This window comes from Carassius auratus, chromosome 48 (genome assembly GCF_003368295.1).
Source record: "Carassius auratus strain Wakin chromosome 48, ASM336829v1, whole genome shotgun sequence".
NCBI classification, from domain to species: domain Eukaryota; kingdom Metazoa; phylum Chordata; class Actinopteri; order Cypriniformes; family Cyprinidae; genus Carassius; species Carassius auratus.
The window spans coordinates 4,288,664-4,510,000 of NC_039290.1; the positions used below are offsets into that span (position 1 = coordinate 4,288,664).

Sequence of the window (221,337 nt, forward strand, 5' to 3'; positions counted from 1 at the left end):
AAGGTCTAGCACTGATACTCACTGAAACCTAATGAATGAATGAATGAATGAATGAATGAATGAATGAAGTCTGCCTTGCTTCAGTTTACTCTCATGAGCTAAAACCACACCGTTTTCTCACTTCAAGAGACAGTGACAACAAAAACAGTGACTACTATTCCTAATTTAAAAACTGTAATATGTACCAAAAACATTTTACAATACCAATTAGCACTGAAGACCTTGTAGGCCTTTTTGTAACGTGATGTTATAGAGTTATTGCGCCATCTAGTGACTAAAAACTGAATTTACACTATTTTACTGCATGTACAAATTATATATTCAAAGAAAACAACATTTAAAGATGCCAAAGAACTACTAATGCAACATCAAAATACTGATCGGGGAATATATATATATATATATATATATATATATATATATATATATAAATGAATAAGTGACTGATTTGTATCACTGAACAACCTGATTATAGTGAACAACAGGAAATGAGCCCCCACAGCCTCCATTCACACACAAGTGTGAAGCTTAGTGCAGTGATGTCATACCATCGCAGGTACACTCAAAAACCAAAATTAAAAAACATCATTAATTTTTTTCGCAAAATCAGGTATGAGAGGTTGGAAAGGGATCAGAGTGCTTGTCGCAGAGATAGAAGCACTCCGATTATTTTAGCATCTCTCATGCATAAGTAACAACGGAGCTAGAGGAGCAGGCGGGCAGCTCGGTGGAGAGCGTGAAGCGGTGTTAATGAGACGAGCTTTTTAATGGAACTGTGGAAAGAGAGCGCCAAATGCAAATGCAACTTATCACCTCTCCCTGCCAACAGGCCAGGAAACGCATTAATGCATTTAAGAGCAAAAAAATCACCCACAGTCCTCCCCTCTCTCCGTTATTTTTTATTAATCTTGTGAAGGCTTGTCATTTACAGTGAGAGCTCATGGAGGGCATCCGCACAGGTCCTGGCAGATAGGAGGAGGAAGTAAAGCAGGAGATGAACAGACAGTGAATGGTGCATTTCACAGAAAAAGTGTTCCTGCAGTCTGAGTGCGAGTGCACAGGCGGAGGTGACACATTACTGCATTTGAATACATTTGTACTGTCCTCTCTGTGAAAGACAGTATCTTAGAGAACAGCAATTCTTTATGTGAGGCGGTTTTCCAACATCAAATCAGTGTAATGAAAAGGCAAAATTTTAATGCAAGTACAAAACTATCCCCACTAAAATGTGAAAAAAAAAAGGTTTTTGGAATCACACAAAGGGAAAAATATCAGGGAGTCAAACCACAAACAAAAAAGCTAAATGAACAAGCAAACCAATCATCTTCAGTTGTTTCGAACTGTGACTCTCTATAAATAAATCGCTTCAAATTTGTAACAACATATGTATGCAACTCCACCAACAACAAGCCTGAAAAGATTTCTGGTGGTCAATCATACACTATAACACAGCAACAGACAAGACAGAAAATATTATATGCACAGGCCAAAAACACTACTGCCACTCAATTCAACTTTGGAACAGATGTGGAGTAAAAATACCAAATCATGGCATATTCATGCTGTCATCATTTACTGGAACACACTTCTAATATTTATAACGGGAACACTTTTATATCAATATTTGAACATCCTTTTGCATGAAACAGATAGCAAAGGATCAATTCCTCCTCGGATGGCTGTGGTGATATCTCACCAAGACTCATGTTTAACGAGAGGTCTCCAGTCATCAGGACATTATTGATAATCATGAATATTTATAGGCGCAGACCTTGATGTTGTGCTCTGAAATGCACCAGCAGAACAGAGAGGAGTTGCCATGTCACAGCTTCATTCTGATTAATGATGAGACTTCTCATTACATCTACATCACACAGAGACGCTGCATGTGGCTTGCAATCCACATATATAGGGTGATTCACTGATGGGTTGCAGGTTCGCAGACTATAGATCACAGAGAAAAGAATCAGAGCTAATTTAAATAATAAAATGCCAGCGACCATATTACAGTACATCAATAGAATAGCTAATTAAATCGGCTTTTCAGCTTTCAAATGGAAGAAAACGTGATTTTTTTTTTTTGTTCCAGAATATTTTTCGTTGTTAATCAATTCAATTCGATCCAAATTGTACTCATCCATCACTTAATATTTGATTGATTGATAAAACAGATAATATTTGATAATGTTGCATAAAGCTGGACCTACACTACCGTTCAAAAGTTTTGTTTTGGTAAGATACTTTTTAATGTCGATATCTTATGCATACAATCATTTAATTAGTAAAAACACAATGTTGTCAAACGTTACAATTTCAAAGAATTGTTTTTTATTATAATATAAGTTAAAGGGGGGGTGAAATGCTATTTCATGCATACTGAGTTTTTTACACTGTTAAAGAGTTGGATTCCCATGCTAAACATGGACAAAGTTTCAAAAATTAAGTTGTACGTTTGAAGGAGTATTTTTGTTCCAAAAAAACCTCTTCCGGTTTGTCACAAGTTTCGGAAAGTCTTTTTCGAGTATGGCTCTGTGTGACGTTAGATGGAGCGGAATTTCCAGAAGAGCGCGTGCTCCCGTATAGCAGAGCACTGAGAGGCTGAGCACAGCCTGCTCAGAGCGAGATCGTCGCGAAAAGTCACAAAAGAAGTGTGTTTTTGGTTGCCAGGGCAAGACAACCCTGCACAGATTACCAAAAGAGAAACAGCATTAAGGGACTCGTGGATGGAGTTTATTTTTACAGAGTATCAACGGAGTTGTGCAAGTGTTTGTGTTTGTTCCCTGCATTTCGGATTGCACGTCGTTTATTTCTTAAGGATAATGCAGTCCCAACGGAAAAGGGTCACGATCGTGTGTTGGAACCGCAGGAGGTGAGTAAAACTGCTTCAAATATCTCTGTGTTGTTAACTTAGCTATCAGCGCGTAAGCACATCAAGTAAACAACATGCGACGTTGTCATCAAACTGCACTTTCCACATGTACAGCTTAAAAAAAAAAAAAAAAGACGACATAAAGTGGAACTTAGTCATTTTCCAAAACCGCTAAGCAAATATATACAGTTTCAGTACATACCACATAGCATACCGCCTTTGCTGATGCTGCTCTTGTTAAATTTCAGCCTCTGGATCTATGTCACAGCTTCCACATGCTCTCAAGCTCCGCCCACACGTCACGCCTCTAGGCGCTCGTGTTTTTCCGGGAAAAATCGGTACAGACTATCTTTCTCTTATAAATATAATAAAAATAAAGACTTTTTGGAGTTATGAAGGATGCAGTACTATTCTATAGGTACTCAAGATTAACAGGATATTGAGTGAAAACGAGCATTTCACCCCCCCTTTAAATGTAATTTACCCCTGTGATGCAAAGCCACATTTTTATTAGTCATTAATTTCAACCCTTAATCAGAATTTTCATAAAGGATCATGTGACACTGAAGAATGATATCAGATGTGTGTGTCACATGATACTTAAAAAAAAATCTGAATAAGTGTTCAAAACTTTTTTTTTTTATTATTGGTGTTTATATGTATTAGATAATGTTATAACTTTTGATCAAATTAATGCATTCTTGCTGAATAATAGTATTACTGTCATCTTGGCAACTACCTGAAATGAAAGTTTAAGTTGAAAAACTAAAATTAAACTAAACTGAAATAAAATGTAATAAATAAACTTGTATTAAATTGTAAAAATAAAAGCCAATTCAAATATAAATAAATATTTTTTAAGTATATAATGTGAAGCAAAACCAGCTGAGAACCACTGGTGTAAAAAATAGAAATCCATCCACACAAACATCTGAATCTCAGCTGAGGGTTGTGGTGACATCTGGCCATGTTCACACATCTGCTAAGAAAACACTGAGGTTGAGAGAGAGATGTTCAGGGATGAAAAGGAGGATTGAGCCATAATTACCTCCACAAGCTGTCTCCACACACACACACATAGATGCACACGTTTACTTTTCAAAGCTTGAGCCCAGGGGAAGCTCTTCTATTAAGTGTCCAGAACATGTCAAGAGCTCAGATAAAACACACCATCAAGACGGGCCGTCACGTACAACATCACACACATAGTTCTTCAATCCAATTTCTACAAGACAACGACATGTACATGTGTAACTCGTATAAGACTAGATAAGGTGCCCCCTCCAGGGGCCCAAGAATGAAGGGACACAATCCCTAAAGGATTGAATAAGTGGATGAGAGGAAGTGGAACATGGGACAAAGGAAAACACAGAGTGGAATTCAAAGAAGCCAATTTCACCCGTGTCAAGAGAGCAGCAGCGTGTTTCTCAGACAGGGACATGACCAGGCCGAGTGTTCCTCGCTGCGGGACTTTATTTAAAAAGAAAAACTTTCAAACTGGCAAATTAAAAGAGATAAGAATATAAGTAATATTTTTTTTTTCTTTTATTAGATTTATTTATTGTGGAATTGTGAATTGCTACAGCTAAGAAAGCAAAAAGGCACTAAAGGCCATGTGTTAAAGTCATTTTAAATTAACATAGTAATTAACTTAGTCATATTTAACACAGTTAAATTAACAAAGTAATATTATATATATATATATATATATATATATATATATATATATATATATATATATATATATATATATATATATATATATATATTGTAATTGATTAATTTGCGCGAGGGAGAGAGAGCAAGACAACGCTCCTGTTGTTTGAAGATGATGAGCGTGCGGCTGAGGCTCGCTCGCTCGCTCTCTCTCTCTCCCTCTGTCTCTCTCGTGGTGTCTCTCTGCCCCTCTCTCTCGCTCTCTGCCTCTCTCTCTCTCTCTCTCTCTCTCTCTCTCTCTCTCTCTTTCCCTCGCTCTCTTTTTCTCTCTGCCCTGTTAAACTGACAGGACTTAAAAACACATGCATATTGTGTTTGATAAAAATGTATTTTAAACTTTCACTCTATGATGGTTAAGCTGTGCAATTAATCCGCGAATGAATCAGATTCGTCAAGGGCCGAGGAGCAGCTGACCCGTACAGTTAATGAATAACGGATCAACTACGACAACCTACATCGCACATCCTGTCTATCGTGGATTCGTACATTGCGATATCGATGCTTAAACAACACATCGTGCAGCCCTAATATATATATTATATATGTTTATCAATTTGCACTGGCTTCAAATAGCTGCTCACATAAAATTCAAGGCATTGATGTTTGCCTACAAAACCACCACTGGCTCTGCACCCATTTACCTAAATTTGTTATGTAGCACACCCGCCGTCTGACTGGAGGTGCTGCAGTAAGTTTTCTGTTTAAATAAACAAGGAGAGACACAGTTTTGCTGCTTTTAGTCATGGAGTCGCTCTTGTAATGATTTATTATAACAAGTCAAAGATTGTATCATTTTACATATATTTGTTGTATAATTTAATCACAATGTCTTAGGTCACCTTGCATGTGACTCAACCCAAACACTAATAAACGTGTTGCATAAGGCTTGTACAAGTTTTCTTACACTCAATCTGTATTTCTGTCATATAACTCAGTATCTCCTTCCTTTACATCACTATACATTGCAGTCTCCCTTGTATGTGCAAAAATGTTATAAGCCACTGTATAACTAAAAAGTTGAGCGAACCATTAATTACACGATATATAAACATTGAAACTGAATTACTATATAGAGCAAATATACTTAAACAGAAGGAAGATCATTAAAACATCATATCAAAACAATAACAGCATATAATATTCAAAAGGTATATATAGATATTTTAACATGTATGGCAATTGCTCAATACATCACTTTACATGCTACAAACACAATTATAAAACTGTAAACACAATAAACATTACATTACTTTGGGTATTCAGTGTGTTGGAGCCTCTAACAATTTGGATGGTCTTATATTAATACAAGGCCTAACGCCAAAACACCCGCGAATGAATCAGCTTTTTCATAAACACAAACAATGTCTCTTTTAAACATCTTAATTTGACCCAGGAAATGTATATTACCCTTCTGCAACCACATACACATGAAATCGACATTTTCTTTAATGTTTTATATCCTTGGTGATCGATTTCACCCACCTGTTTAAATAAACAAGGAGAGACACAGTTTTGCTGCTTTTAGTCATGGAGTCGCTCTTGTAATGGCCTCTTCTCTGCGACTCACCTTTAATCACATAGTACCTAATCAGCACAGCGTCTCCCCCTACTGTCCACTAAGATCACTACACATCACCATTAACCCTAATAACAGTAAACAACTTTATAAACAGAAATTAAATAATTAAACACATGGGAAAATAAAACAAATTATTCCTGTGACTACACGTACAGGGTGTCACACTCTCCCTGACAAAAAGAAATGGCCCCACACAACACTGACCCCTGAACCCTTATAAACATTTTTCCCAATTACACAAACAATCTACTCAGATGCAACCAATTTCAAGATTCCTTTGTCAAAGTGTAATCTGTGTGTTAATTGCTCATGGTCATGTAAGTGTACGTGTCTTAGTTCCATTTTCTTGTGAGTACTAATTCTCTAGTGTCCACAAAAGTTAGTATAATATGATAAAGGAGGATGGGAACCTATCTGATAAGCAAATGTAGGAGGAACATAAGCACAAGTCACATATACTGGTCCCTGTACCCCATTTGAGTAGTATGGTAACTGCTGTGTCGGCATAAATTGAGCAGTCCCGATCTCAGTGGTGAGTTCATAATTGGGCTGACCCAATGAGGGGTAAGTAAAGACCCGTGTGGGTTTCCTTTCTCTGCTTGATTTTCTCACATATACATCTTCAGCTTTTCCTATTGAACTACCCATTTGTCTTTCTCCCTTCACAGATACCATCTCTCCCTGCTCATCCTCCATCATCTCATGTTCTAGGGCCACAGATAAGTCAGTTGATGGGTGAGTTGCCTCCGACTCAGGTAAGTATTCTTCCTGTACTCCTACAGCAATCCCTTCATTCCTTGCAGGTCTATCCTCACCTTTTCCCCATCCCCGATCTTCTCTTTCGTACGTTTCAGAAATAATCCTTCTCTGCTCAGCTCTCGGCTTTTCTGAGGATCGCAACCAGTAGTACGCTCTCGGAGCATCACTGTCATCTGAACATGAATCACTTGAATTTGCTTCTTCAGGCTGTCTTGCTGATTTTAACAATCTTTGTTTCCTTCCCTTATGTCTACATAGGTTGTTAGCTCCCGGAGGTGGCGGATCTACAGGTAGGTCGTTAACCAGGTGAAGCAGGTTCCGATGCAAGGTACGTATCGTCGCCGGATTTTGACCTCCACTGGACTCGGGGTATACATGATAGACTGGGCCATCTCCTACTCTTTCTTTGACTACATGCACTGTTTTCTCCCAATATGACCTTAACTTTCCAGGCCCACCTCGTTCACTCAGGTTCCGAACCAGAACTCGATCTCCGGGTTGCAGCACAACACCACGAAGGTGCTGGTCATAGTATTTCTTGTTCCGTGCACTCGCTTGTTTACTGTTGTCCGAAGCTAGTTTATAAGCATCAGCCATCCGTTGGGCCCACTTCTCTGCATACTCTCGAGGTGAGTATTGGTCATCCTCTGATCTTAGACCAAACAACAAGTCTATGGGCAAGCGAGGGTGACGTCCATACAGAAGGAAGAATGGAGAGAACCCTGTGGCCTCATGCTTAGTGCAATTGTAAGCATGCACTACCTTTGGGAGGTGATCTTTCCACCTGTCCTTTTCTTTCTCCTCCAGCGTTCTCAACATTTGTAGCAGGGTGCGATTGAAGCGTTCTGCTGGATTTGCTTGGGGGTGATAAGGTGTTGTTCTTGAATTGCTGACACCTGTCAACCGCTGCAAAGTTGCAAAGAGATGGTTCTCGAATTCACGGCCTTGGTCATGATGAAGCCGAGAAGGGTAACCAAATCTTGGGATATAGTCATTAAATATCCTCTCAGCTGCCGTCCTTCCAGACTTGTCTCTTGTCGGGTACGCCTGGGCAAATCTGGTAAAATGGTCCACCAGGACCAGGATATATTCGTATCCACCACGACTCCGCTCCAGGTGGAGGTAATCGATGGACACCAGATCCAGTGGGCAACTTGAGGTAAGACTTCCCATCGGGGCTCTGATCTTCACCACTGGTTTCTTTTGCTTCACGCATTGGCACTGCTGGGTGACATAGTGCTCGATCTCCTTCTTCATAAAAGGCCAGTAGAATCTGTTCCTTGCTAAGTCCAGAACACGTTCCGTCCCAACATGACCCATGTCATTGTGTAGCTGTTTCAAGGCCACCTGTTTAAACTTAGCTGGAAGAACAAGTTGAGATCTGTGACTGGTCTTACGAAAGAGCTGTCCATTTTGGAGATCCAATTTTCTCCACTCATACAACAGTCTCTTGAGGCCTCCTTTTGCAGTTTTCATCACGTCAGGTGTAATCTCCCCACCACTCTCTTTTAATTCGATCACCTTACCAACAACAGGATCTTCCCTCTGAGCTGCTCTCACCTCAGAGTGATCAAGCGTCATGAACCTCTTTCCAAATAGGCACTCTACATCCTCTTGACGTGCATTAAGAGCTGCAACCCAAGCAACATCTTTCTCTTGGTCAGCCTGAAGTCCTTCCCATGTGGCCCGGACCACCTCCTCGGTGAGAACTTCAGTACATGCAGTTATAAACTTATCGATATCGAGGGGACATCGAGAGAGCATGTCTGCATCTATGTTCACTTTGCCTGGTCTGTAGCGAATGTCAAATCTGAAGTCCGCCAATTCTCCAACCCATCTATGTCCAACCGCATTGAGTTTGGCCGTCCTGAGGACATACGTCAATGGGTTGTTGTCTGTGAAGACTGTAAAGTGTGGCGCATAGAACAAGTAATCGCGGAACTTCTCACAGACCGCCCATTTGAGTGCCAAAAACTCAAGCTTGCCGGAGTGGAGCCTATAACTTCTCTCAGCAGGAGTCAACGTCCTGGAACCATAGCCAATGACTCTGAGCCGGCCCTCTTGCTGTTGGTAGAGCACAGCCCCAAGCCCCTGTTCGGACGCATCTGTATGGAGTACAAATGGAAGTTCAAAGTTCGGGTAAGCTAGTACTGGGGGAGTGGTTAGCGCCTCAATGAGTCTCTCCAACACACCTTGGTGCACACTCGTCCACTCTACTTTTGCACGGGATGGTAACTGATTTCCTCTTTTCCCAGCTTTACCAGATTTATTCTGCTCCTCAACTGCTATTGTTCCCCGAGACTGGAGGAGCTCATACAGTGGTTTAGCGATTCGTGAAAAATCCTGGATGAAGGTGCGGTAATAACTGAGGAACCCCAACAATCGCCGCAACTCCCCAACGGTGGTGGGCTTTTGCTCTTTTAGGGAGAGGACCGCTTCTAGGTCTTTTGGGTCGATGCGAACACCATCCTCTGAAACTAGTCTTCCCACATATCTGACCTCCCTCTTGAAGAGCTCACACTTTGCTGGCCTCAACTTTACCCCATGATCCTTCAGTACTCTAAGAACTCTCCTAAGTCCCTGGACATGATCACTGAATGTTTTGCCAAAGCAAAGTATGTCATCAAGATATGGTATGCATAATTCATCTCTCAGTGAATCCACCATTCCCTCCATACTCCTCTGGAATGCCGCTGGTGCGTTAGCCAATCCAAAAGGTATGCGCACCCACTCATATAGTCCCCAAGGGGTCGTGAATGCAGTAAGGTGTCGAGATCCCTCTGCCATGAATCCCTGATGGTAGGCCTTCCCCTGATCTAAGATTGAAAACCATCGGTAGCCTCCAAGGGTGTCAATAAGGTCCTGGATCCGGGGAAGTGGATGTCGGTCTGGAACTGTCTTCTGATTCAATAATCTGTAGTCTATACACAGTCTCAGCGTGCCATCTTTCTTCCGGACACACACCACCGGGGCTGCATACGGAGACTTTGACTTTACCACCCAACCCCGAGCTAGTAAGTCCTGGACGTATTCCTTCACTTGCTTATACAGGGGTTTTGGGATGGAGGCATAGGCTCGCTGAACAGGGATGTCATCCTTCAGGTTAATTGTCATCTGTAAGCTTGGGATACACCCAATATCATCATCCCCATGGGAGAAGACGCTGGCTTCTTCATGAAGCATGCCTTTGACTATTTTCTGCTGTTCTTCTTCCAGATGACTTAAATCGACCGGCGGATGCCACAAACTGTCTGCCCTGCAGTCGTCCTCCTGTACTTGGGAACCTGGTTTTTCTCCCCGGCTCATTGGTAGGTCACCATTTTTTTCCAGGTCTTGTTGCTCCGTTTTGATAATACTAGCTATAGTCTGTATACTTCCTAGAGGTGTATGTCGTCTTATAGTGACTTCCCAAGTGTTAGGGTTGCACAAGGGAACCCTAACATATGGCCGATCTGTCCCCTCTAATTCCATAAGACCTTCTCCAATGTCTAATTGAGTCAATGATGCACTCTCCTCATTGGACTCGAACAGCACTACTGGCTCCGAAAATTCCAAATCAACCGGTACCTCACATTTTACATGAGTAACTTGGCCTGTTGGTATGACAACATCTCTAGGGCCAACTGTGACAACAGCCTCAGGGTGCACATGGGGTTGTTCCTGAATGAGGTTCACTATCGCGTTGACTTGTTCACCTTTGATGTCCAGGGCTATCTTTAGTAGTTCTGAAAATGCACATAGGCCCTGTTCAGTGTCCTCCTTTCCTCTTATTAGTTCCTCAATGACATTAAACCCCAGCAACGGCCGCTCTAATGGTATCTTCCCCACAAGGAAAGGCACTTGAATAACCAAACTTGGGTCATCATTCCCAGGCAGGTTCACTGTCAGTTCTACCCATCCCTCAAATGGCAACGGTTCTCCATTAACAGCTGAAACACTGAAATCGCTCCCATTGACTATCTCTGACAGCGGTCTCAGAGTTTGTTCTGGTAAGTATTTACTCTTCCAGTTGTGATCGATTATACTCACTTGTGCTCCTGTGTCCAGTAGAGCGGTTACTGCAAAACCATGGATGTGGCACTTGAGGATAGCTTTCTTCCCAATGAGCTGGGCTACACGATCACGGGGATGTTCTCTTTGGTTTGACGAATCAGCTGTTCTAACCATACGAGCTTCTTTCTCCTTAACCTGGGGCTGGGGATGCACGGTCACTGTTCGCCCCTTGTCAGTGGCCGCTGGTCGTTTCCCGAAACCTTTTCCCTCCTTAGGCAGCCCACCGCAAGATGTCCTTCCTCACCACACGAAAAGCAATGATTGCAAACGGTAACATCTTTGCTACTACATCTGGGACACCTCTGTCTACGATGCTTTCGCTGCATCTGGGAATCAGGGACTTTGCACGAACCTTCTGTTGTTCTCGCCCTTGCAAGTGATTCAACAGTCTTTGTAAGAGCTTCAATTTGTGCACTTAGACGACGAATCGTCTCAGTTTGATCAATTTGTCTATTGCAATCTGCATTCCTACCTTGGCTGGACTCACACTGGGCGCTGAGGGCATTCGACACTCTTTGACGTGAAGCTTGTCCCAACCGACGTTGTCTTTCACTCTCGTCACTGGCTATCTGAGTTACTTGGCGCAGAAGTGCCTCATCTGTAACCAGCCGGTTTGTAAGCAGAGGTTTCAATTCTGTGCGAAACTGGTTGTACTTAGCAGCCATGCCCTGATAAATTGTTCTCAGAAACACATTTTGAATTGTCTGTTCGTCATACTCCAGGTCTGTGACAGCTTGCTTAGACAGGAAAATTAGTTTCTGTTTCAGGCCAATCAATCTATACAGGAATTGTTGGGGAGTCTCGTTGTCATTCTGTTTACCGCACATTAACTCCTGGAAGAGCTCAGAGCTACTTCTCTCATTCAAATGTGACTGTAGGAAACTCTTTAACTCTTGGATTGTCAGTCCCTCCTTGTTAACTAACATGTCCTTAAAGTTCCCTGGCTTAATGACTCTCAGGACACCTCTGATGATATCATTTTCACTGTGGTTAGCTGCTAGTCCTTCATCTATTTGCTTGGTTACACTTGTGTAGCTTATATCAGAGGTACTGTCACCAATCTGCCCCCCCTGAATTTTGAACTCCCTGTGTTGGAACGGCAGTAGCTGAAGATCACGGAGAGAAATCATACTTTCCCTTTTTCCACCACTCGCCTCACGAGCTACATTCACAGGCAAGCTACAACTAATCTGGGGAGATTCTGATTTACTAGGGTTGGCATCAATTTTGTATTGTGCTAGTTTTCGCCCTAACTCTTCATAGCTATTTACCAATTGGTTATATTCCATCTGTTGTGTCTGCGTGTGTGTGGTAAGTGTAGGTTGTTGTGGTGGTGTAAGTGACTCAGTGTCATGCAAAGCAGAACTGACATTACGTTTCTGGATTATCAAATCAACACGGTCTTTCAACAGGAGCAGGTGAGACAAACCCCCATCTTCTAATCCTAGAAGAGAGTCACTGGCCATGTAATCAACAATGTACTCAAAGCAACACTCTTCGTCAGTTATATCCAACCTGTTTCTTTCTGGGTCTGTAGCTGGCTCCAGACAATCCATCAGGCTGATCAGTTCATCATGGGTTAGCTGATGAAGCTTTTTCTTGATTTCCCACACCGTTGCTTTTCTCTCGCTAGAAGTCATTTCATAGACGATCCTGAAACTGATGGGTTCACCCTTGGCTCACACCACGCTGCAATGCTCCTCCCCAGCCAGGAAACACCTTCACTGCCGAACCTTGGTTCTCCTGCTGCTCTCGAGCTGCCCTTCGTGGTCCTTACGCCGATCACCCGTCACTCAGCCGTCCTTTGGTTCATTTGCATTGGATCCGCGTACCAGCAGGTGGCGCTATATCCCGGACGAGCCCCCAAAATCTGTAGCACACCCGCCGTCTGACTGGAGGTGCTGCAGTAAGTTTTCTGTTTAAATAAACAAGGAGAGACACAGTTTTGCTGCTTTTAGTCATGGAGTCGCTCTTGTAATGATTTATTATAACAAGTCAAAGATTGTATCATTTTACATATATTTGTTGTATAATTTAATCACAATGTCTTAGGTCACCTTGCATGTGACTCAACCCAAACACTAATAAACGTGTTGCATAAGGCTTGTACAAGTTTTCTTACACTCAATCTGTATTTCTGTCATATAACTCAGTATCTCCTTCCTTTACATCACTATACATTGCAGTCTCCCTTGTATGTGCAAAAATGTTATAAGCCACTGTATAACTAAAAAGTTGAGCGAACCATTAATTACACGATATATAAACATTGAAACTGAATTACTATATAGAGCAAATATACTTAAACAGAAGGAAGATCATTAAAACATCATATCAAAACAATAACAGCATATAATATTCAAAAGGTATATATAGATATTTTAACATGTATGGCAATTGCTCAATACATCACTTTACATGCTACAAACACAATTATAAAACTGTAAACACAATAAACATTACATTACTTTGGGTATTCAGTGTGTTGGAGCCTCTAACAATTTGGATGGTCTTATATTAATACAAGGCCTAACGCCAAAACACCCGCGAATGAATCAGCTTTTTCATAAACACAAACAATGTCTCTTTTAAACATCTTAATTTGACCCAGGAAATGTATATTACCCTTCTGCAACCACATACACATGAAATCGACATTTTCTTTAATGTTTTATATCCTTGGTGATCGATTTCACCCACCTGTTTAAATAAACAAGGAGAGACACAGTTTTGCTGCTTTTAGTCATGGAGTCGCTCTTGTAATGGCCTCTTCTCTGCGACTCACCTTTAATCACATAGTACCTAATCAGCACAGCGTCTCCCCCTACTGTCCACTAAGATCACTACACATCACCATTAACCCTAATAACAGTAAACAACTTTATAAACAGAAATTAAATAATTAAACACATGGGAAAATAAAACAAATTATTCCTGTGACTACACGTACAGGGTGTCACAGTTACTTCAGACTTATGTGCGCTCTAGAAGCTTGCGTTCTGCAAGTGAACGTCGCTTGATTGTGCCATCCCAAAGAAGCACAAAGTCACTTTTACGGACTTTTAAATGAAATGTTCCCTCCTGGTGGAATGACCTTCCCAACTCAATCCGAGCAGCTGAGTCCTTAGCCATCTTCAAGAATCGGCTTAAAACACATCTCTTCCATCTTTATTTGACCCTCTAACTTTAACACTCACTATTCTAATTATATTCTTTAAAAAATCTAACTACCTTTCTAATCTTTTTGTATTCCATTTTCTTTTCATTTATTATGCAATTGTATATGTATGTGTGTGTGTATGTGTAAAGACCTCTAACTAGCTTGCTCTGTTCTTTTATTCTATCTATTTTCTTTTTATTTATTATATTAGTTAAAATTTCATGCTACGTGTATGTGTTAACCTAACTGAGACTTGTTATAGCACTTATATATCATTGATCTTTTTGTTGTTTTTGATTGCTTCCACTGTCTTCATCTGTAAGTCGCTTTGGATAAAAGCGTCTGCTAAATGAATAAATGTAAATGTAATGTAATGTAATGTGCATATATATATATATATATATATATATATATATATATATATATATATATATAATACAAATATTACTATATTAAATGCATACATTTATATGGGAGAACTTTTTTTTATTATTAACTTGATGCATTAATAAAGAATGTGGGGTCTCGGGTGACCTTTTTACTCATTAAAAGAGTATAAAAACAGAATCAAAATTCAGAATCAGCACTATGTGTTTTAAAAAACAGGTTATTAAATGCTTAACAAAAAACTGAATAGATAACTATAAACTCATAACTTCATAATCTCTACCACAATACTTGAGTAATATAAAAATTAAAAAAATATGTTAAATCTGAGTTTCGATAGAATGTATTGAATCAAACCATTTGAACTGACTCATAAATTAATCAAACATACAAAATGTAACGCTGCTGCTATTTAAATTAAAACGTGCTATTAAAACACCTCCAGACTAGAAACAATGGCAAAACTAGTCTGAACGCATGGTCTTTAGAAAACTTAAAAACCCTACTAACAGTAAACATAATTTATTAAAAAAAATGCCATTACCATGGTACACATAAAGAAGAATATCACCACAGTGCCATAAGACAATTTCAAAAACAATATGATTGTTACCAAACTGCCCTGACTAAAGGAAAAACCTAACATTATGTACAGTATTTACACCGCTTGTCTGAGAGTACAGTGACGTCAGAGTGTGTTTGCATGCATCATTACACCTCTGTCCTGAAGTGTTTGTAGAAGAGTCTCACCAGCTGTTTGGTTTTCTCAGACTCCTGCCGCGTCTGTACTCGTTCTCTCTCCACCGCTCGAGTGATGTCCTGCCGGGCTGCCTCTCTCTCTTTGCGTGCGATGTGAGCCAGCTCCTCCTGCTGCTGCTCATACCTGTGCAAGAACACACACAGCTTTATTTACATGCCTGTTGCCAAGCCATGATTCACTCACGGCAGTTCTCAATCCTACCACAGAGAGTCAGGGTTTTGTCCTTTGTTCTTAAGCTTGTTTCAACTGTATGATTCACACTTGAAAAGCATCCAGGAAAAAGTGAGTCCTCTTATAATTTAAGGTTTTTTTTTCCCTTGCGAGAGCTACAGTGTTTAGTATTCATGTCATATTTTATCAATGCACATTTTATTAGATTAGAAGCATAATTGGGAAAAATGCAAGATGAACTGGTTGAAAATGTTTAAAACACGTTAAGTGATTCAGAAAGAACAAGAAAGGCTCTTCACAAGGGTGCGTTATGTGGATCTGTGTTTGGGAATAATATTGGTGGTGTCTGTCAGACTGGATCAGTTGTCTCAGCTCAAAATGGCACTGTGTAATGTGATTTTAATATATTGTTGATGTATATAAAAACAGTTTTTCAAGTCCTAAATCCTGTCTCTAAGTGCAATGCCAAATACGAGTTTTTTTTAAAGGCAGCTATATATATTCATGTACAAGACGCATTTTAGATTCAAATAGCTATACTATATCAAAAATTATAGTATTTGGAAAATATTTAGTTTCTATTAAATTGCATTTACTTTTTTTGTTCTACTCACTATAGTACTGTACTCTTAGATGTATTATTTATTTTATCAATTTCATCTTATTTCTTTTGTTTACTTGTCTATTTTAATCTTATTCGTATTATTTAACTATTTTAAATAAAATCTTAGAATTGATTCATTTTAATATAATTACATTTGCATTTATTTTAATAAAATATTATTTCTTTTCATTTTTAAGTAAAAGTTATAGAATATCTATTAACTTATCTTTTTTTGATTATTTAGTAATTTTTAAACAGATTTTTCTCTCTAAACTTTCCCACAGAAGGTTTAGCACTCTCTTGCCGAAAACCCTGCACTAGAAAACCCTGCACTAGAGCACCTCTTCCTGAGCTCCTCTTTAGTGTCAGGAGAAGTTGCCCTGGCCTGTGTCTTTGGAGGTTGTGGGTCAGATGTGCTGGAAGTTCGAGTCAGCTGGTTTGCAAGGTTACAGAAAAATTTATCTTCATTAAAAATTTAATATCTCACTAATTGCATCTGACTCAACAGCAATGCATATAAACTGCAAACATTTATGACAATATTGTGCCATACCTAGGTTTTCTTTATTGTTTATAGACGGTGTTGGATCAGCATTGGCATTCTGCATGCGCTGTAGGACGCCTTCAGAGAGCTAAGGACAAAAAAACAGTGAAGAAGTTACACAGATGTCCTCAACAAGCCAATTAAAATTTTATAAGAGTGCTCATAATTCATATAACTCTTCCGATCTTTGGGAACCAGCAAATACATACTCACTATAACAAGAAATATATACACATAGGGACGATAAAGCTTAATCTTTCCTTCTGGAGCAGCCTTGCAGATTTGTAAACAATCCAATTTTAATAAAGAAGAATAACTTGTTTTGGTTGACTAAGTGTTTCTTCTAACGCAGTCAACTCTATAAAGAGTAACGTTATTGCAATATTGCAACGCTTAACGTCCTGACACAGGACTGTAAAGTTACACCTGGACTTGGTTTCAATTAGATTTCTGGACACCTAAGGAACTACTAGATTAGCAAGGACTCGACTGTCCTAAATCAGAGCCAGTCTGTCAATCACGTGCGAAAAAATTCCTACATATCCATGTGTTTGTGAAATGACAGACATCCGAAACAACACTGACTGTGTCGTCCCTTTCAGTGAAGGAAATTTGAGTAACCTGACGCAGATCCACGCGAGAGAAAAAAAAAGTCACACTGACACGCAAAAAAAACACATAGTCGTATCGTGAACCAGAATGATTGGTAACGTTAGGTAGGTAGTAAATACGGGATGCTGGATTATCGTTACCTTCACTCCGCGCAGAATCATCACCCGGTCGTCCTCTTCCAGGCCGAGAGAACTCTCCTAGTCGTGCTTTCTCCGGATCCCATTGCTTTTTTTTTTTTTTTTTTTTTGGCTACAGCTCCTTTAACGGATCTTTAATGAAATATAGATATTTTTATTATTATATTAAAAAGAACACAACACAAGTTATTGCTTAAACGCCGATATGTTTGACAGATTTTTGCATCTTAATTTTGGGAAGTGGCAGTTTGTGAGGGGCAGTATCCTTCCTGAACTATTATTGGCCAATGACAGTGCAACCAGCCAATAGTATTTCTGGATATATATCGGCAACTAGCAGTCAATAAGCCATACTTTTCAATTGCCCGTAATTTAATCAATGCTCATTTAATTTTAATGGTTTGGTGTACTTTGTATTTCACGAGGTTTTGCTTTTTTTTGTAGTGTTTTAAATTACGAACTGCACTGTTTATTATCTCTATCAATTTAAAAAAACAACAACTGAAAACTAAAGGTGTAAAGCTATCCAATAGTGTTGTATGACTGAGGCTATGTTTCAGTTGTTATTTAAAATGACTTCCAAAAGCCCAGGTAGGAGTAATGTTTCTTGCAACTTCTTTTTTTATTACCTCCAACCAAGTATTTTGTACAAAGTGACTGTGGACGAACCTCTCATAAACAGCAACTAGAGCCACAACCCACAAAAAAACGTCTTTTCTGACGTAATTTGATTCTTGGTGTAATACAATGTCGACCAAATAACATTATGTAGCAACTTTATATAGTCCTATATTGCTTCTGATTTTTAAGTCCTTTCAAATACAAGCGAGCAGCTTTTACTATCATTATTAGCCACTTAACAACCCATAAATTAATATTAAAAGCATTCAACAAATAACAATCCTGTCAAACGTGCACAAACTTACAGTCACCACCATAAGCTACTACTTAATATTGTAGAAACATTATTTTCTGTAAAGTTGCTTTGTAAACGATTCATATTGTAAAAAGCGATAGAACAAATAAACTTGAATTGAACAAATGCATGACACAAAATATAATTCAGAGACCAGACAATGTTCTCCTTCAGGTATTGATTTATTCTCAAATGCCATCATATTCCTCACACATAGCATCTTAAGCAAGTACTGTACATATAATAGCATTCCCTGTTTTACAGACAAATCAGAAGTAGTAATGTTTCTATGAAGGATAAGACAGATTTGAATGAGAGGAAGCTGCATTTTTTCTGCTTTAACTTTTGTGACAATGTGTCTAATAAGTGCACAGTAATCAAAAATGACCTTCACTTTATTTATAGCGCAATCATTAACTTCAAGGGAGAATATTGAAAGAGGTCTGTCTGTTATCCATAACTGGTTTCCATTCAGAATATCCTAAAATTCCCACCTCTAATGTGGCACTTGATGCAGAATGTAACCATGCATGTTCCCTTTAATTCAACAGCAGAATTATAATACAAAGGTACTTCTTTCTTATTTTCATAGGACTGTCCCAGGAGAGGTAAACTGAGGGAGGGATATGACAGTGTGACAGTTTCATTGGACAATGATTATGAATGGGGTACACAAAACAGAAGGCTTGTAATGATTGGCTAGGATTGAAAGGGGTCTAGGAGTCATTGACTGACATGTTCTCCACCTTGTTCTCTAGATCAGCATTACCACCCTGCTGTTTCTTCTTCTTCCCTCCTTCCTGCTGTTTCTTGTGCTTCTTGGTTGCCTCCTGGTCGATAGGGGCTGGCTTCACAAACTTGATCATTTCTGTCAAACCTGAGTAAAGAAACCATAATACTGACATATTCAGCTGGCGGCTTCTTGTGAGAGAAAACAGTCTACATTCAATGAACATCTACCTAAAGGACCTAAACATCTACCTAAATCTTTTGACAACCAGTGTATTCTGATTCCTAAACAAATTAATCATTCGAGCCAAAGAATGACTTATGAATCTGAATTTTTTAATAAGTATAGCTAGTAATCAACCAAAACTAATCATTCTTATGAGTCAGATCTTTTTTCGAAAATCAAACACATACAGTAGGGCTGCATGATTATGACAAATCATAATTATTTCAATAAATCTGAAAACACTTACTGAAAAAAACTTTTAGTGCTTTACTATAGTATTAAACCTCAAATGTCAATTATACATTGGATTGGTTTCTTCTTTAAATGATAAAGAAAAAGTATAATAATTATATTGTTATACTAAAATTAAAACGGTGGAAAAACCCTAAAGATAATATGTAGGAAGAAAAAGAAGCAGCACGCAGAATAACATAAGTGGACGATTAATTGCCGCTTTGAGCGATTACGTAATTGTGGCTTCCGTAACTGTAATTAGATTAGAAATTTGATTAATTGTGCAGCCCTAACATACAGCATAACAAATGTTGCCTGATTCCTAAACAAATTATTCTTATGAATCACTTCTTTATAGCAAATCAAAAACATACAGCACCAGCCCTAGGAATCATTCAGAGGAATTAGTGTCGGACCTTTTTGAATAAGCTACGCCATCCCAAAACAATAACTAGCACCTCTCAAGTCTTTTTCATGCATTTAGTTCAAGCTTAAACCAAATTTGATCAAAATCACAGTTAGAATTCAGTGATACTCACCTGGAGGCATGAATGCCTTGAGGGGTTCTGGAATAACGATGCCTTCCTCTGTCTGAAAGTTCTCCAGGATTGCACAGATAACACGAGTGGTCGCACACATGGTGGCATTTAGCATGTGCACGAACTCAGTCTTAAAGAGAACAAACACAAAGACCCATGAGACCAGCTAGATACAGTAAATACAGATTACCCAGAATCCTAACTCAGAACTGTGGAGTAAAACTGTACCTTGTCCATCATTTTCTTGGTCTGCCCGTAGCGAATACGCAAGCGACGAGCCTGGTAGTCTGTGCAGTTTGAGCATGACACAAGCTCTCTAAAAGCCTGGGAGCCTGGGAACCAAGCCTCTAAATCCAGCTTTTTACTAGCAGCATGGTTCAAAGCACCTGTGAAATAAAGCAAATAATGTATTTAATGTATAATGGATAATATATTTGAAGCTTTGTTCTGGGATTACTGATTTTGAACAACAGGTGCCCAATGGCGCTATCAATTAAAATAAAGAGTAATTTTAGCAAACCTGACACAATGTTAACGATCCGGTAGGGGATTCCTAAAGACTGATAAAACTCCTCAGCGGTTCCAATCATCTCATCAAACATCTCCCAGGACTTGCCGTCATATGGAGAGGCGTAGACAAATTGCTCAATCTGGAAAACGATGGAGAGAGATTGTGATTTTGCTATTATATAGTTTTGTTCTTCTCATGTATACCAGATATTTCACTTTCTGCAAAACATGCTGATTTGGCTAGTGGTCTCTTTTTCGTATAATGAAATTAAGTAATCTTAATGCACATATTGTTCTTCCATTATTCTGGTTATAGCGAAGTTCGGACCTTCTCAAACTGATGGACCCTGAAGATCCCACGTGTGTCTCTGCCGTGAGAGCCCACTTCCTGTCTGAAGCAGGTGGACAGGCCGGCATAGCGGATGGGAAGGTCTTCTGGCTTCAGCCACTCATCTCTGAGGAAGGCGGCGATTGGCTGCTCCGATGTGGCAATCAAATATTTCTCATCTACCGTATTGTCTTCAGACTTCTCGCTTCCCTTCCCGATCACCTGAACAAACACATTCCAGGAAATGTAATTATTTGCAGGTTCACAACTTTGTTTAGGGTCAGATAAATACTCCTCACATCAAATATATATATGCTCATATTTGGTAAAAAATAATTAAGTAAATAAAATTTCCGATTGATGGCTAAATAAAGTAGCAGTTGAAGGCGAAACCTTGTAGAGCTCCTCGTCAAACTGGCTGAGCTGAGCGACCTCCTGCATGACTTCTTTCCTCATGAAGAAGGGTGTGTACAGGAGGGTGTAGCTCTTGCTGTACAGGATCCGCAGGGCATAGTTAATTAATGCCTGTTCCAAAAAAACTAAAGGCCCCTGAAATCATAAAACAAATCAGCAAAGAAATTACAAAACTGGTGTTGAGGGATTTTTGGCTTGTTTGTTTAGAAGAACTGACAACAGAGCGTGTTTTAATTATTTAGAAAAAAGCTAAATGGCTCTAGGGCTGTCACTTTTGAGAAAAATCTAATTCGAACGGATATCGAATATCATGCAATGTATATCTACGTCTAATATCTAAGAAATAATTATACTCCCCATATATTCTACTCCCCATATATTCCTTATATTCTTTATTGATGGATTGCACAGGTTCAGTTGGCAATGGGCTTCTTCATACTGCCTGAACATGTGCAATTGTGCTTTTGAAGCCTACGGACCACACGCACCTGTCTGTGCGGTCTTCTGCTCAGAGCCTCGGCACACACTTACCAATGGCGATTTTTACGTCACGCCTACCTAGCGGTCCATAGCGGGCTCCCGGATGCGGAAAGTATAAGAGGCTTAAGATGCAGTCTATAAGACGCGCACGGGAGCATGACCCTGACGCGCAACATTGCAGAAAATGTGCATTCACAAATGTAGCCCATGTTGATCCAAATATGGAAAGCACTTTCGAATTTAATAATATGAGGTTCTCTCCAGAGATGCTTTGCCACATTTCTTCAATTAAGGATGATTGCTGCGTGGTGTTTCCATTTGCTTGAACTTCTTCAAGTGAGTTGCGGGGAAAACCAAAAATCCTCTTTCACTATTGATACTGCGACTATTCTTTTGTGTTCATTCGCTGGCATTCTCCACATTTCTTTTTTTCTCCCTTAAAAACAAATGTGTCATTTCTGATGCTCAATTTTACCGAACTAATGGCTGTTGATGACTATTTGAATTGAATTCTGCCAAAGTGCGCGCTTGTCTGAAAACATTTTATGAGAAACAAAATGTTTTCAGATAAAAACATTAGGCTATTGCTTATATTTCTTTAGTAGCCTACTTTTTTTATGTAAAAAATAAAATTAATTGTAAAACCTAAAAGCTTTTTTTATTGTGTTCAGCATATGGTGGGCCGCATTTGAATTCGCGACGGGCCGCGGGATGAGAACCACTGCACGTAGCCTAATAGAGATTCAATCACAAATTTATTAACAGTGAGTCATAAACAGGACTATCTGGATTACTTTTTTTTTTTTTTTACTTAATGTTTGAAACAGCAGGTTATCAACTTAGAAAATCAACTTATATGAAGTGCCACTATGCATATCCCAAAACATTAGGCTAAAAAAAAAAATGTAAAAGAAAAATTCAGAACAGGCACAAACAATAATGTGACAACTTAAACAGCAGCAGGAGTAAGGTATATAGCCTAGCCTAATTCATTTCTTAATATTTTTTGCAAGAAACACCAGTCTATCAACTTTTTATTTAAAATGTTCCTGTGTGCTCCGAACACAGATGTGCCTGGCTAGTGGCTACTAGCTCTTATTCGCTTGATGGGCCTACGCTACAATACGTCTAGAGTGCCCTCTACTGGATAAGATGGCAAAGAATAAAATACAAATCAAACGGTCTAATCATAGACTGTAAAAAATGCGCTACAAATGGCATTTTAAAAAATTGATATTTTATTCATTCATGTTCGAATGCATATTCGGATATCGAATAAAAAGTGACAGCCCTAAACGGCTCCAGACTGTTCAGTGCAGTTATAGGGCAACAAACCTTGAGGAAGTATCCTCTGCTTCCAGCCACGATGGCTCCTTTTTCCCCTTCGTATCCATCCACCATGACAACCAGGTCCACATGAGAGTACTTCTTCTGCACCGTGCAGTCGCCCCAGGTGCGTTCCACCTTATTATCAGCATCCTGGGAAAGAGAATCACCACTTTATCATGGTCTCCAGATGAAGAAGTTACACAGCATCATTGTAGTATGGTTCATTTGCTCTATTCTAATTCCATGAACGTTCCTTGGTGTTTGCAGTGTATTGTGTGAATCACCTCATCATTGCTGATGGGCACAGAGGGATGCAGGAGGTTGCCGATCTCTCTCAGGTACTCAAAACGCTCGGCCTCCAGCTTTAACCGATCGCTGTCTGTTTTCTGCACGGCCTCGTCCACCAGTAACCGCACCTTCTTTATCTGAGTCACCGTGAGGGGCTGACAGGGACAGGATGAAGAAATACTGGTCACAGATGGATGTGGATGATGAGTTTAAAGCACTTTAATTCAAAAGATGCTTTCAAAAGACGCCTCTCATCCACATCAAGGCTGCATTTATTTGATCAAATATACGAAAAAAAAAAGAAGTGATATTATGCAATATTCTAACCATTTAAAATGTAATTTATTCTTGTTATGGCAAAACGGAATTTGCAGCAGCCATTAATCCAGTCTCCAGTGTAACATGATCCTTCAGAGAATTATAAATGTCTTTACTGTCACTTTTGGTGAATTTAATGTGTCGCTATTGCTTGACTCACTGATAATGTTTCTCCTGTGAGGGCTTCCAGATTCTGAGCCTCTTCTGGAAGAGTGTCATCATCACCAACTGGCTCTTTTTTCTGCAAAAACAGAATAAATCATCACAAAACTGGCAAACAGAATATTATAATTACTCAATGATAACAGATTAAAACAAACATCTGACTGACAGCTATTATTACATACCTTCATTTTTTCCCCGATGGCTTTGCTGCACAGATTCTTGGCCTTGTTAAGATTATCCGCAGTGAAGCGACCTGAAGGCAAAACAAGAGTATTTTTTAACATCAGTGCATGCCACTGATATGCTGGCAAGAGGCCTGGTAAGAGTAATTATATTGTCTTAAGTTTGGAAATGGTCTGGAGAAGAGGAACAATGTTGGTAAATGAGTAAATGTGCTTTAGAGAGTAAATGTGGAATTATGCCAAATTAATTTAATTTTGTCTACTTTTCAGTAGTTGTATTTCTCATAACATTAAGTATTACACCAACTAATAAAAATCACACTAGAGCTGTGCAAAAAAAAATATCCAGTTTTTTTTTTGTTGTTGTATTTGTGATATACGGTATATAATGGTATTTTTTTTAAATTATGTATTTCTTTTAAAACATTTATTTACATGTTGCCTAATTTTGTCCAGTGCAACATTGTTCATATTAAAAGCTATGAAAACAAATACAGTGAATGTAACTTTATTTTAAACTTTATTTGAATGTAACTTGTATTTTAAAGAATGTTATGTGCTCGCCTCGTATCAATTCACACTGTATACTGAAATAAATGGTATTGCCTCATACCATATTGTTAACAAAAATATATTGATATATCATACAAACTTGATGTATACAGTACAGTGTGGCCCAGCCCTAAATTACAATGTATTACAATATACTGTATTACCATATTTTCACTAGTAGAATAAGGAATACAATATAATATACTGTAATACAACATAATTTACATTAATTGAAATAAACCTTAAAAATATATATATAAATATTAAATAAAAAAATTTAAGTCACCACGAAACGAAAGTTGCAATAGTTTTTCTTCCCTATCATGATATATATCTAAGTAAAAGAGCTTCCTGAAATAGAAGAAAAATGGGGGAAGGTCATCAGATAAGAGATGTCATTGCAAGAGGGAGGATTGCTACTTTGATTAGATATTACTATTAATATTTATAACAACTGTATAATGATATAATGCAATACTAGTGCAATTTTCCACAACTAACTGAAATTAATATTAGAAATAAGTTTAAGTTAAAATTTAAAAATTAATAAAACTAATATATAATAAACTCTTAAAATATTATATATATAATCATAATCCATTACAAAACAAAGATGACAATTATGTACACACGCTTTGCAACTAAAAAAATTATTATTTCTCTATATTATAATAATTAGAATTGATTGGGTGTAGAGCTGAAACAACGAATCGATTTAATCGATTAAAATCGATTATTAAAATAGTTGTCAACTAATTTAGTAATCGATTCGTCGCTAAATAAATTTTATTTGCCATAAGCGGCTCATTTCGTGCATATTTCAAATCTGCGGTGACCAAAGTGTGGCAGTAATGAGCCACCGGAGGTTTTACTCAGCCAGTACAGCAGGTGAAGTAGCGAATAGCCAATAGCTGGCCTCGTTTTATGTCACGTGCTTCCCGAACAGCGTCTCTGCAGCATTCAGCGGGAAGTGGGAGTACTTTACTTTGAGCCTTTAAAATGAAGAGTAACCTGTAAACTCTGCACTACTGAACTGTTTAAGGGGCCGTTCACATATCGTGTCTTTTGCGTGCTCAAGTTCGTTATTTCCTATGTAGGCGCGCAGTATGCACTCTCATAATGGAAGCGACGCGTTCGCGACACGCACGCGGTGCGATGCGCCCGTTTTTCCAGGCGCGTCCACACCGCATCCATTTATCCTTTGCTGAAATTTCCGGGTCTTCATGGAGAGGGCACGTCATGGAGAGAGCACGTCATGGTTGCTTAGCAAAGGCAGACGCCTCAGGGGCGCTTCTGCCCGAGCGCTTTGGAAAGAAGGAGAAAGCGACGCGACTAGCGTTTTCCACGCGTTTTTAGGTGCGATATGTGAACGGCCCATAAGAATTTTATTTGTGCAGATTCTCCAGTACAAGGTTGTTTGCAAATGTTTAGTCGTAAAAGCTGATAACATTGCTTTTTAACAGTTAACATTTAAAGCTTTACAAAATGTTATGTGATCAGTTTGTCGTTTACCAGTTCATAATTCAGACTTGCAGCCTAATTATGACTGAATGAGAGAGGTAAAATGCACTTCTTTTCACTGCTCTTTTTCACACAGCAGGTTTTTTGTGTGTGTCCCATTTTTTTTTTTCTTCTGGACAACCTTCTGATGGATTTTACTTTAAATTGTGAGTTCCATTCAGGTTTCATGCCATTGGCACTTTTTTTTCGAAGGATTGTTTACAATTTCACAGCATAAGCTATAAAGCTTTTTCCCAGTAAATAATAAAATACAATGCACTGCAATTTTATTCTGTTTTATCCTTATACTTCGTGAACATATGTTCTCAAAGATTCCTTAAGCTTTGTTTGGGATGTTAAACTACTTTAGGAGCTCTAAGGACTGCCATGGTGAAAACAATATTTGAAATCTCCTTGTGAATTTTGATAGAGTATGGGTCAGTGTTTTGATTGCAGAAGAGTTCGACAAAGGATTACTAACATAAAACAACTCCAGGTATATTTTTGATGAGGATATGACAATGCAAAATGGTTAAAATCTCTTAAAAATCTATGCTGAATGATAAAGACCCTTTATTAATAATTTACTTGGGGAAAAAATGGAAAAAACTAAAATATAAGTACATAAACCGATTAATCGATTAATCGTAAAAATAATCGACAGATTAATCGATTATCAAAATAATCGTTAGTTGCAGCCCTAATTGGGTGCTTAATTGTCATAAAAAATTTAAAGGATTCATTTAATTTCTTCAAAAAAAAATATATGTTTTGATTTTGTCCTGTACACGTTATTGCCAGCTTTCACAAGAATCACACAAAAGCATGACAACCATCTAAAGAACACACAACTAGCTTCTATGTGAGCCTTTGCCTGTGATAAAGCATACCAAGCTCAAATCTCTTATTAGTGAGACTTTTAGATTAATTTAAATGAGTACTGAATGAAAATGGCAGCCTGTCATTCCTTAATTAATACTTTCACTTTAGTGGCAAAGTCAAGAACAAGGTAAAACACTGACAGTCACTCGACAGCACTGACAGTCAGCAGCTCCTCCCGGTTCACTGCCAGAGAGATTGCATCAGATCCTGCCGGACCGGGTGATGCTGCTGCGACACATTTAATCAATACAAACACATAACTCTCCGAATAACATATGATATGAACATATTAGGCTCAGTAGTACATACTAGTTTCATTAAATGAAGTAAAAGAGGTAAAGCACACTATGGCAGCTGTGTTAACTATTTGTGTAAATGCTACATGCTAACGTTAAGTTACTCCACTAACATTACACACGTATCGCGGTTTCTTAACATTTATACACATTTAATATGAACTTCATCGTGTGCTGTGGTGTAATTAGTCCGTGTTTCTCTTTGTAAAGTTTTAATGTTTAAAGAAAGATATGTTATACGTGTCACAATCTGTGCTCATTCACAGGCTGCCATGCGTTTCAATAGCTGTAGCGTTAGCCTAATGCAACTCACATTTCCTCCATTCTGTGTCCGCCTCGACCAGTTTATCCACCAGAGACACATCTTTGAACCGTTTCCTCTGCGTTTCCCTCACGATTTCTGGATCGCCGCCTTTGTCGGTGCGAAACAGGTCTAAATCAAGCACCATGATGCCTGTGGACGAGGTGTACAGTCAGTGCGGATGATGGAAGGAACGAAAGTGTGTGGAGGGATATGAAGGGGAGGGGCTAGAGAGCAACTACTCATGAATATTCATCAGACTGCAGCGGCGAAGTTCAGAATTATACTACGGCGAAGGCTGAGCTAATGAATATTACTTTTTTTAAACCGACGTTCCTTTAGCGGAGCAGGCGTAAATTAATTAATATTCATGAGCCAAGCTTTCACCATAGTGGCAGCATTCATCAATTTGACCGCTACTGGGACTTCATCTATTTACTGCCTTTAACTGCATGATATTAATTTCATTCTATGTGACCATAATTATTTTACCAGGAAAAGTTGACAAGTTATGGCCGATACAGGCCAAAATGATTAGATTGGTCTAGCAGCTAGCCTACATAAATATTTAATTTGGCATTTAAATGACCAAATGCTCTATAAAACAGTGCTGGGTAAATTACTAATCACACATCACACATTTTATTTACTTTTAGATGACTTTTGACGTAACTTATCACGCTGATGTATTTAGGGCAACATTATTGATATAAAAATACATGAAAAAGAAAACGTTCCATTCATTGTTATTTACAACATGAAGAGCATTAAACATTACACTTTGCCAAGTTTGTGGATGTAATAAAAAGCTAATAATTAATTAAAATGTGAGATTTAAATAAATATTTTTATATAATAACAATCAAAATAATACACTTACTTTAAAAAAGAAATATTTTATTTGTTTATTTGCATGTTCAAATGTTTTAAATATGTTAATTATTAGTTTAAAAACTCAAGTAAATATACGAGGAGAAAGAGGTTAAGCTGACAAAGTGTCTTGGAATAACAATAAGAAATAACATGATTTATACATTTTAATGTGTCTGAAAGACAACTGCCTTCCAGACGCATACTGTAGTAATAACCCACTGAGTGATAATAAAATAAATAAATAAATAAAAATGAATGTTTTCATCAATAGCTGATGGAATGTTTAAAATTTTAGAAATTACTTCTTAAAATGTAAATGTTTGTAAACCCGATCAAATGGTGTGTGGCCTCTCAATTTGTGTGAATGTCCACAAACCTGAGAGACCTTCTGAATACAAGTGGTAAGCTATTTTAGAAAGCAACATTTAAATGATGAAATCATTAAATTATGAATTATTTATTGCTAACGTGTGAATAATATCTAATCATAAAATCAATAAAAAGGTCATTTTTTACTAATTTATTTTGATCCAACTCTGCAGTTAAGCTTAGCATATTCTTGTAAAAAAAAAATCTGGTTATTGCTCCAATGGGTTATTATGCTCCTGTGTGACTATTTACTGAAATAGTTCAATGGAAAACAAGCTAGAAGAAAGTGTAGCCCAAAGTGAAAGATTTCATTCTAAAGTAGTAGTCCACAATTGAATAAGGGTGAACGTTTAAAATACAAAAAAAAACACCTGCATCGGTTTTTGTGTGTGTGTGTTACGCTAAATTTGAACTCATTCTTGTTGATGTTGCCAAGTTTCCAACTGCTTTAGCAAGATATAACAAGATTTAGTGGCAATGGAATTTACAATTGTTTTACTGTATTCTGGAAAGACAATTATTTGCCATTGATCAAATGCAAAAAAAAAATGTTTATGTAATAAATGTAATGTTGTGTTGATACATTTCATATTCATAACTCAAGGCTCTCTAATAGGAGGTATTTTGTGTGAAGACCCAGCTGTTTCAGATTGTACACCAATTCAAAAACATCATGTATCAGTCAGACAAAATAGCCCTAGATATTTACAAAAGCAATGAAAGTTTATTTTTAAAACATCATGCATTCATACAGTTTCCTAAACATTTTATGTAACTATTAAAGCATTAGCTTATACAGAGATGTGTTAATACACTGCAAACATGGGTGTGTTTTTAATTGTGTCTGAATTTCCTTGCATTATAAAAATAAAATGGTTACGCATTACACAAATACAAAGAGCCTTGAATTTTTATAGTGTAAGACCATGCACTGATGTCACAATATATTTTGTTACAATAAAATGTAGTTATATACCTTCATGTTATACAAAGACAGATTGTTGCAAAGCAATACAATTGTGAGAAACTGGCACTATACAATACATAATAAAGATATTAAAAATGTAATTTTAGGTCAGCAAACTTAAAATTTTAAAGTCATTCACAGCAAAATTGTCCGAGAGTGTCCTCTTTTTCCATTTGCAGTGGAAGTGCATGCAATTACTAAGAATATTCACTGTAACATGGTGTTTAACATGCATGAACTTAAGCAACAGGACCAAAAAAAAAAAAAAAACGGCAAGTCAAATACACATTTATATGAAGAAATCATTCACAGCATTCAGTCACCTCAATATACTTCAGGATCCCTCTTATATATTTTTCACAACAATTTAAAGTGGCTCAAGATGCAATTGAGTTAAAATTAGATGGTGCTTTTTATAGTCTGGCATTCAAAAATCAGGAAAATGTAAAGATGTAAATCAGGAAAGTTAGATAACTAATAGCAGCTATGGAAGTCCTGGTGGAATCCGTCGGTAAAAATCAACCTACCTAAAGGACTGTTTCCAAATAGCACACTTCCCTTTGTTTTGTCAGAATGGCGTGAGTCCATTAATTGATACAGTTTTTGAAGTCCTTATGAAATTATTGGAATTCCTACATGTTCCTCATCAGTAGGCTCATCTGAGAACCGTGCTGTGGCCTTCTGGATGGCTAGCTGTAGTGCAGCCCCAGCTGGGAGTTTACAATAACCACTTTCTGAAATGTTCTCCACCTGTAGGTAAACTCCGGGCTTCTGCAAAGCCACTCCATGAAGATGGGAGAAGAGCAAGGGTAGGTCTTTAGTCAAGGTGTACCTTGAAGCGAGACGTAGTGCTGCTGGGATATCAGACTCTTGCGAGTACTCAAAAGTGGCCACCATGTATTTGGAGAGGTCTCGACCCAATGCTTTGGCTTGGCACAGCTCCTCTCCGATCATGGAAACGATAGCCAAAGCAGTGTTCTCTAATGGTTCCTCATCCTCAGACTGGTTCTGAAGTAGACCTTGTGAGCAGATGACCAACACAAAGTCACACTTATTCAGTCTCCTGCAGTGCCATCCCATACTGCCCTCCTCCATAATACTCAAGGCCTCCCACAAGTCCAAATGCACCTGAACAGAAAAAGAAGTATTAACAATAAATCGAATTAAAGGGGTCATATGATGCCGCTAAAAAGAACATTATTTTGTGTATTTAGTGTAATGAAATATGTTTATGAGGTTTAAGATTAAAAATACACATTATGTTCCACATACTGTACATTATTGCTTCTCCTCTATGCCCCGCCTTCTGAAACGCATCGATTATCACAAGGCTCATCTCTCTGAAAAGCGAGGTGTGCTGTGATTGGCCAGCTATCCAGCATGTTGTGATTGCCTGAATGCCTCAAACGTGTTACGGAAATGTTATTCCACTTAACATATTGTGAAGCCTTGTCCAGCCGGTGCGACGAGACAAACACATAAAACCCATTATAAACGTGATATAAACATGATTTCTAGGCGTGTTTTCTTTTGTAGTTTTGCTTTCTCAATGAAACAGCATCACACACCGCGGCCTTGAGTGAGCAAAGGCCGGATGCCTAGAGTAAGCCACGGCCAGCTTGAATGTGCAGAGGCGGGCGTCTTGAGAACGATGCAGCAGGCGGATTCTGCAAAGGAGTGTACCTTGGGCTTGTGGCAACCACATGGTACGACCCCAGGCTGGACGCTGCTTCGTCCACGGGGAAAGCCGATTTGGTGATCCAAAGTGTAAAGTTGATGTATTTCCTCAGCGATCAGCACGGATCAGCTCCAGACATGACGAAGCAGATATCGTCCTCTTTTGGAAGGCCAAACAAAGTAGTTTCACTTTCACAGTGAAACACACAGCGTCAATATGACATGGTTGCAGCAGCAAAAACAATACTACAACGAGAATAAAAGGTACGCCTTATTTATTTGCGTGAACATCTTGGCGGCGTTATGCAAATATTCCCACATAGTGACGTAGACATGTGGGGGCGTGTTAGAACGAGCCGTTTCAGGGGGCGTGGACGAGTGTTAACTTTTATAAAGAATATCTTTCTGGATTTGAGACTTAAGTCGTTGAAACTTTACAGATCTTCTTTATTCACCAAGAGCTTGTAACACTCCAAAGAGAAAGGAAAATTTTAAATTGCATCATATGACCCCTTTAAGAAATGGAGGCAAAATAACCTTGTATAGACATTATTTTTAAAGAATTCTAATAATTACATTTTTAAATGTGTCAATTTTATTTATTTATATCTTTAAAATTATTTTTTTCATTTTACATTTTTATGGACAAAAAAAAAAAGACTATCGAAGAGTAGTATAGTGTATCCCTCTCATAAATAACAAGGGAAATCTTACATTTTAACTAAAATAAAATTAAATTCAAACTTATTAAAAATAAATAAATGAATAAAGCTAATTAATATAGCTTACTAATGAAAATTAAAACAGGAAATATATATATATATATATATATATATATATATATATATATATATATATATATATATATATATATATATATATATATATATATATAAAAGCTATTAATTAGATTACATTTTTTATACAAAACAAAACAATAACAATTAAGGAACAAGACTACAATATTTATTAATCCATCCATCTCAAAACTGCTTAACCTCTGTAGGGACACACGTATGCAGGAGCCTAAATACTATAATAATAATAAAAAATACTAAATAGCAAAAAAAATATATAAATCCTTAAATATTCAAAATAATTCATGACGTAACTTCTACAATGTGCAGCAGATACATATCTATTATTAATACATAAAATGTCTAGTAATCTCAAACAAATGTAATTTAGGGTTTCATGACCATATAATAAATATCAGTGTCTTTTGTATGATTTAATCTTAATACACTTACTTGGGTAGCCATGTGCTTCTGCAAAAACACAGCTAGTTGCAGCACGACTTTGACGTGGGCAGGACCATCATTACTTGAGTAGCAAATCAGGAGGCGAGGGGGGCGGGCGGTTCTGTCCAGCAAAACACACTGTCCTTCATCCAGTTTTTTGTCATAGTAATGTTCAATGATCTCTGACAAACAGGAAAAAACAACCCAATTCCCCATTAATACAAAACAACATGGACATTTTAGTAGAAAACAATGTCCCAGTTTTGTTGATGACCAATTTGTCAAAGAAATACCATTATAAAATTCAAACCTGGTCTCATTTTGGTCTGAACTGTTTTCTTTTTGAGTCGGTTCTTGTAGACAACGATGAAGGTGAGCACTGCGGTAGCAGTAAGCAGGATTCCCACAGACAAGAGCACCATTAGTGAAGAGCTCTCTGTGAAGTGTGAAGTCGGCGGTTCTGATCGTGAGAAAGAAAATTACCAAACCGATTACGACACTGGGTTTTTCATTGAAGTAACAGTTTCAGTGGGTGTTGTCGATTTAAAAGCTGCCTGGCATGTTGCTCCACATGTAGGTACTGCACTTGTTGAAAGCAGTGTATGTAAGACATTTTTTCCTCCTTGTCACTGAACATGTCTTTATTGGTTTACACTAAATGTGACGGTTCAAAATACCTTCAGAACTATGTTTAATTACAACAATGAATGTTTTCCTGACTGCATCCACAACATCAGCAGCAATCTGGAGGGAGGAAAAGGACAAAAACTACTCAACATGTAATAAAATCATAAACTGCTGTTGTAAAAAAAAAAAGAAGAAAAAAACAGCTGGAAGTTATACATTTAGAAAATGACAGCAAGAACTGCACAGCTACTTATTTGCAGAAGACTATTGGCACAGCGTTTTATGTCTGAATGGTTGTGACAGAATGAGAGATAAAATTACATAACTTTTGATTTAATAATAGAGTACACCAAAGCAACACACACCCATTTAAACTGGGGAAGTCGTGGCCTAATGGTTAGAGATTTGGACTTGTAATCCAAAGGTTGCAAGTTTGAGTCTCAGGGTGGCAGGAATTGTAGGTGGGGGGAGTGAATGTACAACAATCTCTCTCTCCACCCTCAATGCCATGACTTAGGTGCCCTTGAGCAAGGCACTGAACCCCCAACTGCTTCCCGGGTGCCGCAGCATAAATGGCTGCGCACTGCTCCGAGTGTGTGTGTGCACTTTGGAATGGGTTAAAGAGTATGGGTCACCATACTTGGCTGTATGTCATTTTCACTTTTAAAATGAAGACTCACCTCACAGGTGTAGTTTGTACCTGCTCGGAGATTCTGCAATCGGTAGGTGTGATGTGTCTTATTGACACTGAAATCCTAGGAGGACATCAACAATCATATTCTGATTTAACAGATAAGAATTTATTTTTATTTCAATTATTTATTCATTTTACACTTCGTTACAAATATTGTACAAATCTATTCATTGTTATAAAAAAAACCTCACTGGTTTAATGCTTGTGTAATTTCGTAGGCCACCTCCAAAACATGATGAAAAATACTGATGGACTTTGAAGTTCTCGGGTGCAAGGTTAAAGGTCACGTAAACATCCCGGTTCTCCTGGTGGACTTCAACGTATCTGGGATACCAGTCTAGAATGATTGACAAAATATACATGAATGCACACATCTTATGCCTATATGTGCCATGAACAACAGAATGCAAGTGATAACTACGACACTCACCTTTCTTACACTCTTCAAGGCCATTTTTTTCAGGGCATGCTGAAAACACATAAGAAGTGCTTGACAGGTTTATTAAAAGTTGACAACTGATTTCCTAAATGTGTGGTGGCAGGTTGTCAACACTGCTTATACCTATAAAACTAATTACAGGGTTTGTTTCTTTGTTTTTTAACCAGAGAAACTCTTACTGCGTGTGAAAAACAGTTTCCTCTGATAGAACTGGTCCCACTGCTCGGGGACGGGCAGTGCCATGACAGTCACGACGTACTCGCTATCCAAAGACAGATGTGTGAAGGGATCTGAGTGATACACCTGTGGAAATATGTTAAATGAACTGAACATTAGGCACATGCAATAGAAAGCCATAAAGAAAAAACAGGGTTCAAATAGCTCAACATATAAAAGATGTAGAATGTGGGGCTGTCTGTCGATTTAATGTGTTAATCTAGAATTAATTTTGGAAAAATTATTGTACAGTTTTTATTAAATAATAAACATTATTTAACATACCCTCTGGGCATGTGCAGGGGTGAGCGATAGATTGGTACCCAGAAGAAAGAGCTGACATAAGACCTGAGACCCACCAAGAGCCTGAAGGGTCACTTGAAATCCACGTAAGAATGCAATACCTGTGTAAATCAGTCAAATACTTAGATCGAGATATAGACAGAATGATAGACAGATGGACAGAAGGATAGTTGTTTGGAATTAAATGTATTGCCATATTAGATTTATCGGCTATTACATGGCAGATACAGATTGAACTGTGAGGAGGTTCAGAGTCTGGAAGGAAGAAAACAGGGTTGGCTTGCTTAGACTTTTTGAGTTTTTATTAACTCCAAAGGAACAAAACTGTGCGTTTCCAAAAACATCTGGAAGCAAGAGTTTCTTGCTTTGCCTAAACGTCTTAGGTCACTCGATACAACCTATCTTTTAAAAAAGAAAATTAAGGACAGTGGCTGAGCCAGATGTAGAAGCTGCCCATCGACAGAACAGACCTGTTTAAATGCATTTTTCAACATTTCAGCCTGGGACTGTTCCAGGAGAAAATCATCCCGCACTGTGAGGATTAGCTTCTTGACAGCGCTCTGTTCCTCTGGCTCAGGTCATTGGTCCTGGTTCACCTTCTCCTAACTGTGTGACTGCTCCTCTTCTCCATTCTCCGTTCTTCCAAGAGACATCCGCACATACAGTAAATATCCTAATAAATGACTAAAAGCTGGACAATTTGTCCCCAAAATTAGTTGATGTCTGAGGTGCGGGCTAACTCCATCCGCCACACTATGCTTTTGTCCTGAAATTGAATAGCAAATGACATTAAGGGATACTTCACCACACCCCAATGCCCACAACGCACCTGAACCACTCAGCTCTTACTCAATGGCTCGGGCTGAATAAGGGTTTGATGAATTAAGGCTTGGTTACATCCTGAATCCTTCGAAGCCTGATAAGTACCCCCCTTAATAATATTTGGTACAACCCAGCTTGATCAGGGGCAGCCTACGGTGTGTCTGGAGCCCAGATCAATGTCCCCATCTCCATCACCAGACACCGATCAACATAGTGTCCTGGATCCCCACAATGCCAACAGGCTGACCCAGACCACCCTTGTGGCAGGAAGAGGGTCAAGGAATTGACTCGTTCGGCCTGGCCCCCTACCTAGCCCCTGGGTGGGGCTCTCAGGCCAGCTGTAGGTTCAGGAGCCAGACCATACCTCCATTGGGGGTTGGGCTCAAGGAGGGAGATTTCCACTGGAACTAAGGGAAGGGACCGGTCTAGAGGAACAGGGAGCTGGGGAAACCAAAAGGGAGTGGAAAGAGAGAGAGACCGTTGATAGTGACTCGCCAACCTCTGGGGGACGCCACTATCTGGTCCTCCGCCAGTTGAATGGCTAGGTCCAGCATCACTGGGTGATTGAAATGGACCCACTGCATGGTTTTCTTTGGCAGTTGCACAATTAACTGTTCCAGCACCGCTCGGTCGATGATTTGCACAACAATGCTACCCCCAGCCAACATACACTTCCAGCAGATGTCCTGGAGTTGCTGAGCCATCACAAAGGACCAGTCACTGTCCCCCAGGTCTAACGTTCTGAAGCTCTAGCGCTGGTGCTGCTGCACAGGGCTAAGGCCGGCCAACCGAACCAGGAGGTTCTGGACTGGCAGCTGTTATGCAGCCATCTTTGCCTCTTTCGAAAGTAGCAGGATGAGGCACACTTGCCAATTGGACTGGAGCCACCCCCATGCCTCAGTGGTCCTCTCAAAGATGTCGATAAATGCCTCTTAATCATTCTGAGGACCCATCTTGTTTAAAGGCACATGAGTGGGCAGGGGGTGGGGCAGATGGGAGACCCCCCAGCCCAAACCTCCCAGTCCATCCAGCTCTGGAACTGTCAGCGGACCTCCCGCTGTGCCTGCCCAATTGCTTGCAATTGAGGTTCCTGATCATCCCTTGTGTCTACTAGTGTTCCTGTAGCTGAATTGGTATAGAGCATTGCGCTATCAAGCACAAGGTTGGGAGTTCGATTCCCCGGGAACACATGATATGTAAAAATGTATAGCCTGAATGCACTGTAAGTCGCTTTGGATAAAAGCGTCTGCTTTTTTTTTAGTAGTAGTGCAGGATGGTGTTCTTGAGTCCCTAGAGAAAATGGATGACCTCCGCAAATGGCAAATCTTACAGGGACTGCATGACTGCGGCAGCATTTCTTCTTCCTTCCAGAGTTTTTTAAGGTGTTCCAGAGTGTAGGAGGAGGAACACAGTGTTGACTTACTTTGATTTGGCATTTTTATTAACAATGAAGGAACAAAACAAAGTTTCCATAAACAGACCCTTTTCAGATCAAGTACTGACTGTACAGCTCTTATTCTCCACATCCATGCACAAGATCTCAGTCCAGGCTTTCTCTCTTTTTTTCCATTTCCCAGTGGCTTTTTATCCAGCCTCTCCATGCCAATTAATACAATCAGACACTACTACTACTAATACTACTACTAATAGATCTAGACAGAAAGATAGATGAATGGATGGATGGATGTGTTGTATCTACATTACCGTATAGGCTTGGGTTCCATGACACAGTAATAGCATCATATGTTGGTTCTTCATTGGCTTCAAACTCAATCTGAATATTGCGTGGTGCATGTACATAATGCTTGCAGACCTCTGGGGTTTCCTCACCTAGAAAAGAGTGACAAGGCCAAGGCACACAACCTGGCCAATGAGAGGAGTTACTACACAGTAATACTAAATGTGCTGCTGTTGTCTTAATGGACTGTTCATTTTACACCTAGTGAAATTTCTTGTACCTTTGTATAGATTGAAAAAAAAAAACTTTACCGTAAATTACCATAAATACATAAAAGTAAATTAACGTTTTTTTTTTTTTTTACTAAACAACATTACTGGCAATATTGTAGAATTGTTATATCTATAACCAGTGTTTGGTGTAACACATTACAAGTAATGAAAGTTACGTAATCCGTTTTTAAAAAAAATTAATTTATAAGAAAAAATCTGAGTAACTTTTTCAAAGAAGTAAGGCCAGTTACTTTCTTTTCCCATTAATTAACTGACAGCTCTCCCCCTGTCCCCATGTTGAGAGAAATCAGGAGTAAGCGCAGAGGTTTTTTTTTTTTTGGCTTATTCGAAAGTTTTTATGCTTTTTTGTCCACAAGTAGCATGTACAGTGCCTTATCCCACTATATAACAAAAACATTTCACATGCCTCAAAAAGAAGGAACAAGAAAAAAGAAAATAAAAAAGAAGAGAGGATACATAAGAATCAGTTTACAGATAAACAAATTGTATACATATATTTACATTTCCATAGGATATAATGCAATTTTAATACAGAAAATATACTTTGCAGGTCAGAACCATTATTTATTTATTTATGTGAAAATATTAAAGGAGGAGCTTATATTAATGTTGTGTGTGAGTTGGATTCTAAGACCTGAACATGCATTTACTTAACTCAGTTGCACATAAACACATTTTGTATTCCTCAAAATGAATTAAGCACAGCTAAAAGGTTTGTTTGAGTTGTTTGTCAATTGACATTATCATCAGCCTCGAGCTTATTCATTTCACTTTTGCTGTGTAGGGGCTTTTTCACATTTGCCAAAAATATAATCTTTTATTTTATAAAAACAAACAAGCAAGCCCAGCCCAGGTGAGAAAAAGTTAAATAAAAGTTATAAGTACTTTCCATAAAAAGTAACTAATGCAGTTAGTTAATTTTTTAGGGAGTAAAGCAATATTGTAATGCATTATTTAAGTAACTTTCCCCAACACTGTCTATAACACAAATACAACAACAATTTCACAGTCATGTATTCTGACGAAAGCTTTTAAAGTTAGTACACCTTATATAGATTAACGATTAGGTACATTGTTGAACAGTAGAATTCTTGGAGATGTTGTCGCAGTTAAAAACACCCGAAACATCAGACAGAGAATCATAATGAGCTCGTCTTGGAAAGCATCTGGAAAGAACAATCATACATATGTATACAGATATATCTTGGCTCAAGTAAATCCAAATATAAAAATGATTCCCACAAATGCTGCACCTGATTAAACCGCAAACCAACGTGTTTTGTTTAGTGAAATTATCGCAACAACTGGAGATACAAATCTAACAGAGAGAGTAATGTTCCTACATCACACAACCTGTAGAAGACTGCTTAATTAATTCTTACACAACATGTGCAAACAATTCTAAATAGCTGTACAAATACAAATCATCATTTTGGTATGTGTCAGCACTGATTGCTGTAAAAGAAAATGTAAACACCTTTCTCCAAATGTTTTCATTTAGTGAAGCAGTGGATGTAAGTCTTCTAGGCACAACATGCATCAATTAAACACACACACACACACACACACACACACACACACACACACACACACACACACCAGCAAGACTTCAACAATCATTTACTTCTTGTCTTAAATCTCAAAAATAAAGCTAAAAAGACAACAATTGAATCAAATTCAATGTAAAGCTGTAAAACAAAGCTCACCTCATTGATGGTTTATCTACAACATTGTACATAGGTTGTTTTAAGTAAATGTCTATCACGCTTGCTCAGCAATCAAATGACTTACATGAGTTCCAGAGCTGGATTTTGTTGTTTCATTAGGTCTAGGAGTGCTAATAACGGGACATAATAATGACTTACTTCCAAAAGGGCTGGAGGACGGAATGCTGGGAGATATCTGTACATCGTCTGCTGAGATTCTGCAGTATTCACATCTGGGATCTCCCTGAAAATACATTGTACTCTTTAATATATATATAGCAATTTTAAAAAAGATAGAATGGATTTTGCTTTGCCTTTGTAAGTGCTTAAACATGCAAATACTACGATTCATCCTATAATAAAACTAAACAAGGCTGATAGTATAAAAAATGCACACTTATGCACATGATCTGAAGAAACCTGAAAAACCAGATACAGGAGATGGTCTCAGAAATCTTCAGGGAGCATGAGAGTGAAACAAATGAGCAAAAAGAAAGCCACAGATACAGATAAATATCATGAAATGAGTTTAAAATGCTCTTAATCTGGGAGAACAACTGTTAGGAGTAAAAGTGAAGCTTGCGCAGTGAATAGGAAAAAAAAGTGTATTACATTTTACATTTTGGGGTCCGAATCAAATATGCAAAATTACATTTACAAAAGAGATTTTATACGCATATTACAGGCAAGTGTCTACTTTAATGTTTTAAGTAACTTTTGTGAAAATAAAATGTCCCATCGTCATTCAGTGTAACAGATATATTATTGAAAAAATGAAATTGCATACTTATTCTGGTATTCTAATGTATGAAAAACACACAAAGGTGCATTAAACTTTTATTATTATGCTAAAATAAAATATAAAAATATATAAATAATACATAGATGACAATTTAAAAAAAATTATGTGTATGACAATATTTCTAAAACTTCATTTCCAGGTTTAAATTATTTCATTTTCACATCCACATATTCATCGGATTCTCATTGGGGAATTTTGAGCCCCAACTTTTTGATATATTTTTTTTCTTGGTCATGTTTAATCATGACATTTAGTGTGTGTACTACAATATATATTTTGCATTTGGTTATATTGCCTCGAAAAACTAACATTAATGCTTTGCAGAATGGATCAAAAAAAAAAGCACAACTGATTACTTAAATTTTAACACACTAATCTGCAAGTCAAAATATGAAGTCTTACCCGACGGATGCATTCAAGCGTGCAGTTCTGAGGTCTGCAAGACATTTGTTCACCATGGGCACAGAGGGACAAGCTGACCAACAGAAGCAGATGAAGGATAAGCATGGGTGGCCGCATCCCGCTCCCTTCAGGTGTCTGAAGAACCCTGAAAACTGTCTACAATCCCCAGCACAGCTACGTCCTCGAAGCAGATAAGCCGTCTTAGGTCTCGTGAAGAGCTAAAGATCAGTTGAGTAAAAGTGGAATGGGAGGAGGTAGGCAAAGGGTTGGGAATAAAAACAACAGCAACTGAGGGTGTGGTGGCCTGGGGGGAAATATTAGAGCTGAAGACGCTGTCAAAATACATCTGCTGTGCCACCAGGTATGCTTAACCTGCTATCCTGTCTGTTTTGAAGTTGTTTTTGGCTTTGCACTCAACAGTGCAAATGGAATAATGACCTTAATAACCTCACACCACCACATATTCCTGCAGAACTAACAAGCCAATGGCCAAAAACAACATTCTGCATCTGTGTAAATTATATTGGGGTTCCCCGAACTGCAATTCCACGAAACGCACCATGACAGATTGATAGTCTATGATTTGACATGGCTGTACAACCTCACATTTGAGATCCAACAATGTTGGGTTTTATTCCAGGAAACTACAAATCTTTCAATACGTGAACAACAACAATCTTCTAAAGTGCTGGCAGCAGCAATGGAGCAATTATGAAATGATTCAACAGGAAAACTCGCAACGGTACATAAATGAGGAATTTATTTTTTGAATGAGATTCAAGAGATCATGGAAACAGTCATGACTTTATTTACAATCAAGGAGAACATGTCAGGTTAGCTCTGTGCAAGATCTGAGTACGAGCGTAAGACAGAATTCACAATCGGCCTGGTTTAGGCATCATCTTCATACAATGAAAACGTGGGTCCAAACAGTTATAGACACTCAAAAGTTCTATGCAAGATGAAGCATTTTGCTGCCTGGTAGCAATAAAACCAACAATACAGTAAGATCGTTCAGGAACTCTTGTAGATTTAGCATCTCACCGAATCTGAAAAGCAATGCGAAATTTGTGTTAACATGCTATGAATCCAACCAAAGTATCTTTTTAACCCCAGTGGACACACTACATTGTCGTGATTTATTTGTACTCTTGTTGTCATCAATCAAAAACCTTTTTAGCTAGTGCTGGGACACATAGGTTTTTAGTTTTAATTAGGATCATGTCAGACCATGTCATGATTACACATGCAACAAAGTTTCTTTCATATGGTTCTGCTCCTGAACATAAAGCTGTGGGCAAAGTGTAGACTTGAATTCAATCCAGAAAAGTAAAATAGCAATTTTAGAGTCAAGACAGAACAGGTTTTTAATGCAAATGCAAAGAAAAAAACAATGACTGGCCTGCAAATACTCACAGTGTATTTGTCCCATTTCTTTTCGGGATCATATGGCTCCCAGCGGCTGGCAGGGAAGATGTGTTTGTTTTTCTCATACCAGCTCCTCAGCACCACTTTTCCCGCATGAGACTAGATACATGAAGAGACAACGATTTTTTGAATGTAGCCAAGGCTATATATATATATATATTGTGGCTGGTTCTTGCCCAAAATGTGGATCAGACATTATGCTGACAGTCAGCCTTACCTCATCTTTCTCAACAGTGGCATCATTCACCAGCCGAATGTCATCATGCACATCAAAATTGAAAAGAGGCCCTGAGGAGAAAGATGAAAGACTCAATCAGTGCCATAAACAAAGATACAACACAGAAAACAGCAGGCTAGTGTTAAATTCAATAGCTGTTGTCTGAGTCATGTGTGAAATAATACCAGCCACATGAAAGCCTGTCAAACTTAATCTGGGGGATAAAGTAGGAACTTACCACTTTTGCCTCTTGCTTTTGTGACAATGAAATCATAGAAACTGTGGTGCTGCAAGAAAAGCGTGTTTTTAGTGTCTGAAAGATGTGTTTTTTTTACAGGACAAATGAATTATAATCTGTGTTTTGCTTATGCCTTTCTTTGTATTTAAGGAAACGCTTACTAAAATGCCCTTAAAACATTGTAAAGCAGTTTACGTTGTCAAATGTGTAGATGTGCTTGTCACAAATTCTGACATTTATGCGTTGCATAGGCTTTGTGAATTGTTAACAGTAACACATTGTGCAATGATTTAGTCTTACATAAGAGAAGTTTTAGAAGAATAAACATTTACACAAGCACTTGAAGTTTTGATCCTTCGAAAGCATTCGTTTTGTTGTGGAAACCTTACTCACATGTGGAATGATCAAATCCTCTTTAATGTACATCAGATGCTCCACACCTGCTGATCTGAATCACAAAAACATACAACATAAGAAGCCTTCTTTACTCACAGAGTATTCATTCAACACCAGTTACATGACACTAACAGCAAACTTGAAAATTAAATATGCTTTATGATATTTACTTATTGTGAGTTGTACTGTATTTACACAAACTAACACATTTATTAACTCAGAATCCATGCCTGAAACTTGGGATTATCTACACTATTCATAAGTACTTTCAAGTAATTTTACACAGCTAAAAGATTTTAAGAAACTCTACAACTGTCAACTATAGCTGGACTAATTATCGTGTCCTTAAAAGTGTTTTAATAGCAGGAGTTAAGGAATGGGTTTACCTCAGCTCACTGAAGTCTTTTCTCAAAACTTCCAGGGCCCTCTGGAGAAACTGCTGAATTGTGTTGCCTTTCTTCATCTACACAAACAAATGTATATTTAACTGAATGGAGCACACTTTTACAACACAGAGCATGCATTAGAACATGTTTGTCCAGTTTGCACATGCAACATGGTAGCAACAATGTAGCAAATTTTGGGTTACGTGTAGTTTTCTTAAGTTAGAAAATTGGATAACCTGCATTTACCTTGACAGTTTTGCGATGTCCTGAACCATCCCAGTAGCTGAAAGTGATTTCAATTTCTTCACCTAAAAAGAGCCAAAAAAACTGGTTTGTAGTATGCTGCTTTTGGCTGGTGGTTGCATGAGGATTTATGACTAGACAAGTCAAAGATCAGGAACAAGTCTATAGTTTTAACTGCATCTTTGACCAATTTCAGAAATATTAAATAAAAGATAATTTCTTCATATCTTACTTTTGATCTTCTCTTGTTTTCTTTCCCACTCCTGCCGGAGTTCTTCTCTTAATCGATTTTCTTCTTCCTGAAACATTTCATGCACAGTTACATACACAAAACATCTTATTCATAAGCTTTTAGATATGTTTTCCCATAATCAACTGTATTTTTTAAATGCTTAAAGCTACTAAATACTACAAAAAAAAATGTCACAAATTTTTAAGAGTTCATGAGTATACAGTCATGGACGACAAGCAACAAAAATGAGAGGGCTTTAAAACTAAAGACTCTTAAAAGGTTTAAAGAAAAATGGCAGTTGACGGCATATCAGAAAAGCTAATGCTGAAAAAGAAAAAATGCTATGCTGAAAAAAAAATATATATACAACTAATTGATAAAATCGACAATGAAAATAATCAACAACAATTGTTATTATCGATTAGTTGCGTCTGCCCACCGCACATGGAAAACTTCCTCCAGTCACATCACACTGCAGCAGTGAAAAAAGCATTTTTATATGGACAAAATGCATCTAAAAATACCAGTTGCTGCAGGAAAAATGCATGATCCGAGCTGACCTAAACATGAGAATGCTTGATTTTAAACTTCAAGCTAATGCATTAGCAAAGTGTTTAACACTGCTCGTCCTGTCAGGTGCTTTGACAGATGCATGTGGTGTTTAATGAGAAAGCTAGGTTTCCTCAGCACATGAACTGCATTTTACGGTAACGTCCTTTTTCTGTAAATGTTACATATTCAGGTGAATGTTTCTATTTTGCTTGAAGGCTCGTCCTGACAGTCTGCGTTGAACTTCAGACTTGAAAGGGCGCCGTCACATGCGCGTCAAACAGACCGAACGCAGTACAGAGGTATAAATTAATATTCAGCGTAATAATATTCACTTAGTTGATATATCTGTAATAGGATGTTAAATTTAGGTTTAAAAGTCAACAGTAATTCAAGTATTTTATGATAGTAACAGTAAAGGAATAACAGAGTGTGATCGTAAGATGTTTCTAACATTTACAGAAAAAAGAAATGACAGTAACAGGTTACAGTGTTCAGAGTGAAGGTGTGTGTTCCTGCAGAACATTCCTCTCTTCTCTTCTCTTTCTAAAATATTATTTCCATTTTTACATAGAGATATTACATAGTCATTTGTCTGATTAAACTGTCCATTTAAACTGTTCTTTATAACTATTTTAAACAATGTATAGATGTGGAAAAGTGTGTTCAGTCAATTAAAATAAAAAGAGGCTTTTTTTAAATAGGCTTTACAGCCCTAAAAAGAGCCCTCCACACATAGAAAGCAAATGCAATTGTTTTATGCAGTTTATTTATTTTTGCTTCTGTATTCGGTTTATTGAATATAAACTACATATTTATTCAGGATATTCTAAATTCTACAATATTTACCTCTCTGTCCCTGTCTGGCAGGAAACTGGTGTCCACATCTGGGTTCTTCCCTAGTTTTTTCTTCTTTACATGTATGCCTGTTAAACACATTCAAAATGTTATTAGTGTAAAACATTTAAACACAATAAAAAATTTTTATAGAACTACTTCATAGCTGTTATTGCCGTAATAAAAGCAATTTAACATATTGGCTACACAGCTTTAAAATACTGGTTAGGAATTAAAAATCTTAGATTCATTAGCAATACTAAATATGCAGACCTTTTCACAATTTTTATGCCGTTTTTAGGCTAAATATGCAGAATGCATTTAAATATGGTTTGGTATTAAATATCTGCACTTATTGATAGCTTACTGAAACATTTGTTCGAAAGAGTGACAGTTTTGTAGACATCTGTTCCAACTTCTGTGGAAAACTGCAAAGTAAAATGTCATACATATCTCTTCCTCGGGTTCCTCTTCCTCCTCTTCTTCTACCTCTCCTTCATCTGGACTGAAGGATAAACTGGCAATCTTCCTTTTCTGCTCTTCCTTTCTTTTCTTCTCCTTCTGTTTCTCCAGCTTCCTACAAGAATAGCCCAAACATGAAGCTTTAAGATCAAACCGTACACCGATTTTAAAAGAAAAAAGAAACAAAAGAAAAGCAGGATGTATTCACCAGTGTTCAGCCGTCTTACAAGGCGGTTAAAAAATTACTAAATCTGACTTCTAAATTTATCTGGGCAGAGCTGAGGCTGAGAATTAAATGTGAAGCTCTACAGTTTATGAAGACCAACGGAGGAGTGGGTTTTTACAAGTTAGATCATTATTACTGACGAATGCAGCTAAAGCCAATTGAGACACAGCTGAAGGAAAACACAGACACACTGGCTGACCGTAAAGAAAAGTCTCTGTAAAGAGCCCCAGAGCTCACTCCCTTTTTTTGATGCCCCCAGTCAGCGACAATATTGTAGGTAACAGGTAATTGGACTTAAAAAATATGGAATAAGGTACAGTCACCATTGAAATAGAAGTTCAATAAATACATTTTTATCTGATAAATTTGCAACAGGTAAAAAAAAAAAAAAACGCTAAACCTATGAACTTAACTTTCTACATCAATTAATTAGCAAAGACCATTTTAAAAAAAAGCAAAGTTCAAATGAATGAAAATGGCTTACAGCAGTAGCTCCTTTGACTGCTCCTTCTTGGCAAGCTGTTTCTCTCGTTCTTTGACCAGAGCTTCCTGCTTCGCTTTCATGTCATTCAGAGTCACCAGACCTGCAGAGAAAAACATACTTCACTCATACAGCGAATTAAAACAGAATTAATTGGATATTTTTTCACAGTCATCTTAAAGACAAAAAGTGAGAATTCACCCTACAAATTTAGCCTTTTGGCTTAAATAAAATGATTCCAACGGAGGATATGCATTATGACTAGTGTTGCCAAATTCAGAAGATAAAAATTGAAGTATTTTTCAGTGTTAAGACAATCTAATGATAGTGAGACATCTGCTCTAGTCATAGCAATAATGTCTTTTTCAGATCTGTAATAAGTCAGAACAATTCTAATATTCACTTACCAACAGTGCTGGACTTGAGCTCTTGCTCCACGGCGTCATAATGAGCCGAGAACTTTTTATCAATGTTGGACTTCACCATGTTGTCCTGGAAAGGAAAAGGTTAAGGTCATTTAGGCTGAATGTTGTACATAAAGTAAAATCTGTTTAGAGCAACTTGGGTTTTCATTACATCAAGTTTACAGATCAGTAGTTGACAGAGTAGCTTCAAAAAAGTAAATAATGTTTTATCATTGATTGTAAAATAATTATTATTCAATTATTATTAAGTGCTGTCAAACAATTATGTATAAATACACAATCATACATATTTATATTTATAAATATTTACACACACACACACATATATATATATACATACATACATATAATTGATATATGTAAATATACATATTTTATATATCAACAAAACATATTTTTCTTAAATATATACATGCGTGTGTGTGTGTGTGTGTTTATATATATGCATAATAAATACAAACAGTACACATATTATGTAAACAAAAACTTTTATTCTCGTTGCAGGTAATCACGATTGATCATTTGACAGCCCTAGAATTATTTAAAAAATATTATGGTATATCATATATTGCTATCATAAATTACTTAAGTGCATACCCTATGAACATATCTGTGAACACATCATGATTACAATTTGACAAGCACATGATTTTACGTATACTAAACTAATGAACGAGCATATTTTTTGAGAAATCTGTGATAATTATACTCAGTGTTGTTAATATGGAAATGAGGAGCCAGTAATGTTTTTAATTAAAATAGTAATGTTTACATTAAAACATAAACTACACTAATTGGTTTAGCATAACGTGACTTTATGATGTCTAGAATGGACAAGATAAATAATAATCATATTCTGGGTTACACAATATATATTAAGCTATATAATGGAAAACTTTATATGACATTAGATTTATGAGGGAACCCTGCAGCTATTTAGAGCAGGACTGTAGTCAGAACAGGTTGAATAAGCATAAGAATAAGTTTGTATGTTGTGGTTGTGTTTGTTCCTCAGGTTCACATGCCTCTGCTATCCTCTGTTTGAGCTGCTCGAGCTGCTCTCGCTCTCTTTCTCTCTTCTTCATGAGCTGCATCGCTCTCCCCGCTTCACTCGCCGCTCCCTTATACTGCGCCATTGCAGCTCTTTTACAAGATATTTGGAAAAATAAATAAAAATACTAAGAAAAAAAAAGGCAAATAACTCCAGTCAATGAACAAACGAGAATCTCCTCGAATGAAGCAGGCGGTTGTGGGTAATTTACCACAGCTCTGCTTCCGGTTGATGAGTGACATAACTGCATTCCAAAGTAAAAGTCTTCTTGGTTGCTTTTCTGAAACATTAACTGTTTATAAAATAAATTATCAATTAGTTGTATTATTATTAGTAGTAAAAGTAGTAGTATTGCTACTTCTAAGAATTATAGTTGCATTTTTATTGTTTTAGGATTATTTCAAATATATTGTGTGTAAATTTAATGTGAAAACCACTTTTAAATAGATTAATTTATTTTAAATAGAAAATCAGCAATACGTATACAAAACGATACATATATTACCTGAAATCTAATATGTTATTCGTTTTATTACTATTTTATTACATTATTTAAATTATTATTTTTTTTAAGTATGTTTTCTTCAGATAAACTTTCAGAAATGCTTCTCGTGAATTTGAGCGGACTTTTACTAAACAAAGGTCCGTTGTGAATGGGACTTGGGAATGAGAATCGAGCGACTCTGAAATCGATTCGCATCCCTGGATTGAGAGAGAGGTGATTTTGATGGAGATGAAGGCGGTGGTGTCCAGTACAGGGCTTATGCTTCTATTTGCGTGGCTTTCTCCAAGCCAAGCCCTTTATTTCCACATCGGAGAGACGGAGAAGAAATGTTTTATAGAAGAAATACCCGACGAAACCATGGTGATCGGTACGTCAATTGTCAAATCGGCTCTCTGTGATCGGTTAGCTTTGTCGGCTAGCAGATCCATCCATCCTGATTTATCAGTGTAGTACTTCACCTTTTGTTTTATTTAAGACACTTAGCATGAAGACAACTGATATAAAATCATATTTAAATATGGATGTGCTTATATGCGTCCATCTGTCCAAATAAAGGAGGGCTTTTAGTAGATCAGCATGATCAATGATGTGGCAGGTGCAGCATCCTGCTTGAGTTCCTGACATACAGGTGCAACCAGTTCCAGCCCGTTTACAGTCTGTTTATAATAATCAGAAATAACAGTAATGTTGACAGTAGACAATGCATGTGCACATGTACTAACAATATACATACTGTATATTGAAATAATAATCAGAATGTTATTTTAATAATTATGTTAGTACATTTTTAAAGGAATAAAATGTCCTCAGAATGGGAATCCAAACAGCTGATAAAAACATCACAATAATCCACACCACTCCAGTCCATCTGTTAATGACTTGTGTGAAGTGAATATTCTTTTTTTTAAACTAGTCCTTAAATGGTGCTGTTGAAAATGCTGGTTAAATATTGTGGTGCCATTTTTAGGGAGATACAGAACACAGTTGTGGGACAAACAGGCTGGCTCTTTTCTCCCATCCACCCCTGGTTTAGGCATGCACGTGGAAATCAAAGATCCTGATGCAAAGGTAGCCTTCATATTTGTGTTCATACTCTACAAACTATATGATACATGTTTGCTGTGTAACAGTTAATAGGGTTATAATTGGCAATACATGGCTATAATATATTTGGATACCAAGATAATTCTCTGAAGTAGTTATCACATTCTCTCTATTTTTCAGATCATCCTGTCCCGTCAGTACGGCTCAGATGGCCGTTTCACCTTCACGTCCCACACACCAGGCGAGCATCAAATCTGCCTCCACTCCAACTCCACCAAGATGGCTCTGTTTACTGGGGGAAAACTGGTATGGCTGGAACCATGATAGAGCAGATAGATGAAATTACCTATATATCAGTATAGTGATTTAACATAACAAAATTACACATAGTATCAATTTTAATATAATACAGTATAACTGAACATAAACAAGGGAAAGCTTATAATTATGCCGTTCTACAGAGAGTCCACTTGGACATTCAGGTTGGTGAACACACCAACAACTACCCCGAGATCGCAGCCAAAGACAAACTGTCCGAGCTGCAGCTGAGGGTCCGACAACTTCTGGACCAGGTGGAACAGATCCAGAAAGAGCAGAACTACCAGCGCGTGAGTTTCAACTGCAGAAACGACAGTAGTTTAAGGTTACGGTAGTGACTGGCCAGCTGAAGCCATTTAAACTTTTTGCACAATTGCTGAAAACAGGTACATGCTCTGGATGTTTAACATTTTAGGCATCAGTCTTGTGAATATTAGGACTGTGTCTAATGGGGTTATTATAGTTAAGACTAAGACCATAAAAAAATAAAAAAAGAATGTGAAATAGAATATACGTCCAAGGCAACATTTTTTATTTTCATTTAGTTGAATTTGATTCATTAAAATGATTAAAACTACAGCTGAAATGAAAATGTATATAAAATATAGGTATATTTATATAAGAACAAATAAAAAATTACAAACTGCAGAATTGCTACCATTTTTAATATTACCATAAAAATGGAAAATACAAATACCATAAAAAAAAAAAATTTGTTTCTTAAGAGTAAACATAAAATATAAACATTTCAAATTTTCATTTACCTTAACCTGATGTACTAAAAAACTTAAATAAAAATAAAGAAAACTATATAGACATAAAAAAACAGACTAATAAAAATGACAAAAACACAGCAAAATTACAAAAAAATGGAAAATATAAACTAAGACCATTAAAAAAAATGTTTACTTCTTAAAAAAAGAATTAAATAGAATAAAATATTAAATAGAAAAATTTAATGGAATAAACATAAAATATTATTTACTTTAACCTGATGTACTAAAAACGGAAATAAAAATTAAGAAATACTATATAGACATTAAAAAAACAGGGACCAATAATAAAAAAAATACTACAAATTAAAATAAAATGGAAAATATAAAGTATGACTATAAAAAATATATATACAGATTTCTAAGGTAACATTTCTTATTTCCATTTAGTTTGACTTGATGAACTAAACTAAAATTCTGAAATAAAAATTACAAAAAAAGATAAAAAACAGAAACCGATAAAAATGGCAAAAACAGCGAAATAACTTAAATTAAAAAATTTAATAATTAATAAAAATCTATATTTCAGTATTACTAAAAAACACTGGCATCTATTCAATGTTATCGTCCAGTGTCTATATGGGTTGGTTTGCGCTCACAATCATTTTTTTTCTCACAGTACCGTGAGGAGCGTTTCCGTATGACGAGCGAGAGCACGAACCAGCGAGTTCTGTGGTGGTCTATCGCTCAGACCTTCATCCTCATCATCACCGGCATCTGGCAGATGAGACACCTCAAGAGCTTCTTTGAGGCCAAAAAGCTGGTGTGAGGATCAGACAGCGTTACAGAGACAATAACTCAAGTAACATTCATTAACGTTATGGTTTTCAAGCAAGGAAATACTCAGTGCTTCATTTTAGTTTTTTCTTTTTAAATTCAGTTCAGTACAACTTTATCTTGAGCAGAAAAATTAGGTCACAATGAGCTTAAATAGGTAGAACATTAACAACCCTTAAATCTACAGTACCCCTGATACCCATTTATCATGCATGATCATTTATCATACACATCTAGCATCTAGAACGTTGTTAATTTTACTAAACTGTGTGATATGAAAATGCTATGCCTTTAAAGTGATGATCATTATGGGTGCATGGAAACTACTGTTGACTTCAAGGTTGTATTACTGGTACTTATAAACGTGAAGAATCAAGCTAAAACTAATTTTTAGCATTTCTCAACATTTTTAATATGTATGTTTTGATGTATTTTGATGACTTTGACAAATGTGTGGCTTTGGTTTCATATTCTATCTGTCTTGGGCTCTCAGATAGGTTTGATGTTCATGATTTTGAGGGAGAATGATTCAAGCTAATTGACTGTGTCTTGCATAGAAGCTATTTAGGCCAAAAAAGAAATGCATTTTTTTAGGATTTTTCTGACTTTGTGGTTTACAAAATATGATTTCTGTTGTTCTCAGTCTATGCTCTGTTTCGTGCTTTATTTATTTACTGGACCGGCCACATTTAAAATACAATACAAGTAGTTATAACACTATAATTCATGAAAACTAAAGGTTTTCTGGTTTCTTTTTCAATTTTACAGGATCTTTGGAAATTTTTGTACTGGCTTCTTACAAGTACCAATTTATATGTAAAAAAAAAAAAAAATGCTGGTTCGCATGATGCACTATGTCAAAATCCTCCATTTGTGAAAATTGGAAGGTTATTTATGGGTTAATGCAGCTCTGTATTCTCAAGTGTCATTCAAGCTTTGTAATAATCGGTTCATCAGTGTGCATGCAGATACTTAACTGTACACTCGGTACTCAGTCTTTACATCATGTTTGACACATGATTCATTAACACTGTCTTAGTTTCTGTGGCTATTTATTTGAGTTGTTTCTTTAAATTAAATGCATTTTAAATTTACAAACGTTCTTTGTCTTCATGAATAAGCAGCATAAAGTACTTATGATCGAATAAAACTGTATCTTTTATATATAAATACACATACACTACAATTGTAAACTTTGAGGCCAGTAAGGGTTTAAAAAATATTTTTAAAAGATTAACACTATACTCTTATTCACCAAGGATTCATTTAATTGATCAAAAGTGACTACATTTTTTATACAAATGATCAAATAAATTCAGCCTTGGTGATGAGCATAAGAGTTCTTACTTTAGAATCAAAATCTTACCAATTATTTTGTGTGTGTGTATATATATATATATATATATATATATATATATATATATATATATATATATATATATATATATATATCTATATATGTGTGTGTGTGTGTGTGTGTATGAAATACTAATGTTGACCAGTGCATTTATACATGCCACACACAAACCATTTCATTTTCGATTGTTTTTTTTTTTTTTTTATTGCTCAACTCACCTAAATCAATTAAATATTATAGACAACTATCTATTGTCAAGATACAAGACTTTATTTGACACACTGATTGAAAAAAAGGATGTTGATTTCTGATCTGGCTTTTTTACAACTAACCACGAACAGTAAACCCATTAGTTTTAACACAATACTGTATTAATCAAAGAAGAAAAAAAAAGTGATGCGTTTGCCTCTAAACAAGCTTCTAAGAATCAGGAAAATCTCTCTCTTGCATAGTAAAAGGCCTCAGACCCTCAACATCTCCAAAACGCTGTGTAGCTGCTCATCTCTGCACTCATTTCATTGCATATTTCTATGTTCTGTACTGAAACCAGTATGGCTGTTGATCAGTGCTCAATTCAACACCAGTGTTTAGAGCGATATGAAATACTACACGGATTACATGACGACAACACCACATGAACATCACTCCCCACAAATCTCACTGACACTGCTTTCAAAGCAACAAGTGGATACTAGAGCAGTACTACAAATTAACCATTTATACAATTTACGTTTATGACACACTATAAAATATACCTAACACACTTCTAGGAACAAAAACAATCCATCCTATTGTTTTAAATAGATGTTAAACGTCTAATCTAACGGGAATGACACATTACACTACACATCTATGATTGGGCAAAATGAAACGGAGCATGTGCTGACCCTGTATCTGTTAAAAAAGAATCACAAAACCAAGCTTAAGTATTTTACAGAGAGCTGGAGGACACTTCTAGAGATCTTTCCACAATAAAAACACCTTCAGGAAGTAAATTTAGTATTCCGGTTATTAAATGACACTTTTTTTTTTTTTTTTTTTCCAAGTTCTTTCACCAGAGAAGACCAGGTCAGCAGCATTAGTTAAGACTTATTAAAGGCCCTTGACTGGTGAATGGTGAGCTCAGTCATTGGGTTCAAGCCCAAGAGTTCCCACATTTAGTTCAGAAACCTTCCCCACCCCCCATCATTCATTTTTCTGTGACCGTGAGCCGGTCCATTTTTTTGGCTGCTTCCTCACATACGACCTTTGGCTTTCTCTCCGGACTGGGGCTCGGGGTGTTGGGGTATTCTCGGGTGCCGAAAATAGTGCTGCCGACACGTATGTTGGTGGAGCCGACCTCAATCTAATTGGAGAAATAACTCAAATGTATAATCAATTGAACAAAATCAACGTTGCAATAAAATGAACATGGATTTGAAGTACAGTTGAAGAGTATTTTTTGCAACACTTACCGCATGCTCAAAGTCAGTAGACATGCCCATACTGAGCTCCACCTGCTCTACTGGGATCTTCAGACTTTCACAGACTTCCTCACGGTGTTTCAACAGCATCTAGACACACCATAAAGTCACTTAGCTTCTTTTATTACTTCCCATGTTGTAACATCCTTTTAGCATGCTGCTAGCTTGTATAAACTTAATTATTAAGCAGCAAAACCGTTGTCAACATTGAGAATAATAAGAAATGTTTCTTGAGCAGCAAATCATTATATAAGAATGATTTCTGAAGGATCATGCGACACTGAAGACTTAAGTAATGATGCTGAAAATTCAGCTTGGGCATCAAAAAATATATTTCATATATTTTACAATATTACTGTATTTGTTTTATAATATTAATGCATCCTTGATTAGCATAAGAAATTAAAACTAAAAATATCTTCAAATATATGCACCTGGAAATCAGGGTTGGGGCCATCGTTGAGGTCATAACCGTAACGACCAATCGTCATGAGTCCAGCGAAGTCAAGAGCAGAACACTCAGACACGATGTGTTTTACCACGTTTACAGTCTCATCGGGTGGCAGGCCATGTTTACCTGATAAAACACGGCGAGAGAGATGATCACGCTGAGGTTACAGGCAAACAGTCATCTGATACACTGAGAAAAGATTTCATACTGCTGAACTGTTTTTGTAAGACATTCACGTCCTGTCCGAAAGGAAATCAAACAGCATCTGAACCTCTGATATTATGGGCTTTTTCAACAAAATTGCATAACACATCAGCATCCCACTATGATGCTTCCCCACTGTGTGTACCAATACATTTTATCACGAAAACAAAGCAGCACATGAGATTTCATAACAGTATAAACATGCATCCAGCTGTAATGCATTTAAGGACACAGTTAGACGCAAAATGGGTTTTGCAACCATTGTTCATTTTGATAACATGCATGAAACTAAGGAAAAGTTGTCTGTGTTGACGTTGAAAAAAACTATTTAAAAAAAAAAACAGGCTTGAGAAATAACAAAATATTAAATTTGCCACAAAATTCTTAATTTTATTTCTTATAAAATAGCAAAACACCATAGGTAGATTTTATATAATCGAGTTTGAACAATTTTCAGAGCTAAATGTTTAGAGCAGATAAACAATTATTCAGGTGCAGAAGACTCACTTCCCTCTCCACTGGTGTTGATCTGAACCATAATCTTTAACTGCTGTGTGTTGGCAGCTCTCATTTTTTGCCACGAGCTGTTGACTTTCTCAGCCAGTTTCACAGAGTCTATCGTCTCTACCATATACAGGTTTGGGACGCCTATGGAGTAGTTAAATAAATGTGGGTTAATTCAAAACAACAGCAAAAAATTGTTAAGTGAAGCTAAATGTGAATTGCTTTGCTCACCCAGGAGTTTGTTGACATTATTCTTTTGCAGATGACCAATGAAATGCCATTTTATTTCAGGACATGATGACTCTACCTACAAAGACGTTATAGATAGATTAAGACGTCTGATCAAAAACAACTAAACATATGCATTCCAATTTGTCTGACTTCATACCAGAGGATGGGACGCTTTCTCAACAAGTTCATTTACCTGTGGAAAAAGGGGATATTTAAGACAAGATATTTAATATGAAAAAGCAACAAAACATGCATGCTTAATTTATCGACTCACATAATTCTCTCCAAAGTTTCGTTGTCCGTGTTTGTAAGCCTCCACCACCATCTCTGGAGGTTTGGTCTTACTAACCGCAACCAGTCGAGGGGCAATACATGGTAACGTCTGCAAGGGAAAAGTTAAATATTGTCAATTCAGATCAACAATATTGGAAATAAACTTTTTCTTATTGCAATATTTGCCCCATTAGAATGGATTCTGGGGGGCAACTTTTGCTTTAACCATAAGAAAACAAAGCATGTTTTCCTCTTATGTCAAATGCTTCAATTGAATCAATTTGAAACAATCTTAACTATAAACGCTCAGCTAAAAACTGATTTTTAATAACTGTCTTTTTAATAACGTATCCCGATGATATTTATTTTTTATTTATTAATAACACATTATTCAGCTCTCTTCAGTATTTAGAAAGTTTTAGAGCATAATACAACCAAATACTAAATGTTAGATAAGAGTTTAAAAAAAGATCATATCTAAAAAAAAGAAGCAAAAAAAAAAGATAGAGAATTGCAGCAATAGTACTGCAAAATGTTAAAACAGTTAATTATTGCTAGTTAATATATAATATGTACAGATTATCCAACATAACAGATTAATATTTGATTAATCAAATGTGGTATTTACATTACCTTCAACTGCTCTTCATATGATTTTACTTTAACCATCCCACTTAAAATCTTCATGAGGCAATATATTTGCTACCTTTGTATAAAGTCAAATATATAATTCTAAGTACTTAATATAATGTCATAAAGTGGAAATATTTGTAATTGACAAGTGTCGTGCAGATTCCATTCCCTTCCCTTCGAGCTGAAAGCATTTCAAGTAAAATGCATTCATTCACACACAATAACCTTATTCCTTGAGTAGAAGTTGCACGGTATTCAAACTGAATTCTATAATTCTGAATGCCTTGCAACACGTTAATACATTGTATCACAAAAAATAATTCGTTATAATTAAAAAGCTGTCACTCATTCCTTACTATATGGAGCTCGCATGTGTAAAGGTTGGACAGATTACATAACGCTACAATAACAACACGATGAGCACGAGTGGAGGGTTTGTTTTTTGGAGCATTTCAAAAGCATATTGTTGTTTCGTATCTTACTCGAAAGAAACCCGTGAAGACTGACCTTCGGGCGTCGGGAAACTGCTTGATTCACCCGGTCCACCACCGCCTGCAATTTCTTCCCAACCTCCTCCGACATCACGACTCTCAACATAGCCTCAGCGTGGGCACGATGCACATACACTAGCAGTGTGACGTCACGGGCGAATCCGGTCAACTCTCCGACAAAATAAAAGTCCTGTCTTATTTTAAAGGAGATTGTTTGTATCTTATTGTCGCGCAGTAAATACAAATGACAAATTAAAGTATACCGGTAACATAAAAAAAAAAAAAATTATTAAGTTTCTAATTTATTGCACACTATTTTTATACAGCGCTTATTTTAATGGACCAAGACATTTTTAACTATTTATATAATAATCTTTCCGATGATGTGCAACAGAAAAACAAACCATTAATGCTAGATAAGACAGGGAGTAAGTTCATTAGAAAGAAAATACTGTGCATTTAAATTTTTCGGACAAATCTCTCAAATTAACCAAATTTGACTTTCAACTCCTAACAAGTCAAGATTATTTAAATTCTTCAAAATGAATATTAAATTAAATATTAATCAAAAGTGAATTTACCAGAACACTTTGTTAATCATCACACTGTAGTCATTTATTCACAAAAATGTATGAATGGTGTAAACAAATTTCTACAGTCGAAGGAAAATACATAATACAAGGAAGGTGTTTACAAAATATTGTTCAAAAAAGTCAAGGATTTCTGCTTTCATTTTTAGTCTTCGTTGTAAACAGACAGGAGAAATCCATTTTGTTATTTGCTGGATACAAAAAAAAAGTGAAAAAAAAAGTGAGCATCATCCTCATACTCGTTCGAGAGCCTCCAACATGATTATACTGTTTCCTCTGATCACCTGAAGAGACACAAAAACAGAATAAATCACATCACATAAGTCTCTCAAAATAAATATTGATCTAAGAAATCAGCAAATCATGGGGGAAATGTGAGAAGTGAAATATCTGTTTGTTGATCTATTAAATCTCCATTATGATTTAAATATAGCAACTGAACTAATATCTGAACGTTGTGTCTTTCTATATGATACAAGTGCCAGCTAGTTATGTTTTACCATGAGTTGTGTAATATGTTTGATATTAGATTGCGGTTTTAAGTACTGACCACCATGCCAACATTGTTCATTTGTCCCCCAGGAGCCATTTCTATAGAGTCATCCACGACCAGATTCATGAAGGGATCAAATCCTCGCAAGATGCCCTGAACATGACGGCCACCATTGAGCTTCACTGAAAGTGTGCATGAAAACAATGTCTTTACAAATTAAAGAAAGAAAACAGGCCATTTGAAGTGACAGTGATTAATGACAGAGACAGTGTAGTTTTTAACGCATGCTGCCGAATTTTAATTTAGATAAAGATCAAATAGTGTTGAAATACACTATTTCTAGGATATTCTACTTCAGATTTTCGGAATAACATTTTTATTTCATTATATTTCACACATGACACTCACGTGATAGCTTCTTGTCCATAAACCTAAAAGGAAAGAACAAAACAAATATTTTATTAAAACCACGATTCTAATCAGACCAGTACTATATAGATACTGCAGCTAACATTCAAACAAAATTCATATGAACGTATAATACATTTTAAACCAATAGCAGGTGGGTTTTGTGGGTTAAATGAGAATAATTTAACGTAATTAGGAAATAACCGCAAACAAACCGACTAACATTAACCTAGCGTAGAAGAACGCGATGCTCAAATGTAGTCTGTCGCATTTCTTAGAGACCCACGATCAGACTCAACAAAAGGCTTGAACTACTTACTTTTTCAGCTCGGGTGGGTGTGCTTTGCTCATGTTTATTTCGTTAGATCAAATAGTTTTGTAAAACAAAAACGTTCGAAACACGTTTCAAGCAATGAAAGAACAGTGGCGGAAGTGGTGTATGTGCGGGGTTTTCTGTATCTGTCACCGAGTGTAATATCGCCCCCTACTGTAGCGGAGGATGAAACTTCAATAACATTAAAAAGTGTCCTGTAGATGGTCGAAGGAAAAACTAAATATTCTACCTCAAATGTAAATGCCATATCAGGGCTACATGTGTGCTTTTTAAAAGCGACAAAATACCAACAAAAACTACCAAACCTTTTTAAACAATTTATTCAAAAACAATGTCAATGTAATGTGTAACATGAGGTCAATTTTGGTAATGGTGAGAAAATGTGAATTTCTTTTAATGAACTATTCCTTAAAGAAATGGAAGCTCTTTCAGTCATCACTGAATTCATCATCATTGCCACGTATCAGATGTTTCTGGCAGTAGAAAAGTGTCCAGGGCACATTGCACACAGTGATAGACTTTCACAATCTTCTCAGCGAGGGGAATCCCACCTGTACACACACTACAACACCTGCACGTGTCAGCTGGTTGATGATGTTCTTCGGGGACTTCCTCTTGGACACACAGCTCAGCTTTGGAGATAAAGACCTGGTCGCATGTTGTACAAGGGTACTCAGCATCCTCACCATCACTGTCGTCCTGCTTAACTGTTTCAGCTGCTTCTTCTTGCTTAGTTTCTGTCAAAACAGGTCGATTTTTGGTCCTCTTCTGCTCTTTGAAGGTCTATTTTCTTGATAAGGTCTGAGATCTTTTGCTCCCTTTGGGCGGAACCCAGTGGCAGATGATTTGCCACTTAATTTAAGGTTGGTCTGATGGTGAAAGCTGTAGTGAAGGAACTCTTTTCCGCAGTGGAGGCATGCAGGTGGTGCAGCAGCCCGTGCTTGTGGCCGAAGGCTTGTCCACATTGGATGCATGCATAGGGGCTGTTGTTAAGATAAGGGATCTTCTGAAGATTCAGTCCTGAAGGAAGGGCAAGGCGAACCCCTTTGAGGTTCCCCCCTGCACGTCTGGCACATGGATGAGGTGTGAGAGCATTTGTGTTGCGGCAGACTAGAGAGCATAGTAAATTCTTGGCCACAGTGTTGACAGCGATGGAGCTTTTGCAGGGCATGCTCTCTTTCCTGGTGATGCACAAGACTGTTCAGGTCGGAGAATTTGTAGCTGCAGTCTTTGCAGATGGAGAAAAAAAGCTGTGGTTTTGGTTTGCACTCAATGCAAGTGATCAGTGGACCCAAACTGGATAAGGTGTCCAACATGGGTCTAGCTCTAGTGGAGATCTGGTGAACCTTTGCTCCATATATCTATCTATCTATCTATATAAAATTATATATATAATTATATATATAAAATATATCAAATTTATCAATAAAACACTGTTCTTATTAACTTGTTAACTACAACTAAAACGATGTGTTTGTTAGTCGAAATAAAGCTGAAATAAAATAAAATCTAAAATATTAGATGAAAAACCCAACTACTAAAACTGAAATAAACAATAAATGACGAAAACACTAAAACTCAAACTAAAACATATACAGTACGCAAACATACTATATATAATATAGTATTTAATGATATTTTAATTTCCTTCTTCGTTATGATAGATTCATAAGACGAGCGCAAGTAGCAGACTTTTATTATGAAATGTGCTCAAACGGCATCACATCTTCCCCTAGTGAGGTGGAGGGAAACGACACCCCTCTTACTGGGATTATTAATTTATGATCATTGTTGTCATTGGTTTTTATTCACCCATATCATTTACTACCACGATTCAAATAAAACGCGCCCGTTTAGAGATGAAATCATAATATTTGTGCTCCTCATGTGACACCGTGTCCTCCTCCGGTCCTGTTGGCGGCAGCTGCACCTGTCTCCGCGCGGTGCCACATCAGAACAGTGTCCCGCACAGTCACCGGCGGTTTATGAAGGCTTCACCGGTTTAACCTCAATCGGGGTTAGATCATAGACAGTAAAAGAAAGGTTTAGACGAATCGCAGGGGAAAGGGCTATTGTTTCAGTTAACGTTAGATTATTATGTAGAAGTCGAAATATGCTACTCGCACAGCGGGGGTTTGATTAGTGAAAAACAGCCGACATATTTATTCACAGAGATGACAGCGCGCGCTGGTTTATTACTGTGCTAATCGTGTCATTGGAGATTCCTCGTTTTCATTTTACTCGCATTGAATAGGCTGTGTTTTTGATGGCCGTGTCAGGAGGCGCCCGAAGGATCCCGATGGGTGTGCGGACATTCAGTGAGTTTCTGGAAATAGCGACGGTCGGTCCGTGTCGCTCCAGCAGAGAGAGAATACAGCACTGGCCCGTCAGGTGAAACACCGCAGTTAACCTTCATATAGATGCTGTTATTATTGAGTGATTGATGCAGCACGTCGTTGACCAAATATTGGAACAAAGCGAGCTGGAAAATCATCTAAAATTACCATATTTTCCGCTAAAATAACTTAACGTTGTGGGATTTCAGTACAAAAAGCTGTCAGAATCTTATTTTATGTATTTTAGTAGTGACAATATGTACACACTTTTATTTTAATAACGATAAGAGTGGCCTAAAATGACGAACATGATATGTAAATTAATATAGAATACATAAAACAAGGCATATTTAAACAAAATAATTAAAACAAATATACATAGTCAAGATAAAATCAAGAAAAATATCATTTAAAATAGAATACATACAAAATTATATAATAAATTGTAGAATTGTATTGTCAATTCTGTAATAAACCTCCTGATAACAGTTTAGAAATATATAACACATTTGATGATCAGTTATTATACTTAGAAAATAGAGTTTCACAAAAAACATAAGTATTAGAGTTATATAATAAAATCGGTAGCAGCTGTCATAATAATAAAAGTAAATAAAATGACCAAAAGATTATTATTTCATTTAAATATAATGATATATGAATATACCACCGTTCCTGTATGTACTCCATGCATTGTATTTATCAGAATCCTGTTTTTTTTTTTTTTTGTATGTCAGACACCTGTCCTCCTGTGGGATCTTGATGACCCGTCATCCTCCTGCTTTCTGTCTCTCTGAAGTGGGTTTGACTCCCACTCATCATCACAGGAGATCATTCATCAGCCTCACCAATAAGAGAAAAGAGTATTCAGAGAGGAGAATACTAGGGTAAGTTGACTAACTCATTCTAGGGTCGGTTAAGATGAACTGATCCTGAACAATGACCCCTTTCTTCTTTCCTCACGGAGGATGAAGGTAAGCTTTTGTGATGATAAATAATAAATTCACAGAGCTGTATCTAGTGGATCTAGTGGAGGTGGAGCAGCTGGAAACACAAATCTAAGACAGGGACATAAATACCGTTAATACAAAAAAAAGTTAATAAAAAAATAAACTAAAACTAAAATAAAATAAAACTAAGAATGAATAAATAGTAGTACCAAAAATAAATGAAATAAAAGAGAACAAAACACATTTATAGCTTTTTGTATTGTGCAAAAATAGCAGTATCTGTATTTATATTGTGTATTTTATTGCAGTGTATTTTATTTTTTGGTATTCTATATATTATTATTTTATATTTTTAGTTTTAGTAATTTGATTTTTTATTTTTTTTATATTTCTATTAAGCTCTAATTTAATTCCAGTTTTAGTTTAAGTACTTCTTAGTACGGCACTTTAAACATATTTTATTTCATTTAGTTGCCAATGCAACATTTTCATTTTTTATAAAAAAAAATGTACGTTTATTTTTCATCTAATATTTAGATTTTATTTTATTTACACTCTATTTCAGTGGATTTATTTAAAAACAACAACACTGTTTCATTGTCTGTTTATAAAGGATTTGTATTTATTTCAACTTGAAACTCAGTTTACCCTTCGAAAAGACCCCACCTTAGTTACTGTTGCTATGTCCATGGCACTCTCGCGCCACAGATCATGTTTCACTAACGCAGTGAAAAATACATTGTGGAGCAAAGAGGACACTGAAAATGCACCAACAAGACAGTGCAGGTTACTTTTGGTATGTAATACAGTTTCAACTTTCAAATTTTGTAATTTTTCTTTAAAGAAATTCAAACAATAAATACCATTTTGTGTCTCTTTAATGCATTGTGACAGATCACTGTAGCGCCTCAGTTAAAGCAGCACGTGAACTGATCATCTCTTCCTCTTCACTAGTTGTAACATGAAATAAACATGAATGAACATCAGAAAACGATCTTGTTTCAACTGCGGAAAGACGTCAATACACAGTATTTTTCAAGTTCAAGTCCACCAACATTAATCTCCTCTCCTGGCTGGTTTATCGGATAAAATAGTAGATTCAGCATTGTGATTGGTCAGATCGCCTGTCAATCAAAAGCCCTGCGAAGGGTCAGTTCTAAAAATAAAAAGATGTACCTGTGTTTTGTTCTTTAGGTACTCAATGCAAGAGATGTATGATGTGGTAGTCAATGTGGATGACTACAAACACTTTGTACCATGGTGTAAAAAGTCGCAAACCATCATGAAAAGGGCCGGTCATGCCAAAGCTCAGCTGGAAGTGGGCTTTCCTCCTGTTGTGGAGCGGTACACTTCAATGATAAGCCACGTCCGTCCACATCTGGTCAAAGTAAGTCGTCCAGCGTGCATTACAACATCTTTAAAATCATCCCTGAAATGAAAAGTTCATGGTAAATCATTATATTTCAACCCGTCCCGTTTCAGGCAGTGTGTTCGGATGGTAAACTCTTCAATCATTTAGAGACAATATGGCGCTTTAGTCCCGGTATTCCTGGCTATCCTCGCACATGCACTGTAGACTTCTCCGTAAGTATTGTTTACAAACATTTGCTTCCAGTCAACCCTTCACTTAGCCACACCCCCTTGGTTACTGTTGCTAGGTCAGACAAGCTTAAAAAATGTAAAATTGAAATTTCTGCACAGTTTTGGGATACAAATCAGTTTACAACCATCCAAACATGCAACACTTTTATTCATTTAATCAGACAAAAAAAAGTTTCTAGTTTTAGTTGATTTAACGTTAGTTGCGTTTTTATTGGGGTTTTGTTTTTAATGACTGTTTAGTTTTTATTCATTATTATTTCAGTTTGGAATAATTTTAGTTCATCACCTTAAACTGTAAAAATTAGGTGGAAATAAAAATAGTTTTTCTTTGTATTGTATTTTATTTCACTTAACGCCTTTTTTTACCGTTTTAATTAGCGATAACACTGGTAGGCCGGAATGTTTTATCAAAGAGTCAGTGTTTGTTAGGAAGTCAACTCACCAGGTCTCTTTCTTTGAATGTGGTTGGTTTTCAGATCTCGTTCGAGTTCCGCTCATTGCTACATTCGCAGTTATCGACGGTGTTTTTCGACCAGGTGGTGAAGCAGATGGTGGCCGCGTTTGAGCGGCGAGCGGCTAAACTATTTGGACCCGAGACGAGAATACCCCGCGAGCTCATGTTTCACAAGGTCCATCAAACGTGAGGTGCTCCTTCTCACTGGACTCCTCTGTATCTGGAACTCACAGAACTCTTTAGACCGTTATCACATGACCAACCAGATCACTAGAATACATCGTGATGGTACGAGAGATACCATTTACTTTTAGAAAAAGATTTCAGTTCATCTGAAGTACTGTACCCTATATGTCCATTTTTGTTTAGATTAATTTATTATTGCAGCCCTGACCGGGAAGGCTTGAAAGTTGAGGTTCAGACGTTTCTCTAGGGTTTTGTCTGGTTTACTCATTCTGTCTTGCTGCCAGATAATCGGGGCCAAATCTGACTGATTACTGGAACTGGAAGAATATTTTAGGCCAAATCTGCCGCACACTGTTGATTACCACACAAAATTTGTTCTGATTTATACCTCAGATTTTATAAACCTACAATAAAACGATTACGTTCCTCTTGCAAATGCACATCTGATGCAGAAGATTTCTATCGTTTTGTTTTGTGTGGTAATCAACGGCATGCAAAAGGCACAGATAAACCCAGAATATTCTTTCTCAAATGATTTTTTTTTTAATGTAGTGAAAATTCAGACCTACTCGACTTCCACACTGCACTGAATTTATAACATTCATCTCCAGAAGTCACACTCAAGAGGTTTGTGACTCCAATCACAACTGTAAATATAATGGAAATGAATCATGTTATTACAGTGACGACAAGTATTTCTCTCACCTCAATATTTATCCTTACAGACAACACAAAAACATTTGTTTATAGAAGTAGTGTATTGTAATGGAAAGATAAGAGTAATATTTAGCATGCTTTTGCATTCTTTGGATGCATTCACTCAAACTCAGGGCTTTGGAGAAATTCAAAGGAAAGAAAATGTAAGAAGAATTCAGCCTGTTCCTAATAGTGATCCCAGTTTGTGCCTGTTCATGTAGACCGTGCCATTTCTTTTTGTTGCTATATTAATGTTTTAAACACTACTGTATTTGTGTTTTGTGATTTCTTGGAAAGCGAAGCATAGGATACAAGCATAACGGTTTCGTTTTTTCAACATTTTATGAGATTTTATTTTTTAAGCCGTTTCAATGCCTTATCTAAGTGTTCATGGCATTTATAAATGACTTCAAATCATGTGATTGTCAAGATGTGGATTGGTAATTTACTTGTGCTGTATCAAACACCTGTCTAACAAGAGTCTTCCGGGGAAATAACGTCACCAATCGGTAGATTTCCAGGGTTTGTCATAAAAAGACCTTGTTAGATGTTTGGTTGAAGAACTGTGAATAAGACCAAAGAGATGAGCAGTGCTTCATTTTTGGAACAAATTCTCTCTGAAATTAATGTTATCTGTTCAGTAAACTTTAATTCTGAGTCAACAGGCCTATCGTCAGTGTATAATAATCTTGCACAAGCATTTCTTTTAACTTGAGAATCTGTTCATTTATTTCCAATCAAATATGTTGTGCATTTTCTGCTTGAGATTCATTAGGAGGCCGATTTCCTGCTTTGAACTGCGACGTATTTGATCTTGAAGTACACATGGTTTCTTACCTCAGAATGGTAGCTCTATGATTGCTGATCAGATGGATTACACTAGAATCCTGTGTTGAGGAGATGCACGGGTTCTTGTGAAAACTTATCCGTGAACAAAGAATACAAAAAGTGAATGAAGAAGCAGATGCTGTGGAAATCTGAGGAAGGTGGTGGTATCTGGGTCATGTATTTATAACAGCATGAGAGACTATAGTTGAGCTTTTTAATCACACTGCACTGAACTGAAGATCATTTCCATGCAGATCTTTAAACAAAATTCACCATTAAAACTGATTAGTTAAAGATGAATGACCAGGCATAGATCTTATTTAGACCATTTATACTGCATATAGTTTGAGCAATAACCATATTTGTGTACACATAATTTACAGAGTAAAGGAGTAGTTCCCCTAAATAATTTAAATTCTGACTTAATTTACTCACCATGTCTTTCCAAACCTGTATGTATTACTTCTGTGGAATATAAAATATATTTTGAGAAATGTCTCCGTGTTTTACTTTAAAAACGTTTTTATAGTGCATTTGCTATGATGTATTATAGTTGTTTTTTTTTACATTCTGAATTAGCTTTTTTTTTTTTTTTACGTTCACAAATTTTTATATCTATATAGCTTTATTTTGATTTTTTACTTGTGTAATTTTTGAATTCCATAGCAACATTTTATTCACGTTTATTACATTTATTCAAATTACTGAAACACTTAATAACAACACTGCTCCATTGTTGATTCCTAATGCTCCTTTGAAAAAAAAAAAAATCATAGCCATTTAAGCTATTTCACTGCTATTGAAATATGGTTTGATTTGTTTAAACAAGTTGCACCCAGATTTACTTTAATTTGGATATGTACTAAATAAAAATGTATATTCCAAATACATAATATCAATTACCCTCTTAATATTAAATGTTAAAAAAAAAATTCATAGTAATGAAAGAACCATTCTGAGATCATCAAAGCTTTCACCAAACATTTCTTAAAAACATTTTTATAATCTAAAGAACCTTTTGTGTGCATTGAAAAGGTTGCATCGATGTTAAAGGTTTTTCATGGAACCGCAGATGCCAATACAGAACTTTCTAAGAGTATCTTATTTGGCTTGGGTTAACAACTTTACATTGGCCTTTTGGATTATTATGGACAGCTGAATAGTAGAACATGACCGAATTTGATTGACAACAAAATAATATTGTTCATTTAGACAATAACTGAGTGAGGGGTTATCATGTTTAAATAACAAGAGGAAGAAAAGATAAAGTCCAGAGGGTTTGTTAAAAACATTTATTGGTTTTCCTTTTTTGTCAAGTTTTTCCCATTTTCAGTTTTGTTCGCCTAAGCTTCTTTTTCCCATTCAATCCGGAGTCATTTCCCTTGTTCTCGTTCCCCTCCCCATTTCCCCAGGTCAATCCGACTTCAACCAATCCTCTCCATATTCACATTCCTCGTTATTTAAATGAACCCTACAGAGCATAAGCTAATCATGTACATCATGATGAAAACAGTCACACTGGAAAAGGGCATGGAAACTTGGACAGTTATTCTCACGCTTTTAGACGAGAAGGAGATGATGAGTGGGGGAAAAGTGCCATTGAGTTAATGGAGTGCTTATGGACTCACTAGCTAAAATAGCTGCTAGATTGTCAATAAAACAACAACAACCACCTGAGAGCAAGCATGCAAGATAGCAGGACCAGTGAGCAGTACATGTTATGTACAAGTCATGTTTTAAATTATATTAAAGGTACAGTATACTTAAAATAAAGGGTTAAGCGAGTCATCACAGATAAGTGGTTTGACTAACAGAGATGGAGACTGTTTTGATATGCAGTACATACATTCAAGCTATATTTACATGAATAAATAAAACCACAGCTTATGTATACCTACACAAAAATGATAGTTTTTCTCTTTATACAAGACATCATTCTTCAAAACACGGGAAAAAAAAAAAAGACACTATAACTCTAAACAGGTAAAAAGAAGCAGGTTTTGAGGGCTCTTGGATGAACGTACAAATAAACGCCACAAATTTGACTTGCTCAAAAGTTGGTACACGCATCACCTGCGCCTAGACTTAACTTGAGTGAATGACAGAAAACTTTAACAAATTAAAGCCAATATATCCGCTGATGAAATTCAGAATGCCTGGTCATTTCAAATAAAGAGGGTACCACACGTGCTTCCAAACAACACACAGGAAAATGAAGACGATTGGTTGAAGTCAGAGAGCAATATGAGAGATAACCTAAAGGGGCAGTACCCATTTAAACAAATATACAAGCTTCTCAAGTTGAACTGAACTCATAGAATCAGTTCTATTGAGAGAGGACTGTATTGCCAACATGGAGTGCTCTTAAAAGAAGAAACATGATGTTAGCTAGAGGGACGCCTAGTCAAATTTCGCTCAGAGAGGCTCAAGAGCAGGGTGTTGACATTTCACTTCCTCATACAAACAGAGGCTCAAGTGAACATCTGATCTCAGGGGAGTAAAAACACAAGGCTAAAACTGAAATTATTGTTATGAGAGCTGAGAATAAAGGCTTTATTTACATACTAGGTGAATTAACTCTTCTGAACTAGTATTTCATTGACATTATTAGTTTGAATAAGGAGAGAGGTGATTTCTGGAAAGACGCATCGCTCTCGGCTGTGTTCTTGGACAATAACAGCCTTCTCCATCAAACCACCTCGCTACATCCATAGCTGTGTCATACGGTCGGGAAAATCTGCGGGAAAACTTAAGAGGAGCGACCGCAAGCAATGACTGTGTAATGCTTCTACACGTGCATGTTGGGTGAGAAAGACTAATAAACGTGTAAATGGGATCTGTAATCTTGATGTTATATTAATAACAAAGGCCTTTTTAGATGAAATTTAAAAGTGTACTGTCTCTTTAAATCCCTTAGTCCAGGGGCTTGTTTCTAATTGTTTAAGTTCCTCCCTCTCCTGTCCCCACTTCGCTGGCACGGTCTCTCCCTCTCTAGCCTGATTTGGCCCCAACTAGACCCATGAGTCCGTCTGTGCTCATGGACTTGGGACGCTCCAGAGGGAAGCCGAGCGCTCTGCTCCACACCAGCTGGGAGAGGACACCCAAAGCTCGGGATACGCCAAACAACACAGTGTAATAGTTCATCTCAGTCATGCCATAATACTGCAAAACACAAGAGGAATAACATGAGATGAGTTTCAACTAAGCAAGAGGAAAAATATATACATACACTTTTTTTTTTTCTGTTATAGAAGGCATTAAACTAGCACAGTATGTCAATTGGCTGGGAAAATGTTTACTTTTTAGCATTAAAAAAAAGCTGTATAATAGGACCAAGTACATTTATGAAGAAAGTAAAGTTTCTGGATTCTTACTTGCAAAAGGACTCCGCTGTGGGCGTCTACATTGGGCCAGGGGTTCTTAGCCTTGCCCTGCTCCAGAAGCACGTTGGGTACAATCTTATAGAGTTGAGCTACCAGCTTGAACATGGGGTCGTTGGGAAGGTGCTTGAGGGCGAACTCACGCTGACAGGTATAGCGAGGATCTGTCTTCCTCAGTACAGCGTGGCCATAGCCTGGCACCACCTGAACAATGACACGAGAGAACAAACTGTGTGAATGATAATCATCCATCATATTTTGATCAATCTGCATTGAGTTTTTGTGCTGATGTAGTTCCTATTGAATTGGGAAATAACAAAGGCACTCACTCTTCCTGATTTGAGCGTGTTCCAAATGTAATCTCTCATTTTCTCATCTGACACCTCACCACCGAGCTCCTTCTGTAGGGCTGTCAGCCATACCAGCACCTCCTATAGGACACAAGAGGACATAAAAAAAAGCAAAGCTGGTTAGTATTTAGGTTAGTATAACCATGTCCTGTGCAACACTAAGCACTTAAGGCTCAAACCTGATTGGCCAGTCCGTGAAGAGGTCCGGCCAGACCATTCATAGCTGCGCTGAAGGAGAGGTAGGGGTCGGACAGGGCACTGCCAACCAGGTGACTAGTGTGAGCGCTGACATTTCCACCCTCATGGTCACTGAAAAGCAACAAAAGCACACAAAGAGGTTAAGGTTACGGTCAAAGGACACTAAACTAAGTCAGACTGGTAAACAAACATAAACGCAAGAGGGCAGACTTGATTCATTCCTCTTCCATTTTCTTATACATACATATATAAAAATATGTCTACTATATACACACACACACACACACACACACACACACACTCGTATAAAACCATTTAAAAGCACTTCAACCATTTAATAAGCAATAAAAGTAATAACTGGTTTTGGTAGAACAGATGGCAGGTGTCACTGGCCCAAAGTCCCTTTCCACATCAAATGACCAACAATTATCTTGATTAATCTGTCAATCATTTATTGATCCAGAGCTTGATCAATGGTCGTTGCAGCCATAGAAAATTACTACACACTGCTAACTTGTCCAAGCTGGGGTTAGCATGTTAAGCAGACTGTTTGCATTTAAGATTACACCAATGCTCTTCACTTCCTTTTTTTGGTTCTTTTACAAATAGCTAATTTACAGTATTGTATTAGTGGCCTGAATGATCCAGCTTGGTAATGGGCATTAGATGCATTAACGTCTCCCAGCAGAGAAGGGCAATCACAAAGGTTAAAAGCCAAGCCAACCTCACTCCTTAAGACTGCCTCGAACGAACCAGTAGAGGAGGAGTTTGTAGGGCATCACCTGTGGATGGTGAGGTAGAGCCTCATGAGTTCTGTGAACTGTGGATCGCTGTAGCCCAGCATGTTGGTGAAGTTGTGTGACCAGTCCAGGTTGGAGTCGATGGCTCCGATGCTGCTGCCTTCACGGTACAAATTACGGTAGATCTTGGCCGCCACACAGGGGAGCTTGGCAATCAAGTCCATGGAGTCCTCATACACAAACTATACAGAAATGGCATGAATTTCTGAGAATGACTCACTTTGCATAGTAAATAGTTATCTTAGTCAAAAGCTGTTTTTGTCATAGTATTTGTCGTAACACCCTTGACCTTTTAAGTTTCTAGCACAAATGTTTTCTGTGGCTCACCTCCCAGTACTTGGCCTTGTTAACTCCCTCAGAGTACGCCCGAGCGAAACTGCTCTCGCTGTTCAGAGCCGTGACGGCAGCACTGAACTGAGACATGGGGTGCAGGTTGGTGGGGAAGTTGTCCAGCATGGTGACCACGTGAGAGGGAAGGGCCGCACGCTTAGCCCACTCCTTAGACAACCAAGTCACCTGAGAAAACAGCCGACAAAGAGTTAATAAAAATGGCCGCAGAGGATAATCTAAACTTATTCAACAGATATTTTTTGAGAGATTTTTTTTATTTATGGTTGCCTGTTCAGGGGCACAATTTGATTAACATCACAACAAGTCTTAAACAGTTTTTCACCCACTTTTGTGTTCAGGATTTTTTGGGCGGGGCTGAAATCTTGTATCTATGACGCCCTGGAACCACTGTGCATGGCCCCTCCCCTAACACTATAATAACTAGAGCTAGTTACTACAGTCTACATCTAGTTATACCTGTCACGTAAATGCATATAACCAAACATGTATGGCCGTGTAAATCCAATTAAGCTGCTGGAGTGAGCATCCACTGAAGTTGTAGCGTTATTTGACAGTTGAGAGAGGTGGCAGCTTTCCCTCGAGTGGGTGTGGTTTTTAAATTCAAATTTGGCTGGATTGTTAATGACATTTTTCTGTGGTGTGAATCTCAGAACACATTTAATATTGCTTTACACATACTTTAATGTATTTGTCAACCTTAGAGCAGTCAATATGCCTATAGTCACAGCTATAAAATAAAATTTTGTGTTTGCTCACAAAACATTTGCATTCCCCCAAGAAACTTTACATTCGCAAAGATATTTGCATTATCTGGCAAACCTGTTGAGTTTGGTCAAACATTTCTTGCTTTCTTTACAGCTTGCAGTGGTTCATACAGCCTGAAGAAACACAGTCAGTGCTTAGTGCGAGTCAAGGTTTTATAAATAAAATATACTACAGAGCCTATAGGAAAGCAGATAAACCCAGAATATGAACTGAAAGTGCTAAATTGCACATTAAACGTTCTCCTCTCATAGAAGATGTTAAAGAAAATGCTTAACTCGGCTTAATGAAGACTGTGATAAAAAAAGACCAAATTTATTATAGAAATGATTACAAATATATAGTGTTTACATGTAGGCAGATGAGCCCAAATTATGAGCTGAATTGCACAAGAAACACATTTTCCCCCGCGCTGGCTTAATATAAGATAACACAGTGATATAAAAAGCCCACAGTTTATATATGTACAGGCAAGCAATCCATTAAGCCACAGTTTGCTTTATAATGTTTCTTTTTCTATGGGGGATAAGACACGTGAAACTTTGCCGATTTCGTTTATATTCTGGGCTCATTTCTGTGTGCAGCATAATTTTATTAATATGACAGATTTGGTCTTTTTATATCATATGTCTTCATCCATTGCCCTACCTTAAGTGTTTTCTATAGGGTAGAAAATAACTTAATGTGCACTAGCGCACTGAGTTCATGTTCTGGGCAATTCTGCTTTATTAATAGTAATATTTTTAATAAAGTTATTAATATCAATAATGTTATTAGTATTAATAGTAATTATTAATACAGAATTTGGTCCTCCACTGTCAATATTTTAGTACTTAAGCCACAGTAAGTGTTTCAGAATATTTTCATAAGGCTGTGCCTTGAACAAAGCACTGACTGCATTTCTTTATGCTATGTTCAAAATAAAACTTGGTTCGAATCCCCGGGAACACATGATATTGTAAATATTGATAGCCTGAATGCACTGTAAGTCGCTTTTGATAAAAGCGTCTGCTAAATGCATAAATGCTAGGTCACTAAGGCAATTGACAAGAGCATATGTTCTACATGCAAGGCCGTGATTCTGACAATATGACACAGTTTCTTTAATATGCAGTAAATGTGAATATATCCTCACCTGCTCCTCAGTGGGCACCTGTCCTGTGATCAGCAGCCAGAACAGACCCTCTGGCAGCGGCTCCTGTCCATCAGGAGCCTTGGGCAACAGCTGCTGACACTCTGGAATGCTGTAACCACGGAAACGGATGCCCTACAGATGCAATCGATAAACACAGGGAGTGCGTCAGTATGTTTGATTGAATAATCACTACAGCTTCGAACTCTGAGAGGGTTCAGGGGTTAGCGGGACAACTACTGACGCCAATATTTATTTATCCAAGGCACTATGGTCCCACTTTCTATTTTCACGTTCCCAGGACGTGTTTGCACAGAAGGCACTTTTTGGGCTATTTTCGGGGATCAACATGCTCTGTGAAAGGGGCTTATGACACACTTTCATCATGCCTTCGAGTTTCATAACCGAAAATGCTAATTTGACATGTCAAGGCTCAAATTTGCAGACTGATGTCTCAATTAATTTTATGAAAGACAGAAACATTTAGTCATTTTTTTACTTCATTTTAATACTAACAATAAATAGTATGTATGACAAATAATTAAATATTAATAAAGTATTACACAACTATTAATACATAACACAATATCATTAATTTTTTTAATATTAAATAATTATTTTTATGATTTTGTAATCTACAACTTTGTGACAAACCTGTAAAAATGTATTCAATTAAAACTATTTAAAATGAATTACAATTACAACATTTTTGCAACACCCAACAACGTATCTATGAGAGAGTACATAATTGACTCACCTCATCGGGGTCGAGCACAGATGTCTCGTATACTAGACCCTTCATGCCTCTCATTCCTCCATAAACCTGTAATACACAAACATTATTGAAATACCTTTGTTAACACCTGTTTCTGAGCTACAACCCTTCAATTTACTTCTTTAGCCTCTAGTTCAAGTATCAAACATGAGAGTAATAATGCCCCTCAGTTGCCGTTTAATCTGCAAAATAGAACAACTGGCTCTGAGACAAAGACTAAATGACTCCGCTCAAACAACGGCCATGAGAACAGCAGCAATATAAATATAAATATAAATATAAATATATATATATATATATATATATATATATATATATATATATATATATATTTACTAGTAAATACTATAATAGTGTAGATGTATACATATACTATTAAAATATATTAGTAAATACTATAATAGTGTAGATATATGTATACATATACTATTAAAATAACCCAGCATTCACAACAAGTTTATAATTATTACAACTAATTTGATTGATTTTAATGTAGCCTCAAGTGATGACATACAGACATGATTTACAGTAACGGTGAATGCAGTGATGTTTCTCTCACCATGTCCACTGTGATCTGACCAATAGTGGTTTTGCCATGCTGCTGTCTGAAGTTCTTGATCCTGCTCTGTTCTTTAGGGATGAGGTCTGCCAGGACGTCTTTCAAATTCTGTATAAGGTCAAGGGAAAAAAGTTTTCAGTTAAAGGATCAGGCACAGATTTAACAACTGTCTTGTACATATATATTATAAAAGCCCCAGACATGTGGAAGTGACTCAACCATTTCATCAAAAGCAAGGCTGCGATCTAATCACTGGAGTGCAATTAAAATCTAAAGTGTGATTATTGATCCGGGATATCTGAAGTGATGCAAACACTTACCGTGGATGCGCTGGCATTTCTGGCAGCCACAACAACACATGCTGCATTCTGGAAGAGAAAGACAAACAATGACTTTGATGAAAGATGCAATGCAGAGGAAGCTGAGCAACATAACCTAGACTAGAAGTCAGATTTCACCGCAGAAGGCCTGCTGACAGCTGCAGGGCAGGTGACTTTGGCTGCACAATGCAAAAAGCATCAGGGGCCCATTTCTTTTTATCCAAATTACAAGCTACTTACTACAAGTTTCTACTGGACCAAATGTTTTCAACTAGCTCTGAACAATTAAAACATTTAAAGTATTTTTCTTCATAACATTTTACAGCTTTGGTGATTAGCTGCTGTTTTTTTGTTTTGTTTTGTTTTTTGTCTAAGAGAGTCACAGCACACATATTGAATAGACAAGACTGCTAGAGCAACCAGAAGTGAACTGCATTTGAAACCATTACCACTGTGCCATTCATTATGACAGTCTTATTTGGGGTTCAATACAATTTAATTATAGCAAAGATATACACAATGACAATACTTCACAGGAACATAAAAGGTGCTCAGGTGCAACAGAACACAACAAATCCTGCCGAGACAGGTGTATGGATCCAACTGCTACTTCTGTTACAGAATTCCTTCAGGAAGAATTATGAGTTTATCTGCACAGCCCGATCCATTCTTACAGTGAGAAACATCCTTCACTTCTATATATAGCTTTAGATTAAGAGTCATGTCTGATTGACTCACAGCAGGACCAGATAAAAACTGCCACTGCAGAATCACTCAAGCACGGTTGTAATGCCGAATCAGATTGGCAAGGCATGCAGTGAGATAAAGGAGGCTATGATTCTCCTAACAGAATAATAGTCAGTGGAATCACCATTAATCCTCTTCATACAAACTGTCAGCGGTTAACAGCATTCAGCTGCAGGGTGTGGACTACTCAAATGTTGGTTAGCTTCTAAAAATTGATTTACCTCTGATTACTAGTTAACATTTACATTTATGCATTTAGCAGATGCTTTTATCCAAAGCAACTTACAGTGATTTTTTTTCAGTATGTGAATATAATCAATCACATAACAATTAATCAATCGTTATACATTATGTCAAGTAGTATTGAATAGACAAGCAAAGCTCACATTTTCTTTAGCAAAAATAGTGATGCACCAATATTAAAATTCTGAAGTTCTATATGTCTTTATGTTTACATGTCGTTCATATCCAAAACAAATAAACATCACACATCACATCCAGGCTTCCTTTCAACTCAACTTACGCAGGGAATGACTTCACCTTCCTGAACAAGAACCAATGCTTCCTACACCATGGGCCTCCTGATCACCATCTGGGTCAGTGCTCTCACACCAGACACCTGTAGCTACCCCATAGCTAAAGATCTTTCTAACACGCCTTACACAACATACAGTAGCTGTGAGACCAGAAAGACACTCCAATCAGGTTTAGAGCTCATTTATGGGGCAGTCTGCATTGTTATTGATAAGTAAGTGCTAGTCTCTGATATTCCTACAAGTCTGCGGCCGTGTAATCTGTGGGAACGGTGAAGCTACCAGCAGCTGTTCGCCTGAACCCAGTGTGAGCACAGAGGAGGGCGATTACATACAGCCTCTGAACTGTAGTAGCGGAATACCTCCAAACGTGTCCAAAACAATACACTTCACATAACCTAGAAGTGTTAATATTCTAATGTTTGTTATCAAACTGCACCAGACTGATGTATTTAACGTTAAAACATACAAAATTGAGGGGAAAAATGATACAATGTAATAGAAAATTGTTACTGCAATTTGCAAATTGTTACCGCAAATGTAAAAAAATATATATATATTTTTTTTTTATTGAAGCTAAGATGTATGCTATATAAAAGTGACTTTCAAGGTAAAAGCACCATCACAAAGGCTGCAGAAAATACAGCAATCTTAGACCTTTCTATGGCCTTTGACTCAGTTCTATGATATGGAGCCAAATTATATGCAAAATAGATGCAAGAATCATGTGTTTGCAAGAGTCACTTAATACCATATGGAGGAATTTCTGGTCAGGCAAAGAACTCCGAGTTTTTCTTTAGGAAAGGAAAATGTATAAAAGATTAACAGGTATGCTCTAAGAATTTTCAAAACCCTCTGTGCTTTCAGACAAAAACATCTCGTTTTTTTCCATATTCAAAGCAGATGACAGGTGGACAGCGGTGTCAGACAGGTCAGACATGCTTGTCCACCATCTGAATGCTTGAAGAGGAACAGCTCTTACCAATACAGAAAAATCCATTCACATACACTTGCAAATCTCTCTGCAGTATCATTCAAACCTATTAGCATCCACAAATATTTACAAAAACTACTACTGGACAGAGGTCTAAACACAGAAACTCTTCATAGTGTACAAAGGTCATCCTGGGGTGTGAAATGAGTATTAACTCTGAATGACAAGAGCGCAGTAACCTATTACAAAGTGTTAGTTCACGCAAGAATGAAAATTCAATCATTAATTACTGACTCTCATGTTGTTCTAAATCTGTAAGACCTTTGTTAATCTTAGGAACACAAATGAAGATATTTTTGATGAATTCTGAGCATACGCTATTTATGTGGTTTTTCATGTCAGTGGATATTCTCCAAAATGACGTAAAGGTCGACCGATGTATCGGTTTTGCCGATTAATCTGCACCAATAGTTGATTGCTGGTGCAATCAGTTATCGGCCAAAATCCATGTCGATAGTTTTTCCGGGTTGCATCCGTTGCTGGAGCGGCTCAGAAGGGTCTGTTTTCATTTTATTTATTCCATTTATTTTATTATGTGAATACATTTTTGCATTGAAAAATTATTTTTTGTTTGTATATGATGTCAATGAGGTCAATGAAATAAAACATTTAAAATTCTGAATCAGCCAAAAAAATTGCAATCGGTGCATCTCTTGTTGGTTTTATCTCTATAGCAGGAGCAATAAAAGACTGCATCATCTTATGACAGCACATCTGAGACAATATATTGATAGAATGCCGGTTTCTATATACATGCCCTTTGACACACCTTCCACTTATCTTTGCAAAACACAATCACAATCTAGTCATATGTTAAACGTCACAAGTCACACACCTGTAAAAATTTAAATCACAGAACCTGAAAGATTACAACTGCAAACCCTAAACATGTCATCATTCAGGAAAATCCTCAAAATGGATCAATTCCAACATTACGCAACTATTTCTTTAATAAATTATAAATATCTAACACACACACACATATATAAATAATACATCTACAGTACTATCATGAGAAGGGAAAAAAGTGTTATAAGTAATATAAACAATTTTACATAAATATATTCTTTCATTGTATAACCTGGTTCTTTATACGTAAAATTTTAGCATGGGACATGGTTTCAGTTTAAGGATGACTTCATTTAAACCCTACTGAAAACCCTAGATGTATACTTTGCATAAACCCTATTCAACCCTATTATTGTCTATTATAGTGATCTATCAACTTTGCAAGCTACTGAAGCCTGGCCATTAATAAATGAATGACAATTCTGAAGGTCAGATCAGACACAGAGAACATCAAAAATACTAACTTGTCACACTAAACAGGTGCAGATCACAGATGTCAAAGTGACTGTCAAATTTAGTTATTTTTTATTATAACAACTGAAAACTGCTTAAAGTGTTCAAAGCCCTGTGAGAGGATGACAGCTACACTTCAGAAAGGACTTGTAATAAAGGAAAACCCTCTGTAAACCAAATAAAAAGCTTTTCTTTGTCAGGCATGTTTCAAAGACACCATCTTCAAGCTAAAATACGACTTCACATTTGCGGTGTCTCAAAAAAAAAAGGAAAAAAAAAAAAAAAAAATCACCGATTCCCTACTTACATGCCTTTTTTTTCACCATTTTTGAACGTTTGACAACATTTATGAGTACCTATGTTGTGTAAAATGCTGTCCAGGTAGTCTGTTCATTAGGTTTTTCAAACTAACCACTTACTTAAACATACACTGAAAGAAATAAACACATAAACGATGTTTTTTATGGATAAATTACCCAAAACAGATACGGTTTCTTATACAGTCTGTCTGTTACTAAAGAAAGTAATCTATGCTATGCTAAGCTAACCGGGAAGCAGCCTGTGTTTTCTTCACTCATATTAAAATAAAACTTTCATACCTTTGAACTGAGAAGTCTTGGAGCTAGTCTGCTGATAGAAAGGAAGGACATTGTTCTTGTAGGTGTGTTTAAATTTTACAAGTAGTTCTTTATCGACCCCTGCTTGAAGGTGCCCCTCTCGTTACCGCGCTCGCAGTGAAGGTTGAAAAGGGAGTCGGGCCCTGTTCTAGGCGCGGGTTGGATCAGATAGGGCCTGGTGAGGGTGGATCGGATACGCGCGTTCTGATTGGTTGAAAATGAGAAAACTGATTTTGATTGGTGGATCATCTCATCGCTTCTTGACTTGATTGGCTCAAGAAAGGAACGCACATTAATTATTCAGACGTAGAATCTAGTTTCGGCTGTAGATCGTACTTTAAACTGCCTGACTAGAAATAGAATGACAGATACTCATGTAAAGTCACGTGCGTTTTTTTTTTTAAATCAGTTAATTTTGTAGCTTCAAGGCACCTTCATATTTTCACTATTAAAAGGAATTTATCTTCAAATTATAATTGCATTTTAATTTAATGCCTTAGATTAAAGATTTGAATTATGATGCTTCTTGTCAATATCAACTAGTCTTGTAAGTTATGTGCATTGTCCCTAAATGACTTGAAACTGCATGTACACAAAGATTTCAGACTTTATTGGAAAAGGCTCATTAAATACAAATATACAGATACAGAAGTTCAAGGACGTTCATTTCAGACTTCATGCTGCCTGTTACATTGTCGTGGCTCTGGCACGAAGGATTTTCTTGGACCTACGGCACAACAGAACATTCTGGGATATGTAACTTAGGGTGACCACCTGGCTATTGCTCTGTTGCAGGTCAGCAGACCTGATTTTGCGGGACAATGCGGGACACGAGGCAGAGAAATTACTATTATTATACTAGGTGAATAAATATTGATTTTTTTTATTAGATATCTCTTTTTGCAGTGATGTTAACATGTTTTAAATTGCTAAAAGGGTTTATAAAAATGTTAATGACGGTGCTGACCGGCGCTGTGAACGTCACTAATAATATTTAATAGTAATATCAGTAAAATAAATATCAACATAAATAGCACGTTAACAGCACGTTAACAGAACGTGTGTATTCAATCCAAATAATTAAGTGAAAATAATAATCCAATCGCTACAAAGCACATTTCCAAATAAGCATATAAATTCCATTAGGAAAGACTAGAAAGATTAAATGCGTTCTTACCAGATTCAGTGCATCTTGAATTTATATTTTTTGTCTGATCTGGCAGCTTAGAGTAGGGCCTTCTCATTCATTATGTGTCATTAGAACTCCTGGCAGGTGTAGCTGTAGTTCACTTTCACCAGGAGTGTTTTTTTTTTTTTTCTCGGTGTTTATTTTCCTGCTCTGGCTAGCCGCTAGAACCAATAATAACGGCTGCGCTGCGCATGTTCAGTACGTGTTTTCTTATTAACATTTTTTTTATTGTAGAAATGTAATTTAAAGGACGATTAAATAAAATGACGAAGACGAAATTAAAATGCGGGACACAGCTTATGACTTGCGGGACGCGGGACAAAGCTTCAAATTTCGGGACTGTCCCGCAAAATGCGGGACAGGTGGTCACCCTAATGTAACTTGCTTAGTTGCATCACAATGTCAACACACAAAACTTACAAGGTTTCTACATACACATTTCAACAATACATGAAGGTCACAAAAATAAAGTCAATAAAATATTGATCTGGTACATGAGAAAGTTGAAGGCAGGTGGGAAAAATCTTGTGTTCTATGACTAGAAACTTTAAACTGGCCTACTTATAATACATTTTATTAGCATTTTGCCTGATTTGTTTCCTCAAGCATTGTCTTCTAAAGTTTTATGCCGTTTAAAAATATGTTACTATGGCATGAGCTGGTGAACTTCTGGATAAAACCTGCATTTACTGAAGAACACTACTGTTCAAAATTGTGGGGTCAATAAGATTTATATTTTCAACAAGGCTGCATTTATTTGGTCAAACATGCAGCCATATCGTGAAATATTTTTCACTTGTAAAATAGCTGTTTTCTATTTTAATATATTTTTAAATATAATTTATTCCTGTGATGGCAAAGTTAATTTTCAACCGCTTCAGTGTCACACGACGCCTAAGAAATCATTCTAATACCAAGAAATATTATTTTTTATTATAAATTATAAAACAAATTGGTAACACGTATTAATATTCTTACTATTTCTTCTTCTTATTAATGTTGTCCTGCTTAATATTTTGTGGAATTACATGTTTTAGGATTCTTTGATTAACAGAAAGTTAATAAGAGCTTGTAACATTATAATGTCTTTACTGTCTTTTATGTACCATGCTAAATAAAAGTATTAATAATAAATAAATAAATAAAACAAAACATTTACTATAAAATTAAGTATGCATGTTTTTTTTGTTTTTTTTCTGACATTGTATATAAAAGTGATCTTAACAACTGATTAACTAAATTTAAATATTGTTACAGACTTCTTTTGTCAAAAATATAAATTAAGGTAATCCTGCATAAAGAATCTTAAAGAAACATTTAAAAATACTAAATGCACAAACTGCCACATTCAAAATTGTAACACAAGTCAGTACTGCAAGGTTTGGTCACGTAGTATTTGGCACATTTGATCTGTGAACATGAAATCTGCATATGCATGACAATGGCAACTGCACAAAGCAGGGCTCGATGTTTATGAAAAGATATGCTGTATGCTGGAGACCTTATGAGGCTTCTGTAAACGGCAGCATGCAGTGCGAGTCATTGATTTTGTAGTCTTACAGTAAGGACAGTTTACTGTGTACTTATACCACAATGATATGGAGATGCTCAAAACTTGTTGTCTTTCACACAGTGAAGTATTTTTTCATTAATTTCTTTTGCGTTCGGCACAGAGATTATGAATATACAGCACCATGCAGCCGGTGTGTCATGCATATAAAGAGCCAGGTTCAAATTACATTTTGCAGTTCATTCAATCAAAACAGGCTAGTGATAGATCAGATCTCAGGACATTTTTGAGATTATCATCCAACAACAATGTCAGTTTGGCTGATTGACAGATGTGCAAGTTTAGTTTGGTGTCAATGTCTGAAAAACAATTTCGATTTCCAATTGTTTTGTTAAGAATTTCCTGCCAGCAATCTCATTTGTGGATCATATCTCTCCTGCATCATATTGTCCACCTTTCTAGATATCAGCATGAGATTCATAGCATGAGGTTTTTAGTACTGTTTATATACAAATTCTAGTATTTATAACTTTTAATTTTTATATGTTATTTTAATTTTAGTTAAATAGTAGTTTATTTTTAGTCATTTTATGTGCTTTCATCATTTTGACATTTCTATTTAGCTTTAATTTATTTTTATTTTAGTTTTAGTCATTTTAAAACTATTTTATTTACATTAATTTGCAAGGCAACATTTCTCATTTTCACTCAAGATTAATAATCTAATATTTATATTTGATTGCAGATTTATTTCAATTAACAGTGAATTGTTATAGTATAGGGTCCGTGTATCTTTTGGTCATTTGATTTTCTATTTAAAAATAGTAAACGATAACACTGAATCAGGAAAACCACTAGTATTTTCAACTTTCACAATCCGCAAACCATGTCTTGAAATATCCATCTTTGACCTCAGTGTGGCGCTGCAACATAAAGGTTGATCATCTTTTGCCCATTGTACACATAAACTGCCTAAATATGTTGATTGCATGGGGCCCTTAGTCATTATTCCCTGTATGATTTACTTGAAAAGTGTATGAACCAAAGCAGTTCTGTTGGATCTTCCTGGACGCTCGGGAAACGTTTACGATTGCAGTCTGGGAAAAAAAAAAAAAAAAACTTTCCAAAATTGAGTTTATGGTAAATAGCTGGTGAATTCGGTCCTCTTGATCTCCATTTTGCTAATTTTCCTTAGGAGAATTAATGCATCCACCAGTACTGGGCACCTCTGAGGACCGAGAGCGGACACAGTGGAAGAGATCACTCTTCCTCTTCATCCTCCTCCTCTTCCTCCTCTATGCTGCGGAAGGGGTCGTATTTGAGGCAGTTGTGGAGGTAGTGAAGGAGTGTGCGGTGGAGGTGTTGGATGCTCCGCTCTTCTCTTAAAGTATGGCCTTCGTCTGGGTACAGCTGAAGGCTGTAGTTGGCCTCTACCTTCACCAGACGACTCAACAACTCAGCGCTGTGTTGGAAATGTACCCGTGCTAAACACACAAACAATCAAACATGACTGGAAATCCACAAATGATGTATGTGAATGATTTATAATTCTGAAACTGACCATCTGCAGTCCCGTGTATGAGGAGGAAGTTTTCATTCTTTAGCTTGTGAATGTCGTCCAACAAAGATGCAGCCTGCAAAGAAACAACATATAGGCATCTCAGTCTCAGTCCTAATATAGAAGATTGTTTCTGAATGTAAAACGAAAAGGTCACCGCAACTCTGTTACTCATAAATCTCACAACTATAACTTGTACCGGTAATTTTGTCACAATGTGTTTTATTTTACATTATATCTATTTTCCATAACTTAATGTTTGATAATGAATTAAAAGGTAATGCAAATGTCTACCATGTATGAATGATCCTCTTTATTTGGAAGGCCCAGATATCTTTCTGAGAAGGCAGCACCTGAAAAACAAGGTTGAATCCATTTCCACAGATATAAATGTGAAAAGAAACAGTAATGCACTACAGATAGAAATATTGTTCTTGTTCTCGTGGTGTTTGGAGCTGGAACTCACTATAGAGCTTGAAGTCTGTGATGGGAGCCATGACAGCAGCACATTTGAACATCTGATTGGTTGCTGTCAGCATCTTCAAACCTAAATAGCCACCAAGTCCCTGTGAGGTCAAAAGTAGGCTGATGTCAGAGCTCTGCAACTGTAGGTTTGGTTCATGGTTTTTAATGTTTTGATGAATACTTTTTAAAAATGGCTACAGAAAAAAAACTTCCAATCCCCCTTTTTACAACTGACTTTAAAAAGTTGAAAAAAAAAAAAAAAACTTTTAAAACTTTGCTAAGATGCTATATATAATATAGAGTTCAACAGGTTGGTCCTGAAAGTAAAAATGCCATTAATAAAATTTTTTTTGATAATTTACAAACCTTGAAATACAGATATTTTGTGAGTTCTGAGGTTGTTATTGAATGGTAAATGCATTAATTACATCCACCAGTTCATATTATTTGAATTTGATGTATCTTTAAAGAATTGTGTGAATTTACTTGTGAAAAACTACATTACCCATGATGCTGTGAGGAAAATTCCAACAATCAGAGTTGTGGCAAGCAAATTGCACCAAAAGAGCTTGGCATTGAATGCCTACTCCCATAAATCACCTTGAATGATATAATTGCGTCTTGACACACTTTCAAAATACTTAAGGGTTTGTACCGTATATATATATATATATATCTATATATATATATATATATATATATATATATATATATATATATATATATATATATATATATATATATATATATACATATATATATATATATATATATAGACACACACACAAAATATAGTTTTGTACCTTTGTCTTTTTGTCCAATTTTTAAATACTCTTTTGCTTCAAATAAAAGTTTGTAATGCATTGATAATTAGCCTAACTGTAGGCTATTTACAGTTTCCAACTTCCATAAATCAGCTATTTACTCAAATATAACTCATTTAATCAGAAGTTTGAGTCTGAACCCTCATTTTTCTGAACATATATTTTACCTTTCCATAAACAGCGACTCTTCTCCCATCAATGTATGGCAACTGCATTAACCATCTGAAATAAAACAAGGAATTTCAGGTGGCATTTAGGACTTATGATAAATGGCTGGTGATTTATAATCAGCCAGCATATTAACTCTGCAGAGACATAAACGTCGATTTTTTTGCCTGGAGCAAGAAAGGTTCAATTCAATTTTTCAAACAAGTGTTCAAGAAAATTTGAAAGAAAACCCAGCGTCTGCTTTAAAGCATGAAGCATTTCCTAATCAGATATTTTGTGGTGTAATGTGCAAAATGACTTTACTAATAGAGCTATTACTCTTAATAACTGAAAAGAGAGAATGACTCACTCCACGACTCCAAGCTTATCTTTAATGCGGAGGGAACTGAGCTTGCGAGGGTCCAGGATGCTGCCTTTCTGTCCCTGTGAGACCCAGCTTCTGCTGTCGATCCAAGCCAGCGCCACTCCATGCAGGCTGGATAAAACCTCCGGCCAGCCCAGGGCAAACTCCTCCGTTACCGACTGCCTCCCGGGAATACTGTCACTACAGGTGCAGAGAATGGTGGAGGTGTAGGTGTTGACATATAACATCACATTGTAGATTAAAAAGACATCAGCGCACTGATCTGCATTCTGTGAATGTGTTCACAATTGCTGAACACTTCTTGCATCTCAATCGAGCATGTGCATATTGCTTATTAACGCAGCATTCATAAATCATGTAGCCTAACCAACTACGGCGGGGGAGAGGAGAGTCCTAACTAGATTTGCATTTCCACAAGGAGATACCACTGCTTGCAAGGCAATAAATAAGTCTTAGGCAAGCTTAAGATTTTGGCTTGTTTGGTGTGAGAATCAGAGCTGATTTGTCACTTTCAGGACACTTAGCACACATCTTGTTTTCTTAATGCAACACTGACCATATTACATAATGCCTACTACTGTATTAAAAAATCGTGAGTAAAGCATAGGCATTAGCTCACCATTAATGTTTGAAGCAGTAGCATGCTATTCTCTTGTCATGTGACTTTAAAACGATGTATCAATTCAGCAAATGTTGGTTTCATTTTTTTTAAATAAATCTTCAGCATTTTTATTTCCATATTGTGTAGAAATTGAAAGTTTAATTAAAAAAAATGTGTCAGAAAAACAGATTTTTAATTTCGTAACTAATATTACTTTTGGTTCATCCATCATATTGGAAATGGAAGTTCGAGTCAAGCAACTTCTCATAATTGTGACTTTTCACAAATTATAACATAAAACAAGCTGCCGACTTATTTCTCAAAATTGTTACTTTATGACTAAAAATTTAAATCCCACAATGTAGCTTTTATTTCTCTCAATGTGAATTTACACACTACAGTTTGCATTTACATTGCACAATTTATATTTAGGGGTTATATTTTTCAGGGTTTAAAAAAAATGTATTCATTCTTTCACTAAATTTAAGTTTCATTAAATTGATTAAAAGTTGACAGATGCTGAAAATTCAGCTTTGCATCACAGGAATAAATTAAATTTTAAAATATAAAACTAAAACTTAAAATAGAAAACAGTTATTTTTAACGACAATAACATATTAGAAAAGAATTTGAATATGTCTGTTTTTACTGTTTTATTAATCATATAAATTAGCATAAGATACTTCTTTCAAAAACATTAAAAAGTCTTACCAAATACAAACTGTTGAATTGTAGTGTCTCACAAAACATGACTTTTTATATACATTTTATCTCATAATCACCTGTCTCATTTTTTACTCTGGAAAAAAAAGGGGCATCCATACAATATAATACTGCCGTACTAACAGTATGAAACAGGCACTGGTGAAGTGCAAGGAGACACTTACATGATAATAAGGAGAGGATGCAGGTTTCCTCCGTACCCAGGAGGCAGGGACATCTTTAGATCTAGGTCTGTAATTATTCACAAAGGCAGTTAAAACAGAATAAAGGGTCGTTTCAACAGCAAGGAAGTCTGAGTACCGATTCATCAATATTTTAACCACTGGCAAATGAGCTCCCGTGAGCCTGCTGGTTTTCAACAAACTCTCAATAATACACATATATGCACAAACAAACACAGTCGGGGGACCTGATGTACAGTACAAGTGCAATTTATATACACATGCAAACCTCCCCTTACACATCACATACGCAAAAATACACACGCTGCAACAGGCTTCCCCCAAACGCACCACTAATGGCACAACTGTGAAGATCCAATTAGCAAAACCGAAACAATTATCTGATTGTTTCTTAAATCTAGTTGGCTTTGTAAAAGCTTGAGATCAATTTATACTGAAAGGAGGAATGTAATCAGTTACTTAATAAATCTTTTTACCACTGTTGTCAGAGGAAAGCGTCTGGAAAACTGTCTCAGAGAGCCTCTTGGTTTCAAGAGACATAGCGAGGAGGCTGTTGTCTTCCACCACTGTGTATCCTGCAAGGAAAGCACCCAGACTTAATACATTTTTGGCATAAAACCACAACAGTTCACCACCTTGGATTTAAATATTAGGACTCTGAAATAATGAATCCAGATAATAAAATTCAAGAAGATACCATAAAGCACTTTTAGATGTTTTAGAGAACACTCGCACTACAACAAGCTTTATTAATACTCACTAGGGTGCTTTCATTCAAAAATATAATGATTTTCTTTTTTTTCTCAGAATCATACTGGCAATTAAAGTGATCATTAAGGTAGTTTATAGGTGGTACTCTCTGATATTCTAGTCCTTAGATACGGTTTAGAGCCCTCCTTCAATGTGTGTACTGTAGATCAAAAGCTTAGCGTCTGCATGACTTTTAAATTGCAGAGGTCTCTTAGAAGTCTGCAATATTATGAAATGTTATTTCAATTTAAAATAACCATTTTCTGTTCTAATTTTTAATATATTTTTAAATATAATTTATTCCTTTGATGCAAAGCTGAATTTTCAGCATCATTACTCCAGTCTTCAGTGTCACATGATCCTTCAGAAATCATTTGCTGCTGAGGAAAAATGTCTTAATATCAGTGTGGAAAACAGCTGTGCTATATATATATATATTTTTTTTTTTTTTTTGAATAACAAATTTACAATAATAACAAGTCATATTTTACATAAATGCTTAATACGGCATTTATTTATAAGGTGCATTTATGCATAAACAGTTCTTGTTTTTTGACACAATTGTTTTAGCAATTAAAATCTTTCTTTCTGTGAGCCACAAATGGCTTATTATGAGAAGAATATTAATTCTACTCACTGGAAGGGTCACTTGTGCTGTGAATGGTCACCTTTGGGACACCTGGGCCTGAAAAAAGTATAACAGAGATGAGAAACGTCAATCTATTTTCATATACTTACGTGTGTTTATATTTGTGCATGAGAGACGGTGTGATCTTACCCAAGCAATAGAGAGTAAAGTATGTCTGATTGGGGCTGAAGTCTGCTTTGAAGACGCTGCATCGCTCAAACAGGTTGCATGTCAGACACTGGCGATGAAACACTCCTCCGAGCTCCACACTAGTCAACAAGCAAGCATTCATTATTTCACAATTTGTCATCGATGTTAATGCTATCTACAACAATCAAATTTTAAATCTTAATTTTTTTCTCAATACTAGGGGTCATATGATGCAATTTCAAGTTTTCCTTTCTCTGTGGAGTGCTTCAAGCTGTTCATGCATAGATAAGATCCCTAACATTGCAAAGACTAAAGTCTCGAACCCAAAGAGATATTCTTTATAAAAGTTAGACTCGTCCACGCCCTCCTAAAACACCTCGTTGAAACACGCCCCATCACTGTGTGGGTAGTTTTGCATAACAACGCCCAAATGTTCACGCAAAGAAAGAAGAAAGCAAAACTTTGGTCTTCCAAAAGAGGACACAACTAGAAATCAGTGGTTAAGTTATACTTACAATACTGCACAAAGGTTGTTCCTATAAAGTGGGGCAATTCCATCTTTGCAATGACAGTCTGGCGCTTTCATATTTAAAGAATTTGCCACTGATGACTCAAACGCGAGTTTTGAGCAGTGTAGAGTAGCGCTTGTTGTTTGTTGTTTATTCCGATCACAACTGCAGACATGCTTTTAAGTTTATGCAGCGTGATATGCAACCCAATACATAAAAAGACCGTATATGTCATTATAATCAGTAATTATGTCCCCAATGGATGCAGCAAATGCCTTGTTTGTAATGGGTTTTATTGGTTTTGTCTTGTTGTGCCGGGAGACGGGATCACAGTATGGTAAGGAACATAAAATTTGTGTCACACGCTTGAGGTATCAATCAGTGCGGACCTCGCTTTTCAGAACGATGAGCTTTGTAAAAATCGACGGGTTTCATAAGGCGGGGCATAGAGAAGCAACATCAATGTACAGTATGTGGAAAGTAATCTGCTTTTTTAACCTTAAACTGCAAAAACACATTTCATTACACCAAATATACACAAAATAATGTCCAAGTAACATCATATGACCCCTTTAAAGTAATTGTTTATGCATAAATAAACATTCATAATTTAGTAAATCTCATGCCTTTCCAAACCTATCTGTCCTTCTTCTGTGAAACGGAAATAAAACATTTTTAATAGTCTTCATGCTACGTATAGTAATCAGGACTGTCAAAATGAGATTTAACAGCTAAACTTAAAAATAAACTTTTTGGCTCTTGACAGCCCACTGTATTGTATAAAAAAAAGCATTGTGAACACTAAAAATGTCTCTTTTTGCATTTCATAGAAGTCATGAAGATTGACATGAACTGCTTTCTATTTTAATGTATTTCTATTTATACCTGTGATGCAAAGCTTAATTTTGAACATTGAAAACAGTTGTACTGCTTAATACTTCTGCGGAAACTATGATCCAGTGGTTCCCAACCTTTTTTAACTCGCGGCCCACACAACCAAACACATACGTTTGCACGGCCCACTGCAAAAAAATGAACTGACCCCGCTATTGTTGGGTTAATAACTTAGAAGCTAGATTGTTAACTGGCGGCCGTGGCCCACAGGTTGAAAATCACTGCTGTGATCCATTTTTTAAGGATTCTTTGATGTATATAAAGTTCAAAATAATTTATTTGAAAAAAAAAAAACTGTAACAAATGTTGTTTTCAGAACTGTCATTTTGATTAAATTAATGCGTCACTGATTAATAAAAATGAAATTATTTAAATAAACAAACAATAGTTTTTTGAGCTGAACTGTCCCTATAAATTCCAGTGCATTATACACAAACTCTCTCACACTCACACACACACACACACACACACACACACACTCACACACACACATGTTGAGCTTGTTTTCCATTATCTACTTGCATTAAGCTCAATGCTGGACCTTTGCACTTTCACCATATTGCTTGGATAGCCGCAATAAAAAAATCTTTGAAAACTTGTGGCCTACTACTGAGAGCCAGTGAGAGTCTTAAAGCATTAATCAAAGGTTAGAGAACACTCTTTAAATCGCTGTGAGGCGCAGCACTTCCCCCTCTGCCCATCTCCTTTTCAACCTTCTCTAGCGCTCTCTGCCTCTCGCATTCTCTCTCTCTCTCTCTCTCCAAGCTGTCGTTCTTGTTAAATGAATTAGCCGGGCTTCTTGCCTGGAGCTCACTAGAGGGGAAAAAAGTCTATTGCCTTTTCACAAATGTCCCTGAAACGCATCTCAGATATAGAGTGGAAAGATTTAACTGATTACAACACAAGACATCAATGAACACACATTCTCAGAAACTGGATGCAGAATATCAACATGTAATGAGGACATGGACGTCCAAAATCCACAAACATACTGAGAAAATGAAATATCTCACAACACAACAGGGTGTGCAAATGCTGACAGAACCTACCTGTATAAGTGTCTGCTCTGTTGCGACTCCTCCGTACTCAGAAAATAGCTACATGGGAAAGACACATGAAGTAAATCTGAAAAGGTTTTTGAGTTACTACATGTAGACAGTCATTTATCCTCCACACACTACCTTCGTACAGCTGCATACCAAGTAGGTTTGTAGCTGTTACACATGCAAAGTAGGGAAGCTAGTGACATGCATTCATTTCTGTCAGTAGCAGATTAATTGTAAGTCATCGATTTGTGGGCTTAAACTTTGATTTGAGCTATAGATCTAACTACTTATAAATATTCATTAATTGAAAAGATGACAAAAAATATCTGTAGAGCTCTGACTTCTGGGATGGTTTATCAAGAGGGTTTGTTTTATGTGGAAACAAAGCCGGAGAGAAAATGACAGTCATTACAGCCAATTCAACATTAAATTACTGTATTAATTTTAATTAAGTGCCATCTTTGCTGATTCGGTGGGCTAAATGGGATCGCTAGGCGTGAATAATTCAATAATTACTCATATTAGGTAGTTGGGTTGACTATGGGATGCTTTACGACACAGTCTTGAGGCTTTCGAGTTGAAATGGTTTGCTCATAAAATTCGATCTGTCGTACATTTTATCGTTTTCCTCGTCAAGGGCGCACAGTGAGGTTACATCCCAGTTCCCTGATGTTAGAAAGCGAGGAGAAATGGAAGGAGTGGAAGTCTAAAGAAAAAGAAAGAGAAAGAGATATATAAAGCTTACTCGAGAAGGCGAGCTATAATGGAAAGAAGTGGACAGGAAGATAAGAAAGCAATACATTTAAGTGTCAGAGTGCAAAACACGATCTAAAGAAAATAAAAAAAGTTGTAATAAATGGATTAAAATGTGTGAATATAATTTTTTTTTATCTATATACAAATATTACAAATAAAAAATATAAAAAATATTATTAATAACAAATCGTGTAATATATATATAAATAAGATTCATAGAAAAGGCCCGTAATAATGGCAAACACTGGGCAGAAAGATAAGGAAACATTAGATTTAAGTGATATTTGATTTAAAGACAATAAAAAAGTTATAATACATATATTTCTAGAATATTTCTGTAAAATTTTATGAAATAAAAATAAATATAATTATTTACATTATTATTATTATTATTAGTAGTAGTAGTAGTAGTAGTAGTAGCAGTATTATTATTATTATTATATTTTTTTATTTGAGATTTTTTTTTATCTCTGTTATTTAGGAATTTAAGAACAGAGCATGACACGTGTCACTTCAAGCTCATTATATAAATTAGTAAATGACTGAAAAAAAGCAAACAGGAATCTAAATTAAGAGCTAGTGCACGTGAAAACCTAACTATATATTCAAATCAGAAGTCTAACACTTCAATAAAGAGAAACGGGGAGAATGCACTTTACAATACATAGGGGTTCAACATCGCCCCCACACATCCATAAAAAGTCACATATATGCTGGGTACTTCAGGTTTCTAATTATGAAGTTTATGACTGCGTCTAATTTCATTGTGCATAACGTGAGTAAGAAATGATTCTACCCACAGACCTGAGCAGGGAGGCTGGCGATGTGGAGAAATTCCCCACGGGCCCCTTGCTTGGCCGGCAGGATGAGGTAAAACAGAGAACCATCTGCCGTGAACAACGGCTCCTCCTGAAGGACAAGCCACCGTCAATATACTTTCCTCCAAGAGATCAACAAGAGAAAACACCATTTTGATGCATTTATTTTCCGTCCAAGTTGGATGCAGCTTTTAGGAACCGAGGAACGCAGCCTGAGAATTGATTGGGATGCTTCCCTGGAGAGAGTGAAAGAGAGAGAGCGAGAGGCTGAACTTACCTGCCGCTGGTTGTTGTGCCAGAAGTCCATTGCCATTTGGTGCCTCTGAAGATTAAAGATGTTTTAAAAGGATTAGACATGTCATAAATTATAAGTAAAATATGTGTTTAAATCATTTGTTCCCTTCTGCCTGCCATAGAGAGTTGTATATCAAACTCCACGGCTAACGCAGAGTTTCAGTCAATCCATCATTCTCACTGGCATCACATTAAGGAAGTGCATGTTTCATTTTCATCTGCAGTTTAGATGTGCTGTCAGGAACAACATCAGGCTGCTCTGAAGTGAACTTTATTGAAGATATAAGCTACACATCTCCTCTGTTTTTACATTTAGATTGCTTTTGCCGTCAAATATCCATTTTTCATATTGTACAGTACATTACAATTTTGTTATGCCTAAATAAAAACGCATTTTAACATTTTCTATAAAACAGTAAAACGATTTTAACATTGATCATAATAAATGTCGAATGTTTCTTGAGCACCAAAACAACATATAAGAATGATTTCTGAAAGATCATGCGACCCTGAAGTACTTTTCAGTACATTTTTGTATATAATATTATATGTAACAAAATTATTAAATATTAGTGTATAATTAAATATCAAGTCACCAGTACTGAGACTAAAAAATGATTGCATCAACAGAATCATCCATCATCGCTTAACAACCTTAGAGCACATAGTCTTAAGAGGATTATACAATATTGTTAAAAATCAATTTCTTTGTGGAGAAAATGAATGGGATTTGTACTTTCAGCACACGACAGTTGCGCCGTGTTGTGTATTTCAGCACAGCTCCCAATGCCTCCAATTATAAAACGCTGTTGACAGATTCGTCCACACACAGAGTGTAGAAATCAAACAAGGACTGCACATCTCTGTCAGACACAGAAACTCCTGTGCACATGCATTCAATCGCTCACAAGCACATTCATAAAAAGAGAGTGACCTTTAGGTGTTAAGACCGGCTATACATTACAGCTGAGGCTTAAAAGTAAAGCTGAGTTAGTCTTTCACGCCTCCAGAAGGAAATTATAGGCTGAGCCGGCAGAATAGAAGTAAGAGATTCTCTGCATGTTCTGAGCAGAATACAAAATGAGAGGCGAATCGATGGGACACTTTTCGGGTTTCCAAGTGGGCTGCAGTGGATGAGCTGGTGACCCCTCACCTCTGAGCAGGCTCCGGTCGTGGCCTCACACACACACAGCACAGACTGGTTCTGGACGCGGTTTAACCAGCGCACAGTCAGACGAGTGCTGCTTATCCAGCTCACCATAGAGATGTAGCTATCTCTAGAGAAAGACGAGTAAGAAAGACAAACAGAAAGACAGTGCATTCAGAATCACTACTTTGATTATTTATTTAGATACTATCTTGAAAATTAAGATTTAAATAGGATTTTAGACACTCGTACATGGTTATTATACAAAACCGATTCCAAAAAAAGTTGGGACGTTTTGTGAAATGCCATAAAATCAAGAATAGGTTATTGGTACATTCTCTCTTTAATAATTTGACTAAAGTACAAAGAAAAATAAAAAAAAAAATCAAATTTTTTTCACCGGCCAACTTAATACTATTTTGTAAATATAAACAAATTTTAATTTTGATGGCTGCAACACTCCAAAAAAAGTTGGGACAGAGGCATGTTTAACACGATCACATCAACTTTCCTTTTAATTACAATGTTTAATAATTTTTTTGAGCAAAATTTTTGCCCAATTTCGCTTGATACAATACTTCAGATGCTCATCATTGTCTAATTCTCATTTTTACGACTGGTTATACATTTTCAATAGGAGACAGATCTGTTTTATTATATTTACAGTTTCACCTAACAGAAGATTTTATCCTAATCAACTTGAAATGGGGAACATTACAAGCAATATTATAGCCCTGCTTTATGTTTATTAACACTACGTGATGTTTAATGCTACTATTCTAGTCAGGTCTCTCTAGCAAAATGAGACTTTAAGCTCAAGGGACTAACCTTGTGAAATAAACGTTAAATAAAAGCATGCTCTGGGGATGATTTTTCACCAGGAGGAACTGGAAAGTCGATTGCAATCAAGGACAAAATTCAGCCTGAAAGCTATGCTTGAAGTGAAGATTCATTTTCCAGCAAGACAAAGACTCAAAGCACAGCAAAAACAATGAGGAATGGCTTAAATACAGAAGGTTGGTATTCTGGAGCGGCACAGCCTGAGCCCAGACTTGAATCCAATTGAAAACCAGCAGTAAGTCCTGAAATTGCTGTCCACCATCATCCTCCATCTAATCTGGCAGAGCAGAAGCATATTTGCGCTGAAGAATGGCCAATAATTCTACAATCTAAATGCAGTAAGCTCACACCGACAAACCTGGGATGATGCAGGCTGTACTTTTTTGCAACAGGACTATTGGGACAATGCAAAGAACTGAAGGGGTTAGGAACAACATAAAAAAATATATATTAAAATTTTCGGTGAGTAACATCAAACCACTCTCAATAACCCAATGTTGCCCAACAAACCCATTTTCCTCAGTTGGCAAATGCATGATGCATTTAAAATGCCAATTAAAAGGTTTAATAATGAAGGAATTACTTTGAATAAACTACTAAATTCTTTGATTTTGTCGCACTACATCCATTTTGACATCTTATTCTGGCATTATGCACAGTGTTGAGACAATTCTCCCTCATCAAAGCAACTGTTCATCTTGTTCATCCATTACAAACATAATTCACGTTTGTTAAAGACTAAACTTGATTTTAAAACGTGCATATCATGAAGAATTGCTTCGATGTGTCTGCTGCCTACAACCACCACAGCGACAGCGAAATGAATACAAATCATTTGCAATAATTTTTAACATTATACATTTATTGTACATGCAATAGTCAGTTAAGACACATTTCACCTTGTTTTTAAAAGGATAATCAAAATTAACACCTCTGTATCCAAAGCCTGTGCATTTCATAAGCGTACTTGTGGACACATGATAATTAAAGACAAACTTCACCTGCTGTTCTGGGAGTCTGGAGGAATCATCTCTAATGTGTGTGCTGGGCCATATAAATTCACCACAAACAGACTGGCTGATGGGATTCTGGAACCCGCCTGTACAGAGCAAATACTTTTAACATCATCAAATCAAAGAATAAATGCTCCGGCAGTCAGTGAATAGTGCATATATTTGCATTAATTATTCAATTCAACAGTGATATTGGATTAATTTGGGGCTTTTTTCATCTTGTAAAACAAAATAGTTGGCTGTATGTCCACTGTTCTTACCTTCGGATACGGGTAGAGAACATTAGAAGGGTAGATCCCACCCAGGAAGTGATGTATCTCCATAAAAGGAGTTGCTGAGTTGTTAATAGACAGATATGCCAGGCGTGCGCCGTCTTTGGCCCACCAAAATGCAGGATATTTCAGCAGTATCTCCTCTAAATTTTAATAAGGTAGACAGAAAGAAATTTTGAAGAGGCTAATTAACCCATAGGTAGACCTACGCTGATTATCATGAATCTCATTTACCTATCTCACTGTGTATCTATGAGGCCAATTGAGATAATAATCTCTTTGTGAATACTGCAATGTCTTCAATGGGTTGTCAAAATTGTCTCAAAGAAACACATCAAATTAAAGGTGACTTATTAAAGTGATGGACTGCAGTGAGAGCGTCGAAGGGGACGACATGTCCAAGATCACTGACCCTCATAGGTCCAATCAGACAGCCCATTAACAACCATTCCGTTCCTGCCCGTGGCTGTCAGACGCATGGCTTTGCTGGAAACATCTGGCTTGTAGTAGATGTCATTCTCAAAGACATAGACCTGGAGTCAACAAAGAGACACAGCCAGCATTAATACAGACGGATCAAACCGATATTCCAAGAGTATTACTGGGATAATTCAAGAATTTATGAGGGCTGATACGCATTAACAGCTAGAATATTACAGTTTCATAATTATTTTAATGTTATAGCCTATAATACAATGTTATACTATATTGCCAAAGTAAATGAAAACCTTTTTTTTTTTCTTGACTCATCATTTGATCAGACTGCCAAAGATTACATAACCTTTTATAAATATGAATGAAAAAAACATTTAAAAAATTAAAATAATAAAATGTAATAAAAAACATTATTTGAAATAAAATAACCATTACCTGAAATAAAAACGTATATATTATATCAGCTAGTTGCCAAAATTTCCCATTTTTTGAAGTACAAAAAAAAGCTGAAGTACTAAAATTACTAAAAGTACATGAACTAAAACTTAATAAAAAACAATATATACATGTTTTAAAAACATTTAAAAATGAAAAAAAAAAAAAATTAAAACAACTTTAAAAAAAAAAGACTAACTCAGTGTCTAGTATCAATGACGCAAAAAGCACAGTATACACGGAGCAGTATTTAGTAAGATAGTATTCCATTCCAAACACAGCCCAAAAGTTCATTTCAAGGAGGCTCGCTACAGTAAAACAGAGATTGACCGTGGGTTAGTCCTCACCATCTGGTTCCCCTGAGGTCCCCATGCTGCATACTGAAGTACAGATATATCCTCCTCGGATGGGGTGAGGTCTGTAATCTCCCTAATTTAAGTACACAAAAACACATCACACCAAGACTGAACTATTACTCCACACATATTTGAAGCCCAAAATGGTACACATTCATAAAGGTCTGGGTCATCTTTAAAGTGCTTGAAAGGGTTCATAAAAACAGCACGATGCAGATGCAGAGTTAATACAAAATGAAAGTGAAGTATACAGAGAGGCAGGGGTCTGGTCATGCAATGACGCCACAGCTAAGGCTAAATAATTGGAAAATTCTGCCAAAACAAGCAAATGGGCTTCAAGACATTTGTTTAAGTTTCACTGCTGTGTCACAACCACAAGCAAAAAATCTCAGGCTTTTATCAACAAACAGAACATAGCAGATCCCCGTCAGGGCATTCTATAAATTGCAGGTTAGTGTAAAAAACATTTCATCCAGCAGAGACCTGTCAATTCCAGGAACAAATAGTACCTTTCCATACTTTTAAAAAATCAATGCCTGATGCATAACGTTGGATAAAAGCACAAACGCTGAGGGACCTCTGGACTGGTTTTTGGTTGTGCACATGCCCAGTGTAGGCCATGCAGAGAGGGAGCTCCGTCTCTACCTACCCACTGGCCACTGTGTAGATTGCATAGGATGCTGTGAAGGACTGTGAGAATACCTGGAAAGGGGCAGAGGACATGGTAGATCCCTAAATTGTACACAAACAAATAGGCTATGTGAGGAATTGCATACTACCACAGTACGTCTTCTGTAGTATTTCTATCGTGACCGCATTCAAATTTAAAGTATGCATGAAATTTCTGGATTTCTTACTTAACTAACTTGCCAAATTGTGCAGTATAAGAACACAATGCAATGCACTCAACTTGACCTTTTCATTTCAAGTGTGAAGTCTGGTTGGGGTCTTGGGGGATTTTTTGTATTTCTCTTTTGCTGTGTAGGTATGAGGGTGCAAGACCATTAAGAGAACCAATTTAGAAACAATAAAATATGACTAATATGTAAGAGTTTGCGGACTATTTGATGCCTTGTAATAGAGGACTGGGAAGTTCCAGCATATAAAGAATACAATAGTCCTATCGAGATAAAATGAAAGCATGTGTGACTCTTTCAAGATCTTTGGGGGACAGAAACAGCTTTACTGTAGACAGAAGCATCAGATGAAAAAAGCCTGACTTTACTACTGTGTTTATGTGATGATCAAACTTAAAGGAAGACTCCAGAGTTATTCCCAGAATTTTCAGTTGGTTTGATATAAGAGTGCAGATTTCCAACATCAACAATGTTTTTTACTTTCCCCACAGAGGGCCCAAACATAATTGCTTCAGTTTTACTCGCATTAAGGTGTAGAAAATATATATAATGAAAACAGAACTGGGGACAAAATGGATCCTTGAGGAACACCACAGGTAAGAGGAGCTATGGATGAGACAGAGCCTCCAATGCAAACTGAAAAGGTCCTATCAGTAAGAAAAGATTTAAACCAACTGAGGGCATTTCCACAGATGCCCACATAATGTTCAAGACGTGACAATAGAATGGCATGATCAACAGTAACAAAAGCTGCACTCAAGTCTAAGAGAATTAAAATTACTGAGTCTCCAGTGTCAAAAGATAGCACAATGTCATTCAAAACTCTTAATAGTGCAGATTCACACTGTCAAATATCAGTTTAAAATAACGAGTTGGAAAAATGTCAAGAGAGGAGGTAGTAGGGTTCAAATTGTTGACTATATCTGTTAGACAACACATAGTAATTGGCTTAAAATAGCTTAAAAACCTAATGGCCATAACAGGATCGGCTGGATCAACAGATGAGGGTAATATAGACCGTCTAATCACTACTATTTTGTCAACAAACTCAGAAATTATATATACACTGTGCAGTATGCTTGTATTCCATTCTGAACAAAGCACACACACTCACATACAGTTTGCACCGCTCATAATCTTTTTTCATTCTCTCACTGCATGGCAACACAACTGTGGATTCTGGTTAATGGATCATTTCAATTTCAATTTCAAGCTTCATTCAGCTGATTCATCTGAGAAGCACCATGAACAAAAGAAGCAATTCTTTAGAAAACATGTGAATTTATTTCACAATCAGTAGCTGGAAGGGATCCGGGAAGGCTTGACTCTTATTAGAACGGTATATCACATGTATGAGGTCTTATGACAGAATGATAACAGCAAACGCCCTGCCTCTATCAGCGTGATCATATCCCTAAAAAAAAAAAACATATTCACAGACAAACCCACTCCACTGGATTAGCATGTCAAAGATGACCTAAATCAATAGAAGTGTCTTTTGGACCCCTAGGGACATTTGTGAATTTTGTCAGTACAGCAGGACATTGTATTACAAAGCATTTGGCTATATGAAGATATATTGATTAGTTAGGTCTTTAATGATTTGAGTACAATTAGATTTGTATCGATTGCTGCAGCATCAGTTCAGAACACAATGTGACAAGCTTTACACTGCACTCCTTTCCCAAAATCCTAGTAGGATTGAAATTCATGCCCTGTACTGCATACTGAAAACAGAACACTGTCGCACTGTCTGATACTGTCTAGCAGTGATTATTTCAAACAATTGTTTCTTTAAGATGAATGCTTGTGGTCAGTAAGACTGTTTATAAAATGAATGAATACTTTAATTTTAGCAAGGTCACCTAAATTGATCAAAAGGATGTTTGCATAAGCAGAAGAGACTTTTTTCAAAAATATTACCAACCCCAAAGCTTTTGAACAGTACTGTTTCTCAATATTAAAATGACAGATGGCAGGTGAAAGTAGGAATCTCAAAGTGCCTAGTTCTGAGCTTTAGCACATTCCTTTTTACAGTTAAAATTCTCTTTTTGCAGGAATCCTCAAAATAATATCCATACTGTAAACACTGGAAGAACGAATATTGATAATGAGGGAATCTGCATCATTGTGACACTGGCATTGTACTGATACTCACACAATTCTCAGTGCCAAAAGTGCAAGATCTGCCCTAGTTTGCCTTCCCGTCTGCCTTTTTTCCTTTCATCCTGTTCTCTTCTCTCTGTAGTGTTGCTTCTGACTGTAAAATCTTTTGATTCATGTTCATCATAACACGTCTTCCTCTCCACTTTCAGTCTCAGGTTACCCTGGTTCACATAATACGTACCTCTTCATTTCGCAATCTCTGTGGACGTTTTAGAATTATTCCTAACTTTGACTTCCTTCCTCCTTGACTGTGACATAATTGTCCACCTAGAAATGAAATATCTCTCATATTTACTCAGCCTCATGTCATTCAAATCCTAATTACTAGCTTTTTCCGTGTTTCCAGTTGACAGGTAATTTTTCTATAAAAAAAAATCACAATGGCTTAAGCTTTCAAGATTTGAATATAGCATGTATCGTAAAAAGTCAAATCAAAGTCATTTATGTAGCAGTTTTCACAATAGTGTTTCAAAGCAGCTTTACAGAAATCATGATGTCAATGTTTATAATATCTTATATCTTCATGCCTTACAGACGAATTCAGAAAATTTAGTATAGGCATACATTTTGCAATGATACAAGCAATAAAGCAGCTAATAAAGCAATATATACTACTTTATGTGAGTGTATTGTGTGTACACAAGCAAAGTAGGATGTGCTATATAAAACTTTTAACATATCACTGGGTGACAAAAAGAAACAAGATGGTCATATAAAACTATTTGAAGTGTTCTGAGGTCTTAAGAAGTGACAATGTTATTTAATGGTCATGTCCCCCTCCAGTTATACGAAGTCAAATCAGTCTGATTCATGAATGAATCATTCAGGGATTTGTTTCCCAAAAGCATTTTAAGCCTAAGTACATCAAAGTGACAATTGGTTCCAACAGTTTGCAATTATCTACTGCTTTTGTAAAATATTTCTATGATGCTTTTGCAACCTTTTAGAAGTTAAAATGCCTTTTTTGGCATTCTACAGAAGAAAGAAAGTCATATATGACTGGAATGACTTGTGGGCGAGTAAATGATGACAGATATCTTGTTTTTGGCTGAATTATCCGTACATTTTACATTTCCTATATGAATGTGTCTCTGTATCCTTTGATTTCGCTCAGACTACCCTTTGTACTGTCTTCTGCAATTTCATCTTCACTCTTTCAGTAGATATTTCCTTTTCCTTCACAACACTCACCTTTCTTTTCCTTTCTACCTCTTTCCATTTTCTTCCTTCCCTTGCCATTTCTCGTTACTATTCTGCCGTCCCCTTTATATTTTCCTATCTCCCGCTTTCCATCTCTCTCAATTTCCTTTCCAATCTCTCCGCACACATTCCCACATCCCATTCATCCCATCTCTGTGATTGATTGATTTTGATTGGCCAGCATGATCTAAGGGCGACTGCAGATCACATCTTTTTTATATCCTGGTCTTCTTCAGTCGCTGTAACCCCCAGACCCCCACCCCCCACCCCCCATGCTGCTTTCAGTTCAGTTACTTGAGCAGCAAACTGCCTCAGTCAGCACATATTCTCTAGAGATAGCTGAAGTGGGGGAGAAAGAACAGCGATTGTGACTAGAGGAGGTGGAGAACTAACAGAGAAATCCTGTGTTTCCCTGCAGATGTGACCACACAGACTGACATTATTTATCCTGTGAGATAGGAAGCAACATCAAAAGAAAGGAATTAAACATTTCTGTTCCAGGACCATAAAACCTTTTTGCATCTTGCCATTTTTTTCATGAAAATTCAACATATTTAATTTTAATTCCCAAGCAAAGCAACAAAAAAAATGTAATTCACGTTTTGTATAAAATATAATTCGAGCATTTTTCATTGTTATAAAGCATTGAGAATGATAGTCAGTACATTTACATGGTCAAGCTAAAGTCTACAGAATTAAACACAACATTATTTCTTTATTTAACAGGGCCAATGGACAGACAAGGACTGCCCCAGAACTAACTACAGAGCTAAATTTCATCTGCTGTCCATGCATGTCACTAAAGTGTTTAAATTACATTTTAAAAAGATTAATTATTGAAAATGAAAGATTAATTAGTTTAAATTAAGCACATCACAACTTGCTTCCATCATATCAAGTGCTGCCGAACTAGCCACTTTTCTTTGTGTGTCCATAATAAACTGATTTAATTTACAAATATTACATATATGAATTATAAATTGATAAAACTGTTATTTTTACACTTTTTTGCTATTGTAAAATAGCCCATACAACATCAGTTATATAAAATGTAGTTATTATGTATTATTAATTATTTACAATTACACTGGAAAATAAGGTAAGATATAGTGTGTGTGTTTGGGGGCGTTTGTCTCTCTCTCTCTCTCTCTCTCTGTACGTCATTCACCAGATTGCATGGTGCACAATACAGAACAGAATTTTAATCAGCAACAAAAGCAATATTCACGAGAGACATCAAGAGAGAGTGCAAGTGCAATTCAAGAGAAAAAGAATATGGATTTTACTGTCAGTGTTTTTCACTCACTGCCTGTTTTTCCCTCTTTACCCTGTTTTTTTTCTCTGTTACTCATGTCTACGCCCTGTTCCTTTGAGAAGAGAGAACACTACTGCAGAGATGATTATTTTCTGAAGTGGGGATACAGCAGGGAGACAAAAACTACAGATTGCTGTGGTTGCTCAGACAAATAGCCTACAAGTTGTTTATTTTCAGCCGGTTACTAAAACCTGCTGTAATCACAAAGGCTTGCCCCAGTGTGATGCTCATTACAATTCAGTACCAAGCAGCTCCTCATCTCTGTTTTCCATCTCTCCCATTGCCTGTCTGTATCCCTCCTTCTTTCTTTCTATATACCCCAGATCCTCTGTGTCAGGATATTCGATTCCTTCCACGTTTGCTGTTGATCATAGCAGCGCTCATGCTGCAGAAATTATGGACAATGTGAGTGGTCTCTCCTGCTATACATCTGCTAGAAGTAGTTCACTCTTGTAACAATAGCTTACAGCGCACAAATATGCATGTACCATTAATACGTGCACAGCATGTCAAGTTTTGTTATCTTTGTGAGGACCAAAAAAGCCCAAACTACATAGTGGGGATCTATCTTGTCTAAATTACACATGTAAAATCCAAGGTTTTTATTTTAGGGCTAGGGTTAGTCTACTGTATATCTCATTCAGAAATTGCTTGTAAATTTCCCAAAAATAATTAAATTAAGAAATGTCAAGTAGAATTAAAGGTAAAACTGAAGTACCGAAATAGTGTTTTTTTTTTTGTTTGTTTTTTTTGGTAAAGCATACTCCAATACTCTGATTTATTTACAACTGTGACCCTCTTCAAATACATATAACATTATGGCTTCTTCTAGATGATAAGATATTAAAAATAGCATTTCTGATAATCCTTTCATAGCAATTCTTGCAGGATAAAAGTGCATAAAGGTTATTAACTATAATAAAATATATGACATGATTTATCATATTTACATACAATAGGCAACACTTCATACATCATTAAGCGATTTTCTCAAAATCGCTCTTTGGTCCGACTGGAATATGATTCTGCATGGTGATAGAAACAATAAAGAAAACTATTTAAAGTCATTTTTTTCTCTAACAGACAGGTAACGCAGAGATCAGATCGCTTCTTGATGTTTTTCTGTTCATATTACTCACATGGTGGATATTATAAGCCATCAGGATGAACTTCTTATCAGCTGAAACCTGGAACCTCATGGACTTTAGATCCTAAAGCCAACACCAAAAAACAACGCCTTAAAATAATAATTTGGGTTCAAACAAATTAAGCTCTATTACACACATCTAGCATGCTATAAGTTACCACAGACAATAATTTGTATATAAAAAAAGCAAACAATGTATAAATTATTCATAATTGGAAAAATTAATTATCAATTAGTTATTAGATAATTATACTATTTTGGGCTTATGTGTTTTGACATTTATCTTGGTGCAATGTCTACCTCCATAGACTTCCATTCTAAATGTATTAACACAAATACCATTTTTATTTAATTTAGAAACATTTCTGTGGAAATCAATATTGCATTGAGCTCAACTTGTATTCTTCCCATCAGCTGCAATCCATGAATGAGGTAAATGCATTGAGGGTAGACGTCGTTGGGGCATAAAGTCAATGTGACGAGTGTACAGTAACAGTGTTGACAGTGTGGGGAGAAGAAGTATCTACCATCTCAACAACATTTCATTGAGCATCTGAGGCAATGACCCATATATGTTTCTCAGTGTCACCCAGGAGCAGTGTTCAAAGGGTGGCCCTGCTGAAACAGTCTCTTTGAAGATGCATGCTATGGGATCAACTTGGGGGGAAGCACAGAAAATGGGCATAAAAGACGTTAGAGCATTAACTCTCGAGCCTGTAAAGCCGAAATTCCATTTTCTCTTTGCTTATTTTTTTTAGAATTCTGATTCTTTCTTCAAAGACGTTTAGCTCCCAGTCCATTCCCTTTCTCTTTCTATGAAGTGACCTATTTGTGAGGTTCCATGAGAATGGAGCTAATGGAGTTGTATGTCTTGTCCCGCTCACATGCCTCAAGGGAGTAGTAATTCTCCAGAGAGCTGCTTTACACTGGTGGTTTTGGATGAGTAGGCTGTATGTGTGTGTTTGCATGCTCTTTATTTACTATGTTGCTGTCTTTTATGTGAGTGCATGCGTGTGTAAGTATCCACTCACCAGAGTGCTGTTGTCTAGTAGCGTGGTAGTTAGATTGGTGCTGAGATTGTGGATTAAAACATGACCCTCCCGTGTGCAAAGTGACACCTCGTTCTCTGTAAAACACAAAGATCAACATTTAACAGCTGAGCTCCAGACTGGCGTGCACCTTGATAGCATCCTAAAGACTATGTACTTCGCTGATGATGGAAAAGTACACTAGAGTACCATGATTATTTCTATCCAACAAGGATCCATTAAATTGATCAAAAGTGATGATAAAGACATTTACACTAATAAAAAATGTATATATTTCAAAAAACAGTACGTTTTAGCTTTCGATTTGTCAAAGAAAAACAATGTAGTACACTTAAAATCTAAATATTAAACATCATTCTTCTATTGAAATACTGCTAAGGCAACCTTGACTACACATTCCTATTTTAAAGTACTCCTCTTCCATACAGAAAGGTGTTGTGGGCAATATTTGCCCAAAACCATGCAAGAATGCACACTTTAAGTTTAAGTAATATAGCATTCAAGCAGCTTAAGAATTCTGTTATCAATATAATAAGGTTTGGGATGCAGTTATCCAAATCTTGCATCCAAATCTTGCATCTTGCATATGATACAAACTGAATTTGAATTGAAAGGCAGCCTGAATGAATGCCATAAAACAAATATTTTACCCATTAGCAGAAAAACTGAAAATGAATTGTTGCACTCCAGGAGCCCTAAATGAATGAACTTTTTCAATTCAATTCAATTCATTTAAGGGAACTTAAACCGTTCCCTTAAACAAACACAGTTTATACAATAGGAGTTTTCACCATTTAGCCATGTCGCACATGGGTCATGAACTCGGAAATCTTCGCTCTCCAAGTTCTCTAGAGTGAGACGAGACAGCAGCAGGAGGTGAGACTCATCTGAAATACAAGATCCAGTAGTCAGGTAAGGACAACCACAACTCTTGAGGAAAAATAGGGTCTGTAGCAATGTACAGGACTGTTTAACAAAACTCAAAATGTATGTCTACTAATGCAAATGAAAAAAACATACATATATAATTAAACAAAATGGAATGAAATTGTGGAAAGTGTCTCCACATGTGTCTCCACATGCACTTTTTTTCATTAACAAGAACGTTACACAAAGAAATATATAGGATTTTAGAAAAATATTTAGTTATAAATAAAGTAAGCACCCAACTGGTTTTATTTACTGAATTTGAGGGGAAAAGAACAACATATTATTGTTTAATGTCCTGTTACGTTGGGAATTGGAAAGGGCTTCTGTTGTGTTGTGAGTGGGGCACGAAATGAAAACTCGCCTACTGGCAAAAGTGGGTCAAACTTGGCTTTAGCCATTTTTACCCAACTCACAATATAACAAGATTTATTCCATATAACAACACAACCCATCATCAAGCCCAAACAAGACTCCCCTTTCTTATCTTGCACAAAAATACAACATTTTACTCTCTCTTTCCAGGCTCCCCAAAAGCATACCGGGAAATAAAAAGTATAAGTGAACAAAAACGAACAAACATTGTGTAGGCAGTCAGACTAAGCAAATGTCGGATTAATGCAAATGGATTAAGCAAAGTTCTGTTATAGAAAAGCAAAAAAACACATTTGTTGCGCCAACTAATTTTTTTAAAGCTTAACCGAGCAAACTGTTTCTGCTAGTCTTTTTGTACTGTTGTTTGTGAATGGATGTCTGGCGCTCACATAATCCTCTATAATCTTCTGTTGTTTTCCCAGTTCTCTTTCTTCACATATTTGAGTTGATCTCACATTTCTCCTGCTTTATCCTTGGTTCGAATTTGATTCAGTTTATATTCATTTACTCCTTCGATCTCTGGCTTACCAGGTGTGAGCAGAAAAATTGAGAGGGAGACCAGAGACATGACCCCCAGGATGACCACCATGGCTATCCCAATTCCCTTCCAGTTGCGAGGAGGTCCTCCCGTGCTTCCGAGATCCTGCTCAAAAAACAAAAGCAACTGCATTAACTTTTCCCCCCTCATACACATAGTCTCTGCACTGCCGAGGGAGAATGTATTAGTGCTGCCTCATTTGCACTGCCTCAGAGCAGGGATTTCATGTGAGATGTGTGTATCAGTGCAGCAACCCTCCGGGCGAGAACCAAAGGACCTCATTCTGACAGAAATCTGTGTTGTTTAGAGCATTCCTTCATAAAACCAGCAAGAAAAGAATTCCTCAAGTGGAAAATGAGAAGCTAATTGAGCCTCATAATTCTGTTTTGTCTTAATTTACACCGAATAGTGCCTCATTTCACCTATAACAGCTTTATGTACATGAAAGTGTGCGTGGGGGTGTCATTTTCCGCTATGCAGGGGACGAAGTTGGCGTTTTAGGGCTTGGAAGCATGCAGAGATGCGTTCTCCACTGTTTTTCCAAACTGAATTTACAGCAACAAAGCCGAATGGAGGAGACGAGCAAGAGTTTTCTTATGAAACAGTATATTTGATGTGTTTTCAGCTCCCAGAATGCCTCTGTGACAGCCAAGGCTGAAGCAAACACTATAGCAGTGTTTCTGACGGGCAGGTTGGGATGGTTACGAGACCATCGATCATAATCAGGAACAATAAACAGCCACTTCATGGCTAGTGGAAAATTACTACTGGTGGCAGAGAGGGGGGAATATGGAGTAGTTACGAATGCACACACAAAACGAGGGATCCAGTTGCAGTATTGGGAAATCCAAAAATCTAATCCAAAACAGGTAAGAGGTCAATAACAATGAAGGCAGTCCAAAAACAAGAAACATGAAAAACACTGGGGAACACGAGAAAGCAGGGTGACATGAAACAAGGACTCCATGAAACAGATAGAAACAAACTGGGTTTATATGGACAGGTGAAAACCATGAAAGTGGGGACAGCTGAGTGCAGGTGTGCAATTAACAGTGATGAATGGGACAAAGACTTGTGGGAAATGCAGTGCCTGCAGTGGGGTGACCCTATTGGGAAGTGACCAGACACTGTGACAGGAGTAAGTGTTTACTCATTGACTGTCTATAAAACGTATTCTTCATTATCTCTGTGTCTTATGTTTGTGGTTTCAAAAGGAGAAGCGAAGCTACCACTTCTCACCTTTCCTCTGGGGTAAAGGTGAATGAGGGATCTGTATTAGCTGGGGAGGGGGGCGGTAAAATTCATAACTTAACCAGCCGGCATCCAGTCAGTCTCCTTAACCTGAAAAGAGCACAGTGAGAGAAGCTGCCTGCTATTTCTTACCTAAACACCTTCTGACTGGCTGGTAACTCTGTATAGCAGTAGTCTAAAAGCTGCTGGGAATGTTTATTTTGACTTTTTACATCAAGTCCTGACATTTTCTTTTAAAACCAAATGAAAGCTGCAAGATGATAAATAATGATGCATCACACAACTGATTTTAACCTGTAAATCCAGACATATGAAATAATAGTTACATGTCTGGCTTTATAGTGTGATTTGGTGCAGATGTAATTTATATGGCCAAAATATTCAAATGAAAATCTGTTTGTAAAGTAAGTCAGTAAATACCAATTGTCACTCTGTATCTTTACACATCATATGTCTTAGTGAGATGACATATGATGCTTGTTGTTATGCTAGTCTCGCAAGAACCAAGTTTTGTTTGCAGCAAAGGAAAACCAGTCTCCTCTTGACTTTTTTCAAAATCCTCTCAATATTTTTCTTTATAAAGCCTCGTTTTAGGTTTCTCCACAGTTGGTATATTCTGCTGATATACTGTGAGCAGAATGCACAATGCGCTAGTGAAGAATCCTAGTATGAGCATTATTCTGTAAACATGCAGATTAACAAGAAACACAACCCTGCTGTGTGAAAGGAACCGGACCGGACAACTTTCTGTAATGTCATACAGTGCGAGTTCGGTAATTTACAAATGCGTGGATATAATCTGTGTCAGATGAAGGATTTAGATTCAGTCACTGTGTTCCATCAAAGGTTCTGGTTCAAAGAAGAAAGTCATATACACTTTGGATGGTTTAAGGGTGAGTAAATCATCCCTTTAAAGAGTGAAAGATCAGAATTTGCTTGTAATGCTGTCATTCTTAAAGGTGGGGTAAGTGATTTTTGGTAGCCAATGCTATCATTTCAAATAACCAAAACAAACATGCCCCTATCCCAAATGAGTCTTGCCCCTTTTTTAATAGCTCCTCCCCACACATATGTACACAACCCAGGCAACGATTATGGTGAATTTTGTTCCGCAGATGTTTTCCTCTTTTGTTTTTTATCCGTCATCTCTATCATTCTGTCGTCGCTCGGGTAATGTCCATCCTGTGCAGCTCTCTCCTCCTCATCATGAGTAGACACGCCCCTTACTGCTGATTGGCTACAAGTATGTTTTGGTACTCGGCCGACTCAGTTTTTAAAAGCGTTTTTGAAAAAATACATTCCCCACTTTTAAAGTACCGGTACTAGTAAAATTAGGATTTGTACCATTTTTAAAAGCAGGGTTTTCACACCAAAAAACAGTACCTGAATAATTTCTCAAAATTATACAAATTCTATTACAGTATTTATTGTACACTGTGCAGTATAAGCAGCACACTAGTATTGTAGTATGTTTGGAAAACCTGTTTGGAAACAAGTATTAGAGGCACAAGTATAGCTTTCACAAACTTTTATATTAAAGTACTGATAAAAGACAAAAGGAAAATGTTTCTTTGGCCTAAATTCCCAGCTTCAGAATGTCTAATTAGAACCTCTTGGAAGAGTTCTTGGATGCCGTTCGTTGTTGTGAAACATAAATATAACTTCAAAAGCTTTAGAGGTTGCCAGCATGGATTCTAGCCAGAGGCTCATTATTAATAGATCTCACTGGTTGCTGCACACGATTAAAACAGCTGCTTATAGTGTCTGATATATCTATCTGATATATCTATCTAAAAAAAGAATCACAACACAACTGGCCTCATTTCAGATTCTACAAATATATAATACTTGTGCTTTAGAAAGTCCTTCCCTTACATTAAGGAGATCAACAACTTCCTCATTATGTGAACCAACAAATGTCTCAGACCAACGTAAAAGATAGCCTACTAGCTGCTATACTGTAAAAAAAAAAATTAAAATTGAAAAAATCTAAAATCTGGTTTTCTTTTATTCACCAAATTCATTAAATTGATAGTGACCGTAAAGCTGCATTAAAAAAGACTATAATTTTTTTTTTTTTTTTTTTTGTATTTAGCATAAATGTGACATTTAGTGAGGTCTAATACAATTTACACAGTTGGGTAGGGAAAAAAGACGAAAAGAAAAAAAAAGTATTCAAATGATGCAGATTTTGCAGTATAAACTTGTGACCCACAGAACTCCCCATATAGTTATGGTGGCAGCCACAAAAACACAATTACTGTAATTTGTTCACACTACTTTGTCCAAGACTGACACTGTTTTCATTTCAAAGCCGTCTCCTTCATTACGGGCTGAGAGCCCAGTACTGTGTTAAAGCTTTATCAGCTTGGTTCCCGCAGTTCTCCTGAGCTCTGAAATGTTACTACACCCACAATTAGGACGACTGTTTTGGGAAACAAGGGAAGAACCCTGCATCACAGCTGAGAGAGTATCATCAGACTTGTATGTTAATGCATGTAATATTTGGAGAGAATTACCCATGTGATGCAGAGATATGACCAGTTTTTATGTTAACAGATAATCACAACAAATATAAGGACTGCTGCTGACCAACCAAAACTAAAAAATTGTATTTAATTAACTTATATTACATGTTAATTATAACCTTTATTTAATCATATGATACAGTCTTTTTATTTTGGATAATCAAGTGAACTAATTTCTTTAGCATGCATACGATAAAAAAAAGGAAAATCAGTTTTTGCCCATTCAATATAACTACTATGCAATAATAATAATATTTTTTATTAATATTCAGAATAATAATAGTAATAATAATAATAAATGTTTCAAAATAATATTTTTATTTTATTATTATTATTAAAACTATTCAAATCAGTAAAACAGGCTACTGTAAAATCTAAAAGTGCTTTTGAAAAAAAAATGTTTAAATTACACACATAAATAATGTGTCTTAGTTGAGACTTGAAAGAAGCAAACTAAAAGATAAAATTATTTACAGCAGAAAATACAATCATGGTTCATCAGTGCAAAACTACTGTATGCAAAATTCAATAATATAACAAAACCCTGTATGCAATATTTTTGTTAAAAACAAAACACTCAAATGTAATGTAATATCTACAACTCTCATATTCCAGATCAAGAATTTTTACGATTCTGAGAGCCTTTGTGAAAAGAGAGGTGACAAAAAGAGCCATAGAGAAAAAGTGACAGAGACTGGCCTTCAAAAAAAGCTGGCAGTGATTTCAAAGTGACACATTGTCGGCCGGGCAGAGTCCCAAACAGACAGATTTCTCATTGTATTCCACTCAAGTGCTCAGTACACAGAGCAGCGCCTCTACAAAACTGTCAGTCACAAACATTGTGCCACTCCTGCAATGCAGAAAGCAAGGCTTTCCGCGTGGGCGACAATCTCATCAGAGATGCTCCCGTGCAATAGCAGCGAAATAAACATGTCTAGAGGTTCGATAATGTACATCACGTTAGAAAAATCTTAACGTAGCAATCTCAGAACAAGCAGTGGAGATCGATACCAAGAGAAGTGAGGGGAACTCCAGCGGGAAATAATTAACATTAGAGCGGGGAGCTAATGATAGTGTTCCCGAGAGCAATGTGGTAATGTGTGAAGATGTTCTGGTAGAATGCAGAAACAAAACGCTTGGATGATGTGAACGCTGTAAATAAACGCGTATGCATAATAAATAAAAGACATCAAATTACCACTATAACCAGTAGGTGGCAGCAGAGGAGCACTTATTGGCTAATTAGTCATTCATTTCCACTTTTTGCTTTATATTTTGAAATTATAAAATCACTAGTAGAAAATGTCAGATTTATCAAAAAAATTTAATTGTCAACGTTTTGCTTTTTTTGTGTATATGAAGTAGGAAAAGTCGCAAAGTACCGTGAAAATCACACGAAGAGCTCTCCTTTATAAACACTGAAGGTGTTGGCCAATTCTGTATAGTAATAAATAAAATACTGTAAATAAAAAAGTACATTATCAACTAGGCTAATCGCTTATTTTATTTTAACAGGTTGTAATTTCTTATGATCTGGATTCCACACGAAAACTATTAGATGTCAGCTGAAGTCTCAATACAATGTGATTCACAAAATTCCAATTCGCCAAATGTAAAATAGTCACATATCACCAAGAGATTGTGGAATGCCAGAGACTAATTTAAAAAAATGATCCGAATTAAAATCATTTCGAACAACTGATCAGAATTGCTTATGAACGTAAATGTTTTTGATTCGTCAATCAGTAAAAAGTACAAACTTAGCAACAATCTTATATATGAATGCTACTCCTGTCAGAAAATGAGAAGTAAACACATACATCTCACTGAAGTCTGAGTGTCTCACTTTACCTATGTTTGCCATTCCAGCTGAAAAACATTAAATGAAGCGACAGCGCGATTTTTCACTCTGCTCTCTACGGATTCTGTCCGCTTCTGTGGGGATGGAGTAATTCATAAATGAGACTCATGGGAACTTCTGAACTGTGTTTGGTATTGATGAAAAATCACTTTAAGCTAAATCATAGAGCTGTGTGAACTTTGCATAGTTCTGGAACATATGGCGGAGGCCTGCATGTTAAGCGAACTTGAAGACAGTTTTTCAAAACCCAGAGGACAAACAAATGACCTGCAATTCAATAAATATCAGCTACAACTGGTAAATGGATACATATGAAACAAATATTAAAATATTAATTACACTGACTGGAGTAATACAATGTGTGAAAATGTTGACTGAATTGATGGAGCTTCTAGACCTTATGTAGGTCCGTCCCTTTTGTCTTCTGTCTTCCAGTTTGTATTTCCACAGCGTGCAGGTAAGGTCGCATGAATTGATAAATGAACAGCTCGTTTTAAAATCTTTCCGGTCTTCTGACATTTGTTATGACATCTGCTTTGAACATTACAATGCACATGATAACTTTTGTTAACTTTACAACAGGTAAATTCACTTCACCAGTTACCGTATTTTTTGGACTATAAGTCGCACCTGAGTATAAGTTGCATCAGTCCAAAAATACATCATGATGAGGAAAAAAACATATATAAGTCGCACCGTACTATAAGTCGCATTTATTTAGAACCAAGCACCAAGAGAAAACATTACCGTCTCCAGCCGCGAGAAGGCGCTCTATGCTGCTCAGTGTGGGCTACAGGAGCAATGAGCAGCATAGAGCGCCCTCTCGTGGCTGGAGACGGTAATGTTTTCTCTCGGTTCATGTCAAATTAATTTTGATAAATATGTCGCACCTGACTATAAGTCGCAGGACCAGCCAAACTATGAAAAAAAGTGTGACTTATAGTCTGGAAAATACGGTAATTAAACAGCGGTGCTAGAGGTAGCCTAGCACATAAACAGAAATTCAAAGACAAAATTCTAAAGATGGCTGCGCACTTGTTTCTCTAATAATGCATAAGGTCTTGCAATATCCTGAAACATCCACCTGCACACGGGAAGTGAACATACGCGGAAAATAAACGGTATACCGCGAGCACGAGAAACTGTTTAATCGAGCATGCAGACGGTTCGCAGATTTTTCCTGTATTCTTACAGATAACATTAGTCCCAATTAAAGGAAACTAATAATAATAATAAGCAACAGTCTTACAATGCTAACCAACCAAAAAAAAACTATTTTAAAAAATTCTAAACTTCAATAGCCCAAAGACAATCCCAACTAAAAGCCAAAAAAAGTCATCTAAAAGTATAGACATACAGTAAAAATAAATAACATTCATAGAACAATGCAATGCTGAGAATGAATTAACTTTCAAACATATATACATATAGTACATAACTTCAAAATCCAAACCTTGAGTAACCCTGCATACAGACCGTGTAAATATATAATCATACCAAAAAATTTAACGCTTTACTTTTAACAGCATTAAAAACAAGGTCAAACTGAAGCATTATCTCTCTAACCAACAGAACAGACCAGCTGTATAGTCATAATGACCTGCTCTTGATACGAGTTCAACACATTCGGTGCCAAACATATGGTGAACTCCATATGCTCAGCTTCCGTGACACTATGCAAACTGAAAACACAATTCCAGGACAGCCTATATACTCTAACCCCCCGTGTGCAACTTCATGACACCAGCGAATGTAGTGTGACACAGTTCCTCCTCTATTGCATTTTTTGACTATTGAATTGAATTTGAATCACATTTTTAATCCCTGTTGTTGATATCTAGTTAGACTATGCTGCTATGGCACTCTTTTATATTTCTCCCACAGAAGCTGTCAGTGGCTGGATGGGAAGGATGTCATAACACGAGGAGGTGGAGAAAAGGCACCTACAGACCTTTCATTATCTATCCACAGTGCAGCTGTGGTCCAGAGTCATGACAGAGTCGACAGCGTGTGCTCTCTGTGCTCCAGTAGCTCCCGTCAGAAAGTCTTACCCTCCCGCCTTTACTTTTCAAGCAGCTCACAGGTCCTCAGCTTCACAAGGGACCCTGTGGATGGAGCACGACAGCCCCCACAAACCTGTCTCCCTCACTCTAGCTACAGACAGGAGAATATCCCAGAGATGGTGTTCAGCGTGCAAGTGAGTGGATCGTACATGTCAAATATGACTAAAAAATAACAACACGTTTATGAGCTGTGACTTGAATTCTCTGAATTTACACAATGAAATGAAAAACATGATGAAATAAACCAATGATATTGTACCATATATATATATTTTTTTAGAATTTCTTGATGAATAAAAAAGTTCAAAAGAACCGAAACATTTTTTCCCCCAAATATCATAAATGTTCTTACTGTGACTTTTGATAAATTTAAAGCGTCCTTACTCAATAAAACTTTTTTCTTTTCTTTTTTTTTAAGTCTTATTTATCCCAAACTTTTGAATGTCAGTGTATCAAGGTGGATATTCAAGTATTAAAGTACCAAGTATTTTAAAAAAGACTAAATGTAATTCATTTTACACATTGCTTGCTTGCTTATTTAATTACATTTCAACTCTATATGTAAAGTGTGACCCAATCCTTATTAGACAATTAAATGATTTCGAGAAGTCATCGCAGAATACAAGTAACCCTTGTACAATGTGACAGGGCTCTACATTTTTGCCTTCACTGTGGTAATGAGAGGAAGCTAATTCCCAAAATTCATTTTGAAAGATGTCACTGCACGCAAATTGTCTGACTAATCACTGCCATTTAAGCACCAACCGCTGAATACAAATATAAATGGGCTTGAGGTGTTCTCTAATATAGTCACATTTGTTGATGGACTGTTAGGAGTGTTTATATTATGCCTATTAGGCCTTATTGCGTAGCATACCTTTCTTGAATTTACCCGTCACTGTGCAACAAAAAACGGCGCGCTGGTTTCCTCTGCATTGAAGCAATTGCGAAGAGTCAAAAAACGACTGAAGACTCACACTGTGTCTACACCGGAATGCCAGCATCTTATTATTACCCATTATTATCAATGATGTTGTCCACATGGCATGACAAATCCTCAACAGTAAACTGCTGCCTCCTTCTATTTGATGTACTGACATAAAATACAAATGATTTGTAACCGTCGTTTGTGGTGTCCAGTGTATATAGCTTCCATATAGCTGTTGGTTTATTTCTGTTTTTATTTTATTTTATTTTTTTATGAGGGGGTTAATGGAAGTTATGAATGTTGGTGATATATCTTTCACTTCTTTCTCTTACAATTTCATCTTTCACTTACAGCTGGATAAAACTAAAATTGTGTCCATCTTCATTTCAGGCTACAAAGCAGCTAAATGTGATTACTGTGAAAGGGGTGAATATTTTCTATACCCACTATTGCCATATCACAATAATCATAAACAAAGATCTTAATAATCATATGCAATGTTGTTGCCACTGAGAAAAACTAATTTAATTTACTGATGAATAATTACTTCTTATAAAACATATGTTCCTTCTCAAGTAAAAAATGCATAGCTTAACAATAAGATATAGCCTAGAACAAAAATGGAGATGCAAACAGCTTAATTAATAAAAATACAAATTATATTACTAATAAATAATACAAATTAAATCATTACAAATAGTGTAATGATCATATTGATAATATTGATCATCAATATTATATTATTAATTACAATATTAATAGTAATACAAATTATAAATAAAATCTATATGAAACTGAATATATAATATAATGCAAGTTATATATCAACACAGTTGATATATACAATATTGCACAATCTCTGAGGTATATCAAGGACATTAATGGAGTATATCTGCACTGAATGAGCAAGCAAAAAAGCAAACGCTTTAATGAATATAAACTGCTCCCATTAGCATAACAGAGTGTTTGGGGATGAATCATTTAAAGCTGTCAGGCAATACAGTCTAAGAAATATGACTCACGTTTAATTGGCATCTATAGCTAGATTTATAACAATGAGAAGACACTAAGCCTTACTCACAAAGATATTAGACATAGAATGCTTTATTAAGGATCTTTTTTAAGCAAACAGAAAGCCCACTCAATCATAATCAGTCTAGGAGTAACTGTCAGGACGTGCCTAAAGCGGATAGCACAAAGTCAGCTCATATCATGGTTTTCCTCTCACGGTAATGACATGCTTTGCCTTACTGAGGTTTAGGATGTGAAATATTACCATCAGAAACGAATCTGCATTCTGAAGAAATAACATCTAACTGGAGGTGGTTGCAGTTATATTCTTTCAGATATACATTCCCTCTGAGCAAACTGATCATAGTCAATCACACTTTTCTGAAAACTGCCAAAGCATCCTTATATAGCGTGCTCAGAAAAAAAGCGCACTTGTGTTTGAAAATGCAATGAGGATCCGCACTAACCAATCTCCAGCCAACTCCAGCCGTTTGATCCAACACCTCCTGCATAGTGAACGCTTGCTGTGAAACAGCTCCTCATGAATAGAGCCGAAACAAAGGAAAGGCTGGAAAGGTTATTATGCAGCTCATATATGACAAAAAATACAGTTACATAATTAATGAGCTTCCCGCATGGCCTCATTCATGTTAACATTTCAAGCAGGTGTCTCAGGAGACCTTCTACCTGTCAATAATCTGAGAGGAACAGATACAGTAAAAAATAATTTCCTCACATTTATTTCTGATGGATAACACTTTCCAAATGGATCAATAGATTTTGCTCGAGATAACATTTTAATATTATTTGATTTTAGCATATTTTGTGGATTTCATGCAAAAGAGTTGCCAGGACATACTATGTGATTGCCAAAATGTGTGCTTTTAAATAACATGCTTCACATTATATTAAAGTATATATGATGATATGATATGATATGATATGATATGATATGATATGATATTAAGGTATTTTACATGCTATATTATATCATATGAAATTTCATCTATATTTCAATATTTCATACATTATTATACATAATATGTTTAATTTTTTAATTTATTTAGATATTTTGTTTATATTTACTTTATGTATTATATATATATATATATATATATATATATATATATATATATATATATATATATATATATATATATATATATATATATATAGTATTATTTTAAACTTTATTTCATATAATTTTACATATTATATTAATTAATTTTAATCCATTATAATATTATATCCTGTGTGATTACAAATCTGAAATAATTTTTCACAAAACTGCACACACATTATCAATATTTTTTAGTCTCTGACAAAACACAATAATTTAATTACTAAAACAACATTAATATTTTAAATGTAATTTAATCCATTTTGTAGATAGAATAATATCCTGTCTCTCAACATTAAGATGATAAACCATCACTCACTCAAGGTCATTTTATCCTCATTAAAAATGTTTTACACATAATAAAACGAGGGGAAGTTTTGTAAATGTGTTTGAAAGCATATCTCCGACTTAATAAAATGGTTGTATTTCAAATCATGCGAAGTTCAGATCACGTGTCTATCCCGAATATTATTCACTTCTTCAAGGTAATCGCACCACAATCAATTTCACTCGTGAAATAAATTATTTGTTGCTAAGAACATCTTTAAGTGAAAACACTAAGGAAAGCAAAAACAATACATTGAAAATGTATCATTAAATGAATACAGTGTTGAATTATATCTGCACACTAATTGCACAATGAATTTCATCAGTGCAGTAGTTATGTAAAAAACAATTTTCAGGAATAGTGCAGAACATTAGTTTTCAGATGTGAAGGGGGAAATACAATGCAAAAGAAACAAATTACTCTGGGTGTTTCTTATCTGTTGGAAACAGAGCTGTATTCAGTCCCACTCACTCCATAGAACCATGCTAATAAAATATAAAGACGATTACTAGATAAAAAGAATTTGCACATTCTATTTTCTATATCTTTTTATCTTTTATTTGGCATCAGATTATTGACTGTCATAACGTTGCACCTCTTTTCTTTTTTTGTTCTCTAACACAAATGCAAAAATAACATTTTGTCATGCTGACATTGCTGACATGTCAGCAGATCTGAGGCCATTAACTGCAATCACTCTATGCACGCATGTTGCTTTTAAAGGGTTAGTTCACCTGAGAATGAAAATTTGTCCATCTTCTACTCACTCTCGAAGCATCCTAGGTGTATGTGACTTTCCTCTTTCAGAATTATCCAATCAGAGTTATATTAAAAATTGTCCTTGCTCTTCCCAGCCTTTCAATGGGGTTACTGGGTGTTGGTTTTCAACTGTTCAGAAGAAGTGAAATAAAGTATGCGCATCTATAATAAAATGTCCATCACACGGCTCTGGGGGGTGAATAAAGGCCCCCTGTAGTGAATCCATGCATTTTTGTATGATAAATATCCAGATTTCAAAAGAAATAAACAATTTTTTCGCATTTCTTCTGACAGTGGGGAACCGGAAGACATGCAGGGAGAAGCTGGAAGACGTATGTGTCGTGCACGGGCCTCTGGGAAATGTAGGAGCAAAGGAAACAAAGTTTCCTTACTTTAGCAAAGGAAAACCAGTCTCCTCTTGGCTTATTTTCGTTTTTCTCTACAAATCCTCATTTTGTGCTTCTAATTCATGGCCAGCATTTTGTTTTGATCTATCTCCGTGCTCGTCACAAACCACACAGCGCTGACGAACTACAACATCCACCTGCACGTCTTCTGGTTCCCCACAGTCAGCAGAATTGAGAAAAAAAGTGTTTACTACATTTGAAATTTGGATATTTATCTTACAAAGATGCATGGATTCACTACAGGGGGCCTTTATTCACCCCTCAGAGTCGTGTGAGGGACATTTTATTACAGATGCGTGCACTTTATTTCACGTCTTCTGAACAGTTGACAACAAACACCCGCTTACCCCATTGGAAGGCTTGGAAGAACAAGAACAATTTTTAATATAACTTCGATGGGATTATTCTAAAAGAGGAAAGTCACATACACCTAGGATGCTTCGAGGGTGAGTAGAAGATGGACAAATTTTCATTCTCGGGTGAACTAACCCGTTAATGGTCATGGCACCAGGCAGAATATATGCAAATGAGTTGGAGACTACAAAGAGAGGGGGTGATTTGATTATGTTTCAGTTAAAGATGCATCATATGAGTCATCTGCAACCATAGAGGAGAAATGCTGCTCCTTCACACTCCTTTAAACTCTAACAACCTTCTAGAATAGGCTCTTACATAAACAGAAATAAGCGCCGTTCGCTAGGTGATCATGTTTATCAGTGCAGCATGAATTACTGTGCAAACACTGACCAGGAGCAATAGTATTCTAGAGATTGTTTTTCCTGGCAAGGAGTACAGACGAGAGTATAATCTGTATTTGAAAGGGATGTGAAAATAATATTTATATGGTGGAACATGCAAACAGTTATATTTCAGCCCAAATTCAAGGGAAAATGAAGAAAATATAACCTGTTGTAGGACCTTTCATATTTTTTGTTATTTTCACAATAATTAGTCACCATTGTCATTACTATAATGCAAAAATAATGCTATATTATTTAACTTATGTTAATATCAACCTTATTGTGCATTCATGAACAATTTGTTATGCTGCTTGATGTTGCAAATGCTGTTATCAAATTATTTTATTTATTACTGTAATCATGAATACTCTGGTTTGTGGTGCAAATAGTTTTACCGTTTATTGCACTTTGTTATTCTTCCTGTAGAGGCTAATGAATTTGAAGTCTCGCACATTCACAATAAAAAGATAATTTCTGTGTTGAAAAATATGGATATCATGGAAATATTTGTAACACTTACCTTGATTAATGAATTAAATTTGTATTACAGTAATATTTTGAACTTAATGTTGCTTAATTTTGGCATTAAAAAAATGGCACAATTTAAAACACTCTTAAATCTTCTCAGTCACATGAAAATAAAATTGCTTCTTTCATGTGGGTTTGCTAACACTGATTTGGCAGACTAAGTAAAAAAAATGTTCTAAGAAAATATTTTAATAAAGTAGTAAATAAAATAATTCACTTCTTATTTTTAAATAAATATTTGTAATATATATATATATATATATAAATGGACATTTCGCCAAGCTACCATTTGCTTCTTTTTTAGCATTTTAAAAATGATAGATAGATAGATAGATAGATAGATAGATAGATAGATAGATAGATTAATCTATTAGTTTAAAAACCTACAAATAATGTTAAAATGACTTTTAAACATTATAATCATAGGTATTCCAGTCATTTTGTATGAACTATATTTTGAATATCATAAAAGATCCGGCCAATGTCCGTCACGTCACTGACTCTTATGCAGATTTTAGTGTAGGATGGATACAAAAAAATCTCATTAGGGTTTCTTTCAGATTATTATAACCTTAAAACATGAAATAAACGTCCAGAGCTTTTGCCAAATTCACACTAGAATTCACATCAGTTCAAGTCAGCTGTCTGGTTCAGTTGTGCGACTGAACAACACCAATATCGAGTTCAGATGTCAAAACCTTTAAGAAGTAGAAAACGACATGCTGATAGTAGCTCTAATCTCTTTGGAAAAGCCCTGCTTCAATTAACCAGTCACTGAAAGCAGTAAGCACTGCAGTAGTGCGAAGCAGATGGAGGGATACGGACAGCTGTGAAAGTATGAATGAAAACCGAAGCGAATCAATGCCAGCAACACCTGAACCGAAAAAGCAAGTGTTTAAATGTACTTTGACGGATACATGCTTTAAACAAGATTAGAAAGATCACAAACAGGTAGAATGCTGGTCGCCTGCACGGATTTGAATTCTCTCGCACGTGCACGCGCTCTTTTGCTGCGGCTCTAGTTTCACACAGATGTGTAAAATCCGTTTTATCGTCAGCCTGCATGTAGTCTTTGCTCATGCAATACATAAGACATGCTGTTTAGCTTCGTTTACCAGCTCCGTTGTCATGTTCTGCTGTGTGGTGGCAATCATGTTTGCAGGACTCAGCACTCCAATTCAGCGCAGATCCAGCTCCTGATGCAGTTCACTGCTCCTCTTCCAGCACTTGAGAGAGCCTTGTTTTGAGTTGGTGCTGCAAGTTAATCTACACACCCCACTGGCGGATCCCTTTAATAGGATGGTGTAAAGTTGGCCATCTCTCTCTCTCTCTCTCTCTCTCTCTCTCTCTCTCTCTCTCTCTCTCCCACAGTTACAGTGTCAGTGCCTATTGACCAACTGGGATATTTCTGAAAAAGGCTTTTTCTAATTTGTCTAAGGCTTTACTGTATGCTACATGCTTGATAAACAGTGAGCTTTGATAGATAGATAGATAGATAGATAGATAGATAGATAGATAGATAGATAGATAGATAGATAGATAGATAGCACACATAAAAAAGGTAAATCACAGTCAGACATACTATTTAGGTAGAAGGAAAATAGTCTTAAATGATAATTTATGCATCTACAAAGAGGAAGTATTAATGAACTAATTTATCTAAATTATTTATGTCTGGCCCACTTAAATTACCAGCATGAAAAGCAGCCCTAGGACAAGGTTTTTAAATCTTAGATGCCCCAGACCCCTAAAGATTATCCTCATGTGAGGGACCCCCATTATAAAATTGAAAAGGCATGAATATACTGTATAAATACCAAGTTTATAATGTGAAAAATGATATTATAAATATGGGTAAAACATGATTGGAAAAATATTTATTTTTAGTTACATTACTTTTTTCTAAAAGTTAGATGTAGCATTTATATATTTATTCATTACGTTTAAATAACTTATTTTAATATTTTTGTTTATTTTAGTCAAATTTATTTGTTTATTTAGTTAAATCTTAATTTTTATTATCTAATCATTATCTTTATTTTTTTACGCTGCTTTCCTCTAAATTTATTTCACGGACTTCTTTATACCAAAGTTCCTTTCTATTGTTTATACTCCCATGCCTTATTCGCTAGCTTTAAATAACAACCAAACGAGTCAGAATGTTACGTTTTTTTAATTAATTTATTTGTAATTTATTATTTTTATTTTTTTGTCCAGTTTTGCATTATTTGTGTACTATGTAGTACGCAATTATAAACATTTTTTGAGGGTTGAGTGTACTATAACAATCATGAACACCCCTAAATTCTAGGGAAGACACAATTTATCAACAAGCAGTCAAAAGACTACAGAATCATAAAGAGGCTTTGAAGCAGTACAGCAAGACTCGCCGCCTGTACGTACTGCGTCGACGCACTTACGTCAACACGCCCGGCCGGCGATGATTGGCTGCCGGGTAAATTTGAAACGCAACTTCTCTAGATGCTAACGTTAACAATATACGTTACCCTGCTAAACCCGTTTGAACAAACCGGTACTGTGCTGTTGTGCCTGAAGAAAAAAAATATTTTTATGTTAAAGTTTTGAATTAACTTACATTGTTTCACGCACAAGGCTGGACGTCTACGCAAATCCGTAAGTTAAAATATCTGACGACTTACTGTAATGAATCAGTGTTTGTTTGTCGTGTTTGTTGCTAAAGACGCGTCGTTTTTAAGACACAGGCTAACGTGAGTGTTTTATTGTTTGTATTGTGTTATCAACAATTTTAGCCTTACAACCCCATCAAAAACGAGTTTAATACTACTTTAATATCATTGCTGTAGAATGTAGTAAGTTACACTTTTTTTTTTCAAGGGATTTTTGAAAATAAGTTACTATTCAATATCGTCACTTTTTTTATGCACTCTTAGATTTTTGGTAACGTTAGTAGTAATATTACCATTATTTTATATGTTTTATTCAGATGCATATTATTATAAATGGTTTGGTCATGCCCCAAATATTATGCATGACTGAAAAGCCACAGTGTCCAAACAGTGTCATGCATTGTCACGAGATATTAACAATAATCATATGCCAACTTCAAATAAAGTTGTTGGGTATCAGAACGATATTACTGGAAGCAAAATAAATCTGCCTGGCTAGTTTTATGAAAAGGTGGACTGCACCCACTTGAAAAAAATTTTTTCTGCAATGTAGGAGGACATGGAGACTGCTGTGATTAATCTGCACAGCATTTTTGAAAGCCTGCGGGCACAAGCTGATGTTCTCAATGAAAGCATTGAGCCCCGTAAGTACTGGTTGTGGCTTGAAAATTTGAAGTAAAATGCATGCACTCACTAAATATTCACTGCCATTCTTCAACTCATGTCAGAGTTCATTCAGATGGCCTTGAACTTTGAGCACAGCCGTCGTAAATGGCTGAGACTCGAGCAGGAGCTGAATGCATGCAAGGAGGTGGTCACCAAGGCTGAGACGGAGCGAGGAGCCCTGGAGGTCAAGCTCAAACATGCCCGCAACCAAGTAGATGTGGAGATCCGTCGGAGACAGAAAGCTGAGGCTGACTGCGCGAAACTGGTTTGTAGGCCTCTTTTTACATGTTGCTTGTGCTGTAGACCTTTTCTCTGAATTTTAGGCTAAAACCAGATGTTTCCTTGTACTCTGCAGGACCGCCAGATACAACTCATCCGGGAGCTGTTGGTGACTGAAGGCTCCAGTAACAGCATCCAGTTAAATGAGGAGCAGCGCTCTGCTCTGGCCTTTCTGAATGTCCGCGCACAGAATCCTGCTAACCTCAACACTAGCCGGCGGTAAGAGAAGAAACATTAAATCACATTATCAACTAATTTTACTTCTGGTTATAAACCTGGTTATTCTTTAAGAAATCATTCAGGATTTGATTGGAATCATAAAACATTAGATCAGTGTTTTTCAGTCTTTTAGATGCCAAATGTGAACCCAAAATAAACCCAGATATGATCATCCTTTTGTGAGAGAAGCCCATCATAAAATTTAACGGGCATCTATGTAGTTTTTTTATTTTATTTTTTTATTTACTTCACAAATAACATTACACTTTCATCAAACGCACGTCAGACATTAGATATCTAAATACTTGCATATGTGAGCACATACACATCTACGCTCACATTTACACGTATGTACATGCCGATATGTGCCCATATATATATTCACAGATTACATATGTTGTGTACATATTAGGGAAGAAGGAAGAACAAAAAAATATATACATATAGGGAGGGATCTTTCTTTGTATATGAATTTTGATTAGAAAATAAAATCAGGTCTGTGAGATGTTGCATATTTGGTTCATTTTTCTCAGTGCAAAACAAAATGTTGCATTTTACATGTGTGTAGTTTCTTTTATAAGGACCCAATTTAGTCTGTTAAAAATTAGTGCTATTACAAAGTCAATTTACTTTTTTTATTATTATTTTATTTCACTCTTATATTTGTATTTTAAACAAGTATTATCTATTTTAATCGTATTTTTTATTTGGTAATTGAACGCTTCATTAAACCTTTCCCATGGGCTATTCCAGCACTTCCTTGAGGCAAATTGACATTACATTGTGGTGAAAGATGATAAAGATTGTGAATTATATATTATTTTAAAGCATTTTTAATGGACTGTATCTTATTCATAAGGAGATAATTACATGAATTCCATAAAGACAAAAGAGTTGGTTTTTATGATTGAATTGTATCTTGCTACTGTTCATTTTGTTTTTCACACTCTATTTCTTTTAGACTGACCACCATTGATGAATCAACCTCTATCTTGTCAGACATCAGTTATGATAAAACTGATGATTCTTTGGTATGCCATTTCCTTCGATATTAAAAACATTAATCGTATGTATATGCCTGTCTCAAACCTGGCAAGAAGAAAGTGAAAAGTTTTAAAGAAATTAAATCTGTTTTAATTTTGTTAGACTGGCTCATCTTTTATTGACTGGAGTTTTGTTGTTGCAGTAATTTTTTTTAAATGACCTTTTTTTTTTTTTAAATAAAGGACTGGGACTCTTCTGCAATCAGGACTGTTCGTCTCAAGAAACGGCAAAAGAGAGTAAGCTTTCCAAAAAAAATCTGTATTTAAACAAATTACTTCCAAATTTCAATCGATGTCTGATCATTTAATCTGTCTCAATGCAGCGCTCCTCCCGAAACCACACAGATGGCCCCCCTGCCGCTGCCAAGAGGTCCCGTTCCACCGGCCGCACCTCTGAGAAGGTAAGAGAGGGATACAAAAGCACAAGACTCACTGTTAAATATTATGGGAAGACTTGTCAGTTTAAAGGCTTCCTGTAGGGCTTTTCTTTAGTCATTATGAGTAAAATGTTTCCCTACAACACACAGGAGTGTGAATATTGGAAGGTTTTGTCTTTTGACATTGTGAGAGCCAAGGGGCTATTACCCGTTTGTTTTTGATGTCGGTATACTGTTAATGTCCAGTTAATACCACCATATTTTAGTTGAATGTGTAGTAAGTTAGAAATTAATTAATTCAAGTCACGTTTTGTCAGGGTAATGAGTCTTTGGTGGCTAAGACCACTGTGACCGTACCCGCTGATGGAGGACCCATTGAAGCGGTCACCACAGTGGAGGCTATTCCTTACTGGACCCGGAGCCGGCGAAAAACTGGTACGTTTCACTAAATGTATTGTTGTTTGTGAGGGCGCACTGTTCAGAGCAAGTCATTGATTATGTGATTGTCTTATTGACTGAAGAATAATGTGCAGGCTACTGTAAATAAATAAGATCCGCAGTGAGTCATATGTTGTTTTTACTATCATAAATGTGTGTTTTTATCAAACTTGGTCAAAGATTATTATTTTTTAAATAATTGAATACATAGTTTGTAGGAAGGACTCTATGGTGTTTTATATGGATCCCTTGGTACTCTTTATTTAGATTTTGTTTAGTTTTATTATGAGAGGGCTGTTTGGTATGGGTTGTTCTCCCTGATCATTTCTCACACTTCTTTGCCTTTGCATTGCTGTTTAAGTATTCTGCAGTAGTGAGCAGTGCTTCTCTCTGCTTTGTTCTTCAGCTGCTCTGGAGTGGGACACTGCTGACACCGACTCTGTTCAGTCCATGGATGTGTTCAAGCAGCCCAGTCAGCCCAATGGAGAGGTCAAGGCAGGGCCCAGCACTCCCCAGGGCAACGGAGGTGTCCGTCTGCATGAATTTGTCTCCAAAACGGTATGATGCGGTGTTGCATACAAATATTTTTCAGCTCTCAAATCAATGCACGTCAGTATCATTGCTCTTGAGTCCCCGCCAGAGTGTTAATCCATCCTAGTTTTTGCACAGTTCCACTTGATTGCATAAAATTGGGTTCTTGATGGAAAAAGCAGTTGTAAGTCGCTGGGGTATCGTTTTAGCAATAGCCACACAAAAAAAACATTATAGGTCAAAATTATGCATTTTTCTTTTATACCAAAAATCATTAGGAGATCAAGTAAAGATCATGTTCCATGAAGATATTTTTTAAATTTACTACTGTCAATATATCAATTTAATTTGATTAGTAATATGCATTGCTAATGCAATGGGCATTATTACTCAAAAGCAGAGGTAGATGATTGCAAGCTTGATTTAACTGGACTAAATAATCGGAGAAGAGTTGCATACGTCACCAGAGACAAGTCTGTTTTTACACCCAGAGGTCCAGTAATGACATTCTGATGTAAAGGTAAAAACAGAAAGAAAAAAGGTGCTTAGAATTGTTCACAATAAGATATGTAACATTTAGTCTGAATTTCATGAAAAATGTTTGGGAATTCCTTGGTTCAGTGATGAGTGCTGATATAACAAGTAACATTCATTGTTCATACTGATCTATGGTTTGCAACTTTGTACCCGTTTCCTATTTCATATCATATTGTCATAGTTATCATATCAAAGAGCAATGTAGAAGTCCATATTATGTCTGAAATCAATGAAGTTATGTGCACAGGTCTGTGTTTGTTGCCCTCACAGCTCATATCTGCCTTGCCCTTATGAATTTTCTTAGGTGATCAAGCCAGAGTCTTGTGTGCCATGTGGTAAGAGGATCAAATTTGGGAAGATCTCTCTGAAGTGCAGGGACTGCCGTGTGGTGGCCCATCCCGAGTGCCGGGAGCGCTGCCCTCTGCCCTGCATTCCAACCATGACTGGGACTCCAGTGAAATTTGAGGAGGTTACAAATCTTTATGAAGCTTTATCATCAAGCTTGAGTGTTTCTGCCTCTATTTACTGATTACTTCATTAAAATAAGAGGCTGCATTGGACTCTTAATTTCTTTAATCATATATACCTTATTCACGGATTGCTTCTGGTGTGATTTTAAATAGGGCATCCTAGCAAACTATGTGTCCACCTCCTCTCCCATGATTCCTTCGCTAGTAGTGCACTGTGTTAATGAGATTGAGCAGAGAGGCCTACATGAGGTAAGTCGATAAAGAGGCTGACTTCTTGAATACTAAACAAGACCAGAATGGTCTGAAAACCTGCATATTCCTTTTCATAGACTGGTCTGTATCGGGTATCTGGCTCGGATCGAGTGGTCAAGGACCTGAAAGAGAAATTCCTTCGTGGGAAGGCTATTCCTTTGCTCAGCAAGGTGGAAGATATCCATGCCATCACTGGCCTCCTCAAGGACTTCCTGAGGAAACTCAAAGAACCCCTGCTGACCTTCCGCCTCACTCGTGCCTTCATGGATGCTGCTGGTTAGTGTCGATGTATTGAATGTACACCCCTGTTCAAAAGTTTGGGGTTTGTAAAATTTATTTTGAGATTTTTGCAAGACGTCTCTTATCCTCAACGAGGCTGTGTTTATTTGATCAACATTACAGTAAAAATGATTATTTAATATATTTTATGTAATGTAATTTTTTCCTGTGATGGTAAAGCTGAATTTTCAGAATCATTTCTCCAGTCTTCAGTGACACATGATCCTTCAGAAATCATTCTTATATGATGATTTGTTGTTAATCTAGACAATGTTATAAATGTTTAAAGCGGTAGTGTTGCTTTATTTATTTTTATGTGGAAACCATGATGCATTGACATGGGATTCTATGAACTGAAAGTTGAAAAGAACAGCATTTATTGAAATGGTAGTCTTTTGTAACATTATGAATGCCAATTTTTTGCTTTTCAGTTTTTTTTAAGGTGTATATATTTAAATTTTAGTAATATGTACATTCATTATTAACTATTCAGTCTTTTCTCATAGAGCTCTCCGATGATGACAACAGCATCGCCTTGATGTATCAGAACATCAGTGATCTTCCACAGCCCAACAGAGACACTCTGGCCTTCCTCATCATCCATTTGCAGAGGTAAACCGCACACGGTCTCTGATTCTACTGTCTGCTTTATAGCTGGTGCCACTTGCTAATACTTATTAATTTAAAAAGCCAAATGTGTTTCTTTTACCAGATTACACTTACATTTGTGACATTAAAAGAGTATTCCAAGTTTTAACACAACTTGAGCAGTTTGTGAAAAACATCAATGCCTTAAAGGAACACTCCAATTTGTTTTTTTGAAAATAGGCGTTAAAATAATTCCCAGCTAGTTTGTGTAGTTGTAGCAATATGCTAATGGTCTAATCGGATTCAATGATCTATGCTAAGCTAAAAGTGCTACCGCCAGACCCGGAGATTGGCTGAATGGATAAAAAAAATGGTAAAATCAACTGTTTAACTCTAAGGGAGTTGGAAAATGAGCCCCAAAAACGTGGAGTGTTCCTTTAAGGGGTCGTTGTACTGGAGGGTATAAGAGCCTAAATGTTTATTTTTAAGCATTACCAAAAACTTTGCTTTTAGGATGATGGTTATACTCTTGAAATGGTGTTAATTTGTAAATGTATTTGTTGTGCTGTATATTCCCTACAGACATCAGCATCTTATTAACAGTTAACCTGTATTTGGCCATTGCATTATTTCTACAACAAACAAAATGTCAACAATATTACAGTTACAAAATTGTTACCAGATATGTATGTCATTAATCTTGGAAACAAGATTGTTGTTCCTCAATGATGGTTTCTTCCCCTTTTTAACAGCAATAATATGCTATATAATAACATGGAGATATCTTGCAGACCATTTATTAATCGGTTAACCTCATTGTATGGGTTGATGTATTAGTTCCATTATACTAAATTACACAGGGAACTGTTTAGATAAAGAAAAGTCTTTCCATCATGCATGCTTTTTATTATGATATGTGTTCCTCAAATTTGTAACCCTATCAGTTAATTTAGAGCAACATTCTTGGATGTTAAAACCCAAAACGTGTCTAGGGAGGCGGTTTTTAGGCTGTGCGAAGTATTATTTCCATATAATGAAACTTATTTTTAAGTATTGTTCCATCATCTTCAGGGTGGCCCAGAGTAAAGATACAAAAATGGACGTAACCAATCTGGCTCGTGTATTTGGGCCCACAATTGTGGGTCATGCTGTTCCTGAACCAGAACCAATGACCATCCTGCAGGACACAAAACGTCAGCCAAAAGTAAGTGATCTTACTTGGGGTCTGCAAAAGTGCGCCTTTTTAATTTGTTTTGTGTGTTTTGGGCCACAGCTTTTCATCAATCTCCTTTTTTTTGTTTGTTTGTTTTTTTTCTTCTTCTTCCTCTCTCTCTTTCAGGTGGTTGAGCGCCTCCTGGCTCTGCCTGTGGAGTACTGGAGCCAGTTTATGATCAGTAACAATGACCAGGCTCACAATGATAACATGATCATTGAGAACACCAATGTCCATGCAACTCCCGATCAGAAAAGTATGAATTTCACAGGCAAACACTTAAAAAAAAAAAAAAAATCTTCATTTATTATATAACATCACCTGATCTTGATCAATTTAGTATTTTTTTTTTTTTTTTTTTTTTTGGTATTACAATTTGTTTCTTTCTCCTTTTTTTGGCCCTGTAGCGAGTATGTTTGGGCCCCTTACGACTCCTGACCAGCAGATGAGCAAGACCCCATCGTCCAGCTCTCTCTCTCAGCGCATGAAGAATGCAACTCTCAATGCAATCACTCCAAAGTATGTTTGAATCCTATCAGGTCTGCCAAGTTCTTTGAGTAGACGTGAACTAACCATTATGAACATCCCTCAGGTTTTCTAGCAGAAGCAGAGCTGCTGTCAGCGTCCCTCGCCAGGGGCACTTCTTCGCCTCCCCTCTCCTGAAGTAGCCCTGAAGCTCCTCAACGCTAAGAGTTTTTCTTTTCTTTGGGAAACAGCTGCAATATATTACATAATCCTACATGTATATTTTATGTCTGGTTTGTCCATCAATTTGAACCGTATTAACGCTACTCATTTTATCTGTCAAGTTTTCCAGTAACATTTGTATTTTAGTTGCTTTTAAAAGTTTTTATGTACTGTTAACATTCTCACAACCAAAGCGATGGGCTGATATAAGCAGTTCCATTCTCTGAATCCTCAATCAACAGGATCTGCATCAGTTTGGGAGTTCTTTATCAAGAAACCTGGACTTGAATGAAGTATCTAGAACAAAAAAGGTTATGCTGTATGCAAGATTTGTATGTAGTATAATCTGAAACTGTAACATTGTGTATTGCTTGTGTATTGTAATTGTATATTTTACATGTAACGACAAGCAAAATCCCAATCTCTTTGATTTAGAGGGTTCAAGGCTGTAGTGACTATCAGATTTTTTCTATGTAGAGTGTAAACCGTTTTTAAACCTGGTCAAAGTTAGATTTCACAGCCAGTAGATTTAATACAGAATTTTTCCAGATGATGCTGCTGAATGACGTTTAAATTATTAATTTGTTGTTTGAGAAACACTGCGTTTATGAACCCTCTGAGATTTGTGCATGGATGGGTTCAGGACGGTAAGAAAATTGAGAATATATGCAATTTGTAATGAGAAAACAGTGTAGTTGTGCTTGGGCATTTTGTCGTTCAGCATCATAGTTGTTTTTTGATCATAAATGAACATGGCCAGAATTTTTTCAGATTTTCACTTTGGCATTCATTTGTCTTTTATGCAGTTTTGGCTTAATTTATTGAATTTTGTACGGCATTTAAAGTAGAAAGAAAAAATGGTGCCCTCTGGGATTATTGACTGATTTTGAAGGATCTAGTGTACCTCATCCAATTCATAAAAGATTATACTGATTGAACACTCTTTATTGTATACAGTTAGTCATTTTCCTTTCAGTGGTGCCACATTTCTGGACCAGTAGTTGTGCAGCACTGAACTGTCAAGCTTTCATCATTTTAAAAAGGCAGTTGTTTACTGTGTTGAACACTGAAGTTGATTTATCAACTCTGTTGCTTTTCAATTTGGGTGGTGTGATATTTTGTAAGACTTGTGCTGTTTGTAAAATACATTCATTTATTGCAAGTCCTTTGTGTCTGTCTTTTAACACATTGCATTGGGATTTAGAGTTGGACTGAAGTGGTGAGACTCGAATGCAATACAAAATCACTGAGGCACAAAGTGTGCCAGAATATAAGACCGGGTAGTTAAATTATTGGAAAGAGAGAAGTATTAATAGGTTTCATGAAGATAGTCCTTGTGGGTTACAACTGCAAAGTCATTGTATTGAAAATGGAATGGAGTCAGTCATGTTGTGGATTATTGTGATGTTTTTATCGGCTGTTTGAATATTCATTCTGACGGCACCCATTCATTGCAGAGGACCCATTGGTGAGCAAGTGATGTAATGATACATTTCTCTGAATCTTTTCAATAGAAACAAACCTACATCTCAGGATGGCCTGAGGGTAAGTCAATTGGAATTTTTGTTGAACTATTCCTATAACCACTACTACTAAAGACTATTGTGTCACGAGCTCTCAATGTTCATTTGTAAGCATGAGAAACTACTGCAAGTTCTGTAAATATGCTTTATTCTCCTTTAAATTTAAAAGGGCCATAGGAGTGGAGTGTTCTTGATGTAGTTCTGGAACGCAGGGTCTGATCCCCACTTCTTCATAGCTTGTTTCTCAAGGATGGGTATTCCACTAACGTGTCTCAGTAAAAACCAGACAAAGAGAGGAGAGACAACACTGAGATACTGAGGACCACGCATGACGGAGGAAGCAGACAGGAACAGGCCTGACCAATTCAGGATCTCCCCCAGATAGTTTGGGTGTCTGCTGTATGCCCACAGTCCGTGACGAATAAATTTTCCCTGCAAATACAAGTAGGCTCAACATTAATTAAAATGTCATATGCAAATTAATAAGCACTCAGGAGGATTTCTTGAAGCTAAATTCCAAATGTTTAATTAAAGGTGAAGAGTGTAATTTCTGCATCACTTCCCCTGTCTGCCATTGCTTGGACAACAGATAGCTCCGCCCCAAACACACACCTCTGGTTAAGCCAAAGTAGCTGTTTAGAATATTCAAACAAACTTACCATCAAATGGTTCACATATAGTGTCTGTATATTTAACCCATTTGAAAAAATATGCACTTCTTTGGTGTTCCTCTCTTGGTAAAAAGTTAATAAAATAAATTAATTTGGTATAAAATGTCCAAAAACAACCAGAGAGTTAAGAACGGACAGTTTGATCCAGTTTACCATTATTTACTAGAGCACAGGCTTTATAAAATGAACACTATTATATTAAAATATCACTTTTATGATGCAAGCTATATGATTTACATGTCATAATTTGGTTGTCTCTTCAAATTATTATTATCAGTGCAAGTTATTACTCACAGCGTTATCTGGATCACTCCTAAAATTCCACTTCTGCTGGTCGGCAATGGCCTCTGTAGCAAAACCCAGCCCCCATATTCCCCAGCCGATGTAGTCACGTGGGCCCAGGGGCTCGTCTCTTCTCTCACTGTTTAGAATTAGGGTGGGCAACAGGGTAATAAAGACCCACAAAGCTAGAAAAAAGGAGAAAAATTTAATTTGAATGAGAACTTGATGGCCGTAAAATTACTTTCCAAGTCATTCTCAGTTTGTAGAGCACTGGGATAGAATAAAATATTCACATAGAATAGAACTGAGCTATATGATCACTATGTATATAGAACAGAATAGAATACGTGCACTGTTCAACTTCTACTTATGTAATTCATGATTTAATATAATGCAATAGAATAGGTTGAATATTTGATCTTTATAACCTGATACAGAACAGAAGAAAATTGTTGAAACTTCTCAACTTATACGTTAAGGTTTTTACTTATGGTATTTGATTCGTAATAGAATACAATATAGAAATAGAATCAAGATATATGATCATTATGTGATACTAGTAAAGGTACTTTCCTAGTTATCGTCTTGTTGTGACTGAATGTCAAATAACATTAACTATGCAAATAATCAATAACCGTGGTTGAAATACCTTGCATGGTCCAGTAGACGAAGAATGTCCCAGGGCTGTCTCTGACATTGTTAAATCTCCGGTCTTGTCCTTCCTTTAGGATTCTAAGAAAGAGAAATGTCCCGAGCCTGCAGGACAAGGCCCAATCTGTTAATTATTGACTTATTAACCAGACCTTAATGGATACATTAATACAACAAGACGCTGGACTGACTTCACTTTTATTAATGCTCTTAAGCAACAAGACTCAAATAAATAGACCTGTCTATTGTCCAAAGTAAAGACTATCTTACCTCAGACCCCAGGCAGTTACAAGTCCAGTTTGTACGTTCTGTCTAAAGTGGCCATTTCCACCCCATACCCGACTCAGATGAGCCAGCAATATGAAGGTACCAGATCCTAAAAAAACAACAAAATTAATCTGTAGTTAAACTGATAAGGCATTCAATATCCTGCCAGATATGGGCAGAGCAGCCAGTCACCTGTGTCCGTCCGTTTTAAAAGTGAGGCGTGTTCACTGAATACTTTACCAATGAATCTAGAGACAATTGGTAGCAAAGTTCAAGGATCCTCAAGAGCACACTTCTCTTGAAGAGAAAGAGAGGGAATAGCGTACAGTGACCTGGGTTTGAAAAGACTAAAATGATTGGATAATATCTGAACTACATTGGAAAGAAATGCAAATTGAATGCTGAAAGGTGAGTAGAAGCTATTTTTATGCAGAGAATAAGACTTTGAATAACGTGGATGATCCACAAATCCTCATGGATTATTCTCACAACTTCGAGATGTGATTACTTTCTACATGCCATGCATAAGTTGCTAATCAGTACAGCTGTTAAAAATAATTTATGCAGTATTAAACTGTTTATGTATAACATTATAAATTGTTTTAAAATTGTGTTGTAATGTATTGAAAATATCTGTACAGAGGTCATTTATGTTTCCGTATAAATATAATCTAGTTTCGAGGTTTGTGCAAATCTGTTTATATAGATTAAAATAGCTAATTGTTTTGCACTTCTACCAATTTATATGTAGGATCATATCCGAGTTACAGTCGTTCGTTTTTTCCACTACAAGTCCCGCCTGACAAGTCCCGCCTATCTGCAGGATTGACAGTGACGTATATAAATTTGACCAATTATACGACGGCAACTCTGTAGTTAAATCGACCTGATTGGTTGAGAGGCCGGCTTGTAGAAATAATGGGTGCAATTCAGTAAGCTTCAGCATCGTGTCTTGTGGGGGTGGAGAAGTATTTACGGTGGTTTCACAACACGTTATTGTAGTTTAGATAACCACCTTCTCGTAATACAATTAATCTAACCTATTTTCACGTAAAAAAAAAAAAAAAAAAGCTGCATGAGTTGCGACGCAACCAAACAACTGCAATATCTTTTAGACAAAATATACTTTTTATGTATGCATACTAATGCATGAACATTAGTACAAAGCATAAAACATAATATTACTATAGCAGTACCGCGTGACTACGCCTTTTGGATAAATCATTTACCTGCCAAGTCGTAAAACTTTTCCGTTTTGAGCGCAGACGCTAGTGCCCAGCCAACCCACTGAATGGCCAAGTCTGTGACAGCACACTTGGCCAACGCGCTTCCCATGATCATGTCCAGCATGTCCTGAAGAATCAGCAATGTTACAAACTCTGTTCAGTCAAAAAAAAAAAAGCAGGGCAAAGTCCATAACATCCACATTTATGAGGAAGAGGAGTGGCAATGTTGCTTCTGTATGTACCGTGGCTTATGGGAAATGTAGTTTGGAAATATCTGTAACGCTTTTTATGTCTTAGGTCAGGGATAGGCAACGTCCCGACGTTACCTACTCCTACTTACTGTACAAAGCTACAAAGCCTATGTGACCCAGAATATAAAATACTAGAACAAATGCAAAATGTTACGTCTACTTCTCTGATTAGAATAGAAAAGAATAAGCTGAATGTTTGATCTTTATTATGTTACATAAAATACAATAGAACAGTATAGAATGGGTGCAAAGTAAAGCTTCCAGTCTCATTTCTTACATTTATTTGTATAGTGCATTTTACAATATCGATTTTTTTATGTAGTTTCATAGTAATAAACAGGAAAATAACCATGTTAATTCAATTCAAGTTTATTATAGTGCCTTTTACGATAGAATAATTGCAAAGCAACTTTACAGAAATTTACGTTTCTACAATATTTAGTAGAAGCTTATCAGTGGTGACTGTCAGTTTATGTGCAAATGGCAGAAATGACATAATCAAACAGACGATGAACACTATTAACAGCAATTATTATATAATGAAATCGCACTTATAGCAAGATTTGTTAGTTCTGTACGTTGTTTCAGGGTTAGCATCATCTGAGGTCCTCTGAGGGGGTGACATCATCTCTTCTCAGGTGTTCCAGCCAAGTAAAATTGATTAGTTTAATCCAAGCTAAAGAATAATAATGCGCATTTGATCAGATATAACTACAGTCCAAAATTATGAGATGCATTATTCGAATACTTGGCGAAAGAGATGTGTTGTTAATCTAGATTTAAACAGAGAGAGAGAGAGAGTGTCTGAACCCCAAACTTTATCAGGAAGGCTATTCCAGAGTTTGGGAGCCAAATGCCAAAAAGCTCCTTTAGTGGACTTCGCTATCCTAGGAACCACCAAAAGTCCAGCGTTTTGTGACCTTAGGTTGTGTGATGGATTGTAACGTGGTAGAAGGCTAGTTAGATATGCAGGAGCTAAACCGTTAAGCGCCTTATAGGTAAGTAATGATAATTTGTAACTGATATGGAACTTAATAGGTAGCCAGTTCAGAGACTGTAAAATTGGGGTAATATGATAATATTTTCTTGACCTGGTAAGGACTCTAGCCACTGCATTTTGGACTACCTGTAACTTGTTCATTGAGGAAGTGTGTTACAACAGTCTAGAGGTCATGAATGCATGAACTAGCTTTTCTGCATCGAAACAGGTAACATGTTTCATAGCTTGGCAATGGAAGAATGATGTTTTTGTAACATGGGAAATATGGTTTTCAAAAGACAAGTTGCTTTCTAATATAACACCCAGATTTTTGAATGTAGAGGAAGTAACAGTACATCCGTCTAGTTGCAAATTGTAATCTATGAGATTCTGTGTACTGTTTTTTAGTCCAATAAGTAATATCCCTGTCTTGTCTGAACTTAATAGGAAAAAAATGTTTTTTTTAATGTTGCTGAATCTTTTTAACAATTTAAATTTGAGCTGTAAAGTAGCTCTACGAAACAGATTCGGCTTAGTTCAATGTTAATTCATAATATAATATTATATATTATATAATAATATACTATAATAAAAGCCATATGTAATGTAATTTCAGCATTCTTCCTTGGGCCCTTACATAACCATTCACTATAAAATATGACTCAGGAGCCACCACAGAGCTCAAATCATGACCTGGAAAGATAAGAAGTTTATGACTTATGATTGTGGAAGAAGCCAAGAGTAGGTGTGTTTGGACAGAATACAGACATATGTAAAGACACCAAGTCCACCGTCGTTTGTTATAAAAAAAAAATGTTCTTTTATTTTTTTCAGGGTTAGCCAGGTAGTTTAAGGGTCTAACAAAACATTATTCAAGAAGAAAACAAGTGGAGAACATGGCAGAGAGCAAGGCCAGCATCAACTCAAAAGGAGGACCCAATGTTCTTGCTAAACGGGTGCAAAAACAGTTCAACAGAGCACAGGAGAAGGTACGTGTCTGGAATCATAAAACACAATGTCAAGATCGCCAATGTGATTTCCAAAGAGAACACAGAGACTTTAGTGTTACTTTCATCCAATAATCAATCCAGTCACATGACATGGGCGTAGCTGACACATGTTGCTTTATCTATCCAGTGACAAGAGCCAATGTAAACAAGCAGCTTCTTTCCCTGTTGTGTTTTATTTGACTACTAAGGCTGACCAAGTCACCGTTTACTGTTCTGCCTTCACCTACTGAGTCTGTTTAAGCCAGGGGTATCCAGTCCTGTTCCTGGAGAGCTGTCTCCCTGCGAACTTCAGCTCCAACCCTGATCAAACACAACTGAACCAGCTTATTAAGATTTTCAGGAGCACTAGACAGGTGTGTTTGGGCAGGGATAGAACTGAACTCTGCAGGGAGATCTCAAGATCTCCAGGAACAGGACTTGACACCCCTGGTTTAAGCCCTTCATATCTTGTCATCTTAAAGTGTCTATTGGAGAAGTCAGGTGAATAGTTCGATCTTCAACCATGTAAGCAAGCCTTTCTCTTCACTAGTGTGCGCTTATCAATATTTCAAGGTTCAGGTGTAACATCCGTTACAGTGCTGTTAGTATAGTTTGAGAATCCCCTCATCATGGCGGTCAGGTATGTAATATGTGATGCTTTTGCAGGTGTTGCAGAGGCTTGGCAAATCTGAGGAGACCAAAGATGAGCACTTTGACCTTTGTCTCATGGACCTCCAATACCAACAGGTGCATTAGATCTGCTATGGTAAATAAAGTAAATGTTTTGAAGATCAAACGATTGCCTAATATGTTCTGGTGATCTCCTTTGCAGGGCGATGGATACAAAATATACAAGGACCTTAAAGCGTACCTCAACGCTGTCACAGGTTGGCTCTTTACCATGAGACTTTAAATAGGAGAATCAGCTTCTTATGAACAGGATTACTGACATGCCTTATTGTCTTTGTATGTTTAACAGTAATGAAGGATGCTTCAAATCGACTCTTTCAGTCCTTGTATGATGTCTACGATGATAAGTGGGATGGTGCAGAGGATCTTGGGGCGGTTGTGGAGGTTAGTCCCAGAGACCACTGTAAGATTATATAGAAAAACAGAAAAGGTATGCTTCCAGGACATTATCCGTGAAGTTTACGTTTCATTTAACCCTAAAACACTTTTTTTTAACAGTACACAGCCCCTATTTTTATAGACTTTTCTTAGAGTCTTGGACAGTCTTTGTTGTTTGGACATGAAAGTTCCACTTTAAAATCCAAATGCGTGGTAATCAGTAATATTTCATGGGCAAAGTATGTTCATTGTGCATTTGTCAATAGCGACTTATGAAGCGCTGCTTACTCAGAGGTCACTTCTAAACTAAGCAGCTTTATATTCTTTATACACACTATACACACTTACAAGCCTCAGCTTCATACACACTTTATTATAAATGATTATAAATTCTCAAATTATGATTACCTATATTAATACAAATATGCCTCTGTATTACAAAGGGAGAAGAGCTTCTGTGGAAAGATTATGAGGACAAGCTGCGTGATCAGGCATTAATCACGATGGAGTCTTACATGAGCCAGTTTCCAGATGTCAGGGTAAAAATGGCTGCCTACTGGCAAAAACACTTTGCACAAAGCTCTCAATCATTTCTTTAAATGCAGTTTGTCAACTATTTTTCTTCATGATTCAGGAAAAGGTGGCTAAGCGAAACAGGAAACTCGTAGACTATGATTCTACTCGCCATCACCTTACAGGGCTGCAGAATGCTAAAAAGAAGGATGATATTAAAATTGGAAAGGTGTTGTATGCCATCTTTGAATTGTTTCACACTTTTCCGTTCTCCACTCACTTATAAAGTTTGTTTGTTTGTTTGTAGCCTTACTGAAAAGTTCCAACCTTCCGGTCATATTCTTAACTACCAAACATAATGTGAATCATAATTCAGATTCTTGGAGACCATGTATGTATAGATGTATAGCATTTTTCATATATGCTGGTGTATTTATAGGCAGAGGATGAGATGAATGCAGCAAAGGTGATATTCGAGGACATGAACAGGGAGCTGAAGATAGAACTTCCTATTCTATATGACAGGTGAGTTCTGGAGTTGTTTTTATAGTACACCGATGGATCTTGTTTTAAGATGCAATATTGATTACCCTTCATTTCTGTTTGTTCTGCATCATATAGTCGCATTGGATGCTATGTCACAGTCTTCCAATCCATCTGCAACCTCAGAGACATCTTCTACAGGGAACTTACCAAGGTACAGCAAACGCTGAGAATACAGCTGAAAAATAAAATACTTGGATCAAACAAAACAGTGTTTCCTCATATTCTGTAACTACCTGAGAAGTCTCTTTTTTTTTTTTTTTTTTTGGCCTCAAGAACAATGAGGTTCTGCAGACTGTGATGAAAGAGCTGAGCACCCAGCATCCAGACAAGAGCTTTGTTGTGAAGAACTTCAACCGGTATGAGGCTTTATTGTCTGTTCTTCTATATATTTTTTCCAATGAACAAGTTAAATAACAGTAGTATAATATTTAACAGTATACAAATGACTCTTTGTTTTCCTTTTAAGCTCTGGTTCCTTGAAGAGAAGGTCTTTTAGAGACACGTTGTCCCCTAGATCACTTAAAAGCATCAGTTACAACCCCAGGGGCTCTCTAAGGTGAAAAAATCAGTTTCACTCATTGCCTTGCAGATTTAAAAATTGGTAACTAATGCCATCTGCTGGTGAACGTGAATGATTACTGCTATTACAGGAGAGACAACTCATCCAGTTTTAGGTCTGACAGACCAACATATGGGTCATACAGCCCGAAGCCGACCAGCCCTCAACCCCTTTGTGAGAACGTCTCTGGTGCAAGAGATGCAAAAGGCAGCCCTACAAGATTAGATCATCATACAGAGGAAGGCACCTCGCCCCATGAGCCACAGGTGAACACCAGCACCTCTGCAGATAAACCGGTGGAAGAAGACAGGAAAGCCGAAAAGAAGGAGTCCTCACAAGCCTCAGATCAAGATCCACCAAATGAGGAGGAGTCTTCTGAGGAGGACTGTGATGAGAGTGAACTGAAACCAAAAGATATCGTTGAATCCACCAGGATCAAAGATCAAAAATCACCCGAGAAGGTGGGAGACGATGGGCCTTCTGGTGTGGAGAATGGAATAGCTTGTGACATTAAGCCAGATGTGGGACAAGCTGAGGCTTCAAACAATGTGAGTTCTGTAAAGTTGCAAACACATTATAAAACAAACCAGAGAGAGAGAGAGAGAGACTTCAAAAACATACACTACTGTTTGTCATTACAGTTAAAAGTTTGGAATAATTAAGATTTTTTTTGTACTAAGACTGCATTTATTTGAAGAAAAATACTGTAAAAAGTGATATTGTGAAAATATTGACGTTTTGCATTTTAAGTACATTAGTCACATGATCCTTCAGAAATCATTCTAATATGCTGATTTGCTGCTAAATAGTTTTTTTTTTTTATCATTAAAGGTTGTACTAGTTTTTATTTGTGTGGAAACCATGATAAAAAAAAATTCCCCCAGATTTATTTAATGAATAGAAAAAAAAAAAAAAAAAACATAATTTGTTTTAATAGAAATCTGTTGTAACGTCATAACCTTATGCCCATAGGAAATTATATCCATGCTTTTTAACAATTCTGAACAATTCTTTTCATAATTCCTACTGTTTTATGTATTGATTTAAAAAATATAGTTCATAGTATACAGAATATATAGTGCAGTGTTCAGTAATTTAGTAGGCTATTCCATTCTGAACATAGCCATTATGTTCATTCTTTAAAGTAACATAAAAATTTAATTCAAAACAGGGTGTAATGTTTATTTGTTTGACCTGTTTCAAGGCTCTTACCAAGGGTGACCATCGGTCAGGAGAAGTGAACGAGTGAGTGACAACAGAAGCCCCTGAATAGCAATCAAAAGGTCAGCATAATTTGAGAGTACTTACAGCTCATACTCATGTTGTGCTCATGTGTTTGATATAATCCATGAGCAGGTGGCTTAGTGTGTTTTTCACTTAAATTTCATATCTGTTTACAGAAAAGACGACTGCAACTGCACAACATACAGTAACAGAGGACATAAAACACTGTACTCGCATGTATTCGTTTTTTTCCATCCTTGATTTTATGAAATATGAGTTTTCAGATAAATATTTAAATTCTGGGTTTTAATCTAAGTTTAAAAAAAAATATATAATCACTTTCTTGTATTGTCTTTTATCATATGTGGTGGTCTTCCTTAATATATTTGAATGTTTTTAGATAAACTCTATATATTACATACATTTATCTAACTGATCACAGGAAACCATGTGAAATATTTATGTACTTGACAATTATCCAATAACTTATAAATAAAAATTAACTTGTCACTTTTCTTTACGTTTTGTTCATTACACACTGAGGCAATTAAACTACTGATCCAAATCTCCTTTCTTTATTTTTTAGAGGTTAGTCTAGAAAACAGGGTGGTGGTGGTTGTTGGTTAATATTAGTCATTTCGTGGAATGCGACTATTGTTTGATTCTTCACGGGAGCGGACAGGAGGAAATACTCGTGAACGCGCCTACGCACAGCAAAGAGAAGTCACTCGTTTGGGAGAATCGGCTCTTTAGAAGAGTTTGTTTCAAAGAACCTGTTCCAAAAGGATTCAATAATTCTTTACGCCATGACGCAATTACGTCAGCTGGCCGTATGGTTCCACAATCAAACGTCCTAATGAAAGCAAATGCAGTTAATTCGGTTTTTTTCTATGTTTTATTTATTAGTTTGTATGTTATTTCATGTGTCACAGTTCAGTTTGTTTCATCTATGATACAGCTCATAAAACATAAACTCATTTAGTAACAATTTTTTTAGGGGATTAAACTTAAATTCGTTTAGTCACACACACAAATTTTCTGCATGTTTTAAAAAAATAGTACAAACAAATAAGTGAATAAAATTACATTTACGTAAAGCGTTGGTAACACTATTTTCATAATTCCAGTAACGTTACATTTTCAAATCCCGGTTTGTGACTGCTAATGCTGTGTTCGAATTCGGGAATCGTTTAGGTTATTGACTCGAGAACTGCTCAGTCTACTCTAGTAGAAGTTTGTGAACTGGTTCAACGGAATCAGTGAAAAGATCCGACTCAAAAGAACGATTCGTTCAAAAATAGTACATCGCGCTCTCAAGACAGTTTTGTTGACGATCTTGTGGCGGCTTCATGCAGTTCTGCCTTGGCTTGAACGGAGCTTACTTTTCATGATTACTCGGTCTGAAGTAGAATTTTTATCGCTTTGATCGGCATCTTTAACTAAAAGTAGTTTATCCGCGACTCTGACACTCAAACAGGTAAGTTTTTCGGTTCCCGCTGGGCTGGAAGAAACTTAGATCTGATGGTTTCAAATGGGTGAAAAGCTGTAAAATTACGAGTTTCACAACTCTTTGAAGTGATTGTTCACAGTGTGTGACTACAATCGATCAAAACAAAAAGATGGAATCGTGAGGATTACAGTTTTGGGTTGTCTCTACTAACAGTTACAAACAAGCAATCTCACCGGTCGTGTTTATTTACAGCAGCACTTCTAGCTTTCTGTGTAGTGTGCCTACATCACGACGAGAGCCCTTTTAAAATGAGCTTTGTGTTTGAACCCTGCGAGATTTGTAAGAAAGCAAGTTAATTCAATTTAGGAAGCGAGATTCAAGGCTACTGTCAAATCATTTTATGAGTTTAAGGGTCATTCGACAAAAGGTGCGTTTGTGTAAATATGAGTTCAGTTAATAAAAAGCGAATGCAACATATCTGACTTGTCTCCACCCGTGAATGCATCGTATATAGTCGTTGTAGTGTATAATAATAATGCAAGTCATTTTGTGTGGTAAAACAGAATCAGCATGAAATTATCTTTCTAATTTTGTTGTTTAATAAAACATTTTTAATGGCAGTATAAAGTTTAAAACTGTTTCATTTCAAAACAGGCTTAATTGTGGTCCAACATATATAAAAATGCATTAAATGCATATACTCTAATGATGTAAATTTGCTTAAAATGTACTCACTCATAATTATAATAAAATGATCTGACAGAATGTTTGAAAATTTACCACATCATACAAGAAACACCCATTTTATAGAATGACCCTTAACATTTAATGTATAGCTGTAGATATATTTTGAAAAGTGGGTCGACCTAAGTTCTTACAAATTACTTATTCTCTCCCAAAATATAGAAATGTCTAGAAGATGATTTTAAGTCCCTGAACATTTAATACACAATTTTTTATTCCTCCTTCCACATACAAGTGTCCCTCTCTTCAAGCAGTTCCGATAAGCCTCAATGGGACACAAACTGTACATATGTCTCACAACCCAGCCATGTTTGTCCACGTTTAGTTAATGTTTAAGTCATATCGTCTGTTACAAAAAAAAAAACACAGTTGGTACTATATATTTTTGTTATTGAATTGAGTCAACAAGGCTTATTTTGCTCCATATAGGTGTCCGTTTCAGTTATGACTTTCAGCATGACTAGCACACCTGCTGGTAAGTTCTACACCTTGTCTTCTAATATAAAGAGTAAACCTCTTTTAGAGCATTAAAGGTTTCCCTTACAGGCTTTGGGTGTGTCATATATCAAACAATGAATCTAAACATTATAATAGACTAGTGTAACAATCTTGGCACTAACACAATTTATTTAGCATACAATAGCCTATTTGTACACTCGTACCTGACCTCATTTGGGCCTTGAAATGTTTCATTCGAGGCTGTACGTAAGCATTAAATAAAATCTATGCACAGTGAATTCCTAACTTGGTGCCATGTTGCATTCCTGCTAATCTGATTACTCTTCAACAAAACAGTTCCTCCAGCTGGAAATGGTTGTAATTCCACATTTCAGTGAATGTAATCTTGACATTCGGGTTTAGTGCGTCATTCTTAGTGCGTTTGTTTTTATTCCTCAGATATAAATGTCACATCAGCAACTGCAGCTCCACCTCAGACAGACACGACTGTCATCGGAGGTAATTGACTTCTAGTGTAATAGTGCAGATCATGATATTAGACTAAAGCCAGGTGTTATGATGATGCTACATATTAAAGATCTGCAACATGTGCCAACAAATGATCAGGTTTTAGGTAAATCATCATGCACAATTTTCAGTTTGCATCCAGATTTGGGGTTATAATAAAATGTATATATTTGATCTATTGCATATTGCTTGCGAAATGATTTAGTTTTTTTTTTATCTTTTAGTGGTAATTGCATTGATCCTGGTGACCCTTGTTGTCTGTGGATTCCTGCTGTACAGATACCTGTGCCACAGTAAGGGTGTTTACCGAACCGCAGGTGAGCCCGCTCCAGGTGTGGACCCTGACCAGGTCTACAACGACACCGTCACTGACAACAAGAAGGAATTCTTCATCTGAACTGGTTGGCATCAGAGGGATTTAACCCATGATCAGTACTATGGGTCATAAACCAATGGTCTGTGATCTATGAAAGAATGTTTAGTTGAAAGGAGAAAGGATTGAGTTTGGTTTTTTGTGAGGATAAGTTGCTTATTCAGGACGTCAATAAGCTCACCATCAGTTTTCGTATGGTAAAGTTACTGGGACAATCCTTTTTTTTTTGCTGACAATTTGTTATGCTTTGTATATAGTTTATAGTTCACTAAAAAAAAGTATTAACTCGCTACTTCAGCAGAAATTACATGAAGGTTCATATACAAGATTTATTAATGAATACTTTATCAGTAATAATTGGATTATGTTCAGCTATTATTAGAGTTCAGGTTGCATAAGTGGCACTGCACCTCAATCAAATGGCAAACATTATAGGCACTGTACAAATTTGGTTTTATTCAGTTATAAATCAATATAGTGTTAAATTGCGGCATTTCAATATGCCTTTTTCCTTTGATCATATTGCCTGGCTTTTTATTACAAATTAGTTTTTTATTTATTGGCATAATTTTTTGATGTTATAAGTGCCTTGTAAAACGTTCACGTTTTTTTTTTTTTTATTGACATTTTATGATTCAAGTTTTTTTTAATTATTATTATCACTTAAATGTATATATTTTTTTGTTACATAGGCTTGCTGTAACAGTGCCAAATATAATACCTCTGTCATTATTTATAAAACAAAAATGATGATCATAATATCAGATGCATATATGATACTTGATTTTTTTTGTGTGTGTGTGCAGGGTTACATTAGTATCTTATGTATATTATTAGTATCTAGTATCTTATGTTACTGTAGTTATTGATATAACACATAATACAATGTCAAATACAAGTGGCTGGTATATAGCTAGTAAAACCAAAATAGATATTTAATTTGAAATCAATTCGGTGCAAAACTGATATTTTCTTAGATTTTTAAATTCTATTATTCCTTTGATTAGGATTGTGATTGACAACAATATAACCCATAATCTCCAATCTTGCCTTTGACTAAATTTGGATTGGTAGTGATTGGTCATTTAGTCAAACATTTGTCTTAACCTGTAGATAAACCTCTGAATAAACAACTCAGCAGACAAAAATATAAACATGAACCACTGAAAGACATGATACAACACAGATTGTCAAAATTCAAAATTGTTTTATTCTAAATTTTGTTTTATACTTAAGGTTTAGTATAAAAAAAGTTAAGTGCACCACAATTTCATTGGAGACCTTTTTGTCATGTAGCAAACTAGGAAGGACCTCTGTTCCTTGATGCTTCAGTATGCATCCATTACAACCCATCACAATCTTTTAATATTATATATATATGTAGAAAAAAAAATCAAAAGGGTTCCCTGAACTGCAGTGCCCACATAGACGTATACCATCCATGACTGTCATGGTATTGAGGCTCAAGATAAGCAGTGTATCCGCTACATTGCATACACAAAAACACGGTGCCACATGCCATGATAAAATGCTGCGATAAGATTGATACAGGAATTGAGTTCTGAAAGCTTTGCCCTCATGTTTTTTGCCTTATTTTCCTAGCGAAGTAAGAATAAATGAAATGAGTTTTAAATAAGGAATGACAAAGTCAGGTTAGGAATAAATGTGAAACTACCAGGTCAGAAGTTCCATACTAAAATAGAAACCTACATCACAGAAAATAATAGAAATGGTGCTAAGGCAATGCCAGCACACTTGGCATGTTTTTTTTTCCTTGCCAACATAATCAAAATTGTTTTTCCTTTATTTGCAGAGAGAAAATCTACCTGAATGGTCTTTTGTATTCAAATGGGCAAAACCTTTAGAACTGTACTGAAGTGTCGGATACCCAGTGATGCACCTGATATATGTAAAGCTTAAAAATGAGCCCCATTTGCCGGGCTAGTATAAAATTTCCTATTTCTTTTGTTAATTAAATCAGAAAATATGTATAGTTAAGAGATAGAATTATTTGATAACAGTGAATGTGTGGAGAATAAATTTGAGTGAGCATTTATAAGCATTTCACCTCTGTGCTATCTAGCAAAATAAGCAGCATTATAGATTTATAGTCACATCTAATACATATAACTGCTACGGAACTTATGTGTTGTAGTGTCGAAGAAGAAAAGGCTGCAATTTAATTTATTAGAAGCGAGGAAAAAAAGGGGTGTGCGATAAATATCAGCCGATAATTAATGCGCATCTCGTCAGTAAAGCCGGTAAATTCCATTAGGTGCGTGATTTCACATAGAGCAGCTGTTACTACACAGAGCCGTTGTTAACTGACAAGCTGCGCAAATCCACACCGAAAGTGAATGACTCAGAGAAACGGCTATACTGACAAGATGCACAATAATTATCGGCCGATATTTATCATGCACTCCTTAAAAAAAAGCAGTGGTGACAACTGCTGGTGTAACTCATGTGAGGTTGTCCTTTTTTTAAATCAGGTAATGTTAATGCGAAACATTTCTTAAACACATTACAGATGAGAGAGAGAGAGGAAAACTTTAATCCCTTGCGAAACATTTACAAATCAACACCACAATTTCTCAGCCTTTGTATATGCTGCTACGTATCACCGCACTGCTTTGAAAAAATCATCGATGCAGCAACAAGTATAACTGACGCTATTTGTATTTAAAAGCATATGTACAAAAGAAAGCTGCAAAAACATTTCAGAATTGGTTGAGAGTGCACATAAATTAATTTTGTAGTACTCCTAAAAAATTTAACAATGATAACACTTTATTAAAAACAAAACAACTGAAAAGTGCATGCAGAAACATCAAGATGCAACTAGGAAACATTGATATATTTTTAAAACACAAACCCCTAGAAAATGCAGTCACAGCAGGCTTGTGCTCTGCCTGGAAAGTATTCACCATCATCTAAATATGATGTTTGTTTGTTTGTTTGTTTATTTCAGAATGAATCTGTTTGCAGATGTACTATGACAGAAGACTTACAAAAAGCAGAAAGCTTTTAGTGCATTCTTGTCCAGATCTTTGGTACAAGCAGCCTCCCAGAAAAAGAAAAAAAAAGCTTGATGTGCCAAACCATTTAAAATACTGAAAATAAATGGTCTCTTGATTGAGCCCTGGCCTCTGTAAATAGCTTTACCTTTGTGGAAAATGCCTAAAAGATTTGTGTAGAAGCACATATAGCTGGAACACACAACACATGCTAAACAAGGTGAAACTGCTATACGTACAGCTCTGGGTATCCGACGTTGGAGGGAAAATATAAAAAACAAAACAAAAAAAAAACGTACTTTTCTGAACCAGTTTAGTTAATCTTGTTCACTCTCTCTTTTACTGCATTAAGGTTCACCCATGTGTAAATTCCTTTGCTTTTAAATAATGGTGCAGTTTTGGCACCTGATAATATTTATATAAGCTTGCCCAAAGGTACAATACGCCGCCGCTGTTTGAATTTGTAAACACACCTGTCTCTTTGATAGTGCTTAAATCTGCATTATACATATCTGACAAGACCTTAATAATGATACGAATGAAAGGTGTAGATAAGCATACTATTCAAAGAGAAAGTTTCAAGTGCATAGCTACTTTACACAGATGATCAAACTGACTCTCGGCAGTTCTCTTGGCATGATCTCTGGCTCAAGAAGACAACTAAAAACTAGAAAATGTCCTTTAAAAATGAAGTTGTAAGAGGTACGCCAGTGTCAATAAAGGAAAAAATGGCTTGGCCTTCACCTTAAAAGTTGTATACTCTAAATTATGGCAAATGTATAAATGATCACTAGAAGTTAAACCTACAATTATTGTGCACTTTTTAATTGTGAATACACAATATTTATGTTAGACATTATATAACTGTGATATTACACAATTATACCAATAGCGGCGTACTGTACCTTGAGTAAGGGGCTCTAAAACATTACATTCCATTAGATTAAATCAGTATTGTGGCTTAGCCAAGCAGCCCCAAGGGAGGCAGGGGTGGGAGAACAGGTAAAGGGAACCAGGAGAAGGAAGGAGGGCTTCGGTCCAGGCCCAGGGGGGTGCTCACTGTTACCAGATGGTGTAACCGCCGCTGGAGCCACCCATGAAAAAGTTGCCCTTGCGTTGTGTCATCACAACATTTGCACCTTGCATGGCTGCCATCTGAGCCGCGTTGGGGAGGTGTCCAGGAGGTGGAGGCTTGAATATGAAGATAAATATGTAAATCAAACACATATTTCATCAGCTACATTTTCAGTTATGTCTATGCCAAGTGAAAATTGTGAAGTCATGACTTAAAGGATCTCAGAACAGACTGAACATACAAGGAATTTCTCACTGAATGTTGAGTTGAAGGACAAAAGCTACAGAATAGTGGGGGAAATATTGTGGTTTTTTTATTTATTTGTAAACTAGTTTAGGGCAACCTCCTACTTATTGTTATTAATATACTTACTCTTTTTTGTGACGTGTCAACACTCTCAGATATGAAAACATTTCGTGTCAAAAGTTCTTCCGAAATATTGACAAATTCAATTCAATGAAAACTAGAACTAATGTTTTCATCTTTTTTTTTTTTTTTCATCACCAATTTTACATGTTGACAGCGGAGTTTCTGATTTTAATGGCTCGCTCAAAATGAGGGAAATAATCAAAAAATACCAAACAATTTTTTTTACAATTTGGGTGATGGTATCATATCATACTTGATGTCATGATGACATTAAATGCAATTATCTTCAATACCTAATAAATATATATTTACATAATAATAATAATAAGCTAAATTATCAAAAAATATAAACAAAATGTAGTTTTTAACCAACAGCTTCTTTCTCTGATTAATTTAGAAGTGTAAATGATGGACGTTTTCGAAACTATTAGAAGGTAAAACTGTAGGTCATGTTTTGTCCCACATCTCAATAAATCATAAGGAACTGCCACTGATATCGTTGTTCATTTAAATCGATCTCGATCCTCCAACAAAAACTGGATTTGGCTCAGGCCTTCCAAGATATATAGATTGTTTTTTCACTGAAAAAGAATTGGAGAAATTTAGCATTTCATTACTTGTTCAAAACCTTGTTCTGAGAGTTGAGTACAAGAGTTCAAAAAGCTGATGAAAGATCACAGTCCATCAGGTGACATCTTGTGTAAATCTGCATGTTTATAAGAAAAAAAAACCATCAAGATGTTTTAACTAAACCATCACATCTGACAAAAATACGATGGTAATTTCATCCCGTTGTCTTCTCACATCAAAATCCACAGATTTATTTGTTTCTAGTTTTGTTGTAAACCGATTCGGCTTGATCTGTGCATATTTCTCTCCTGATTGAGACAAGATGACTTTTTCACTGAAGGCATTATAAATAATTATGGACTCCTATTTAGCTAGAAGTAGGGGTAGGTGATATTACCAAAAACTTATCACATTAGAAGTCATTTTATTTCACGTTAACGGTATATATCACAATATAGTTATTTTTGCTTTAAATAAGAACCATAGAAATTTCATAATTCGTCACCCGTGTCAGTATCACAAAAAAACGATAATAGAAATACTTAAAAAAACACTCAAGTGAACTGAAGATAAGTAAATACAGCGATTAAATAAGAATAAGAAACTAATTACAAGCAATAGGACTAAAAACTACAGTAGTGGAATAAATAATTAAGAAATACTACATATATAGTATAAAGTAATCAAATGTATAAAAACTGCATAATCTTCACTGTGTAAATTAAATGTATCTTTCTTGTTATTAAAGCTGCAAGAGTGATTTAGTCAAGAGCAGTGAGAGATTTTCTCTCTTTTGTTGTCTGATTAACATGAATGACAGTGACAGCAAGAATGCTATCACTTTAAGAGCTGCCTTGATCCAATATGAATATACAGGTCCTTCTCAAAAAATTAGCATATTGTGATAAAAGTTCATTGTTTTCCATAATGTAATGATAAAAATTTAACTTTCATTTATTTTAGATTCATTGCACACCAACTGAAATATTTCAGGTCTTTTATTGTTTTAATACTGATGATTTTGGCATACAGCTCATGAAAACCCAAAATTCCTGTCTAAAAAAATAGCATATTTCATCCGACCAATAAAAGAAAAGTGATTTTAATACAAAAACAAGGCGACCTTCAAATAATTATGTTCAGTTATGCACTCAATACTTGGTCGGGAATCCTTTTGCAGAAATGACTGCTTCAATGCGGCAATCAGCCTGTGGCACTGCTGGGGTGTTATGGAGGCCTAGGATGCTTCGATAGCGGCCTTAGGCTCATCCAGAGTGTTGGGTCTTGCGCCTCTCAACTTTCTCTTCACAATATCCCACAGATTCTCTATGGGGTTCAGGTCAGGAGAGTTGGCACGCCAATTGAGCACAGCAATACCATGGTCAGTAAACCATTTACCAGTGGTTTTGGCACTGTGAGCAGGTGCCAGGTCGTGCTGAAAAATGAAATCTTCATCTCCATAAAGCTTTTCAGCAGATGGAAGAATGAAATGCTCCAAAATCTCCTGATAGCTAGCTGCATTGACCCTGCCCTTGATAAAACATAGTGGACCAACACCAGCAGCTGACATGGCACCCCAGACCATCACTGACTGTGGGTACTTGACACTGGACTTCAGGCATTTTGGCTTTTCCGAAAAAAGTACTTTGGACCACTGAGCAACAGTCCAGTGCTGCTTCTCTGTAGCCCATTTCCTGCACACGCCTGTGCACGGTGGCTCTGGATGTTTCTACTCCAGACTCAGTCCACAATCTTCCTCAGGGTCCGGTCACCTCTTCTCGTCTCGTTTTTTGCCACACTTTTTCCTTCCCACAGACTTCCCACTGAGGTGCCTTGATACAGCACTCTGGGAACAGCCTATTTGTTCAGAAATTTCTTTCTGTGTCTTACCCTCTCGCTTGAGGGTGTCAATGATGGCCTTCTGGACAGCAGTTAGGTCGGCAGTCTCACCCATGATTGCGGTTTTGAGTAATGAACCAGGCTGGGAGTTTTTAAAAGCCTCAGGAATCTTTTGCAGGTGTTTAGAGTTAATTAGTTGATTCAGATGATTAGGTTAATAGCTCGTTTAGAGAACCTTTTCATGATATGCAAATTTTTTGAGATAGGAATATTGGGTTTTCATGAGCTGTATGCCAAAATCATCAGTATTAAAACAATAAAAGACCTGAAATATTTCAATGAATCTAAAATATATGAAAGTTAAATTTTTATCATTACATTATGGAAAACAATGAACTTTTATCACAATATGCACATTTTTTGAGAAGGACCTGTACTGTTAAACATGTGCTTTCTTTCTCAGCTGTTTGCTTTCACTTAAGACATTAATTACTGTGTTTACGATTCTTGCAAAGATGGGCATTTTGACACACAAGTGTGTGTATTTAACCTTTCAAGACCTACAAAGCGGCAAAAATAACGTTCAATACTCCTGCGCTCTATGAGCAGCGTCTTCATGTTTATGCGCATCTCTGAGTACGCATGTGCATAATCAGTTAGAGTATAGCAAAATTTGTTCTCTTTCACTGCTGACTGCATTTCAACTGATTAAAATCACGTGTTTTTAAACCGCAGTGCTTAAATATGCATGCAAACAATAAGCTTTTCACTTCACAAGAGATTGATTGATGGACTGGAGTCATCTGCGTTTCTGGTGAAATATTGTGATGTTTTAATAAGCTGTTTGAACTCTCATTCTGATGGCACCAATTCACTACGGAGGATCTATTGGGGAGCATGTGTTTTTGAAAATTTGTCCCCGAATCTGTGAAGAAACTAACTCATCTATATCTTGGATGGCTTGAGTGCAAGTAGATTTTAAGGAAATTTTCATTTTAGGGTGAACTATTGCTTTAATTGTAGGTTGCTAAATATAAATGCATATTATTTCCTGGATGTTTATTGGGAATACTCACAGGAATGGAGGTACTGGTGCTATGCCCAAAGCGAGCTCCAGCATCGAATCCACCATCCACCATGACGGTGGAACCAGGGGGGTACACAGGCCCCATCTGATAATATGCCATTGGGACACTGGGGCCCATGGCCCCCATTGGCACAGACTGAGCATGCATGGGCATGTACATCTGAGTACCAGGGTAAGCTGAGGTCATTTGGGGCATCTGTCCATGGGCTGGGGGAGGAGCCATATACCTGGGCTGATAAACCTGCGAAAGGGTAACATACACAAAGTGTAAAAATCGTAAATTATAGTAAAAAAAAGGTTTGGTTTTTTTAAATGAGCTGCACTCCAAGCCATTTTAAAATGCAGATAACCACAAATCTGCAACAGTATAACAGCCTAAAGTTATGAATAATGAAATGAACATGATTGTTTTTTTTGTTTTGTTTTTTTATCACTTTTGCTGCATTTTTATATAACAATTTAGGGTTTTATTAAGGTTTTAAATTCATGATAAAATCACAGTAATGAATGCTCTCAAAATCAAGTTAATTTGTATACATCTAGCATACTAGATAGAATACCTCTTTCTTCTGGGAGTTTCATGCTGACTAACTCATTGCTAAAATTGCCTTTGTCTGTTTGAGTGGCGACACTTACATCACAACAGATGATTCATCAAGCGCAATTTCCAAAAATGATTCATGTTCTCAGAAGACTCTTTAGCATGCCGTCTTGAGTAAGGGAGCATACATTTTTGAAAATGCTTCTAAAGTGCTTCCAAAACATGCTGTATATTTTTTATATAGTACTAGAATAGGAAAGACCCATTTGAATGAGCAGACAGAGAGTATTTAGCACTGGTAACCTCAGAGTATGGAGGAGGGGCATCTGGATATGGAGACACCTGAGGAGGGACTTGCATAGCAGGCGGGTAAACGGGTGCTGTGCTCTGCTGAGGGTAAACAGCTTGAGGATATGAACCTGCATGAACACCAATGGGGGGAAAAGAAGACAGACAGTTAAAGGTTTAAAATTAATATCACAACAGAATCTTAAATTGATTTACTGTAAAAATAGCCAGCAATATTTTGGTTTTGTACTAAAGATGATGACCAAGAAAAACCATTCAACGGTTTTCCTTAAACCAAAGTAAGTACACATGCTTGAAATGTGGATTAAATTGAAAAAATTAAATAAATTGGCTAAAGACTTAAAAAAGGACCCAGAAATGTTATTTAAAGGTTTTGTGATATTGACCGAAACAGATATGATTAACGACAAATGACTTACTATAAGAAATATGGATGCGGAAGCGTATGTATTACAATAAATAACATCAAGCCACACAAACAAACAAACGACACAAAAAGGCACGCTAAACAAGACCGCTAAATTACAATAGAAAATAAGACAAATTGTTCTTGAGTGGATACCAGAAAGTATATTGATGAAACACGTTTAAATAAGATTAATTAAATGATTTAACTGATGCTGTAAGCGTCTCGCTTTCTTAACGAGGTCACCTTTCTGGTCACGTCATCGCGCTGTAGCAGACTAGCTAGTCACCCTTTACCTGTTTTCAATCCAAAACATTGCCATGTCCGCTAAAATAAGACACTACCGGGTTAAATATAACAGTGTCCGTCGGGACACAGTCGATGGCAGATGTTTTTGGCACATAATCGATAAGAATTCAGTATGTAAAATCGTTTGTTATGTAAGTCAGTTATGCTGGCTAACTCCATTGGTAGTTGCTAGGAAGCGGCTAAGCAAAATAGCAGAAGAGAGGAGATGATCGCGTATTTACCTTTGTTGTTCATTGTTCTTCACTGTAGGTAAAATATTCTAGTGGATGAGAAATTCAACAGACCGAATTCGGCGTTTATTTGGCAATAAATATAAGGTTTAGTCAAAGTTCCTCGTCTTTTTTCCTCGTTACTTCCTTGTTTTCGTCGGGTTATGCTTTGAGTATATTTGTGTTGGGAGGAGCTACGTCACGCACGCATCAGTTTTTGGACGCCACTCCCTGTTAAAGAGAAACTCGTGACTCATTATCTACAAAACGAAAGTCTCTGTAAGCCCCACTTTATACTATAAAAATAAACGTTATGTTTACAGTATAAAACAACAGAATATATATTAAATTTTACATATTAATATGTAAAATATTTGCATTTACATGTAGGGAAGGTGTCACAGATGGAATGTCACAAAGTCCACCCCTTTCATAATAGAAAATGAGTTTGAGTCAAAAGTCCAGTTACACGATTGTGTGTTTTCTCAAAAAGTGGTTTTCATGTCCGTTTCAAAAGCCTAGTTCAAATGGATATTAAATCAAAATAAAATACTTGTGTAATCAACATTGGGTAAACAAGTGTGAATATAATAAAACTACATAGCATACATCCAGACAAGGTAGATTTTGACTAAAAGGTGCTTTTTCAAGAAAATCAGATGCATATTCTAATATGTGTTTTTAGAATAAGGGTCCTTTTGATAAATGTCAGACCAGGGCAAGTTTTTAAATGCTTTTTCATGGCCTGGTTTCACAGACATGCATTTTATTTGGGGACTAGGCTTAAGCCTTGTCTGTGAAACCAGGGCATATGTGATAATTGAATATGCCATTTATTAATTACAGTTCTCTGTAATGACAGGTTTCATTCTGACTTCTTACCCCATATATTATAGTGAGATAACATGCCCTGCTATTACTCAAGTGTCAACAATTAAGTATGTTGTTTATATGCTTAAGTATTTATTGTCTATCTGCCTAAAAATTTGATGTGAATATTTTTATACTTTACTTTGCCAATAACATTTTAATTGACATGAGCATGTAATATGAAATACTGTCTACTCATGGGGTTAGTTAGTATGAAACAATACTGCACACTTGAACCTAAATTAATATTGCATAATTAGACCCTGGGAAGTATGCCAAGCAGAGCAGATGTTTCATTAAGGTTGTTTAATTTAGTTGCAGAATCCAAGCCAATGTATTTTGTATCAGAATTTGAATAGGAATGATGATCCAAATTTTGTCTTGCACTTCTGTGACTAAATTAAATGTAGTTTATGAAATTTTATGGCTGGGCCCACAGGCTCTTTAGGTAGTATAAAGTTGCATTTAGTGTCGGCCCTGCATCTATACAAGTATAAAACAGAGCAGAGCTTTGTCAACTTAAATACTTGAATGAACTTTAATGAACACTTTTGTTTGCAATGTATATGTCTTTATATCAGATGTACATTAGTAAATTAGTTGGGGCCTGAATACTGGATGTGAACCTAATCACAGATTCATCTGTATTCAGCAATCCCAGTACTCCTTTGAGCTCCATGGCAATATGCTGCTAATGCATGCAAATAGAAGTGTTTGCCAGCTGGCTTGGCAACAGAGGAAAGACATAGAGTGTGTATAGAGACACTGTGTCTTTTTATAAGCCAGTTCGTTATAAAAAAATGGGAAGATGCCTTGTAAATCACATATGCATTTGCATCAGTATGCATCTGACTTTTCTTTACTTCATTTTGAATGCATTTAGTGGTGTGCTTAAAGCTTTCACAGAAAAAAAAAATTAGATCATCACACAATAGAGATTCACATAACAATGCATCAGATGCATCTGGCTGCAGTTCCCTAAAATGATCCTCTCTGGGGAAGAGTCAGAGGAAGAATTGTTCTTGAAGATTAAATAGATGGGCTGTAGCCAAACTTTTTTCTTTATGATTGCATTTCTTGATTTGCATTTAGTATTTCTCATTCAAGTGAGTGAGTGACATGACTGACCCATACTCAGAATTTGTGCTCTGCATTTAACCCATCCAAAGTGCACACACACAGCAGTGAACACACACCTGGAGCAGTGGGCAGCCATTTATGCCGATGTGCCCGGGGAGCAGTTGGGGGTTCAGTGCAGTCCGTGGTATTGCCGGCCCGAGACTCGAACCCACAACCCTAGGGAAAGGAGTCAAACACTAGGCCACGACTTCCCCAAGTGTAAATGTAAGTGTAAGTCACTTTGGGTAAAAGCATCTGCTAAAGTAATCCAGTATTGTTAGTGCTAAAGTGCCACATAGAACAAGTTGTAATAATTGCATTTAATATTTTAATTACCCCTTTTGTTTATTAATATTTTACATGGAACCATATAATATGACTGCATGTTTTTATTTGCTGCGGTGCCCAGGGAGCAGTTTTAGAGCCTTGCTCAAGGGCAACACAGTCAAGGTATTGCTGGCCCGAGACTCAAACTCACAACCCTTGGGTTTGGAGTCAAACTCTCTAACCACTAGGCCACGACTTGCCCAAGTGTAACAGTAAGTCACTTTGGGCAAAAGCATCTGCTAAAGGAATCCAGTATTGTTAGGGCTAAAATGCCAGGTAGAGCAAGTTGTAATAATTGCATTTAATATTTTAATTACCCCTTTTGTTTTGTTTATTAATATTTTACATGGAACTATATAATATGACTATGTTTTTTTATTTCATTTAGACTTTAAGAGGTACAAGGAAGACAGGTGGAAGGACATGGATGTCAATATATTAAATTCTTAGAAAATGTCCATTCACATTGCTATTCTGAAGAAACAGAGCAATAGTAATAATATTAATAGTAATAAAAATAATAGCAGTGCAAAAGGTCGCGGGTTAAATTCAGGGAACACACATGCTGGTAAATGCGTATATGTAAATAATATTTTTTATAAATATTATTAATACAAATAAATTTATCTCTTTATTAATATTAGTAATTTTATTATTAGAGAACAACTTCACTCTGTAGCAATATTACAGTTGGAATCAAGAGTTTGAATAGTGCAGTAACTGCAGTAACATTGTGTACTGTCTCTTTAAGACGGCCATCGCTCTCGTTCTGTCGACCCAGCGCCATTTTTTCAATACAAGACTCGGCCTGCATAAATTATGTTCATGACGTAGTGCAAAAGAGCAAAATTGTGTTAATTTTTCGGTACTTTTCTGCAGATAAGGTTTTACCTTGGCTATTAAGGCACACTTGCTTCACCAGCACGACAGTTAACGGAAAGACGTCATTAAATATTTAGTTATAAAGAGGACCAGCGCTTTCCCGAGCCTCCTTATCAATGCAAATAGCTCTTTTGTGTGCATTCGTAGCGCGCGTCGGAAGCTGTGAGATGAATTTTTAATTATGCATATTTAAAACAAACTGTGGCAAAGCTCGCCGAAGGAGGAGAAATAAAGGAAATACCCCAGCTTTCAGCGGGTAAGTCGTGAATATGATCACAGCTTGCACGTATTTTTGCACAACGCAATACGAACTCGCGGACTCGAAATGAGTTTTTGGTTAATATGCAATGGTCTTAATTAGCATAATTTATATATTTATGATAAAGAGAAAGGAAATACATCAAATGCCCTCCCGAGTCATGGCATATTGGCATGTGAGGAGTGTGATAAGTAGATGAAGTGTGTGTCCCGTGAGGGGAGTTTTTATTGCATTGTGATCGTGTTGGGAGGACTGCATTAGAAACGTTACCTCACAGGCCTGCTTGATGTGAAAATGCGCAAGGCTTACATAATGCTCTATTGTTTTCTTTTTTGGATAATTACATGAGCAAATTTATAATGCAAGACACACACCTTAAACTGCACTTGCACAGTTATGACATTCGAACATGCACGGAAATAATGTACCAAATCTTTAAGAACTGTGTTTACGTATTTCTGAGGTACCTGGGTTCAAGTATTTAAGTTGACAACCTTGAGAGCGGCTGTCATAGACTACGACATGATTATCTGGTTAATGCCTCGCATATATTTACTATGGTAATCATAATTCCCGCCAAAAGACCAGAGTATTTGCTATACTTAATGTTATTACTGTAAAACATAATGCATGTAATGTATAATGTTATTGAACGACATTGATGGCTATCACATAATTATTGCAGTAACAACTGCAGAAACAATGGTGTTCTAGCAGAAACTTTTTGGAAGGGTTAGCTGCTAGTCACCTTCATATTTTAAATGTAAAATATAAAAAAAGTAGGTATTCATATTGTGGGAAGTAACCTGGTAGTTTTAATGCCATTAACTGTGAAGGGCTCTATTGGAATGTTGTATGTTTTTTTTTTTTTTTTAAGAAAATTATGAAAGGTCCCTTTTCTAAATTTTTTGTTAGATTTAATTGCACTCAATCACATAGCAGTTTTTACCTTAATAACTTAACTCAAAATTTTCTTTCCATGTGAAGTATTTGTGATTGAAATTTGATGTTTGTCAGATTTAGTTGCACTTAATATATTGGTGCATATTTATTTACCTTTATAACCTAAAACCGATTTTTTGTTTCATATTATGTATTTTTATTAGAACTATTTGTCCGATTTCTTACATACTTTGAAGTATTTCTGATTAAAATGGGATTTTGTCAGAACTATTTGACCTTTATAACAATATTTAAAATAATGCTCTTACATATTGTAAAGCATTTCCAATTGAAATGGAGTATTCAGTGATTAAAATTGTGGCACAGGACTTCATTTTATCTAGGAATTCCCTGAATTGTGAAAAATTGTCTGTAGTAGGTGGTTGCAGGGAAGGGGCTGAAAATATAAAAGCTCTTGATGAAAAGTAAATGTTAAAGTTGTTTCGTAGGTAGATCAAGTTATTACATTTTGGAATTACATGCTCTGATTAGTCATTTGGAATAAGAGCAGGAATGTGTATTAAGGAGGTAAATGGGGTCAACTTTCATGTCATGGTGAGTTTATTCTTCGATTACTGGTATGTAGTGCTGACCAGCTTATTTTATTTTTTTGTCTCAGGTGGTACTGTGGAGCTGGTAACATCCCCTTCAACCACTATGCAGAATCAGTGATCTCCTCAGAGCCTAGACTTCATCATGGACACTGAGGATCTCCCTGCAAGCAATGCGCCTCTCACTGTCAATGAACAGGTACTCCTGAGTCAAGTCATAATTTCCATACGTTTCTCACTACTTACATGAAGTGTAACAGATTGCAGATACAACAAAACACGGATGTACCTTAACATTTCATCACATATCCAGCCTCATGCCCCACGTGTGTGAGTGTTCAGTCTACGTTCACAGCACAAGCAATTCTCTTCTGGTGGTGAGGTGTTGACCGAAAGCATCGCTTGTGCCAGTTTTTGGTCAGACGCTCTTGTTTGTTTGCTGTACTCATGTCACTTGTGTCCTTGTTTGGTTGGTTCTTTGTGTCCTAATGTGTGCTTGGCATCTCTGTTCTCTTTAGCCATTCACTGTCTGACTGCAGAAGTGTTTTCTCAGCTTTTAGGTTCCTGCACTTTGAAATTCCCAGCACAAGACGACCAGGTATGCACCTTTTCCTGCCTCTGTACTGCTCTCTGTGCTGCGCTGAGCTGAGCTTCCATCTCTGCCTGAGCCCTGCATTTGCACCTGTGATGCTTCTCTGATCTCGACTGAAACATGAAATGTTTTTAAAACAAAAGCTCATCGTTTCTGAAAAGCAAGGTGTACGCTGATTGGCCAGCTTTTCAGTGATTTGGGTTTGGAACTTTAGTCTTTGCAACTTTAGGATAACTTATCTATGCAATAACAGCCTGTAGCATTCCAAAGAGAAAGGAAAACTTGAAATTGCATCAAATGACCCCTTTAATCTCTGCAAAAGCTTTGAAATTGTGACATACAATAATACAATAGAGTTTAAAAGTTGATAATAAGATATTCCAAAAGAAACTTTTAAACCGTAGTGTCACAGTTGGACAGCAAAATTAGCTTGGATTTCAAAGGCTCATGTTGACAACAAAGTTGACATGTTCTTCATGGGAACCTATTAGCGTATTTGAGCATCTTCTGCTACTTGTTCTTACCTTATTGGCTTTTTTCAAATTACTGAGCCTCTTGTACAGCTGTTAAATGCAAGTATGGCTGGGTGATATCGCAAAAACGTATGTTTTACAACTTATGTATGTTAACTGTTATCTTTAACCTTTATTCAATAAATGAACCCAAGGAACAAGATATAAGGAATGAGATGTGTGTGTATGTGTATATATATATATATATATATATATATATATATATATATATGTGTGTGTGTGTGTGTGTGTGTGTGTGTGTGTGTGTGTGTGTGTGTGTGTGTGTGTGTGTGTGTGTGTGTGTGTGTGGTATATTGTATGCACTAGTATAATACTGGATAGTAAAGAAAAGCAATATTTACCTAACTACGTGTAATTTTTACTAAAACATTTTAATACTTAAAAATGTGTAAATTCATTGGATATATTCAATATTTCGCCCCGCCCCCCAGCAGTTCCATGCTCTTTTGCTCCGCAAACATCACTAATAATTAAATGTCTGAGAGATCAGAATATGCACACAGGTGTGTGAACTCATCCATAACAGACCATGATCCATTTTCATCTTGTCAACACTGCCCCTCATAACTCCGGACGGGAGAGCATTTATAACCTGTTAACCCCCTTCCCCCAGGTCATTGTCATGTCAGGACAGGAGACCATCCGTGTGTTGGAAGTGGAGGTGGATACAGCCTTGTCCTCTTCGGGGACTGATGGGAAGGGAGAGTCAGGGGGCGAGGAGGCTACTGTTCATATCCTAGATGTAGCTGAGGAGGCTCCATTGGACAGTCCAGTAACCACAAACACTACCACAGCTGGTGAGACTATTCAAATTGACTGATATAAATAGCCATATTAGTTTGGTATCATAGCAACCCAGTATTCAAAGCCACCACCATCAAAGAGGCATTTAGTGGCATATTAATGCATGGCTTAAAATAGACATCACCATTTGTTATGTTTGTCATGCTTGGAAATGTCCTGGATTTTCTTTTTTTTTTTTAAGGATTCATCTAATTTTTCTCTCTTTGCATGTAGTGTCTCTGGAGGTCTCAGCACCTGCAGTCCAGACCGTGGTCTCCAAAGCCCCCATCAGTGTGTCACTGGCCCAGCCTCAGTCCAGCTTACCCATCACTGTCCAGGCCTGCCCACAGGTGAGCTCCCCATGTAAAATATTAGTATGACTTTCAATGTCATTTTTGCCTCAAGCGCTTGATCATTCTCATATGACTCTGGTGGTCATATCTGAATGTACTCATGGATGTTCATGTTTCTAACTTTCTGAACAAACATTAACAAGTGATCTAATATGTATTATGTAGTGCAAAAATTGTATTTAACGACATGATAAAATGCATGCTTTACATAAGAAAATGTGTTTATATAAAATTGTGATGGGTGAGGGATGGCTCATTCTGTAAAGGCTTAAAACACCTGCTTTAAATTAAGTAATTTTAGTAACATCCCCAATTGAGCAAATCAGTGTTATTATTTTATTATTATTTGTATACCATTTATAATATTTATTCGTATTTAAAAATAGCTTTGTTTTTGAAGTATATATTGTTATTTTAGTTTTTTAGTGTTTATTTATTTTTGTTATGTTTAATGAATTTTTATTTAGCTTTAATTTGTTTTAGTTTTAGTTTTGGTAATTTTAGTTTTTAGTTACTTTGACTAATTTTAGTACTTGACCACATGACGTTTTTTTGCAAAAGGTTTTTTTTTTTTTTTTTTTAGTCTGGATGAGTTGTCACTAGTTGACAAAATTCAGCACTCTGTGGATTTGAGATGATTGATTTCCATCCCTTTATTTGAAATCTTTTATATTTTTTTAACCATTTACAAAGTTGGCTAGTGCATGATGCCTTGTTTTAAAATCGACAAACAGCCTGTTTATTTCATTGCCAAGGTGAAGATTAAATCAAAGTGTTTTCCATCTGATGCTTATTTTTAATATCATTTCAGCTTTTTCACATAACAAAACTGATTCACAATAGTTTTAGGTCACAGTAACAGCATTGGTGCAGAATGTGAGCAAAATACCTATGAACGTCAAAACATTTGAAAAACCTTTCTCATTAAATCTATATGCCATTACACCGCCAGGTCCTGACCCAGGATGGTTTGGCCTCTCTGATGACCAGCATGCTTGCACAGCAGGGTTCTCTGGGTCAGCCCCTGCTCATTCCTCTGAGTATGGCCGGGTCTGTAGGGGGTCAGGGGGGTCTGGCAGTGCTCACCTGGCCCACCGCCACTGTCGCCACCCTCCCTGGTCTTGCTGCAGCCAGCCCTGCCGGAGGACTGCTGAAGCTGCCATTTGCAGGACTGCAAGGTAGTATGCTCATTAGGCTTGCAGCGATAGACGGTGCTGAAGGTGATACCGTAGAAAAGCCGTAACACAGGTTACATCACTTGCCCACCGTGGCACCCTACCCCCACAGTTGTTTTCATTTTTGTATCGTAATATATAATAATATATAGACAAGAAGAGTGAGACCTGCGTCTCAGGTGAGACAGATAAGACGATGGCAGATGATTTAGTTTCGAAGACGGAATGCAATAGTGTCTCTTTGGCAATATTTTAGATTTTGAAAAGCCTGTTGACTTGCCGTTCATCTAAGGTGATTTTGGAAGGTTTTTTTTAAACATTTGTTTCCTATTTAATTGGTCAAAGTGTATGCCGTGCCTCCAAGCTTTCTTATTCATCTTGCTAATAAACGTCCTGCGTTTCTTATTTATTTGGTTATATATTATACATGTTTACTTATTTCCAGTTTTGTATACTTATTTAAACTTTATGCAAGTTATTTATTTTATATTAGGCAAAGCCTAATAGCATGGTCTGTTTTTATTTGTTTTGTTAATAAAAGTTATATGTTTTATATATAGGCTAAAGGGAGTTTGACGTTGTATTTTGTTGTTTTGTTTTCAAGCAGTGGACGCCGAATTGCCACTAATTAAATTAATTAAGTGAAAGTAAAATGCGCACGGCGTTCTAAGATATTTAAAAGTGAAAGGAATTGAAGGAAAGTGAGCAAAAGAGCTAAAAACAAGCAATTGCTTTACGCTGAATTGCTGCAATTTGAAAGTGAAAGTAAAATGTGTATCCCACTTTTAAAAGCGAGGAAAAATGGGAAAATTTCTTCACTGTAACAACCCTGTTGCCATGGAATTCAATTTAAAATACATGGAGTAAGGGCAGCATTTGATGTTTACATGAAATGGTGACTTGTTTAGGCCAGTCAGTATTTCATAATAATACAATTTTAATGTTACAATGTGTTTTACTGAGGAAAGAAACTTCGATACAACAGCTTGTTTTTTTCTTTTCCAGCTGCTACTGTGTTGAACTCTGTCCAGACGCAGCTGCAGTCACCTGCGCAGGCGGTCCTACAGCCCCAGGTGTCTGCTCTGCAGCCAACCCAGACCACAACAGCCACCACTGCGTCTGTTGTTCAGAAAGTGTCAGAGCCCAGTGCCTCAGTCGCAACACTTCAGACTGCAGGCCTGTCCATCAACCCTGCTATTGTGAGTACGGAGCACTTCTGTTGTGGATACAAACATGTATTTGGGTTTAATTGTATCATATATGTGAGAAATTGCATTTTTAAGACATTTGAAATGGGAATGGCCAATATATTGCAACAATTTGGGGTACTAACTGATTTTAAAGGTTTTATTGTCTAGTATTCGATATTTGAGAGGTAATTTCTTGAATACAGCATTCATATCAACAATTCTTTTTAAAAAATATATTTAGATTTTAGCTTTTATTGTAAATTCTTTTGTAGACGAAATAATATAGATTTTATTTAGGCCTATATTTTAAAGTTTTAGTATTCCAGGGCTGATTACTAACGATTATGTTTGAATACTTCTGTTAAGAGTTGTATAGGAGACTGACTTTGTTTTATAAACCATAATAATAATATGAATAATGATAATCATTAATATGACTATTAACTATTGTTGCTCATTATTTATTCATTATTCATTTTTAGATTTTATATATATATATATATATATATATATATATATATATATATATAAGAAAAAAAATCATAAATCATATGCAAACTAGAAAAATTTGAAAATCTTAAAGCTAAGCTAATCTAAAACCTCTTTTGCTGTTTTACAAGAAATTGCATTTACTTTCAGGAAATGCATATAGTCTTGCATTACTAAAGATAACTGTTTAATGAATTTAGTCTAATCAAATTATTATTTTTATTTTTCAGATTAGTGCAGCTTCTCTGGGAGCTCAGCCTCAGTTCATCAGCTCTCTAACTACAACTCCTATCATCACCAGTGCTGTGTCTAATGTGACCGGTCAACTCATTACCAATGCACAGGGCCAGGTTAGTACACATTTAAATGTACTTTTTTGTAATTTACATTACATATTAATTTAATAGACAAATTTGCCCTTTACACTTTTTTTTTATACAAGTCTCATTATTTTTAAACCTGTGTTTCAGGTGATTGGAACACTTCCCCTGCTGTTCAACCCTGCGGCAGCTTCTGCGTTACCAGCTCAAGGCCTGCAGGTCCAGACCGTGTCTCCACAGCTGTTCTTCAACTCCCAGGGCCAGATCATTGCTACGATAGGAAACGGTCCAACAGCTGCTGCCCCCGCTGCCACCTCCGTCCTCCCCAAAGCCACTGTGCCCCTGACACTCACCAAGACCACCACACCGGTACTGCGGTGCCACCTGTGGCACTTCATTAGTCTGTAAACATACAGTTAACATTTAGTCATCTATGTGGCATTTCTGTACTTTCTAAGCATAAATATATCCTTTTTTATTCTTAAACATGTAAGAAACCAATCCGAATACACCAGCAACTGTTAAGCAACCATCTAGCTGAACACTGTAGCATCCATTTAAAAATGCCACATAGGCTCATTGGAAAAACGTGCCCCCAAAAATGTACCCATACTTACAATTAATTGCAGATTCCAGCTTAAATGACCACTAGTGGCATTAAAAAACTAACAGCTTTTAATCCTGTTCACTAAAATTCATAACATGGGCAGATTATTGATTAATAAAGGTTTTTTTCTTACAGAATCTTGCACAATACTATGTTATGTTCTGAATACTGTTTTATGAATTGTGCCGGTTTTGTACATATGCTCCAGAAAATGTAAAAAGCTTGTCATATTTATTGATGGACTGTGATTTGTTCTCTAGGGTCCCGTTGGGAGAGTGGCCCCTTCTAAAGTCATCATTGCTCCTCAGCCTCAAGTGGTTAAATCCGTGACATCCCTCACCTCTGCCGGTGCCATCGCCTGTGGAGACATGCCTACCGTGGGGCAGCTTGTCAGCAGTAGGTTTATGTTTCACTGGTACTTCACTGTTTATGTAATGTTTGCAATATTGCATTTACATCTTTCTTCTGTCACACGTTTGAATAGGAGCAATTCTGTAAGGTGTTTTCAGATCAGATTTGAGTTATGAAGATTGATGTTTCAGTGACTCGAGGGTAAATTACTGGTGTTGTTTATGATCTGGAGAGGATCCAGAAGTCCTGATTCAATTTTTGTTTTCATTAGAGCCGCAGTCTGCTGTGAACGAAGAAGAGGCCATAAATCTGGAGGAGATCCGAGAGTTTGCCAAGAATTTTAAGATTCGACGGCTCTCTCTGGGGTTGACACAGACTCAAGTGGGCCAGGCTCTCACCGCTACGGAGGGTCCTGCCTACAGTCAGTCAGCCATATGCAGGTTATTCTCTTTTCTAAATTTCCTTAGTAGTCTCTGTTTTTCTTTATTTGTCTTACATGACTAATTTGGACCACTCCCACTTAATTTAGATTGTGTAAATCGTGCCATTAAAGGAAGAAAAAGTAACCAGTGAAACACAAGGCTGTTCTTTGTATCCAACATTGAATCATAGATTATATATTAGGGGTGAAACGGTACACAAAAATGGACTGTTCAGTTCGTGTCTAGGTTTTTGTAATCCCCGTTCTGTACATTTTTTGGTACAGTGTGGCACGGGAAACATACATTTCTGAACAGTGAACATATTGTGGCTCTGTCTTCAAAAATAATTAGAATTATGTTTTATAATCAAATCAAATAATCAAATATAATTAGAATTAAATTTAATGATGTAAAAAATATTTCTTAGCTAATGTTGTAAACTATTTATGGAGCCCTATTACTTACACATTATGGTTAAAATTAACAGAGCCCAAACTATTACAGTAAACTGCCGTGTATTTATAGTTATGATGATCAACACTCAAAAAAATACAAATAAAATTGTAAGCATGTAAATTGCAGTTTTATTTACATGAACTTCTAAATCTAATTATGAAACATATAATCATTTACACGTTGTCTGTCATAACATTAAGACATTATTAACAGGTTAAGTAAGATATAATGAATACTTATATGCTAATGTAGTGCATATATTTAGTGAAATGCTCTTCTCTAGACTGGTGAACTAATGAGCTGTGGACATGGAATGACTCTGAGCAATAACATGAGACATGAAATGTCCGTTCATGTTTATTTTATGCTAATTACCAGGAAAGAGGAAGGGATGAACACGTTCACTCGTGCTCCACTGCCGTTTGAACTGAAGTCACACTACATAAAAGAGAGTCAAAATGGCATTAATGTTTGAATTTCCTGATAAAATTGACAGAATTTAAAATGTAAGACTATGTTTCTTATTAAAAGTAACAAAACACAAAGCTTATTGTAATTATAGGACAGGAGGTGCACTATTAAAATGTCTAGTCAGGTTTTATTCATGCATCAACTGAAACAGCGTATCTTAATAATAGCTATCTTGGGATTTAAGAATTTATATTTATTCATTAAAATGGTACACATCCCTTATATATCAACCATCAATATCCATTCAATGTCTCACATGCACATACTACACTTCATTATCTTGTCTCTCTCTCTCTTGTTTCAAGATTTGAGAAGCTTGACATCACTCCTAAAAGTGCCCAGAAGCTGAAACCCGTGCTGGAGCGCTGGCTGGTAGAGGCTGAGCTCTGGAATCAGAAAGGTCAGCAGAACCTGATGGATTTTGTGGGCGGAGAACCCTCCAAGAAGCGCAAACGGAGAACCAGCTTCACACCGCAGGCCATCGAGGTCCTCAACACTTACTTTGAGAAAAACTCCCTTCCGACCGGCCAAGAGATTACAGAGATCGCCAAGGAGCTGAATTACGACCGAGAGGTGGTTCGGGTCTGGTTTTGCAACCGTCGACAGACTCTGAAAAACACTAGCAAGATCAATGTGTTTCAGGCCCAGTAGGGTGTCGGTGTGTCTCTTAGATTCCAACAGAAGAACTTTTTGGACGTTGATGTATTGGTGCTAGTTGCAAAATGATTGATATGACTGACTAGCTGTTGTGATGAAGCCAGCGGCACTCAAACTGTGTGCAGTCATAGAATAGTCTCAAACAAACTCTTTCTGTTGGTTTTTTGTTTCCGTTATGCTGCATGCAGAGTGACTTTTTGCCGTGCCACCACAATTTTCAATGCTAAAATAGCTTTTGGAACAATTTAAAATATTGAAGAAGCTACGAAATCCTGTAGTTGCTGTTTTTATAGATGAAAAGACACTTCATTAACACACAGGAAAGAAAACGTCCAAAATATTCTCCATTATTTAGTGTTATTCCTGACCATTAAAATTTGTTTTTTCACTGTAGAAATTACAACTATTGCTTTTGACTACATGTAGTACATTCTTTTGAAGGTTTCATTTGACCATTTTTTTTTTCTTGTGTTCATATAGTTTTGCTGTAAACTTTAAGATATGTGGTTGTTCATTGCCTGAGACAACAAACTGGTATTTAGTCATTTTAAACTTCAAAAAGTCTGTCTAAGAGGGCGCATTCAGGTTTTTGCTTCAGTTTCTATGAGTACAGTGGTTCCCCTGTCTTTGTGATTTAATACTGTAGATGTGGTTTGGTTAACTGACAATCATAGTACTCTGAATCAGAAAGCATGCCCTGCTTTTATGTGGCTAAATCCAATTATTCCATTTTAGCTGTCATCGTGATTTAATATTCAGATTTGTATGATTTCAACTGTTGTGTCTATCTGTTGATCTAAATAGAAAACTGTAACTGTATCAAAGATTACAATGACCGACGTAGAATATGTCCTATGGATTTTACGGTTACTGTTTTTGCCATAACCTGTCTAGTTAAGCAGATCGTAATATCAGGAGATGCTATTAAAGAGAGACTTACATCTATATCTATATGGGGCACTTAAGAAACATGAACAGCTGAAAGTTTGTTTTAATGTTGACAAGTGTTAAAAGATATTACCACTATAAATGCAATTCATCATAATGAATTTGGTTTGTGCTCTCATTTGTACTCTGTCGCAGCTATATTCACAGGTCATATGAACCTTTCCCCATTTAGTAAAACTGTCCGGACAGAAATATGTTGTAACATGTTTCACATGTTTGTTCTAAGCTTAAAGCTATATTGTTCTTATGGACCTTCTGTATTTATCTACTGGATTTTTATCTTGATTGGTACAGTTCCATACATTTACATTTTAATGTTGTGAAGGAAGGAATGCTATTAGATATAGTGTTTTAACTAATGCTATACATAGACTAAACAAGGAAAAAACAGCATCTGTTCAACACTTTAATCTGCACAGAGCTTATGGATTTTAAAATGATGCATTTACATATAAACAGTTGTATGGTACTCCATTAACTATATTTATTTTGTATCAGTTTTAATGTTTGGCATTAACTTGTTATTTGAAATAAATTAACACTAAAAAGACTTGTTGTATTTGACTTGCCAGTCATGATTATATTCATCATACCCCGACTACTAAGTTCACAAATTAATTCTCAGAACACACAAAAAGTAACCCGAAGATATTAAAAGTATGTGGATCAAGTTAATTTTAAATACATGTGTTCAAAATGATATTTTTCCTAACAAATGGCCTAAATGAAAAGCATGATGGTACTGGGGGCAATCCAAGGTTTTAAGTTCAAGTTCAAGTTCATTTATTTATATAGCACATTTGTGAAAATTAATTCTCTCATCCTATAAATTTTCTTCACATTTTTTGTAGCGTCGACACTTTCTAGTGCGTTCAGTGAAAGAAAATAATCTCTTCTTTCGATCCAAGGTTTTAAATTTTCTTTATTTAAATTTTTATGGTTTCTGTGGCCTTAAAATAGCACTGATAACCTATTTTTACTATTCAAGAAATAAAATTGCCATTGCATTGCTATCTATATATATTTTTTTGCATTTATAGCCTTCCCTGAAATCAATAATCTGTCTTTATTTGGAATGCATCTATTGTTTTGTAATTTAATAGCATATAATTTAAATTGTTTATTTATTCATAAAACATACGTGTTATATTATTTCTTATTAAATTATTAAGAATTTTTATTTAAAGTATACTTTCTGTTTGTGTTAGTTATTTCTCAATAAGAAAATCCGCTTGTTATGGCTCACGCGTAGACATTATTTGGAGGGCCGCTGTTCCGTCTCTGGCTGTTTGATGTCATAGGTAAAAGGACAATGCGCCTCCAGAGCGATAGGGGCCGCTAGTACACTTGAGCCGTTCACTGTTCCAGCCTATAGTGAGGAAGACTACTGCGGATATTACGGCTATTTCTACAGAACAGATAAACAAACATGTGAATTTATAGAGACATTTACTTAAAGAAAATTAATTCGTCCCTCATCCTATAAATTTTCTTCAAATTTGTCGTAGCGTCGACACTTTCTAGTGCGTTCGGTGAAAGAAAATAATCTCTTCTTTCGAGCTAACGTTACACGAAGTTGTCTTGCCAAAAGAAGGACGATGGGCTTTACATCATTCTTCATCTGACTGCTGTCAGAGGTAATTTACACTCTTATTATGCAATATATGATAAAACTATATCTGTTAAGTATTTGCTTCCATTTGACTTATGTAGTCTAATAAATGTGTTTGTCACGTGTAAGTTAGATTGGTAATTTACGTACTTCTGAATTTAAAAGTCATTTGGCGATTTGTCTTCGTCTTTAATATTATATTTGAACTAGTAATAATACTTAAAATCTCTCTCTAACTGGAAAACTGAAAACGTAATTTCCATTTCAGAATGAATGTTGTATACCTTACAAATAAATAGATAATTGACCTAACGTTTATCCAAGGCTTCTGCCTCTTTCTGTAGACAGGTGTCTGTGTTCATCCCCAAAAGCCAAAGGGAGACTGTCAGGACTGTGATTCATTTCCTCCTAAGTTCTCTTGAATTGGACGTCTAAAGTCATGGCTTGGGCTCTGAAACTGCCCCTGGCCGATGAGGTGATTGAGTCTGGTCTGGTCCAGGACTTTGATGCCAGTCTGTCAGGGATCGGCCAAGAGCTCGGAGCTGGTGCTTACAGCATGAGGTGAGATTGTGCACTAACTTATTCCTTTTCAGGGATGTTTAGATTTCAAATGATTTCTGATGTGTACAGAGACATATGGGGCTTAACAGATGGCATTTTTCTTTTCAATTACAGCTCTTTAAAATACTGTATGTTCAGTTGATCTGTGTTTTTTATTTATTTTTACCTTGTTGAGAAGTGTTGTTTAATATGTTTTACATGAGGGCTATGTCTATGCCAACTTCTCCTGGGCTGTTGTTTAAAATATCAAGATCAATGTGTTTTGGCACATTTAGTGTCTGACCGTCCAGAGAGGCACACTCAGTATCTTGTATTCCCTTACATAACGGTTGTGCAGAAAATTAACCACTTAGAATAGTACAGGTCTATTTGTGCTGATATTGTCAAGTGTGGGGGTTCAGTGAAGTGTTTAATTCAATATGTTTGAAAATTTAAGTAATGACATGACCGCTGTCTGCGTGTTATATTTTATTCTGCTAGTTAATAAAACAAATATGGTTTTAAAGTAAAATGCATTCCCATGATGATATGCAGTCACTCTGTTTAGCCTCAGTAGTTGGTCTCCAGGTAACAAAGTCGTTGTCTGTTATAAACCATATCTTCCAGTCCTGCTTTGTCATCTTTGATGATTTGTTCCCAGATGTTTGAGTAGCTTTAGAAATGTGCCTTTTAAGCTTGTCTGAAATGTAGTTGTATTATAAAGAAAAACATTTTTTTTTCACTCTTTTCTTTCACGTGCTGTTTTGCAGTGATGTGCTAGCTCTCCCCATCTTTAAGCAGGAGGAATCTAATTTACCTCCGGAAAGTGACAATAAGATCCTTCCCTTCCAGTATGTACTGTGTGCCGCGACCTCCCCTGCCGTCAAATTACATGATGAGACACTCACCTACCTCAATCAAGGTCTGTTCAGCAACATTGGCTGAAGAACATCTCAACATCTTTCCTTAGCTTTATATTGAAAGTTCATTTAAGTCTATTAAACTAAAAGAAAACAATGATGTAGAGAGAATTTCCCCTTAGAAATTACTAGTAAATTTCACAAACAATTACAGAGAAACAGTAAGACACACTAAATTAAACATGGCATTTTGTATTAGACAAACTGAAATAATAAATTCTTGTAAAATGTGCTCCAATAATCTGTTTTATTTATGACTTCGAATACATTTTATAGTGCAATACACAGACATTATTGATGAGTTTATTAAAACAACAAATTAAGTTAAAAGAGTTTCTGAAGACTTGAAATTATAATACTATTTACGAGGTTAGGTCAGTATTTTTTTATGTAATTTTTCGGTGAAATTAATTATACAGCAAGGATGCATGACAGTGAAGACATTATAATGTTACAAAAGTAAAATGTTGTTAAAAAATTAAGTAGCACAACTGTTTTCAACCTTCATTATAACAAGAAAAGCATACAGCATACTCAATTAAATTCTACAGGATCATGATTATGCTTCGCAGTGAAATTAATATATTTAAAAATTTATCCAAATCAAATCTTTCATATTTTATATTAATCTTACCAGCATCTGTCCAAGTTCTCTTTTATTGTATGGGAAAGTCTGAATTATATATTTGATTTTATACATTCTCATTGATGCATGATAGGTAAGAGCTTCCAACTTTACATTATAATGGAATTTAACCGTAAACTGATCCATTCCACATTCTTTTACAGAGGGAAGCATAATAAGCAATATAATAAAAACAAACAGGTGTCAAAATGTTTTCACTGGTATTGCTCAAAAATAAATTTCCTATTGGCTGCAGGACAATCTTATGAGATTCGAATGCTGGACAATCGAAAAATGGAGGAGCTTCCTGAGATCAATGGGAAAATGGTGAAGGTGAGGATCTGTTCTTTCTCATCCCCTGAAATTCATGCTTCCCACATACAGGATTGTGCTTGCATCGAGGCTGAATCACTGTAGATGTTGAGTGTCCTTCTTAATCTATCTGAAGAGAGCTTGATGAATCATATCTCTACTGCTGTTTTTCTTGCGGTTACTCCCTGCAGAGCATCATCCGGGTTGTGTTTCATGATCGCCGTCTTCAGTACACTGAACACCAGCAGCTGGAGGGCTGGCGCTGGAACAGGCCCGGAGACAGGATCCTTGATTTAGGTAAATACTGTAACCCATTGCTAACAGAAAGTGAAAATCAGTAGTATAGTAATAAGATGATTGTTAATAATTGGCACTTAAAAATAAACCGTACCGATTAGGGGTGTACGATAATGATAAAATATCTCCTGATCTATGGAGAGAAAAAAAGTCATTCTTTATGTAATAGTAACTATAACAGATGATATAAATATAAAAAACGAATTTGGGGGAAATCTTAATGTTTTTTAATAGACTAAATCAGGCAGAGAAAGTTTATGCATGCACTCTCTGGGTGTTCGTTTGTTTTTCGCGATATACTCTAATGTCAAATCGTTTATCGTTTCGACAACAATTACGATATTATCGTAGACGATATCTATCGCACACCACAACAGTGTTGTGGAAATGCAGGACTTTATTAGAAGTAATAACATGCTTGCGCTGAAATCCTCAGATATCCCGATGTCAGTGGGGGTGGTCGATCCCAGGGCAAACCCTACACAACTCAACACAGTGGAGTTCCTCTGGGACCCCTCGACAAGGACCTCTGTGTTTATTCAGGTATCATAGAATGCTTTTTTGCTAACCTTTAGAACAACTTTCCCATACACTGTAATTGAAGCCTTAAAAATACCAACATGCGGTTTCATTTTTGAGTGTGTGTTTAATTTAACTCACCATTGACCACCTCATTAGGATCGATTTTGACTTCTTTTTTGAAGAGAGAGTTCAATATTTTGTCAGAATTCACTCACTCTCATGTTACAAACCTGCATGACTTTCTTTCTTTCTATTGAAAACACAAAAGAAGATATTTTGAGGAATGTTTCAACTGTTTTTGTCCGTACTTTCAAAGCCTGTAGGGTCTAAATCAACACTGAATTCCATTGACAAAGACAGTTTCTATGTTTTTTAATACAAGTCACTGTTACTTATTGTCCTTTTTGTTTAGGTCCACTGTATAAGCACAGAGTTCACCATGCGCAAGCATGGAGGTGAGAAGGGAGTGCCGTTCCGTATTCAAATTGACACTTTCAAGGAGAATGAGGCTGGGGAGTACACCGAGCATCTGCACTCCGCCAGCTGCCAAGTCAAGGTTTTTAAGGTGGGCTGAGGCCTTCTCTGATCAACATTTTCTGTATGACAATGAAAGTAGTTTTCATTAGTGCAGCATCATTTTTGTACAATCTAACAACCAAAACAAGATCTTAGAAAATTAGATTCTAATACAAGGTTTGTTTAGCCTAAAGGTGCGGACAGAAAGCAGAAAACGGACAGAGAAAAAATGGAGAAACGAGCACCGCAGGAAAAGGAGAAATACCAGCCTTCATATGAAACCACCATTCTCACTGAGGTGTGTATCTGCTTGATTGGAAAGCAAGGGTTTTGCCGTGGATAGTTCATATTTATGATTGAATCTGTAATTTAGACGTTTTTATAATGTTATAACATTTATATAAAATAATATTTATAACATTATTGTTGTGTTTGTATCTTTTATATTGATATTTGATATGTGATCATTTTTGGTGTGTGTTGTATTGATTCAGCTCTCTCTATTGTCCGGAAAGCCTGGATTTGATATTAATATTTACATTAAATTACGGAATTTGTCTTTAATAATAGTTAGAGACTTTAATTTATGTATATTTTTTATTATTATAATTAAGATTTAGAATTTTTTCCACTTTATTTGAATATATGATGATGACATTTGGTGTTTTGTATTTATCTAGTGCTCTCCATGGCCTGAGATTACATATGTCAACAATTCCCCATCACCAGGTTTCAACAGCTCCCAAAACAGCTTTCCTGTGATCGAAGGGTAGGACACATTCGTCAACGTTGTCGATGCTTTATAATGCTAAAGCGAAGTAGAATATTGAATAGGAAAATAATGCAATTTATTCTATTTTGATTAAATACTATGCAAACATTGGTCTTCTTTGGAATATCTTGCACTGATTTACTTTAATTTAATGGCTTATGGTTTTGTCTTGCAGAAATGGTTCACCCACTCTCCAGCCGGAGCCTGTGGCACAGTTAGCTGATGTGAGTGTGACTTTTTATCTTCTCTCATATTTACGATCCACTGCTCCCAGTAACATTCATTAAACATCTCTATTGACATTCCAGGATCAGCATCACTCTGTCCATACATATATATATATATACACACACACATTTGATAGGCAAACTACTTTGCAATTACACTGAGACATGGTCTTTGATAGATTAATTCCAATGTTCTCTGTGTTTCTTCTCTTACAACATTTACGCATTCTGCTTTTTCTCATTTGAACAATATATAATGTTTGTATAAGCAAACTTATCTGTGTTCCATTTGCATTTGAGTGGGATTTAGTTCATAACTGGTTTTAATATCTACGTACTAGTTAAGTAGTTGAGCTGTATTGGAAAAGGGGCAGTCAATAGCTGCTTTTCAGTATTGTGTGTGTGTGTGTGTGTGTAAGGCATGCTCCATGCTTCCCTGTACATTAATAATCTCAGGAAAACTCTACAGTAGTGCATCAACGACCCTTTGTTTCCATTCATATCATTGCAGGTGCTATTATAAAATAGCTGTAAAATGTTTTTTGCTGCTTCTGTATGTTCATTAGCACATTTCACATACACTATGTTGCCCTTTTTAGCTTATTTTTGTTAAATCTAATAGTTTATAATAGAACATCGAGATGGGGTGGACAGTTTATATTTGTTTAATATAAATGTAATTCAATATATTTAAATATAATTATTATATGTAAATAAATGTATAATATAATTTATTAAGTAGATTCAATAATTTATAATGCTAAGTATTTAATGTGATTTTATTATTTTCTGCAATTTTTAAAGCATGCTACAGAAATACTAAAACAACAAATATAATACTGCCCAGCCCTAATATATATTTGTTAAAAATAACATACACTACTGTTCAGGGTAAGGTTTGGGCTATGTTAAGTTTTCTTTTTTAAAGACATCAATAAATGTATTCAGCAATGATGCCTTTAATTGATCATAAGTGACTGTAAAGACTGTAAAGATATTTGTTATGTTACAAAAGATTTGCATTTCAAACAAAGGCTTTAAATACTGAAGAAGAAAAAAATTATATCAGTGACACTAAAGACTGGAGTAATGGCTGCTGAAAATTCAGCTTTGCCATCACAGGAATAAATGACATTTTCAAATATATTCAAATAGAAAACTGTTATTTTAAATATTAATTATATTCCAAAATATTTCCTGTTTTTACTCTATTTTTGTTCAAATAAATGAAGCTTTGGTGAGCTTGAGACTTTTTTCAAAAAATCTAAAATTCTTGCTGACCCCAAATATCGGAGCAGTAGTGTATAGAGACAGGGACCAAATTAAATGTAAAGCCTTAAATCAAAGTTTACAGGCTGATCTGCAATAATCGATTGCTTTGCCACTTTTTTTCTTTAACAAATCAATCTTGATTCCCTTATTTTTTTATGATTGTTTGCTGACCAACTGATGGATAAAACATTCTTTTTGCATTAGTTTATAGGCTGATGTTACACAAGGTTTTAGCTTTTTTTTTTTTTTTTTTTATTCGTAATGTATAAGCCCCGTTTGTCACCACATGCTTCCTCATAACAAGATGATTGAGACACTTGAGACAATCTGAGATTTTAAAACTGAGAGACGTTCTGCCTTACAGTTGTCGTCCCACCTATTTAGAAGAGAGAGTGAAAGCAATCAGGTACATGCATTTATTTGCTATTTGAATGTGTTGAAATGTTTATTTGCCAAAGGTAACTCTTGGTTGGTGTGCAAAGCTTTTTAAGTTGTATTAAATCTGTTAATAAAATCCGGATTCAGATTTGAAATGGGTTTAGTGAGTCCAGACAGTTTAAGGGGGAGTGTCTGACTTCAGTAGAGGAACTATACAATGGGAAAACAGACTGAATATGATCCGTGTGCTAAGGCCTATTTTGTCCTTTCTCTTTGCCCCCCGAACAAACAGAATCTGTTGCCCACAGCAACACCACAGGAAGCACAGCAGTGGCTCCATAGAAACCGTTTTTCACCATTCTGCCGTCTCTTCTCAAACTTCTCGGGTAAAGGGACGAGGCTTACATAAGTGTGCATCACATTCCATACAGCTCTCACATTAGGCTTCTGCTCACTCAGCAACCATACAGTGCCACACCGGTCCTTACATCACTCTCATTCAGATGACACATGCTCTCCAATCTCATTCTCTTATCACAATGTGTTCAGAAAAAATGTAATCTGCCTCTTTATTCAGTATCACCTTTTAGTGTAGTATAAAAGAATCCTCTTGTGAGTGTGTTAACTGTCCTTTGATGTTACCCAGGGGCCGATCTGCTAAAACTGACCCGAGAGGATGTCATCCAGATCTGTGGACCTGCTGATGGCATTCGGCTGTTTAATGCACTCAAAGGACGGTAAGAGTCTGTTACAGGAATATTCTAGTTAATTAAACTTAAAACCATAATACATTTTTGTTTCTTTAAATAAAACATTATTAGATGATTAGATATAGATGAAAATTACTAAAACGTTTAACTCAAATTAATTTCAAAAACAAAAATATAAAAATCTAACTCTGATGTAAAACTCATTCAATAAAAACAACTAACTGCTATTGCTAATGTATTGTAATTTAAAAATGTAATTTATTTTTTATGTTCCTGTGGCTCAAGTGGTAGAGCAGGGCTTTCTAATCTTGCTCTGGAGGGCCAATGCGGTGCAGAGTTTGGCTCCAACTCTAGTCAGACACACTTGAGCATGCTAATCAATATTTTTGGGATGATTAGAAAATCACAGGCAGGTGACTTTGATCAGGGTTGGAGCCAAACTCTGCACCGCATTGGCCCTCCAGGGCAAGATTTGAATAACCCTGTGGTAGAGCATTACCACCCTGTGGTAGAGCATTAGCAGCACAAGGTTGTGGGTTCGATTCCCAGGGAACACACGTTAGGTAAAAATGTTAGCCTGAATGCGCACTGGAAGTCGCTTTGGATAAAAGCGTCTGCTAAATGCATACATTTATTTAATTAATTTATTTCTGTGATAGCAAAGCTGAGTTTTCAGCAGCCATTGCAGCAAAACATTTGTGCTGCCTAGTATTTTGTGGAAACGGTGATTCGTCACATTTGTGCATTTAGAAAGATCCTTCTGTTTAGCATCCATGTTTCGCTTTTTCTTGGCTTTTGATGTTTACATCTTATGAATCAACATTAATGCTGTGTACGTTCTTGTATAGGGTGGTCCGTCCAAGGCTCACCATCTATGTGTGCCAGGAGTCCCAACAGACTCGTGAACAGCACCAGAAACATGAGAACGGAGACGGGTCTAGCAACACATTCTTCGGTGAATTTAACATCAGCTATATCAAGATCGCACTTGATTACATTTGTGCTTAAAGTATTTGTAGGAATGACGTGTTAGGCTGTGATATTATGTAATCAATTTTTGCGACCATTGGAACTAGATGTTATTTTGTGTTTTTCCTTTTTTTCTGCTATGTTTTGTTGGTTAATGTCTCATGTTTCTTTACCTTCATCTTAGTGTATCATGCCATCTATCTGGAGGAGTTAACAGCTGTGGAACTGACAGAAAAGTTGGCTCAGCTCTTCAGCATCTCTCCAAGCCAGATCAGTCAGATCTTCAAGCAGGGACCCACTGGTATCCATGTGTTAGTCAGTGATGAGGTGAGGACTTCTACAGGATTTCTTTTTCTTCAGTGTTTAGCCCATGTGGTTTGTGAAGCCATAGGGATTCATAAGTGAAGTGCAGGAGGTTCTTGAGTGAAAAGCTTATGTTTAAATGGAATGTTAAATTAAAATAAACAAATGAGACTGTACAATTAATTAAATAAAATATAAATAACAATATAGCTTATTTTTAGATTTAGTTAAGCATAGTCTTTTGCACTGTGTGCTTCAGAGATTTTTTTTTGTGCATTTTGTTTGTGTTTTTTGACCACTGTGTCCTCTTGCGTCGCTTTATTTACACATTTACATAATTTCCCAAATTTTTGTAAACAAGTTCACAGAATTTCACCAATATTCCCCAAAATATAAGCTTGAAATGTTAAAATCTTACTAAAAGGTTTTGGAAATGAAGTATTTAAAAGGATGGTTCACTCAGTAATGAAATTCTGTCATCATTTACTAATCCTAAAGTTCCAAACCTTCCTTTTTTTCTGTTAAACATAAAATATATTTTGAAGAATATGGGTTACCAAACAGTTTATGACTTCCATAGTATTAAAAAAAATAACAATATGGAAGTCGATGGGAACCATCAACCGTTGAAATTAATTCAGGTTTGGAACAACTTGATGGTGATTGATTTTTCATTTTATTAATTTTCAACAGAATTTTCATTTTTTTGCGACCTATCTATTTAAGACAAGACAATTTTATAATAATCAGATTTATTTTAATTTAACAGTACAACTGTAATTTACCACAGTATTATATGGATGTCTTTAATCATTTTAGTCTTTAATAAAGTTAAAATTAATAATAATAAAAAAAGTCCCTGATATGAGAGATTTTCATATGAGATGAAATCATATCACTGTTAAATACATGGCATACATGGCCAAATAATTGCAGTGTAAAAAACTTTTGCCATGTTGTGCAGCTGTATATGATTTAAATAAAAGTGATCAAAAAAAAAGTTTTACTGAAAAAAGATTAAATATTTTAATCCGTTTGGCTCATGTGATTTGACAGTTAACTAAGAGAGAACCCTGAATGTATTGTTAAATTATTGAAATAATAATTAATCTTAGGAGTTCGTTAAGTAAATGTATTTATATCCAAGTCTTATGGCTGATAAAATGTTTGGAAACCCCTGGTTTACACAATTTAATGTTTCTCACACTAACCTGTGCTCACTATGAAAACATTCCCTTCACTTTACAGGCCTGGCAAGGATCAGTTTACTGCTGAAATTAGCTTTCTTGAACTTAGAAATTCATCCTCAAACACCTAGTTTATTCAAGGACACAACAAAGAGGCATGCTAGTAATCCCAGGACTGTGACCCTCCATTTTCCCATGCAATTTTAACTTTATTGCTACTTAATATTGGGGTAGATTAAAGCTATTTTCACACTTTATGTCCTTGTGCATCGCTTTAGTTTCAAAATTAAATGTACAGTACTAAAGTACCGGGAAGATTTTGCGCAAACTATTTCCAAGTACCATTTAAAGGGTTGCATTTGCACTGACAGTATGTACTAGGATGTGGTGTAAGTCGGTCAACAGCGATGTCATTTGTGCGCGGCATAAAACAATGGAAACAAAGAAGAACATACGTAAAGCGATTGAAAGAATGGAAATGAGGACTAAGAATCTCCAACAACAACTGCCAGTACTACATTTGCTACAAGTGCCTGCACTACAGCATCCGTCCATCTATTGCTGTTCATCATACTTGCGAAATAGTTGACCATCCTACAAAAAATGTTTTCCCTTTTTTTCTAAATTCGATAATGTGATTTCACATTGCAGAAGAAAAGATCTGGGGCTACTTCCGTTTTATCGCGACTTAAGTAATATCACTTATTCTCTATTTTTCTGACGTAATCTTTCTGTTCTCATTCAAACAGATGATTCAGAACTTTCAAGATGAGATGTGTTTTGTCCTGGACACAATGAAAGGTATGAGCAAGCCAGTTTTTTTTTTTTTTCAAAGTATTGACAAGTTTAAACTCACATTTCCTTGTTTCTAGGGAACCTCTGTTTTATAACTTGCACTCTTTCGATTAAATTTGCAGCTGAAACAAACGATGGCTATCACATCATTTTGAAGTGAAAACAAAGGATGTGGGGGAGTGAACAGGCTCCTTGTTTTTCTTAAGATTCAACCCAGAGCCCTTTCCGTGCACCCTTTCCCGGACGTTACCGAAGATCGCTTGGGTTGGAATAATAATGGAGGCGATCATGGGAAAGGATAAAAGGCACCTTATGCATTTTAAAACCTTTACTGTTTTATCCGTGGAGTGTGTGCTGCCTTGTTCCACCCCTTCCCATTTACACTTGCAAAACAAGTTACAGAATATCTATTTTACTAACTTTGCATTTATTTGCTTTATTGCTGTTTTTAAAGGCATAAAAATATGTTTATTATGTGCTACGGCCTTACTGGCTTAAACGGAGAGAACTGGCTGGCATACATTATTATTTGGTGTTGTCTGCCTGTATGTCACCCCCCGAGAGTATTTTAGCTGCTCATGCTACAGTCCCAAGTTAAGTGCAGTCTACAGGGCTCAATGAATACATGCTTTATACACAACAGAAGTGGAACATGCTTTATAAACAACAAAAGTGGAAGTTTATGTCGATGTGTCACCCCAATTTTTACAGAAATGGTTTAGCGAATTATCTGGATATGATCACAGATGTTGTGAGGGAAAGGATGTATGAAATTCCCTTTATATTCAAGATTTTGTGGCAGATTCACAACGAGCAGCTTGACTAAAGCATTGCGTGAATTATGCTTTTCATAAGTTAATTGTTGATTTCTTAAGCCTTGTGGATGAGAGTGTGATCGTTGGACATGATATTAGGTTCAGTAGCTTTGATCCCTGCTGATTTTTCAGGTGTTGCTGCAAATGCACTTCATTTTAGAGTCAGGTGATGAACAGCAGCAGTGGGCATTATATATGTGTGTCTTTTTTTTTTTTACATCGTGCTTAACACCTTCTCCCTGTTTTTTCATCATTGCATATACTAGAATAATTTTTACAAATGTCCGGCTTGCGAGAGTACTATTTTATGGTATAAGAGAGATCATGATTTATTTTCTTTTTGTTTTATTTTTTTGATATGACCACTTATGTACTATCTTTTCAGGTCAGGTAAAGGGGAGAAACATTGCACTGCATGAGATATGGTAACCGTGGTTAGTGCTAGACACAAACCAGACCAAGATGGTAAAGACGTGAGGTATTATCTGTTGTGACCCTTTACCATGTCATTGCAATTATTAAAATTACTTGCCTTGAAACAAGCTGTTTTTATTAATTTATTTTTTTGTATGTTGCATTAACTTTTTTCTCACACAACCCTGTGGCTAAAACAATTTTAAGCACTTAACAATTTTAATGGGCATTTATAACGTGAAAACACTTTGGTTACCTGGGTTAATTTCACAAAAAAATGTACCTGTGTAACATTTCACGTCAATCAAGAAATACATTTTGAATAAAGAAAATGATAAACATGATTTTTTTTATGACAGTTAAAAATAAAATGATAAAATTACTAAAATAAAGGGCTATGTTTGTATATAAATCTGCAGTATAACACTGTTCTGTGATGTTCAGATTGAGTTTAAAGACGAATGTGTCCCTAGCATGTTCTTAACATCCTTTGTGAGATTTTCATAGCTATATTGTTATACTTTTAATTATTTTTTCATTATCACTCTCTTGATAATAGTGTTTGACTACAGTTTAAAGACGACCCACTTAGTTTCCATGGAAACCGAGCTGTAAAAAACAAAACTAAAGAAACCAAAGCGAGGACTACAAATGGGCCCAGCTAGCCTAGCATAAATGGCACAAATGGGACGTTTGTTTGCGATACAGTTGCCCTTTATTGTTACACACACCTTGTTCCCAAATATAACCACTTAGAAAAACAGTATCCGTTTTCCTGTCGAACAAGACAGCGTACCTTCCCATGCTAACAAAAGGCACTCTAGAACTACATTTCCCGGCAGGCTTTAAGCCGGCACGTCCCTGACGTCACAATAAGTATATATGTGTCCCGTGTGGCATTCCTTCCTCTATTGTTACGTTGTAACAAACCGGGGCAGAAGAGAGGCCCGTAGGGTCCTCGGGCCGACAGATACTACACATCATTTTTTTTCTTTCTTCTTTCCTTCGGGGTGGAAATATAACGTTGCGATTTGGCTAAACGTAGCGCAGAACACAACCACTTATCCGGAGTGGAAAAACCCCGAAGTCTCGGCTCTATTTGGTCTATTTGGTTTTAAGGATCACTTAAATATTTTATCTGCATTTATTTGATGCATCTGCGCCGGGATTAGTAAATTTTTTTTAATGAAAATTGTCATTGTCTGCCTTCGTCTGCCCCGTTTTTAATTTTTACAGAGCTTGACTGCAACGTTGAATGCCCGCATAGCCTTCTTGATACACAAAACCCCCATTTATAGTCTATGGCAAGACTAAAATCTATTGTTTACGATGCTTAAATGTTCGGACACCACTATATCTTCGTGAAGAAACTGCTATTTCTCTATTGTTCTGTCCATTTCGATGGGCTGAAGTCGTTTTTGTCTGTCATCTTGTAACCTTGTGGAAGTCTAAAGCTGAAATAGGCTCAAAATCCCCAAAGAAAAAAAAAAAGGTCTAAATTAAGGAAGCACTGATCGAGCGACAGCTTCGCCGGTTTAAAGGCTCTCTGTTTCTGCCTAAGGTAAGCCTATGAGAAAGGTTTTGTGTTTCACTTCTGCCTGTCTTTCTCATACAGCCCAGCCTACGAGGAAAAAAACTAGTAAAAATTGGTTGATCATTAGACCGGTTGCAACACAGCATTTTCTGCTCTGTCATAAGACCCTCTGTCTGCTTTTTATAGTAAAGAATACAAAATCATGGGATAGATCATATGTGATGTGTCATCCAAATCATAGCGGGATGCATTATGGCAAGCCTTTTCAACATTTAGTCATATTCCTTTAAAAGAACCAGTGTCTTATGTTTCACTAGCACTTCCTATTGCTTATTTTACTAGTAGTGTTTCATTGCACACTCTTTCTTTGCTAATAGCTATTAATCTAGTACTGGTAACCGTTTTTGGAATAGCGTTCTATAGAAATATGAGCTTTAACTTATTATTTTACTGGATTTGTTGCTAGTACTATATTAGTTACTTCTTAATCACCAGTATTTGTACCAGAATCACTAGTACTTAATTGTTATTTTAATTAACACACAGAACTGTAGATCTCTTCAGAATTAACTGACAAATATTTGCAATTTGTTTCTTTACTAATATTTCTTAAACACTATTAAAATAAAATTATATACTAGTTAGTTTAAAGGAATAAATTATACCAGTGCAGTGTATGATGCAGTGATGTTTTAAAACAGTGTGCATATTGTATGAAGTACATGTTTTGTAAATGTGATACAATATTGTATTAAATACTCCACTCCTTTTTTTTGCTTTTGCTAAACCTCTTTAAATAACATCTTCAGATTGTGCATAGAAGTGGTGCATGGATGCGTCCATGGAATGGGAATAATGTTTGCATTTCCAGAAACTGCAATGTCACCGGTGCAGATTTAGTGATGTTTATGTGTCATATGTCTAGGACAAGCTATTTCAGTGCAGACCAGTCAAACAAGCTGATGTGTAGTCAGTACTGTAAGGTAATTATTCACACTTCGCCTCAAATAGGCCACTGAATGTGTGTCAGGAGGTATGCAAACATATTTCAGCTTCGCAGTTGCTTCTCTGCTTTTAAATGACCTTTGCTGCATTCAGAAACGAGTTAGTTTGTCTCCATTTCCTTCATATATCCTTGTGGATATTACATTTAGCAGACACTTTTATCCAAAGTGACTTTGAGTGCATTCAGGATATACATTATTTTATTTATTTATTTATTTATTAATTATTTTTTAAACCAGTATGTGTGTTCCCTGGGAACTGAACCCACAACCTTTTGCAGTGCTAAGGCAATGCTCTACCACCAAGCCACAGGACATCTTTGGAATATGCAAACATTTTCTTATCCTAAATACACAATCTAATAATTTTCATTTGAAAAGTATTCAGTGTTATTAGTGGTTGACAGATTGTTTTTTGACAGCCAATGCCAATATCTTGTAAAGCAGGGGCCCGATATAAAGCAGATATTTTTTTTGTTTTATTATAATTAATATTTAAGAAAGTTTAAATCTTTTGACAATGGGTTAAAAAATAAATGTGTGAAAGAAACATACTTTAGATGACAGTATTTTTCACAAATAAATATTTAATAAAAATATAATTAAAAAGAAAGTTAACACTGTAACCAACAGGGCACTCAGTATTCTGGGAAGTTTGTGTGCATTGGGAATTGTATTTTTCAAATAAAGCCAGGGTAACCCTCATCTTACATACAGCACACACAGAAAATGACATGAATATGACAGCGGGCAAAAGCATAAAGCACAGAATAGTTTGAAATCATGACTTCAAAGTTTAAAGCATTCAAGTTGTACTGACCATCACGAATGAAATTAAATGTTCATTAGTCATTTAAAGATTTGTTTAAATTGTGTAAGTGCTTCATGCTGACTTCAAACAAGAAAGTATAATGTTTGCTTTCTTTTACTACTAGAACTAATATAAAAACAATCGTTATAATACCGTTCTGATTATTAGACAGACTTCTATCCGTATTAGACAGAACTGTTAACGATGACGACGAAGGAGAGAGAGTGTGAGAGCACTGTGTGCGCTCAGGCGCTGCCGCTCCCAGTGCTGTCAAAATAAAGGTCTCACCTCGAACACATCGGCCAAGCAGAAAAACGAATGGGCCAATGCCGATATTTGAAAAAGGCCAAAATATGGCTGATATATCGGCCTTGGTGAAATATCGGTCGACCACTAATTGTTATACCAAACTTGCTCAGCTGTTTTATTTATTTAGGTTTTATATACATGTGATCTACCTAAACCTCTCCACCATTTTGGGTTGGGATGAGATGTTTATTAATAACCTTTGCAGATCTTTTGGTTTGGTACCATTGCAAAGCTTTCTTTTGTCATTGCTTGCATATAAGTGTATTGCTTTAGCATATGCATATGTATGTTAGACCATACGCTTTTAAGACACTGTGAGTGCACATGATGGTGACCAGTAGTGACATGATTTAAGTTTGGCTTTGAGTCCGAGGAGAAATCTTGGCACGCTTCACTGAATGCACAGTAATTGCCATACTGTATTACACTGTGCTAGTGGCTTACTTGTACATCACCACATAATTTCTGTGTATTTTACTGCATCACCACGGTAGCATTAATTATAAAAGGTACACATGAAAGCGAGGTCAGTTTCACAGCGGGCAAAAATGGACTTATTTCTTAGCATTTCTAGTTTCTAGAGCATCGCCTTGTGTGTCAGACAATGATGTGTACAGCAGTGGATACTCAATTGGGCAGCTTTCATTTCATCATCCTGATGTTTGTTGCAGCTGTTTTTGATGCTTCAAAGTTGTAATTAATTCTTTGCCAGCGATCAGTAATTGGCATGAATGTGCATGGAATTCAAGACTACCAGGCCAGATTATTGAATGAATGAAAAATGTATAAATAAGACATTCATATGCCCAAGCTGGGTCAGGCTAATGCTATTTCCATAAAACAAATCCATTTATTATGGATTTCACAAATCTGTGGGACTAAATCCATTATGCTTTGAGTTTAATTGTCAGTCATAATTCACAAGTCATCTTTTTTCTCCTTGACATGGAAAAAGTTGATTTTTCCTCAAAGCCACTGCCAAACTGTTCTCATTTAAACCAGCAAAATGCCACTGACTGTTTAAAAATAGTGTTTAATCATGAAATAAATCAGGCATGGAGCTGTTTAAAGAAGTTGTATTACACCGCTCCCTCGGGCTAAGGAGGTGGTCTGATCAAACATCCCGACTCGGCCTTGAGTGACCTCTCTGGTTTGACTGAACCGGTCTTGTCATCGGCTTGCAAAGGCTTGTTGTTTGTAAGGCTCCAACGGTTTTAATGGAGGTGAAAGAGACCCAAAATGTGGAAGCAGTTTTTCCATGGCTGTTGCTTTAAACCAGTTACCATGGTGACGTTTGCGGGCTTCATGATTTTTAAGCAGGACTTTCATGCTGGATGGAGAAAGTGAATGTCAAGGATTAGGTAGCAAAATAGGTAATGTTGCCTAAGCTTCCAGATTGTTGAATGTGGCCTTTTTTTGATTGCATGTTATATTTGGTCACTTTGACCTCCCAGAATGAGGTATTTTTATTTAGCACTGCAGGCGTTGATTGATTAATCTCTGTTACTTGCCAAGTTTCACTTGTTTTTCCTTGTCATAGTGTTAATCAATTAATTTTTAATTTATTTATTTTGTAAAACTTAAAATCATAAATCTAACACTATTTGAAAAATTACAGTTTAGTTTTAAAAAGGTAATAGTTATTAATGTTAAAGTAAAAAACAATATATAGAATACTTATAATATTACAATATAAGCAATTAAGATCCGCACCAAATTGATTTACAAAAAATTATATATATTCCAGTATATATATATATATATATATAAAATACGTACAGTATTTTTGGTTGTTTATTATATAAATTGTATAAGAATGTGCATTTAGAAGCGTTCAAGTAAAACTGCCACTCTTGGACATACATATCCTACTGGCTATGCAAACTCTTAAATCATGATCGTTTATGTTTTTACATTTTGCCAGTAATATTCTTTCAGTCTGTCAGACAAAGCTTTTACCTAATCTATAATGCCTCCAGACGCAGGGTTTCCATGGAGACAGTGTCATCTCGTGGCCTGAAGCGCAGATTCGAGGAGGTGGACAGTGGCTCGCCGTGTTCCACACCCAAAGATTCGGATGATGACATCTCTTGCAGTGACAGCGCTGATAGCTGCGACAGTCTCAATGCTCCCTCCAGCTCTCTCACACGTAAGAGCACACCACAAGTTAGCCTTATAATTTCATTATTATAACAACGTCTTGGACGTAAGTTATGAAGGAGCGTTTTTTTGTTCCTAGCCCCTGAGCTAATTACACATATAACAATTCCACTATTGCAGCAATTGCAAATCATAACATTTCAGCGCCAAGTGCAATAGCTTCTTAATAAGCTTATTTACTTAGTTTTACATTAATACGAGCATCCCTAACTGGCATATAAAAATAATATACAAAATTAATTAATTTTAAGCCACACAAAGTCAACATGTTGGTATTTCTTGCTCTGAATCTGCCATAAAATAAAAGTTTATTGATCTTTGAAAAGATGTACCTGCGTTATTATGCCATTACCATTATATTAGTTGAAACTAGTCTTAGAACGACAATATTATTGTTTATTGCGATAATTTCTTGGACAATTTATCGTCCAGCAAAATTTGTTATCGTGACAGCCCTACCCTCATCCATAGATGTTTCTGGACCAACATTGTTGTCAGAATGGAGCAACAATGCTTTTAAACAATCAGATTTAGGTGTAGGTTTAAGGGTAGGGTTAGTCTTGCACTGTAGCTATGGAAAAATATATACTTATCAATTAATTATTTCCCACAGATGTTAGTCAAAGGTTATGAATAGGGGTCAGAGTAAGGTTTAGTTTTCCTTTATAGAAATGCTTTTCAAGGACCAACGAACATGTCTTACTTGGTCATTGTGGCTAATGCAGCAAACCTTGAGATGAAAAACTCTTAAACACCATTTTGGGATAAAGTGAGAGGTGTAGGTTGAGTACTAAAGCAATAGACCAAAACATTATTGTTTACATGATCTCTTTATCTTGTTTCTATAGCCCACTCCATTCTCAGAAGACACAAAGCATCTTTTGGTCGTAAGCAGGTACGCTTTGATGCAGTGACAGTCTATTACTTCTCCAGAAGGCAGGGCTTTACCAGTGTGCCCAGTCAGGGTGGCAGCTCCCTGGGCATGGCACGCCATCACTGTACTATACGACATTACACCCTTGGCGAGTTTGCACGAGAACAAGAGAGCAGCCACAAGCATGTGCTGCGTCAACATCTACGGCAAGAAAAACTCAATGCTCGCAAGTTAAAGGTTAGTTGTTTGTCATTGTTCTGTTCTAGCTTCTTTTGTTCTGTTCTAGCTTCTGTTGTTCCTACATGATTCTGTTCTTGCTGTAGGGTAGCCATTTTGTTTTGATTTTAAGATCTCTTTTACCTGACTTTTCCCAGCTGACACGGAATGGAACTGTGGATTGCCCCGAAGCTGAGTTGCTTACCCTGGATGACATATCCGATGAGGATCTGGACGTTGAGCGTGTAGAGGTAGACGATTGCTTCTTCCTGCAGCCTCTTCCAACCAAGAGGCGTCGGGCACTACTGAGGGCCTCAGGAATTGCCCGTATAGATGCCAGAGAAAAGGCTGAGCTGCGTTCCATACGTTTGTCCCGGGAGGAATGTGGTTGTGACTGCCGCTTCTACTGCGACCCTCGGCACTGCAGATGCAGCCAAGCTGGAATTAAGTGCCAGGTACGGCACTTGGTAGTCTCAGAAGTTAGACATTTTACTATCAAGCTGTCTCCAGTTCACCCAGGGGTGTACCATCCTACTCCTTGAGGGCCACCATCCTGTAGAGTTAGCTTGAGCACACCTGCCTGAATATTTCTAGTGATCCTTAGGAACTTGAGTTGCTGATTCAGGTGTGTTTAATTGGGACTGGAGCTATGCTGGAAGGTGGTCCTCCAGAAGCAGGAACAGACACCCCTAGATTTGGTCTATTTGCCTATTCAAATAAAAGGACGTGCTCTTTATCTTGTACCTTTTTCCAAAGGTGGATCGGATGTCCTTTCCATGTGGCTGCACCCACGACGGTTGTGGTAATACAGCTGGCCGCGTTGAGTTCAACCCTCTTCGTGTGCGTACCCACTATCTTCACACTATCATGAAACTTGACCTGGAAAAGAGAAGCCTGTTGGGTGTTAGGTCTGGAGGGGATTGTGGGGAAGAGATCGAGTTAGTCTCCTCGCCATCTCTGTCTCTTTCTCCCTTGGACTCCGATGTGGAGGTGGAAAGCCAAGGTGTTCAGGAGCTGCAAGATGAGCAGTGCGACAGCCTGGAGCGAGAGAATGAAACCGCTGTGCTTCATCTACAGAGTGCGGAGGAATGGGAAAGGAGACTGGAACAAGAAGAGCATCAGGTCGAGGAGGCGCACACCTCTGAGCCAACCCTTTGCCTCCTGCAGGGCGCCCTTAACAGCCAAGCTGGGATAGAGGGCATGGAAGGTGTTGAGGGAGTCCTTCTAGAAGGGCCTTTTCCTGAAGGTGCCACCCTGCTGTGTATTACAGAGAACCATGCAGATGAACAGACCGAGCAGAGGCTGCTCAAAGATCCTGCTTCTGTCCTCTATTATCAGGTAGGTCATGTAGAGACCGCAACCTTTGAGACACTTCCTGCGCAAGTAGAGGAGGTGGTGAGCGAAGGTGGGGATCCAGATATGGAGAGTGAACGGCAAAAACAAGAAACCTGCAGGCAGGATTCGGCCAAGAGCTTGTCTGTTGAAGTACCTCCACCTCTCGAGAATGGGGACGAAGAACAACTTTGTCCTGAACAGGCCTCAAATGAAAAGGAAAGCGCTGAGAAGTGCCTGTCACTGGAGGAAAAGGCAGTACAACTTCCTCCAGAAGTGTAGAGCCCATCACCTCTGCAGATGTTTTGCACAAGTTAGTCATTAAATTCATAGAGAGCCTACTCCAAACAGTGCGATATGTTACATGACTGCATAATGTTATTACACGTTAAAGAAACAAGTTACCTTCATGGGTTTGTATCCAATTTAGCTGGAGTTGAGCATGTACTGTGTTTGAAGTAGGTTGTCCATGGTAAAATAAGTTATTAAAAAAATGAAAAATAGAATAATTTATAAAAAAAAAATGAAAAAAAAAACTCAAGAAAAGCAGAGATCCTGACAGCAAGTATTTGTCTTTCTAATATGGTATCCGTTTATTACTTGATGCTAGTGGGGAAAAAGTGGCCTTTATGTCGAGGAACAAGCATTTTCAGGATTATCCAGCGCCTTTGTATGGATTTTCCAGTTTGTAGAGTTTACGATACTGCACTCCAACAACTAAATGGCACCGTCAGGAATGGTACATACTGAAGCTTTGCTCATGTGTTCAAATTACCACAGTTATGAGATGAAAACTCTCAGCTGTTCATACGGTTTCTGTAACGATGCTCATAACGCCAAAATTTATTCACGCACAGCTTTGTTGCTTATAACAACAACAACAAAAAAAATCACTACATTAACCTTGGAATGGACCTTTTATAAAATTAATAGGTTCAAGAGTTGTAATTGCTAAATATTCCAAAGGCTTTGAATAGTTTTTAATACTTGGAATCCTATAATAGTGGGAATTCTTCCAGGACGTGAATACAACATTAGTAATAAGCATATGGATAATGCTAACTAAAGGGGTTGCTAATTTTAGAAGAGGGTGTTGTTTGTAGCATCCTTCCTGTGAATAGACCCAAGAATCCAGGAAATACTTGGTTTTCATGTACTGTACAAGTGCTTTGCTAAGAGCTAGCATGAAGATGAGTGAAAAAGCTACTTGTTCTCTGTATGCACGTTGAAAACTTGATTTGTTTGAAGTTGCTGAGAGGGGATCGGGAAGATTAATAAATGTGCAATCCATCTGCACAGTAGTTCTTTACTGATTTATCATAGTCTTGACCTGACACCATTTGAAGCTATAGCCTAACGTCCCAATTCATGGACATTTATTTATTTACCACCGCTTTGTATTGTTAGGGCGAGGACAAGGAGTATTGTCATCTACAATCATTTTTACAACAATAACAACAGAAATAAGAACGTTGGGTGAAAATCTGTTTAATTTACAATGACACAATGCAAACATTTACTTTAGATTTTTAAAATGTAATTGCTTATTTTGTGCAAAAATTATGCACTGTGTTGTTCTTAACATATTTTGTGAGATTGTCCCATATAATTTTAACATTTAAACCCAGTACTTAAAATCCAAGGTGATCTTATACATCATGTAGGCATTTATGTGCTGTATGGCAAGTCAAAGAAGATCTTGAGGAGACTATATATTGTAATTTTGATTTACTCATTAGCCTTTTTAGTTCATCTCACTACTAGGGCCACAGTTTTTAGTTTTAAGTTAGGCTGATTATAATTTTGTAAACATTGCACCTCATTTTAAATGTCCAAACCCACATTTAAACTATGTGAAGGCCATCTATCGCACCTCTTTATCCTTCCTCTTCTTTTCTGTTGTATTTTTATAGTCCATTCCTCTCTCATCCCTTGTTTTAGAATATGGATAATGTTAAGTTTGTAAAACAATTACTTAAGATACTTTCTGTTAAAGTTGTTTCTGTTCAATTCGGTTTAATTTTAAAGACAAAGTAGTCATATGATTGGTTACATAAAAAATGATGTCTTCAATAGTATGAGTTTTGTGATGTTGATAAATTATTTAAATGTAAGGAACCCAAGAAAATTGTCCTTTTGCAGTATGTATGAGTGTTTGTATGTGTGCCAGAAAGATTCATGCTGATTTGTGAGATGAACCTGTTTTTAAGTGCAGTATGAGGTCATCATATTTCAAACCGTGCTCTTATTTTAGTTTTTGCATATTAATATTAACACTATATGTAGAATATATGTAGAGAGAGAGAAAAAAGAGACGTTAAAAATCCACACAGTTGGTTGTAAATGCAAATGTTGCTGTTATCGCACTGCTTCAAGTTTACTCATCCTTACAACACCCTTAATTCATGAGTAAAGGAGATGCTTCATTATGTGATCATATTAGCTAAAATAGAGCATTTGAGGTTAATCATGAATTTGTTAGCATGATTGCATCCTCATATGACCTAACATTGTAAAGCATTAAGGTTGATTCAAATCTAAATCTGCAATAATTTTGCAAATGACCAATCAAACGAGAAGTATTTTTTTTCTTTTATAGTTTTTCTTAATTCGTTTTTGCCTCATTGTATGTTATCATGTCTCTTTGTTTCAGTTTACTGAATTATCTTAATGTATAGGCTATGTGTGTTTTATTTCTGTTTTTATGTTGAACATAAGAAAAATACGCCACCTGCACTCAAATTAGTTTGTAGCAGTGTCTGAGCTAGAAATGGACTTGTCCTTAAAAATGGTGGTCGAAGGGCCTGATTTTGACCAAACTGAGACTCTTGTTTGTTGTTCATATTTTTGACATAATTATGAACATCCACCCGTCCATTGGTCTAAAACCCAATGCCTTTAAAAGGAGGCTTGAATGTTGCACGTGCTAACGTAGCTGTAATGCTAAATATCTTTTTAGTCAGATGTATTTTTTTGTTTTCCATATCACCTCATTTTTAAGAACTCAGATTTGAGACCACTACAGTAACTGAACTTACATTATGGCAGTATGTGATTATTTGTTGTGTGTGTGTGTGTGTGTGTGTTAGAGGTGCTGTACAGCATCTAATAAGGCTGAATGGACGTGAATTGTACGCTGTAAGAGTGACTTATGCTAACTGTTGCCTACAGAGGAGATAAAACATACAAAGTTTTATATGAAAATGTGAGTGAAATAAAATCTAAAATAAAGAAAACAACTGTGTCCATCTTCAATGTGAGCTTGTTAAGTTGCATCAAATTATATATCCGCAGCATTCATGAGTTAATCAAAGTTACCTTACAGCACAGGAATGGCCCGGATTCAATACGAACTAAACCGAGAGAAAATAACTGAATCGTACGTAACTTACCTTAAAAAAAAAAAATAAAAAAAATAACTTACCTCAAAATAATAATAATAATTATATATATATATACACACACACACACACACACACACATATTTTCTCTAGTATCAATTCACGTGCGGTAAAATAATATTAAATCTTGTACCGTTGTCGCCTGTTAAATACACTCCCAGCTCATCCGTAATTTATTTACCTACAAAATGTTATGATTTTTAGTAACTTAGTTTGAGGTAATTCAATTGAAAATATTAATTATTAATCACATTTTTATAGAAAATCGAGTAAATCTTTTTAAAACGACCACATTCTTGGAACTTGACACGTTTTGAGAGCAAATGGTTTGAGGGAAGGAACAAGTCACGTGAAAAATTCCACTTTGCATTTAGCACAAAGCGCACCGTTCCACTAGAGGGCGAAACTCTCCCATGAGTGAAGCAGATCTAAGCATCTTCTCTTCTACCTTGTTCACTGTATGTCCTTGTTCTTTGGTGTTGAACCAAAATTAATCCATGGCAGATCCAGGAAATGTAGTTGTAGATGAACTCCAGAACTATATGTCTTTGTATTTAATGATGTCAAATATGAGGCCTACCAAGCCTTCGGAAGATTCTCAACACATCACTGTTTGTAGTAATCTTCTGTTTATTCACACCCCAGATGACCACTGTAAAACCAGCAGAAACCAGCCAGTTTTTCAGCTCAGCTTTCTCACCTTCAGTCATTTATCATTTTGATGTTTGCAAAAAGAGTTTTGGTTAAAGAATGTGAGTAATGATGATAGCATCACCAACGTGTTGTGAAACCATACAGGGCTTTCAATAAACACATGAACGTCTCTAATGTTCCACACAGTTATTCAGAATGAAAGAGGAAGGAATGGCCTGAAGAAAGTTGCTGACATTCTGGTGAAGAATTTCATCTTAGGGAAAGACCAGGCTTATTTCAATGTTCATTATGCCTTCTTGTGCACGTTTAATTATAGGAAATGGTAGAGGACGGCATTAAGCCTTTGACCGTTAAACATGCCAACTTAAGTTAAGTCTGTAGTGTATCTGTTTTGTCGCTCAGTAATAAAACTGGCGACTATCTTTTCAACATCACTTAATGTCTTGCCTGGAGAACAATGACATTTTCCTGTATACCCTGAATGGGAGGAAACAGCTTGGTGGGTACAGTGACCAAGTGACTCTTTGTCTCAGGGGTGTCTGTATTCTCTTCCTGTATGCATTAGCAGTGGAAAACATTGCCACACACAGCCTAAATATTGCTAAAATGTTGTGTTGTCCTTTAAGGATGTCCCCAGCCACTGCAATTTGCTATTCACTTATTCATTTTGATGGGTATTGTAAAACATCTACATTTGAAAGACACACATCTATGTAAAACATTGACTTACTTTAATTCTGAAGGAATACAAACCAGCACTTCTTTCATATTTTTGCTGCATGCATGGCACTAATATATCACCATTCCAGGATCTGAGCATTATAAGAAGTGGTAAGGAAGATTTGTCAGTCATCCATCACTTCCTTTCTCGGCTTCACCATTGTGCCGTGCTTCCAAAAGCCGGAAGAGCTGAAGGAATGCAGATAGTGGTAGAACAAATGACTGTACAATACAATGCAATGGTAAGGAAATGCCAAAGTGTTAACGTGGTTTTGCTGAATAACTAAACAGAATGATGTGAATAAGAACACTTGAACATTCAGTAGCAGCTTTGCGTAGATAACCTGAAGAATTTTGTCAGGAACACACATAATGCTTTCAGATAACAACAACATCCTTTAATATGACGTGGCAAAAGCAGAGTTATGGGTGAAAAATGATTCAGAGCACCAGTCTTAAAATTGATCACATTTACAGGAAAAAATATTTTTTTACCCCTTGTTACTGAAAAAGACTTTATTACCCTTGAGTTCGTGTCTTTTGCTTTTTAGTCAATTTTTTATTTACAATATTTTTTTTTTGTATTATAATTATAATCATTATACGGTTTTGTTGACTAACATTACTATTTGTCTTTTTCCAGCTTTTCAATGTGAGTCGTTTTATTTGACTAATCTGATTACTAAGCAAGCAACTAATTTTTTTATTAAAATACTACATTTACATACAAAATATACATTAACAAAGACTCATTTAAGGTGGAGGGCCGGATCGGAGAAAATTTCCCCTTGTGCAGGCTGAATTACCTTTTGTTAAACTGTAGTTTGCTCACAATTACATTAATATTAACCATACAAACTACAATACAATTTAGAAAAAAATATAGGAAAACTTTTTTTAAAGATGAGGTTATTTTAAGGGAGTGCAATATTTACACCAAATGTCTTTTATATACACATATGGCAATTAGGCTCCACAGAGAAGCTCGAGCTGCTTTCACGGGCAGTGTGACTGTGAATGATGTTATTATGGGCACAGAAAATGTTTTAGTGCTGCTCTTGTATGAGGTATGAAACAGGCCTCATTTAAGCATTATCCTATTAGAGTGACTTGACTAAAAATGAATTATAGATCAGTGGCCACCAAAGCACTATGCTATTAAAGGGAATCATCGGTCTGTATATCTAAAAAAACATTTAATTAAAAAACAACAGTCTCTGACCACATCAAGCTCACCATCTTTAGAGCTTCACAAAGTCTGATGAGCCACACTGTTTTCCTTCATAATCGCAGCCTGAGGGAATTCTGTGATTCTTACAAAGGGAATCCGAATTAGCTTTATTCAGAAGAATGATACAACAGTCTCCCATTGACACATCTGCACTCCAGCATCCACACTCAGAATAGATTTAACACCTCCCTGTGGAACACATTGAATGGAGGACAACTTAACGTGGGGAGAGAAGTAAAGCTGTAAAAATGTGACTCAGGAATGATGGAAAGGTACTTTTTGTCATTTTATGCACTTGTAAATTGCACGTGCAAGTTAAGAACTTGGGAAAAAGAGACTGGTTGACAATTGGGAAATATGTTTCTTGCAGAAAAAACTTAATAGTATGCTGAATGTCAATGTTGATGATTTTTCTGTTTAGTTTTAAACTTTTCTAGTGTTTTGTTCTTTTCTAGACAATATGACATTGGCGGTATACTCACTAGAGCCAGTGTTATTTTTATTCATATATTTTATTTATTTAACCTTTAACCAGACAATAGTAACTATCCAAAACCCTAGTGACCACAAAGTGACATGTTAGCAACAGAATACCTTACAAAATACATACAATCTCCTAAAACAACACCTTAGCTGTGAGTTTTGCACAGACATTATCACATTTTCCTCAAACATTATACAAATTTAATTTTGCTTTGTCATGATTTTTGTTTGTAGTAATACCATGCGCCCTCTTATGTTACGATTATTATTGTTATTATTTTTACCTGAAGATAGAACAATAAACAGTAATCAAGCCTCAAGATTATTTTGGCTGCATAAATCAGTAAGGTACATGTACATGTCTTATTCCATTCCATGTTTTCTTGTGGAACTTAGAAAGTTTCCTTCACAGGTAACGGAAAAAAACTTCATGTTCTTGTTCCAGTGAGGGAAGAAAAAACACAAAGGCTGCCATAACAGCTGAAGAAACATGGTGAGTGGAGACATTTCTGTTGTACATACTGTGCACTGAACTGTGCTAGTGACTCATTTTGAACGAGTAAACACTTTAGCTTCTAACAACCATTTGTTGCTTTGTTTGTTTTATTGTTACTTGTGGTTATAGCAACATTTATTGTTGTAAAAGCACTTTACATCCAATTAAAAATTGCTTAATGACTTTTAGAACATTCAGTTCCTCTCAGCTTCATAAATAGAATCTAATTATGTCATACATTGTGGCAAACCAAATCCTGAGTGAATATTTGCAAAGAAATATTCCCTTAGCAAGCTAAGGTAGCTGTGAAAGGAAGTTGTGGTAAGTGACATTTCCTTTTCAAAAGAAGATTCAGTTCTATGGGAGCAGAAGAGGTGCTAGTAGCAGATATTGTTGTGATGTACTTCCTCATTTTGCATGCAGAGGGAAATCTGTGAGACACACCCCACATGGAAAGAACCTATATGTGGATATATGCGCATATATGAAACCTATATGCGGTGTATATGCACATATATGCTGCATATATGCACATATATGATAATATATGCTGCATATATGCCATATATATACTGCATATACTGCATATATGCTGCATATATGTGTATATACGCCACATATAGGCAAAATTGAGGTGCATTATGTGCATATACAGGAAATATAGGTCTCCTGTATTGCTTCTTCATATCCACGTATAAGCCCTATACATACAAGATATGTCTTCTATATAGCTAATGGCAGGATCTGGTCATTTTGTAGCTCATATCCCATTTTTTACTGTCATACATGATGCCTAGCTCATATTTCTATTAACAAGGCAAAAACTAAGAATTAACGAAAAAAAATATGCAAGAACTTATTTATGTGCGAACATGTTAAATTGGTATCACATGTAATAGGCATGTTATGGAATTTAACTATGGCAATATATTAACATGACATACAGAGCTGGACAGCAGGTAACGGAGTACATTTACTTGAGTACAGTACTTAAGTACAGTTTTGAGGGATCTGTACTTTACTCGAGTATCATTTTTGGGGAGTACTCATGACTTTACTCAACTACATTTGAGAGGCAAATATTGTACTCTTTACTCCGCTACATTTCTATCCATAACCGTAAGGACCCGTTACTTCTTCGGCCCCATCCACACGGAGACGGACCCCCGATCTTTTTTTCCCTCGTCTCAAGAAATATCCTCGTCCACACAAAACCGATGTAGTTTACATGCCAGACCAGCATGTGGCGCTGTAATTCTGACACAGAGATACACTTAAAATGGAGAAGAAGACATGGATATGCTGTTCGTGGTACACAAACAAACATGGAACAATACATTTATTAATCCTTGTTAATGTTAGCATTCAGTGTTTGTTCATGTTTTTGTTTCTGTTACGTGATGTAGTGGTGTTTGACTAGGGGCGAGACGTGGGCTAATGACGCCATATTTTCAGAAAATGTACGGATTCGCCGTCGAGACAAAAGGAGGAGGAGGAGGAGGCGCGTCATTAGAGACCTTCAAAGAAAAATAAAGATAATTTTTTTTTCTGTTCAGTTTTTTGTCTTATTTTTGTTCTTGTACTATTTGATTGTTCTTGTAAATACATAATGTACAATTCTATATTTTGGACTTTTATTTATGTTGCCTAGCAGGTTTTTTGTCTTATTTTTGTTCTTGTATTATATTTTTTGTTTTGTACTATTTGATTGATCTTGAGTAAATAAATAATATACATTTCTACATTTTGGACTTTTATTTATGTTGCCTAGCAGCTATGGATTTTAATTTTACATATAGGTACATATATACATGCATATATGTACCTATATAGGTATGTGTATGCACATATATATGTGTACATATATGTGTAAATATATGCGTGCTTATATGTACATATATGTACATATAATATAGGAAATTGGCCAATTTTATATATCGCACATATATTGAAAATCTATATCAAAACCTATATTGAAACATATATGTTTATATAGGTTTTTTTCCATGTGGGACAGTTTAAATTATGGTTGACCTGGACCCTCAGATGTCACAACAGGAGTTCCTGTCACATTATTGACAAAAATATGCACATCAAATCCTAACATACAATTGATTATGTTACAGTACACACTTTAAAATCGTCTTTGCCCTATGAGATTTGACCGTTTGACCGTTGCAGCAGAGGCACTACTGAACCATACGGCAAGAACCATACAAAATCAGTTATGTCATATATTTGCAGGCGCACGGCCATTGTGTAGGAAATTAAGAGAGGAACTTGACAAAAGCAGAACATGGCAGAATATTCAAGCTGTTCCAAGAGGACCCCCCCAAAAAACAGCTGTACATCAGCTGAAGAAACATTTCTAAAAAGAAAAATGGGTTTATAGGAAAAGAGTTTAAGTCAAAGGATGAATCATCTGTGACCTTGTTTTCAGCAGAAACATTGTGTCATGAGCATTACATCTGTTGCATCTTCAGCATACACATCAAATTAGCTCAACACTCTTCTGTTTGAGGACCTGAGTGCATCCGGGTGCTCAGGGGCCTCGTCTGACATGAATTGTGCATGGTGATGTCAACAGAAAACCGTGGTGTTCCTGAACAGAGTTTTGTGTGTGTGTGTGTGTGTCTGGGGGAATGAAGTGACATCATCTCATTTTGGCCATGAAATCATTCCAGTGCATTAAGAGCATTGCCTCATGGTATGAAAGTATGAGGGCAGATTTTTAGTTTCCGAGGGTTTCTTTCACACCATCATGGTGAGTGTTGTCAGTTTGGGTGTAAAGGGTAGATGATTTCTGATTTTCATGTCTGACCACATGAGCGAGTTTATCTCACATGTGATACACTCTTGATTAGAAGGAGGATTTTCAATATCTCAAGGGTTGCTAGACAGTGCTATTGAGTGATTTAAAATGGTTAAGGGTTTCAAATCAACAACTAAGAGAGGTAAAGATGGACAGACAAAGATACAGGCAGGGCAAGAGGTCACCACCGAGTCACACAGGGGCTGTTCAGTGAGGAGAGATAATATATTCTCTTAAATGATAACACATGCCAATGCATTCAATACCCAAATGCTTCCTTTAAACTAGATAGCAGATCAGAGAGCGAGAGAGAGAGAGAGAGAGAGAGAAACTTTTCAGATTAAAACAAAAGAGTATACTTGGAATGAATGTAAAAACCTTTTATTTATTCATTTTTGGCTTTCGTTTACTTTATCATCATGCACTACGCTGATGTAGTAACTGATCACCCACACAAAATCAAATCTGGTGAAATCCGTCCACATTCAGGTCACCAGTCTGACCCCTGTGATCAGATTATCTGAGACGGATGTTATTACCCGGGCTAAAATGGCAACAGTATGTTGTAGAGATATAGAATGAGAGCATAACAGCAAGAGAGAGTTTGGAAGAGAGATGGAGAATCATTTATTACTAAATAACCCCACAAAAGGCCCATTCACTCAAGTCACATGAAATCATTGGAAACACAAAGAAGGATCATGCTGAGGGATGGGATATATAGAGGGGTGATTCAGGGTGAAGGGACTGTTTCCTGTGTGCCTCAGAGGGAGAAATCAAGCCCTCTGGGTGAAGAGAAACAAGAGGCTCAAATAAGAGAAAGAAAACACTTGTCTTTTGGGGGTTAATACGGAAGTGGTTTCTGTATAATTGGAGATACAGAGGATGCACTTTTCCTCTCTGTTGCAGTACATTTCTTTTTATGGTAACTGTTTCCTGGAATAAAAGAAAACCCAAAAAAATATTTTATGTATGTCCAATTATTTGGATATAATTGGAAATATTTGTTCTCTTTGCTAAGAATTAATGCATAAAGTAAGAGCACAGGTTAATTTCTGTGTTGAATCCAGGGCCATTGCGCTCTTTAGGGCACTTTTTGTTTTACATTCTCGAAGAGATGCTTGTAAATTTGGCACCCTGGGTTGTGATAACAGGTCTTGGTTTATTTTCCCATAAGAACACCTGTTGTGTTTAGTTTGGCAGTGTTATCCAGGACTGCTGGTTTTCCTTTGGAGTTCCTGTTTTGGAGTAAATGGAATGAGAGGAGGGAGTCAGAGCTTTATTGCCAGAGGGTGGGTTTTGATTATAATATTGCTAAAGAATAAGTATAGTAATATTTCTAAAAGATATTTTGTGAATTGTTTGCATAGTACCATAAAACTTTATATAATTTAATAAAAAAAAAAAAATATATATATATATATATATATATAATTAAATATTTACATCATTTAAATAATATTTATGTCTAAATATTAAAGTAAATATAAATATATAAATAAAAAATTATGAAAATAAATACTACAATAACACACACACACACACACACACACACACACACATATATATATATATATATATATATATATATATATATATATATATATATATATAATTTGTATATTTTTTATTATTTATTATTGAAATGAAATTTCCGAACAACTCATAGCTGTTAAAAATTATTACGCAAGTTATACAGTGTGATGCAAATAATCTCAGAACAGAAATAGGTGCACCGATCATAAGACCAGCATGCTTTCGAAGTTGATGTATCTTTAATTGAACCCAGAGTGGAGGAAGTGTAGTGTTAAACACATTCAGATGTGAACGGATTTACTGCTAAAGTCTGTATAACAGTCAGAGGGGGTTAAAAAAGACACCAGCAGGACAGCCACTGTTTCCGGTCTCTAATGTGTTGATTTGTCCAGCACTTCTCTGGTTCCACAGTGACCATTACATCCCAGCAGGAGACACTAACCAGGTTATCGGAGGGAAAACAAGCTCAACATGGACTTGATAGGTGACGGTGGGTCCCGAAGGACGACTGGGTGTCATAATACATTCTCCTGTAGGGATCCCCTGCCTGTAATTAATTATCATTTGCAATGAGCTCATGATGATATTTATCAGGTCTCCCCAGGACAGGGGGCTTGCAGGGGGGGATCATGTGATCATGTTATGCTCTTTGAGAATAAAAGACATCTGGGCTATATGCTTTGAGAGTGTGCTGTCAATCATAATTTTATCACAACTATGATGAATGTTTGTAGTCATGGGAATGGAAATGGGCTCTATTCCGAGCCGAAGCGCATATATAAACTGTATGTTTGTGTGAGAGCACATCCTTGGCTAACATTTATAAACCAATGAGGCCATCCTTCCTTCAGTTCATCCTGTAAATAACATTCCTCAAATCCTCTAAAATTAAAACGCTCCGGTAATTACCGAAGAATCCACTGCCTTTTATGATCGTGGATAACCTCCCTTCATCGCTGAGCATAAATCAGCGGACAGAAGTCCCCATATCAGCAAATGTTCTGCATAAGTGTGTCCTCATCAGGATTGGTTCTTAATTTCATCACTCTTATTTGCTTGTAATGCTGTCCTGGTGAAGCCGAAAACTGTAGACGGGTAAAGGGTGGGGGATTCCGACAGGCACGGCTGGAATTTAGGGTCAATGCACCACTGCTGACCGTGTCCATGATTTGATCCCATTTTTGAAGGGGGGATTTAAGATAAAGCACCACCAGCCGCCTAATCTCTTTCCTCTTTTTTGCATTGCATCGCCCGTCACCTGTGCCCCTCGACCCAAATACCTCTAAGGGAGATGTATCTCTCCCTGCGCTTCCTCTCAACAGTGGGATTTCATGGTGCTAGGCTGCTCAGGGTACTCATTTATCTCGCTCTCCCAAAAACGAATTCCTGAGGACTTCAGAGGAAAAGCGCGAATCGCTGCAGATTTACGCTATACTCCCATGCTGGCCGGCTTCCAGAAAACTGATAAAACAATTTCAATGGCAACCCGATCTCGCCTACACAGGATCCAGCTCAGAGGGAGGGTCAAGAACGGCTTTTAGCCACCATAAATTCTCAGGCGGTAATTCGAGCTGGCTTGAGATGTTAGGGTTTGTTCCTGATTAGTTAGTGGCCTTCCACAGAGTCTGTATATTACACATCCACACCATCTAAAGCACATGTTCTTCTCTTCTCTGTCTAAATACAGGAAACTCAACTCCACAGGAAAGAGGTGGATTCTTGGCGTGCATCATTGGCATGCATCACAGAAATACCATTAAAGGTGTGAGGCTTGGCATGGCTGGTCTTTAACTGGAAAGGAAAGATAACATGCATATCAAATTAATTTTTTACACCGATTCCATTTTTTTAGTGGTGCTTAACCATGCAAAAGTCATTACCATGATGTTAGGCTTTTGCTACGCAGCTGCTAAGGTGTTTTGATCTTATTTTTAGGCCAGCTGCTAGGGTGTACTTGTGGTTTCTAGGTGGTTGCTTACTAGCTTACTAGATTTGTGACATGGATGTCGTTAGTATAAAAGACATAAGAAGCAAAAGTGAATGTTGTTTAAAAGCATCTCCAAAATCCTGTTCACTACACATAGATTATTCAAAGAATTTAAAACTCAGAAAAGTTGCATTAAATTGTTCAATTTTATTCAGCAGAGTTGCATTAAACTGTTCAATGGTGTCAGTAAATAATTTTACATGGATACATTTTTTAAATATTTTTTTAAAAAAATTGTGAAATAAATGCAGACTTGGTGAACAAAAACTTTTTTTCACAAACAAAAAATTGGACCCAAACTTTTGAACAGTAATGTAAGTTACCGAATGTAATCTCTTAAAACTAATTTTGGCTTTAAATCATTCATTCATATTTATTGCATACCTCACTCAGCAGCTAATGTAATCATAAAATTCACCATTATACTATAATATCAAATATTAAAGCATGATATAAATTTCCCATATGTAATTGACACTGAAAAACAGGAACAACTAATCAAAACAGATGTTTCACACTAAAGGAAGAACCGTGTTGTGTGTTATGGCTGGGAAAATAAATGATAATTCTCATTTCTTTCTCATCCATCAACAGCTGAGGTGGCACAAAGGCTGAATAGTCCACACTTAAGTTTTAATATGAGGAGTGCTGTTCTCACACAGCAGGTGGAACCTGTTGTCACTGAAAATGTGTCAAATTAATTTTCAGGATAAATTTATAAGACTGAAATGAGCGGGTAAGTTGTAAAGAAAACAGTTGGCAATGTTTAGTCTTCACGAAGGATCCCGTCTCATGATATTTGCCATGGTCTAAACTGTTTAACATAATTGGTTATGGACATAGTGGATGAAATGAAATGCTAGAAGACATGCAGTATAATTCTGTGTAAGATGAGCACAGCACATTTAAACACTGACCAAAAAATATGCCCTCTAAATCTGTCTTCTTGCAGGACTTGAGTCGATGCATTCATGGTTCATTTAATTAATCATTCCCTTGTTGTTTCCCTCCAGTGTGTTCGTCCTCTCCTCAAGAGCTCTAGTCCTTTGTGATGATGGATGTCTTGGGGAGGGAGAGGTCATGAGTTTCTCTTTAATGTATAGTCACACTCTTACCTGTTAGGTAAATCAAAAATCTTCTTTGTAAATGGGACTGAAATCCGTCTTTGGTGAAAAAATTAAAAATAAAATTCTAACAAAAACAACAAAATACAACTTAATAGAACTGCTAAATTTTAGGAAGGCTCAATAATTAACCAGTTCAATAATTAACCAGTTTGCTCAAGGCAAAAATGCCACTTAAAGTAACAAAAATGCACCAGACAAGGGGACAAAAATCGCTCCTTAATAAAAAAATAATTTCTGACCTGGTTTTAGACCAAGGACCTTGGTTCAAAAATAACAATTCAGGTGACTCGCGTTTCCATTTGTTGTCCCAGTCTTCAAGGACTTTTCTTCCTGTAACATCTTTTTTTTTTTAAAGAAAGGCAAAAAAACGGGCACTGATTTTAATGGCTTCTAAAACTCATGCTGGGATAATGAAGGTGGATTTGCTCACTGTGTCTACCCAGCATGAATGCTCTCTGGGTGGACTAGATGTGTGGAAATAACTGGTGCTGGAGGAGCCTTTCCCTAAAACAAGAAGCTGAGGAATTTCAGTAATGAAAAGTAATTAAATAGAAATTCTAAACAGCCACAAGAAAAGACTTTAAAGCCCACTGTGTCATTTGAGGAATCTTGATTGAAATGTTCACAGCATTAAATTCATTCAAACAGCTGGAAATAACAAAAGCAGATTTTGAATGCATTTTCTGGTATTTAAGTGAAACTGTTGAGTGCTTTTACACAGTAAGCAACCTGTCCAGTCTAGATAAAGTGAAAATAAATTTGAAGCATTATTTTAAATATCAAATGTGTGAGCAGTAAAACAGTCCCTTTTGCATGTGTTCATTTCCTCTCAATGAGAAATGAATCACCATTCAATATGCCAGAATAAACTTCAGGGGAAATCTAACACTCTATGACTATTAAAAAAAAAAAAAAAAAAATCCAAGAGCATTTCTTGGAAAAAATTGAGGACTTTAAGAATTTCTGTTGTTGTCAGCATATTTTCCCCCTATCTACACCTAACATCATTGTTTGCATCAAGAAGAGTAAAAAAAAAAAAAAGGATTATTTTTATTGAAATGGAAGCAGAACTTCCCTTCTGAGCTCCAGTGACTGCGAAGTTTCAATTGTGTAACTTTGGTCACTCAGACGTGTCGAATGACCCTTCAGGATAAGATAAGACTAAAAATGCTTGTGTTTGGACGTTTTATTTTTGGCAAGTGTCAGCTACGTCGACTACATGTCCACTTCACTTAATCTAGCATTCCTCAAACTGTGATATGGTCCTCCTGAGGTCACCAGGCTTATGAACTCCTCACTAGGGTCAGAACAGGTCAAAATATCCTGCTTTACCACAGGACGTCCTGCTCCTTATTTAAGTCTTGATTTGAGGACACATTACACCATACCAGGTTGACAACTGATGCTCAGAGTTCACCTTTTCTGTAGGGATGGATGATACCACTTATATCAATGATACTTGAAATTATGTTTTTGTGATTTCTGACAATAAAATTAGCAACAATTATGACTTATATATACTGCCAGCCAAAAGTATGGAATAAATAAAATTCTCTAATGTTGACCAAGGCTGTAATCAGTATTATGAATTTTTTTTATTTGATTAAAAATACTGTGAATTTCTGGAAACAGAAATATTATGACCATTTTAAATAACTGTTTTCTTTTTTAATATATTTTAAAATCTCATTTATTCCTAAAGTTTTAGCATCCATTACTCCAGGCATATAGTGCTCTGATGATTTAAAACATGAATGAAGTTTAGACTTTGTAATGGGATGTTAATTTGCAAAAGCAATAAGGACGAGGACAGATACATAACAGAATAACGCTGTTACTCTCTACCATGCAGTACCTATGTTTATTCTATAGTTTTTTCCCCAAAACATTCCAATATGACTCCAGACATTAGAGAGAAAACAGAAAGGAAAGGAGGGGATGATGAGAACAACATAAGAGAGAACATAATTCCTCTTCCCCTTCCTGTACTTTTTCATTCATAGTGCATGTCAGATTGCATGTTTTGCATGAGAGCACAGATATATGCATTTGTGATCTGCTCAAACATGTGACCTTTCCAGAGCAGAGATGCAGATAACATCTAGGGCCTATTCTTTGACCTTGCGCTGTCTTCAGCAATCAAACACGGTGTGGTGCACCATGACCTAATCACATATACACAAAAGGAAGAAGGATATACACAAAAGGAAGGGGGTGGGGGGGGGACTAGGGAGGTGAACTTATTGCTTTTTAGGCATAAACTTTGTCATAAAATGTAAGTTTTCCAAGGCACAGCCATGACTGAAGGGAATTTCCCAAAGATGTAATTCTCACTGCACAGAAATGCAAGCTAGGCCTCATTATATTAGACCTGGACATCCTCCAGTAGATGTGAACATTTAAGCTGACGCTCACACCCTCCCAGAAGTTGTGAAAGGGACTAAACATTCGCAAACTTTCTCGTAAGAAAACTTTGCCTTTTCATTTACACAGATTGATTTGGTCAGTGCTTCCTCATTATCATGTGACCTTAGGAGAAATACTCAGACAGACAGCAAGCAGATCCTATCTCTCGTAGACACATACACACTTTGTCTCATTTTCCTCCACACTCATCCTCACAGTCATTGCTGTAAGTATCTTCTTCATGCACTTGTGGGCACAGCATTATTCTGAGCATGTGTGTGTAAATAACTAACCAGTGTCATTCATCAATAGGAGTCTGTTTTGGCTCCAGCAGGGGAGGTGGTGATGGCTTGGGCGGTAGGGTTGTAGCGTCACTCACCACAAAGACTGTGGGAACTATTCTTTTCTGTTTTCCTTCAGTTAAGTTGGCCATTGTAGGGCAAGCCAAACTAGGTCTCGTGCCGACTCCCCAGGTAAGGGTCTAATCAGCTCAGCTGGAGACTATGGAAATAAAATGACTCAGCTCAGGTTTACACAATGGAAAAGAGACAGGTCATGGTTACGGCCCCTCCCCAAAGGATTAGTGAAACAGTGGTTCTGCTTACAACATCCTCTTGGTCAAGGCATAGCAGTGAGACAGAGCTTTAACAACTTAATGGCATGCAGGGACTTCTAATAGTGTAATTTAGGGATAATAAGGCAATCTTACTATTTCAACCATGGAGCCCCTGTTCATCTATCCTTATGCCACCCCTCCTTAATTCATATTTTTAAAAAAATGTGGTTAGGACACACCTGGAGAACAGTAGGGCTTAGATAAAGCACACCTGTGGAATTCAACATCTTCACCTGCTGGGAGAGATTTGGGATTAGCTACCTGCCAATTCCCTTTCCATCAATCTTTATCGATACAAAAGAAGCAGGGTTCCTTTTTTTAATCTCAAACTCAATGTGCTTTATATGTAGACTTATTTATGAGACAGAGCATTTGCTGGTGGTGTGGGTGGAAATAATTTGGGTTTAAGGCCTTGTAATTATGCAATCTTCTCCATAGCGATGGACCTAACTACACCAGAAGTAAAGGACTCCATGCGATTCAACTTAGAATGCCGAGCGCTTCTTATCAAAAGAGTAGGAGATTTTGACATCTGAGAGTGCAATGTGATTTCAATTGAAAGCAAGTTGTTGTAGTGGAAGTTAGAATATATTGCCATCTTGCATATAGTTTTTGTTCAGATTTGCCTCACATTGCATTTCTCAGATCTGTTGTTTTGAATATTTTGGGATTCTACATACCATTTGTTCATCTTTATTACATTTACATTTACTCATTTAGCTTATGCTTTTATCCAAAGCGACTTACAATTGCTAGGATCCAATGCAAATAAAAATAAATCATAACTAGGTGATCTAATCTTCCTATCCCCTTCTCTTAGCCCTCCCTGCATTAATTCTGTAGCAGATAGCGTCGAATGCACCACAACTGAGAGAGATGGAAGCAATTAAGGCTATAGGAAAGCAAGGGAACATTTCAAAAGACAGAGCTCTCAGCGGTGGGATCAAAGCAACCCTGTCTTGGTGCCTGCCAAACCACTGATCAACTGTTTGAGACTCTGTGACACATGTGAGATGGGAGGTGATATGAACTCGAGCATGGATGAGAGGATAGATGGCTTTACTGTGGTGTGATCGGCTGTTTTGGTGGGGAACTATAAATGACAGATGATATTACAGTTAATGGAAGAGCCCAAAGACCTGATGTAGATGTTATTGAGGGACAAACTCTACACTGAGCTGAACAGGACAAAGGCGTACCTAGCTCTAGTGGTTGCCTGGAATGACATCAGTAAACCTGGCTGTCCGCCAAGTTTATAAACTCCCTCATTCAGATTTCCCTAAGTCCCCGAGTTCATCATGCATCATATATCTCTCTCTCTCAAATTCTTGCCTGTGTTGTCTACATGTTTTACATTCTCCAATAATGCTGATATCAAAATTGAATACTCTGGACCTTCCCCCAAATCCCCAGCCTTAGCACAGGGTCTACAGCGAGAACATGACAGGATGGGTTAGCCATGAGTGTGTATGCGCTCCTCACAGATTCCAGCTTAGGAACCAGCTTGCTTACACACCAAAATTCTAGCTCACGCACACGTTTCGAGCTCTGGCCAAGAGTCTAAATATTCTGCTGGGAAAAAGGGAGGGTGGTGTGTGTGACTGTAGGAGGCTGGGAGGCTTCGATTGGTGGATGGCACTAAGACAGGCGGGGGTCTGAGCAATGATGGCTCTCGTGGCTGTGTGAACCGCCCCAAGGGTAGCTATGCCAAATTGATAATGTAAGCCAGACCTCTGGCAAATGGAGGAGCAGGACTTTTCACAGCAGAGGAAAAGAAATGAGAGATATACATAGAGGAGAGGAGAATAGTAATACGGGGTTCCTCTTGTTTGCTCTTTGCCATGGCTATGTGGAAATCACAAACAAAAGTTAATGTGACGTGAGATCTCTTCCTTAAAGTTTATTTCTTTACATCCTCCAGATATTCTCCAGACAACGTCACTCTCTCTAGGCTTACCTACTGTGTCATGGCCGGGACATCTGGAAAGTTGACCTTTTGTAAGGGAAATAAGAGGTTGATGGGATGTAGACCGATAACATTGCAGCCAAGTCCAATCTCTCATGAAGTGAGACGTTACATGATGTTCTGCTGTCAGGCTAAGACCCTGGCTAGTACTTTCTGGATCCCCAGTTTGAGAGCTATTTATATCCTATCTGCCAATGTGCAGAGCTGACTGTCTGGAAGTTAAAAAGAAGGGAAGTGTGTCCACAGGACTGCCCAAAATGACTCATATTCGGAGGGCAAGGAACGGAAAGATGTTAGAGACAAGCAGTGGTGTGTGAATATTACAAGGTATAAATCATTGTTTGTGACTCATATTTCCCAAGAACTTTCAGGGGATAATAACCCCCAACCCCCCGAACTATTATGTAGTCAGCTGCCATGATAGATATAAAGCACAACATTCAACTTCTGAACAGCTTCATGTGATCCTGTCAGAATGACTCCACTTACCCTGGCCTCTTATCAGCAGATCTGGGATCATTTTCCCTTTCCACTATTGAAATCATGTCGGAACAGACTCTGTATCATTTCATCTGGGAACCTTTGTATTAGCTTTTTTAGTGGGGGTGTGATGATATAGATAAGCTGAGAACTGTGTCTGTGTTCTGTTTTGAACCTCTCACTCATCACAGACATCATTACATGAATCAGCAGTCTAATAGTCTAAGGCCTCTGGAGAATATTCAGCTCAATCTTTTTGAAAATGCTGATGGCCGTACAGGGTGGTGGCTTGGTTAGTTTAGTGTAAACAGTTGGATGTTAGTGTGTTTCCTTGATGAAGGATGATGAGCTGATTCACATAGATGCCTCACATCCTGTAGTCACAAACGAAAATCTGTTTGCATGAGACCTTTCATTTAAAGGTTATGTTTGGCAATAAAAATATACTGTGGTGATCCACATAAACGTGGCTTACACACACACAGCATGCAGTAAGTTTACAATAATTAAAAAACAAACACTCACAAAATGTAACATGTAAACAGTCATACAACATAAAAACCTTTTTTATAGTCTCTCAATGCTTACATGCTAAAGAAGAATGCAATATCAAATACAATATCAGTTCTCTCACCTAAGCAAATCATCTGAAGATTTTTTTACTGCTTTAAAAACTGTTCTAGTTCTTGGTTAGTTTGGATTAGCCGCTAATGGAAACCCTGTTCCCACTGTTGGCCTAAAAGTATTTAGGAAGCCTGTCTCTTGTTTTTATTTTATTTTTTTAAATTTTTTTAGTGGCTTGTACTGTTAAGTTTCCATACAAGGAAAGAATTAAAGGAATAGTTCACTCAAAAAGGAAAATTACCCCATGATTTACTAACCCTCAAGCCATCCTAGGTGTATAGGAGTTTCTTTTTTTTGGATGAATACAATTGGAATTATATAAAAAAAAATATCCTTGTTCTTCCAAACGTTATAATGGTAGTGAACGGGGGTTAAGATTTTGAAGTTCAAAAAACTGCGACCATCCATCATAAAAAAGTACTCCACATGGCTTTGCATTTATGTAAGAAACATACCGTATTTTCCGGACTATAAGTCGCACTTTTTTTCATAGTTTGGCTGGTCCTGGGACTTTAAAATCAGGTGCGACTTATTTATCAAAATTAATTTGACATGAACCGAGAGAAATGAACCAAGAGAAAACATTACAGTCTACAGCCGCGAGAGAGCGCTCTATGCTGCTCAGTGCTCCTGTAGTCTACACTAAGCAGCATAGAGCGCCCTCTCGCGGCTGTAGACGGTAATTTTTTTCTTGGTTCTAAATAAATGCGACTTACAGTCCAGTGCGACTTATATATGTTTTTTTCCTCATCATGACGTATTTTTGGACTGATGCGACTTACACTCAGGTGCAACTTATAGTCCGAAAAATACGGTATTGATATTTAAAATTTTATAAACTGGAATCCTTAGCTTCCTCTAAATGTCATACATGCGTTCATGAGAGAGACGCTTTTCAGTGGATGATGTAGGATGTAGGCGGAGCGTAAGCTCCGGTGAGAATATGCTGGTGAACTATCCCTTTAAGGTTCAAAGATTTGAGAAGGCATAATCTCTTCTGCGTTTGGTGTTTCTGTCTCCTTATTGTTTTGTGTATTGGTGGGTGTCTTCAGGTTTATCTGTCTTATAGTGAGGTGTCATTTTCTTTAAAATACCTGTGATGGATTCTCACTGGCCACCAGCTGGTCTTGTTTATTTCAACTCTCTGATGTCAAATAAACTTAAAGGGAGCATTCAACGTGACCTGGTGCTCTGTGAAAGCCCTGACGATTTCAACAGATTTAGTATTTACCAGGGGTTTGCAAACTGGGCTCTGCGAAAAATTTAAGACAAAAAAATAAAATAAAAATAATAATAATAATAAAACAATCATATCAAAGGGACATGTATACTATATATTGTTACATAATATTACACAAAATAAGTATATGAATGAATATAATTGTATTTGATAATTATATGGTAATTTTAATTAATATAATAAACTGATTATGGATTATGTACAAATATAAATGTAAACTAATAAATGTATGCATTTTATAAATAAATATTTTCTAATAATTAAAAAAAAAGTATAAAAAATGTAACTCTTGCAATTTCCTGTGGTGCATTTGGATGATTTGTGCTGAACGTTGAATTAAAATGGCACACCATAAAGTTTACCTGTGTAGATCTTTTTTGGTTAGCCCCATTCTTCTTGGGTGTTCCAGTGTAGCAGAAAACACTAAAAGACAAAATTGGTAGAGTAGAGCAGCACATGCCACAGTGTTAAAGAAACATCACACATTAAGTCCACCAGAGTCTGTCTCTCAGCAGGAAACACAACTGTCTCATCATTCTCTAGCTGCCTCTCAGTTGCTAAACACATTTTTAATAATGTTGTTTTGTTTTTAAGTTGCATACCATTCATTTTCTCTATCCATTCTGCCACAAACAATACAGTCTGAATCCCAGACCTTCTTCTTGGAGGGATGAGAATGAGCAGATGAGACTCTCACAGTAGCAGATGTTTGCATGCATCTTATAATCCTGTGCGGTGTCAGACTCCCTGAGGCAATCCTCTGAGCTGTAAACCAAAGCCGTGTGTCATGAAAAATGGTCAAAAAACATTTTGAAATGGAAATATGAGGCTGATATTGTAGTAGCATTTAAACAGACTGAAGCACATTCTTTTATGAACAGGCAGTCATAAACAAGCTTCACCCCATGCAGTTCAAAACTGTACATCATGTAATGCACCATATTTTTCAACAAAACACCAATATGGAAGAGCTGCCATGCATCAGACTCACCAAACAAAGCAAAAACAGAGCAACATTCCTTCACACAATAGCAGGAAGTGATGGATTGTTCCTGTATCAACATAGGAAAAATACATCACTTCCTTATTGAAACAGGGAATTGACTCAATTAACACCAGTGAAGTATGGAGTGCCGCAAGGAATTGTCTTAGGCCCTCTGCTATTTTCAATGTACATGTTGCCCCTTAGTAATATTATTAGAAAATACAGGATTAGTTTCCATTGTTTTGTGGATGATACTCAACTATATATTTCAACAATACCAGATGAAGCTTCTAAATTATCTAAGGTAACAGGATGTTATAAAAATGTAAAAGATTGGATAGCAAATATTTTTCTCCTATTCAATTTGGACAAGACAAGAGATAATTAGATATTACTTATTATACCAAAAAACAATTTGCATCTAGACGGATGTACTGTTACATCCTCTACAATTCATTCGAAAAATTAGTTCATGAAAGGGTTAGTTCACTCTAAAATTTAAATTAGCTTGTGTTTTACTCACCCTCAAGGCATCATAGGCGTACATGATTTTCTTCTTTCACACGAATCCAATCCGAGTTATATAAAAAATTGTTCTGGCTATTCCAAGCTCTATCATTGCAGTCTGCAGGTTTTGCAGTTCTACAGTCCACAAGTCGTCAAATAAAGCTTGTGCATTCATAATATATGTGCCTCTTAATGCTCTGGGTGATCACTTCCATTATCTGCCATACGTGGAAGCCGTCCCAGCACTGTTTCTGAGAGGAGTAACTTTTCTCCACTTGCTCCTCACGCTGACTGTCATCTGAAGTGAGCCATAAAGGCACTTCTGACCACACGTGATTGATGAATCTGATGAATGACAGAATTTATGTATTTACGTAAACATAATCTGTTTTGTCTTAAGTGAATGTTCAGGGAACTGTTGGGGAAAAACATCTGATGTGTAAAATGATAGCCTTTCCGATAATGTTTGGGATTCAGACACACTCTCTTAACTGCAATATGGACATCACCTTGACATAATCTACTCATAAATATAATGTAGAAACTTACATATTTCATGATTTTTTTTTATTTTTTATGATTTGTATTGTGAAAAGTGCTATACAAATAAACGTGAATTGATTTAACTGAATATAGTCTGGATTTAACACCATAAATGGTGTGTACACAAAGTGTCCTCACCAGGAGACTTAATCAGCTACACGTCCTTGGTGACATCAGAGGAATGAGGCACACTACTAAATTATTTCAGCCAGGATATGGAATAATGATTCGCTATATATGTATATAATATAAAATGGAAATAAATCATATAAATGTATCAGCTTTGCCATCACAGAAATAAAATACATTTTAAAATATATTTGTAAATATTAAAATATATTAAATTGAAATAAAATTTCACAACATTACAGTTTTAGATAAAAGCAGACTTGTTCAACATACAAATAGTAATTTTTGACTGGTAATGTATACACACGCACACACACGCGCACACACACAATATCTATTATTTAGTCCTTGATATATACATTATGCATTTTGATTATACAGTACATCATCTATTTTAAACATTACAGACTGTTGACAATTATCTAATAAATTACATGAGTATAGGGAAGTTGGGTCATCCCAACAGGCGGAGTTGCCTTCACAAATGGAAAATGAACTGGCATTATTTAGGGTCGACATATCTCAAGTTACTCACGCAACTCCAATTGTCAGCATGCCTTGGACTTCGCCATTAAAAGAAACATCTCACCCCTTGACCCAAGTTTGTTTGTGAAGACAACTGTGGTTTATTTTCACAGAAACACGACCCTGCAAAAGAAAAGAAGTGTAAACCACGCTTCATCAGCCCTTCCCTGAGTGTTTTAAAAGATCCAGTGCCTCTTTGAGATGCACCCTAAATGGTTTCATATTCCAAACAACTGCTCTTAGAAGGTGGAGGATGACCTACAAGCAACTGAGTTTAACTGTCTAACAGAATAAATGGTCCTATTCACCACACAGATATGCAATATTGTAATCATAACTTTTTTTGCCAACTATATAAGGTACTCTGCTGTATGTCACCCTGTTTTGTTGTGAGCATGGTCTTATAAGGAAGATTCTGTCATATTCTGAGAGTCAGAGTTACAAGGCGGTTAGAAAATGCTGTGAGTCACTCCAGAGAACACCGTGTTTCATTGCAGTTGGGCTACTACGATGCTCTTAGACTATGGTGACATTTTAATGTGAGTGCCAACAATCTTGCTCACCAAAAATGGCAGAACCATGTCTGCACAGGATCCAAGGAACAGAGCATTAAATAATGCTTCAGAGCCAAACACAACACACAGAAGCAGTGACCTATCAGCGGGCTTCGTTTTGAATAGTTTTCAGTTTAAGACTGAAATATCACAGGATTGTATTGTTTTACTCTTGTCCCTGACCGGAGTATTCAGTCATGAACTATGAATATAAACATTTCATATATCAAAATATGAATTATAAAATTATTATTATGCCAAATTTGAACATATTCCTTAATATCCACTGTGTTCATATGCTTAAAATGCCATTTCTGCAGTTTTAAAATGCAACAGTTGCATTATCAATTTGAGGACTCTGAATGGGAATTATTTGATTGTGAAAGGATTTATGGTCTACAGCTCACCATTCTTTTGAGCATAATACTTTTAACTTTAGAAGCCCATGGATGTGGAATGACTGCAGTGGTGATTTGTGTTTATTTATGTGTGCATGAGTATGTGTGTTGGGGGTTTAAGACAAAGGGAACAGCGTTCCCCTGTGGTATCCCCTAAAAGACACACATACTCACCCATACAAACACACTTACCCACACTCCATCTTTTTTTCCCCAGTGGGCCTCATGCCTGCCTTCTAACTTGATTTAACCCAATGAGAAAACACAGAAGGGCATTGCTGGTGCAGTCCATGAGGGGAAGCTGTTCAATTGTTGAATTGCAAATCTTATAAAACAAAGAATTATTAGAATACAGTCAAGTATGTTTATTTTGTTCCAAACCCATTCAAAATAAGAATTTGAAAAATGGCAACTATGTCATTAAGTGTTTGACTCAATTGTACAAATTCAAAGGAGCTCATTAGCAAGTGACCAGAGATCGTTATGAGATTAACAGAGATTTTGTCTCGTATGTTCTCCGTTTTCACTTAAAGAGAAGAGCAAACACTAAGATGAACCTTGAGTCTCAAAAAACAAAAGCTCTGGTCCAAAACCTACTGAACTGCATTTCAGGAGACTCAACAACTCAAAAGTGATTCAAACTGAGTTTTCCAGAAGCATGTTGTAAGCTAACTACACACAACTCATTAAGCATTAAAACTTACAGGGACAAATACTGAATAAAAAGTCTATTTTAATTACATGTAACTATTATTATTATTATTATTATTATTATTATTATTTGCATATTTCAGAATTTAATAAAATATTTAATAATATAAAATAAGAATAAAATAAGGACTGGGATCGGTAAGATTTATTTATTTTTTTTATGTAAAGGCTCTATGCTCACCAAGGCTGGATTTAAAACACTTCAACTTAATTTTTTTCTGTTTTAACATATTTCAGAATGTTATTTATTTCTGTGTTGGCAAAACTGATTATTCAGCAGCCATTACTCCAATATATTTAAAAACAGTTTTATTTTTTTGATGCTGCTCAGTTATTTTATGATTAGAAACTTCAAAAGAACAGCATTTGTTTTAAATAGAAATCACTTGCAACATAATTAATGTTTTAATCTTTATCAGTTTAATGTATCCCTTCAAAATAAAAGCATTCGTTTGTTTAAAAAAAATATATATTTCATTCACTTCGTAATCCACCTTGAATTGCACTGTTGTGCAGTACATTTTGGGATTGCCTTTATTATAATCTATGATACACTGTTTTAAATCAGCATGTATATTTCACAATAATCTCAAATACATTGTGCAATGTATTGTGCAAGCTAAGCGAACTTGCCCTTTGAAAACACAGGGAGCGCACCCATGATGCGGTTTATGTAGGCAGTTTTTTAGGATTGGGGACAGAGCTCAAGACACGTTAGTTTATGTAAAAACTGACGTTAACTTAAATGTTTGCTCTAAACGTGCTCACCCTCTCACCTCTGCTGGATTTTAGGTGACCCTGAAGGCCTTCATATAGACCTTTTACACTCTATGTCAACATATCCGCTCTGCTGCTGACTCTGACCAATGTTCTATTCCTCTTCTGTGAAATGATGTCACACATTTTATGTGATTCCTAAACAAACGTGTAAAAGTGGGCGATCTTCTCAAAATAATGGCAAAATCTTAATTCTACTTCAGTGGAAAAAGCTGTAAATGAAGCTGTCTCTAAATTTTTGACATTTCCATCTAATAAATTGAAATAAATCATAAACAGCATTTGTATAGATGACAACTGATCCTATGCTAATGCAACATATGTGTGTTGTAAATGACATGGTGGGGTGTTTGTGTGGCTTATTGGTTGTCTGTCGAACTCTGCACTTGGGTTCAGTGCAGAATACTACACCTCATGTTTCAGTGTGGGATCCTAGAGGATGTGCATTAAACACAAGCACACGTCGTGAACCATTTTGTGGCTCTTTAAAGAAGTTTTTGAAACAATACACGCTTTAATATAATTTTAAAGCGGTTTCCTGTGGTGCCACCGTTACAGCATATGTTTGGCAATGAAAATAGTGCAGTGAAACTTTAGACACAACAGATGAGAGTCAGAGTGCTTTAAGACACGGTCAAACTTAAGTAACACTGCATTTTCTATTTTCTAAATTTACACCATCTGAACTTGACCCCAACTCCTGGGACAAACGTCACCACAGGGACTTTATTTTTCTCTGAATGATGAATATTCTCTTGTTTCCCATCGAATAAACCTGGGTGATGTGAACTGAATGAATCTGAGCTCATTTAAAAGTTATGTTTACTATAATATGCAATGAAAATAACTATAACTGTTATTGACTGTTCAGTAGAGGTCATCGAGTTTTCTCAATATGAATATGGTTCCCAGCTGGTGGGTGGCAGACAACAGCGAAAAACCAAAGCTAAATGCAAATTTTATTTTATTCTGCTAAATCTTTTTGAAAATGCTGATGGCCGTACAGGGTGGTGGCTTGGTTGGTTAAGTGTAAACAGTTGGATGTTAGTGTGTTTCCTTGATGAAGGATGATGAGCTGATTCAAATGAGAATAGATGCCTCACATCCTGTAGTCACAAACGAAAATCATTTTGCTAAATGCAAATTTTACTCAGAGAATCTGAAGGAGGTCCAAGCAACACAAACTAAACATAAAAAAACTATTCAGTGCACCGTCTGCCTCATACGCTAAACTTTATCACAGTATGATATTCACATTTATAAAACTGCGGCAATTTTGATATGTTCTGAAGAAGAAAGGTGGTTTCCAGGTGGTTGCTTACTAGCCCAAGTCAAAAGAGGCATCCAACAAAATCCCTAAATGTATTAATGCTAGTCTATAGGGTCTTTTTAAAAGCCAATTTATTATCTGCCAGGCTCTACATTTGATCACTTTGATTAATAGCACTTGAGATATAAATTATGTACAGATGATTAATGCTATAAAGTTTAGTAATCCTGTTTTGGGGGGGTTGTTAAAATATTTACTCTTGTCACAATATTATCTGTAGAATTATAAAGATCAAGTAAATTTTTGCTCTGCTTCTCAAGTAAAATGGAAAGCCCAACTCTCCCACTAGCCAAAACCCCTTTCCTTAAACTTACATCAGTCTGCTAACTCACATGAGTAGTCTGAAGCTATCAGCAACATCAGCTTCCCAAACTTCCTCCCTTTCAAAGTTTTAAACATTAACATTATTTAAAATAAATATCACAGTCTTTACTATAAAGGCAATAAGTGGAAGTAGCAGGAAGTGAAGGCAGGTCTTTATGTCAGAGGCATTTCCTGTCAGAGTGATGCATGGCAGTTTTTTGAAGTTAGGTGAAGGGATGTGTGACAGAGAGGGAGAATGAAAAAGAAAGCACTCTTGTTTGTGCATTTGGAGCTTGATAAGAGATTGAGAGATTAAGGCATACCTTCAACACAAATATGAACATAACTTCACTCACTTTAAAATCAAATAACTACCACATGAGTCTAGTCGAGTATGTAAGTAAAGGTAAAAAAAAGTGTTCTTGTTCTTGCTTTTGAAGTTCAAACATCTGAGAACATGGCATTTCCTGCCTTTTTCACATTTTTTTTGTTCTTTAAAAAAAAAATTGTTTAGTAAAACTCTAATAAAGAATCAAACGATACATTTATGGAATGTTTCATACAAGTCATGAGGAAGATGTCAATAATCAGAAAATATTTGACGTACCATTTTGTAAATATATTATGTCTTCACAATGTTATTTGAACTTGGTAGCAATTCTGCACTCAGGCTTTGAACTGAAGGACATGTACAGTATTTGGTATCATGTGAATATAGCACCTGTGCATATACAGTATCTTCAAATCCACATGAATATGAGTATGTATAATTTTAACAGTATATGCTCTTAATACAGCTCACCAGCTTTTTGAAGTACAGCATGAGCAGAGCCACTCACACTATTTTTGTTGTGCTCACTATTTATTGCCATGGCAGCATTGTGAAGTCACAATTATGAAAGTCCCTCACCAACAAATTTGTCCAAGTAAAAGTTTAACCAAACATACAAGCCACATTGTAAAATAGTACTCTATAGGAAACATGTATGTTTCTGAAGTGGACTCAATTTGGCTTTTTTTCTGTTTAAAACCTCAAAAGTAATATTAAACTAATGCTTATGGTTTTGCAATAGAAATGTTTACAGAAAGCTTCTTTGTGGGGCAACAATTCAGAGCTCAGTGTGTGATATCCTGTAACCGAGAAGTGTTTTTTTTTCAGTAGTGTGACAAACCTCAAGACATGTTCTGAGAGAGACAGATGAAAGACTCATGTAGAGTCTAAGATGCCTTGAGTATTCTCTAGACTCCAGTCATCCATGATAAACCTCTTGACTCAGAGTGGAACAACCAAGTACTGCTAATTTCACTTGCCTACCAAATAGTGAGCTATCACTTTCTGTATATACCTACACCCTTTATGTACACTGAAAACGTAAAAGCAGTTCACTCAAAAATGACAATTCTGTCATTATTTGCATTCATGTCATTCAAAACTTTTTCTTCTTCTAAGGAACACTGTATCTTCTATGCAATGAAATTGAATGGGGAAGCTTTGTGTGAAGAAAAGTCTGAAATTTAAATTTAGGATAGTTTCAGTATATCCTGCATGACAGGCTTGTGGTTACCATTAATTTTTGTATTGAACAGGGATATTTTGCTATAAAAACCTCATTTTTTCAAACCTGTATGAGTTTCTTTCTTTTGTTGAACACAAAATAAGTTATTTTGAAAAATTAGTAGCCTATATATTAACAGTTGATCATCAGTTGATCAACATCGTCAGTTCATTCCGGAAGTGAACTCCTTTAAGTAATCAAAACCTGTGACAAAAGATCGTCAAAGTATTTATGTTCTCACACATTTGTAGCTACCTGTGCTGGATGGCTTTGAAAAAAGCGGCATTCCAACCTTGCAGCACTGCTAGTTAAGACATTTTTTTTGGCTACCGCCTCCACTTGTTAATGCCCCTTCATGTATGACAACATCTAGGTAATATCCTACAGACATAACACCCCTTTTCAGTCCCCATGAAATTAAAAACTGACCCAGATGCAGCCCCATTACCTAATATTTTCCTGTTACTCCAACTCAACATTAAGTACCACCAGATCTGGACAAAGGCCTCTCATGCCTTGGATTTAAAATGAGAAATGTACACCATTCATTCTCTTCAAGGTGCCAGAAGCTGAGTTGCACAGCAGATGTATCTTGGAGCTTCAAAAATAATTAACATGATTGCCCACGTGTTAACAAGACTATTCCTAACCGGTCCCATCCAGTCACATAAAGACTAGGCCTACAACTATCAATAGAGTTTGAGTTTACTTGATGATGGTGATACCCCAACTTATATTATTAACTAAATAACAAAATGTAAATTCAGCACTAAAGCATTTGTTATATATTTAGACATTTAAATGATAAATATGAACTATAATTAGGCTATTGCTAAACTTTTCTCTGTTATATGGGCCTTCTAGTTTGCACAAAGTTTGGGACTCTTTTTTTATTTTATTTTTTATTTTTTTCCGCGATCACAAACACGTAATGGACTCGGTCCGGTTTTTTTTTTCGAACGGTATCATTTCAAACAAACGATTCCGTGGTTCTTTACGCTTGATTCGATTATGTTACCACGTGTTTCCACTCTAAATATTTAAGTACATCGATATTTAATGAAACGATGCAAAAACGCGTGGCTTACGGTAATCTAAAATCTTGTTTATTGAAACCATGTCTGTTTTTAATGTGTGTGTTTTGTGCCTAATTTGATAGGGTCGAACAATATTTTTAGGTCATTCAGTGAGTTGACTCCAGCATCGCGGTCGTGAATGAATCGTTAAGATTAACTTTGTAAAATCGTTCATATCTGATTCAAAGGTGCTTCTCATGGCGAGTTCCCTGTAGCCATAGGCTAAAGCCAAATTTGGCTCCCCATTTCAATCCCTTGAGCAGAGGTTGAATCAACTAAAACAACACAATCTAATTCCAGTCTGTGGAGTGGCTTTCAAAGCTCAGCTCTATAAATGGAGATTGCTTATAGTGTATCATAAACAACATTTCTCCAAATTAAAACTGACTCATAGTCTACTTAACACGCGGAATTTGTAGTATTGCAGTAAATACTTAAGCGATGGCTTTCCTGACAAGCTTTATTAGCGTCTAGTCTCGATCCTGATAAGGTACACTTTGAAGGCAACAAGTTTAGAGATCTTTTTTTGGAGGATAACGGACTTCAAAAACAGATATTTCACTGTTTAAAGGGTTAATCATTCATTCAGCTATCTTTGACAACTACAAAGAGTCCTTCAAGTGGACAGATAAACT

At 36.5% G+C, this 221,337-nt stretch overlaps 16 protein-coding genes and 1 long non-coding RNA gene across 27 annotated transcripts; 7 read left to right on the plus strand and 10 right to left on the minus strand.

Moving 5' to 3' along the window:
• Positions 1 to 18,428: 18,428 nt before the first annotated feature.
• On the minus strand, positions 18,429 to 27,762 carry LOC113065555 (serine--tRNA ligase, cytoplasmic). Its single transcript, XM_026236892.1, has 11 exons — positions 27,553 to 27,762; positions 24,010 to 24,080; positions 23,823 to 23,903; positions 23,341 to 23,499; positions 23,063 to 23,206; positions 21,227 to 21,382; positions 20,834 to 21,055; positions 20,516 to 20,645; positions 20,224 to 20,381; positions 19,996 to 20,125; positions 18,429 to 19,144 (listed from the first exon to the last, which is right to left on the minus strand). Exons 1-11 carry the CDS (start codon positions 27,686 to 27,688, stop codon positions 18,984 to 18,986), a joined length of 1,548 nt encoding a protein of 515 aa, XP_026092677.1. The 5' UTR covers positions 27,689 to 27,762; the 3' UTR covers positions 18,429 to 18,983.
• A 1,722-nt stretch (positions 27,763 to 29,484) lies between these two features.
• Positions 29,485 to 41,090, minus strand: LOC113065556 (interleukin-17 receptor D-like). The gene is made up of 12 exons (XM_026236893.1): positions 40,650 to 41,090; positions 39,605 to 39,689; positions 37,473 to 37,631; positions 34,929 to 35,047; positions 34,607 to 34,730; positions 34,419 to 34,457; positions 34,180 to 34,325; positions 33,975 to 34,049; positions 33,345 to 33,411; positions 32,978 to 33,127; positions 32,677 to 32,849; positions 29,485 to 30,877 (listed from the first exon to the last, which is right to left on the minus strand). The coding sequence occupies exons 1-12, from the start codon at positions 40,764 to 40,766 to the stop codon at positions 30,362 to 30,364; spliced, it is 1,770 nt and encodes a 589-aa protein (XP_026092678.1). The 5' UTR covers positions 40,767 to 41,090; the 3' UTR covers positions 29,485 to 30,361.
• A 297-nt stretch (positions 41,091 to 41,387) lies between these two features.
• On the minus strand, positions 41,388 to 48,034 carry LOC113065557 (protein FAM50A-like). The gene is made up of 13 exons (XM_026236894.1): positions 47,795 to 48,034; positions 46,752 to 46,836; positions 46,348 to 46,447; positions 45,625 to 45,752; positions 45,188 to 45,264; positions 43,790 to 43,856; positions 43,561 to 43,622; positions 43,315 to 43,391; positions 42,926 to 42,980; positions 42,533 to 42,581; positions 42,295 to 42,365; positions 42,066 to 42,176; positions 41,388 to 41,698 (listed from the first exon to the last, which is right to left on the minus strand). The coding sequence occupies exons 1-13, from the start codon at positions 47,903 to 47,905 to the stop codon at positions 41,690 to 41,692; spliced, it is 1,002 nt and encodes a 333-aa protein (XP_026092679.1). The 5' UTR covers positions 47,906 to 48,034; the 3' UTR covers positions 41,388 to 41,689.
• A 461-nt stretch (positions 48,035 to 48,495) lies between these two features.
• On the plus strand, positions 48,496 to 52,331 carry LOC113065558 (transmembrane emp24 domain-containing protein 4-like). Its single transcript, XM_026236895.1, has 5 exons — positions 48,496 to 48,692; positions 49,293 to 49,393; positions 49,550 to 49,675; positions 49,831 to 49,977; positions 51,080 to 52,331. Exons 1-5 carry the CDS (start codon positions 48,548 to 48,550, stop codon positions 51,227 to 51,229), a joined length of 669 nt encoding a protein of 222 aa, XP_026092680.1. The 5' UTR covers positions 48,496 to 48,547; the 3' UTR covers positions 51,230 to 52,331.
• Positions 52,332 to 52,843: 512 nt separating this feature from the next.
• Positions 52,844 to 57,018, minus strand: LOC113065559 (pyridoxal phosphate homeostasis protein-like). Its single transcript, XM_026236896.1, has 8 exons — positions 56,861 to 57,018; positions 55,722 to 55,829; positions 55,605 to 55,640; positions 55,448 to 55,523; positions 55,220 to 55,360; positions 54,492 to 54,634; positions 54,049 to 54,147; positions 52,844 to 53,939 (listed from the first exon to the last, which is right to left on the minus strand). The coding sequence occupies exons 1-8, from the start codon at positions 56,948 to 56,950 to the stop codon at positions 53,784 to 53,786; spliced, it is 849 nt and encodes a 282-aa protein (XP_026092681.1). The 5' UTR covers positions 56,951 to 57,018; the 3' UTR covers positions 52,844 to 53,783.
• Positions 57,019 to 57,437: 419 nt separating this feature from the next.
• On the minus strand, positions 57,438 to 58,816 carry LOC113065560 (small nuclear ribonucleoprotein G). The gene is made up of 4 exons (XM_026236897.1): positions 58,655 to 58,816; positions 58,336 to 58,358; positions 57,985 to 58,109; positions 57,438 to 57,718 (listed from the first exon to the last, which is right to left on the minus strand). The coding sequence occupies exons 1-4, from the start codon at positions 58,684 to 58,686 to the stop codon at positions 57,668 to 57,670; spliced, it is 231 nt and encodes a 76-aa protein (XP_026092682.1). The 5' UTR covers positions 58,687 to 58,816; the 3' UTR covers positions 57,438 to 57,667.
• A 1,623-nt stretch (positions 58,817 to 60,439) lies between these two features.
• Positions 60,440 to 65,310, plus strand: LOC113065562 (coenzyme Q-binding protein COQ10 homolog A, mitochondrial-like). The gene is made up of 5 exons (XM_026236898.1): positions 60,440 to 61,060; positions 61,743 to 61,892; positions 63,150 to 63,342; positions 63,438 to 63,539; positions 64,034 to 65,310. The coding sequence occupies exons 1-5, from the start codon at positions 60,936 to 60,938 to the stop codon at positions 64,199 to 64,201; spliced, it is 738 nt and encodes a 245-aa protein (XP_026092683.1). The 5' UTR covers positions 60,440 to 60,935; the 3' UTR covers positions 64,202 to 65,310.
• On the minus strand, positions 62,816 to 64,133 carry LOC113065563 (uncharacterized). Its single transcript, XR_003279057.1, has 2 exons — positions 64,000 to 64,133; positions 62,816 to 63,384 (listed from the first exon to the last, which is right to left on the minus strand). It is a non-coding gene; the product is annotated as an uncharacterized LOC113065563 (long non-coding RNA).
• A 1,684-nt stretch (positions 65,311 to 66,994) lies between the features above and the next one.
• On the minus strand, positions 66,995 to 78,686 carry LOC113065564 (citrate synthase, mitochondrial-like). The gene is made up of 11 exons (XM_026236899.1): positions 78,524 to 78,686; positions 74,349 to 74,396; positions 74,029 to 74,136; positions 73,452 to 73,517; positions 72,698 to 72,829; positions 70,777 to 70,965; positions 70,432 to 70,631; positions 69,631 to 69,760; positions 69,431 to 69,532; positions 69,096 to 69,305; positions 66,995 to 68,883 (listed from the first exon to the last, which is right to left on the minus strand). Exons 1-11 carry the CDS (start codon positions 78,572 to 78,574, stop codon positions 68,713 to 68,715), a joined length of 1,407 nt encoding a protein of 468 aa, XP_026092684.1. The 5' UTR covers positions 78,575 to 78,686; the 3' UTR covers positions 66,995 to 68,712.
• Positions 78,687 to 81,982: 3,296 nt separating this feature from the next.
• Positions 81,983 to 120,917, minus strand: LOC113065565 (inactive dipeptidyl peptidase 10-like). Of its 3 annotated transcripts, none has more exons than XM_026236901.1 (25): positions 120,682 to 120,917; positions 106,033 to 106,150; positions 104,994 to 105,089; positions 104,185 to 104,279; positions 103,146 to 103,217; positions 97,118 to 97,170; positions 96,460 to 96,541; positions 95,655 to 95,775; positions 95,231 to 95,385; positions 94,959 to 95,056; positions 93,124 to 93,247; positions 91,954 to 91,998; positions 91,663 to 91,767; positions 90,717 to 90,808; positions 90,106 to 90,153; positions 87,654 to 87,772; positions 87,513 to 87,560; positions 86,602 to 86,700; positions 86,108 to 86,174; positions 84,605 to 84,799; positions 84,255 to 84,309; positions 83,265 to 83,364; positions 83,093 to 83,151; positions 82,802 to 82,874; positions 81,983 to 82,724 (listed from the first exon to the last, which is right to left on the minus strand). In XM_026236901.1, the coding sequence occupies exons 1-25, from the start codon at positions 120,718 to 120,720 to the stop codon at positions 82,501 to 82,503; spliced, it is 2,382 nt and encodes a 793-aa protein (XP_026092686.1). In that variant the 5' UTR covers positions 120,721 to 120,917; the 3' UTR covers positions 81,983 to 82,500. The 3 variants fall into 3 exon arrangements, with proteins under 3 accessions (XP_026092686.1, XP_026092688.1, XP_026092687.1); XM_026236902.1 differs by having other exon boundaries at positions 82,501 to 82,724; positions 106,033 to 106,147; XM_026236903.1 differs by lacking the exons at positions 97,118 to 97,170; positions 104,994 to 105,089; positions 106,033 to 106,150; positions 120,682 to 120,917 and having other exon boundaries at positions 104,185 to 104,244.
• Positions 120,918 to 122,043: 1,126 nt separating this feature from the next.
• Positions 122,044 to 130,956, plus strand: LOC113065566 (rac GTPase-activating protein 1-like). Its single transcript, XM_026236904.1, has 17 exons — positions 122,044 to 122,200; positions 122,768 to 122,858; positions 122,943 to 123,145; positions 123,236 to 123,378; positions 124,340 to 124,409; positions 124,605 to 124,658; positions 124,745 to 124,822; positions 125,116 to 125,233; positions 125,643 to 125,794; positions 126,609 to 126,773; positions 126,928 to 127,023; positions 127,104 to 127,302; positions 127,812 to 127,917; positions 128,965 to 129,097; positions 129,233 to 129,362; positions 129,514 to 129,625; positions 129,699 to 130,956. Exons 2-17 carry the CDS (start codon positions 122,774 to 122,776, stop codon positions 129,772 to 129,774), a joined length of 1,920 nt encoding a protein of 639 aa, XP_026092689.1. The 5' UTR covers positions 122,044 to 122,200; positions 122,768 to 122,773; the 3' UTR covers positions 129,775 to 130,956.
• A 491-nt stretch (positions 130,957 to 131,447) lies between these two features.
• Positions 131,448 to 134,636, minus strand: LOC113065568 (uncharacterized). Its single transcript, XM_026236906.1, has 5 exons — positions 134,417 to 134,636; positions 133,191 to 133,296; positions 132,919 to 133,025; positions 132,282 to 132,454; positions 131,448 to 131,748 (listed from the first exon to the last, which is right to left on the minus strand). Exons 1-5 carry the CDS (start codon positions 134,535 to 134,537, stop codon positions 131,479 to 131,481), a joined length of 777 nt encoding a protein of 258 aa, XP_026092691.1. The 5' UTR covers positions 134,538 to 134,636; the 3' UTR covers positions 131,448 to 131,478.
• On the plus strand, positions 133,394 to 141,051 carry LOC113065567 (bridging integrator 2-like). The gene is made up of 14 exons (XM_026236905.1): positions 133,394 to 133,595; positions 136,478 to 136,632; positions 137,299 to 137,379; positions 137,465 to 137,519; positions 137,612 to 137,706; positions 138,144 to 138,239; positions 138,335 to 138,442; positions 138,653 to 138,738; positions 138,835 to 138,910; positions 139,033 to 139,115; positions 139,226 to 139,315; positions 139,410 to 139,866; positions 140,523 to 140,601; positions 140,719 to 141,051. Exons 2-13 carry the CDS (start codon positions 136,540 to 136,542, stop codon positions 140,565 to 140,567), a joined length of 1,365 nt encoding a protein of 454 aa, XP_026092690.1. The 5' UTR covers positions 133,394 to 133,595; positions 136,478 to 136,539; the 3' UTR covers positions 140,568 to 140,601; positions 140,719 to 141,051.
• Positions 141,052 to 146,509: 5,458 nt separating this feature from the next.
• On the minus strand, positions 146,510 to 154,009 carry LOC113065571 (DAZ-associated protein 2-like). The gene is made up of 4 exons (XM_026236916.1): positions 153,819 to 154,009; positions 152,877 to 152,992; positions 152,022 to 152,273; positions 146,510 to 148,283 (listed from the first exon to the last, which is right to left on the minus strand). The coding sequence occupies exons 1-4, from the start codon at positions 153,829 to 153,831 to the stop codon at positions 148,155 to 148,157; spliced, it is 510 nt and encodes a 169-aa protein (XP_026092701.1). The 5' UTR covers positions 153,832 to 154,009; the 3' UTR covers positions 146,510 to 148,154.
• On the plus strand, positions 153,020 to 168,653 carry LOC113065569 (POU domain, class 6, transcription factor 1-like). Of its 8 annotated transcripts, none has more exons than XM_026236908.1 (12): positions 153,020 to 153,160; positions 158,825 to 158,955; positions 159,310 to 159,354; positions 160,495 to 160,678; positions 160,899 to 161,014; positions 161,970 to 162,195; positions 163,198 to 163,391; positions 164,102 to 164,221; positions 164,342 to 164,560; positions 165,059 to 165,194; positions 165,421 to 165,589; positions 166,804 to 168,653. In XM_026236908.1, exons 2-12 carry the CDS (start codon positions 158,902 to 158,904, stop codon positions 167,147 to 167,149), a joined length of 1,809 nt encoding a protein of 602 aa, XP_026092693.1. In that variant the 5' UTR covers positions 153,020 to 153,160; positions 158,825 to 158,901; the 3' UTR covers positions 167,150 to 168,653. The 8 variants fall into 8 exon arrangements, with proteins under 8 accessions (XP_026092693.1, XP_026092695.1, XP_026092692.1 ...); XM_026236907.1 differs by lacking the exon at positions 153,020 to 153,160 and adding an exon at positions 156,892 to 157,260; XM_026236910.1 differs by lacking the exon at positions 159,310 to 159,354 and having other exon boundaries at positions 153,021 to 153,160.
• Positions 168,654 to 169,463: 810 nt separating this feature from the next.
• LOC113065573 (transcription factor CP2-like) lies at positions 169,464 to 181,414 on the plus strand. 2 transcript variants are annotated; one of them, XM_026236918.1, is made up of 17 exons: positions 169,464 to 169,740; positions 170,060 to 170,276; positions 171,026 to 171,177; positions 172,057 to 172,133; positions 172,304 to 172,409; positions 172,846 to 172,952; positions 173,344 to 173,496; positions 173,635 to 173,745; positions 174,128 to 174,216; positions 174,395 to 174,443; positions 176,083 to 176,124; positions 176,389 to 176,482; positions 176,743 to 176,833; positions 177,655 to 177,761; positions 177,960 to 178,102; positions 180,015 to 180,066; positions 180,183 to 181,414. In XM_026236918.1, the coding sequence occupies exons 2-17, from the start codon at positions 170,155 to 170,157 to the stop codon at positions 180,218 to 180,220; spliced, it is 1,533 nt and encodes a 510-aa protein (XP_026092703.1). In that variant the 5' UTR covers positions 169,464 to 169,740; positions 170,060 to 170,154; the 3' UTR covers positions 180,221 to 181,414. The 2 variants fall into 2 exon arrangements, with proteins under 2 accessions (XP_026092703.1, XP_026092704.1); XM_026236919.1 differs by lacking the exon at positions 176,083 to 176,124.
• Positions 181,415 to 182,189: 775 nt separating this feature from the next.
• LOC113065572 (cysteine/serine-rich nuclear protein 2-like) lies at positions 182,190 to 192,765 on the plus strand. Its single transcript, XM_026236917.1, has 5 exons — positions 182,190 to 182,850; positions 186,927 to 187,096; positions 187,956 to 188,218; positions 188,356 to 188,652; positions 188,954 to 192,765. The coding sequence occupies exons 2-5, from the start codon at positions 186,940 to 186,942 to the stop codon at positions 189,809 to 189,811; spliced, it is 1,575 nt and encodes a 524-aa protein (XP_026092702.1). The 5' UTR covers positions 182,190 to 182,850; positions 186,927 to 186,939; the 3' UTR covers positions 189,812 to 192,765.
• Positions 192,766 to 221,337: the final 28,572 nt, after the last annotated feature.

Bases quoted from the DNA above. Each gene is read 5' to 3' on its own strand.
- LOC113065555 (XM_026236892.1), bottom strand. From the start codon at position 27,688: ATGGTGCTTGATTTAGACCTGTTTCGCACCGACAAAGGCGGCGATCCA. The intron at 23,904-24,009 runs GTATGTAATAAT...CTGTTTTTGCAG, and splicing joins CCATCGGGGAAAAAATGAAG to AAAAAAGAGCCAGTTGGTGA. The intron at 19,145-19,995 runs GTGAGTATCACT...TTCTTTACTCAG, and splicing joins CAAGGCATTCATGCCTCCAG to GTTTGACAGAAATGATCAAG.
- LOC113065556 (XM_026236893.1), bottom strand. From the start codon at position 40,766: ATGCGGCCACCCATGCTTATCCTTCATCTGCTTCTGTTGGTCAGCTTG. The intron at 37,632-39,604 runs GTAAGTCATTAT...CTCATTGGCCAG, and splicing joins GTCCTCCAGCCCTTTTGGAA to GTTGTGTGCCTTGGCCTTGT. The intron at 34,458-34,606 runs GTAAGAGTTTCT...ATGTGTTTTCAG, and splicing joins GAAACTGTTTTTCACACGCA to CATGCCCTGAAAAAAATGGC.
- LOC113065557 (XM_026236894.1), bottom strand. From the start codon at position 47,905: ATGGCGCAGTATAAGGGAGCGGCGAGTGAAGCGGGGAGAGCGATGCAG. The intron at 46,837-47,794 runs GCATGTGAACCT...TTTCCTTTCCAG, and splicing joins TCAAACAGAGGATAGCAGAG to GACAACATGGTGAAGTCCAA. The intron at 45,265-45,624 runs GTATGACATTTT...TGTGTTTAACAG, and splicing joins GGAACCCGAGGAAGAGATAT to GCATACATGTAAAGAAGAAA.
- LOC113065558 (XM_026236895.1), top strand. From the start codon at position 48,548: ATGGAGATGAAGGCGGTGGTGTCCAGTACAGGGCTTATGCTTCTATTT. The intron at 48,693-49,292 runs GTACGTCAATTG...TGCCATTTTTAG, and splicing joins CGACGAAACCATGGTGATCG to GGAGATACAGAACACAGTTG. The intron at 49,978-51,079 runs GTGAGTTTCAAC...TTTTTCTCACAG, and splicing joins AAGAGCAGAACTACCAGCGC to TACCGTGAGGAGCGTTTCCG.
- LOC113065559 (XM_026236896.1), bottom strand. From the start codon at position 56,950: ATGTTGAGAGTCGTGATGTCGGAGGAGGTTGGGAAGAAATTGCAGGCG. The intron at 55,641-55,721 runs GTGAGTCGATAA...CTTTTTCCACAG, and splicing joins GAAACTTTGGAGAGAATTAT to GTAAATGAACTTGTTGAGAA. The intron at 55,361-55,447 runs GTGAGCAAAGCA...ACTACTCCATAG, and splicing joins TAATGTCAACAAACTCCTGG to GCGTCCCAAACCTGTATATG.
- LOC113065560 (XM_026236897.1), bottom strand. From the start codon at position 58,686: ATGAGCAAAGCACACCCACCCGAGCTGAAAAA. The intron at 58,359-58,654 runs GTAAGTAGTTCA...CTTTCCTTTTAG, and splicing joins CACCCACCCGAGCTGAAAAA to GTTTATGGACAAGAAGCTAT. The intron at 57,719-57,984 runs GTCAGTACTTAA...GTGTCTCTTCAG, and splicing joins TGAACAATGTTGGCATGGTG to GTGATCAGAGGAAACAGTAT.
- LOC113065562 (XM_026236898.1), top strand. From the start codon at position 60,936: ATGGCCGTGTCAGGAGGCGCCCGAAGGATCCCGATGGGTGTGCGGACA. The intron at 61,893-63,149 runs GTAAGTTGACTA...TTTGTTCTTTAG, and splicing joins TCAGAGAGGAGAATACTAGG to GTACTCAATGCAAGAGATGT. The intron at 63,540-64,033 runs GTAAGTATTGTT...GTTGGTTTTCAG, and splicing joins CATGCACTGTAGACTTCTCC to ATCTCGTTCGAGTTCCGCTC.
- LOC113065564 (XM_026236899.1), bottom strand. From the start codon at position 78,574: ATGTCCTTCCTTTCTATCAGCAGACTAGCTCCAAGACTTCTCAGTTCA. The intron at 70,966-72,697 runs GTGAGGATATAT...CTGTTTTCTCAG, and splicing joins AGGTGCCCACTGAGGAGCAG to GTGACTTGGTTGTCTAAGGA. The intron at 69,761-70,431 runs GTGATGCCCTAC...GTTGCTTTTCAG, and splicing joins CTCTACCTCACCATCCACAG to TGACCATGAGGGTGGAAATG.
- LOC113065565 (XM_026236901.1), bottom strand. From the start codon at position 120,720: ATGATTGCCACCACACAGCAGAACATGACAACGGAGCTG. The intron at 106,151-120,681 runs GTAAACGAAGCT...TTGTTTTTTGAG, and splicing joins AGAACATGACAACGGAGCTG to CAGGATCTCGGAAGCACGGG. The intron at 97,171-103,145 runs GTGAGTAATATG...GCCCCTTTCCAG, and splicing joins TGGCTTATAATATCCACCAT to GTATTCTCACAGTCCTTCAC.
- LOC113065566 (XM_026236904.1), top strand. From the start codon at position 122,774: ATGGAGACTGCTGTGATTAATCTGCACAGCATTTTTGAAAGCCTGCGG. The intron at 123,146-123,235 runs GTTTGTAGGCCT...TGTACTCTGCAG, and splicing joins AGGCTGACTGCGCGAAACTG to GACCGCCAGATACAACTCAT. The intron at 124,823-125,115 runs GTAAGAGAGGGA...ACGTTTTGTCAG, and splicing joins CCGGCCGCACCTCTGAGAAG to GGTAATGAGTCTTTGGTGGC.
- LOC113065568 (XM_026236906.1), bottom strand. From the start codon at position 134,537: ATGCTGGACATGATCATGGGAAGCGCGTTGGCCAAGTGTGCTGTCACA. The intron at 133,297-134,416 runs GTAAATGATTTA...TTGTTTTTTTAG, and splicing joins AAAGTTTTACGACTTGGCAG to GATCTGGTACCTTCATATTG. The intron at 131,749-132,281 runs GTGAGTAATAAC...TTGTATTTGCAG, and splicing joins GGAGTGATCCAGATAACGCT to GGAAAATTTATTCGTCACGG.
- LOC113065567 (XM_026236905.1), top strand. From the start codon at position 136,540: ATGGCAGAGAGCAAGGCCAGCATCAACTCAAAAGGAGGACCCAATGTT. The intron at 138,443-138,652 runs GTGTTGTATGCC...GTGTATTTATAG, and splicing joins ATGATATTAAAATTGGAAAG to GCAGAGGATGAGATGAATGC. The intron at 139,316-139,409 runs GTGAAAAAATCA...CTGCTATTACAG, and splicing joins AACCCCAGGGGCTCTCTAAG to GAGAGACAACTCATCCAGTT.
- LOC113065571 (XM_026236916.1), bottom strand. The intron at 152,274-152,876 runs GTTACCAGTGCT...ACCCTTTCGCAG, and splicing joins CCCCTCCTCCATACTCTGAG to GTTTATCAGCCCAGGTATAT. The intron at 148,284-152,021 runs GTGAGTATTCCC...TTCATATTCAAG, and splicing joins GCACCAGTACCTCCATTCCT to CCTCCACCTCCTGGACACCT.
- LOC113065569 (XM_026236908.1), top strand. From the start codon at position 158,902: ATGGACACTGAGGATCTCCCTGCAAGCAATGCGCCTCTCACTGTCAAT. The intron at 161,015-161,969 runs GTGAGCTCCCCA...TTACACCGCCAG, and splicing joins CTGTCCAGGCCTGCCCACAG to GTCCTGACCCAGGATGGTTT. The intron at 164,561-165,058 runs GTACTGCGGTGC...TTTGTTCTCTAG, and splicing joins TCACCAAGACCACCACACCG to GGTCCCGTTGGGAGAGTGGC.
- LOC113065573 (XM_026236918.1), top strand. From the start codon at position 170,155: ATGGCTTGGGCTCTGAAACTGCCCCTGGCCGATGAGGTGATTGAGTCT. The intron at 171,178-172,056 runs GTCTGTTCAGCA...TATTGGCTGCAG, and splicing joins ACTCACCTACCTCAATCAAG to GACAATCTTATGAGATTCGA. The intron at 172,134-172,303 runs GTGAGGATCTGT...TACTCCCTGCAG, and splicing joins TCAATGGGAAAATGGTGAAG to AGCATCATCCGGGTTGTGTT.
- LOC113065572 (XM_026236917.1), top strand. From the start codon at position 186,940: ATGGAGACAGTGTCATCTCGTGGCCTGAAGCGCAGATTCGAGGAGGTG. The intron at 187,097-187,955 runs GTAAGAGCACAC...TTGTTTCTATAG, and splicing joins TCCCTCCAGCTCTCTCACAC to CCCACTCCATTCTCAGAAGA. The intron at 188,653-188,953 runs GTACGGCACTTG...CTTTTTCCAAAG, and splicing joins AAGCTGGAATTAAGTGCCAG to GTGGATCGGATGTCCTTTCC.